General features: G+C 35.5%; 9 protein-coding genes and 2 long non-coding RNA genes across 20 annotated transcripts; 6 read left to right on the plus strand and 5 right to left on the minus strand.

The window, feature by feature from the left end:
- The first annotated feature begins 477 nt into the window (after window positions 1–477).
- LOC138323017 (DNA-directed primase/polymerase protein-like) lies at window positions 478–21,807 on the plus strand. The gene is made up of 14 exons (XM_069267331.1): window positions 478–692; window positions 1,339–1,422; window positions 4,311–4,389; window positions 5,731–5,831; window positions 7,791–7,837; window positions 8,124–8,215; window positions 9,724–9,797; window positions 10,160–10,233; window positions 10,721–10,942; window positions 15,875–16,106; window positions 16,551–16,648; window positions 16,807–17,002; window positions 17,793–17,875; window positions 20,736–21,807. Exons 1-14 carry the CDS (start codon window positions 631–633, stop codon window positions 21,338–21,340), a joined length of 2,049 nt encoding a protein of 682 aa, XP_069123432.1. The 5' UTR covers window positions 478–630; the 3' UTR covers window positions 21,341–21,807.
- A 2,218-nt stretch (window positions 21,808–24,025) lies between these two features.
- On the minus strand, window positions 24,026–102,338 carry LOC138323016 (protein bicaudal C homolog 1-B-like). Its single transcript, XM_069267330.1, has 21 exons — window positions 102,121–102,338; window positions 80,939–80,985; window positions 71,787–71,856; window positions 50,915–50,994; window positions 46,979–47,140; window positions 46,650–46,703; window positions 42,084–42,323; window positions 41,576–41,788; window positions 40,594–40,651; window positions 40,152–40,225; window positions 38,243–38,405; window positions 35,018–35,173; window positions 30,616–30,765; window positions 29,818–29,904; window positions 29,407–29,593; window positions 28,788–28,939; window positions 28,451–28,611; window positions 28,090–28,210; window positions 27,544–27,689; window positions 27,215–27,314; window positions 24,026–26,920 (listed from the first exon to the last, which is right to left on the minus strand). Exons 1-21 carry the CDS (start codon window positions 102,299–102,301, stop codon window positions 26,232–26,234), a joined length of 3,291 nt encoding a protein of 1,096 aa, XP_069123431.1. The 5' UTR covers window positions 102,302–102,338; the 3' UTR covers window positions 24,026–26,231.
- Window positions 102,339–106,198: 3,860 nt separating this feature from the next.
- On the minus strand, window positions 106,199–118,516 carry LOC138323018 (vacuolar fusion protein CCZ1 homolog). 3 transcript variants are annotated; one of them, XM_069267334.1, is made up of 13 exons: window positions 118,474–118,516; window positions 113,928–114,263; window positions 113,629–113,726; window positions 112,210–112,300; window positions 111,570–111,692; window positions 111,128–111,217; window positions 110,543–110,718; window positions 110,064–110,213; window positions 109,636–109,781; window positions 108,263–108,377; window positions 107,680–107,823; window positions 107,126–107,253; window positions 106,199–106,926 (listed from the first exon to the last, which is right to left on the minus strand). In XM_069267334.1, exons 2-13 carry the CDS (start codon window positions 114,000–114,002, stop codon window positions 106,871–106,873), a joined length of 1,392 nt encoding a protein of 463 aa, XP_069123435.1. In that variant the 5' UTR covers window positions 114,003–114,263; window positions 118,474–118,516; the 3' UTR covers window positions 106,199–106,870. The 3 variants fall into 3 exon arrangements, with proteins under 3 accessions (XP_069123435.1, XP_069123433.1, XP_069123434.1); XM_069267332.1 differs by having other exon boundaries at window positions 107,680–107,826; XM_069267333.1 differs by lacking the exon at window positions 118,474–118,516 and adding an exon at window positions 116,329–116,349 and having other exon boundaries at window positions 107,680–107,826.
- Window positions 118,517–124,657: 6,141 nt separating this feature from the next.
- On the plus strand, window positions 124,658–131,344 carry LOC138323022 (D-beta-hydroxybutyrate dehydrogenase, mitochondrial-like). Of its 3 annotated transcripts, none has more exons than XM_069267340.1 (8): window positions 124,658–125,214; window positions 126,016–126,228; window positions 126,727–126,950; window positions 128,208–128,402; window positions 128,712–128,864; window positions 129,011–129,204; window positions 129,524–129,760; window positions 131,064–131,344. In XM_069267340.1, the coding sequence occupies exons 3-8, from the start codon at window positions 126,740–126,742 to the stop codon at window positions 131,157–131,159; spliced, it is 1,086 nt and encodes a 361-aa protein (XP_069123441.1). In that variant the 5' UTR covers window positions 124,658–125,214; window positions 126,016–126,228; window positions 126,727–126,739; the 3' UTR covers window positions 131,160–131,344. The 3 variants fall into 3 exon arrangements, with proteins under 3 accessions (XP_069123441.1, XP_069123442.1, XP_069123443.1); XM_069267341.1 differs by having other exon boundaries at window positions 126,096–126,228; XM_069267342.1 differs by lacking the exon at window positions 124,658–125,214 and having other exon boundaries at window positions 125,335–126,228.
- On the minus strand, window positions 131,333–159,738 carry LOC138323021 (uncharacterized). Of its 4 annotated transcripts, XM_069267339.1 has the most exons (7): window positions 159,657–159,737; window positions 156,980–157,030; window positions 151,169–151,598; window positions 150,685–150,817; window positions 137,669–137,840; window positions 136,262–136,344; window positions 131,333–135,861 (listed from the first exon to the last, which is right to left on the minus strand). In XM_069267339.1, the coding sequence occupies exons 3-6, from the start codon at window positions 151,566–151,568 to the stop codon at window positions 136,267–136,269; spliced, it is 783 nt and encodes a 260-aa protein (XP_069123440.1). In that variant the 5' UTR covers window positions 151,569–151,598; window positions 156,980–157,030; window positions 159,657–159,737; the 3' UTR covers window positions 131,333–135,861; window positions 136,262–136,266. The 4 variants fall into 4 exon arrangements, with proteins under 4 accessions (XP_069123440.1, XP_069123436.1, XP_069123437.1 ...); XM_069267335.1 differs by having other exon boundaries at window positions 150,685–151,598; window positions 159,657–159,738; XM_069267336.1 differs by lacking the exons at window positions 156,980–157,030; window positions 159,657–159,737 and adding an exon at window positions 154,183–154,690 and having other exon boundaries at window positions 150,685–151,598.
- An 8,774-nt stretch (window positions 159,739–168,512) lies between these two features.
- On the minus strand, window positions 168,513–171,383 carry LOC138324516 (uncharacterized). Its single transcript, XR_011208636.1, has 3 exons — window positions 170,947–171,383; window positions 170,061–170,237; window positions 168,513–169,473 (listed from the first exon to the last, which is right to left on the minus strand). It is a non-coding gene; the product is annotated as an uncharacterized lncRNA (long non-coding RNA).
- A 14,310-nt stretch (window positions 171,384–185,693) lies between these two features.
- LOC138323023 (uncharacterized) lies at window positions 185,694–187,652 on the plus strand. 2 transcript variants are annotated; one of them, XR_011208515.1, is made up of 3 exons: window positions 185,694–185,708; window positions 185,938–186,199; window positions 187,247–187,652. It is a non-coding gene; the product is annotated as an uncharacterized lncRNA (long non-coding RNA). The 2 variants fall into 2 exon arrangements; XR_011208516.1 differs by lacking the exon at window positions 185,694–185,708 and adding an exon at window positions 185,776–185,790.
- Window positions 187,653–189,775: 2,123 nt separating this feature from the next.
- On the plus strand, window positions 189,776–197,148 carry LOC138323024 (beta-1,3-galactosyltransferase brn-like). Of its 2 annotated transcripts, none has more exons than XM_069267343.1 (2): window positions 189,776–189,965; window positions 193,939–197,148. In XM_069267343.1, exon 2 carries the CDS (start codon window positions 193,999–194,001, stop codon window positions 195,109–195,111), a length of 1,113 nt encoding a protein of 370 aa, XP_069123444.1. In that variant the 5' UTR covers window positions 189,776–189,965; window positions 193,939–193,998; the 3' UTR covers window positions 195,112–197,148. The 2 variants fall into 2 exon arrangements, with proteins under 2 accessions (XP_069123444.1, XP_069123445.1); XM_069267344.1 differs by lacking the exon at window positions 189,776–189,965 and adding an exon at window positions 193,660–193,778.
- Window positions 197,149–214,952: 17,804 nt separating this feature from the next.
- LOC138323025 (UBA-like domain-containing protein 2-A) lies at window positions 214,953–222,413 on the minus strand. Its single transcript, XM_069267345.1, has 3 exons — window positions 222,212–222,413; window positions 221,977–222,063; window positions 214,953–216,877 (listed from the first exon to the last, which is right to left on the minus strand). The coding sequence occupies exons 1-3, from the start codon at window positions 222,317–222,319 to the stop codon at window positions 216,710–216,712; spliced, it is 363 nt and encodes a 120-aa protein (XP_069123446.1). The 5' UTR covers window positions 222,320–222,413; the 3' UTR covers window positions 214,953–216,709.
- Window positions 222,414–222,642: 229 nt separating this feature from the next.
- On the plus strand, window positions 222,643–242,250 carry LOC138324288 (E3 ubiquitin-protein ligase MGRN1-like). Its single transcript, XM_069269368.1, has 14 exons — window positions 222,643–222,830; window positions 226,768–226,886; window positions 227,271–227,359; window positions 227,829–227,987; window positions 229,682–229,799; window positions 230,164–230,227; window positions 230,520–230,530; window positions 231,526–231,750; window positions 233,336–233,456; window positions 233,901–233,979; window positions 234,697–234,873; window positions 235,158–235,215; window positions 235,866–236,049; window positions 238,875–242,250. Exons 1-14 carry the CDS (start codon window positions 222,743–222,745, stop codon window positions 239,174–239,176), a joined length of 1,794 nt encoding a protein of 597 aa, XP_069125469.1. The 5' UTR covers window positions 222,643–222,742; the 3' UTR covers window positions 239,177–242,250.
- A 4,435-nt stretch (window positions 242,251–246,685) lies between these two features.
- On the plus strand, window positions 246,686–251,678 carry LOC138323027 (neuronal acetylcholine receptor subunit alpha-7-like). The gene has a single exon (XM_069267346.1). The coding sequence runs from the start codon at window positions 249,144–249,146 to the stop codon at window positions 250,344–250,346; it is 1,203 nt and encodes a 400-aa protein (XP_069123447.1). The 5' UTR covers window positions 246,686–249,143; the 3' UTR covers window positions 250,347–251,678.
- Window positions 251,679–261,814: the final 10,136 nt, after the last annotated feature.

The raw sequence follows: 261,814 nt of genomic DNA on the forward strand, positions 1-261,814 counted from the left end.
AATGAGATGACCTTAAGGTAACGTTAGCCATCTTAAATTTTGATATGATAGGAGTCTGTAATTACTGCTTTTTTAAACCTGGTGGTTGGATCTGAAATTTCATACATTTGTACTCTATAATTATGTTTCTCTTTGTCCCTAGCTATTGGAAATGTTATTTAAATCCTTGATTTCGAGAAACATTATCCCTTTATATAATGGCCTTAATATAACGTTTAGTTAATAGGCCTACAGTACCTTTTGTGACCAGTTTCGTTTTACAAATTAAAACCCGTTTTGGAAAGATAGATGTATATAGTGACCCTTTAATCGACCATTATGTATCAATCCTATTTTGAAGGGCATAAATATTCCAAATTGATTAATATTATAAATATTTTTTGCACTGTTTCTTATAACAACATCGATAGAGACAATCGGGAATCATCGGCCTTTTCCGTAAACTAAGTTTTTAAGCGTCTGTCTGAGTCAGATTCATTGAATACAAAGGCGGGAGTTGGAAATTTGTTTGTAAACAAATAAACGTTCAGTGACTGGCCATGGCTTGATAACAACTATAAAAACCAGCTGTAGACTAACGGTATTATGTAAATCTTACAAAAATACCTACCCATACCTTCAACGTTGGAAATGGCAGCTCTACATCCTAATGGATCCGGAATAGCACGTTTTTATGGTGGAAAACAAAAACGGTAACAGAAACAGCTGAGAAAAGTCAGGGGCCATTTTATTATTTGAACTTGTTATGATCTGATGACCGAAGTTCTAACGTTAGTTATAAAAAACACCTACTTGACTAGTAGCCCTACGATATATTAAAAATATTAAATGCTAACAGTAAACAATGAATTACGTTTCGGTAACGAGTCATTTCGGTAACAAGTCGTTTCGGGAGTACCGAAAAGTCTTGCGATCGTTTCGGTACAGTACATAAGCGAGATTTTTCGGTACATGGATATAAAAAAATTTGGTACGAACTTTTTAGTGTTTTTTAGTGGTTTTACTGAACATTTCTTTATTTATTTGTGTTTTCATGGCATATTCGCGACTTTCGTCATTATAATATCGTGAACATTGTTTGACATTCCCACAGCATCTCTGGTAGAAATAACATTATTGCGTCATAAAATAACCCTACCGAAACTACATAAAACCGAAACGACCTAATACCTAAACAATTACATTCGTTTTTTTGTTCACCAAATTAAATATTTCGAAAATGTGTACATATCTCTCATGTTTATCTGTTAAACATATTATTAACTGGAAATGAAGTAGTTTGTAGAATGCATATATAATACATCTACATTGTTTGTAAATTAGTGTCTTGAATTTCAGGCAATGGTGCAAATTGGAGGCTGCAGTCAACGAGCAAGTGAAGAAACATCGTTCTGAGAAGATACCAGAATTATTCAAACCAACGTATGAAGATTTTATGTATAAGTGTTTGCTTTATATATATATATAGGTCTAATTAATGAAATGTTTATTTGATGTGCAGTTGCATTTTTTAGGATGAAAATTATTGACAGTCTGTCTGGAAACTCATAAATTAAATGACTACTATTAGTTGAATAGGAAATATATTCTGACTAGTATTATACATTATTATATAATTATTTATACATGTATTAATTGATAGGTTGCTGTTTGGATGCTGGAATTCTATGTGCGATTAACTAAAGATGTTTGTATGTGTTTCTGTATGTGATTATCAAGTAAAAAGTAAACTTGCCTAATAAATATTCTAAGATATCACTGTCAGACTCTCCTTCAGAAGTATACAGTAATACTTTTCAATTGAACATTTAGATTCACTGGTATCATATAGAAATTTTGCTTTGTTAATTTAAAGGATTTGTGCAGTCAAAAATGATAATTTCAGTTTATGCTGGAAATGGCTTTATTAGACCGTGTAGAAACCTCTCCGTGCCGCGCGCGACTGGAATAACCTGTAAACTGCCGATATCGAGGTCAAATTTTCTGACCACCCGATTATGCATATTTTCTAGCTCTAAACCGTGTGACGTCATAATAGTCCGTGGCTTATAGCTGTACTATAACTGATGTGCTATCACTTACATCAACGGTCACAGGAAAAGCCGATCAAAGATTTTTTATGATTACTTTTGAGTGAAGTTAATCGTACAATAACTTTGGCTCGAATATAAATAACTAAAAGAGTGAAATTTGATGTTTCAAATACTCTAATTTATGATCTAATAGCAGGTATCTTCGTGTAAATATGAAAGAAAATCCACACAGAAATTAAAGTTTCAGATTTTTTGTCGAGGAGTTCAGCAACGAATAAGCTTCAATTAGATAATATTTTCCTGTATTCTGTATCTTTGATACATTGTGAATTGCAAAGTTTGTGACTTTAAAATGAAATTTTACGTAACAATTTAAGAAACCCTTGATTAAAGCATTAAGGATACGATGCTTGACATACGTACACACCGATGATTGATCATTACAAATATTGTGTTGTGTGTTGCTAACCGAATAAATCGAGATACATTTATTACAATACCGTAAAACGTTTCAACATATGGTAGAAATAATTTACTTTTGATATTATAAAAGATCAAATAATTGAGATATTAAGCAAAACAAACTATTTTTTCAGACCGTGCGGTTGCTTTCAATTCTTAATCGATATACGAGTAGATACACCAATATTATAGATATATGATTAGCCATGCCTTTGGTTTGATGGTATGTAATACCTGGACCAGGATGTTATTTACCTGTACACAGCGCCATTCATCTAACTCACCTGTAATTACCTGGCGGCGGGCAATTTGCTATTCGGTGGACTATATCGGGTATTTGCTATTGTCTTACTGTCAATTAGGTTAGGACATCCGTTAATTGGATTGTGATTTGAATTATGGAAACCCCGTTCATCTATGCTCTAGGTTTTTTATTGTCACCTCCATTTTTAAAATGAAAATGTAAAAGCAAATGGAAATAAAATATACCTGATCATACCTAGGAATATATATTACATACACACATATATATATATACGTCGTACACAGGTGAAACATAAATGGAAGGTGACTTATTCAGAAACAAAAATGGTTCTAAGAACTAGTTTCTAAGGTATTAGTAAAAATTCTAAGCATGTATTTTCACCGTTTCGAATCTAAATGTACATGTATAGTCATACAAGAAGGGTTACAACATTATCACACTAAATATACTTATTTAAATATCACTTAGTATATTTTTAAAAAGGTACAAGATATTATATCTATTTATAATGCCTGTATACAAGTAATTTCAATTTTCATTTGAACACTTTATGTGGTTACTTTTTGGATTATACGATAAATGTTCATATATCATACTATTAAATATCGGTATGATATACAAAACGGTCGACAATGAATATACTATTTTAAGGATTTAGTATAATTTTGAAATAATGAATTTAAATCTACACTTAAACTGTAATTTTGGAAAATATATCAGAAATACCATTGATGTATTTCTGCTTTTTAGTAAACGTTATGGATAAAGTTTCAAAGGCAACAATATAGATATACATATTATTTTCGGTATAAGTTCGGTACTGTTACTCCAATATCACATAACTTATAACCGTCCACATTTTATTTTTACTCAAAAACTGTGCCGTGTTTGCATCGTTATAACAGAAGTTTGAAATAAAAACACAGATTCTAGATATATTCATGCTAATTTTTGGGATTTTACTCGTAAAAGATAGTGTTACATTATGCTGTTTTTTTATTACACTGAAATTTACATCATATGCTATCTAAATCTCAGTCCAGACTGATCCGAACATCATTTTGATATCGCTATCAAATTGGACTGATTATCTTATCTAAAGTTAGATATATGCTTGTTTGAATTCTTGAAGTGGTGTAAATGGAATGTTTTGAAACTGAAAATATCTACAGCATTAGGCTAGAATAACCATTTACTCGTACATGTAGATCTAATGTATACATGTATGTGCTGTATACATGCATAGCACTAGGCTTACCTTGTGTAGCCGCGGACTACTCTGACATCACAAGACCATGTGACCACCTAACTCATTATCTCTGAACCGTAGTCGACACTACCCGTAAATCACGACCAAAACCAACCGATAGCGCTAAAAGCTAGACGATTCGTTGGGTGGGACTTAATTTTTCATTCATCCAAAGTAATATCCTGACGTATTATTAAAAAAATATTTTGGCTGCACAAATCCTTTAACAATGATTATGAAAAATTATAAAAAAAAAAGTGATTTCATGTGCATTCATGATCATCTATGTTTTCACTCTTAGTATATTGGGACCAACTGCCAAATGGGAGACATTTTTCAGACAGCAGGATGCTTTTCTATTTGCCAGGAGTCATGCATCGGTATGTATTGTTCTAAAAGTTGATTGCTTCTGTAATTGCTCCTATAATTTTTAATACAGCGCGACTAGCGTTTGTATTAATGCTATCCGGTTTACTATTAATGTGTAGGACTGAGTAGGACTTTCCCTACAATGACATCTAGTGGTGACCTCTTGAACCATTTCATTCATAAACTTCCATTCATAAATTCCCTATTCATTGAATAATATTTTTTTGGACCAATCAGTAGTCATGGGAAGACTGCCTTCTGATTGGTAGAATACACAGAGTGTGTATAGAATACACAGAGTGTTATATAATACACAGCCCATCTAGGTCAACTGTTGCCTGCTGGTGACTCCTCTGTCCAACTTACATAATCTCTGTTATGATAATTCAAATTGGACTTACTATCTAAGGCTTATAGACATAAGAGTTTTAAAGTAAACTAATCATATGCCCTTTTTGTGTACTTTAAAATAATGTTTTTAAATGAATGTTAAACACAGATCTGAGGTAAAGGCAATATAACTTATAAGGCTGCCCTCATATGTGCATGGTTTTACCAAAATAAGTGTATGTGCAACATTAGAAACAAGAGTATATTAAGGATAAAAACTCATTTTAATGAAGACTTTTTTTCTTTGTAATTTTCATGTAGGAACTTTAATTAAGAAAAATGTCAAACAAAACATATGTATTTTCTGTGATCAGTTGAATATGTTCTTGAAATAATTGATATTAAAGTCTTTATAATATGGTTTATATATTTTGATTTTGGAAATTCATTTGATTTCATTCTATTTTTCTGTTTCTGCTGTGTTGTATTTGCAGTACTTTGAGTACTTTGATTGTTTGTCTCATGAAATATTACGTAATAAGTAAAATTATAATTTGATTTTATTTCAATTTAAAATAGACTAAATATGGCACATGCATATTTTTACAGTAAGCTAGCTTATAAGGCTTTCATACTGAAAAAAATAGTTTTAATATGCAAATGATGGTAAATGCTGAAATATCATAAATATAAACCTGCAAGCTAGTAGTAATTTTGAGACATTCTAATCTATCAGAGTTACTTCCCTTTGTTTCACTTCATCAGGGCTGAAGTTAGATGGACTACCGACGGAATAACAAAGGGAAGTAATTATAACTGATATATCAGAATGTCTTCAGAATATATGAATTATATTGATCATTATATTACTGTGCCAAAAACATAAAATTAGCAAAACTATTATTGTGGTCATTTAACTAGCTAGGTATATATGTTCACATTCCTAAGCTATTCAACTGGAAAAATAAAACTTTGAAATGCATATAAAATTATAGCTGATATATGATCTCTTTCCATTTCAGGATTTACATGTGTTTGCATTTGAGAGCGAGAGCCTTGGATCAGACAGTGGTCAGAGGCAGTATCTGGTCACGTCATATCTTGTCTTCTGGCATTACTACAAGTAAGATTTGTTAAGTAAACCCTAGACACACAGCTGTAGTTTATAAGTGTATTCTTCATTTTAAATAATATTGTACATGCCAGTTAAGTTTCCTCCTGTACATATTTTATTAATTAAATGATGAATTCATTTTGGCTGCAACAAGTTTATCAACTAGTTATGATAAATTATATTGATGTTAAAATGGTTCAAAAATACTGGATGAAGTTGTGTTTTTATTTGGTTTTAGTCAGCTAAAGGATAGCTGTGGTCATCATTATGAAGTTATATTTTTATTTGGTTTTAGACAGCTAAAGGATAGCTGTGGTCATCATTATGAAGTTATATTTTTATTTGGTTTTAGTCAGCTAAAGGATAGCTGTGGTCATCATTATGAAGTTATATTTTTATTTGGTTTTAGTCAGCTAAAGGATAGCTGTGGTCATCATTATGAAGTTATATTTTTATTTGGTTTTAGTCAGCTAAAGGATAGCTGTGGTCATCATTATGAAGTTATATTTTTATTTGGTTTTAGTCAGCTAAAGGATAGCTGTTGTCATCATTATGAAGTTATATTTTTATTTGGTTTTAGTCAGCTAAAGGATAGCTGTTGTCATCATTATGAAGTTATATTTTTATTTGGTTTTAGTCAGCTAAAGGATAGCTGTTGTCCATCATTATGAAGTTATATTTTTATTTGGTTTTAGTCAGCTAAAGGATAGCTGTGGTCATCATTATGAAGTTATATTTTTATTTGGTTTTAGTCAGCTAAAGGATAGCTGTTGTCATCATTATGAAGTTATTTTTTATTTGGTTTTAGTAGCTAAAGGATAGCTGTTGTCATCATTATGAAGGTTTTTATTGGTTTTAGTTAGCTAAAGGATAGCTGTGGTCATCATTATGAAGTTATATTTTTATTTGGTTTTAGTCAGCTAAATAATGGCAAGTTATATTTTTGTTTGGTTTTAGTCAGCTATAAGGATAGCTGTGGTCATCATTATGAAGTTATATTTTTATTTGGTTTTAGTCAGCTAAAGGATAGCTGTTGTCATCATTATGAAGTTATATTTTTATTTGGTTTTAGTCAGCTAAAGGATAGCTGTGGTCATCATTATGAAGTTATATTTTTATTTGGTTTTAGTTAGCTAAAGGATAGCTGTTGTCATCATTATGAAGTTATATTTTTATTTGGTTTTAGTCAGCTAAAGGATAGCTGTGGTCATCATTATGAAGTTATATTTTTATTTGGTTTTAGTCAGCTAAAGGATAGCTGTGGTCATCATTATGAAGTTATATTTTTATTTGGTTTTAGTCAGCTAAAGGATAGCTGTTGTCATCATTATGAAGTTATATTTTTATTTGGTTTTAGTCAGCTAAAGGATAGCTGTTGTCATCATTAAGAAGTTATGTTTTATTTGGTTTTAGTCAGCTAAAGGATAGCTGTTGTCATCATTATGAAGTTATATTTTTATTTGGTTTTAGTCAGCTAAAGGATAGCTGTGGTCATCATTATGAAGTTATATTTTTATTTGGTTTTAGTCAGCTAAAGGATAGCTGTGGTCATCATTATGAAGTTATGTTTTTATTTGGTTTTAGTCAGCTAAAGGATAGCTGTTGTCATCATTATGAAGTTATATTTTTATTCGGTTTTAGTCAGCTAAAGGATAGCTGTGGTCATCATTATGAAGTTATATTTTTATTTGGTTTTAGTCAGCTAAAGGATAGCTGTGGTCATCATTATGAAGTTATATTTTTATTTGGTTTTAGTCAGCTAAAGGATAGCTGTGGTCATCATTATGAAGTTATATTTTTATTTGGTTTTAGTCAGCTAAAGGATAGCTGTTGTCATCATTATGAAGTTATATTTTTATTTGGTTTTAGTCAGCTAAATAATGGCAAGTTATATTTTTGTTTGGTTTTAGTCAGCTATAAGGATAGCTATCGTTATCATTGTTCAGTTTTGTTTTTATTTCGTTTTAGCCAGCTAAAGGATAGCTGCCGTCATCATTATGAAGTTATACCGCAGAGTAAGTAGAAGCTTTAATTACAGTATGGACGGTAATTTGCTTCTGTCTGATGGACATGTTAGCCTTACCAGTACTGAAGGACCCTATACTACAGGCATCATAAGATCACCTTTAAAAAGAGCTCCATGATATTTCTTTACCCGAGAGAAAGTGTAAGCACCCATCCACTAAAATCTAATTGTAAAAATAAAGTAGGAGATAATGCTTGACTGATACTTGTTAAAATGGACATCTTGATTTAAAAAAAACCAAAAAAAACCCAACTCTATTGTATTTATTGTGACAGATGCTGTATGTAAACTTTATTTTGACCTGGAGTTTCTAAAGGAACACAACGCTGACAAAGATGGTGACCACATGGTAGAAGTGTTTATCAAGGTGAGACATTTAGTGGTACAGATCAATTTTAGATTTCTTCAGAATGTCTCCAAAATATTAATGCTATAGTTTCTACATGGAATATATTTATCTATTATGGCCTGGTTGGGTACTATTGCCCCATAGTATTGTTGAGGGATGGAATAGTGCCGGAGCTGAAGGCGAGGACACTGTCCCATCACGAGACAATACTATGAGGCAAAAATATATATATAGTGCCCTCTCAACCAGGCCATAATGGGTTTAGTACATCACCCTCACATGAGACATGTTTTCATGTCATCGTAACAGAAACACGTGTCAAGCAACACCTTGGCTATCTTCATTTCCACACCACATTGTTACATTAAATTGTGTTTTCAAAAAACAGGATTCAGCTTCATGAATATTAAAAGTGTATCAATATTAGAACACATCTAAACTGTCTTCTGTAGAAAAGCAACATTTGCTTCCATCCCTGCATACAACAACCTGTCCGCCATCTGGACATCTTGGTCAAAGGGCAACGTTATAATGACTTCATGTAATGGTGACATCACATTACATTCACATTAATTTTCGTGCCAGATCAACACTGCTGCTTGCCTGGGCACTATTGCGAATAGTACCCATGTATGTAGCCAATCAGAATCAAATATGTCATGTGATGTACTAATTCCCAGTGGAGGTGTAAGACTAATAGGACATTAGCTACAATATTGTAGCTCAAAGACTTTCAGACTGATAAAAATGATGTTGTCTTTAGACCTACAATTGGTGCTTATTACTGCTCAGGCCAAAAAAAACATATGTCTGTTTAGGGTTACATTTGCAAAAAAAAAATAGTGTTGGTAGGTCAGTTTTTTTTTAGTGTCTTTCACTCTAAAGTAATGGCCGGAACCGGAGTCTGAGATCGAAATCCGACTTTTAAATTTTTTTTCGTAGAAAAGTGGGGAATAAAATTAGGGTCAGGGGTAAAAAATTAGGGTCGGTCGGGTAACCCTAAACTGACAATTTTTTTTTTGCTTTTAAAAGTAATGATAAAATATTATAAAGTGTTTGTATACATATTATCATACTTGTTTTAAATTGCTAATCTACTATACAACAAAACTGAACCGTGTAAAATAACAAATTCACAGCAAGACATTTTTTCACATATAAATATAAAAAAATCTTTTTGAAGGAAATTTATACATTAATTCTACAAATTGTGAACTTGACGTCTTGTGATCGGTATGGTAGATATTAAGACTGACTGTTATGTTTGTTTTGGACAAAAATCATGTATAAATACATGTATGAGCATAAAATATTTAGAAGCCTACAAAACAGTATAGAAAACTGCTCAAATGTTTTTGTGAGACAGTGCTCCACTAGAACACATTTCGTACCAGGCTGAAAGGTAAAATGATAGTAGACTGGGTGTGTATATTTGTTCAAATAGGGCATACTAGTTTCTCATCTTGTTCTTCGGCCAAATTTCTGAATATTTCTAGTAATTTTATGGTAATTTTTCTTTTTTACAGTATGTGTGTTACTGGTTAAATGAGAAGTTTGGAATCAGCTGTGATAGGAAATCAGTGCTGGATCTGGATGCCAGGTATCATTACTTGGATCCTTGAACTTTCTGAACAGATTTTCACAACTTGATTAAGTTATCCTGTGTATCATTTATTGATTGTGACTGAATGGCTATTTAGGTATCTATACAAGCTCCCCATCTAGATCTCTTGGTTGCAGGTTTAGTTTCCAGCTTTTAACAATAGGTTGGTACCATGGTTTTACTATGGAAACTTAGGTTTCCAGTCATCAGACCAGACTTTTGTTATTGAAATACCATTAAAATAAGTATGCATGGAGGTAAATCCTAATACTAAAGTTATTTCTTCTGAAGGATTAGTGCACAAAACAGTGAACCATGTTTGATGACTTCAGAGTAATTACTGATGTTTGATGTTACAGCACCAAGGTAAAATTCAGTCGGCATTTGATATATCTACTCCCAGGAGTCGCCTTCAGAGACAACATACAGGCAGGTAAAGTTTGTCTAAATGATTGACCTTGACCATTTTCAAGGTCAAAGAATTCAAATGGTTCCATACTTCAACAATTTCAAGCTAATACCTCGTCACTTATAAGTAAGAAGGAATTGTCACTCGGTGTTTTGGACGAATCCATTACGAGAGCTTTTATGTTTGTGCACTGATTGTGATGTGGATGATAACTGATTTCCCTTTAATATCCGCCAGCGCAACCTTTGATGTAGCTTGCGGTTGCCAGGCTTACCATCTTACTTTCTGAAGTGGACAGTCATCTCATGAGTTGTCGTATTTTTTTAATAAAAAATTAAGACATTTCTTCTAAATCTTCTGTCCTTAAACATTGTGAAATTTATTAAGCTTTGCATTGATATTTCTTTCGAATTAAAATTCTTAAATTCAGACAATATGAAGGACACCATTTCATTTTGACCTCCTGTACAATTAACAGACATGAAATATGTGAACTTCTGATTGATTACAGGAAATTTTGTTCACTTTGTGGCCAATGAAGTGAGGAAGCAAGGTGGTGAGCCATTGAAGGAAAGTGACACAAAGCAACAATCAGAGTGTGGTCAAGATACAAATCAACAACTGGAGGATGGTCAAGATACAAGGAAATTACCAGAAGGAATTACTGTCGGAGATTTGGAGTCTCTGATGGTGAAAAACAAGGATGGAAAGGATGTGTTATTTTGTGATCTAGGTAATATTTTGAGTAGAATGATGGTATTACACATGATTTTATTTTCTTAAGGTTGAGTTTATTTAGCCCACCATCATCAGATGGTCTGCTATTCAAATCACCTTTCATCCGTGGTCCGTCCTTTCGTCTGTCAACAATTCTTGTTACTGCTATTTCTCAGAAAGTGCTGAAGGTATCTGTCTCAAATTTCTTACGCAGGTTCCCCTAGGGTCCTAGTTGTTCAAGACAGCTAGATGGCCGACAGGTATCCATCTTGGATTGGATTGAAGTTTGTCACCGCTATACAGTCGAGACTGTCTGAGCGACCCCCTGTATGTAGCGACTCCCTGTCTTATGTGACCTTACTTGAGACCCCCAAACGTATTTTGCTATATAATGGGTCTGTTTTCAGCGACTCCCTGTCTTACGTGACAAGCGACCATGTTTTTACAACCCAAACATCATAAAAAGTCTGTCTTGAGCGACTTTCCATTCGCCTGAGGCCATAATTATGATAGATAAAGAGGTGTGAACATCGAACTAAACATCGACTGTTGACTACGATAAGAGTACATTACTGTGTAACCAGTTTTGACGGATCATGAAAGATCGTTTTTTCCCACAAAAATTTGCCTTAAACTATTAAAAAGGCTAGATATCATTCAGATATCTCTCAATACTAAACAATGGTAAACATTGACAATTAATAACGGAACACATTAAATAAATCGGCATGTTTTATTTCGCCTACCGTATCATCCTATGGCTTGGCGTGGGTGACTCTCTTCTTATTTTGTACATGGCATTTACGACCAAACATAATTTCATTCTTTGATATGAGTAAACAGTCATTATAACTGTCATCCCATAGTCAGAAACTCTATATTTTCTTCAAAAGTTTCTCATAACACCAAAAAGTCTTGTAAAAGCAAATGCACACGACTTGGGCTTCTGTAATGGCCGCCATTTGGTAGCAGTGTACGGTAGATTTGTAAAATTCAGCAAAATAAAGCCCATGTTTTAAAATGGTACCTCTACTGTACAGTAGTAATGTTTTATAATTTACACAACATCTGCAATTGTTTTGCAATGGTTGTTTTCTGACAAGTGTGATTTTTGTATTTTTTTCTTCAAGCCTGAAAAGCCATGACACACAAATATTTTTTTAATTGCAAAAAAACCAAGCATCAATGTATGTCTGCTTGTAATTTATAACTAGATCTAAATGATTTTTAACCAAAAAAAATTAAATAATTTTTCATTTTTTTATTATTATTTTTTATTTATTTTTTTTAAAAATCAGGTAATTGATATATTTATAATGAAGAATTTTACAGACAATTAAAGACAGATTTTTGTACAGTGATGTTGCGGATGATCTTGGACTGCCTTAAGTGACTCCCTGTCTTATGTGACTTTTTTTTGATGGTCCCTTGGAAAGTCACATAAGACAGTCTCGACTGTATATCTCAGAAAGTACTGAAAAGGACCCTTCTCAAATTTCATATGTAGTACTGTATGTAGTAAAAGTTTGAAAAGCAGAGGAAAGATCCATCTTTCCATTGTCAGATCTGGATCATTCTTTTGTGGACGCCAAGATCCCTCTGGGATCTCTTGTTAAAGTAAAAAATGTGAAAGAATGCAGTTTATATATCCTAAGTAGTTTTAGTAATTTACTAATGTAGAGAGTAGAAAATGCAAATGTGCTGATGATCATGACCGACCCAGCCCAATCTGCTACACTAATGAATTTAAGGTGTGATATATTCTTGGTTTAAACTGTTTTACAGTTGTTAAAGACATTTCAATAATTGTGTTGCCTGTAATGCAAGTGCGACACTTAGGTATCACCATGTCGACGTCTGTTTCGGTGTCGGCATCAGCGCCTAGGAAGCTGTTTCTGTTTGATAACTTAAGCATGTATTGTCCAATTTCAACCAAATTTAATGTATTGCTTTTTAGCTCACCTATTCGAAGAATAGGGGGAGCTAATGTTGTCACCCCGGCGTCGGCGTCAGCGTTGGCGTCCCATTTCACGTTAAAGTTTTTAAGCAAGTTTCTATTTTGTCTATTGTTTAAGCTTAAGTTATCATAAATGTTTATGATTTTATTTTCCTAATGTGTATGGATGCTGAACGTGATAATACAACCAATTTGGGGCCCTTTAGGGGTTTTTGAGTCTGTTAATTTGTCATATTTCCATGTTAAAGTTTTTGAGCAAGTTTCTATTTTGTCAATTGTTTAAGCATAAGTCATCATAAATGTTTATGATTTTATTTTCCTAATGTGCATGGATGCTGAACGTGATAATACAACCAATTTGGGGCCGTTTAGGTTTTTTTTGAGTCTGTTAATTTGTCATATTTCAATGTTTAAATAGTAAATACTTGAACATCAACTTCTTCTGAATAGGCGAGCTTTGCTGTTCTCCAACAGCTCTTGTTATCAATGAGATCTCATATAATTTTGATAATGGTCAAAATCCCTCAATATTTGCAAGAGTTACAGGACTTTAAAAACAGATAAATCCATTGTTTCCCTCAATAACTTTAGTACTTCTTGTCCAATTTTAACCAAACTTCGCTTTATATTAAAGGGACAATTCAGTGAGGCTAATTCGTTACATAACCATGAAGCAAAATATGACATAAATGTATTGTTCTTCAATCCTTATGAAACATATGACAAGAAAACGTGACAAATTCCACAACATTGTTAAGTATTTTAATTAATATCATTGAAATTCCAAATCGTTGATCAATACGATTAAGCAGGTACGCTGTACCCTTGCCCGAGTCAAAGTCACGCAAGTTAAACAAAAGCAATACATAACCACTGAGGAGTTGATGAAATTATTTTTAGACAAGAACATATGCATCTAATAATGTTAACACAACTGTAAGAGCGTTTTGAGTAGTTCTAGACAAAAAATTCTTTACAACACACACAAGGGTCAGGGTTCGGCTTACAAGGCTATATGTAATGGCAATTGAACAGTTCACATACATTTGACTACAGTGGGCTTTTCTGACATATCACAGTTAAACCAACAAATCTAATTTCCATTATAACTGGTTTGCATCCAAAATATGTGCAAGTTTCAATGTACTCTTCGATCGAATTGTCTCTTTAATGAATCTCGTGTGGTTTGATACTGGTCATAATCCGTCAATATTTGCTAGAGCTACAGGACTTTAAAATCATCCAAACAGATAAATCCATGATTTTCGCTCAGTAACGTAAATATTTATTGTCCAATTTCAGCCAAATTTTACTTTATATCAACGATATCTCAGATGACTTCGATAACGGTCAAAATCTGTCAATATTTGCAAGAGTTACGGGACTTTAAAATTGTCAAAACAGATAAATCCATCGTTTCTGCTCAATAACTTTAGTACTTATTGTCCGATTTCAACCAAATTTTGTATATTGCTTTATATTAATGAGATCTCAGAGTGGTTTGATACCAGTTAAATCTCTAAATATTTGCAAGAGTAACAGGACTTTTAAAAATCGTCAAAACAGAAAAATCCATGGTTCCGCTCAATAACTGAAATATTTATTGTCCATTTTCAGCCAACTTTTGTTCGATAACGATCAAAATCTGTCAATATTTGCAAGAGTTACAGGACTTTAAAATCATCAAAACAGATAAATCCATTCTTTTCGCTTATTAACTTTAGTATTTATTGTCTGATTTCAACCAAATTTTGTATATTGCTTAATGCCCTGGTCACACATTCATGGATCATCTCGCCAGTGCCACTACGGATTTAATTCTACGGATGGCCCCGGAATAATGCTAGTTTTCAATGTCCGATACGGTTCCGTTACGGCTTTGCAACGGTGTGTCTACAGGTTTTCACGAATATATACTGAAGGTAGTCAAAGGGACCTGGCACAAATTTTTTAACTAACAGTGTACATATATCACGGTTTTGAAAATTAGGCCCGTTTTTCTCTATCACCGAATTCATACCCTTGATGCTATAATATATATACGCATATATGTATACTGTTGGTTAAAAAATTTGTGCCAGGTCCCTGTGAGGGTAGACAGCGACTTGAGCCATTTGACAACATAAGTGAAACATATTGTTAAGGTGCACGGAAAATTGTTTCCTTAAGTAATCACAATACTGAAATATGAACGAGGGAAAGAACATCAAAATGTCAAGTTAGTGAAGCAAGGACTAAAATAATTCCACATGTGCATAGAATTGAAAGGGAATTTCGAAGTAGTATGTTTGTAAGGTTGTTCTTATCACTTATGGGATATCTATGTCTTCTTGGACTAAGCGTTTCAATAAATATCATTCAGATACACCCATTTTATTTTTATTCCTTATTTTGATTCGCTGTACATCCAAAATCATCTTCCTATGCTCTGAACCGTAGCCAAATTCAAAATTTGCAACGGATATAAAAATACTTCCATGTGTAAATACGTAAGACAATTGCTACTATACGGAAAACTGCGGGCCATTACAGAATACATCTACCACGAAAGATGCCGGATCGTATTCGTAGCTAATCCGGCGAGTTGATCCGTGAATGTGTGACCGGGGCTTTATATTAATGAGATCTAGGGAGTGGTTTGATACTGGTCACAGTCCGTCAATATTTGCGAGAGTTACGGGACTTTAAACAGATAAAATCTATGGTTTTCGCGCGATAACTTTAGTATTTATTGTCCATTTTCAACCAAATTTGGTATATTGCTTTAAATTAATGAGATCTCGGAGTGGTTTGAGATTTGTCAAAATTCATTAATATTTGCAAGAGTAATGAACTTGATAACTTCATCTAATTATTAACAATATTTTCATCTGTAAATAACTGTTTTTTGTGATGCTGTGCAGGCGACAAATCCACTTTGGTGGAATTTTTGTTTTTCACTTAAAATCAATCAGTATTTGGTGATATTATGAAAATGTAACTTGATTACAGGTGTGTATACAAAGAACCGGAACTTTCGACTCTACCTTTCGTGTAAACTCGGAAAAGACAACCCACTCTTACTGTCCAGTAGTAACATGTATCACACTACCTTATCCCAGCAGAGGTCAGAAGATACTAACAAGTCCCCTGGGTCAGGGTCACCGGATCTTCACCTTTCATCTAACAAAGGATCTGACCGAGATGAACTTATATTTATGGATTCTCTTGTCGCCAATGTGCAGTAAGTCTAAACATATATATTTTATCAAGCGTGCACAATAATGTATAATATATATAGAATGTTTTCTCATCACGCCTTTTGTTGAAGGGGAATGCTTTTTTTCATTATTTGTCATTGGTTATAGTTCACCAATAAAGGGTTCTATTTTTTGTTTATTCTCAGGTTTTTCAGTGAGAATTTTTATATTTTTTTTTTAGTAGATTCCCCCTTTTAAAAAAGAAAGAATATTGTATTTGGCACTCTGAATTTTGAGTCTGATCAGAAAAACACAAAAATGACAGACATATGTGTTATCATATGTAATCTTGATTTGATTACTTGAGTAAGATAGCATAATTTCTTAAAATGTTGAGAAACACACTGCCACAGATGTACGAAAGTCATCACAAAAATCTATTGTATACATTGAGAACATCTCTCCTTTGTGGTTTCTGATTCCTATAGATACCAAGCCAACACAAGAATTCTAACGTTTGATTCTGGAAGGATTCAGTGTCACTCTTCATTAGGTCATCGTAAAGATGGCAAACAAGACACAACAGGTACTGTTTATATAAAGAGGTATTTGCAATTTAAAAAAAAATCAAATGGAAAATAATGACACCCAAAAGATTATTGAATTTAATGGTGTTTGTTGGAATGTTCCTTTTCAAAGTGTGTAATTTGGTTATAAAAACTTGGTGAATTACTTAACTTTTAGAAACACTGGGAGGGCGGCATCATTCTCCGTATCCAGAAGTAGACAACTACATCACCTCTCGTATCCAGAGGGACGGAGTTCAAGGACATATCCGACACTGGACCTATTTCTCTGAAGGGGAGATAATCGTGTATGAGATCGGCAAGAATAGATGGTGTGAAAACATTGGTCGTCCTCACAAGAGCAACAACATTATGTATGTCACATGACATTGTTTTATTTATAGAAAATAACAAAATTTCTTATTTAAAGTTATATGTGCCGTAACTGGGCGAACATTTTGATATGTTATTTTTTTCGGTAGTCTATTGATGAATTAAGCTGTGAGAATTGTTCAAATCGCTTCAAAAGCCTTATAAATGATAGTTACAACACACAAGTTATGTACTGCAAAATTTTTGTTTTTTTGTGCCTTACTTATGTTTAGATGGATACATACATGCATAAATCACTATAAAAATGTAAGATGAAGTTGTCGACAACAATTTGGCTTCATGTTCTGACCGTATACTCATATCACTTCATCATAAATGTAAATATGATCTTTGGCAGCAATGTTGGTAACTTTTTGGTGATGAATAACATATTGGAAGCTCATCTTGATTGGTGAGCATGAAAAATACGGCATATATAACTATTAACGTTAGTATCCACTTGATAACTCTAGACAAAACTGTACAAGCGATCCCCCACTGTGCTTGAACGTTACAAACTTTTAGGACAATGGAAAAAACAAAGATGTATTATCAATATTGGTTATTACAAACAACCTATTTATCGTTGAATAAAACACTTTCACCACTATCGTAGTTTACCTGTAAAAATAACAAAACCGCACGGTTGATTGGGCATGCGCAGAAATTATTATAAATTGTACATGACAACAACTGTTGATGACCCAGAAGGGTGTTTGGTATTCCTCTAGAATGTTTGATAGAGCGATTCTCCATTTGATTATATTTGATAATGAAGTTCTCTACTTCTAGGATGATTGCAGACCTAAAGATGTCGGTTTACTACCAGAAATGTCACGATCCTGACTGTAAGAGGCAGAACTTTAAGTCACCAGGTATGACATATTAATGTCTAATATTGGCCATCCTACTCCATGAAATCCTACAGTGATTCTGATCCTGTTATATTGACAATACAGGGCAAATGAAAATGTCTTAATTTGCACCTAAAGATACATTTAAACTGTAATCTAGGTGAAATAAATTTCAGGGTTGAACTAGATGTTTGAAATAAAGTCTTTAAACATGTATGTTTTTTGAAGTATTTGGTCAATATCTTCAAAGCCGCAAATGGCTGAGCCAAGCGGCTTTATTAAGACATTTGTGTGTTGGACCCATCTCCGATTGATGCGTGCACATCTGCTGACTCCAGATATTGACAGTTCGCCAGATATAAACAATCGATAATCAGGACACCAACCTGTTCATATTATTGTAATAATTACTTGATAACTTTGCAGTTTTCAAATAGAAATGGCATTTTCATGATGCATTTTCCTGCATTATTAGCATGTTACCTGGTCTGTATGTGGCTTCGGACGATGATCTAGTTTAGGTTGCTTACTGTACAGTAGATATGTAGGCCTAGTATTATTTATGAAAATTAAGCACATGCTTAAGCGGGCCCGATGTGGGGTATTTAACACACATATTTCGTAGGTAACATCAGATCTGTAGGATAGATTGTCCAAGAAATGAATAAGATATGAAATAGAGTCTACCAATCACTTTCATACTGTTTTCTCGCCAGTTATAGAATGTGTATAAACTTGTGCATGTACAATGTATTTGAAAATACAGCGACATTTCTTGTATTCTTTTATTGTTCCCAGTAAATTTTTCTTGCACATATATTATCTAAATAATACAAATACCGGTATTTGTTTGTATATTTTTTAATCTTTAATCAATCCCGCAGAAAACGATTCCGCGATTGTAAACAACCACTCTTCAGTCGATCAATTTTCCGTGAATTAAAGCATTTTACAATTGAACATGCTTCTGGTACATAATTATGTTAATGTTTATTATCAGGTCATCTGACCCGAAGGGTCGTCATGTTTCGTCCGTCGTCGTCCGCCGTGCGTTAACTTTTCACATTTTGAACTTCTTCTCAAGTTCTACCGGTGCAATTTGGCTGAAACTTGCATGAAATGATTCTGACATGGTCCCGACAAAGTGTTGTTATTTTTCGGGTCGATCCAAAATCCAAGATGGCCGCCACAGCCGCCATCTTGAAAACACATTTTGAACTTCTTCTCAAGTTCTACCTGTGCAATTTAGCTGAAACTTGCATGAAATGATCCTGACATGGTCCCGACAAAGTGTTGTTATTTTTCGGGTCGTTCTGAAATCAAAGATGGCCGCCACAGCCGCCATCTTGGAAAAAAAAATTGAACTTCTTCTCAAGTTCTACTGGTGCGATTTGGCTGAAACTTGCATGAAATGATCCTGACATGGTCCCGACAAAGTGTTGTTATTTTTCGGGTCGATCTGAAATCCAAGATGGCCGCCACAGCCGCCATCTTGAAAACACATTTTGAACTTCTTTTCAAGTTCTACCAGTGCGATTTGGCTGAAACTTGCATGAAATGATCCTGACATGGTCCCGACAAAGTGTTGTTATTTTTTGGGTCAATCCGAAATCCAAGATGGCCGCCACAGCCGCCATCTTGAAAACACATTTTGAACTTCTTCTCAAGTTCTACTGGTGCGATTTGGCTGAATGATCCTGACATGGTCCCGACAAAGTGTTGTTATTTTTCGAGTCGATCCGAAATCCAAGATGGCCGTCACAGTCGCCATCTTGAAAACACATTTTGAACTTCTTCTCAAGTTCTACCGGTGCAATTTGGCTGAAACTTGCATGAAATGATCCTGACATGGTCCCGACAAAGTGTTGTTATTTTTCGGGTCGTTCCGAAATCCAAGATGGCCGCCACAGCCGCCATCTTGAAAACACATTTTGAACTTCTTTTCAAGTTCTACCAGTGCAATTTGGCTGAAACTTGCATGAAATGATCCTGACATGGTCCCGACAAAGTGTTGTTATTTTTTGGGTCAATCCGAAATCCAAGATGGCCGCCACAGCCGCCATCTTGAAAACACATTTTGAACTTCTTCTCAAGTTCTACTGGTGCGATTTGGCTGAAACTTGCATGAAATGATCCTGACATGGTCCCAAAAAAAGTATTGTTACATCTCTGGTTATCCTAAAACGAAGATGGCTACCACGACACTATATCTAATTAATTTTCTATATGTTAAGGCCCTTGGGCCTCTTGTTTGAAATAAAATTTGTTGAAAGAAATTGAAAATGATCCTGACAAGGTCCTTACAAAGTGACACCATATATACATGTAATTAATTTTACTATTGCCAAGGTAGTCAGATGACCGTTAAGGCCCTTTGGGCCCCTTGTATTTCCAGTTCATATCATATCTTTAAAACACGCTTCCCTAGATTATTCTAATATACAATATAACTTTGCCAAACTGACAATTTTCACATATGAATCCTGACGTTTTAATGCGTCTCATAGGAATGAATTTCTTCATTTTGCGATTTATTATGGATCTGATACATACTTGTATTCAATTTTATTTTATTTTCATTGCGTGTTATATCTTATCATTTAGATAAAGATTTGTCAAATTTTTGGGCTTATTCATGCAGGTGAAAATCATGGTACATGTAACTGGAGCAAAATGCTTGAAAAATTGCAAAATATCATGAATTTCGTCCTGGCATACGATACATTTTCCTGCTGCCTTGCAGTATTCTATTTCAGCACTTTTAAAATGAAGCAATTCAACTTTGTTGTTGCAGCGGCTTTAAATGTCATACTGATAATTCTAGTTTAAGTCCTGGTAAAACTGCATGGACATGTTGTGTAGCTGAACTTTTCCCTTTCAGACTATCCCTTGCCCAATGATGTGCTCTTGTCCAGTTTTTTTGACGAGACTGAAGAGGATTTTCTGGGCGAGATGGACGATGAAGCCTGTCTACAAGCTGCCATGGAGATGGAAAGCTCGTTTAAGGAGGATACATCTTTGACAAGACAAGCAGCTTTAAAAGTGTCAAACAGTAATGACCAGAGTGATGATAGGACTAATGGGGTACAGTCTGGCAATGTCACACGCACACCAACTGTCAATGTCACATGCACACCAACTGTCAATGTCACATGCACACCAACTGTCAATGTCACACGCACACCAACTGTCAATGTCACACACACACCAACTGTCAATGTCACACGCACACCAACTGTCAATGTCACACGCACAACAACAGTCAATGTCACACGCACACCAACTGTCAATGTCACACACACACCAACTGTCAATGTCACACGCACAACAACAGTCAATGTCACACGCACACCAACAGAACAAGACAAAGAGAGCAGCAAAGACGAGGTATCAGCTATCACAAGCATGTCATGTGGGGAGGTGGACTGCTGGGACAGTGATGATGATCTACTCACAGCCGTTACAGTAGATGATTCTCAAAAATAGACTTTGAATTCTCTGGCTTGAAAACAATTTGAATTTTTAAAGCATGATTTTACTTCTTTTATCATATTATGAATATTTTTGAGTTCCAATTTGAATCTTTCAAATTACAATTGCATGTAAAATGTATACTAATTTTGTGAAGACAGATTGTTTTGTTTTCTAAAGTATCAACGTCTATCATCATAGCATTGTCGTAATAACATGTAGTTTATGTCTTCCTGATAAGATAAATATGTCAGTATTTCTGAATGTTTCCTTTTAATTGGAATAATACATTCAGATATTTTCTATTAAAATTTTTGACAAGAGTTCCTTGACAGTTTGAGCCTGTGGTCCCATGTCTACAATATTTTTACATATATTTTACCAGGACTTCATGCCTTATAGACACTTTTATAAGGATTTTTTTTGTTATATGGAGACAGTTTTAATATATTTCTTTACATGCTTAATGTAATTTATTATCTTAACCTTTCATTGCAAGTTCACTGAAGGTATGTGTTAAAATATCAGTATGAGTAAAAAATAAATCAAACAGAAATTGTGGAGATATTTTATTGATCAGATCAATTAAGTTGGAATTCTCAGATCTGCCCTTACACCGTAAGTTCATCAAAGAAAACTGTTATTTCACATTATAGATATTAAAACCTATCAAGGTTCAGACAACATTGTTGATTAAACTATTTGTTTTTTGGTGCTGTGACCAGGATTGATCTTTTAAAGTGGAAATTTAGTCCAGTAATCTTAATAGATTTATCTTCAGGATAACTATATAAATGTAACCCTTCAATTTCTGAATGTGAAATAATAGTTGCCTAGAATGAAGTTCGGTCAGTACTGCTTGGATTTGAATAACTCCATACATTGGACGTCTGTCTACTTAGCAGTATATAATATAAGGATCACAGTCAAATATTAATAGAATACCATAACAGTTCCCACAAGTTCTCTACAAGCTTTATAAGCTTTTACAGACTTGAAGTATCACAAGCAGAACTTGTATCTCAATACATCAATAAAGTTTAACATGGTACAGTACCTGTAAATCTATAAGGAGGGACGGACCAGGTTGTTGGTAAAACTTGCGTGGCCTGTTGGTAGAGAGCTTGTTAGAACTGATTTAGTCATGGACGGCATCAAAAAGTTTAGCCTGTATTCCAGGTAAATAGCATTGCATAGTCATTTACTGCACACAAAAACAGAAATACTACGGATAATCAAACTATCATCAAAACAGCTTATTTCAATCAACATTATTTTGGTTCAAGATTTTTGATCAATTAATTAAATACAATTAAAATAGTGATGATATACATAATCCTTAATTAATCTTGTTGAAGCATCAACAAAACGATTTAAAAGGGATTGATAAGGGCTAGAAATGAGTGGAATACTGTTAACACAGATCTATGACATCGAGGCTTTACATCTGCACCAAACTTGTCACAATAGTTTTTATCACTTATGACTAACTTTACAATAAGTAAAGTAGCTTTCCTACATTCAGAAAAATGGCTACCACCAGAAATTGACAGGTACCCACCTTGACGGGGGAAAAAATTCAAATGAAAATATTTATCAAATTGTGAAACCTGTTCACTTTGAAAATAAGGCTTTACTTAGATTCCTCAATAACAAACAATTATAATATGTGATTTCACAACCCTAGTTAAAAACTACTGCTTCATATTTTCTGGTCTCAATAAGATAATCACTTTAATACTAATAGGCCATTTTCACTTCAATTATGAAATAAGAATATGTATTTGTATGTCAAAAGATTAAAAATAACGCTGGTTTAAAATGTCATGAATTCACTTACTTATAAATACTACTACGTGATACGTTTCAAATGATGATACAACTATATATATATTACAGGATAAAACCTTGTAAGTTCAGTAGTGTTGTAACAAAACTTTCAATAAAATATACTCGGTATAAGATTACTTTGAGCGAATGACACAAAAATTGTGTACTTTGAAGAAAAATAATGTGAAATGGTATATATATATATATATATATGACATGTTGATTAGAAAGCTAAACAAGTATATAAGCCACAGGTCAACACAAACATGGGTGGGTAATATACTGGACATTTTGATTAACATTATAGTCAACATTTGCATATTATAATAATCTACTATTATGTGACGGGTAACATTTCATTGGCTGCTTCAGGCTTGATTCTAATTGGTTAATTCAACACAAATAACCTTGTATTCTCCGAGCAAAATCCAAAACTTTTTTTCCTTTATAAACTAGAGCTTCATAAATAATTGTAAAAGGTATTAATAATAGTGCCATTTAGCTTCTATTAGCGGTCATTGGAGTTTTAAATCGTCAAAACGAAACCATTCTAAAAAGGAATCAGAGTTACCTCCCATTATATTAATGCTCTTTATCGGTTATTGAAATATTCATCTACTTGCAATTGACAACCAGATCCTAGATTTGTAGGAATTGTTGACCGTTCATCTAAAGATCTGACAGTTAAGTGAGAGATTGACCAATAAGAAGGAAGCCCCTTGACAGCCTGTGTGAGACGCGGTGACTCTGAGCCAATCTGTGTCAGCCACACCTGGGTACACAGGGCCCACTCTACTGTACATACAACATACACATGTTAAAACACACATCGTTCATTCTGTCAAAGAGATGATTTTGAATTCATTGATATTTGTTGTTGTTTTTTTTTTGGAAGATCTATCAATTTACGTAATTTTTTAACCTTCGATTTGCTCTATATAGAAAGCTTTGATTAAAGATGATAATGATGCTTGAAAAGGTAACGTTGTTACAGAATCTTTTCAATTAGCAATATCGATCCAAAATATATCTGAAAACAATTTCAAAGTACACATTATGTACATGGTTTGTAGTTGTAATCCAATGAATGTTTGAAATGAAGATGTCCATTTTATTGTGGGATTTTCTCCAGTATGTGAGAAAATTCGAACGTGTGTGTTGTTGTGTTGTACGGACAGGAGTGAGCTCAGTGAAGCATGGAATACTACCAGTGGACCTTATACATCACAGTTAATCAGTGGTATGAACATCAACAAGCAAAAACAATCAGTAAAAATATCAAACAAGGATTTACTTTTAAAATATGAATGAAATGGGGAGGGGCGAAAATATGCTTTGTTCTTTCATTTGACTTACAGTATTCTTAAACAAGTGAGCTTAAACTACAGCCATCAACATCCACAGGGACGTGGCACAAATTTCCAACCGAAGGTCAATATATATTATAGCATCCATCACTACAATACATGTACATACGTTTGGTTGGATATTTGTGTAAAGTCTCTGTGCCGACATGCATGTGTACTTCTGTTTAATTATGCTCACATTGTCTGCATTAATGAATAGTTTATTAGATTAATTTAATGTTTCTAAATCGCTAACGATATAACAAGATGTCGAAAATCTCACATTTTCAACACCCTAGCTTCTGGCTTGTAATAATTTTCAAATGAAAACAATCATGATATTTGAGCCATTTCAAACAAAGAAGGCAAAAGAAAGTTTTGAATAGCAAACCCTGATCCTGGCAAATAAAGGCAAATATAATATGGACGGATTGATGAGTTATAAAACTGGTACAAAAATAATCAATATTGCAAAATAAAGACATAGAAATTAAAATAAAATCATACATGAAAAATAAAATTGACAATAAAAAGCAATTTTGTTTGGTAAAATGGCTATTGTATAAACATGGGGATGGACATTAGTTTACTATGATGATTGTTGTTATTATCAAAACATTTTGAAAAAAGGTGACTATATAATTTTGCAATGGATACAAATAACAAACGGGGTTAGCGATCAGTTGATCATACAGATACATAGAAACAGACTAGTAAGGTCCACTGTTCTGGTAGCTCCAAGATTTTTGTCAAGATAACAAACATTATATATTCTACAGATATAGTAACAATGTGTCGCCAGCAACGATGTGCTCCCACACACAACCCTAACAACAAGTGCAGTATTGGGACATGATCCCGACTTGTACTGCTTCTAACGGCAATGGTAATCAAAATCACATCTTAATGACTTGCTTTGTGTCATAATTATTAATTCTTCTATTATTCATATATATAAAAGTAATGTTACCAATTTTTGTTCCGCAGGGCTTCTGTACCTACATATTTCAACAAAGCACATTTAAAATAATTTTGTGTGGTACTGAAAAAATTGGTTTTCATAGCTTGGCTACAGGCAATCGTAATCACATTAGGACGGAAAAAGACAGCATTACTTCCACAACTTTACTGCAGGTCAACAGCTCTGGGCGATATAAATACAAAATGTAGATGGTTCTTTGTCCTACAACTTTATAAGTAATTCTGCAAACCAATTACAGTCAAAAATTTTCAACTAGCCAATATTTGGAAATGTCCTGTGGATAGATTCATATGTAGTTTTCGTCAGCGATGTGGATACCGCACCAACATGTAATACAAAAAGTGCACTATAAACACTAACATTTTTGTAGTCATAGACTAACTGATTGTAGACAGCTATAAAATTCTTATAACAATTATACCAAAGTTTTGCTTTTAAGTTTTAAAGTTTAAATATCATTGTTTCACTTCTTTTAAAAATAATTTTAATAGATTCCTGTAAAGGTACTTATTAAGGAGATAATCTTTTACCACATAACTTTAGATGTATATATGTATGGCTTTTAGATTTAAAAGTTTATAATTAATGAAAACTTTACCCTGAGAATATTGAAAATTGTGGGTAAAACATTATCCTATATGAGCAAAACTGAAGATACATGTAGGTATTTGAAATACATCTACGTTTAAAGACAAGGCAGTCTTCTAGGAGAAACAAGTCATTATTTGGTTTATTTTGGGCGTGATGATCACCAGCGTGCACTAAGATTAGCCAGGTCAGAGCGGGAGTTTCGCTGCCGTGTAGATGTTGTGTCGATGAAAGGACTACTTGATGTTGGTAGCTGTTGTTGTGACAGACTACTGCTGTCCTGGAAACTAGCACTCAGCCCACGCGTGATTTGACGGCCAGCAATGCCCTGTCCGAATCCCTCCGAGGAAAACACACCACTGCTGGAGAAACTGCCAGTGATCTGCCGCGGCGTACTACCATCTAGAAAGTGTGCAGTCTTCCTGGTGAGGTGACCAGACCCATGGAGGCTCGAGGTGGAACTGTGGAGAGCTCCACCATGGTGTAGACCCCCTAGTGGACTGGTACGTTGTAGCCCCATGCCTGAACCGTGAAGCCCCGCCCCAGAACTCCGGAGACTAGAGCTGGAATTATGTAAGGATATACCGCTATGAAGATTGGATCCTTCACTGTCTGAGAACTGTTTCCCAGTGATGGCTCGCTGTGGAAACACAGGTACTTCACCATCTGTATAGGGCGTATTGTTACGATTACCAGTGATAGACCGTGAGGCTAGTAAGGGGTGGTTGGTATCGGGGTGTTTACCCGGGATGTTGGTGTTGTGTCGAGGGGCGAACCCTGGTGGGACTTTTTCGGGGGTATGGTTTGGAATCTTATCCGAGTTCATCACCGCACGGCCTTTGTTAAGATCTGAAAATGTTCAAACATATATGATTGAATGTGAAGTTATCACTAAGTTACCACTATCATAAGTATTTGAGTAACATAATTACTGTTTTACTGCTTACATGACTAAGCCTATTTCTAGGTTTCACCTGACTGATTAAAGACAGTGTTCTGGTGCGTAGCAATGTTTTCATAGGACTAAGTTAATAAAGACTTCACATAGATGTGTTTGTGGCTGAAATGTTTTCTTAATACACATATATTGTCTTTTGATTCTTCGAAGAGAGAATATAGCCTATAACAGTTGATGAAACCTACCTGTGATGGCTAACAGCATTTTCCTACGGGCACCGAACGTGGAAATTCCCAGCTCTCTCAGATCTTGGTCCGTCAAGGTCAGGAAAGTGGCAAGGTCAATCTAAGGTCAAAGAAAAATACACAATTAAGTTACAAGGTCAATCAAAGGTCAAAGAAAAACACACAAATAAGTTACAAGGTCAATCCAAGGTCAGATGAAAATACATAAGTTACAAGGTCAGAGTGAGAGGAACAAACAAATCACAAGTTTAATCTAAAGACAGAGGAAAAAGTAGTATGATATAAGTATAAGTATATAGTATTTTATAAGTATAAAGGTTTATAATTACCTCTTGTTGCTGGAATAAGTCGGTGTATTTCCCTAGTCCTAATTTACTGAAAAGTTCAGCGATGTCAGTTTTGACCGCCCAGAGATTTTTGACAGAAGGCAGGCAGGCACTGTCCACATAGTTACTGCTACTCAGGGATACTTCATCTGTACAGGGGAAATACATAACGTAATGATACTGATAATGAGGAAAAACGGTATAAAGCTAGTATATAAATAATCCGAAATAAAAGGCCAAAATAAATTCAAAGTAAAATCAAAATCATTTCTATGGAATATATATTCAGCCACTATAGGGCCTTCTTCAGTCCGAAATAACACTAACACAACGTAATGATACTGGTTACAGGCACAAGAGTTCAGAAAAATTTTCTTCCTTCATGAATACTTATTAACATCTGTTTAAAACATCGGAAGATTTTCTTTTAAAATTCATTTTAACAATTCATCACTATCAAAGACCTAAGGCATCCTATCATGCTACTCTTCCCAGATTATAACCTTTGGTTTTAGAGCTATTTGGATGTCAGATATCTTAGTGACTTACACTTTTTACGAGGGCTGGGGTACTCCCCGGGGGCAGGGTTGATTGGTTTGTTGGCCTGTTGTATGGAGTCCTTCCAGGGGTCACGGTCAATCTCCTCCTCTTCACAGCCCTCATTAGGGGACTGGAAATAATTAAAGGAATTGTATTAAAACTTCTTTACATAAGGTTAATTTTCTGAAATGAATAGCTTATATATTGATGATCTCAGCCAATTTTTATTACTGTAAGTAGAAAACTATTATAAACTTTTGATACCCAAATTTCTGATATCACTTCATACATAAGATGGAAGACAGATGGAGTGGAATGTTATTTCTTTTTTTTTTTTTTTTGAAATTTACATACAATGTACATGTGTTACCTCATATGTTGTAGCCATGGTCGGTTCTGTATACTGGTTATTCTCAAATCGCTTCCCAAACTTTTCTCTAATAGCTGACTCAGGCATAGACTTGGAGAAGCCCATACCTGCCCAGTAGTCGGTGGGTATCCTAGACTCACCCTCGGGTTTCTTCTGCATCGCTGTGTAACAGAATATACAGTAATCAAGTCAAAGCTCTTCATACGGATACTTCTGATGATAAAATGTCACCATTTTCAATAATAGTTCGATTATTTCATTCTTGAATTTAATTTCAGATCGTTTTTTTAATCTCTTAATTTTATTTCAGTTGGTCAATAAGATTTGTTTTTCTTACCTTTATTGGCCATGAGTTTTCTCTGTTCGTAGTCGGTGTTCATATTCCAGGTAGGAAACAGATTTGCGTTAGAGTTTTTACGCTCTATACCTGGCGCTAGTTTGTCCGAACCATCAGACTCAGCTCCAGATTCTGATGATCGCTCTCCATTCCTGGAAACAACAGATTTTTGTGTTAAGAATACAGATCATTATGATATGAAATTAGTAACACAAAGTCAAGAAGAAAGAATGGGGATAATTTCAGCCTAGTTTAAGATTCTTCTTCTCACACGCTTATGGAAGTAAAATGAATGAAAATACTAGGAATTTCTGTGAGATATAAATGTCCGGATCGATCCATAAGACAGAAAACAAAGAGTATAACATGATTATAACGAGCCTCTTGGGATTAAGAAAATCCCTTTTTTATAAGCATAGTTTGTTATACATATATCATACTAAGTTTATAACTATGAATTCCTTGTAAGTATGTTTGTTATAAACATGTTTTACTATGTATCCTGTTTCATGGCAGAGGTATAGTGAAGATACATATATTGTATGTACTGTTAAACCACAGAGAGGAAACCAAATTATCTTAGGGTAGGAAGTCAACCTCAGAGTAGTCAAACAATTACTGTAGGGGTGACAGGTTGTTGTCCAGAGTGGGTCGTCCCATTCCATTGTCCCTGAAGAGAGGGGAGTGACTACCGACAGTTTTACTCAGTCCCAGGAGATCCAGGGTGTGGCAGCTCCCTGTGGGCGAGGTCTCACGAGTGATCAGATTACCAAAGGCGTTGGCTTTCTGTAGACTAGCTAAGTCAACTGTAGAACAATAGATGTCATTAATGATATTTCCCCCCAAAAAACAAAGAAATTTCCTTCTGGTCTACCAAGGTTTGAAAACTAATAAGAAATTATTGATGTGAACATATTAAACATTTTGAAGTTTGTTAACATTTGCACTGTGAAAAAATATTCAACTGTGAAATTTCTGACAAATTTGGAAATCAACTCATAAATATTGTAATTACGTTGATTATACTAACCTGGAGAGGCACTTTGTCCCATGCTGATTGGGCTCTCACACGGACTTCGGCTTGGACTGTTGGTATTACTGGCCGTGGTATTGGTCACTGTCGCAGAGAGAGATACAGAAATTCAGAAAGTCCTATGTACCAATGGTAAAGTATAGACCTAAATATCAGAAGTCCAAAACACCAGTAGTGGTGCTGACCACACACACAGAGAGAGAGAGAGATACAGAAATTCAGAAAATCCTACGTACCAATGGTAAAGTATAGACCTAAATATCAGAAGTCCAAAACACCAGTAGTGGTGCTGACCACACACACAGAGAGAGAGAGAGATACAGAAATTCAGAAAGTCCTACGTACCAATGGTAAAGTATAGACCTAAATATCAGAAGTCCCAAACACTGATAATAACATTCTCATATACCTTAATACATCAGTTGTTTAACACCCCTTAACATCAGTAATCAAATACAAGTGTAATTCACAACATTTTTATAATTCAATACTTTATATAAGCAGAATCTTGTAAAGTTTTAGTCATTACAAAATAGTTATAAATCATCATTAAAATGTAATTATAGTTCATTGTGGCTAATGTTAACATTGGAAACTATGGAAGTATTCCTGGTCACGGCATCAAAAGGCTAACAAGTTTTCTGGTCAATATTTTTAATTCAACTGATGACACAGCATTGATGAAAACACACAGAACAATTGATAATTGTCACATGTTCTTACAGGTAAACTGAAACTCAAAAGAACAATCAGTAATTAATTCATTCATTACAGAAATGGTCACAACCGACTTACCTTGGTCAGTAGATGTAGGCACATTAATGAAGGATCCGTTCTGTGACAGGTCCTTGGTATGAAGATCTCCACACTGGGAGATCAGATCTAGCTGGTTCTGGACGGAACAAGATGTGGACGAATTCAGGACAACCATAGGACCATAAATCCCTGTGTAGTAAAAAACAGGTGGACATTTTATACAGTGTATGAGAAAAGAGGTTATCTTAGAGCAATACTGCATCAGAGCTGGCAATCACTAACGGTAGCATATGTCAAACAGGTTCATATGATTACTAAATCACAAGTTCTGATACATTGAATTATTCACAGATTGATGTTAAATGACTATCGGTTTTCAAAATCTTAAGACACCAGACAATGCTTTTCTACTTTTATTCAGCAATAATCACGAACATTTTGTCAATCAAGTGGACATATTTGACATGCAAAATTCTGGAGAAATTGTCTTTTGTTTTCTGGTTTATCAGAGGTATACCAGTTATTGGGATTGGTCATACCTGGAGGTGGTGTGACTGAGTTATTGGGATTGATCATACCTAGAGGTTGTGTGACTGAGTTATTGGGATTGATTATACCTGGAGGTGGTGTGACTGAGTTATTAGGATTGATCATACCTGGAGGTTGTGTGACTGAGTTATTGGGATTGATCAGACCTGGAGGTGGTGTGACTGAGTTATTGGGATTGATTATACCTGGAGGTGGTGTGACTGAGTTATTGGGATTGATCATACCTGGAGGTGGTGTGACTGAGTTATTGGGATTGATCATACCTGGAGGTGGTGTGACTGAGTTATTGGGATTGATCATAACTGGAGGTGGTGTGACTGAGTTATTGGGACTGATCAGACCTGGAGGTGGTGTGGCTGAGTTATTGGGATTGATTATACCTGGAGGTGGTGTGACTGAGTTATTGGGATTGATCATACCTGGAGGTGGTGTGACTGAGTTATTGGGATTGATCATACCTGGAGGTGGTGTGACCCAATGGTTAGGACTGATCATACCTGGAGGTGGTGTGACCCAATGGTTAGGATTGATCATACCTGGAGGTGGTGTGACTGAGTTATTGGGATTGATCATAACTGGAGGTGGTGTGACTGAGTTATTGGGACTGATCAGACCTGGAGGTGGTGTGGCTGAGTTATTGGGATTGATTATACCTGGAGGTGGTGTGACTGAGTTATTGGGATTGATCATACCTGGAGGTGGTGTGACTGAGTTATTGGGATTGATCATACCTGGAGGTGGTGTGACCCAATGGTTAGGACTGATCATACCTGGAGGTGGTGTGACCCAATGGTTAGGATTGATCATACCTGGAGGTGGTGTGACTGAGTTATTGGGATTGATCAGACCTGGAGGTGGTGTGACTGAGTTATTGGGATTGATCAGACCTGGAGGTGGTGTGGCTGAGTTATTGGGATTGATCAGACCTGGAGGTGGTGTGACCCAATGGTTAGGACTGATCATACCTGGAGGTGGTGTGACTGAGTTATTGGGATGGATCATACCTGGAGGTGGTGTGACTGAGTTATTGGGATTGATCATACCTGGAGGTGGTGTGACTGAGTTATTGGGATTGATCATACCTGGAGGTGGTGTGACTGAGTTATTGGGATTGATCATACCTGGAAGTGGTGTGACTGAGTTATTGGGACTGATCATACCTGGAGGTAGTGTGACTGAGCTATTGGGACTGATCATACCTGGAGGTGGTGTGACTGAGCTATTGGGATTGATCATACCTAGAGGTGGTGTGACTGAGTTATTGGGATTGATAATACCTGGAGGTGGTGTGACCCAATGGTTAGGACTGATCATACCTGGAGGTGGTGTGACCCAATGGTTAGGATTGATCATACCTGGAGGTGGTGTGACTGAGTTATTGGGATTGATCATAACTGGAGGTGGTGTGACTGAGTTATTGGGACTGATCAGACCTGGAGGTGGTGTGGCTGAGTTATTGGGATTGATCAGACCTGGAGGTGGTGTGGCTGAGTTATTGGGATTGATCAGACCTGGAGGTGGTGTGACCCAATGGTTAGGACTGATCATACCTGGAGGTGGTGTGACTGAGTTATTGGGATGGATCATACCTGGAGGTGGTGTGACTGAGTTATTGGGATTGATCATACCTGGAAGTGGTGTGACTGAGTTATTGGGACTGATCATACCTGGAGGTAGTGTGACTGAGCTATTGGGACTGATCATACCTGGAGGTGGTGTGACTGAGCTATTGGGATTGATCATACCTAGAGGTGGTGTGACTGAGTTATTGGGATTGATAATACCTGGAGGTGGTGTGACCCAATGGTTAGGACTGATCATACCTGGAGGTGGTGTGACCCAATGGTTAGGACTGATCATACCTGGAGGTGTAGTGACCCAATGGTTAGGACTGATCATACCTGGAGGTGGTGTGACCCAATGGTTAGGACTGATCACACCTGGAGGAGGTTTGACCCAGTGGTTGGGACTGATCATACCTGGAGGCGGTGTGACTGAGTTATTGGGATTGATCATACCTGGAGGTGGTGTGACTGAGTTATTGGGATTGATCATACCTGGAGGTGGTGTGACCCAGTAACTGGGATTGATCATACCTGGAGGTGGTGTGACCAAATGGTTAGGACTGATCATACTTGGAGGTGGTGTGACCCAATGGTTAGGACTGATCATACCTGGAGGTGGTGTGACCCAATGGTTAGGACTGATCATACCTGGAGGAGGTGTGACCCAGTGGTTGGGACTGATCATACCTGGAGGTGGTGTGACTGAGTTATTGGGATTGATCATACCTGGAGGTGGTCTGACTGAGTAATTGGGATTGATCATACCTGGAGGTGGTGTGACCCAGTGGGTGGGACTGATCATAACTGGAGGTGGTGTGACTGAGTTATTGGGATTGATCATACCTGGAGGTGGTGTGACTGAGCTATTGGGATTGATCATACCTAGAGGTGGTGTGACCCAATGGTTAGGACTGATCATACCTGGAGGTGGTGTGACCCAATGGTTAGGACTGATCATACCTGGAGGTGGTGTGACCCAATGGTTAGGACTGATCATACCTGGAGGTGGTGTGACCCAATGGTTAGGACTGATCATACCTGGAGGTTGTGTGACTGAGTTATTGGGATTGAGTATACCTGGAGGTGGTGTGACCCAATGGTTAGGACTGATCATACCTGGAGGTGGTGTGACTGAGTTATTGGGATTGATCATACCTAGAGGTTGTGTGACTGAGTTTTTGGGATTGATCATACCTGGAGGTGGTGTGACCCAATGGTTAGGACTGATCATACCTGGAGGTGGTGTGACCCAATGGTTAGGACTGATCATACCTGGAGGTGGTGTGACCCAATGGTTAGGACTGATCATACCTGGAGGTGGTGTGACCCAATGGTTAGGACTGATCATACCTGTGGGGTGGTGTGACTGAGTTATTGGGATTGATCATACCTGGAGGTGGTGTGACCCAATGGTTAGAGACTGATCATACCTGGAGGTGGTGTGACCCAATGGTTAGGACTGATCATACCTGGAGGTGGTGTGACCCAATGGTTAGGACTGATCATACCTGGAGGTGGTGTGACCCAATGGTTAGGACTGATCATACCTGGAGGTGGTGTGACCCAATGGTTAGGACTGATCATACCTGGAGGTTGTGTGACTGAGTTATTGGGATTGATTATACCTGGAGGTGGTGTGACCCAATGGTTAGGACTGATCATACCTGGAGGTGGTGTGACTGAGTTATTGGGATTGATCATACCTAGAGGTTGTGTGACTGAGTTATTGGGATTGATTATACCTGGAGGTGGTGTGACCCAGTTACTGGGATTGATCATACCTGGAGGTGGTGTGACTGAGTTATTGGGATTGATTATACCTGGAGGTGGTGTGACCCAGTTACTGGGATTGATAATACCTGGAGGTGGTGTGACCCAATGGTTAGGACTGATCATACCTGGAGGTGGTGTGACCCAATGGTTAGGACTGATCATACCTGGAGGTGGTGTGACCCAATGGTTAGGACTGATCATACCTGGAGGTTGTGTGACTGAGTTATTGGGATTGAGTATACCTGGAGGTGGTGTGACCCAATGGTTAGGACTGATCATACCTGGAGGTAGTGTGACTGAGTTATTGGGATTGATCATACCTAGAGGTTGTGTGACTGAGTTATTGGGATTGATTATACCTGGAGGTGGTGTGACCCAGTTACTGGGATTGATCATACCTGGAGGTGGTGTGACTGAGTTATTGGGATTGATCATACCTAGAGGTTGTGTGACTGGGTTATTGGGATTGATTATACCTGGAGGTTGTGTGACTGAGTTATTGGGATTGATCAGACCTGGAGGTGGTGTGACCCAGTTACTGGGATTGATCATACCTGGAGGTGGTGTGACCCAATGGTTGGGACTGCTACAGGAGACATTAACATTCTGTGGACTTGGGACAGAGTTCGGACTGGAGTTTCCTTGGTTCCCATTGAGCATCAGCAGTGCATTGGTTGTGTTGACGGACAGCAGGTTTTGACTGAGAAAGCCTAAAAATACAAAGGATACAATACAGAAAATGTTTTCTAAACCGAACTTTAAAACTCATATTAAATTGATTTTTACCAATATCCTTGAAATGTAATCAATGACCCTGAATTTCTAATGAAGATAAATTTCATTTTTTCATTCTTGCCAGCAAAATGACTTAAATAACACCAACATGACTTAATACCAAAAAGCTATTTACTAATAAGGTATGACATATAGGGGTTATGGTGGTTGAGAAGTAGCTGTACATCTCTGGGTGGTTATTTTTGGGGACTAGGGTGGTTGACAGGTACTTTTTTTATTATACATGTACACATATATATATCTGTACCTACAAAATAAACTAAGTTTTATTTATATCAAACAACATGACCAGATGGTTTGTTTACCTGTAAAATTTACCCAGAGTATAGAAATATCGTCAAACTAGTAACTAGATTACTTATGTGTATTTATATACATCAAGTTATTATGCTCTTTAATGATTACAACACCTGCAGGTTTAAATTAACACCTGTAATTTTAACTCAACGATCCCAACGATTGGAGGTTTTAAATGACCTAACCTCACTTTACTTAAGCACCATTAATCCCCGAAGAATAAATCATCGAGAATTTTGCTCGTACATTTTCTGAGCGTTGCTGTTAACTTCCTGAGTTTTTTCTCCCGATGAAGTGAAACTTAAAACACATTTATCTATATCTTAGCAGACTCTGAAAGTGATACACAGGCAACAAGACATAGCAACTCTCTGCTAATTGACATAACATGTTTTACAGCCAAGTAAAATTCTAAATCCATCCTGAATTTAACGAGTTTTGAAGACTTCAATGGGGTATGCAGTATTTAAACTGTGACTCAACACAACAACTTTTTAACTATAAAATCAGCCACATCTTAAAACATTATATAATTGATTGGTTTCGTTCCTTTAAACATCTTGTTTCTTTCTGACAATCTCAAGGCCACTATGCACTTAAACCATACGATGCAGGAAGGCATTTTTATGCTGATTTTTGTGTGTTTGTTTTTTTTAAGCTTATTGAGCCATATAACTTGTTGGTTTCTTTCCCTTAGGTCTTGTCTCTGTCTGACAATCCTAAGACCACTATGTGCTTTTCAACAGGATACATTTTTTTCGTATTAAAGGCTATATACATGAAAGTGAATATTGAAGTGCTACTACAACACATTACAGAGGAAATTGTCCACAACATTATACATTTACTATTGTAAAGTTCCTGTCACACTATATTCCTGAACAGACTATCACTCATCACATCATTTCACGGCTCATTACATGTATAACAGGTATATGATTCTTGGGTCCATGGTTCTGTATACAAATCACTGCTTACTATCCTTTTACATTGAACATTTATTGAAGATTTATTAAATCTAATGGAATTGAAATATGGGCACTATCCATAAGTTGTATTTAGAAAAACATTTTTGTTGTGGTCACAAGAACAATTCTGGGGAAAGGCATGGATTTTAGATAAGTGACAATAGGTACATTTCTGCCAAACAAAAACCCTTATATCCCTCTCACTAACCTATATCGGGTGACTCTGACCCCCTTGGGGCATGGCAGGTGGGGCTCAATACACAAAATAATGGTGATTCAGTTAATGATGGGTAATGTGGCCAATAAACACACTGACACCTGTCTATAATGGCCACCTAAGGGACAAAGAAAGATGGTCCTTATAGCCAAGTGGTCTTTATACACAGGACAAAATGTGTTGAAATTGACCATTAGGTCCAGAAGAAAATGGTCTTATCAAGCAGGTAGTCTTTATACTGAGCTACTATAGCATCTCTATTACACAGGGTAGACAAGTTACTTTCATTTCTTTCTTAGAATACGATTAGCTTCTTTGATGTAATCCAATATGGCTGCCAGACAACCAAACAATGAGGAAGCTGCAAAGTATCCCGAAGGGGGATACCGAGGGTATAATGTGAGGAAGATTGAATCCATAGCTACATCGTTAATGATAAAGGCAGATATATAGGTATAGACACATATAGACATGTAGGTACAGTGAATTGATGTAGGTAGAATGTTCTTTATCCTGGTAACTGTCAGAATCCTTCAGTGTCTTATGTAACACACCATCTATACCTAGGGTCAAACCTTATCGTGCCAGCTAACAAACCGACAAACTAACTCCGTTAGATTTTGATGATTTTCTGACAGGTTGAGATAAGGATTTGTAATTTAAGTGCGTTAAACATGGCTGGTATGGAGATTGTATGACAGAGACCTAGTGTTTATCTGAGGACAATGGCAGCTCACAGTAACATCCTTATCTCCTCCAATATAAACACACAGATCGCTGTCTCGGCAGTTATCCATACCAAGTTAAAATTTAATGTTGACTTTTAACATTTAAGTTTTGTTGATTACTTTTCCATCCACAAAAAACTTCCACTGTCTAGGAGGCATCGAGACTTCATCAAGGAGAGCATATCAATATAATGCAGTGTTGGCAATGAAGCAGAAACAAAACCTTTTCTTTCAAAAAGGTCAAAGTTTACCATGTAGTTGCAACAAAATTGTCCTTTACACTATAACATTTGCGACATTTTGCGTTGACCTTACACTTTAGTATGTGACCTTAATTCAAACAGTGTGGACAGACCTAGTAATAATAAACACAGACTGATGACAGTGTGGACAGTCCTTATGACATATACTTGCCCAGTGTGGACAGTCCTTATGACATATACTTGCCCAGTGTGGACAGTCCTTATGACATATACTTGCCCAGTGTGGACAGTCCTTATGACATATACTTGCCCAGTGTGGACAGTCCTTATGACATATACTTGTCCAGTGTGGACAGTCCTTATGACATATACTTGCCCAGTGTGGACAGTCCTTATGACATATACTTGCCCAGTGTGGACGGTCCTTGTGGGGACAAATCAATCTTTACCTTTACCTTGACAGTACGAACTGTACTATGTACTATGGAGACTATCTAATGACCTTGACAGACGAAGTGAGGTCAATGCTGGTGAGTGAACTTTTACAATCTTTACTGTGACCTTGACTTACCAAGAGTTGACAGGCCGAGGCCATTGTTCTGAAGAATTCCTGTATCTGAATCGACAGCCTTGGTGATGGGGTACGCTTTATCGTCACGTTTGAGTCCCAGCATGGTCAGTCGGGCCAGATACATGTTAGGAGCATTTCTCTCAATGCTCTTCACAATCACAGACTACAAGACAAACATAAACTCTCATAAGTGCTTTATACAATATCTATATGTACTGCATCAAATGAAATGTTGGAAACCTTTGTTGTTATCATGGTTCTTGAGGAACCCACATACCCACAAATATCTTATGTTATACAGTATTTTGTTACAAGATATATATATATATATTATCTAAAATGAATTGCACATTTCTTCAACATGCTAAAAAATGATTAATCTCTTGAGTTTTAAATGAAACTGAAAGTTTAAAGTGCATCTTTCCAAAGTCATTTCAAAAAACAAATTAATGTGGTAATTATTCATGTCAAAATGCAACAGAGAAGGAATCGTTTTTGTATGTGGAGGGGATTACAACATGGGCCTTTAGCTGGTGCCTGGTGCAAAAGTTCACCTGCATACACATTGACTTAAAATAGGATTATTCTTGTCAGTTTCTTATTACATTTACTATAATACATTATGTATTTCAAACAACATCTCTCGAGTGAAATTATGACTTTCTTATGTAACGTCTATAAATGAAATCTCCAATGTCTAATAGTTTTCAATCTAACTTATTACTTATAGCATTATCAAATATAGAATGATAAATGACATATCAAAATTTTTCTATACCTTCTTTAAATATCATGATTAAGACTTTTTGGACAACAAAGGTGCAGACAACTTTTGGTGTGTAACACTAGTTTATGATACAGATCAGTTTACCTATCCTGATACCAGAGTGTTAAATAACCTGACATGTCCTTTGTAAGTCCTTTAATCAGATATTTGTTTAAATTACGACATCATCGGGTTATAATTAAAACTGCTACAGCCAGTATATGATAAATGTCTACTCAATCATTCTCTACCTGTATAGGGTCAATGTTTTTGTTGACAGAATTTTAATTAAATCTTTAAAAGACTGCGTCTTGATTCACCGACCTTATTTGGGTTAAGAAAAATATATTTGTTTTAGGTCAAGGTTATGGAAAATTTAATTAAAATAAGTGAAAGTAGGTGAACTTGTAACAGCAAAGGTTGACTAATACATATGTTGGCTGAAAGAGCTTGATTGACATCTTTGTGAGGAGTTCAAATGTTAGATCAATGACATACTTTCTGAGGTTGAAATGGTTTGATTGACCTATTTTCTTACTTTGTGTGGTGTATGAGTTTTGGAGACTTTCTTACCTTACTTGGTTGTACATGGTTGACCTACTTTTTGTGGTTATAAGGGTCAGACAGGCTTACTTTGTGTGGTGTATGAGTTTTGCAGACTTTCTTACCTTGCTTGGTTGTAAGTGGTTGACCTACTTTTTGTGGTTATAAGGGTCAGACAGGCTTACTTTGTGTGGTGTATGAGTTTTGCAGACTTTCTTACCTTGCTTGGTTGTACATGGTTGACCTACTTTTTGTGGTTATAAGGGTCAGACAGGCTTACTTTGTGTGGTGTATGAGTTTTGCAGACTTTCTTACCTTGCTTGGTTGTACGTGGTTGACCTACTTTTTGTGGTTATAAGGCTCAGACAGACTTACCTTGTACAGTGTATGAGTTTTGCAGACTTTCTTACCTTGCTTGGTTGTACGTGGTTGACCTACTTTTTGTGGTTATAAGGGTCAGACAGGCTTACTTTGTGTGGTGTATGAGTTTTGAAGACTTTCTTACCTTGCTTGGTTGTACGTGGTTGACCTACTTTTTGTGGTTATAAGGGTCAGACAAGCTTACTTTGTATAGTATAAGAGTTTTGAAGACTTTCTTACCTTGCTTGGTTGTTTTGGTTTAGGTTTGACACTGATGAACACATCAAGCTGTTCCATTAGTTGTGTTATACGGGCTGGAATAGGGAAGAGAAAATGTTGTTCAGTTTAAGGGTATGTAAGGCCCTTGAAAGGGTCAACATTGCAGTTGATGATTTTTACTCTCAACATTAGAGCTGTAATTTTGTGGCCTTGTCTGGCTTTTGTTAGATAGCGGATATTCTCTGCATCTTTATCTTTCTTTCCTTCACCAGAAAGTCTTGCATTGAACAATTGTTAAAAGGATGTGAATTATGGCAATGCCAGTTCATTTTTTGAATGTATACCGGTACAATATTGAAAAAAGTTTCTGAACAATCTAGAGCATCAAAGTCAATGAATAAATGATGTCTTTTTCAAAACATTCTGACACTATAAGACAGAATTATCTAATTAAATTACATACCTTGATCCATGTCAATCTCATCTTTGACATCAAACATGAGGACTAAGGGCAGACAACCCTACAAAGGAAATCATTCTTATTTATCAACCATAGATTGCAAAAATTAGTAGCCACATATATCAGACTTGGCATTGGTTCTATTGAATGAATAGGCTTGGAATGGCAAATTAAGACTAAACTACAGATTTATGCAGAAAGGAGAAGGTACGTTAAGACTCGAATATGGCTGCAAAATTAATTCTCCTGTAAAGAACAACATATTTTGCCATATAACAGTTGAAGACATTTCCTAACACATTACATCCCGAAAAATATCCCGCATGTGCCAATTATGTTCACTATGACGTCATCAACATGCAGTTTACCGCCATTTTTCACAAAAATCCTTGAAAAATCATACTTTTTGAGTGGTTTTCTCTAAAAATGAATGTGGCCGCCTTCGTGGAGCAGAAAGATATTTTCACATGTTGTGTATCGTGTATTTAGGCATATCCATGCAAAATATAAAGTTGCTCCAAGGTGGCGGCCAAATCCATTTCAAGCCTTTTCTAACCTAAAGATGATGAATTTCTAGCAAAATTTGGCAAGAAGAGGAAACTCATCAATTTAATGTCATAGGTGGAGCACATCGTGTACATGGTTATAAAAAGTTATGTTTTGATGAATGGCAAGTATGAGAGTATTTATTGATGGGAAATTGATGTGGATCAGAGTTAATATTTTTCGGCCTGAAAAATTAAGGCCAAATACTGGTCCTATCATATCTACTCCTTTGGCAAAATTGTTCATTATTTTGATGAAATCATGAAACTTTGTACACATCAAGTATACAAAGAAAGGAAAGTTTTTAGTAACCGGGCCATTTCCAGACAGAGTTTATATGGGGAATGTTCCCAGAGAAGAAGACAAATGAAATACAGTAGTAAATGGCCAGAAAAGCTATAGAAACAAAAAGAAAAGAATAGACTAGTTGTGAACTTACAATAAGGTGTTGGCGAGCGAGGAACACACTCTCTATGTTGCCAGTGATGTAGAAGGTACCCTTTCTCTGAGGTGTGACAGTGGTGGGATCTGGGAAATGGATGCTTGCCCCTGTCCTCGTCATTATCTGTTTAACGTTCATCCCACCACGACCAATGATAAATAAGTGGTGCTGTGGTGCAATCTCTAGCTGCATACTGACCGGCAGTGGTGCCTAGAATGGAACACAAGTGTCGTTATAAGCAACACCTGGTGCAACAACATTAGTAATCAATCTGACATAGCTAAAACATAAAATTCCATCATTTACTTAATGACAGAGGAAGATTTCAACAGCAGTTTTACTACATAAAAGTAGACAATGATAATATCACCAATATGGAACCATGCAGAAACAGTTGAACTTTTAATTCCTGTTTGACTTTTTTATTAATAAACGTTGCAGAAATTTACATAAATACCTTTCCAATGTGATACTGATACAAATGTCTTCTCACTGGCCTACTTACAGAAACATTACTTGTGAGGTGTTCCATCAGACTAGCTGTACCCTCCTTGACAGATTTGGCGTTACATACAGACCCTCTAACAATCACAGTCGTTGCATAAACGCGTGGTCGCTGACGGAAGCTGATAACGACGTTATACTGTTGCTGGAGCTGTTGTATGGTCGGCGACGAGACATCAGGAAGAGGCTGAAGCACTCCCGATACAGGTAACTCAAACATAAACACCAATGGCAACAGTTCCTGGTAACACAGAGTAAAACAGTAGGTCAAAACAGAGTTAAACATCAACAGTTCCTGGTAAGACAGAGTAAAACAGTAGGTCAAAACAGAGTTAAACATCAACAGTTCCTGGTAAGACAGAGTAAAACAGTAGGTCAAAACAGAGTTCCTGGTAACATAGAGTAAAACAGTGAGTCAAAACAGAGTCAAACATTAACAGTTCCTGGTAACACAGAGTAAAACAGTGAGTCAAAACAGAGTCAAACATCAACAGTTCCTGGTAACACAGAGTAAAACAGTGAGTCAAAACAGAGTCAAACATCAACAGTTCCTGGTAACACAGAGTAAAACAGTAGGTCAAAACAGAGTCAAACATCAACAGTTCCTGGTAAGACAGAGTAAAACAGTAGGTCAAAACAGAGTCAAACATCAACAGTTCCTGGTAAGACAGAGTAAAACAGTAGGTCAAAACAGAGTCAAACATCAACAGTTCCTGGTAACACAGAGCAAAACAGTGAGTCAAAACAAAACAGAGTCAAACATCAACAAACAGCAGGTCAAAACAGAGTCAAACATCAACAGTTCCTGGTAAGACAGAGTAAAACAGTGAGTCAAAACAGAGTCAAACATCAACAGTTCCTGGTAAGACAGAGTAAAACAGTAGGTCAAAACAGAGTCAAACATCAACAGTTCCTGGTAACACAGAGTAAAACAGTAGGTCAAAACAGAGTCAAACATCAACAGTTCCTGGTAACACAGAGTAAAACAGTGAGTCAAAACAGAGTCAAACATTAACAGTTCCTGGTAACACAGAGTAAAACAGTGAGTCAAAACAGAATCAAACATTAACAGTTCCTGGTAACACAGAGTAAAACAGTGAGTCAAAACAGAGTCAAACATTAACAGTTCCTGGTAACACAGAGTAAAACAGTGAGTCAAAACAGAGTCAAACATCAACAGTTCCTGGTAACACAGAGTAAAACAGTGAGTCAAAACAGAGTCAAACATTAACAGTTCCTGGTAACACAGAGTAAAACAGTGAGTCAAAACAGAGTCAAACATCAACAGTTCCTGGTAACACAGAGTAAAACAGTGAGTCAAAACAGAGTCAAACACCAACAGTTCCTGGTAAGACAGAGTAAAACAGTGAGTCAAAACAGAGTCAAACATCAACAGTTCCTGGTAACACAGAGTAAAACAGTGAGTCAAAACAGAGTCAAACATCCAACAGTTCCTGGTAAGACAGAGTAAAACAGTAGGTCAAAACAGAGTCAAACATCATGGTAACGCAAACAAAATGGAGAATCAGAGTCAAGCAAGCTGACATAAATGCCCCTACCTCTTGATATCAAAATAAAACGGGACGGACACGAGGGAATGGGACAGGATGAACATGAGTAACACCAGAAAAAGCTATAAAGAAACATACACTTCAAATTATCCATTCAGTTCAGTCAATATGGACATTTTTTATCTGACCAAAAGGAATGGGTGATCAATCAGGTGTCTGAAAAATCTACATCTACATTGATAGGGTATTTGGAAATGTCCAAAATGAAAAGTTTGTTAATATAGGGATGATCATCTAAGAAAACCTCAGAATCATTTTTTTCTTACATCAAAACGTTTTACTAAATTAGATGCTTAAAATATTTTTCAGTCTTGCTTGGTTCTGTTTTAATACTATCAGCTGCTTCTGTTGGTATCACATGATACAAGACTTCTATATTTAAACAGCCTCTGTTCACAGAAATATGTGATTTTTGGAAGAGGAGCCCTCAAATCTGAATTTTAATGCATTTCATGGCAGCCCTGCACATAGCCGAGGAAGAGAAACTGTGGATGTCAGTTATAACATACCAACACCTGGACATAACTGCATGTCTGAGCCGTGGGTCACACATACATGTGCTCTACATCAGGACCATCTTGTAATACTATCCAAAATATTCTGTGTAACTATTAGGGGAATATAAAATTTGTTGTACTTGAATGTTGAAGAAATTGGCAGATTCATAAAGTTTAGACAAAGAGATATGCATGTTTAGCCGTCTGTTCACCGTCAAGTGTCTGTACAGCCTATTGTCTTAGCTGTGTTGCCAAGTGATGGCTGATGTTTATACCATCCCCATGTCTTATGCAATATCACAGGAACATTTTACAACAACCAATCACCAACAGTAAAACAACACTAATAATCTAATGACCAACACTAATTGAGTCAGACAAGTTCAGAATTTAGTCTCGTTTAGCATGTATTACAAATGTGGTTTATCTTTATTTGCATCTGGTATATAAAATTAATTTGTGCTTTACTTCTGACACTTACCCTAATTTGTGCCCTGTTAGTAAGATTTACCTTAATTTGTGCCCTTTTAGAAAGACTTAAGCTAATTTGTGCCCTGTTAGTAAAACTTACCATAATTTGTGTCCTGTTATTCAGACTTACCTTAATTTGTGCCCTGTTAGTAAGATTGACCCTTTTTGTGCCCTGTTAGTAAGACTAACCCTAATTTGTGTCCTGTTATACAGACTTACCCTAATTTGTGCCCTGTTAGTAAGATTTACCCTAATTTGTGCCCTGTTAGTAAGACTTACCCTAATTTGTGTCCTGTTATCCAGACTTACCCTAATTTGTGCCCTGTTAGTAAGATTGACCCTTTTTGTGCCCTGTTAGTAAGACTAACCCTAATTTGTGTCCTGTTAGTAAAACTAACCCTAATTTGTGTGCCCTGTTAGAAAGACTTACACTAATTTGTGCCCTGTTATTCAGACTTACCCTAATTTGTGCCCTGTTATTAAGATTTACCCTAATTTGTGCCCTGTTAGAAAGATTTACCCTAATTTGTGCCCTGTTAGTAAAACTTACCATAATTTGTGCCCTGTTAGTAAGACTTACCCTAATTTGTGCCCTGTTAGTAAGATTTACCCTAATTTGTGCCCTGTTATTCAGACTTACCCTAATTTGTGCCCTGTTAGTAAGATTTACCCTAATTTGTGCCCTGTTAGTAAGATTTACCCTAATTTGTGCCCTGTTAGTAAGATTTACCCTAATTTGTGCCCTGTTAGTAAGATTTACCCTAATTTGTGCCCTGTTAGTAAGACTTACCCTAATTTGTGCCCTGTTATTCAGACTTACCCTAATTTGTGCCCTGTTAGTAAGACTTACCCTAATTTGTGCCCTGTTAGTAAGACTTACCCTAATTTGTGCCCTGTTATTCAGACTTACCCTAATTTGTGCCTTGTTAGTAAGATTTACCCTAATTTGTGCCCTGCTAGTAAGATTCACCCTAATTTGTGCCCTGTTAGTAAGATTGACCCTTTTTGTGCCTTTTAGTACGACTTACCATAATTTGTGCCCTGTTAGTACAACTTACCCTAATTTGTGCCCTGTTAGTAAGATTTACCCTAATTTGTGCCCTGTTATTCAGACTTACCCTAATTTGTGCCTAATTTGTGCACCTGTTAGTAAGACTAACTCTAATTTGTGTCCTGTTAGTAAGATTTACCCTAATTTGTGCCCTGTTATTCAGACTTACCCTAATTTGTGTCCTGTTATTCAGACTTACCCTAATTTGTGCCCTGTTAGTAAGATTTACCCTAATTTGTGCCCTGTTAGTAAGACTTACCCTAATTTGTGCCCTGTTATTCAGACTTACCCTAATTTGTGCCCTGTTAGTAAGACTTACCCTAATTTGTGCCCTGTTAGTAAGATTTACCCTAATTTGTGCCCTGTTAGTAAGATTTACCCTAATTTGTGCCCTGTTAGAAAGATTTACCCTAATTTGTGCCCTGTTAGTAAAACTTACCATAATTTGTGTCCTGTTAGTAAGATTGACCCTTTTTGTGCCCTGTTAGAAAGACTTAAGCTAATTTGTGCCTTGTTAGTAAGATTTACCCTAATTTGTGCCCTGCTAGTAAGACTAACCCTAATTTGTGCCCTGTTAGTAAGATTCACCCTAATTTGTGCCCTGTTAGTAAGATTTACCCTAATTTGTGCCCTGTTAGTAAGATTTACCCTAATTTGTGCCCTGTTATTAAGACTTACCCTAATTTGTGCCCTGTTAGTAAGATTTACCCTAATTTGTGCCCTGTTAGTAAGACTTACCCTAATTTGTGCCCTGTTAGTTCAGACTTACCCTAATTTGTGCCCTGTTAGTAAGATTTACCCTAATTTGTGCCCTGTTAGTAAGATTTACCCTAATTTGTGCCCTGTTAGTAAGATTTACCCTAATTTGTGCCCTGTTAGTAAGATTTACCCTAATTTGTGCCCTGTTAGTAAGATTGACCCTTTTTGTGCCTTTTAGTACGACTTACCATAATTTGTGCCCTATTAGTACAACTTACCCTAATTTGTGCCCGAGCAGATTCTACTCCTGCTGGTTGTCCTGCTATTGATACCTGAAATGACAAAGGCAATCAAGGTGAGTACAAAGGTATGGTCTGAAAGGTCAAGGTCAGATAGTGCATCAAGCTAGGTATGTAAGGTCAAGGTCAGTTAGAACATTAGACTATGGTCTGAAAGGTCAAGATCAGTTAGAACATTAGACTATGGTATTTAAGGTCAAGGTCAGATAGAGCATCAGGCTGTGGTATGCAAAGTCAAGGTCAGTTAGTGCATAAGGCTACGGTATGAAAAGTCAAGGTCGGTTGGTGCATCATGTTTCTGGCGTTACCTGGTTACTTTTTTCCTGTACATTGTTGCCTCTGTTTGAATCTGGGAAGTGGATGTGACAGCCTGTCTCCTGCATCACCCGTTTGATGTTGTTACCTCCCTTGCCTATCACATGAGAATGGTCGGTGTGGGACACATCCATCTTCAACGTCACACGATTACTCTGGAAAATAACAGGCTTACTATTCAAAAGCATGTAATTTTGGATCACACTGGAAACTAATCTATATGTATAAAATTTCATTTCAAACAATTTTTTTTATAAACATAGCATTATTTGCCTTTACTAGCTAATTACACACATATTTAAAAAAAGAAGAAGAAGAAAATCTTGTGAAGCATCAATCTGTAATATAGCAGGTTACATCTAGCCTATTTAAACACAAAAGATGAACAACAGCTACTTATCAAATGACTAAATTAAGATGACATCATGATTTTTATTTTCTACAATACATTCAGCAGTATTTAATCATATGATTTGACGAGGGGGGTGTGGAGAGGTAAGGGATGGGGGTGTCATCATTGTATAGGACAAGTTATCTCCAACAGATACACCAAGCAAATCATCTGAATGCATAATGCTAAAGTTTCCAACACCACAGAGTGCTTTATTAATATATATAATGAAGTTAAACTTGACACATGAATGTATGTACATTACATAAAAGATGCTCCACCGCCGTCAGTGCATAAATGATATTCATCATTTGAACAATAATTGGTGTTTAATTGTGTATATATATGCCTAATTAACACAAAAAATAATATAAAATAATTCATCTTGCCTTTGGTGCATGCGCAATCAGTACTCATTCCATATAGGATATAGTGGCACAGAATTTTTCCGGGATGCAATTAATTATTTTTCATATTTTTAACTTGAAGTAAAATTAGAAGCTCAAACTTTTCAATGGTGGTAATGGTGTAAAGTAAGTAACTTTTGTAACTGAAGAAAAATACTAAATCGTCTGCTTCTGTTTTTAATAGTGAAAAAATACCATTTGTCAGCGGTGGAGCATCTGTATAGGCACTAGATCGTTAAATAAAATACTGAAGGTCATCATTCATTACATAATGATGAAAAGCTGTCTCATTCAGACACTAGTACAATTGATGTCTTTTATAAGTTTCACGACCTCAAAACATTTCAATCACAAACCTCACTCAAACTAAGCCACTTTAATTCAAACTGCATAATATCATTTATTTTTTTCAAAATTGAATTAAATTGTCAACCAAATTTCTCCCAGTGGGATTTGATAAGGTGTGGTTTTCATTACTGACATTAACTGAAAACATGTTATGTAAACTCTGTACCACAGTGACAATGTGTAACATAGAGACCACAAAATGAAACTTAATTATATCTGGAATTAACAACAGTTAAGTCAATTTTCTTAAGTTTTTCCAGGGCTGAAAAAACACTTCAAATGGAAAAGGGTCTTTGATTTATAGCTGTTTTAAAGATATACAGGATTAGCAGAAGTTCCTTCTATCAGAAGATGGTTAATCTGGAACATTGAGCAGAATGTCTCCAAAATAACAGTACAAATAAGTCATGCTTTTAAAGACAAAAACCATTGATGGTAGTAAGACCTTGATCAGCCGTAAAATGTGATCATATTTTTTCTCCAAGAAAATTTTAAAGGGACAATTCAGTCTAAGAGAACATTACATCAGTCAGTTTTACTGTGATATGCCTGAAACGCCTATGGTGGTGACACGTGTGTGAAATATTCAAACTTGCTCGCTGTCCGCCATTACACACTGTGGTCGAACTTCTTGTATGCCGAACCCTGTCCCTTGCTCGTAAAGTAATGCAACTTTTGGCTAGAACTGCTCAAATCGCTCTGACAGTAGTGTGTTTACCTTATTAGGTGAATTGTCTTGCCTAAAAATCATTTTATCACCTTCTCAGTGCTTATGTAGTTCATTTGTTTAACGTGCGTGACTTTGGCTCGGGTATGGGTACAGAGTTAATATTGTACCTGCTTAATCGTATTGATCAACGATTTGATATTTCAACGATATTAATTAAAATACTTAACAATGTTGTGGAATTTGTCAATGTTTTACGTTATATGTTTCATAAGAAATGTAGAACAATACATTTATGCTATAGTTTGCTTATTGGTTATGTAAAAGAATTTGCCTGAGTGAATTGTCTCTTTAAATACAAAATTTGCAGAAAATATATTATGCTGCTTGAAAGCTGTTTTGACCTTCAATGTTGTCATTTTATATATTTGATTTATCAAAGAAAGTCTTGAAAGAAAAATTAATTAGACATATATACACAAGATTGAACACTAATTATTGTTCAAATAATGAATATCATTTATGCTCTGTCGGCAGTGGAGCATCTTTAAGCAGAAAATAAATTATGTTGCTTGAAAGCTGTTTTGACCTTCAATGTTATCATTTTATATATTTGATTTATCAAAGAAAATCTTGAAAGAAAAATTAAGCAGAGAATAAATTATGTTGCTTGAGGGGTAATTTTCAGACTGCAAGATTGAATTTGAAGATTCCAGTTGAATTACTTGAGGTGAAAGCTAAGATAGAGACAACACTTGTACAATACCCCTGACATATCTTTTATAGAGTGGCCTCTGCCAGTGAACATGTTAATACTGATAGTAAGTGGTATTATGACATTAATCAAATGTCGACAGCTTTAACAACAGCTACCCCTACAGGAAGGTAGACAGCATTATATCTTCTGTACAAAGTTGATCAACAAGATTAAAATTTTATTGAATCCGGGGAAGCTTGGTAAATGGTTTCTCTTTAACAAAATTAAATGGACTTTGAGGAGCTCTTCATAATTTTTTGTATAAAAGATGCATATCTCACCTTCAAATATAACTCAATTGTATGTCTTGATATTCTAACCCCTGGGTACACATGGACCCATTCTTCCCCAACCCCCTCCCCCAACCCTTAGCCATAACACCATGATTCACTTCCCATATCCCCTGTCCCTTCCCCCTCCTGCCTCCCACCACCATGTCATATTTTTTGTCAGAACTGCCATCTTATTTCAATTACAATGATGGCTGAACGTCAGATAAAGTCAAGTGCCCGACAACATTACACCCGTCCACTGATAGTTTGCACTCCCACACTTTAAACTACATTTCCATTTCCTTTACAAGTTATTTAAATTCAACTTTTCCTCAAGATTTTGTCCTATCAGATTTGACGGGACTTTGTTTTAATAGACTGATAATGGCTCGGCACATTAACTGTTACGTTCTGATGTTCACGACATCCGACCAGTTAAACTTCACATGATAACTTTTTATGCATAAAGTACATTAATTAGAACATCTGCTTGCAATGATTTTTTATTCCAAACGTTTCCAGCTAGGTTAAGTAATGCCCATTTAAACAATCACACTGAAGGTAGATTTTTGCATATTAAGTTATTTACTATTAATTTGCATAAACAAATTCTCTGACAATTAAGTACCTCACCGCTGTAAATCTAGATTTTATCTGCTGAATCTAACAGGTGAATGGAAATGGGTTTAAATTTTGTGCAGATTTTTTAAAATATTGTGGAGAAGTTTTATAAGTTGTAATCTTTCTATCTATTTGATTATTTCTAGTTAGTCAATGGTAGAATATTCTAGTGTTATAGGACTTGATTTGACCTAGTTTTGTTCTAAAATTAAATACCGAATTTCACAGGGGCTTTGATTGGCCTGGTGGTTAAGATGTTTTGACAAATCATTATTACCACTAGCCTCTATGGGCCATAGTGTGGTCCATGTGGGGTAGTTACCAGGTACTGACTGGTGGTTGGTGGTTTTCCTATAGGAACTCTAGATTTCCTCCACTTCCTAAAGTTTCTTCTAATTACATAGGATGCTGTGACCTAGTTTTGTAACTCATACACAGTTAACTTTGACCTAATTTGTGTACTGACCTTTGTATCTAGAATTGTCATGATGCTGTCCTTGGCAGCTTTAACATCCTCTGGGTTTCCTATCACTTTTATGTGGGGGTCTGAAAGAACAAAACATCAACCATTTCAAAACATGTTTAGATACAGTCATCTCAAATTATAATTTAAAGTTATAAATAAAAGACTTTACATATTAAGTGTCTGTATAACCAGTATGTCATATATAGAATCACTTGAGTGATAGCTACTTATGAAAATAACCTATTTACTGTAAGACTGACCATAACCTTTGACCTTCAGACCTGAAATTTAAACCACTATTGGTTGAGTAAAATTTTGACTTGATTGACTCTAGGAAACCACACATTTTTTTAGTGTGTTTTGGTCAATGACCTTGACCTTTAACCTTAGAATCTGAAATCAATCACAATCAAATACTTTTGGTTATTCAGAAAGACTTGAATGATGTTCAAGTTTAATAGGTTAAAGTGTTATCACATGGAAACTTGTTTGAAAGTCATTTCTGTAAATCTTTAGACCAGTATGTTTTACTATTGCAATAGATATCAGGTCATATATGTGTCTTTCACACATTTCTTCACATGCAAGGAAACTAAAATAGCTATAAGTCACAGAGTTCATTCTCAATTGTAAGAAAAGAAGATAAGCATGATATCTGTTAATGTTCCTGATTTCAATCTGTCCTGGGATATTTTAAGTCATAGGTATTATTTACCAATGGATTCAAAGTACATTGTAAAGTATATATACAAGATGTATGAATCATACACATCTACATTAAAGGAAATAATCTTGACTCATTCACTAAGTTAAACATTTCTTTATTGTGATTCCTCACTTCAATTTGTATCAAACAAAGGCGACAGTCACTCAATTTGACTAATTACATAGGTGCCAAGTTCAACGACAGGACATTCCATGGCGTCCCGGATACGTTTGTACTAGGGAGCATGTGGGGACTATTACAGTAGGGTATCTCACTATGGATATAACCCTCTATCTCAACAACTAGCCAATCCCTCTCTCAAATTGTCCTGGCACTACACACTGCACACGACCTTTCCTCTTACTAAATGGTAATAATCTTGAAAACTCACTTCATAACTTTTTAATCCAATACCTATTATTTAAGTTCTTAAAATGCGTTCTTTGAGAACCGTTAAGTGGTTTTACAAATAGTGTATGGCCGTGTCACATTACCGTAACAGATCAACACAGATATATAATTACAGTTTCAAGGATGTAGCCAAGATCACCAAATCAATTTCTAAATGATTTAATTTCAATACATACAGAACCTTACATTTCCAATTATTGTCAAACTTATGTAAACGGTTACACTTAAAAGGGTTTTTAAACAAACAATGAATGTTCTTCAAATGGAGACATACTACCCCACAGGAGTCTAAAAAGGAAAACACTTATATTTCCATTTGTATATAAATGTTCAGTTCAATACATAACATTGGATATTTCATTAATTATATTACATGAATTTCAAAGTCAGCAGTATTCCGAGATGTTGGTTGAGATAGTTCACTAAGATTAATATAAATTTAAACTAATCACAGAACAGCATCATAAAAAGTTTATGTCATTTTATTGGCTATAGGATAAACTTAAAGAGCTTAAAATTGTTTCATGAAACCTGGAGCCAAGCTACAATTTTTTTTACAAACTTTAGTTTAAAACAAACTTAAATAAATATCTTTTACTTAAGTTACAAAATGAGGTCACTTCAATTTTGAAATAAATCATCAGGTTTTGTTTCCAGAAATTGCGACCTGAGCCATCCATTTCAGATTTGAGGGTTGTGGTATAACAATGGTGAACAAAGAATGGGGAGTAATTGATTGTACAACAATTGGTGTCTGAGTAAGACCACCAGGATTATAATGTCACTCGACTCCATACTTAATCATTGATAACCATTTAATAACTTTTACAACGTACGGCCATATTGCTAGGTATTATACATAAGGAAAGTTTTACAGACTTGGAGACAATACTATATATTCTTTGTACGTGGATCTAATATCTCATGTAACATTATTAGACCATTACATTTAATGAGAATATTTGTAAGACAAATAGAATCTTACATGGACCCGTTAGGTGGACAGGGATATCTCAACCCGAGTGAAAGATTTTGGCTGATCAACCAGAAGCTTGCTGGGGGTTGATGGTCAAAATCCTTCACGAGGGCTGGGATATTCCTGTCCATCTGACAGGCCCATGTAAGATTCTTTTTCTCCCATACTTTAACGAGAAATGGTGAAAATTCAGTTGATATAACGTCCATGTGCGTAAAAATGGTTGCCGCATGACGTCACTGTCTACACATTTTGGAGATAAATTCTGTAATGCTCATCAAATTTTCTCCACAAAATATTTCAGTATCTAACTCAGAATACAATTTCTTTATCAATATTGAATGAGTAACAATAATTTTGTTTTTGTAAATTTTTAAACAGGGTTTAATAGTGGGTAAAATTATACTATTCAGGAAATACTGAAATTTCAAGAAATCGAATTAAAATAATGTTTTACATCTTATAGGAGATACATTAGAGCAAGAAACAGTGACTACAATGTACTTTTATGTCAGAAAATCCAGACAAAACAATACCCAGGGCAAACTTCCACTCCCTACAAGATAAGCCTGGATTGATTGTCAAAGGGTTATAAAACATTGTGTAGGAGATACACTCAAGTACTTTTAAAAGTACATTGAGAAAAGAATTAAATATCATTTCTCATTGCCAGGCAATATTTGCACACCCCAAGATTTCATGGGACTACAAGCTGCAAAACAGCCTATACATCTGTGAGGAACTTAACACATAACTATTACAGCCGGTCCAAACTTTAATATATTGGTAAACAAAATGGCCACTTGTAAATGTACAAGTTCATTCAAGACAACTGCCTGCATATTGACTGCACGTGGAGTAGAACTTTTATAGGCTCATCTTTATATCACATATTTTCTTGTAAATATTTCTTATAAATTACAGCAAAATATGTCTAAAATGTTAAGCACAACTACGTGTCGAGGAGTTCCCACATACATGTAACTATTGTCTGATATTTAGAATGTGATGAGGAGAGCTCATGTTTACAATCATGTTGTGTTACTTAGGCTGAATCTTCTCATTGTTCATTTTTAAATAAAAATTGGGGTTTGGAGGAAAACAAAAAAATAAATACCTGGTATGTACATTTTGTATAGGCTTTCCCCATTCAAATAACAAGCTATTCAAATACCCAGTAACACTTTTCAGAGATTTTTTTATTTTAATTTTATACAATACCAAAATGATTGATAATAATAGACAAAAAAGTAATTTAATGAACTATTCCCTAGCTACTAAATGTGTTGCAAAAAACAGAACAACTGAACTCCTCTCAACATCTTACCAGTAACCACAGCTCATTGCACCAGGATAATACCCACATCATTTTCTATCCTAACCTCAATTTCTCAAAACAACTCATTAAAAAAATTGGACTTCAATTGTAGAAGAAAATGACTTATGTTTTGAGTTATGTTCCTGCTTTTTATTTCAAGAAATTGTTGCTAAAAGGACAATATGATATTGCCAAGACTTTTTCTACATGCAATGAACCATGACTGTTGTGGGTATGCGTTCAGGATAGAGCACCACTCCAGGTGATCCCCATGTAAACCAACACTACCTCAGACCAGACATTTTCACACCTCCAGGTGATCCCCATGTAAACCAACACTACCTCAGACCAGACATTTTCACAAGTCTGTTTCTGTTTCAAATTTAAATGTGTCATTAATTAATACAAGAGGACTGTTTTTGGTAGACTGTCACCTTGGGTGGTTTGTATCTAGTCTATAGGTACAACAGAAGTGTTCTTATACCATCCAATAAAACTACACACCAATACATGGACAAAACAAGAGGCCCAGAGGGCCTGTATCGCTCACCTGGTTTTTTGTCAGTAATTATCACAAGACTCTGACAATTAGAAAAATAAGCAAAATTGACTCCCAAAGTTTGATTTTGAATCACAACCATACAATGATGCTATTGATACCATACAAATATGCTATCCAATACATAGGTTCAGAGACAAAGTAATTTATATGAAAATAGTAGCCTAATTGACCTTTTGACCTCGCATCTATTGCCGTCTAAGGCCCCGGGGGGTCAGCCCTATCATTTGTACAATTTCAAATCCCAACCCTATAAGGATGCTACCATTGCACTATAAGTACTCTTCCATTCTTAGTTGCAGAGAAGAAGTCGTTTATATGGAAATAGCTAAATTGACCCCTTTTGACCCCACCCTTCAGGCCCCCGGGGGGTCAGCCCCATCATTTGCAAAATTTTGAATCCAAACCCTATAAGGATGTAACCATTGCATTATGAGCGTAATCCCATGTTAAGTTGCAGAGAAAAAGTCATATATATATGGAAATTGACCACTTTTGACCCCGCCCCTCAGGCCCCCGGGGGGTCAGCCCTATCATTTGCACAATTTTGAATCCCCACACTATAAGGATACTACCATTGTATTATGGGTGCTATACCGTGCTTAGTTTCAGAGAAGAAGTCGTTTAAATGGAAATAGCCAAATTGGCCACTTTCGACCCCGCCCCTCAGGCCCCCGGGGGGTCAGCCCCATCATTTGTACAATTTTGAATCCCCACCCTATAAGGATGCTACCATTGCATTATGGGTGCTATCCCATGCTTGGTTTCAGAGAAGAAGTCGTTTATATGGAAATAGCCAAATTGACCCCTTTTGACCCCGCCCCTCAGGCCCCCTGGGGGTCAGCCACATCATTTGTACAATTTTGAATCCCCACCCTATAACGATACTACCATTGCATTATGAGTGCTATCTCATGCTTGGTTTCAGAGAAGAAGTCGTTTATATGGAAATAGCCAAATTGACCCCATTTGACCCCGCCCCTCAGGCCCCCGGGGGGTCAGCCCCATCATTTGTACAATTTTGAATCCCCACCCTATAAGGATGCTACCATTGCATTATGGATGCTATCCCATGCTTGGTTTCAGAGAAGAAGTCGTTTATATGGAAATAGCCAAATTGACCCCTTTTGGCCCCGCCCCTCAGGCCCCTGGGGGGTCAGCCCCATCATTTGTACAATTTTGAATCCCCACCCTATAAGGATGCTACCATTGCATTATGGGTGCTATCCCATGCTTGGTTTCAGAGAAGAAGTCGTTTATATGGAAATAGCCAAATTGACCCCTTTTGGCCCCGCCCCTCAGGCCCCTGGGGGGTCAGCCCCATCATTTGTACAATTTTCAGTTAGTAGCCCATAAGGATGCTACCAGTCAAATTTTGTTGAAATCCGACCAGCGGTTATGGAGAAGAAGTCGATTGTTGACGGACGGACGGACGGACGGACGACGGACGACGGACGACGGACGCCGGACGCCACGGTATGGCATAAGCTCACCTTGGTCCTTCGGACCAGGTATTATATAACCATTGACTTACAAATATCTAAAGACTATTAGGGATCTATGACAATATGGCATGGGAAGGTTGGAAAAGTGTATCTTTCATCATCAGTAAATGAACGATTTACCACTTAATGTCAGATAAATTGATAGAAATATCTGTCAAATACATGCAATTCTTATTGTAATGACTCAATTTGAGAAATCGCCTAAATTTAAACAGTGAACCCATCTAAAATATTGATAACAGTCAGGGGAAAACTCATTGAAATGTGAGGGTTTTCAGATTAAAATTCTGTAGAAAATCCCTTTAATCTAGAGAACCAGACATGGGTAATATTTCTATTGTGTGAGAGGAAATTTTTTGATTTCAGGGGACGTTGTCGAAACATTTTGATCTATGAAAACAATCCTGTACAAATGTAGCCTGATCACATGTTTGATTTTCTTGCTTTTAGTCAAAATCACAAAATATTTGGCTCATGAAAAATTATGACCTGCTATATGGTAGTATTATAGGTCCATGAGAGGTTGGTGTAACGTTTACGGTAGTATGATAGGTCCATGAGAGGTTGGTGTAAAGTTTATGGTAGTATTATAGGTCCATGTGAGGTTGGTGTAACGTTTACGGTAGTATTATAGGTCCATCTGAGGTTGGTGTAACGTTTACGGTAGTATTATAGGTCCATGTGAGGTTGGTGTAACGTTTACGGTAGTATTATAGGTCCATGTGAGGTTGGTGTAACGTTTACAACGGTAGTATTATATAGGTCCATGTGAGGTTGGTGTAACGTTTACGGTAGTATTATAGGTCCATCTGAGGTTGGTGTAACGTTTACGGTAGTATTATAGGTCCATGTGAGGTTGGTGTAACGTTTACGTGGTAGTATTATAGGTCCATGTGAGGTTGGTGTAACGTTTACGGTAGTATGATAGGTCCATGTGAGGTTGGTGTAACGTTTACGGTAGTATTATAGGTCCATGTGAGGTTGGTGTAACGTTTACGGTAGTATGATAGGTCCATGTGAGGTTGGTGTAACGTTTACGGTAGTATGATAGGTCCATGTGAGGTTGGTGTAACGTTTACGGTAGTATGATAGGTCCATGTGAGGTTGGTGTAAGTTTACGTTTTATAGGTCCATGTGAGGTTGTGTAGTTTACGGTAGGATAGGTCATGTGAGGTTGGTGTAACGTTTACGGTAGTATGATAGGTCCATGTGAGGTTGGTGTAACGTTTACGGTAGTATTATAGGTCCATGTGAGGTTGGTGTAACGTTTACGGTAGTATGATAGGTCCATGTGAGGTTGGTGTAACGTTTACGGTAGTATGATAGGTCCATGTGAGGTTGGTGTAACGTTTACGGTAGTATGATAGGTCCATGTGAGGTTGGTGTAACGTTTACGGTAGTATTATAGGTCCATGTGAGGTTGGTGTAACGTTTACGGTAGTATTATAGGTCCATGTGAGGTTGGTGTAACGTTTACGGTAGTATTATAGGTCCATGTGAGGTTGGTGTAACGTTTACGGTAGTATTATAGGTCCATGTGAGGTTGGTGTAACGTTTAGGTTAGTAGTATTATAGGTCCATGTGAGGTTGGTGTAACGTTTACGGTAGTATGATAGGTCCATGTGAGGTTGGTGTAACGTTTACGGTAGTATGATAGGTCCATGTGAGGTTGGTGTAACGTTTACGGTAGTATTATAGGTCCATGTGAGGTTGGTGTAACGTTTACGGTAGTATTATAGGTCCATGTGAGGTTGGTGTAACGTTTACGGTAGTATTATAGGTCCATGTGAGGTTGGTGTAACGTTTACGGTAGTATGATAGGTCCATGTGAGGTTGGTGTAACGTTTACGGTAGTATTATAGGTCCATGTGAGGTTGGTGTAACGTTTACGGTAGTATTATAGGTCCATGTGAGGTTGGTGTAACGTTTTACGGTAGTATAATAGGTCCATGTGAGGTTGGTGTAACGTTTACGGTAGTAGGATAGGTCCATGTGAGGTTGGTGTAACGTTTACGTTTGTATTATAGGTCTATGTGAGGTTGGTGTAACGTTTACGGTAGTATGATAGGTCCATGTGAGGTTGGTGTAATGTTTACGGTAGTATGATAGGTCCATGTGAGGTTGGTGTAACGTTTACGGTAGTATGATAGGTCCATCTGAGGTTGGTGTAACGTTTACGGTAGTATTATAGGTCCATGTGAGGTTGGTGTAACGTTTACGGTAGTATTATAGGTCCATGTGAGGTTGGTGTAACGTTTACGGTAGTATGATAGGTCCATGTGAGGTTGGTGTAACGTTTACGGTAGTATTATAGGTCCATGTGAGGTTGGTGTAACGTTTACGGTAGTATTATAGGTCCATGTGAGGTTGGTGTAACGTTTACGGTAGTATGATAGGTCCATGTGAGGTTGGTGTAACGTTTACGGTAGTATGATAGGTCCATGTGAGGTTGGTGTAACGTTTACGGTAGTATGATAGGTCCATGTGAGGTTGGTGTAACGTTTACGGTAGTATGATAGGTCCATGTGAGGTTTGGTGTAACGTTTACGGTAGTATTATAGGTCCATGTGAGGTTGGTGTAACGTTTACGGTAGTATTATAGGTCCATGTGAGGTTGGTGTAACGTTTACGGTAGTATGATAGGTCCATGTGAGGTTGGTGTAACGTTTACGGTAGTATGATAGGTCCATGTGAGGTTGGTGTAACGTTTACGGTAGTATGATAGGTCCATGTGAGGTTGGTGTAACGTTTACGGTAGTATTATAGGTCCATGTGAGGTTGGTGTAACGTTTACGGTAGTATGATAGGTCCATGTGAGGTTGGTGTAACGTTTACGGTAGTATGATAGGTCCATGTGAGGTTGGTGTAACGTTTACGGTAGTATGATAGGTCCATGTGAGGTTGGTGTAACGTTTACGGTAGTATGATAGGTCCATGTGAGGTTGGTGTAACGTTTACGGTAGTATGATAGGTCCATGTGAGGTTGGTGTAACGTTTACGGTAGTATGATAGGTCCATGTGAGGTTGGTGTAACGTTTACGGTAGTATGATAGGTCCATGTGAGATTGGTGTAACGTTTACGGTAGTATGATAGGTCCATCTGAGGTTGGTGGTTTACGGTAGTATTATAGGTCCATGTGAGGTTGGTGTAACGTTTACGGTAGTATGATAGGTCCATTGTGAGGTTGGTGTAACGTTTACGGTAGTATTATAGGTCCATGTGAGGTTGGTGTAACGTTTACGGTAGTATTATAGGTCCATGTGAGATTGGTGTAACGTTTACGGTAGTATGATAGGTCCATGTGAGGTTGGTGTAATGTTTACACTAGTATTATAGGTCCATGTGAGGTTGGTGTAACGTTTACGGTAGTATTATAGGTCCATGTGATAGGTTTACAGTAGTATTATAGGTCCATCTGAGGTTGGTGTAACGTTTACGGTAGTATTATAGGTCCATGTGAGGTTGGTGTAACGTTTACGGTAGTATTATAGGTCCATGTGAGGTTGGTGTAACGTTTACGGTAGTATTATAGGTCCATGTGAGGTTGGTGTAACGTTTACGGTAGTATTATAGGTCCATGTGAGATTGGTGTAACGTTTACGGTAGTATTATAGGTCCATGTGAGATTGGTGTAACGTTTACGGTAGTATTATAGGTCCATGTGAGGTTGGTGTAATGTTTTACACGGTAGTATTATAGGTCCATGTGAGGTTGGTGTAATGTTTACGGTAGTATTATAGGTCCATCTGAGGTTGGTGTAATGTTTACGGTAGTATTATAGGTCCATCTGAGGTTGGTGTAATGTTTACGGTAGTATTATAGGTCCATGTGAGGTTGGTGTAACGTTTACGGTAGTATAATAAGTCCATCTGAGGTTGGTGTAACGTTTACGGTAGTATGATAGGTCCATGTGAGGTTGGTGTAATGTTTACGGTAGTATGATAGGTCCATCTGAGGTTGGTGTAACGTTTACGTTAGTATTATAGGTCTATGTGAGGTTGGTGTAACGTTTACGGTAGTATTATAGGTCCATGTGAGGTTGGTGTAATGTTTACATTTGTATTATAGGTCCATGTGAGGTTGGTGGTAACGTTTACGGTAGTATTATAGGTCCATCTGAGGTTGGTGTAATGTTTACGGTAGTATGATAGGTCCATGTGGGTTGGTGTAACGTTTACGGTAGTATTATAGGTCCATCTGAGGTTGGTGTAATGTTTACGGTAGTATTATAGGTCCATGTGAGGTTGGTGTAATGTTTACGGTAGTATTATAGGTCCATGTGAGGTTGGTGGTTTACGGTAGTATGATAGGTCCATGTGAGGTTTGTGTGTAACGTTTACGGTAGTATGATAGGTCCATGTGAGGTTGGTGTAACGTTTACGGTAGTATGATAGGTCCATGTGAGGTTGGTGGTTTACGGGTAGTATTATAGGTCCATGTGAGGATTGGTGTAACGTTTACGGTAGTATTATAGGTCCATGTGAAGTTGGTGTAACGTTTACGGTAGTATGATAGGTCCATGTGAGGTTGGTGGTTTACGGTAGTATTATAGGTCCATGTGAGGTTGGTGTAACGTTTATGGTAGTATGATAGGTCCATGTGAGGTTGGTGTAACGTTTACGGTAGTATTATAGGTCCATGTGAGGTTGGTGTAACGTTTACGGTAGTATTATAGGTCCATGTGGGTTGGTGTAACGTTTACGGTAGTATGATAGGTCCATCTGAGGTTGGTGTAACGTTTACGGTAGTATGATAGGTCCATGTGAGGTTGGTGTAACGTTTACGGTAGTATGATAGGTCCATGTGAGATTGGTGTAAAGTTTAAGGTAGTATTACAGGTCCATGTAAGATTAGTGTAACGTTTATCTATAAATCAAGAGAGTGAAAAAAACACCATCACCAGGTACATTGATTTCAAACTAGGCATCAAGTGCTGAATAAATATCTGATCATAGACTTTTTTGTTTTCAAACTCGAACCATGTGCTGCAGCCAATGTTTGATTGTTGATAAGGATGTCATTTTTTACATGTGTTACGTGACATTTTTAGGTCTATTACCCGACATATGTATGTGTTTAGGATGTGTTAGCCCCTAATGACAAGTATTTACTCGTACAAGTTCACGTGGTGCACAAGATACTAAGGAAACGCAGGAATCAAAATAATTAACTGCGTTGAGGAAAGACAAAATTTAGTGAGGAAAGTAATCGGAGAAGAAGCAGCTACTGAATGAGATAGACAGATAGCTACAAAACAGGTGGAACAGGATGATAATTAATGTGAAGATAGATTCAGCCAAAGCTTTGGATTTTGTATTTCAACAGATAACTCACTGCCACGGCCAAGTAATTCTGGATACGGAGAATTTGATTTAAATTCCTGATAGTTTTGGCTTTATAAACCACCTCGTATGATGATAAAGAAAAGCAACAAAATTTTAGGTTGTTAGATTTATCTTGAACGAATAAATAAAACGCAGTTAACTACTGCGGCTGTTTAATTGTAATTATTCAATGGTAAAAATAGATACATGTTTATTATCAGAGATTAAAAACTTTGGAACTTAAAGTAAAGAGAAAAGTGTAACTGTGCACTGTACAGGAGCCGTTGGTATGAAGGCTGACATTTAGACTAAGGTTACAGGCATTATAATGGGAAAACCTCGCCTGATGACGGAAGTGCCATCCCTTTAAAACAGGAGCTGGAAACAGTAAAGACATCCCAACATAGATTTTATTGTTTATTGGGCTCGCCTATCACAGTGGAACGATCTAGGGTGTCTGTCAGTAGCCATCAGCAGAGTATAGCCAACACAACCACATTCATTCATGAGGAAACTCAACAGACTCTCTCGCCACTGCCAACTTCCTCACAGCTCAGAGATAACACATTATTGTTATAGTCTCCCCTAAATCATCTCGATATTGTACCAGATATCTCTCTCTTTGTAAATACTGACCCTCAAGTCAGGATTTATAGACAAATTCATATTGAATTACCTTCTTTTAATTTATGTGCTGCTTATACTATATAAATATACAATATCAGTATCATGAAAGTAATTTGAGTAAAGTCCTGTGATTTTCTGCAAATAATCAACATCTAGAAGGGGCCAGGGTATAGAAGTGGTAAAAGTGTTAACATTACAACTAGCACTCCATCAAAGGGTTTTAAGTTGGAATCCCACTTGGATCATTTGCCAGATACTGACCATAGGTCATTTTGTTTTTCTCTGGTTTCTCAAGCTTCCCTCTACTTCATGGCGTGTCCATAAAAGACCCTGGCTGTTTACACGACGTAACACAAAAACAAATCATCATCTAAAAGGTATTGTGGATCATTTCCATGGCAGGATATCATTGATTTCCGACTGTAGTGAAAATGATGTACTTTTGGGGAATGTTGAACCATGAAGTGCATGTGACATATACTTTTAATCTGTTTTTCATATCAATGTCAATCTGATTATCAAATGAAGGGTATGGTTACTAGACAAACACACAGGTAGCCTTCATGGGATAATTTAATTAACCTGTATAAGGATGTCCTTTTTACTTGATTTGAACTTTAAAACATAACACATTGAACAGGATCAAACAGGAAACTGGATAAGTACAACAACAGTGAAACATGTTTCTGAGGAACATGAAATTGAAAATTTCCATGAAATTGTCTTCAAATTGTACTTGGTCCACTTAAATTCATTTTAGAGTAAAACATCCCTTAGCATCCACCTTTCTATTAAGACCATCTGTTTAAAAAGACCACTTTTTTGGGGTCGAAATGACCAATTTCAACACAATTTGACCTGTGTTTAGAGACCTCTTGACAGTAAAGAATGTCTTTGTCCCTAGCATGGTCTTTACTGACAGGTTTGACTGTAACTGTCCTTCATTTTGACATCATTAAAGCCATAGACATACAATCCAACCTGTCTATGAAAGCCTTCAAAGGGACAAGGGAAACTTGGTCTCTATAGCCAGGCGGTCTTTATACACAGGTCAAATTGTGTTATAAACGACCCTTTGGGACCCTAAATAAGTTGTCTTCATAAGAAGTTGGTCTTTATACAGAGGCGGTCATTAAGACAAGTTTCACTATATCTTTAAATGAAACTCTTACATTTTCTATTAATTTCCTACTCTTTTTATAGACTGTCAATCCTGACATTGAATTCACCACCTAATCCTTAGGTCAAACTCCAACAGCAAATGTCGGTGAGCAGTATGTTTTTACGTGGAGTGTCAGCCTTTTACCGACAACAGATCCGCTAGACTATACAATTAACGTCTAATTCAATGTAATTACCCATCAGGCAGATAGCTTTTCTGTTATTTCACTGTTCATTCACCATTAGTGAAAATTAAATGTACAAAAAAATCAATGTATTATTTACTTAGCAGATTCACACCTTGAAATTGCCACGGAAGACAAATAACAGCATCAACAAATAATCTTCTCTCCGAGCGTGTGAAGACAACATACAGTGCTCAATGATCAACAACATTCCCTGGCCCTACATCTGACCGCAATATATTACCGCATTTCAAAATGGACAGAAAAACAGACATGTGTGAAAATATTTGGCAAAAACAAATGACATGTCAGTAAATTTCAGAAATTTAAAAACATGTATCCGGTAATAAGTAAGAAATTGGAAGTCTTTCGCGTACATGTGAATGGCCATGCAGGTGATATATCAGTTCTTAAAATTGGCAGGAAAGATCTATTGAATGTTTTTTTTGTTTTTTTTTTTATTTATGAATATAGGTGTCTGTTATAACAGATATGTGTTGTACCAGAATAAAGTGCAAATTGAACAACAAATGCCTCTGTAACAAAATGATACAAAAAAACAAAGGCCTTGTACGAAGAGACACAAACCACAAGGGTCTTGTACCTAAACCCACAGGTTGTACCTGCTGCCTCTATTGCATGATCGTAAAAGGCGACTAAATCTAGGATCTTATCTTTTCTCTTCTTCCTAACTGACTTTATTTGTCCTAAGGCCTCCCTTGGCACCTCCTCACTGTTGGCCTTGAGTTGAGCGTTCGCCCCTGTGAGGAAGGCTCTGAGCTCTGTCCCCTGGCCGAGACACACCAAAGTCAATAAAAGTGGTAGTTTCTTCTCCTGTTTAGCGCTCAGCTTACAGGGAGTGGGACGACTTGTTCGCCCGTTGTCAGTATAATGTGACTGGGTGGGGTGTGTTGCTTGGTGTCTTCGGCGGCATGCTTCAGTGATATAGCACTATAAAAAGGGCAACAGTTCCACTATACAAGAAGACACAACACGAATATACTGCAGTCTCCCAAAACATGCACCTCGCACAACATACACGCAACATACCACATACATGGGACGCTGTCCTTACATGACCATAGCTGTTAATAGGACGTTAATTAATCAAACAAACAAACAAACCTAAAGCCACAAACAAAAAAATGCCTTGTAAACACAAACACAACATGTGGATGCCTCAGTAACAATTAATGACTAATCTACTGATAATAGAATGCTATTATCAGAACAGTTACCATACCCTACCATTCACAACCCTGTTCAGTAATAAGCCATCTCTCCCTTTTCAAACCTATTGGAACTAGATCCATATTTGAACTGTAATACCTCCATGACCTATTGCAACTTGGCCTTGTTAAGCAATAAATCACCTAGTCATTTTCTTCATTTATAATTTTTATGATGGCATTTGTTTTCCCAATGTTCCTGAACACTTACAGATCAAGACCAGTCAACCTGGGTTATAAAAAAGTGAATTATGGTAGTAGTTTCAAAACACAATGAAATCTTGGTTTTCTTCAAACACACATTCGAACATCAGTTTCCTAACAGACATTGTTATAGAAACTCTAAAGAGAATAGCTGATAGGAGTGGCTCCCTTGTCAAGATACCCAAGGTCATACAGTGGAAAGAAGAGCCTAATGGGTGCCTTGTCAGCCCGGCACCCCAGGTAAAATCTGCCCGAAGTCAGGAGAAGCGATCATTGATGTATGTAAGATACAGTTGTGAGTTACATCATCCCGCTGTCATTCTAACATAAGCAATTCTCATCTCCTAACTTTCAAATTACCATCACTTTTTTTCTGTCTTCGCTCCTCTTTACTTTTCTTCTATTTTTTCTGGTAAGTGTTTCCTGATTGCGGTGTTTTGTCGGCGAAACATGATGAGTGTGTTTCTACGACAACAACAAGTGAGTAGATAGAGCCACTCCTAACTACCTGTGGTTATAACTTTCCATTTCTAACAAGTCTTGAAACATGATGTGAAAATGTATTAGCGTTACGATTACAACACACAATCCAACTTCAGTAACAGTCATTGCTTCCTTTAATTTTTCCATTAGTCATGAACATGTTTGTGCCATTTGTGGGGTACCGTGGTAACAGACACTGTAAGAGAGTACTTGTGTCTTGTGAATGCTTCACCAATTGTTTAACAGTAAAACTGAAGTGGTCACCGCTGGAACTGACACTAGAACCCTAACAGGGATTAATTCTCTCTGACTCCCGACCGCTCACGCATCCATCACACTTGACATAGACTTCACCTCTTTGACCCCACATATTCAGACAGCAGATTTCTGAAATTGTCAGTGATTACTCTTATAAGCCAATCAGATAAGCCAATCAGATGTGATCAAGATGTAATACTGGCTAGTGTTGACCACCTACAAGAACACTCTACTACGTTTAGTTTATTTTACATCCAATTATATTAAGTCAGCTACATTTTATGAAAGCGTTGGCAGGTAAATACTGTCTATGTACAGTTGGTACGTGACAGGTGCCCGTTGTATGTTCCAAACTCATAACCCAGAAGTAGTTGACTAGTGGTAGAATGTTGGGACATCTAAAATACTCAGTGCACACAGCCCTACACAACAATCTAGTATATCTACCACATCACATCATACATCTGTTCTGTAAATTTTCTCAATTAATTTGTTGATGCTTCTCAATAATTGCAACAATATAGCGAGCCCATGTTTTCTATAATGTTTATGTATACGATGATGCATTTCACAGTTTCAAGTAGCCACTCCTACACAACTTTCAATACTGTAAAGAATTCAAGTTCATTTCACAGAATGTAAATGAATGTCAAGCTAGTATGCAAATCTTGATTTCTCTAATCAAAATTCTTCAAAGTCAAAAGAATGGACGAGTCAATCCTTAGTGAACATGTACCTCTGTTGGTGGACAATATTTAGAGTTCAGAGAATTCCTGATTTGAATCACAGTATGGCTACAAGACTTTCCCTCTCATGTCAGGTGCTTGCCAACCTCTATTTCAAGCCGACGAAGTGTAAACTTAGGAGAGAGCTTGTCCCTATGGAGAGGAGAATGTAAAAAGGAAAGTGGATGGGATGAAGCAGGACTGCACTGGATTCTAGTCTTCTGAGACAACGTAGCTAGGAAAGAATTTAAAACAAAACAGAAACTAACTATGTGAGACAACGTAGCTAGGAAAGAATTTAAAACAAAACAGAAACTAACTTTTTCTGTGAAAAACTTTTTTTCCTCAAATTTTCCAAAAAGAAATAGAGTTGTCTCAATGAAAATAATATAAGACAGGAACACAACAATGAAAAAATATCAATGATATGCATGATATATAACACAAAACATACAGCCACCTGTCAGATTAGCCTGCGGGGAGGGGCTGCCAGGCCTCCCTACGACTATTGTCAGTGTAACCAGATCGGTCTCAGTACACCCCAGCATGTGTTAGCACTCAGCGTCTGCGTGGGTTGACACATGCTGCACGTGCCTTGTGTGTCTAATATGGCACCAAATCTACTGGTATATATTGGTTCTCATGATTCAGCCACACTAAACAGCTCATGTTGTCACACACTGCAACTGGTTTGAGGATAAACAGAAGGAAAACAAGGCCATATCAGCACCACTGAAGTTGTCAACAACAAAACATTGTGAAAGCCGTAAAATGATTCAAACTGAAAAATAATCAAATAGAGTCAAACTACTAGAAATCTTCTGTATAGATCTGCACAGACTCATGAATAGTACAAGAATATGACAAGGTTACTCTTGCATTATATTCAACAAATCATCTTTTTGTTTACATTTAAAGATGACATCTGTTGTCCTGTACAGTGGGATTACACTATAATGTGGCCATGTTTGGAGTGCCTACAATATCAGGTGGTCTATTGTTGAGCATATATGAAGTTGTCCTGCTCGGAAAGATGTGATCATGTTTCATAGGGGAAATTTCGGCATGTTTCCAGTAGGATTACATTATACATTGTGGTCATTTTTTGGAAATATTTAAAACCAACTTAATTTCATGAAGACTTCTTTTCACATTTCAATGCCCGACAACTTTTTCATCACAATCTAATTTCATGAATTAGAGTCATTATGAATCTAATGTACCTTAGCTTAGAATGTTTTTGTGTAGAAAATTTTTGAGAAAATTAGTTTACAACACAAGGCCATCTAATAAGGTGGAATTATGTACTATTTGTCCTTTCTTTGGTAAGACTAAATGTCAGTATGTTCATGTTTGGCCGAATTGCACTTAACGATGATTCTGTGGTGGTCATGTCCAGTACTACACTATTTAATGGTAATGATGCTGGAATGATATTGGACCAGCAGGATGAAGGAAGCAGCTCAAATACAGTAATGCCTACATTATAGGTAGTATCACTGGCTTGTTTCAATCTGGGGAGAACACCAGGTTATAATTACCCCACCCAGCCATGAGTATAAAATCACCAGGTTAAGTTCACTCCACCCAGTTACATATGGGTGGTACTGCTTTACTTCATCGCCTGTTTTCACAGAGATTCTCCATTCTGCTCCAATTTCAGAAAACTTGGAAACAAAAAACTTCTGGAATCCCTCTTGCATGTGTTTCTCCACAGAGATAAGTATGATATTGAAACATACAAACAGTACATGACAGAAGGCAGCCACAATTAGTCGGACACAACTATCTACTCAAGAATCTGTCCGATATACCACTTACTCAGAATCCCAATTATTTTCTACTTACATAATATACATTGAACACATGATAACAATTTTTTTACTCCGAAAATAATTTCCTAGTCAGTAAGAATGCACATTAATGGCAGATCTCTGACAAGCTTAACGGTGATGGACAAAAAGCAGAACATTATTGTTTATATTAGACATATATTCAGAAGTTCAATTTGATTATGTTTGATGAGGTTTTAATTTGAGAGCAAGACAATCCTGAGTGTTGTATATAATGTTGATGATGTTACTCGACATTCATGTTCATTATCTAATCAACTTTTAAACATTATTTATGATATCGTTTTTGGTCCAATTATAAAAATAATACCTGCCACTGGATCACTTAACATGTCAGAGTCTGCCCTAGCTTTTGTATGGTAAGAAACTGGAAACCATGGAAAGTCTTTAAATATATTCTTCATTCAGCAGTGATTGTCTAAATGACCATAATGTTCAGGCGTCAAACATATCACCACTAGCCCTCCACATTTCGGATGCAAATTTGAAACCAATGTGGAACAGTTGCCACGCCTGTCCTGTTGTTTCTTTGTTTTTGTTGTTGCTGTTTTTACAATAGGCACTCCATTTTTACTCCATATCCTAAACCCAATATTTCCTTAAATGACTCAGTGGCTGTTGAACCTAACCCTAAAACAACAATTTTCATTTCATTTCAGATTGTTGGATCTTATTCAATTTGCACAGGCTCAAGGTGATGTCCATATAACTATAAGAAAATAAATGAGTCTTATTTGACCCTGCACAAAATATCATGTACAGAAATTTCCTGTAACCGAGTAAAGGGTATTTTGGTATTCTATAAAGAGAACTTTCACTGACATTTACCATAGGTAAAGGATATTTTTATACAGAGAACTTTCCAGACCTCTACCATAGCCCGAGGGGTATGCTATCTACCTGGGTTAGGAGTATTTTATAGAGAGATATTCATTGACATCTACCATAACCTTAGGGGTATGCTATCTCCCTGGGTTAGGGGTCCCGAGGGGTATGCTTTCTCCCTGGGTTAGGGGTGTTTTATAGAGAGAAATTCATTGACATCTACCATAACCTAAGGGGTATGCTATCTACCTGGGTTAGGAGTATTTTATAGAGAGATATTCATTGACATCTACCATAACCTTAGGGGTATGCTATCTCCCTGGGTTAGGGGTCCCGAGGGGTATGCTTTCTCCCTGGGTTAGGGGTATTTTATAGAGAGATATTCATTGACATCTACCATAACCCGAAGGGTATGCTATCTCCCTGGGTTAGGGGTATTTTACAGAGTGAAATTCATTGACATCTATCATAACCCGAGGGGTATGCCATCTCCCCTGGTTAGGGGTATTTTATAGAGAGAAATTCATTGACATCTACCATAACCCGAAGGGTATACTATCTCCCTGGGTTAGGGGTATTTTACAGAGTGAAATTCATTGACATCTACCATAACCCGAGGGGTATGCCATCTCCCCTGGTTAGGGGTATTTTACAGAGTGAAATTCATTGACATCTACCATAACCCAAGGGGTATGCTATCTCCCTGGGTTAGGGGTATTTTATAGAGTGAAATTCATTGACATCTACCATAACCCGAGGGGTATGCTATCTCCCTGGGTTAGGGGTATTTTACAGAGTGAAATTCATTGACATCTACCATAACCCAAGGGGTATACTATCTCCCCAGTTAGGGGTATTTTACAGAGTGAAATTCATTGACATCTACCATAACCCAAGGGGTATACTATCTCCCTGGGTTAGGGGTATTTTATAGAGTGAAATTCATTGACATCTACCATAACCCGAGGGGTATGCTATCTCCCTGGGTTAGGGGTATTTTACAGAGTGAAATTCATTGACATCTACCATAACCCGAGGGGTATGCCATCTCCCCTGGTTAGGGGTATTTTACAGAGTGAAATTCATTGACATCTACCATAACCCAAGGGGTATACTATCTCCCCAGTTAGGGGTATTTTACAGAGTGAAATTCATTGACATCTACCATAACCCGAGGGGTATGCCATCTCCCCTGGTTAGGGGTATTTTACAGAGTGAAATTCATTGACATCTACCATAACCCGAGGGGTATACTATCTCCCTGGGTTAGGGGTATTTTACAGAGTGAAATTCATTGACATCTACCATAACCCGAGGGGTATGCTATCTCCCTGGGTTAGGGGTATTTTACAGAGTGAAATTCATTGACATCTACCATAACCCAAGGGGTATGCTATCTCCCTGGGTTAGGGGTATTTTACAGAGTGAAATTCATTGACATCTACCATAACCCGAGGGGTATGCTATCTCCCTGGGTTAGGGGTATTTTACAGAGTGAAATTCATTGACATCTACCATAACCCAAGGGGTATGCTATCTCCCTGGGTTAGGGGTATTTTACAGAGTGAAATTCATTGACATCTACCATAACCGAAGGGGTATGCTATCTCCCTGGGTTAGGGGTATTTTACAGAGTGAAATTCATTGACATCTACCATAACCGAAGGGGTATGCTATCTCCCTGGGTTAGGGGTATTTTACAGAGTGAAATTCATTGACATCTCCATACCAGGGTATGCTACTCCCTGGTTAGGGTATTTTATAGAGTGAAATTCATTGACATTACCATACCAGGGTATGCTATCTCCCTGGGTTAGGGTATTTTACAGAGTGAAATTCATTGACATCTCCATAACCCAGGGTATGCTATCTCCCTGGGTTAGGGGTATTTATAGAGTGAAATTCATTGACATCTACCATAACCCAAGGGGTATGCTATCTCCCTGGGTTAGGGGTATTTTACAGAGTGAAATTCATTGACATCTACCATAACCGAAGGGGTATGCTATCTCCCTGGGTTAGGGGTATTTTATAGAGTGAAATTCATTGACATCTACCATAACCGAAGGGGTATGCTATCTCCCTGGGTTAGGGGTATTTTACAGAGTGAAATTCATTGACATCTTCCATAACCCGAGGGGTATGCTATCTCCCTGGGTTAGGGGTATTTTATAGAGTGAAATTCATTGACATCTACCATAACCCAAGGGGTATGCTATCTCCCTGGGTTAGGGGTATTTTACAGAGTGAAATTCATTGACATCTACCATAACCCGAGGGGTATGCTATCTCCCTGGGTTAGGGGTATTTTACAGAGTGAAATTCATTGACATCTACCATAACCGAAGGGGTATGCTATCTCCCTGGGTTAGGGGTATTTTGTAGAGTGAAATTCATTGACATCTACCATAACCCGAGGGGTATGCTATCTCCCTGGGTTAGGGGTATTTTACAGAGTGAAATTCATTGACATCTACCATAACCCAAGGGGTATGCTATCTCCCTGGGTTGTGCTGACTTACCTTTCTTTGACTTGGCACCAATCTTGAGTTTGGAGGGCCACGTTATCTGAGTATTAGTTTCATCCATAATCTGAAAAAGTAATATTTTTTCTTTAAGTTCAAAGCAGACTACTGTGGTGTGATGCACTCTGGGAAGGCAGCACACGATGGGGATCCTACATGATCCTGTGATACTGGGCCCTACACAGATAACAATACATGTCAACAGACTTCTGGTCACCAGCACATTGTGTTTACAGTCGAAAAAATATTCAATCTGAATTCCAAATAAAGCAATAGGAATTCATATTCCAACAGATAACAACATTACACTCCTGCTTTGTTTACAAGTAGTCAAAGTTTAACTCTTTAAATTTTTGAGGAAAACAAAAAAATTTCACAACTTAGAAAGATTATATTTTTCAACTTCTTTTTTTGTTGTGAAATGACCATACTATCATGACTTTTTGTTTAAGTGATATCTTATGTATCAATTTTAAATTGAAAAAATATTTCACATCTCAGCTAATTGATAAGTCTCTCCTTATAACAGGATCACATATTATAGCATTATAACAATGATCTTTATCCTTCATATTACAACACTGACTCTAAATTGGCTCTAAGCAATAAAGGAATGTCTGAAATAATGGTAGACAACTACATGCTTAATTTCAGTGTTATTTGTGAATATGAAGTAATTGTTCCAACTGCTATATATATCACTGATAATGATGTAGACAATTCTTCATGAAATGTACACAAAATAAAAGTCATAAGATCATATACACACCATCCATCAATGATTATTTGTGAATGAATCAAGCACCTTTTTATGGCGGAACATTTCTGGCATATTTCAGCAAAAAAACCTGACATCACATAGGACCAGAGAAATTAAGTCTATGGGAGGCCAATTACTAGAACACACCAGAGTGTGGTAACATACCACTTAAATATCATATCAATTCACATCGTTTACAAAATATTTGCGAGAACATAACTTTGAAGCGCCCCACCTCCGCTCATCGATCTTCATCATGTAAAAATAACAGGATATTTCTAACATCAAATATAAGGGGAAATATGTATAATTCTGTGATTCCTTGTGAACTGTATTTACATGTTTTGTCTAAACCATATAATAGCTATATAATGAGAAAACCATCTAGGTGCAAATCTATTAAAGAAGCTTGTTTGGGGTTCTGGTAGATAGGCAGCCTTCTTATTTTAACTGAGGCATTTCATCTTCAAAGGCAAATACAAGCCGTGATACAGGCGAGGTCATTCTGACTGGAGCATGGAGAATTCCTAGGCTTAGATCAGTCTAGGACAGATAAACTTAGGGGGGTCTGTCTAAGGGAGATAAATCAGAGGGTCTGTCTAAGGTCTATCTAGGGGGAGATAATTCCAGGTCTGAGTCTAAGGTCTAATGAAGGAAAATAAGCCAGCAAATCTGTTGAGGAGAGATTAGTCTGAGGGTATGTTTAGGGTCTTTCTAGGGAGAGATAATTCCAGGAGTGAGACTAACATCTAATCAATTAAGGAAAAGAAGCCAAGAACCTGTCTAAGGATGATAAGTCTGAGAGCATGTCTAAGGATGATAAGTCTGTGAGCATGTCTAAGGATGATAAGTCTGAGAGCATGTCTAAGGATGATAAGTCTGAGAGCATGTCTAAGGATGATAAGTCTGACAGCATGTCTAAGGATGATAAGTCTGAGAGCATGTCTAAGGATGATAAGTCGTCTGAGAGCATGTCTAAGGATGATAAGTCTGAGAGCATGTCTAAGGATGATAAGTCTGAGAGCATGTCTAAGGATGATAAGTCTGAGAGCATGTCTAAGGATGATAAGTCTGAGAGCATGTCTAAGGATGATAAGTCTGAGAGCATGTCTAAGGATGATAAGTCTGAGAGCATGTCTAAGGATGATAAGTCTGAGAGCATGTCTAAGGATGATAAGTCTGACAGCATGTCTAAGGATGATAAGTCTGAGAGCATGTCTAAGGATGATAAGTCTGAGAGCATGTCTAAGGGAGGTTAACCATGCAGCAAGTCATGGGTTTTGTTTCTATGGGGGGAAAAATCTGAGAGTCTGTCAATGGGACATAAGTTTGAGGGTCCGGTTAAGGGAGATAAGTTTGAGGGTCTGGCTGAGAGGGGAGATAATTCTAGAGGTTGGTCAATGGTCTGAGTGTCTATCTATCATTACTGTTAAAGGAAGACAATGCTGGATCTATTTAATGTCTAAATAAGGGGACTAAAGTCTCATGTGCAGTAGGAAAGTTTCGGGTTCTCTCTAGGGGATACAAACTGGTCCATCACAGAGGTATTTGGGGCAGAAGGGGAGATAACTGGGTTGAAGGGGAGATAAGTATCAGATCTGTCAGATCTGTTTAGGTTAGGTAAGTCTGGAGTTTGTCACAGGTCTATCAAACAATGATTAACTTAATATGTTTTCTTCTTTTGTTTCTGGTCTTCGAGCTATCTGTAAACTGATCTCGTACTATCTACCAACATAGAGATTGGTATACCTGTAGAGTGATAGGTATCAGATTGGTATACCTGTAGAGTGATAGGTATCAGATTGGTATACCTGTAGAGTGATAGGTATCAGATTGGTATACCTGTAGAGTGATAGGTATCAGATTGGTATACCTATAGAGTGATAGGTATCATATTGGTATACCTATAGAGTGATAGGTATCAGATTGGTATACCTGTAGAGTGATAGGTATCAGATTGGTATACCTATAGAGTGATAGGTATCATATTGGTATACCTATAGAGAGATAGGTATCAGATTGGTATACCTATAGTGATAGGTATCAGATTGGTATACCTATAGAGTGATAGGTATCAGATTGGTATACCTGTAGAGTGATAGGTATCAGATTGGTATACCTATAGAGTGATAGGTATCAGATTGGTATACCTATAGAGTGATAGGTATCAGATTGGTATACCTATAGAGTGATAGGTATCAGATTGGTATACCTGTAGAGTGATAGGTATCAGATTGGTATACCTGTAGAGTGATAGGTATCAGATTGGTATACCTATAGAGTGATAGGTATCAGATTGGTATACCTATAGAGTGATAGGTATCAGATTGGTATACCTGTAGAGTGATAGGTATCAGATTGGTATACCTGTAGAGTGATAGGTATCAGATTGGTATACCTATAGAGTGATAGGTATCAGATTGGTATACCTATAGAGTGATAGGTATAGAGTGATAGGTATCAGATTGGTATACCTGTAGAGTGATAGGTATCAGATTGGTATACCTGTAGAGTGATAGGTATCAGATCAGATCGGATCTCAGATTGGTATACCTATAGAACCTCTCTATATAGAGTGATAGGTATCAGATTGGTATACCTATAGAGTGATAGGTATCAGATTGGTATACCTGTAGAGTGATAGGTATCAGATTGGTATACCTATAGAGAGATAGGTATCAGATTTGTATACCTATAGTGATAGGTATCAGATTGGTATACCTGTAGAGTGATAGGTATCAGATTGGTATACCTGTAGAGTGATAGGTATCAGATTGGTATACCTGTAGAGTGATAGGTATCAGATTGGTATACCTGTAGAGTGATAGGTATCAGATTGGTATACCTGTAGAGTGATAGGTATCAGATTGGTATACCTGTAGAGTGATAGGTATCAGATTGGTATACCTGTAGAGTGATAGGTATCAGTTGTATACCTTAGATGGATATCAATGGTATACCTGTAGAGTGGTCAGATTATACCTGTAGAGTGATAGTAGTGATAGGTATCAGATTGGTATACCTGTAGAGTGATAGGTATCAGATTGGTATACCTATAGATAGGTATCAGATGGTATATAGAGTGATAGGTATCAGATTGGTATACCTGTAGAGTGATAGGTATCAGATTGGTATATATAGACCTATATGAGTGATAGGTATCAGATTGGTATACCTATAGAGTGATAGGTATCAGATTGGTATACCTGTAGAGTGATAGGTATCAGATTGGTATACCTGTAGAGTGATAGGTATCAGATTGGTATACGATTGGTATACCTATAGAGTGATAGGTATCAGATTGGTATACCTATAGAGTGATTAGGTATCAGATATTTGGTATACCTATAGAACCTCTCTATATAGAGTGATAGGTATCAGATTGGTATACCTGTAGAGTGATAGGTATCAGATTGGTATACCTGTAGAGTGATAGGTATCAGATTGGTATACCTATAGAGTGATAGGTATCAGATTGGTATACCTATAGAGTGATAGGTATCAGATTGGTATACCTATAGAACCTCTCTATATAGAGTGATAGGTATCAGATTGGTATACCTATAGAGTGATAGGTATCAGATTGGTATACCTATAGAACCTCTCTATATAGAGTGATAGGTATCAGATTGGTATACCTATAGAGTGATAGGTATCAGATTGGTATACCTGTAGAGTGATAGGTATCAGATTGGTATACCTGTAGAGTGATAGGTATCAGATTGGTATACCTGTAGAGTGATAGGTATCAGATTGGTATACCTGTAGAGTGATAGGTATCAGATTGGTATACCTATAGAACCTCTCTATATAGAGTGATAGGTATCAGATTGGTATACCTGTAGAGTGATAGGTATCAGATTGGTATACCTGTAGAGTGATAGGTATCAGATTGGTATACCTATAGAGTGATAGGTATCAGATTGGTATACCTATAGAGTGATAGGTATCAGATTGGTATACCTATAGAACCTCTCTATATAGAGTGATAGGTATCAGATTGGTATACCTATAGAACCTCTCTATATAGAGTGATAGGTATCAGATTGGTATACCTGTAGAGTGATAGGTATCAGATTGGTATACCTGTAGAGTGATAGGTATCAGATTGGTATACCTGTAGAGTGATAGGTATCAGATTGGTATACCTATACCTCTATATAGAGTGATAGGTATCAGATTGGTATACCTATAGAACCTCTCTATTATGATAGGTATCAGATTGGTATACCTGTGATAGAGTGATAGGTATCAGATTGGTATACCTAGAGTGATAGGTATCAGATTGGTATACTGATAGAGTGATAGGTATCAGATTGGTATACCTATAGAGTGATAGGTATCAGATTGGTATACCTGTAGAGTGATAGGTATCAGATTGGTATACCTATAGAACCTCTCTATATAGAGTGATAGGTATCAGATTGGTATACCTATAGAACCTCTCTATATAGAGTGATAGGTATCAGATTGGTATACCTATAGAGTGATAGGTATCAGATTGGTATACCTGTAGAGTGATAGGTATCAGATTGGTATACCTGTAGAGTGATAGGTATCAGATTGGTATACCTGTAGAGTGATAGGTATCAGATTGGTATACCTATAGAACCTCTCTATATAGAGTGATAGGTATCAGATTGGTATACCTATAGAGTGATAGGTATCAGATTGGTATACCTATAGAACCTCTCTATATAGAGTGATAGGTATCAGATTGGTATACCTGTAGAGTGATAGGTATCAGATTGGTATACCTATAGAGTGATAGGTATCAGATTGGTATACCTGTAGAGTGATAGGTATCAGATTGGTATACCTGTAGAGTGATAGGTATCAGATTGGTATACCTATAGAGTGATAGGTATCAGATTGGTATACCTGTAGAGTGATAGGTATCAGATTGGTATACCTGTAGAGTGATAGGTATCAGATTGGTATACCTGTAGAGTGATAGGTATCAGATTGGTATACCTATAGAGTGATAGGTATCAGATTGGTATACCTGTAGAGTGATAGGTATCAGATTGGTATACCTGTAGAATCTCTCTATATAGAGTGATAGGTATCAGATTGGTATACCTGTAGAGTGATAGGTATCAGATTGGTATACCTTAGAGTGATAGGTATCAGTTGGTATACCTATAGAACCTCTCTATATAGAGTGATAGGTATCAGATTGGTATACCTGTAGAGTGATAGGTATCAGATTGGTATACCTGTAGAGTGATAGGTATCAGATTGGTATACCTGTAGAGTGATAGGTATCAGATTGGTATACCTGTAGAGTGATAGGTATCAGATTGGTATACCTGTAGAGTGATAGGTATCAGATTGGGTATACCTATAGAGTGATAGGTATCAGATTGGTATAGGTATCACGTAGAGTGATAGTATCAGATTGGTATACCTGTAGAGTGATAGGTATCAGATTGGTATACCTGTAGAGTGATAGGTATCAGATTGGTATACCTGTAGAGTGATAGGTATCAGATTGGTATACCTGTAGAGTGATAGGTATCAGATTGGTATACCTATAGAGTGATAGGTATCAGATTGGTATACCTGTAGAGTGATAGGTATCAGATTGGTATACCTGTAGAGTGATAGGTATCAGATTGGTATACCTGTAGAGTGATAGGTATCAGATTGGTATACCTGTAGAGTGATAGGTATCAGATTGGTATACCTGTAGAGTGATAGGTATCAGATTGGTATATACGTAGAGTGATAGGTATCAGATTGGTATACCTGTAGAGTGATAGGTATCAGATTGGTATACCTGTAGAGTGATAGGTATCAGATTGGTATACCTGTAGAGTGATGGTATCAGATTGGTATACCTATAGAACCTCTCTATAGTGATAGGTATGATAGGTACCTGTAGAGTGATAGTATCAGATTGGTATACCTATAGAACCTCTCTATATAGAGTGATAGGTATCAGATAGGTATACCTATAGAGTGATAGGTATCAGATTGGTATACCTATAGAGTGATAGGTATCAGATTGGTATACCTGTAGAGTGATAGGTATCAGATTGGTATACCTATAGAACCTCTCTATATAGAGTGATAGGTATCAGATTGGTATACCTATAGAACCTCTCTATATAGAGTGATAGGTACCAGATTGGTACTTTTATATCAGAGACAAGGTCAGGTCTTAGTGATATAGAGCATCTCAACCTTAAACAGCTTCCACAGACAAATATATTCTCAGCCAACTTGGCCTTGTCAAGGTTTGGACTTGAGACTTCATTCTAAGAGTAAGACATCATGTAAACTGTCAAAACAAGCAGATAAAAGATACCTACCAGCCTAATATAAAACAGACATTCAAAAACTCTAGCCTAACTGGAGTAAGAGATTGGCTGTAAGTATGTAAATATGTATACATTGCCAAATCTTAGCCAGAGTATATACTTGCCATATATACCATTATTGGGACAGACAAGTCAGTGAATTGTGTAAAGTCGACCAAAACAAACTTTTAAACATAATATTTAGTACTGGCCTTTAACCCTGGCTATACACTAAACATACAATCATATCGCTGTCTTATCATACAGAATGTATAGTTCACCCCACAAAATTGGCTGTGTACCCAAAACTTTTACCAAAGTCAGCTTTATCATAATGTACATATATACCTATAAGGTTATGTCCAGTGTAATGTATGCAGACAAACACAAGGGGTGACCTGAATAGGGACAGGTCTGGCCAGGTGGACTGGTCAGTTCGATGACCATTGGTCACCATGAAGTGTTTTTCCTTGGTTCAGGTCACCTAAACCATGCTCACATTAACATCTACATATCAAAAATCTTACATTTGAAATGACAAACATACATAAATTATGACCTTTTAGCACATTTTACCAAATACAGTAAAACCTGCCTTAGAGACAACCTCTGTAAAATGAAAACCTGTGTAATAGGACCTTTTCCTGGGAGTCCTAAATGGCCAATTTCAATAAAATTGGACACATATATTAATGAAGTAGGAGTTGTAAAATGCACGGCCAGACCGGGCGTGGCCAGACCGGAGTTTGAATGTGTGACCCTTCAAACACTATAGCTGCCCTAGCTATTCATTGACCAACCTGGCTGGTGACTATCAACCCAATCCAGAAACATTGCATCAAGACCATTTAGCTATGAAGACCATTTTTTTCTTTGTTCCTTTAGTGGTCTTAAAAACAGTTTTAATAATATTTTCTGTCTTTACATTAAAGATAATCTAACCTTGATTGTGATGTGATGTTTTTGTGAGTATAACATCATGTTTTTGAGAGAAAACAATGTGAATTTTACTAAAAAAATAACGATATCACAATTGATAACTCTCCACAAGGGAAATAACTCTGTATTATGCAAAGAATAAATCTTTAGGTGTTAATACTCGTACACTTTCATTATATATTTTTACTCTGCTAGAATTTGTGGAATGACAACTATTCACTGACATAATTTTAGAATACATTAATTGATATGACTGTAAAACTAACACATATCTTGACCTAGATGGAAGCACCTGAAGTAGCTTGAGAAGACATCAGAGTAAATCAATGTGACATTTAAGATTTTATTTAAAGTCGTGTTAACTAATAACGTAACTTTATCAGTAACTTGTTAATTTGCAATTTTTAAAATTTCACCTAGCTCTAGTAACCTACATTCTGAAGCATTCAACCTTCATTTTAATTAGACACGCCAGAAATAGTGGCTAGTTTCTTCCCATGCCAAAACTGAAAGAGGAGCCTTTTAAAAAACAAGTTATTATGATATAATAGGCTGTTTATAGTAGGATCGGTGTTTCTTGAAGCCAAAACAGATACTTACACATGATAGGACCTGTCCATGGTTGATGATAGATTTAAACCACAAGCAATGGTAAAACTCTTAGTTAACATAAATACTACCAGTATACAGCTCTCAATTAGTGTATTCAGGTTATTGGAAACAGACCCACGAACTAAGTGAACTCAAAACTTGGACAGTTGATTTTCTACATATAAATGCCATTTTAATAGTCAAATGAATGCAATGGTAAATATTACAAGATCACTTCAAAACTCTATAAAATTTATAGCTGAAGTGTTATTTCATAAATTTTTGACAGATTTTGTTTGATATACATGTATATCAGGCAAATCTGTCTATAAAGACCACCCAAGGACAAAGAAGTGCAGTTTATAGCCAGAACCTTTATACACAGGTTGATAAATATGGATCCACAAGTTAGTGGTCTTATTAAGCAGGTGGTCTTTATACAGAAGTCGTTGCGAAGGCAAATTTTACAGTTTCTAGCTGTAGGTGACTTGAACAAGTTCTCATTTTGTATCTTTTGCGTGTAAATTTATTTTCACATCAATCTTTGTCCTTACCCGCTGGAAAAATTCCTCTGCAGATTCTTCATCTTCATCCAGATGACCTATAAAATAAAACAATAGAAGTATTATCAATACAATTTTCATTTCTCCATTGTAATTTGACCATTTATTGTTATGGTTTATTAGAAAGTTCATTTTGTCATTTCATTTTAATGAAATCGGCCAATAACTGGTAGTTTTTATTAATCAATAAAAGACTATAAAAAAAGTAGATTAAATCAGTGTTGTGTTGCATTAATCTAATTCTGTTTGGTTTGCTCAGCAATCCACATTTGTTTACTTTAGCTAGTCTGGCAAATCTATAATGTATCTAGATTCAATATGATGACACATATATAATGACAGGCTATATATGTACAATGTATCATCAGTATATATGTTAATCCATATTTTACATATTTGTGTGTGAAACTTTCCTTCTGATATCTTACATCAACTGTTGTTTGTGATGATTCAATCATTCAAAATCACTCGGACAATCAATTGACCTTTTATTGGTTTGATATATCAATTAATTAATTAATAGATTTAATTATATAGAGGTTGGCTCAATATTTTAATAGATGAATGAATACAAGAATGTGCCAGGCTTAGATGGTGGAGGAAAGCCTGAGTACCCAGAGTCAATAGTCAGTACCTGGCAACTACACCACATGAGATTCGAACTCGCGACCTACAGATCGAGGGCTTGTAGTATGTCAGTACATTTTAACCACTCTGCCATCACAGCCTCTAAGATCAGCTTGTTCTGTGATAGATATAATGTACTGCTTTGTCACTATTTTATGTATTATTCTACACCATTTTATTTTCTCTGTTATTCAAAAAGTTTCAGTGATATCCTGTACATTTCATCATTATTTTCTCTGAATGAAGTTGACAGTGTACATTAACCACGATCCCAAACATTTGCGATGTTAGTCATTCTATTGTAAGACTGTATGTCAGCACCACATTCAGTTTCGATTAGCTGGCCATGCCTCAAATGCCTTATTGATAGAGTCCTTTATAAACAACTGATAAATACACAAAACAAATCTCAGGTAGGTATTATTCAGGTGTATGTTTACTTAATCCTTCAAAATATTAATCAAAATTGGTCTTTTACTTCATTTCAATGGTTCAACATTTCAGGAATTTCTGATCTCGTATTCCAAGAGCCACCTGAAAACGTTGCTCGAGTTAAAAACTACACTTGTAGATACCTGTACAGAATGGTTATTGGCCACCAACAAAATTGGTGGAAAGTGACAGGTATGATATAGGCAGCGTTACCGCCAGCCCAGACCTGTCACTAGCTTAACCTTTGTCCAATGTCTCCTGTACTTGAAACAATCAATTATTGATTGATGTTGATACGTTACATTTTCACATGGATATTGATTAAAGTACCGAGTGCATCCATACCAGAGTGAAGTCTACCTTTCTCACTGTTTTACTCATAGCCTCTACATTCTTTATTATCACAAATATCTACTGTCTTCCGAGTATTTACAGGGACAATATTTACACCCACAAGTACTGGTAGTGACAAGGTTTCACAATCAACAACACTTACACCCACCAGTACTGGTAGTGACAAGGTTTCACAATCAACAACACTTACACCCACCAGTACTGGTAGTGACAAGGTTTCACAATCAACAACACTTACACCCACCAGTACTGGTAGTGACAAGGATTCACAATCAACAATACTTACACCCACCAGTACTGGTAGTGACAAGGTTTCACAATCAACAACACTTACACCCACCAGTACTGGTAGAGACAAGGTTTCACAATCAACAACACTTACATCCACCAGTACTGGTAGAGACAAAGATTCACAATCAACAATATTTACACCAACCAGTACTGGTAATGACAAGGTTTCACAATCAACAACACTTACACCCACCAGTACTGGTAGAGACAAGGATTCACAATCAACAACACTTACACCTACCATTTTAAAACAAACAATATTGATAGAAGTAGTGAAATATTGTTTACAGCAGCCAGTATTTACAGCTACCACAATTTACAGCTACCACAATTCACAGCTACTACAATTACCACAATTTACAGCTATCACAATACAGCTACTACAATTTACAGCTACCACAATTTACAACTACCACAATTTACAGCTATCACAATACAGCTACTACAATTTACAACTACCACAATTTACAGCTATCACAATACAGCTACTGCAATTTACAGTTACCACAATTTACAACTACCACAATTTACAGCTACCACAATACAGCTACCACAATTTACAGCTACCATAATTTACAGCAACCACAATACAGCTACCACAATTTACAGCTACCACAATACAGCCACCACAATACAGCTACTACAATACAGCTACCACAATTTACAGCAATCACAATACAGCTAACACAATTCACAGCTATCACAATACAGCTACCACAATTTACAGCTATCACAATTTACAGCGACCACAATAAAGCTACCATAATTTACAGCTACCACAATTTACAGCTACCACAATGCAGCTACCATAACTTACAGCTACCACAATTTACAGCTACCACAATACAGCTACCACAATTTACAATAATCACAATATAGCTATCACAATTTACAGTTACCACAATTTACAGCTACCACAATACAGCTAACACAATTCACAGCTATCACAATACAGCTACCACAATTTACAGCTACCACAATACAGCTACCATAATTTACAGCTACCACAATACAGCTACCACAATTTACAATAATCACAATATAGCTATCACAATTTACAGTTACCACAATTTACAGCTACCACAATACAGCTAACACAATTCACAGCTATCACAATACAGCTACCACAATTTACAGGTACCACAATACAGCTACCATAATTTACAGCTACCACAATATAGCTACCGCAATTTACAGCTACCACAATACAGCTACCACAATTTACAGCTATCACAATACAGCTACAATTTACAGCTTTCACAAAACAGCTACCACAATTTACAGCTATCACAATTTACAGCTACCACAATTTATAGCTACCACAATACAGCTACCACAATTTACATCTATCACAATACAGCTACCACAATTTACAGCTATCACAATTTACAGCTACCACAATACAGCTACCACAATTTGCAACTACCGTCATTTACAGATACCACAATACAGCTACCTCAATTTACAGCCATATAATCACGGTTAGTAGAATTTACAATCACTAGCATTTACAGTCACCATATTTTCCAGCCATTTACATTAACCAGGCAGAGTTAAGATATTCAACAATATTTACAGGTAACATGATTACCAGTTATGTGGCCACAGTGGCTGAGTGATATCTCAACATGTTTCCACATAACCACAAGATCTGGGTCTCCAGTTCAAATCTCATGTGGCATGGGGCAGTTGTCAGGTACTGATCATAAGGCGATGGTTTTTCTCCAATACTCTGGCTTTCCTCCACCTCCTAAACCTCACATGTCCTTATATGGCTTAGTTGGATGTTAAACCAATGAAATTCCAATTTACAGTCACCAACTATTTATAGTGAAAGGTATTGATAATGGATATTAGTACATAACGTGACTTCTTCTCGCGTTTTCATTGGCTCAGCCCCTGGGCACTATTTAGCCATAGTACCGAAACTATGGTTACCCGCAGGACTATGGTTTCCTGCCGGACTATGGTTTGACGTGCTTTTTGTTACGAACGTCACATTGACGAAAATGACGTCATTATCGCTATTTGCGCTGTCCACTGGCAAACAAGCTGTGTGTGGATGACGTTTTGCCTAACATAAATGTTGAGGTTTGGAAACTTGAAAGCTGACAAATTCAAAAAAAGAACAAATTAGCAAATTGAACTGAGCAGGCAACGAAATATGCAATGAGTAGGTATTTTCAAAGATTTTTGCCTGGAAAAATGTATTTAGACACCTCCGACCATAATATTTCTAAACATTAGACGTGGCCACACTCGTTTCAATAAATTGTTATTGGTGATCGAACATAATTGTTTGTCCTATCATTTTTTTCCGATTCATTATGTACTTAAAACATTATTGCCTTCTTTTGATGGCACTATGGTCTCATAGTGTTGTCGAGGAATGGCATAGTACCCGAGCCGCTGGCTGGCTCAGGTAATATGTCATCACAAGACAACACTATGAGACCATAGTGCCCTCAAAAGAAGGCAATAATATATAAGTATAGAGTAAGCAATAACAGATACAACCATCAGTATTAATAACCATTTTTTTTATTCAATCTAACTGGTAGTATATTGAGTCTATACATTAACAGACAATCAAATAAACATCACTATGAGAATGTAAACAAACAACTCAATCCCAATGTTCCTACGTTACATAACATAGCCATACAAAGTCAGTATACACATCAACAGAAGTACAAATGTAGTTCTATACTAAAAGTCTTTCACCATTCCATGGTACTTAGCTAACCAGTTCTATTGTTTACAGAAAATCAACATCATTATAATAAATGATATGCCAGAGTCAATACACAAACTACATAACACTCAGAATTGTTGTTTCTTTAACTGGGTTTTGTTTGTACACTGAATGAACACATTCACATGAATGACAGCTCCTGGCTAAAGGCATGGCTTATAAACTGTAGACCAAGTCAGTGAAACGAAGGCCCAAGCTTTGATAAATCTAAACATTTTGTCTGATTCAAATGTTCATAAGAAATTAAATGGCTACTTGATTTGAAGTCGTAAGAAGAGACTAAAACGTTATTGTTGAATCATAAAAAGGAACTCAATAGGTAATAAGTAACTTCGTAATTTTTATATGTCACCTATAATTTGAGTAGAGGCAGAATAGTGGGTCACATAGCTAACAAAACAGTAGATAGGTTTGTCATTCTTTCATATTCTTTAACACAAAAAAACTCTATACTTTGAAGTATTCAGGTGAGCTATAGTAAAGTGTTATGATTTTGAATGTATTGAATTTGTGTCTCAGTAAACTTAAAGCTTGGTATTGATCATTTGTGTATACATGTACATAACACTTATCTCCTGTATACACAAATGCTGATTATTTTGATGAATTTCAACACTACTGCTAGTTACTACATGTACCTAGCTAGTATATATCAATGCCAAATCTTTTATCCTCATTCTAGTCTAGTCAATCTAGGGTTTTGCCTCAAACTAATTGCAATAGAATTTGTTTTTTTGGTCTTCTATAAGGATTAAAGTATGTACTGATAGAGGAAAAAAATATGAAAGAATCGAAAGTAGGAAAATTGGTTATTTCAAACCCCAAAATTATCATGTAGATAACTAGATTTTGCCATTAAAATAAAAATATAAGGGCATTATTAATTACCCTTTAGCAAACGTCAAATACTGTCATAGGAATTCTTTCTCTGAGGAGGAAAACTTTTGTATTTCCAACCATTTTCCAAAGTTGTCTCCGTTTCATTTTCCTTACTTTTGCTAATTCAGTTTGGCTGCTGATACTGACACTTAATTCAAAGCCTCCATATATTCTTTATTTAGACAAGAATAACAGTGAAGGTTAATAAGTACTGCTAAGATTCAATAAAAAGCCATATAAAGGTAAATGACATCTGACATATCTTCCCCACTGATAGTGTCACAATACACTAAGCTGACCTGTTCCGGATACAGATCGTTATCTCACATATATTGATAGATTAAAATAAACACTAGTAATGATAGATTAAAATAAACACCAATAATGATAGATTGAAATAAATGCCACAATAATGATGGATTGAAATAAATGCCAGTAAGATAGACTAAAATAAATGCCACTTCATGATAGATAAAAATAAATGCATGATATTTCTTTTCTCCTTCCATTTTAACATAAACAAACAGGAGCGTTCAGCTGAATGTTATCATAATTAGGGGTTTTTATATCCCGATAATGTCTGTATTATTTCTGGTGCCATGGCCCAGAAAACTACCTTCAATACGCTATAGCGATCTATTTTGATCATATCGCCGTCATACAATACAATTCATTTGTATCTCACTGTGAACCAAATCACCTGCTCAGCAATAATATTGATACATAAGTTGGCTGTAATCCTTCTAAAGCAGTCACTTAAACCTACAGGTTGTGTATGAAATGGCTAAGTGGGTATGTACTGTAAAACTGAATTTAATTCTCTCTCATTATATTTTTGCTGTTTAATCAACAATGGGAGGACAAGACTTCAGACATGGTAAAAATCATACCAAAATTTCTCTTGTGTTTGATATATATATGTTACACTTGAGAAAGCAAATTCAAAACAGGGGGTTTTGAAATCTGTTCATTAGACCATGAATTAAAGACAAAGGGATTAAAATGTTCAATAGACCATGAATTAAAGACAATGGGATTAAAATCTTTTGAATATAAAAGAATATGAATTTCAGTCAGAAAGTATTCCAATCTTTTCAAGGAGAGGGTGAATATAAATGACAAGGTAAGCATTTCCTGTTTTAGTGGTTTTTTATCTACATGTATAGGTAGGTTTTATCAACAGGTAGGATAAAAGCAAAAAGCTGTTGAATATCTTGGAGGACAAAAAAGACTTAACCACTATAATAATGAAAATATATGTGGTTGTATGGCTTCTGATTTAAATAGTAAGCCATTTCTGGTTTAGAAAATCGCTCATTGTAATGAACTTTTAGAATAAAGACTTTGGAGTTTTATTCAAATATCTGAGAGGTGTGAATGAACAAATCACATTTACTTATGATTATTTACCTGGTGGTGAAGATTTCACATCAGCCATATCAACCAACCTGGTGATTATACTGGAATCTAAAGTACATGTTTATCAGTAACAATGGTGTGCAAGTCGTCAATCATTCTTCAGAATGGAATAAAAACAGTAAGTATTGAGTTTGAAACTCCTCTCTGTCATCATCCACCTTTTTTATGGGCAACAAAAAACAGATTTCAATTAGTGGTAAAAAATTGTAACGAGATTTCAAGCAGCCAGATCTACATGTTGGTTATCTGTGATGGATGAAGTATCAAGATTTGGTACCAGAACACAGACACTATAGCCTCAACTCAGACAATATAAGCTCAAAACACAGGTACAGAAACAATACTGTCTCAAAACACAGCTACAAAAACAATACTGGCTCAAAACACAGGTACAAAAACAATACTGTCTCAAAATGCTAGGTACAAAAACAATACTGTCTCAAAATGCTAGGTACAAAAACAATACTGGCTCAAAATGATAGGTACAAAAACAATACTGGCTCAAAATGATAGGTACAAAAACAATACTGGCTCAAAATACTAGGTGCAAAAGTAAAACTTGCACAAAATGCTAGGTAAAACAATAAAAACATTAATACAGACTCAAAACTCTAGGTACAAAAGACAATATACACTCAAAACTCTAGGTACACAAACAATATAGACTCAAAACTTAAAGTACACAGACAATATAGACTCAAAATTTTAGGTTAATTGACAATATAGACTCAACACTCTAGGTACACAGACAATATAGACTCAAAACTCAAGGTACACAGACAATATAGACTCAAAACTCAAGGTACACAGACAATATAGACTCAAAACTCAAGGTATACAGACAATATAGACTCAAAACCATAACTCAAAACTCTAGGTACACAGACAATCTAAACCCAAAACTCTAGTGCACAGACAATATAGACTCAAAACTCTAGGTACACAAACAATATAGACTCAAAACTCTAGGTACACAGACAATATAGACTCAAACTCAAGGTACACAGACAATATAGACTCAAAACTCTAGGTACACAGACAATATAGACTCAAAACTCAAGGTACACAGACAATATAGGCTCAAAACTCAAAGATACAAACAATATAGACTCAAAACTCTAGGTACACAGACAATATAGACTCAAAATTTTAGGTTAATTGACAATATAGACTCAAAACTCTAGGTACACAGACAATATAGACTCAAAACTCAAGGTATACAGACAATATAGGCTCAAAACTCAAGGTACACAGACAATATAGACTCAAAACTCTAGGTACACAGACAATCTAAACCCAAAACTCTAGTGCACAGACATTATAGACTCAAAACTCTAAGTACACAGACAATATAGACTCAAACCCAAGGTACACAGACAATATAGACTCAAAACTCTAGGTACACAGACAATATAGACTCAAAACTCAAGGTACACAGACAATATAGGCTCAAAACTCAAGGTACACAGACAATATAGACTCAAAACTCTAGGTACACAGACAATATAGACTCAAAATTTTAGGTTAATTGACAATATAGACTCAAAACTCTAGGTACACAGACAATATAGACTCAAAACTCAAGGTATACAGACAATATAGGCTCAAAACTCAAGGTACTCAGACAATATAGACTCAAAACTCTAGGTACATAGACAATATAGACTCAAAACTCTATAGGTACACAGACAATATAGACTCAAAAATCTAGTGCACAGACATTATAGACTAAAAACTCAAGGTACACAGACAATATAGACTCAAAACTCTAGGTACACAGACAATATAGACTCAAAACTCTAGGTACACAGACAATATACACTCAAAACTCTAGGTACACAGACAATATAGACTCAAAACTCAAGGTACACAGACAATATAGACTCAAAACTCAAGGTACACAGACAATATAGACTCAAAACTCTAGGTACACAGACAATATAGACTCAAAACTCTAGGTACATAGACAATCTAAACCCAAAACTCTAGGTACACAGACAATCTAAACCCAAAACTCTAGGTACACAGACAATCTAAACCCAAAACTCTAGGTACACAGACAATATAGACTCAACACTCTAGGTACACAGACAATATAGACTCAAAACTCTATAGGTACACAGACAATATAGACTCAAAACTCAAGGTACACAGACAATATAGACTCAAAACTCAAGGTACACAGACAATATAGACTCAAAACTCTAGGTACACAGACAATCTAAACCCAAAACTCTAGGTACACAGACAATATAGACTCAAAACTCTAGGTACACAGACAATATAGACTCAAAACTCTATAGGTACACAGACAATATAGACTCAAAACTCTAGGTACACAGACAATATAGACTCAAAACTCAAGGTACACAGACAATATACACTCAAAACTCTAAGAACACAGACAACACTGACTTATAACTCTGATAAAAAGACAAATTAGCTACAAATAAATGGGCAAGAACAAAATAGATTGTGTGAATTATTAATTTGAAATGACAGCCAAATCTGTGTCCTGAGATATGAACTATACAGATAACGAAGAAGACTATTTCTCACTTTTCATCATTCAAAGTAACTGATGTCCTTCAGACTGACAAACATGACATGGGTCTACTTTACATACTTACTTGTATTGAATAACATCACAATCAATTATACTCTCAGACAATTACATATGATATGCTACAGCTAACATACCCGGCTTATTTATAGAAAACAGGTTAACTGCTGATCAATACTCTGAATACCTATATAGATCGTGGACAGCACAGAGCAAGGGTGTCATAGAACAGTTCAAGTAACACAGGACAAGTCTGCCCTAGGCACTTCAATTCTGTCCTAATCCATTGACAACATAGGACAATTCTGTCCTAACCAGGGACAGCACAGGACAAGTTTGTCCTAACCAGGGACAGCACTGGATAAGTCTGTCCTAGCCTTGGACAATATAGGAAAAGTCTGTTCTAGCCAGAGACAACACAGGAAAATTCTGTCCTAGCCAGGGACAATAAAGGACAAGTCTGTCCTTAGGTCAGGGACAACACAGGACAAGTCTGTTCTAGTCAGGGACAAATGGGCAGCAATATTGCAATCCAAATATAAGATTTAGCTACTAAACATGAGGCTTGCTGAGTGCTGACAAGCCAAATTTTTACACATAGACAAATATACCTCTATCCATATGACAGAACAATGTTTAATTAAAAGAAAAATATGCAGTTGCAGATGTTAAGAACTTTTTTTCAGGCACCCTTCTCACTGACATGTTGTTATCTATCAAAATGCATAATGTCTGAAATGTAAACCATAGTTAAACTACATGCATTAATGCTATTGCATAATTGTTTAGTGTATGTGAGCAGTTGAACACCTCAATCCCCACCCCATTCCCTTAGGAACTAAGAACCTAGTTGAGATTTTGTAAGGTATGTTATAATAGCCCTAGCAAGACTCAGGTTGAGAGATTTTGTAAGGTGGGGTTTTCAGTGCCCTAGGAAGACTCGGTTGAGAGATGTAAGGTAGCAGACTTAGTTAGACTCAGGCTAAGAGATTTTGTAAGGTGGGGTATTCAGTGCCCTAGGAAGACTCAGGTTGAGAGATGTTGTAAGGTGGGGTATTCAGTGCCCTAGGAAGACTCAGGTTGAGAGATGTTGTAAGGTGGGGTATTCAATGCCCTGGGATGACTCAGGTTGAGAGATGTTGTAAGATGTGGTATTCAGTGCCCTGTGAAGACTCGGGCTAAGAGATGTTATAAGGTGGCCATGGGGTATTCATTGCCCTAGGAAGACTCAGGTTGAGAGATGTAAGGTGGGGTATTCAGTGCCCTAGGAAGACACAGATTGAGAGATGTAAGGTGGGGTATTCAGTGCCCTAGGAAGACACAGGTTGAGAGATGTAAGGTGGGGTATTCAGCACCCTAGAACGACTCCAGTTGGGAGCATTAGGAAGACTAAGAGATGTTGTAAGGATAATGATAGTATGACAGCCCTGTCAGTCTAAGATAAAGTGATGGGGACTGCCAAGTGGTGCACAACAGCAGACACTCCACATAACACCAACTTCCCTAGTTATCTATTGGGAGCAGTGTATGGATAAGTCTCTGGTAAAGAAAACCAGTCACAGGTTCCTCTCATCATGGTATAGTTACCTACATACAGTGGTCAGTCGTCCACTAGCCTTTGTTTAATCAGATATAGCCAGATACTTTGGGGGGGTCAAAATTTTCACATTTTGATCCAATAATAATAATTTTAAAAAATTCTAACACTTTTTAAATTTTTGCAGTATAGTTATAAGGGTATACAGGATTCAACTGTTTCTTAATATTTCACTGATCAAATTTTCGCAACCACAGCAATATTCCACAAAATCGTGAAAATATAATCCCTGAAAAATAACCTGCTCTATGGTATCCAAAGGAAATATCCTGTATACCTTCAAGGAAAACCCCTAAGATATTGCAAGTTGAAGGCAGATTTAAACAAGCTCATTTGCCGTATCAATATTACAAAGTTGGACTTATACGGATTAGCTCCAGTAGGAAATTATGGTGAGTAGGGCCACCACAGAGTGAGTCGGAGTTCTGTATACAATATCTCCTCACACAATAACACAGAGTGTTTTCATTGGTCTATCACCCACTGATAACCTCTATTTACCCTATACATTGAAGTATGGCAATGTACATGTATGTTATGTCTTATGGTTGTTGAAATATTTCCAAGTGATAACAGTTTAATTCTTTCGAACATGAATCTATATAAGCCAGCTCCCCGTGACCATCCTAAATGGAACAGGTGGCACTAGGTTAGTCAGATACTCCCTGGTTAGCAGGTTTTTTTATTCAAAAAATTTCAAATGCTGAAAGTCTTAAAAGATTTAAGAAGTTGAAGACAGTCTAAAAGATTTAAGATGTTGAAGAAAGTCTTTTGGGATGAGAGTGTACACTGGTCTGAATTAAGATACTGTACCATTGATAAAGCAGGTTTCCCTGTGTATCTAAAGTGTACATGTGTGTCTTAATAGATTGTGAATCAATGTAAAACATGCAGTATAGTACCATGACCTTGATCTGGCATGTCAAGGTCATCGTGGTGCAGATGGGCTGCACCAGAACATACACATGCTGGTCTTGCTAGATAAACATCAGATTTGGATGAGAGTCATGATAGAACCTTTAGTGGTCTGAATATTTTTTATCAAAGTTTATCATGTTCTGTTCAATTCAAATTATTGCATCATGCCACTAAGCTATTGAACCTGCATGCATTGGTGCATGTTTGTCTAAACTTCTTGATTATGATTATGACTATTTAAGACATTGTCTCCAAACTGGATCCTTTATTACCGTGATCTATACGTAATCTTCAGGGAGGTCTGTCCATTGTCTACATTATACCGGAACAAGGAGTTCACATAAGACTTGAGATTGGCACCAAGATGATGTCATAGGACTCCTCCAAGAAAGTAAAACCCATCTAACCATGGACCCCATTTACCTACAGGAACTCTTGAACACAAAATCAAACACATTGATTCTTATCTATTCCCTCATTATAACCTGCTATTATCCCACTGTCAGCTAAAATACTGTAGAATTAATGCATTAGGATATAATCAGAGATCTGGCCTTAGAGTTGGTACAAAGCGGGGATGGTATACAATTTGACAGGCCTATAATGCATTCAATAAGGGCTTTTATAGTCTCATTGCTACAGTTCCAAATGTATTCCAAAAACAGGATATTTTACAAATCAATCGCATCACAACTGACATTTCATTCTGAATTGAGGTGAAATTTGAGTGCCTTACATGGTACCCTCTAATCAAGTTCAAGCAAACCTCGCTGACAAGTACTGGAGCCAGACCATGTCAAATGGAGGTTATATTAGGTCAAATGGAGGTCAGGTCAAATGTGGTCAGAGCAAAGGTCACATGGTGCCAAGACAGGGTCACGTATGGTAAGGTCAAGGTTAGGTGTGAACATGACAATGTTAATCTTAGCCATGACATATGGTCAACAGATACAAAACCATATGTATCAATGCCTTTTTCTTCTGTAGTACTACTGGTACACTGACCTCCCTACTATAGTGTAAATTGAGACATTGTCTCCAAACTGAAGCCTTTATAATGGTGATCTATACATAATCTTCAGGGAGGTCTGTCCATTGTCTCCATCAATATCCTGATCACAATAAAGGAAGAAGATCACTTCTTGGATGTTGAGAAGCCTTTATTTCTTGATATAATATAGTGTAGGTTGTACTGATCTACCCAGGGTCACTGTGTGTTGTATCTGCTGTACTCTATAGGGATGGGCAACATCACACTAATACCATATGTTTGATTACTGATAAGTGAAAAAAACTATCTCTATCTTCATGTTCTGGTACACATGTGTATAACTCATCTTCTTTGACCTCTCCCAGAACAATTCTGGTACCAATTATATTGAACTGAAGAGTAATCAAAACTCCAAACTGAACAAGACCCTCCATCAACACCATCTACTTCTCAAAAGTCTTGATGACATAGAGACCTGTCATTAATATAAATCTTCATATGTAAATCATCAATTTGGGTATTAACATACACAAACATCATGTAGCTATTTTATATGGGATTCCCACAAGCACCTGTTGTCTGTCATACACAAATCTCCACTATATTACTGCTATAAGCACATCACAGATCGACCTGTTTGTAAACATTGATACACTCCCCAGTGTGTGCTAGCCAGCCACACGATTTACCCTAACAACAGTCTATCTGTTTCCAGAGAACGGTTTTATCTAAATATTTATCCTTACAAGATAGTCCTCATTCTGTTCAGCTTACAACCAGGATTCCATCTGATTCTAAATGTCAGCTTTTACCTCATCTTACAAGCAAGTTTGTTTTAATTCAACTAGAGTTGAACCTCATCAGCTCAAAATTAGATAATTTGAAGAATTTTTAATTTGTAATTTTGAAGAACCATGTTGGTGTTAGCCAAACCTTTCAATGTAACATTATTACTCATTTAAACTCTGATTCTTTAAAATTTTACAACCTTTCATATCATGTAGGAGTTTTTGAGGCTTCAATTAATTGAATTAACCAAAGAAATTAAGACTTAAGAGTCGTCCAATTATCAAATATTTCACAAAAACTAAATAATTTATTTTCAACATGTGTCTAATATGTGCATTAAAATCTTTGAAATGGGAATTTTTTGTGTGTGGTCTTCCATACAGTAACTGTGTGTGCCCCTATACAAAAACCTCCCTCCCACCTTCACCTTTCCATACCCCTACCTCAAATCCTGTTAGGTCTCTTTAGTACAGGAAATCATGGACCATCTCCAGAATGGTACCACCAAAATATGTATATCTTTGTAAAAAATCATAATTACCTTTTGAAGTTCACAAACATTTCAAAAGAAATAAATATTGCATTTCTACTATCCATTTACCAAGTATTTGTCCTATACCATAAAATTATTATGTGTACAACCTTGAGAATCAAAACCAAACAGCACGTGCACTGTTACCATTAAAGTACCATGTTAGCTAATAAATCAGATCTACACGCACTTGTTAAAACAGAATTTTAAAGACATACTACATACTCTATAGAAACAAATAATAGTGCTCAGTCTTTAAGTCATTGATAATTTTAAAGTGCTAGCTAATTAATGTATCAAAGACAAATGTTACAAGAATGTGTCTATTGAAATCATGACAGATCCACACACCATTGAACACTCATAAAACTCTAACACAAGATAATCGTCTTATCATGAACCAAGTATATAATTTCGTCCTAAATGAACTTCAAAATTTGATTTGTCAGAGTAGGACAATAATACCATCTAATTATATCTATAAACACGTTTTGCCACATAATCAAAAACAAAACTCCATAAAAAGCTGTGAATGTATGTGTGTATGTAACAGTCTGACAGTGTCGCGGCCATTGTGCGTTGAAGACGGGACGGACTAGTACTCCGTCCACCTCTGTATACATGGATCAGTGACAACCACATGATATCCATTGATATTTACCCAGATATCAATCTAAATTAATTACAGATCAAGTCTTAACGCCTGAGGACGTTTGATTAGGTAAATAAGTAATTCTGTACCACAAACTGTACCAGTACATTTTTTCTGTACTACAAGACTTGTCAAGTACTTCATAGTATATTGTCTGTCCTTAAAAGTCTCAAAACCAGCACACTCACAGGTTCTATGTAACCCCAATATTAGCTAAGCTTGAAAGAAAACATTCAACTTAAATCAGTTCAAACTCTCCAGGATCAAAAGACCTCATAATGCTGATAACACAATTTTTAAAACGAAGAAAAACATTTCCAGAGTTATATTGATAATGTTTCAATAAAGATATAAAAGCATGCTCATACTAGGGTTCAAATGCTAAGCCCTGAACATTCCAAACTTTTAGACAGATACTCCATTATTGAGCTGTGTATCATTAAACATGTTGTTCTATACCTGCCACTTCTCTTGTTCTTCACCATGAAAATCCTATAATTCACAATTTAACTTTGGATATTACTTGAAACAAGTTTTGGTCAAAGGCACAAATGTGACCGGACTGTCAAAGAAAAGATGGCAAGATTGGGGTTTGGTCAATGGACCTGGAACTCCTTGGCTTAACAAGTTAACATAGATGGGTGAAATAGATTTACTAGAGAAGGATGGTCTACCCAATATGCAAGCAATCAATTTAGTCTTAATCAGCAATCTAATTGTTACTAACCATAGGAAACAGGTAATGCATTCTTCTAATACTAACCACTTGGCTAAAAGAATACCAGTGCTACCCGGAAAATATCTGCAACAAAAGTCTATAACTCAATGTGTCTTGAAAGGCAACTGGTACCGATCTTGCTATCTATTAGGAGGGTGGGTTTTGTCACTCCAGAATTATCAGACAGCTTTCTCAATATCAGAGTACTAGACATTTATAGCACATAGGTCTGGGTCTAGGCACAGGAACCAGTGCATGGTACATGTCAGATATTTCAATGAATGGTTGGTACTCAGACCTTGGGGCCAGGAAGTGAGAAAGTCTACCAATATTGACTCAACATCAGTCTTACCTAGACAACAGAAAGCCAGCTATATGAAACAATATAGGCCAATTCTACAACAAACTTAAAACCTTGGGAGGAAAACTGGGCCAAGAATCACTCGGAGATCAATTGTGGATTTGTTCTTTAATTCTTCTGTGCATCAAGAAGTAAACTGTTTATAGATACAATAGGCAATATTTCATCACTCAAGTGTTACATGGCAAACTGTAAAATATAACTGTAAAATACAACAACATACAGCTGATCTTTACAGCTCAGTCAAGTGGTAACACCTTAAGGCCTGGAAGACAAATGGAAAACGGTTAGTCCGGAATAGTCCCATTAAGTCATGAATAGCAATCAATCTCAATTATTGGTCACAAACACGGAGATTGGAAATGAAATTAGTAGCGAAATTGTACTGTTCTTCACGCTTATATCAATAGTAACCATACACTACACAAAAAAGAAAATTGAATGGAACAGAAAAAAAAACAACCACATATGTAAATGTATATCTTGAGTAACATTCACCGCAGCAAAACAAATATACGGCTAAAATAGATTCCACATGACCACACAAAAATAAAAGTGTAAGATTAGTCAGAATTTAAACCTAGAATTATCAGTGGTCCAGAAGAGAAAATGAGAATTCACTGTTTTTCTGATTTGTGTACGTGATAGCAATGGACATGTAGTTGATATATAGTACTGCAATACAATATATCACCCTCACACTTCCATACAGCATGGCTTCCGCTCGCCATAGTTTACCACTGTTCTTTGTAGATATCTTCAATAGACATATATCAGATGATTTCTTAATACATGTAATTGTAAAACTAAAAAGGTATTGCCTGTAAAAGTGGATTATTTTTGAGTGCTTAATTTTGAGATTTGCAAGCACTAAACTTTCGCTGTGGTGTTATTTTCATGATCCGCTCTGTATTATACCTAACCTTAAGACTTTTAGCTACACAGTTCATACATTTAATAAATATTATGCAGGGAATTCTCAGGACAGTAATGACTGCAAACATATCTTGATAAAACCTGGCAAATAAAATGTCATGAATATACATCTACACAACTAGTTCTCCGAATTAATACCTAGTACACTTACAAACTATAAATACTGCTGTATTTTCTTCACAACAAAATTGTTATTCAGGATTCAATGAGAGTAGACTTTATAACTATTTAGGTTGTTTTGTTATTTGAAGTAATGTCTTCATGAGTTACGTCAGTAAAGTGAAATGTATTGAAACATCAGATATATCTTATAGCATTTAATCTGTTAGATATATAATCATGACAAATTTGCATATTTATATATATTTCTACTTCCTATATATATGCAATGATATTAAAGAACGTAGATGTACAGGTACTTGTTATAATTAATATCAACTTCGCTTAATGTGACAATTGGCTACAGAGATAATTATGTTATATTTAACGTTACACATCTCTCTCCTATTTCTAAATCCTTATTTTCCAAAATATATTTTGTATTTCTAACATTGGTTTCTTTACATATTTATGATCTTATCAACAAAATACCATGGGGCAGCGATGACCAAGTGGTAAAGATGTCAGGACATATTATACTACCACTGAAGCGCTCCACATTGGGGTAGCATTTGGGCCAGTTACCAGGTACTAACTATTGATCGGTGATTTTTCCACAAGTACTCCAGCTTTCCTTTCACTCCTAAACCTGACATGTCCTTAAATGATCCTACTTTTAATATGAAGTCCAACCAAACCAAGCAAAATCCTAATCCAAACTATAGCGACCACATCCTGACAATGATAATAGAACCAGATGTTTCAGAAGAGTGAGTGTTCTCCGATTCACTGATGACATTCACAATACCAATTAAGATTGTATTACAATATCTTTATATCAAATTAGCGAAATAGATCCAAAAGATTACATCAACAGAAAACTGATCTGATATTGTAAAATGAGTATATATATGCTACTGTTGAGCTCATAAAGTGTCAAACCAGAAAGACTTTCCCACCAAATAAGGAGAGCTATGTACACATACAAACATAAACCTATAATAGGAAACATTTGTACTTCACCAGATTACTATACTGACAAGTTAGATTTCAGCTATGTACATCTATAATTATTACTAAAAGACTTATTAATTAGGGCAACAACTTTCAAATTGTATCTGGCTAATACCTTATACTGTAAATTGACAAAACTATGCAAAAGTTTCAACTGAGTGTTGGACTAGTAGTACCGTATTCGACCCAATAAGCGCCCATGTCCCTATAAGCGCCCCTCCCCATTTTGAGGCCTCAATTTCAATTGCCCAGGTATAATTAAGGACCAAAACTACATAAAACGGTATAAATTTGCAATAATTTTGACTTATTAGCACCTTTTCATTTTTATCAATTTTTGAAGCGCCCTGGGCGCTTATTGGGCCGAATACGGTAACTACTAAATTTTACAGTGAATGTAGAGTCAATACACAGTTTCAAAAAGATACTAATTTTACCTTTATTGACTCTGCAGAGTCCATGTGACCAAATTAATCAATTACCACAGTTTGGATCTTTAAATTTTAATGATTGATAAAAATAAAATAGTTCAGTCAAACAAAATTCCTGTACAAGTTTTATAGAATGTTTTAAGCAGTGAGCTATTACAGTTAAGATTAAATGTCCTCTTATATCTAGTATTTACTAATATTATGCAATTCAATTTACTAATTGTAGTATGCAGACACCTCATCAGCAGATTTTATTCCTGGGGTTCCAAGCTGTCAAGTTTGACCTCCCCCGATCTAGCTCCATGAGTTTGACATGCAAAAACATTACTATTTAAGTCCACAATTATTTTGTCAATAAAGGTTGAATATTTTTCTTATATCCTCTTGCAGAACACTATGATACATTCTTCACATTTTAATGCAACATTTTGTTTGGCCTATTGGAAACTTTACACTAAATATAAAAATCCCCTCTTTAGTTTTATTACATAGAACTGCTTGGTCTCTCTGTAAGCTTTTTAAGATAGATACTTTTATCACTTCACAAATCTGCACTGTACCTACATCTAAGTTCATACTTGAGTGGTATGACTTTTAGAATATAATCCCTTTTATAAATGAAATGCCACTTTAGGACTAAGTGTAAATGTAAAGTCAAGACAAACTATGGAATAGTAATTTTAATATAACTGATCATGAGGAGTAGATTGGAAGTTTGCAAAGTTTTCTTTGTGAATGGAACATATATAGTACAACAGACAAAAGCTTGCCTCTAACCTAGAATCTGCTGTAAGCCATCAATATAAGTACTGTTGAATGTTCCCTCTGGATACCATCAACAAATAGGGTAACACTGTTCAACTGCCAGATTGGACTGGAACCTTAAATTCAAGTCATTCAAATGTTTGCTAGATATATTTTAAAGCTCTTATCTGCCAAGAATCTGATGCTGAAGTATTGGAAGCTGTCAGTTAAATATAATAAATATCCAATTCTGTGCCAGTGCTCTGAAGTAACTCCCGGTACCAGTGATTGATGCCTTTTGAATCATTATACATGACAACTGTCTTGTTAGATAATAAAACATATGGTTATCTGCCTTCTGTTTCACCTTTTCATAAATGTCTATTTTCCAGCTTTTTAACTGGTGCTCTCTCAATTGTGCTAAAGTCAAATGGGGATTTTTATCCTTGTTTTAAATGAACAATCAGTTTTTATTCCTTCTCTCCAGTTTCATAGATTGAAATGAAAAATCTTTCATTACAAAATTACACAATTGTCACTGATTCAGATAATTTCTTGTGTAGATAACAAAAAGCAGTAGGATTATAGGTGGCTTTACATAACATTGTAGCTTGTTATCTGGTCAATTCCAAACTTTTCTTATGTGGTGATTTAACATCCATCATAATATTATCAAATAGTAATCATCCAAAGTGTTAAAATCATAAAAAAATCTTCGAAGTAACCAAATATTTGGTAATACAAAACAAGATATCCCAGACGGGTCATCTATGACACCACCATTGAATCATTGATAGATCTATATATATGATACAATGACCTTGACCTCTGACCCAATGTCACTGACCTACATTTATCATTTACTGGAATTCTATCGAAGAAATGACTTCTATCATGATTTGCATATATCTCTTATAACCTTTCAGAAATAAATGTATACAATGATAAAAGAACAGAAGACTAAGATTTCTTTTAGAATAGTTCTTATCTAAAGGCTTTTGCATTATTTACATTCAATAGCTGTAAATTAAGAGCTAAGAAGTTTTCATAATCAAGTTCATTACTGACATTTTAGAGGTGTAAAGATACATTGATGTCTCCACACAATATGTATCGTGATATTTGATTGTGATACAATATACTTATCTCTACCAATAAACTATAATCTGTTTAATTGCTTTAAGCATTCAAACACAAATGTAAAAAGCAAAATTTATTTAATTTTAAAACTAAGAAATTTATGCATTAAATGGCCATTATAATACTTTAATTAAGATACTTTCTATGACAAGACTTTGAAAATGATCTATAATTTCTTATTATCATTTGCAGATTAATGATCTTAAACAATTGATCATTGTAATTGTACTATCATTTGAATGTATCGTATTGTATAAAAAACAAGGTGGATGTATCGTAAAATTGTATTGTTAAGAAAATATTGTGACACATCTGTATTGTGGTTAATCGTTCACTCTAGATCTTATGACATTTATAGTGCCAATCTCTTGACAAAAAGTAACATTACACCATAGACATCTGTTGATTTTTTTAAGTGTGTGTATGTTTTAATTTTATGTATGTGACTTTATCAAATAATATTAAAAAGTTAATTAAACTAATTATCTTTTTTGTTGATAATTAAATGACAAACTAGTTATATATATATGTTCCATCAAACTATCACTTAATGACAACCTTGCTAAACCAGTCAGTTACACCATACCATGACACTTACACAGGTACGATGTATGTTATCCTGAAAACCTTTCTTTGGCAACTGACAACAATAAATTCAATGCTGTTTTGATCATGACATGAACTGTCAGTGCCCTGTGTCAGCCATTTATACCAGTATATTTTACAGTATTCGCGACAGAATTGAAAGTATTTTCTTTGTCTAAATGTATTGATTACCAACATACTGCTGAGTACGAAATCTGCATATTTGTTTGTTTATATCTGTTTTATAAACATAGATATTGCTTTGTCCCACAAGATCAACACAGTTCAGGACGTCCCAAACTAGAGTCACCCGGAACGTCTCGGATTTTATCATAAGGAAACTTACCTTGGAGCATTTGCTCCAACTTTTTCCTGTCAACACGGAACCTATCCTCGATATATCCCGGTTCGAGTTCATCCTTATTTCCCTGTAGACAATCGTCACATAATTCCGTGGGAGATTCACTCCGGTTATTAGAATCTCTCATGCTTATCGGGCGCACTGGCACCGACAACCTGTCCGCCATGGCATTCTGTTGGTATTACAAGAGCGAGGCTTCAGAACTGGGTCACGTCAGTACACACACTAAGGCCAGGCCAATCAGAATATGGTGTTAGTCCGCCAGTTAACACACAAAGGCCATAATAATCGAAAGGGAGTTCGTCATTCATATATTAATAACTTATGTGATGTTTTCGTAATAAGTTAAAAACATAGCTTAATTACACTTTACTTTAACCGAAACTACTTTTAGATTTTAAAGGCCCACTAGGCCATACACTAGGCTTACCTTTTCATTTCAAAGTAAGAATGTAAAACGAGATTGATAATTTTTAGAGTCACAAAAGTTATAAGCTTAACATTAATACTACACTTATCATCACCGTCTGAACAATATAATTAAAATAAATTTAATGTCAAATTTCATAACGCGGGTAGTCTTATGTTCCCCGCCATCTTATTAATTACCATGTGTTAAGAGTTATTTTGTAGTTTCTTTTAATATCAAATAATCAAAGGGATAAAACTCTTTTCCTATTTCGATGCAAACATTGAAACCATCAGCTGACTGTCTATTTTTATTATACTTCAGTATTCCATTAACAATCATTAGCAGGTACTTGTTGGTGGAATTTTAGTCCCTACGGTTAATCCAGCGTTCATAATTAATAGACACATGAGATACACAACGAAAGTTGCACTGAAGTTAATTTAATAATAACAAGCAATTAAAGGCCCAACACCTTTCCGAAACAAAAAATAAAAGGTTTTTTTAAACAATGATAACATACGAAAATACATATCGATGGTCTAAAATGAGGTTACGACACTAAACTAATTCAAGATTGCATGGTGCTTAATCTTTTTTAATATTGATGATTCATTTCGTTGTTTTGCCGTCTGCCGCAGTGATAGTCAACTTACGCGCGGTATTTAGGACGACGGCGGGAAACATAAGACGACCCGCGTTATGAAAATTACCATTTAATCATTTGAATCAAATTGTTCAGAAGGTGATAATAAGTGTGGTATTAACGGTAAACTAATGAATTTTGCCACTAAACAAAAACTGTCAATATCATTTTATGTTCCATTTTGAATATTGAAAATCGTTTCGGAAAGGTAGGGGGTCTTTTGAAGATCTGCAGATACGATTTTAAATACTCCGTGAATGATATCATCATGATCATAGGGAACATTTAAACCTCATTGTCTTTATATATGACATTTGTGCAGTGACAATAGGCATATAGCGTGTCTACCACAAAACCTAAAAAATGACGACGACGACGACGACGATGATGATGATGATCAAAGACGATGATTATGATGCCGATGATATGACTTGAAAGGAGAACATTTATATGTAGTGACACGTGCCAATATTTATAGTGACGCTTGCCAATATTTATAGTATCTACATAAAATTCGCTTGCTAAAACATCACACATTATGATAATATTGGAAGTGGTAAAATACTTAAAAGTGACTGACCAAGAGAGACAACTCAAAAAATTGGCAAAGATGTTTTCGCGCGTGAGTCTACGTATCGTGTACTGATACTGTTGGTTTTTAACAAAATGACTACCCCCTATATTGCATTGATAATCTATGAACAAGTTAAACAACACGGTAGGCTAGCTGACCCCTCTTTGCACATTCGCTCTTCGCATGGCGCATTGTCGCTCTTAAATCGCATATGGCGCACTGTCGCTCTTCACATGTGGTACATTGTTGCTCTTCGCATGGCGGTGTCGACGTTGTAATTGCTATTTCATTTGTTTTCAACATGCTTCATTTTGTAACTTCTACTTTTGTACTTGTATTTGCATATTAACGAGCCACGTTTGTATTTAGCAGCAGTATTGAGTTTCTTTTGTAATATAACGCGTTACATGAATATGTTTTGTCAATCGCAATCTCTGGAACCGAAAATACCTCGGGATATGTGTTTAGATGTGTTTGCGTGTTATTCTTTGGCTTCTAGATAAAGCGTTTCTATGTAGTAATAGTATGTTATTTGCGCCCTTTTTGCATCAACTATGGTTTGTAAAAATTGTATCAATTAGTGCATTTTTCGGATCTTATTCTTTATGTAACCCTAAGCTAATACATGTTTGTTTTAATTTGTAGTATTAATTAATTGCAATCATTTTGTCGGTTTGATATAAGATGCTAATTAATATCGAACGACTGAATGCCACGTGCACACATTTTCAGATTGAAGCAGAATTTAGAACATAACACACGTCATTCTGAGACTGCAGTAACTATAAAAGACAGCAGACATGCCCGACCTTCTGTTTTAACTTATGAAATGTTTTACAATGTTCCGTTTCTGTCTGTGTAACGAGAAACCTGAAGAAGAAAAGCAATCACACATTCTATCGGACCGTCTGTGATAAGAAATGAATTTCTGGAATTTATATTTGCAGTTGTTTTTGTTTTAAATTTTATTGTTGGAAATTACGTCTTTCCTTTTGTTTGATTTCGATAAAATTTCGTAAGCGTTTCGGAGAACAGTGATCTTAGTTTAATGTACAACAGTAAAAATCACTACTATTAGCACGGAAAGAATCTCTTTTAACTTACTTAGATTAAGGAAACGTTATTGCTTCATGGTTTTGCTTGTTCCTGCATTTTAAGAATGCCGTTAAAATTCAACAACTTGTTATCGATAGCCACAGGGTTTAATCATCAGTTATTGTATGCAGGATAGACTCTGGATTTTTATTTATTTTTTAGCATTATTTTTTTTTTTTTTTGGGGGGGGGGGGGGGGGGGGGGGGGGGGGGGGTATGTATGTATATAGAAGTGACACTTGTAGGTTTTGGGCATGCTCAAGGGAAGCACTTTTGGTCGTTTCTACACCAGCCTCCGAGATCAATGGCCATAATTTATTGCAAAAGTGCTTTCTATATATAATTACCCTACATCCAGATCACCCTTACTGGGAACCTGTTAGCTACAATTTATTCAGTTGTGACATAAAGTTTGTCATTTTTTTTTCATGTTCAGTTCCGGACGATATTCCACTTCTTTTGGCCAATAACAATCATTCCTGATCACAAATGGTCCTATGGAAGATGAAGCTAGACTTTCATTCACAAGTCTTAATACATACACATGCATATGTCTATGATGTATACAAAATTCTTGCATGCATATTATAAGTATACATGTATCTATAACTTAGTCTAGGGCCTTCTTTTTTGAGAGATTTTGGACTAATGTTCTACCTCTTGCATGTTTTGCCTGTTACCTGTAGTCCTACATAGGCGAATATCTACTGAACTAGTTAGGTTCACATGTCTTTGGTGTTCTTAAAGCTCATCACAACTCACTGTAAATGTGAATATTTCCGTGGGTGAATATTTTCACTTAATCAGCTTTCAAACAGTTCATCTGTTTGTGATAATTGTTGCAGTTTGAATCTGTAGTATTTTTTCTTGTCAAGATGTACACTGATTAATATCCACACGTGGATTTAGTAAACAGATTTTATGGAAGTAAACATTTTCATACCACAAAAAATTTCGCTTTTTGTAAGACCGATTGATGTGACATACACTAGTGTTCTATGCCTCAAATTGTCGTTGACCTATGTCTACTTGGCAACCTCAAACTGTTTATAGTTATCCTATAGGTCCAATGGAATGTTGATTTTGGAGAAGTGTACTGTAGGCAGTATCCCCCCGTCTGTGCCTCAGTTGATTCTGGCTCTATGCATGAAAGAGGAGACCTAACAAAGTCAAATCCACATCACACAATAAATATAAGACTGTTATTACAGAACAATAAAATCTCTTGCACATGTACAATATAAATTCTTTTTTTCCCCAATATTTACATTGCTTTTCATAATGGCATTTGTGGTGAATGATATTAATGCTCAACTGGAAATAAACAAGAGAGAATAAGATTTTGTATAAAATAATTTAATAACAATCAAGAGTAAAAGTCACTGATGCAGTAAACAAGTGTGAACATGATTCCACCAGTGAAATCATATCGGACTAAAATAAGGTCACTGTTGCCAAGGAAACCAGTTAGATTTTACAGGAACCAAAATAAGGTCACCGTCACCTAGGAAATCAGTTGATTTTACAGGTACCAAAATGAGGTCACTATCACCCAGGAAATCAGTTGATTCTCCATTTACCAAAATTAGGTCACTGTGGCCTAGGAAACCAATTTTCTGTCTAGGTACCAAAATGAGGTCAGCATTGCCTCAGGAGCCATTAGTTTGTGTTATTTTGTTATTATACCCCTGAACACTAAGGTACGGTCCTAATGATATGTACTAGTTATAGTACTGATGTATCAGTACAGTCTGTTTGTCATGATCATAATAATAGGTAGTTTAATCTCCGACGAGTCGCCACAGAAAGTTAAGTATCCCTATCCTCTGTCTTCAGGTAGTAAACAATGTATGTTTTCAGGTAAAAGACAAGGTCATATCTCCTGTGTCACCAGACATTGGAAAAGTAAAGTTAAATTTAAACCTCTGTTTTTACCACACAAGTTTTAGAATAGCTAGCTCCCTCACATAATTAGTCCAATAGTATCAAATCTATCCCAAATTGAAACGCCATCAGTCCAAAAAGAATATACTGTTGAAATTACTTGCACAAAGCCTCTTCACTTCATCTGGAAAAGAAAAGAAAAATGACATTACATTATTTTAATAACCTACCTATTATTTACTACATTAAGAAAATGGATAAACAAACAGGATCAATATTCTAGAGCACTTTTATTTACATTGTGAAATTTGAGCAAGACAGTTAAAAGTAATAAGGTGTTGCAGAGTTATGCCCCTTCCCAAACACCACACAATAAAACTTACCATTAATTTCTATAAGATTAGTATTTTTCTGGTTGATCACAACGTAGAATTCTCTTTGGTCGGATTTTTTCCCAACAACCCAGCTGTCCCCCGTTGTTTTGATGATAGTTTCACCATCTTCACTGCACCTAAAACCAGGAATAGAAATGTTAGCTAATTAGCTACACTAGTAAAACATTTTTCTTAGTTCAAACACAAACAAAATCATATTTTACATTCATTGTCGATGTCTATTTGGATTTGTGATAAACATGTTCACTGAATATAGTGAAACAAATTATTTGCGTTTGTTATTTATTGACTTATTTCAACATACACTGTACTATCAACATCAATAGTCCAACAATTTTTTTGTGCTCATATACATGTATCAGTCAATATAAAACAATAAATTTCTTAACCTTGTTGCTTCAAAGGGCTATGGTGATTCCTGAAAAGCATTCAACATCAATGACACAAAAAAGTCAAATATGTTTAATCTACAAAAGGAGACCGACCATCAGACCATTTTTTGATATTACAGAATTTAAAGGAACCATTGAAATAACACTAACCTGGACATATCTGAACTGATATCACTGAGAAGACGAAGTGTCTCGACTGGAATTTGGACCTGCATGGATTTCTTGTCAGAGTGAACTGTGGATTTCTGAGCCAAGTTCATATGGTTAAAGTAGATATATTTGCACATTGGATCACTACTGAAAGTAAAATGGTGAATACAAATTAGATACAAATATTAAGATTTTACATATCAAGGTATGATGAATTCAGGGAGCCTCAAACAAGCTAATAATTACACCAGACAAAGATAGTGAATATTTATTTAAAGAATAGAAAAAGATTTTGGGGAAATTAATCTAACACATCTGTGTTTCATAAAAAAGGAGGATTTGGATGATTAATACCAGAATATTATATGCATATATATATGTTCCTGACCAAGTCAAATTCTTTTCTCAAGAAATAATAGTAAAACAGCATTTAAAGCTAATGATGAAGGTGGGTCATCTTTTTCATAGAAAACAACAAAATTTTCTACACATAATTTGCCCAAAACTAATGACTTAACAATTAATAACTACCCCCAAGATCAGATAACTCTGTATGACTGAATAATCAGCATTACATTGTTACCTGTTGTTTGGCCGTTTGGAGTACTGTTCTCCTATATCTGATGCTATCTGTGTGAGCTGTGGTCCCAAAAATATATCCAACCTTCGACAGAGATCAAAGTTCATCGGGACGGACACTATAAAAACAATTATGATCATCCTTATCAGCTTTTCAAAGGATACAAAAACAAGAGCTGTTAGAGAACAGCAAAGCTCGCCTATTCAGAAGAAGATGATGTTCAAGTATTTACTATTTAAACATGGAAATATGACAAATTAACAGACTCAAAAAAAAGCTAATGGGCCCCAAATTGGTTGTATTATCACGTTCAGCATCCATACACATTAGGAAAATAAAATCATAAACATTTATGATGACTTATGCTTAAACAATGGACAAAATAGAAACTTGCTCAAAAACTTTAACATGGAAATATGACAAATTAACAGACTCAAAAAAAACCCTAAAGGGCCCCAAATTGGTTGTATTATCACGTTCAGCATCCATACACATTAGGAAAATAAAATCATAAACATTTATGATGACTTATGCTTAAACAACTGACAAAATAGAAACTTGCTCAAAAACTTTAACGTTTTTGCAGGAAATTTTCAAAGCGGCAAGTCTTGGCAAAACTGAATTATTGGAATGGATATCAATGCACCACAACTCCATTTGTTTTATTATAAAAGTAAGTAAAATCATGGATATTTACGCCTAATAAGTACCTAATTGAGTTATCTGAATTATATTATAAGCATTATTCTCAATATCTTTTGGGGTTATGAAGTCATAGACAAAAATCGGACAGACCTTCTTTTTTATAGATGCGAAGGAATGTCCTTCATTTTTTTGTCTATGACTTCATAACCACAAAAGATATTAAGAATAATGCTTAAATACACCGCGAGACCACTTACTGTCTATACATCTATACACAGAGAAGAAAAGGGTCAGGGAGGTAAGTCGCTGTTTTAATTTATAAGTAGGGAAGTCTGCAGGGGTAACTTTCTGTCTTTTAAATTCAAGGGAGTAAGTAGCTTTACTGTATAAAGAAGGTTTTTCATAATCTTCTGTTGACATGCATATAAAAAAACCGTCATCATGGACCATATCAATAAAATACAAAGGGAGATAACTAAGTACAATACGACAGGGTTGTAATGTACCATCTTAACACACAGTGGAATTCATTATAACGTCTACTAACATACAAACATGGGTGTTATAAACCCTACAGACAAGATGTCATCCTCATTTTCTTCTATGGTGTTTATATACACCAGGGAAGATAACGTAACAATCTTTATACAGACAGGGGAGATAACTTACTATCTATAAACATACAGGGGAGGTAACTTGCTGTATACAAACATACAGAGGTGATGACTCACCATCTACTAACATACAGACACTGGCGTTATGGGCCCTGTAGACAAGGAGATGGCACTCCTCATTTTCTTCTACAGTGTTTATATAAACCAGCGGAATCTTCCCGAGATTGGACTCGTCACGGATATTTGGTGGGCCTGTGATATATCTACAAAATACATTATACGTATAGTAAAGGTTTCCCATAAGGTCATTGTTTGTTTAAGTCATGAGAACAATTTGTTTCAGCATTTTCCACTCTATATTTATATTTTGATAATGAAAGAATGTTTTTTCCAACAAACCATATGTCTACGAGTTGACATGTTTACATTACAACAGCTGCCTGATGAGATTTCTCTCTATTTTAACAAGAAACCTGGCTTTATCCTTTGGCATCTCAGATTGCATCTCTTGAAAAAAAAATCACATGTTTAAAACACAGACTTACTTGCCATAGTGGACAGCCGAGTGGGCAGGGGAGGCTACTCTGGAGGGTGATACACTACTTCCCTGGAGTTCATGTTCCTGATACGTAGGGAACAAACTTGTCGTCAGGTACTTATACATTATCCTCATGTCATCTTGTTCTAAGCCACTCCTAAACAAGACCAAAGCAAAGACATATGGACCAATACCATTGTACCATTATCTTCTTCAGAATACCATTGGAAGTTGACTTATACATCTGACAGTTATAACTTGACCCATGAAACAAAGTGATATTACTACCAAAATTTCATTATAGGGCAATAAAATAGGTTAATGAAAGCAATATCAATAAAGTGGTTAAGTGTCTGATATTTTTGTGCTGTTATCAAGTTGGGACAGTTGTTATATAATCAGTGAGGACTGTTGACATATGTAGCTTCTACCATCGAAATTTGGTAGGTAGGTATAACCCAACCCAAACTGAAATCACAGACTTACCACACGAGCTGGTCATTGTAGAGGAAGGCTGTATATTTGACTGCGGGGAATGTAGCTTCTAACAGGTTGATAAAACACTGTACTCTTAGGTAGGTGTTTTTATCTAATGGCATGAAGTGAATCCCACAAAAAACATCCAATATGTCAGCAGAACTCAACCTCAAAGTCTGTAAATACTGAAATCAAAAACATAATTCAGAAATACCTAGTACATTAAAAACAAGGAGTTTTACAATTAACATTGGGGCATTTAACTAAAATTATCAACATATTTCAGGGCTGAACCTTCTTGAAAGAATAAAAGACTTCAAACAAATGATCTGAGTAAACATGAAAGTGAAAACATTAAATATTAACAAATATAAAGTAAAAAGATTTGAAGAATTTACTATCTAAATTTGAGAAGTAGCTGGATTCTGTAATATCACAAACATGAATGCGATGGTGCGATGTGTATATCAAAATTGATTGAATGGGAATTTTAATGTGGCTGCTATTTGCAATAATGTGTCTATTTCTCGCAAATTAATATTTCAAACTATTTTGTAATAGAAGATCCATAAATCTATGTTTAACTAGACCTACCCTTGTGTAAAAATGATCCAGTCTAACCTGTAAGGCTTTGATGTCATTGTTAGACTTTGCTAATATGTTTGAAAAGGAACCATTGAATAACTGAAGAGAAACAAACAAACATGTGTGTTACATCAATGTTTCAATATAGCATTTATGCAACCAATGTATAAGTATCGTATCAAAATGATAAATTACACTTTATATACATGACAATAAAAGAAGCAACAAAATTCTTTGAAATATGAATCTGTAAACTACACATAGAAGATAATAATGGTTTGCAATTATATAAGCTATTGAAAATTTGTATTCTGGAAGTATATCTACAATTAAAGAGGATGATAGTCACAAATCTAAAACACCCCTCTGTTACACAAAGGTTAACATTCTGTATTCCTATACACTAACAAAGTCTATCCATATATATATAAGAACCCTTCGTCACACTAACCTGAAACATTCTGTAGGCCTGCCGTAGAATGGCCTCGTACACAGAATCCTGTACATCCTCTTCATGGTATTCTAAATACGGTGAATGGTCTTTGGTCTTCTCTGAGAAGGGAATACTGACAGTCTGATAAAATAAAGACAGAATTTAACTAAGTAATGGTTTCATTCAGAAAGGGACATAGGATCAAGCAGAGTTTGAATGCAATGAAAATCATTGGTAAATGGATTACTGAGTAAGATTTGGATATAACAAATATATCAATACCAATTTATATTAACAGCTATATAATGTAAATGTATCAGATGATCAAAATGTGACATATAACAAGGCAACAATTTGAGATAATTATTCCACTAAGGACTGATACAATACTCTTGTACTTTTGAAATGATTTGCTGATGTTTAGAATTCATAGATTATTAGTAGAAATGTGAATATATTGAAAATAAATTCCCCTCAAAATTAAGTGGTAATATAGTACTTAGAAATTCTGGCAGAATCTGCTCGTATTTTATATTTGTTGTACAATCAATTTATGTGCATCAGTTACATAGGTATGATTAAATTGCAAAAACAGTATACCATTATTAATGATTAATTCCAAATACAGTATATACAAGTACATATGGTTATATCTTACCATGATCATCCAAAACTCTGGTTCAGGTTCAAAGAATGACTGCCTGGTCTTCTGTGTGTGTATACTGTTGCATGGCTTGTCAGAAAATGTTCTAAAATATTGAAAACATATAAACTGAAATAGAGTTAAATGGAGGTGTGTTTTTTTAAAGATACTGTGCAAGAATATTTTGAGGATGTCACCTCATGTGAGCACAAGCACATTGTAATGTATTCCTCTCAATTAAATGCAATTCAATGACTTGTGTATTTTCAATTTCAACAAGATTTTATTGATACTATATTCATCACTTGCCTTGTGTATCATGTGACATGCAATATTTATATCATGTTTGAAAGAATATACAGTCGACCACGACCACTGACGGACAAACAGAAAATTAAAACAGTCACTATAGACAGGTTGCCTTTATAGATAGGTTGGAGCTTTCGGGTCAACCAGTGAGCCAGTAAATAAGTTTTAATCTTGGGACGTGACAGATCGATTTGGAGGCATTTTCTCACAATATATAGCTTCAAAACTATTCAAATCACAATGCCGGTACACATATTAACTTTCAATAGCTTTTCTACCAAGTGATGGGACTGTATGTTATTGATAAACACATTGAGAATACCCAGATACATCCGGCAATAATCTGACTAACTGTAATCGTAAAGAATGAACATTTATAATTTGAAATAGGTTAAGCACAAGTCATTCCTTAATAATGTAACAATGCTAAATTCGACAATGAATGACGGAACACATTAAAAAATTTGAATTGTTTTATTTTGCTTACCGTGACATCAGAGTTGTGGCTTCAAAACCACGCTTTACGAGTGATCTTTTTGTGCACATGGCGCTTGCGACCAAACATAATTTTAGTCTTTCATAGGTATAAACGGTTGTTAAACTTCTATCCTAAAGTCAGCAATAATATCTGTACCTCAAATGTTATGACATGCTAAGTTATAAACCATTTAGTCCTGTATAAACAATTCATAGCTTTGGCTTAAGTAATGGCTGCCATTTGCTTACTAAGGGATTTAATTACCAGAAGAACCATCATGGTCGAAGGGACACTACTGTACACATACTATGCTCTGTACTTGAAAAGTCGATCTCGGTGATTGGTTGTCAAGACAATTTTGACGGGGCTAAAATGACTGTTCGTTAGCCACATTAGACAGGTAGTCGTTATACAGTGTCATTATAAACATGCACGGGAAGTCTAAAAACCAGTGGTTATAGACACAGGCGGTTGTTATAGACAGGCGGTTGTTATATAAAAGTGGTCGTTAGAGCAGGTTTGATTGTATTCACCATTATTCTCTTCAGTGTAAATATATGACTTTGTGGGAAGTACTAGGTGCAGACAAAGACATGTACTTCTCACTGTGTGTTTGATAGAAAGGATAAAAGATACCGCACACTTACTCTGTAAATTTGACGACTGCTTCACACAGACCAACTTGTTTTATCTGGGTGTCAATGTCATTTGACTTTGGATGGTAAAACATGATCTTCTTTTCCTCCTGTAAGCAGTATAAAGCATGGATGAGAATTCAATGTCAAAGATAAAACACTTTTACTCCTCAACAGAAGAATTCCTTGGCAACCTGCTGAACACTACTTTTCATATTTCATAGTTTTCAATTAATTTGATGATTATAAATATAAGAAACCAAACATTAGATTTCTAAATTTTACAATTATAATTATCAAATATAGCTTACCTCGCCTTCTCTTGGTCCATATGTGGCATTGAAGACAAAGAAGTTCAATAACGTTATATTTCCCTTTGTTCCCATTTTTGTTTCAATCTTTCCTCAGCTGGTTATTATCCAGCAAGTTTTATGGTGTTTGGTATCAGTACTCTGCTATGTTTCTGTCAGGCCATACTACATTGTCTACATCTTTATGAACAGAAGAACAACTTTGACCAACAAATGTCTCCTCTGATCCCAACTTGTATACTTTTGTCAGATTCAATATAAAGTTCACCTGCAGGTGTCTAAAACTCATAGTTGTTTCTATTTTTCATCTGCATGCATATTTCCATATCAAGTTACCTGGAAAAAAGGAAACCAGCGCATAAGTTCATTTATCATTTTTGTGAGACATTACAGGTAATACAAGTCGATATTTTTTTTTTTTTTTTTTTTTGTAATTTTTTATTTTTTCAAATTTTGTAACACATTTGACATGACAAACGAAGACACTTTCATTCTTCACATACACACACATACACCTTATACTATCAAATATACACACAGAGAGACGAAAAACAAAAACAACAGAAAAGAAAAACAAAGAGAAAGGAAAGAAAGATAGAGAGATAGAGAAAAAAAAAGATAGATAAAGGGGAGGGATAGACAGAGAGATGGTATTTAGAGTGGCACGTACAGTAAGTGAAGATCGAAGAAATAAAAAGTTATATCGGCAAAAACAAAAAAATGATAATAATGAAAAAAATAAATAATTAAAAACAAGGAACAAAAAAAATCTAAATATATCAAAAAAAAAAAAAAAAAAAAAAAAAAAATTGTATACATCTATGATATCATATTGCAAATATTTCAAGTTGAGGTGTACGAATAAAAGATTAAAGTTTAGCTATTTTTTCCCATTTTTTCCAGTCTTTCTCAAATTTAATTTTTGCTCTTTCTCCTTGGCTGTAAGCTATATATTTCTGAGTATTATAATAATCTTTTAAAATATTGACAAGACCATTAGTACTGAGTGACTTATGGAGACATCTCATTCTATAAATATACTGTTTTATAACTAGCAGAATTTCATTGTCAGCTTTGAAGGAAATGGAGTTGGAGGAATGTAGACCAAAAATAAAAGTTTGTTTATTGAAACCAAAAGGAATGAATAAAACATCAAGTAAAGCTGTGAAACAATCTAAAAGATTTTGTACTTCTTTACACTCCCATAAAATATGAGTTATTGTTTCATTTTCAGAATTACAAAAATTACAGTAAGGAGAAACAGAAAGATGTGCTTTAAAAAGAAAAGTGTTTGTTGTTAAGATGTGGTGATTTATTCTGAACTGTAGCCACTGTAACTTTGTGTTCTTAGTAATATGGAATGGAATTTTGTAAATTTGAGACCAAGTTGCATCATCAAGATCAAAGTCTTTGTTCCACTTAACTTTACCAGAAGGCACAGCTTTGTTATGTATTAAAATGTTATAAAAATCTTTAGTACGTTTTCTTTCCTTTAGAAAATATTCAACGCTAATTGGTACAAATGGATACTGGATATTTTTGTTTATATCAGTATAACATTGGGAAAGTGAGTACATGTATCTGCTATTTGTATCTGATATGTCATCTGAACCCCATTATGGTGAATTTAACAGTGTGATGAATGATAACCTGATGTTATGGGATAGGGTATAATACTATATATATAATGGGACTGATTCACATACCATGTGATACCCAATAAGGTTTTGTATCTATAATAATGTTTTTATTGGTGATGGAATGGTGTTAAAAATGATAGCTAGGCTATTAACGTCATTTCAGCAGGAAGGTTACATTGTACTATATCGGGTATCACACAGTCAGAAATGTTAACCTTTGGTGAATAAAAAGATTTTTAACTCAAAAGCGGTAGCATTGCATGCGTCATTTTTCGTGACGTGTCAGAGATATATAAATATCAATAAAATGCAAAATAATTACAAAAACATAATGCATAGGTGGGTCATTTTGCATTTTTAAAATGTTAATTAAGGTTTACTTTACATTTAGAAGATGAAAAATGCCAATAAATACATTGTATAATTTCAATGCTATTTAACACCTTTTTTAAATATACATTTTGTCTATTTGTTTGAATTTTCTTTCACATTATCTTTCGATTTATGCAAGAAAAAATACAAATATTTGTTTCTAAAATTTACACCAGAAATAATCCTCCTGAATTTTTTTTTTTAGTAATATCCTGAAAAAAATATACCAAAATCCATCTCCTTTATTAGGATCACCACATTCCAAAATGGCGGCCATTACGATTGCAAAGTTTATGACTTTCAGCAGACACTATACGCCTATTTTACTTTAAAAACGTGAGTAAATCATTTCAATTATAAGTAGTGTTTGTTTTTGAAATGATGCTTACTAGTTTTAAGCACAAAATGTATTGAAAGTCCAGACGTATAAGAGACACCACCAAGACAAGGTGGAACTAGCCCCAGGCTGCTAATTAGCACCAGTGGGTGTTGGTCAGGGAATGTTCACACCTCCTTTGTTTACTTAATTATGAAGCCAGTCCCCCTACTCAGTCTGGTATGCATTTTGAAGCCGCCATGGCAGCCCCAACCGACTGTAAAAAATTCAGATATATCGGAAGAAAAAAAATTAAGACGATGTTTTGCAGAAATCGGAATATTTGGATATTAAATCGGTATGCGGAATATCAGCTTCAAAAGCGGTAGACTTCCGCCAGAATCGGTAGGGTTAACATGTCTGACACAGTACATGAATTAATCCTACATGTATTGTCAATTGAGTAGTTGGCTCAGACTGTATTTTAGCAGAAACATATATATATACTGTATATAGATTGGAAACTCCTTCTTTGTCTTTGTTGACAGGCAGAGGGACCTCCGGTTTATAGGCATTTTGCCTTGGCTAACTACTTTTAAGTGTATTCTTTTAAACATAATATTTTTGCATCAATACAAAGTTTAAACATTATATCATGGTTTGATGTGACCAGTTTTTCCAATTGATGTTATTTAATATGATTTTTGAAAGCATGAAAATCGGCAATTTTACCTGGTTTTTCGAAAATCAGACATTCAAAACCGGAAGTACATTTTGTTTTATTAATATATAAGATAACTTTTATTTTTTTCTTTCCAAAATCATACTCAAACCATCTGAAAATAACTGAACTTTTATAACATTTCAAAGTTATTCTGCTATATTTAACTATTTAAAAGTGTATCTAAAAACCCCTAAGCCCATACAGAGGTACATCTGCCGATCGTAAAAATGGCGGAGTTGCCAATCTCTATGTATATATGTTTCTGATTTTAGTTTAGTTGTTTTCAGTCTTCACCTTTTTAAATGCAGATTTATTTCCAATGATTCTGTTTTGTCTTGTGGAAATGTCAGACCCCTCTAAACTTGACCTGGCTGATTATTGGATTGATGTTTTTACAGTTATTGAAATTCTTATCAAAAATAAATATAACTTAAATTACCAAAAACATATATACTTTACTGCTTTAATTAAATTTATGTAAGTAGCAATACCTTAGGTCTCCCAAACTATCTAGTATACATACAAGTTAAAAAACAATTCTTTTTAGATGTTCAACCTCAGGTCATGAAGTGTGTGTGTGGGCTTTTGTTTGTTTGATTTTTTTTAATTTCACAGTATAGGTAGCTATAGCTGCAATATTGTAGCTCAAAAGACTTTTTGACAGAAAATGGTGTCGTCTTTAGAGCTACAATTGGTGCCTATTACTGCTAATGGAGCAAAGTAATGATTATGCAAACCATTATAAAACGTTCGTTTGCATATTTATTGTACTTGTTTGATATCGCTTTCCTTCTCGGCAATAAAACTGAACCACATAAAATATCAAATTCTCATCGAGGCATCATTTTTTAACATAATACAAATGAAGGTCTTTCTGAAGGGAATTTATACGGCAAGTCCACAAATTGTGAATTTGACGTCTTGTGAGCGGTACGATAGATATTAAGAATGGTAGTTATGTTTGTTTTGGACAATAATCATATGTAAATGCATGTACACGCATGAAATAAATGGAAACTTACAAAAAAGTAAAGAAAACGATGCCCGAGTGATTTTCGAAGGCAGTGCTCCACTACGACACATAGGGGCCAATTCGTACCCGGCCGAAGGTAGCTATAGCTAGTAGTACTACTATTTTTTTTTAATTAGGTATATGAATTACTGATATTAAGAAAATATCAACTGTAGGACTGCCAAATTAAATGTAACAGCACCTCTTCTATTGTGGTATCTAGTAAATAAGCGAGTTTTTAAAGCCCCAAGTCCCATCTGTCAAAAAAAAATACTTTGATCCTGATCAACAGCTAATGATCTGTCAAATGTCCTGCTTACTCAAGTAAACTCTGTCCCGGCAGTGAAATGAGAAGGAAATCGGTATCTGGATTTTCTCACAATTACTACATATAAATGCTCATATAACTATTTTCACATATATATCAATAAATAGTGTAAAATGGAGCATTTACATCGGTATTATTTTATGTCTCAACTCACCTCCCACCATCACACAAACCGGAAGCGAACTCTTTTATTTTGTTCAAACTAATAACAAATAAAACGCGGATCGAGAAAATACGGAAGGGTTTCCTAGGCCGTTTTCGATTATACGGTTTGACTGGTTGGACCTACGTGTTCGTTTATTAATTAAAGACGGACCTGAGGCTTTTACATTGTTTTCAGACGAGCCTAAGCAAAGCCCTCACAGGCCTGTATCAAAAACTGCAGGTCCGTCAAAATTTATACTTGAAATATAATGACTTTAACCAATGGTCGAACCGGTTGTTCCGAATAAACGAAAACGACCCTATCTACCGCTTTGAAACAACCGGGAAATAAAAATCCATACTAAAAAGGGTGGATAGCAAAACATACATAACACATGGTAGATTAAAACAACAACTCAAACGTTTATGAAGCCAGCTTTCCTCAGTTCAAAGGACTTTTTTACTAAAGTATTGAAACTGTTAAAGGCCCACTACCTTTCCGAACCGGCTTTTAATTTTTAAAATGGGAATGTAAAACAAGATCGATATTTTTGTAGAGTCTTAAAAGTTATTAACTTACCGTTAATACTACATTTATCATCACCTTCTGAACGATTTGATTAATATAAATAAAATGTTTATTTTCATAACGCGGGTCGTATTATGTTTCCCGCCGTCGTCCTAAATACCGCGCGGTAGTTGACTATCACTGCGCCAGACGGCAAAACGGCGAATCGACTCTCCACTGTTTTCATATATTACGCAGGAAATCTTGCATATGTTTGGTGTTGTAATCTTATTTTAGGTCATCGGTATGCATTTTCTGATGTTATTAATGTTTTTTAAGAAACCTTTATATTTTTCTCCGGAAAGGTCATGGGCCTTTAAATCATTTAAGAAAATTGGTCTCGCTGTAGAGTTAACGGAACACTTAAAAATGAAGTGTATTTCATCCTCAATATCATTACAAACCGCAGAGGACGGGGAATATTTTCATCCTACCCGCCTCGATGGAAAATTAATAAGACAAAAAAGAAAAAAGAAAAAAAAAACTGAAAAAATGTCATAATAATTCGCTAGGCATGAAGGGTTTTCGTACCATCCTCTATCCCTTTGTAAATGGCTGTGATATAAATCTCTGTCAAAATCCTAGTATTTAATTTCTTTTCTTTTTCTTTTATCACTTAGAGGTAATAAGGTTTCAGACATCACCAGTACAGCGTGGAAGGGGATCGTCACTGGCTGCACCATTTCGGTGATCCTCAATTTCGCTAGCCAAGTGTATTAGTCCGATTCTCTTTCTGTAATAGAAAGAGAATCGGACTAATACCCTTGGCTAGCGAAGTTGGGTGATCCTGTACGTGATGGGGATGAACCTGATCATCAAGGCAGCAGACAGAGAAAGTAGAGGCCCGAACACGTCATCGTGGATATGACTACCTCTCAACAGTGGCTTCATGGATGATTTGACAGTGACTATTTATATAACACCACATGTCTAAGCCTGGCGGAAACTAATTGCACTGGTGGAGACTGTGGAATGAGCAAGAATGAAATTAAAACCGAGGAAGTCACGGAGTTTGATCATCAAGAGAGGCAGGGACACGGATAATTTAACGATGCTCATCCAGAGGGCGAAGGTATTCCCTCAATCGTCAGCAATCCGATCAAGTGTCTGGGGAATTGATTTGATGCAAGCCTGAATGACCAACAACATCAGGAGGCTGCAAGGACAGGTACAAGAAGAACTCGGAGCGATCGACAAGACAGGACTTCTAGTGAAATTCAAGGCGTGGCTATACCAGTACGGACTTCTACCTCCTCTGACGTGGCCGTTCACAAATGTATGAGATTACCACAGCGACAGCAAAGGCACTGGAAAGAACCACCAGCAAGTTCCTGCGAAGATGGTTAGGAGTACCCCAGGCTTCTCGAGCGTTGGCCTGTATAGCTCAGCCAAACTACAGCTCCCAATTTCATCACTCACTGAGGAGTTCAAGGAGGCTAAGTCAAGACAGGTAATGACTGTGAGAGACTCGAAAGATGACAAGATCAGACTCGCGGGCATAGAAACGAGAACGGAGAGCAAATAGTCTGCAAACAGCGCAGTAGAAGCAACTGAGAGCCGCCTGAGACATCAAGACATCGTTGGTACAACGTGCGTAGGACGCCAGGCACTGGCTACAAGCCATGTTTAGCACTGGGGACATCAGACAAAGCCGACAAGAGGAAGATGGTACAGGACAACACCAGGGAAATGGAGGAGGAAACTAGGAAGGCCAAAGTGGTGGAGATGGGAACCCAGGGAACATGAACGAGGTGGGGAACTACAGACAGAGGACTGTCTTGGTCGGACATCTGGCATATGGAACCTTGCCGAATCCAGATCCTGCTGAGGTCAGTTTACGACCTGCTTCCCTCGCCTACTAACCTCCATAAATAGGACTTGTCTAAGACTCAAGACTGGCCTTTGTACAACCACAGGTGTTCGTTTCTAATATAGGTATAAGTATAATATTGGGTCAAGGTCCATAACTCGGCCGGCCATATAACACTACCCAATTTCAGAAAAAGTATGATTATTAACCAACCGTATAGGATATGATAATAGGAATACTCTCAATCGACAGCCAGATAATTTATCTTTAATTTGGTATATGATACAATATATATCATGCCGTATAAATGTCACTAGGTATCCAGAAACATCGGAAAACAGATAGATTTCAACTGGTCGGACACTGTGGTGTCCTCCGATAAACACGCCAGGGCTCTAATGGGTAGCTCAAAAACCACTGCATGTCAACACTTCAGCGTTATAAGAATAAAAGTTTGGTAGAAAACAAACTTACCGGTTAGTAAATCCATGGATAAATATCATCCATTTGCCTAACGTAGCCCTTTGAAATTTCCGATTGAAAAATTTATGTCTCTAGCCGCCATGTAAGTATGTGTGCAGTAGATTTGTTTTGTCGGCGTTGATTGGCTCTCGAAAATTAATTGACCAATCAACGCCGAGAAAACAAATGTACTACACACATATCAACATGACGGCTAGAGACACACATTTTTTCAATCGGAAATTTCAAAAGGCTGTATTGAGCATATGGATGGTATATAGTTAAAAACTAACATAGCGGTAAGTTTGTTTTTTACCAAACTTTAATTCCTATGAAGCTGAAATGTTGACATTGCAGTGGTTTTTGAGCTACCCATTAGAGCCCTGGCGTGTTTTATCGGAGGACACCACAGTGTCCGACCAGTTGAAATCTATCTGTTTTCCGATGTTTCTGGATACCTAACGTCATTGTACCCAAATTGATACTGTACCCAAATTGATACCCTAATTGAAAAAATACCTAAAACATTTGTGTTGTTAAAGTTTACCTCATTTCTCAGTGGTGATACCAAAGATGCATCATTTATTGATAATTACGCTTCGTTTTATGTAACTATTTCTGTTATTTTCTCTGAAAGATAACTTTGAAATTGATAACTCTGTCTGAAACGTGTTAATCCCTAGAAATGTGGCCGTGCGACAATTACTATTTGTACTATAATCATGTTTTTTTCAAAGCGTAAGGCCTCCTCAAAGAAAATATTCTTAAATTATGAAATTTAAGATATAAACACACTAAACAGAAATAGAAAAAATATAGTTGCCACACATTATTTTTTTATTTAGTCACGTTCAAATTGCTCTTTATATAGCGTTATTTCTCCATCTTAATTTTTACTAAAACTGTTACTATTACATTGAATTTTTTTACAATCATTAAAAATAATTGATAGTGGTCCTTTGACATATACACCACATTGGAACTATATAAGCTTAGGTGAATGCCACAGAAAACTGATTTTAAATCATTGAAATATCACACAAGTCATTATGTGGTGTTACGGGGAACCAAATTAGCACAGGTACCGTTGTGAAAACACTTGTACAATTTTTAAAGTAAAATGTATAACTGTATTCAGTATAACTTGTTATAATAAACGCAAATACGTCCCCTTTATAAAGTAAAATAACAAAAATCTATATAAATTGATTTTTCTTAATTGTATACATTTTTTCTTGCTGGGTATCAATTTGGGTACACATCATGTGACAAAACTAGAAATTTCGAGACATGATATAAATCATTCTAACAATAAAAATAAGCACTGTAATAAGAAAAACAAAGCATCAAAATAAAGTTAGTATGCTCTTTTTTGAAAACAAAACAGAAAAAAGTGAAGCATACAAAACAACAAATGTCATATAAGAGAAATATACGTGTATTGGTATCAATTTGGGTACAGTGACGTTAGTGACATTTATACGGCATGATATATATTGTATCATATACCAAATTAAAGATAAATTATCTGGCTGTCGATTGAGAGTATTCCTATTATCATATCCTATACGTTTGGTTAATAATAATACTTTATCTGAAATTGGGTAGTCAGGGGCGGATTCAGGTTTTGAGGTTAGAGGGGGCGTGTGACCAAGCAAATCAGGCGAGGGGTCTGGGGGCCGACTAGGCCCCCAGAAGCTCTAGAATAAATGGTGCAAAATCCTGCATTCTGAGGATTTCATGAACACATTTTCCAGAAAATAATTGAAGCCATTTAAGGATGTTTATTTATGGTTTTCGTCTCAAGTGTCATATTTTTTATTTGAAGTTTTGATTTAATTTTTTTCTTACAGAATTGCATTATCAAAATCTTAATATTTATATGGACATAAAGCGAAGAAGGGCCCCCAGAAGCCCTCGAATAAATACTAATAAATCCTGCTTTCTGAGGACTTCATGTACACTTTTTACAAAAAATAATTGAAGCCATGTAAAACTGTTCGTTTATTATTTTTGACGTCTAATGTCATATTTTGAATATAAAGTTACAGAATTGCACTGCCTAAAATCTAAATATTTATAGAGGCACGAAGCAAAGAAAAGGATGGGGGTCTGGGGGCCGCCTAGAACGAATATACGTACCTGGCCTACTATGCATTTACATATTATTTTTGTCCAAAACAAACATAAATACCATGCTTACTATCTACCGTACCGCTCACAAAACGTCAAAATCACATTTTGTGAGCTTGCCGTATAAATTCCCTTCTGAAAGACCTTCATATGTATAATGTAAACAAATAATGCCTCGCCTAGTAGGTAAGCTATATCTACGATAAAATGTAAAACAAACGTTTTATAATGGTTTACATAATCATCACTTTGCTCCATTTGCAGTAATAGGGAACAATTGTAGCTCTAAAGAAGACACCATTTTCAGTCTAAAATACTTTTGAGCTACAATATTGCAGCTAGGGGTCGCCTATTGAAGGTTTTTATAGGACTAATAAAAATGTATGTGAACTTTTGTAACGATATAAGCTTTTACTTTTATACATTATCTGTCAGATTAGATAATTTATTTCCACTCACATACACAATCTTCATAATTCGTGTATTGGACAATGACAGAAAAGAAGGCTAGTGGTCTTGTTTATGGCCAGACGCTGCCTGGAATTATTATTATCATCCTGTTTTCTAATAGGGAGCCTTTTGTCATGTGCATTATTTTTTTTAACATTGTTTGTCCCATCTTATAACATTATCGGTAAGATATGTTTTTGTTGAAACAAAATAGGAAGGCATCTGGCCATGGTGTGCACCCAGACCCCTAGAAGCTCTCATTTTCTGTCGCATTTGGTTCTCCATTTGGCTTGATTTTCCACTTTTTTCTTTACGCACATTTTCTTAGGACAAATAAAAAGCTTCTAGAAGCATTCGACGTCAGTAGTAATCTTGTAACTGGCGTTTTGAAAGTACGCACACATTTGTGAATTGATAGTCGGATTTAATACAGGACTTTAATGCTGAATCAAAAATGTGTAATATGTCATTTAAAACCTGAAGAACGAAGGGCATGGCATATAGTCAACCAGCGAAGACTCGTGGCCAGCTACAATTCCTTCCACCCACCCCCTCCCCCTTTTCTTTTATTTGCTAAGGATATCGAGATATAACCTGTCAATATTGAATATTAATGACGATAAATTATCTAATATATTGGGATTTTATCGGGTTTTTTTTAGGAAAAAGTAAATACTTGAAGGGATTTACATTGTACCTTTTAAGCGATGGTGATAAAACCTATGTTCATGCATGTATGTACCACAAAGTCGAATACATTTAGATTTTAAAATGATAACATCAAACGGTAAAGGTAGGAAATGGAGCTTTCTGTCTAATTCTCACTCTTTATCTAATTCCTTATTTTTTTCCCCTTTTCCTTTCTCTCTCTATTTTTTTCTTCCTCCTTCTTTTCCTTCCCTCCCCTCTTTCTTTTTCCCTTCTTTTTCCCTTTTCTTTTTTTTTCTCTCTCCTATTTTAGGGGGGGCGTACGCCGGGTCCGCCCCCCCTTGGATCCGCGCCTGGTAGTGTTATATGGCCGGCCGAGTTATAGACCTTGACCCAGTATTATACTTATACTTATATTAGAAACGAACACCTGTGGTACAACCGACCAGGAAACCTTGCGTATGCACTATCAGGAGCAGCAGAGAAGTCTTCCAGCTGGCTGTGGTGGAGACGACAAAGACACGAGCAGGAAATTTTCCACAGACGGGCAGTGATTTTGCCAATCTCTGTCGACTCGCCATCTTGAGGAAGTTCCGGGCTAGGAGTCGAAATGTTCAGGGAGAGGTGGATCTGGCTGATGACGTCTTTGGAGCCACAATCCAGGAATAAATTGTATTTAGGTTATACCACATTATTTAACTAACACTTTATCAGCAGTTACATTATAAAATATTGTTCCTTTCACTACTATCCTTTTTTTTAACTTTTCATTTCCACCCATTCAATCTCGTTCGCTTTTTTATCGAAATGTCTTTCTTCGTTCTTTTATTTCATTTTTATATCACATTCTATATCTTGCAATATTTGGCATATGAGACACTGCAGTATCAACTTATTCGATATTTGAGGTTGTGTTTCAATTGCAAGTCAAACTTATCTACGTTTACAGTTTCTTCGACATCTTCATCTAATATTGCAGATTATTTATTTTTAGGTACATTGTACATTGGTAGTGTTTAATTAATTATATTATTTTCGTTCTGACTCTGGCTTATAATTGTGACTTTTCAGTAAAGATGATTTCTCGTTTTCTTTCATGATTTTTACATTATTGTCATCGTGTATTGACATTGTGTTTGTTAAAATAAGTTCAAAATTACCATTGCTTAATTTCAATTTTCCATTAATATCCGTGTGAATATGGATGCAAAAAGCCCATACGTTTTGCTAAGTACATAATTCACATCTTAGTCTAGTCCGCTAAACCTGACTATTTTATTATGCTTTTTAAATGATTTTATGCCTAATATTAAGTAAAAAAAAAAGAAATAAAATAAATAAAAAAAGCCTAAAAATATAGGCTGGGTTAGCGGACTAATCTTAGTCTACCGTTTGCTTATCGGTCCGTCACAAAGTCACTGAAATCTAGTTACTTCTGAAAAGCATGTTTCCTAGATCTAGCGTTTATATGCCACATGTAGGTATTGTGACGACTTCCTCTCATCTATATATCTTGTCCCATGGATCGTATGGCTTCATTTAGTCTCTGGTTATCGTTAAGTCTGTTGAGAGCTGACCTCCAGAGATAATCACCACACCATATTTCACACGGTCGTGGTCACTTATAGGAATTATCGGCTACGTAACACATGTCATCGTTGACTGGACAGGAGATTGGCGAACTTTAGTACAAGGTATGTCTGGGAGATATAATTTTGAAATAAGAGTAAGAATATTCATCACGTTTGATATATATAAAGAGAGACAATTAATGGTATACATACTTACAACACATATAGCCAAACGCATGGACTTAAAAGTAGCAAATACTCCTTATCATTGAGCTAACTACGAAAGACTTACACCTGTATTACACACTTACCTTTACAATTTTGTATTGTATTCTTCTTATGGAATATAGGTTAAAACCTCTCTTAACGACCATCTTTGTAAAACGACTTCATTATTAATAAGACTACACTTTTGTGTCCCGAATGGCAATCTTTAACACAATTTGACCTGTGAGTAAAGGCTTGTATTAAGAGACCCGATTTCCTTTCTTCTTTGGATGTGTTTATAGACAGGATTAACTGCCATTGCCAAGAAACTGAACATCAACATCTATTTATAGCCACATTGTTACAATGAACAAAATACTTATGATGTCTTGAAATTTTATTGATTTTTTTAAGAATATCTTCAAAGATGATCACAGACCTGCTCGGCGTGCATTACCTGGAAGTGACGTATTTCACAGCCTTGTTCTTGGTTGCCTTGGTTTTGTACTGGGACTACTTACTACTGCTAGGGATTCTACTTTTCGTCACCTCAGTGTGTTTCTTTGTCTTAAAGAACCACACAAAGAAGCTCCATGATGTTACTGGTCAGGGTGTCGTAATCACGGGCTGTGATACAGGTAAGTTATCTATATCTTTATATTTAATTAGTAAGATTATAAAAGATGAAGAAAGTATGTCGTTACATACCATTCGATGTGTTGGTAAATGCTTACGAACTCCGATGACAATTGCCAGTAACTTAATGAAGAATTTGAAGGAAAGATAAGTTTTTGAAACCTTGCATAAAAACTACCTTGCAATATGAGCACAGCAAGCCCAGTCCTTTTTTTCTTGCAGGACAAACGTAGTTAAGAACCCATATTTTTGCATATTCGAATCCCTTCCGGAACACGAAATTGTATTTTTCTATTGCACTCTCAAAAGTCGCTTTTTAAATTTTGTTCTGGTTTATCGATTTTGCTTTGTTCCTAAAACTATTTGCCAATACTTCAAATCTATGGACACTGAAAGTAAGAGATAAATTGAAGGATACCCGGTAGCTTACTTACTCCATTATTATCCCCCGCCCAACGAAGTTGGCGGGGGATATACAAATGGGTCCGTCCGTCCGTCCGTCCGTCCGTACGAATGGTTTCCTGAGCATAACTCTAAAACCAGATATTTCCACGAAACTTCATACACACATTGGTCTTATGGTCTAGTAGTGCCTTTTGCTAGTTTTAGGTTTTCACTTTTTGTACTTTTTTCTGTAACCATGGAAAATTGCTGAAAATGGCAGATTTTTGTGTAAGAATCGTTTCCGGAGCACAACTCTAAAACCAGCAGAGATATTTCCACGAAACTTCATAGACACATTGTTCTTATGGTCTAGTAGTGCCTTTTGCTATTTTTAGGTTTTCACTTTTTGTGCTTTTTTCTGTAACCATAGAAACATTGCTGAAAATATCATATTTTTGTGGCAGGTTCATTTCCGGAGCATAACTCTAAAACCAGCAGAGATATTTCCACGAAACTTCATAGACACATTCTTTTTATGGTCTAGTAGTACCTTTTGCTATTTTTAGGTTTTCATTTTTTGCACTTTTTCCGTTACCATGGAAACATTGCTGAAAATATCATGGTAAATGGTAAATGTTACTTTTGCAAAACTCCACCCATCTCTGTGTATATAGTCTAATATAAATGTCAAGGCTGTATACCTGATTCAACAATTGCAGCTCCGCTCTACTTGAATTATACTCCATCTTTCTTTAGCTCAACTTCTTTTTCCTGTTTTTTTTTTTCATACACATAAGTCTCCACAATCAAACTTACTTCAGCTTTGATATCTCCATTGGCGGGGGATCTGAATGACTATGTCCTTGTTGTTTCAGGGATTGGTAACGCTTTGGCAAGGAGACTAGACAGTCTAGGGTTTACAGTGTACGCAGGTTGTCTCCGAGAAACATCTGACTTACGAAAGCAGACTTCAAAACGATTACACGTCATACAGCTTGACGTCACCAATGACGACAGCGTCCGTAAAGCTCTGGAATACGTTACTGCCCACAGTGCCAAGACAAAGTGTGGTAGGGTGTTGTAGCAAACCATCAGTTTTTATAACAGATGCAAACATTTCATATAAGATATATGAAGAAATAGTCGTAGTTCATAGGTATATCAGGTGTAAATGTAGATTTGTACATTAATTTCATTATTTGCTGCTGAATACAAATAATACTTGATAAAATGGACCAATGAGTCTTCAAAATGGAGAAGGGGTAATAATGCCACGTTTCTTTGGTTTGCAAGTAGACATATTGTGATGCAGAAAAACTCCTCGGTTTGTAAAATTTAATTCACACTAACCATGTTTAATTGCAATGGCATGTCAACAGGTGTATGTGGTTTAGTGAACAACGCAGGGGTAAACCACATAGGAGACGTGGAGTTCTGTACCATGGACATGTACAGGAGGATCATGGAGGTTAACGTATTTGGGATGGTCAGGGTGACCAAGGCATTTCTGTCTCTAATACGTCAGTCCAAAGGTTAGTATATCAATAGTCCGGGTTACCAGGACATTTTCTTCGTCAGTGCAAAAGTATTCAACTAATATAAACTGTTTTAAAGTGTTCAGTCCATCAGGAATCTTATGTCACAGTTCATTGTTGTCTTCTCTTTGTTTTTATACCAGGCCGAATTGTGAATGTCACCAGCGTCCAGGGCAGACTGCCGATGCCTTCTCACTCCGTTTATGGAATCACCAAGTTTGGCGGAGAGAACTTTTCTGATGCTCTGCGTCTAGAAATGATCAAATTTGGCGTGAAAGTTTCCCTGATAGAGCCCGGGAATTTCGGGGGAGCGACGGGGATGCTAAACGAAGCTTCTGTAAGTTGATAAACCAGAATCATTCACATCAAGTAGATGGTATTTTGACTTATATCAAATGATGTATGAAAGCCTGGGATTGATAAAGATCATTTACAAATATAAATGGAGGGAAAAGAAGTTCAAGAATATCGGTTGGTTAAAAGCCAGTGTAATGAAGGAAGAACATTGGCATGAACTGATGGACCAAATGGTTCAAAGAACTGGCAGTGATATTTAAAACATTTTCAATGGTAGTATTTTGTTACCATTATTTAATGAACTCGTTGTAGAAGGTTCCTAGAAAATTGAATTCTCCAAGCTTATTTTTCCGTTATAGTTACGGATAATGCGAAAGGATTTCGACACAATGTGGGAGGAAGCGACAGAAGAGGCAAGATCGACATACGGAAAGGACTACCTCGAGACACAGTACAGTAACGCCACCAAAATATCGTCCACAAGTGCGCCCTCACTGGACCCTATCACAGACGCTATGGTGGACGCCCTCCTTAACACTCGTCCTCAAACTCGGTACCTTATTGGGGGCAGTAACGGACTGGTGGACCACTACTGTGTAAGTTATCTCTTTTGTGTTCAGATTGTGTCGGATTCAACCCTTTGTTAAAACAGAAACTGGAAGCTGCTTAGTCAGGCTGAACTTACATGTTTATCCTCTCCGTAGTCTAGGTACATGTAGCTTTCTTCTGTCAGTCTACGCAAGCCTTATAATTGGTTACTTTCGTGTTTATATTTTGGAGCAATACCCCTTCCGTAGAGAATGGCAGTTGCATTCAAGACGCGTTTTACCACAAACGTACATAAAGGAAACGTCATTTTAGCGCTTCTTGGATTAGACTATTCGCGATAATACATTACACTAACTTCCTCCGTTATAAAATCATTGGGATTACGTTCATTGTAGACCATTAAGTTAAATGGTCTAAACTGGTATTGTACAAAACTTGAAAAAAAACCAGTCCTGAACCGAAACTTTGTTTGAATAAGAGCAGTCTTCAGGACAATAAACCTTTAAAGTGTCTTTGAGAAACGTTATCAAGACAAAATGCTTTCAACTTACTAAAATAAATGTATTAATATTTTGGTCTGCCCTGATTCCATCTCTAGTATAGTTACTTTGATGTTTGCTTCCTTACTCACCTTACTTATACCTTTTCCCTTTTCTATTCCCGATCCCCTTCTGCCTTGCCTATTATGCCATTGATTCCGTCACATGCTAAAATAGCAGTTCTTGCACACAGTCCTGAATCTTGCATTATCTTCTTCGGCATTACATAAGTATTATTTGTTCCGTAGGAATCTAATAAACAGTCCGCTTTGCTCCTACTGTCAAGTTGACGAAAATAACGAACATTTTTTATTACATTGTAGTCTTTTTTCGATCTTCGTAATCGTTCCTTTGCTGTCCTAAATCATCCTATTACAACAGAACTATTACTTTTTGGCAACAATGATTTAACCATTGACGAAAATTCTTTGATCTTTACATGTGTCCAACAATTCATTATCAGCTCCAAGAGATTCGATTGATTCCATGATTCATTTCTGTAGTTATCGTTTCACATTTGTATTTATTTAAAGTGAACAATGGCATTGGCAGTCTCTCTTTTTCTCTTCCCCTTTTCATCTCTTCATTTCCTAATACCTAAATTTCATATTCATTCTCCCACATAATTACCGTGCAGAACTGATGAGTCAAAAATGGAGACGTATTAATATAAGTGTAAACACTTGTTTCTGAATCCCATGTTATATCTATTTGATTGTTTTTGTATTGTATGACTAAAATTGAATGAATAAAATAAAGTTTATATTAACTTACTAAGGTGTAATTTAATCATATACATCTCTGTATTCAGATCCTGGCCAGACTTAGGGACCTGTTGCCAACATGCATTATGGATTTCCTTATTGACAAAGTATACTCTTCTGGTATTCCTGTAAAAGGCAGCTAACTAATCCATTATAGAAATCAACACAATCAACTGACTTATGTCAGTATAGCCATGGAGCAAGAGAACTTAATACCCTTCCTGGTGATAATGACAACCAGCTAGCGGCATCTAAATAATCTACTGACATACAGCAGTGGAACGCTACTATAAAATACAGATATAACAATATACACTTTGTACCGAAAAAATTGCCTCTTTATTTCATTTCAACAAAAAAAATCACAACAACTAAAACAAGACAAACTACTTGCCACAAACTGGGACGCATCTACTGTACAAGAGATGGGGATTCTACATTTGTCCTTAGGAGGTATAGTTGTTGTAACGGTTATAACACAGGGACCTGGCACAAATATCGAACCAATGGCCCATTTTTTTCTATACTATGTATTATAGTAAATGGGTCAAAGTAATATATCAATGGTTGTAATCAAGATTACTTGTAGTAGTAAATATGGGACAAAGAAGTCATCCCAACAGTATTACGATAGTATAGTATTTAAAACCAATATGTATAAATATATATGGTGGTTGGAAATTTGTACCAGGTCCCTGTGGGTTATCCACTATTTCTCATTGCACATTTTACCTCCAGTCTTTAACCTTTATACTACCTCTTTCTCAAATCCCTATCTTCTTCAGCTGTCTTGAAATGTTATTTGATATAAATGTATAGTCATTATGCCTTACTGAGAAATACCTTTACTTAAAGCTGGAAATGATGTGTTATCATTACTGGTGTTAGAATAACCAGCCAGATCATTTAAATACATTATGAATTGACAGATGGGAAATTATCATGATCACTTAATATGTTTTTTGTATGTAAAAAAAAAAATCACAAATATCTTCACAAAATCAAAATTTTAACCTATAAATCACACAACGCATCATTGTAAGGCCATCATTATACAAACACATTTCTGGCCATTGGACCCGCAAGACCATAGAACACCAATGAAGACTAAGGTTTGTAAGTATTCTGTTACAGAATTCATATCTCATTAACTTTAATTCCAACAACTCTTGTCTTTGTTGTCACAACCAATAAATCATTATTGCAATACACAAATATCGATTTACAATAAACAAAAATAAATTGCATCTACATGTAGGTAAACTTCGATGATTATCCATTGTAAGAAGATATCTCGACTTTTGTGGTCATTCAGCAACTTTATAAGCCTATCTTGATGTTTTTGTGATCATTCAATAACTTTATAAGCAGACACCATTTGTACGGAAAGCCCTACATTTTTATTTTCTGTTAGACAATGATGGTGGTTGTGGGTTATCGTTTACATTGTACATGTATATCATTACATGGTCAAAATGACAATACATGTGAGGAGAGAAACAAATGCCTTACAAGACAAAACAATGCATGGTAATGAAGTTGCAACAGTTACATAATTGTTCAATGATAAAACAATTAATCGCATATGTCTGCGTAGTCAATGTATAGTGCATCACATAAACAGACAAAGGCACACAAACCTGATGGGATATCTGTGGGACGTCGATAAATTATCCACCTTACAGATAAACAGAGAGGCAAAAAGAACATAATTCTGGATACAAGAATAAAATGACTTCAGAAATAATGTCCTGTTTCAATATGCATCAACTCAAAGCTCCCAAAAGCACTTACTTGTTGGTTGGTCAGCTACATTGAATAAAATATGACACGTACATGAAAAAAACATCATTGGAAAAAGAGAAATGTACCAATTAAGTCTTTAGATCAATTATTTTGCCTCATAACTTTCAAGTATTGTCGAACTCCAGGGAAAGAACACTCCCCCTCCCTCCCCTAAAACAATCATTATTAAACTTCACAAACACACCATGGTGATGGTGCATCAATTGCATACATATAGTCTGTTGATTATGTCTGGGTGAAATAATACTGATGTTGTCTGTAAAGTGATTATATCTCGACATGATGGACATGAATGGCTGGTGTGATCAATCTGAATAGTTGGAATGTCGTTAACACCTGGACAGCTCATAAGTAATGGTAAAATGAAGTTATGATGTCAGAAATTAAAACATTTAACCAGGATAAATAACTTGTTTGAACAGCTTGTGTTTCATCCCATAATAAACTTTAACAAAATGTCACCAAAATTAAGCAAAAGATACAGCGATTATCAATTTCAAAAACGTGCATCTGAATTAAAAGGATAATTCACATAAATGGAAAGAGCAATATAATTGATGTATGGAACTTTAGACAATATTATGACAATGTTTGAACACAATATTTGTAAGCATTTACCTTAATTAACTGTCTGAGTAGATGATGAAATGAATATAAACAGTTTAAATTATATACAGTTTTCCACAAGTCACAGCGCTGTGTAGTCAGGAAAGAATCCAAGCTTAGGTAAAAATGATTGGATATTGCCTCGTGTATAGGAATCTATGACAAGTTCTTTTTGAAAACATTCTACATTTCCCTAAAGCAACAAAAAGAAAATGTATCCATACACACCCATACAACTTTGTGTTTTATTGATATTAGTTTTTATACATGATAAAATAAAAAGAAAAAAATATTTTAAACTAAAAAGCATCGCTAATTTCAAAACTGTAAAAATATTTCTTTTTAATGTTACAGCTGATAAAACAACACTAGTTCAATGAATTTGAATTAACTGGAGAAATGCCTAAGTGATCGTATTATTAATACATTTTGCTCTATTCACTATAATTCCTGTGATCAATTACGTAAACATTAGAGATTATCCCTCCTTATCTTGGATACATAGACAATCTATACTCCATATAGGTATTGTAATCCATTGTTCATCAAATAACACTTAAATCTGTATTAGTATTTCACATCAGCAACCAAAACAACAGTAGGTCCTGCCATATGATCAATTTAATTCATATTCCAATATTACAAATTCTCTAAAACGCTATCTACAATATGATACACATACAAAATCGTATAATAAATTACAAGTCGCTCTCAAAATCATATAAATTAGGCAATACACAAAAAGCACTTTTGTAATAATACCATAAGGAATATTCTAATTTCTTTAGTTAACATTTCATTCCATGTGACTGGTGATAAAAAAATCTGTGTCATAATAATAAATTACGTTATGGCCTCAAAGGTGTACAGAATGTATACATTAGGAATCACTGTCAGTAAGTGTTATTGTGTAAAACTATAACTTTGTTACTTAATACAATGATTAGTATATTATGTTGGCCTTTGACTCCTAAGAAATATTTTGCCGTAGTCTGTTGGCCAGGTATGTATATATTGACTAGATACATGTAACTATAAGTGTTTATATTGTTTGTGTAAATGCATTAGATCTGAAGTATCTGACTAGGGTTAGATAAAGATAGAAAATTAAATAAAGCTATCAGAATTGGTACTGGCTATTGATGTATAACTCCATCAAAGTCTGAACATCTACAAGTTCTAATAAAAAATATACAACCATTGTTCACCAAAAACTGATGCCAATATTTCTGAAACGTTTTCAAATGTATATATTTATCTTTAAGACCAAATGTTATAATCCTAAAATAACTTAACTGAACTTCACCACATTAGACTAACCCAAAGATAAGTTTGTTGTACAGTGATCAATCTAACAAAACCAATTGGTGTTGGTCTGCATTCTGATTTATCAGGGTTACTTACCTTTCACTCTGTGAAAAAAGGGAAGTAACTCTGATGGATCAGAATCGTTGTTCTGCAGCTAGTGCAAATCTTCATTACGTTTTGGTTGAACTAGTCACTAACACAGTGTAAGTTTGTAAACAATATCACTACCGCTACAACATGGGGAATATAATGCCTTGGAAAAGTCCAAATTGTTACCAAATCATATCTATACAAATTAAGTACACATGTCCTTCTAGTTTTATGGTATTGTTTGCTTTAAAGGTGTGAAAGTTGTGAGCAGTACAAATAGTAGTATCCATGTATATATACAGGTATTGTGTTAGAGACAATATGTCCAAATACTCTGACTTACCTCCCTTTAACCAACCCAACCATAACTCTAGTTCTCGTAAGACAGGCTTAGGTACTGTGAAAAACTACAAACAATAATGCAGAGCTGTAAGCACTGAGCTTGATATGAGCAAACTGGAATCACAGATATTGTTTGTAAATAACAAAGCTAGCTGTAATAACATTATCATTTTGTATCAATGACATGATTAATGATGATATAAATAAAAACATTATAATATATTTGCTAATATTTCCAATAAAAAATTACGCAGTAACATTTAGGTTCAATACAGATTATTTTAAACCAGAAACCTGGGACTGACAAGCTCATTCATAAAATTGAAGCGCATGGAGCACAGAGCACAACAAAATACATGTTGTATTGCAGCAAACTGGAGATTCTTATCAGCTGCTAATTGGCCTTACTGATGTAATGAAAAAAAGACCATGTCATAAAGACAAGGGTGAAGTGATGTATACGTTCTGTTTACATAATGAGCTATATAGCTGATTCAGATCTATTTTCAATTAATACATCAAAAGTCCATTTGGTCACTGAAGACAACACTTTGATGAATTGATGAGCTATATTCTTCGATCGGTATGATTCCTGTGTCCCTGGTTACCAGTCTAATGTTGAGAAATGATATGTTTTAAGCTGGACTCCTGTACATAGCACTTGTAACGGTTCCTCCCTCCCGCGATATTGTCCTGTAAAGAAAGAGTAGACACTGTAAGTTTGTAAAACAAAGCCTTAAATAAACATGTATTCAACACCATTAGCATGTGTGTGGGCACATGACATTATGGATAAGGAGCCAAATGCAAAGTACAAGTCAGTTAAAAAGGAAAACAATCATTAGTGATCCATCAATTAACATATACCATTGTCAAGAGATTCTGATAATTTAAACAAAATACATAAAATATTGAGAGAATCAAAATATAGCCTCTTGCTTGTAGACCTGAATCAATTTTTTAACATAACTATGATGGCCAACTAAACCATGTGCATGATTAGCTTCAGAAAAGTGATATTTTTAGTTAAAGGAATCATTCTATTGACAGAGAAAACATCTCCAGTATCGTCTGACTGCTCTTCTATACTTACCCCCATCAGGACGGACTGTTAGGGAACTCTAGTTTGCCACAAACCTCATCTGATATACTTCCCCCTTGTTCTAATTCTTGTAACTGTAGGAAATAATGATAACATTTTAATCATTCTTGTCAGACAAATAAACGTAACACTGTAAGAATTTGAATTGGGGAATCTACTGATTGGAATTGTTATCAATGGTTAATTGTTTGTTTGTCCTATTAGCAGCTAAGGCAATTTAAGGATGTACTCCTCAGTAACGCAATGTGTTATGAGTGTAAATGTCCATATGTTTTGGGAGGCTATGGTATTATTGGTATGTTCGTGTTATGGCTCTCTACAATAGTGGAAACTCTTGCCCATTTTATATCTCACTGAAGCATACTGCCAGGAAAGCCAGAGAGCATACATATTCCACCTGGTCACATTATACTAACGACAAACAAGTCGTCCCACTCCCTTTATGCTGAGCACTAAAGAGGAACAGAAACTACCACTTGATATCAATATCAATGAGAAGAGTTTCATGAGCAAGATAATCTCTTAAATCTTAGCTTGACAAGACATGTTATCAATATTAATTTCAAGGGTAAAAATATTTTATTTCTCTTGATGTAGGATAGCAATGTTAATCACAAGGAATGTATGGTATGCCTATAGATGTAGACTACGAAGCATATATGTTTACGTGTGCATGAACCGACAGAAGACTACATATAGTACCAATACTTTTGTTCCTGCTGTAATTTATAGATCTGCTTAACTCCCCCTTATAGCATTGATTTACTGACATAACACAGTTGATGTATTTTGTATTACCTAACACGAGTCTGTCGGAGTAGTTATACAGGTAAACACCAAAGCCTTGTCGGCCATGTACATGGTTTGATGTGGTGATTATACAGTCTCTCTACGGGAACATTAATCAATACAGTAATCAACTTAAAATACAGTGATTACCTCATACGGTCATCAGCTACATTCAATCAATTTTACACTGCTTAATTTGAATTTACTGGTACACTTGTAATGTGTAATGTAGGGATATTTAGAACCTAATTCATTGGTTATTGAGCATCAATTGCAGATTGTAAATAATATAAATTCACATGTGCTAAATGCTCATATCTTTGTAACAAAGTACATGTAGATTAAATAGCAACCTTTGATCAATAATTCAAATTCTTCAGGTTTGGCATTTATGTTTTTTTAAATAAGTATGTATGATTGTTGATTAAATATCAGATTGGGTCTCAACCTAGATTATCTGAAGAAGATCTTAAAGTGAGTAGAATACAGAATGAGTATTCACTTTATAAGTATACTATCTGGTAGAATGAATATGCAATCAAAACCTGAATGAGTTTTAAGTCGCTGAAATAATGTATATGGCCCAATGCACGGTTGAGTTTTCTTTACCTGCATTAGATCAGTGAGTTGACTCAGAGCCAGTTTGAGAGTAGCAAGTTCTTCCATGATTTGCCCGTAAGTGTTGGCGTCAATGATCACCACCTCTTTGCCGTCCATCTGCATGGTTTTCACATCCTGGAGACTGGGGTACATTGCCAGGGATGGCTCAGAGTCAAAATGTCTGTAATTATAACACAGGGATGGCTCATAGTCAAAATGTCTGTAATTAATAACACAGGAATGGCTCAGAGTCAAAATGTCTGTAATTATAACAAAATGATGGCTCAGAGTCAAAATGTCTGTAATTATGACACAGGGATGGCTCAGAGTCAAAATGTTTGTAATTATAACACAATGATGGCTCAGAGTCAAAATGTCTGTAATTATAACACAGGGATGGCTCATAGTCAAAATGTCTGTAATTATGACACAGGGATGGCTCAGAGTCAAAATGTCTGTAATTATAACACAGGGATGGCTCAGAGTCAAAATGTCTGTAATTATAACACAGGGATGGCTCAGAGTCAAAATGTCTGTAATTATAACAAAATGATGGCTCAGAGTCAAAATGTCTGTAATATTACACAGGGATGGCTCAAGTCAAAATGTCTGTAATTATAACACAGGATGGCTCATAGTCAAAATGTCTGTAATTATAACACAGGATAATGTCATAGTCAAAAAATGTCTGTAATTATAACACAGGATGGCTCAGAGTCAAAATGTCTGTAATTATACACAGGATGGCTCAGAGTCAAAATGTTGTAATTATAACACAGGGATGGCTCAGAGTCAAAATGTCTGTAATTATAACCAGATGGCTCAAAAATGTCACAAATGGCTCAGAGTCAAAATGTCTGTAATTATAACACAGGGATGGCTCAGAGTCAAAATGTCTGTAATTATAACACAGGGATGGCTCAGAGTCAAAATGTCTGTAATTATGACACAGGGATGGCTCAGAGTCAAAATGTCTGTAATTATAACACAGGGATGGCTCAGAGTCAAAATGTCTGTAATTATAACACAGGGATGGCTCAGAGTCAAAATGTCTGTAATTATAACACAGGGATGGCTCAGAGTCAAAATGTCTGTAATTATGACACAGGGATGGCTCAGAGTCAAAATGTCTGTAATTATAACACAGGGATGGCTCAGAGTCAAAATGTCTGTAATTATAACACAGGGATGGCTCAGAGTCAAAATGTCTGTAATTATAACACACAGGGATGGCTCAGAGTCAAAATGTCTGTAATTATAACACAGGGATGGCTCAGAGTCAAAATGTCTGTAATTATAACACAGGGATGGCTCAGAGTCAAAATGTCTGTAATTATGACAAAGGGATGGCTCAGAGTCAAAATGTCTGTAATTATAACACAGGGATGGCTCAGAGTCAAAATGTCTGTAATTATGACACAGGGATGGCTCAGAGTCAAAATGTCTGTAATTAACACAGGGATGGCTCAGAGTCAAAATGTCTGTAATTATAACACAGGATGGCTCAGAGTCAAAATGTCTGTAATTATAACACAGGGATGGCTCAGAGTCAAAATGTCTGTAATTATACAAGGATGGCTAAGTCAAAATGTCTGTAATTAACACAGGATGGCTCAGAGTCAAAATGTCTGTAATTATAACACAGGGATGGCTCAGAGTCAAAATGTCTGTAATTATAACACAGGATGGCTCAGAGTCAAAATGTCTGTAATATAACACAGGGATGGCTCAGAGTCAAAATGTCTGTAATTATGACACAGGGATGGCTCAGAGTCAAAATGTCTGTAATTATAACACAGGGATGGCTCAGAGTCAAAATGTCTGTAATTATGACAAAGGGATGGCTCAGAGTCAAAATGTCTGTAATTATGACACAGGGATGGCTCAGAGAGTCAAAATGTCTGTAATTATAACACAGGGATGGCTCAGAGTCAAAATGTCTGTATTATACAAGGGATTCAGATCAAAATGTCTGTAATTATACACAGGATGGCTCAGAGTCAAAATGTCTGTAATTATACACAGGGATGGCTCAGAGTCAAATGTCTGTCTGTCAAATGTCTGTAATTATACACAGGGATGGCTCAGAGTCAAAATGTCTGTAATTATGACAAAGGGATGGCTCAGAGTCAAAATGTCTGTAATTATAACAAAGGGATGGCTCAGAGTCAAAATGTCTGTAATTATGACACAGGGATGGCTCAGAGTCAAAATGTCTGTAATTATGACACAGGGATGGCTCAGAGTCAAAATGTCTGTAATTATGACACAGGGATGGCTCAGAGTCAAAATGTCTGTAATTATGAACACAGGGATGGCTCAGAGTCAAAATGTCTGTAATTATGACAAAGGGATGGCTCAGAGTCAAAATGTCTGTTATTATAACAAATCAAAAGGTCTGCAATGGCAACCAACTCAAGAGCCAAAATATTTGTAACGATAACTCAAAGAGTCAAAATGTTTAGAGATAACTCAAAAGAGTCAAAATGCCTCTAATGATAAATAATGAGTCAAAATGTCTGGAATGGTAATTCAAAGAGATAAAATATTTAACAATAACTCAAAGAGTCAAAATATTTAGCGATAACTTAAAAGAGTCAAAATGGCTCTAATGATAACTAAAGAGTCATGATATGTGTAATGCTAACCAACTCAATGAGGTAATATATCTGATGTCAATACGAGGGTTTCTAGATCCCAAAACGATGCAAGTAAAGTACATTTTACCGTCGATTAGTCCCACCATCCGATGATTATGACGTCACGAAAGTCACGCCAAATGATGACGTCATAATCACCGGATGGTTGGACTAATCAACGGTAAATTGTACTTTACTCACGTCGTTTTGGGATCTCGAAACCCCCTTATTGAAAGAGCAAAAATGTTTGAAATAGTAGCTCAAAGAGTCAAAACGTCTGTAACAATAATTAAACTCAAAGAATCAAAAGCACAATAATTCATAATGCCAACGTTAGCTAGAGTTCAGTATGAAAATGTTGTAACAATAAGTATTATTGTCAGTTTTTATGAAGTAGGGGCCAAATTAATGATATATAATGGCATGCATGTCATGCCAAGTTTATGATACAAATGTTGATCATAAAACTAACATAAAAACAGGTGTAAATCATAAATAGTAGTTCATTCATGAAATGGCCATGTAATTTAAGCTTAAGCTTCTTTGTCTGTGAAATTCTTCATCAAAGGCTTTTACCTATGACAACCATTTTATCATCTATAGATTTACACTATCAGGTAAATTATCTTATACTAGCAGGTGTTAGTGAGTCAGGAGAGTCCGAGATTACAGACCTATACTAATTAACTTTTGGCTCGTCTCTGACAAAATAAAACCATGGCCGCTTTCCAAGTAATCAATTAGAACAGTTTCTATACAAAAGTACACATTTCCTGCAGCATTAAGGGTTTACTTTGACAAGGCTTTATTAAATCATTGCAGACATGCAAAAGAGTATTACGTAGATATTGTCTCATGCAACAGTTATACACATTCTAGGACCATAATGCACAAATGGAGATATAGTACAAAAAGCAAAGGAACAACGGAGAGAAAACAGCTAGTCTGCAGCAGACTACAATCCAGCCATCTTCAAGTTTACTACTGAGCATATCCAGCCATGATTTTTTCCTAGAGAATCAAACACACAGACAAGCAAATCAAAAGCACAAAACGCGAAAATTCCATTTGATAATTTTTTTCCGACCTATTTCAAAAAAGGCAACAACATGCTCACTTGTACCCGGTAATGTTTTCTGCAGTACATATTGCTACAGAGTCTGCTTTGCATGTAAATAAAACACCATTAAGACCTGTTTTGTTTCACATGAATTTTCAGACAAAATCTGTCAGTTTACATAAATGTTTTCGTATAACCATGTTTCCATGTACTCAGCCATATTTACATGTAAATGTAGCAAACCTCTGGCTAGTCTATGGCCTACCACCGTAGATAGCTTTCTAACATCTCCCACTATACAAACAAACCTCTAGCTTCAGAACAAACATACCCTGTATCTGTCAAGCCTCAGGATTCCTGAGATATGACAATCCACACAAACAAACCATGTGTATTTTATCAGTTCTATATCAGTCTGTCGGTATACATTCAAAAGTAAAGCATGTACTCTAAAACTTCTGTAAACTTACTTATTTTCATATGGGATTTATTTTCGCATATTTTGCAATTAGATTTTGTGAAAACAAATGCGAAAAAGATTCAACTACATATAATTATACAAGTATATGATAGAGCATTTCACCAGTAAATTACGAAAATAAAATCACCGAAAATGTCATTGGGCATGAAAATGCAATTTGAAATTGCCACAAAAAAGTTGGTTGAGGCAGACAAACCTATAAACAATTTTAACATGCAGAACCATTTTAATGAAAAAGTACCTTGGGATATTCTAAAGCTGAGGCAGACAAACCTATAGATAGAGGGTAGCAGACCAGTGCTATCTCACTACACTTACTACCCCCAGGGACACACAAAAGGCACTATAGCAGAGCCAGAGTCTGCAGTATAGCCTGATCATTGATCATGCAGGTACATATTTTATAGACACTTCCACATCCAGGCATGCTTTACACCAGTCATCAAAATTTTATTATACAATTTGCTACATTCATCAATAAATCTAGTTTCAAGGAGGCAGTTTGTTGCAGCAACTGCCGCATGTAGATAATCAGTAATAATACATGTATAATAACATAGGTTTATTTGTTATGTGTCTCTTGAAAATCGATTTTAAGGAATTAATTAGCAGGGACAAAGGAAAGAATATGTTTAAGAATGGTTCAGTATTGTTACCTATGTAGATCTCTCCTATGTACAAGAATGATACAGTATTTTTAGGTAGATCTCTATGCTGCCAGACCTTGGCTAGAGTCAAGGACATCCTCTTGGTGTGATGTCTGAGAGGTCTCAGAGGCTAGCACTTATGTTAAATTTGCTATTGTCTAGTTGGCATTCATCCTTCCATAACTGCCAACTGAAAGTGGTTCAATGCTTATATATAAATTTGATAATAACACCAAAGAGATTAAAGGAATGAAACATGTAATGAATAAACATCCATCTATGAAAGTGAGAAGGAAACATTTGTCTGATTTGATATGTCAAAGTTATATTTTTACAGTCTATAGCAGTGTCCGATATGGATGACTGACTACACTTTCTCCCCTCTGGCTGAGGATGTAGGAAGTGAGTCACAGATGTCAGCTGCTGAAGCAAGCTTCCTAAAACTAGCCACAGGACAGCAGCCTAGATCTGCTGTACTGGAGAAGGTAAGAGCTGTGTAATTAGTTAATCAGGCGTAATTCCTCGGTAATGATGGATAGATTTAAACTAATATTGGCTTTACAAATGTCTAACTGCATCATGTCTTACGAATCAAACTGATTAAGTCTAGACTTTATTCAGCATATTTGACTGTGAGAGTGTGATCAGCAACAGTAAACATCATTTTAGCCCTGCCTCCAACTCCCATCACCTCCTTCCAAAAAAAAAAACCTCCAACTATTAAGCCCTGGTTTATATATATACAGATCACTTACCAAAGTAACTGTTTGCAATTTTTCACTTTTTCAATTGTGTATCTAATCTGATAACAGACTTTAGCATTTTGTTTTTTGTGTTTTAGAGTTGTTCAAAATACAAAGGCTTTAAAGAAGAACTGAACTTGAGGATCACTCGACAGAATAAACAGTATACCTCAACACAGTATACAGTGTGATTAGTATTTGTGTGTGATATGGGATTTATATGTACCGATAAAACAGCTATTTAATGCTATGGTATAACCTAAAACACTCGCCCCTGACTGCTGACAACAGCCATGTGTTTCTGTTGCACTCAGCATGCAGATCATTGCAGTTTAAACTACGGTCAACTCCTATAGTACCCAAGTCATATGTTTCACTACCATATTTAAATATTAACTTTACATTGAGGGTATCGAGGATTTATTCCTGCAAACTTATGAATGGCTACAACCAGTCAAGCTGATGACAAGTAGACATCATATATAGATCTATATACGAGATAAACAATAACACAAACTTGTATGGTTCTAATATCTCAAATATTATATATTGACAGTTTCCTGCTATCCGAAAATTGGCTACTGTATCCCTAAAAGGGCTCTTCCTCTTTTATAGGCTTCAATTTCACTTACTTTGAATCAATCAAAGGCTGAAAATATGAAAACTTTGTTGGTTTTCTGACCGATTTCTTTTGTGAATTGATTTATGGCTTACTTTGTAGAATAATCTTATGAAAGACCAGTTCATGGCATATTTGTTTACATTACGCGCCCCAGTACTTATATTTCTGAAATTGCTGATGGCACCAAATAAATCTCAAGATCAAATGTGTGAGCCAGATGATCTCTAATGATTAAATCAGAATGAGACAGCGCATATGGAACAATACAGATAGAGGTCAAACATTTGACCTTGTGGATGACAAATGAAAGATGGAAGGAACTCATCATCTCTCATGTAAGGGTCAAAGATTTGACCTTATTGATGACTAAGGAAGAAAAGTATGAACTGATCAAAGCTGGAAGTCAAACAGTCAACCCTCTGGTCAACAAGTAAAGGCAGGAATTCAAGGAAACTGATGGTAGCACAGCTAGAGGTCAAACATTTGAGCTCATGCATATATTTATAGTGGAATGGAAGAAAGTCATGTCAGATAGTAACTTCCTCAGTGATATCGAAGTTATTTAAAAGAGGATAGATAATGTTTGTGTAAGACAAAGCAGTCCTACACACAACATGCTATGTATGCATAATATTAATAACATATACAGTCGGTATCAGTGAATAACAAAGAAGCAAACAAAACACAGTTGTTCCACATCCACTCACTCTATTGCATGAAAATAATTGGTTATTTGGAAAATATTGCATCAAATCATTCCTTGTTGAAATGTAAATGTGGACAATTGTATGTGTGGATAGTTTTGCTACATCAGCAATCAAACCATTTATGATGTGATTATTTTCTATAGTTCAATGTCAAAATTTAGTGAACCTGTTCATATGGTCGAGCATGGATATATATATTTTTTTTTTTTGGAGATTTAATAAAAGCAAAATAAGCAAAAATGTCCATCCAACAAATAATTCCACTTCACAGTATTTGAAATACATGTACATTCAGTGTAATTAACCTGTCTTAAACAAGCCACAGCAATACCAATAATCACAATGCATAAACACTTTCAACAGTCAGATGCATATTATGCATGGGTTCACTGAAATTGTGCATTTTAATTTTGGAATACATGTAGTACAATAAAAATTCCATACTGTACAAGTAAAATAAGTTTTTAAAATTAAAATTAAAAGAAATCATTTCACCCTTTTATGACTACCAAAACAAGGAAGTTTAGATCTGCTCAGGTTTTTTTTTAATATCAGAAATGTCAATAACTTGGACTTAATGGTGAATTGTCCTGTCCTTTTTCTTATCAAAAATATTATGTCCTGAACCAAAGCTTGCTATATGGACGTGAGATTGGATTGGTTGGGATTTCTATACCAGCTGAATCTTTGTCTCACTAATATTTTGCTTTTGGAAAATCCTCAAAGCAGATCAAATTTCAGTTTTTTGAAACAAAGATCCAAATGGGCTCAAATGGCTTACCTGGTGATCATGGACAAACCTTGAATGGTGATGATGGTCAAAATCGTTAAAGTGTCAGATCTTTAGGGAATTTCAGTATTTGAGAGGTAATTCAAATATTTTAGCCTATTTGATAGCTGGAATCCCTTCATCTGTGTTTGCAACATGGCCAAATTAAATGTTAAAACTTGACTAAAAATAAAGTTGTTTTAAGATATCATATATTTGACCTATACATGTATTTGATGAAGTCAAGGCCATATATTTCTAGGAACTTGATGGTCCTTCATCCAAGCAAGCTGCAGACCCAGTATCGGGTCACTCACCAGCGTCTCTTGAATTAGTTTTTGAGAAGAATTTTTTTAGATGGAAAAAGTTAATGTGATATGGCCATGGGGGCCTTATCTTGGATTTTGATAGTTTGTTACTGTTATTTCTCAGAAAGTACTGAAGGTATCTTTCTCAAATTAGAACGGCAAGTCAGACAACGAACAATGTGCCACAGCATAAACTCACTTGCCCTTTAGGCGGGTGAACTAAAATTGACAGTGATTAATTGTAATTTTTCTGTTTCACCTAGGAAAAAAGACATAAGCAGTTTCCCATTCAATAGGGTCCAAGCATAAGCGGACCATTCCAGCCGACTAGCTACAGGTACAAATGTTGTAGGATAATTCTGCATTCCAATAGGACAGTTAGCATTTCATTCTCGTCACACTGTAAATACCTTACTGTGTGGGGATGGACAAATTGGTTTCATATATTTGGAGTGTTAATTTTTTGTGATTTGCAAGTGTAAAGATTTCATAATATTGATATTTTTGCTATAAATAAATCATCAAACTTACAGCAAGTTTGTTTTATATCACACAGAATATAACACATTGATGAATTTTAGCAGTAAAATGTCTTCTATGTAAATAGTGTACTCCCCCTCACAGAAATGTCCATGTTTACAGTATTCACAAGGCTATAAAGTTTATCTAAAATCTATTTATCAATTAACAGATTTTACAGAGAAAATCTGGTGTTGCTGTCCTTTTTTGTTAATTTGAACCTTTGTGAATACAGTATACAATTAGAAGACCTGAGGGATTGTTGACAATAAGGTATTTACTGTGTAAAAGAGCATGATCATTGGAATATGGTGGTGTACAGCAGCAGTAACAATGTAATGTACTTACACTCTCAGGGACCTGTGTCAGATACCACATCAATTATATAATTATACATAAAACATAAACTTATAAATCAAAGTATACAGGGACCTGTGTCAGATACCACATCAATTATATAATTATAATTATACATAAAAACATAAACTTATAAATCAAAGTATACAGGGACCTGTGTCAGATACCACATCAATTATATAATTATAATTATACATAAAAACATTAGCTTATAAATCAATATGCACAGGGACCTGTGTCAGATACCACATCAAATACATTATACATAAAACATTAACTTATTCAACAATTATCACAGGGACCTGTGTCAGTTACCACATCAATTATAAAACATTAGCTATATATAGCTTACAAATCAATATTCACAAGGACCTGTGTCAAATTGACACTATATTATTTATACATATTTTACCTAAAATAATGACTCTAATTAATATTATCATCAGGGTACCTATTTCAACATGATAAAGATACAATATTTTTCTATCACACAAAACAAAACATCCTTATCAACAAACTATGTAAACAGATGACCTGTGAGTCAGATAAAACATTAATATATTATTTAATACACATAAAACATTTCTATTTATATCAACATACAGTCATACACACTGATCTGTATCAGATATGCATCATATCATTACATAAATATTACCTTATATATATACCATTATACACAAGAACTGGTGTCAAACAACAACACAGTTATCTACAGAACCTAAATGACATACTTTCCATATTTAGCTTTCCGAAAAGCATGATAAATGTATATCTGTAACCACATTCCATAAAAGACAATTAGGGCACGGCTGACATATATATAGGTAGACTACATTTGCCTTTCTATGACCTTATTTCATATTCCCATTGGATACTGTTTTTTCCCAGAGATAATGAATGACATTGTCATGACAAGTCCTCCACTAGACCCTTTCATAGCTACTAAATCACAAAGAAATATCATTTAACTTCAGATGTGAGTGAGGAAAATATGAATTTGGAAAATGAACTTCTTTAGCAAATCTACTTTGATTGCAAAATTGTAAAATTTGGTAACAGTATTTTTGCAATCTGTACACTTGTCTGTACCCAGAATCCTGCACTCTAAAATGTACTGAAGCTATGCTTGACATGGTTCCACACATAGCTATGTGAGGGACAATCCCTTCCAGGTTCCCTGAGTCTAGGAATCAAGGTTTCTATGCCTATAATGTTATGGACATAATCACGAACTTTTAATGATGCATTATAACCAGGATATGTCTTAGTAATGACACACTACATTTGTATATTTTAACAAATATCCTAATATAAATATGTTTGTAGAAGTGACAGATGTTCTCGGATCCAGTAACTGTACAGTCACCTATAAAACACGTCCACCTGTGGCAAAATTCATTATCTACTCTTGTGTACATACAGGCTGTTGTCAACACAAGATTTTCATATAAACTGTTGATGAAGTATTTGATCATATATTAAAATCTTAATCAATACTCTTAGCACACAACTAAGAAATGTAATTGCCAATTAATTAACCCATTTCACATATGTTCTGCATTATATGTGTATTAAATAATTAATGGAAAGATATGTTGCACTATTTGAAAATGAAATATCAGTAGGTTGGAGCTTATGGTATCGTGTCAAGTATTAACTTGATAATTTGTCTCAACAACGTTAACTAGAAGCATTACAAACTTCCAAGGGTGATAACTTATAAGGGAGATAACTGTCCAAAGAAAATACGTTGATTATTATTTTCATTTCTTTCATTTTTGTAATTTTAAAAATTGCAATATATTATATATAGTCATGGTTTATTAAGTTATTTCAAATCATGAAATAATTAAAAAATGACAAAAAGTCACTGAATAATCAAAAAACATGGGATAACTTTGCTTGCTAATTAATGTTTCTGATTTATTAATCCAGTTACCATATTTACATTATTTCCTTTCACCTGGTGCCATTAGCCTCTTTGGTAAGGTTCTGCCCACCACATCATTACATGTAGGGAGTAAATTGGTAGGGCTAATGGGGTACTACACCATGTTCACCAGTTACTGATAAGGACATCAGGGGGCTATCAGTCTTATAACTAGTTATAGATAAGGATATCAGGATGGATATCTGTGGATACTCTAGCTACTGCCCGGCTCATCATCACTTATACTGGATAAAGAGTTGGTAGAGACCAGCACTAAGTTATGATAAGGCTATCATCACTAATCATTCTACTCTCACTTAACACATTACAGTTAGTTTACCAACATCATTAGGAGAACATATTCCATAGAATGTATATAGCTAGTAAAATGTAGAAAATATGTCATATAAATCAACAGTTGTACATGTGTTACTTAAAATTTTGCAATATTTTACAAAAGTAATTTTTTCAATGTCTACTTCCCATTCTCATTACTCTGTATATGTATGGTTTTACCAATGCCACTTTGAAACTTTTGAACGTTAATCAGGTATAATATCAGTGTTAATTTTTGCATCTTCACCATCTTCCATTATCTTAAAACAAAATTAACTTTCCCATACCTTAAAATGTTGTAACTAAATTAAGAAGTAGAAGGGTTAATTATGGGTGTATCATATATAAAGTATTTGTTGTATACACAATAGAATTGGTTGCTATAGACAGGTGGGATTTTGAATATAATACATGTGGTGGTCGATAAACACAGGTGGGATCACTAATATACATTTGTCCACAAAAGACAGGTGGTCAATTAAGACAGGTGATCATTTAAGAAAGGTGTTGCTAGCTAAAAGAAATAGCAGCAAAGCTAGGTGTCACTCGGGTTGATCTATAAAAGCTGCATTGAAAAAGAATCTGAACTCTTGAATAATCTTTACGTAAAGATCAACATTTAACATACAGTGTACAATAGCTTATCTATTTGCCCAAGCTAAAATCATGATTTTCTTTGTGACAAAAATACCATGGAAGACAAAAACTATCATTTATCAATTCATATAACATTCTCTACTTTTTGCTTTGTTATACATATTGCTATCCTATTATATAGCTGATGATTCAATATTCTGTGTAATATACAGCCGACACTCCAGTCGTATTCAGTTATTCACAACAAATCATTATTCCACAACAACAAAAAAGCTGTGTAAGTCCAGCTGTTACATCACACTGCATACCTAATCATTGATTACCAAACAGTAATTAGCAGCCCTGTTAAGTGCTCAAATTAGTTTGTTAAGTATCGGTGATGGAGTTGAATCCTACATTGCACAAATGTTGCTGAGTAACACTAAGTTATAGTGCAAAATATTGTACGCTACATTTATAAGTTTGTATATCACGATAATTGCTTTTCCTGGCAAATTAAAGTTGACAAATCACATGTATATAACCTTAACCTTTTTTGCATATAAAGTAAAAATCACATCTATTCTGACTCACTGTAAGAATAATATTCATCATAGATTCATAACCTTAAGAGCTGATCTTCATAATTTTGAATGAGAAAAACATATCTGACACATTATAAGAATAATATTCATCATAGGTTCATAACATTATGATCTAATCTTCATAATTTTGAATTACAATAACCTTTACATATGAGACAATACCTTTAAATATTTCCTTAATGGTAAAAAAGACATACGAAAATAGATTCAGAACACAAGATAGGTAATTAGCTAAGCAAATTAGCAAAATGATCAAATTAGCACTTTTAATTAATACCACACGCTGCCTTTTTATTCACCTTATTAATATAAGACACTGAGACAAAACCATGACGTACATCAGAGTTACGACACAGAAACAAGATAATGAGCGAGCACAGGAGTACAACATCCAGCAAATCTGATTCTGTATACACGCCTGCTGTGTTTACTAAAAATGTGGGACGCTGTCTCATTATCAGCCCTAACTGCATTAAACTTAATATTACATCAAAGCTGGCAGGGAAATTTTGGCCTGCTATCAAGAAAGCTTGAAAAAATATGAATCAGAAAAAACTACATTGCTGAATTATCATGCAAAATGGGGAATCTACAATGGAAGAGAAATAAATTAAGGGTGACCTGGAAAGTAAACCTTGCCACCACCACTGGAACGAGATATGTACACCACATTAGTTAGACAAGCAAGCCAAGGAAAATAAAAGTATACCTGTCGCAACTTACCTAAGGTCGCGGGAGGACCGCTTGGAATGTGGTAGATCCACTGTGACCTGTTCCGCACCAATGACTGTAGGTGGTTCCTCACTTTGTGGAGTCACTGGTGCGGAGTCACAAGATTTGTACTTCCTGTTGGATTCTAATCCAGAAAAATCAAATTGAAATTGAAATGTTTCGGAATTATAATCAACAAAACTGCTTGTTCTCTTTTTATTGGATAGTAATTCAGTGCTCCCCAAGAAATCAATGGAATCAAACTCTGCTAACGGGGCACGGATACTCAGATCGTCCCCACCGAATTCCGATGCCTCACTTTGACAGCGGTCGAGGCTTGTAAATAAAGTTCCTGTCCAGTCTAAACTGTCGGTAGACTTCCATGACAACCTATACTTTTTATCAGATTTTTCACCTCTTTTCTTTAAACTTGGTTTGAGAATTATAATATCAGATTTTCTATTGGCCAATTTGGACGGACTAGTTCTACACTCACCATGTCTGATAAAGGACTTGGGAGGATCACAGGCACAATGGCTGAGGTTGACCCTCTCACACAAGTCTGTAGAGTCTTTACCCTCACTACTAGGGGTGTGGCTGCCCAGCCGTTCCTCCCCCTCACTGGGGGACAGGCTCTCTATACCACTGTCTGACGGTGCCACCCCTACCCCAGAATTCACCTGGGTCTTTTTTTCCTCTGATTCCTCCTCTTTGTTCTCACTTGTGACACCACCATTGTGTTTGTGACTGTCCGGGAGGGCGTCCTCAATCTGACCAACAGAAGAGGAATACTCTATTTTCACTGCCACGCCATTCTTGTGGCGCCGGGGGTGTGGGTGTTTCTGGTTCGGAGTTTCTAAAGCATCATGGCCAGACTTGGAGTAGCAGGCCCCCATTTAAAAAGATGTTGGTAGGTTCATCTATATCTGAAAATATAAACAACAGGTAACAGTTCTAAGGCCATATATATACATGATGGCTGCCTGATCAATATACACTGTCATTATAACTGTCGGCTGTGTATGAATCAGTGCTGTGTGCAATACGCATCTTATCTGATTGTCTATAACAGTGTACACAGAGACAATTCTACGATACAAAATGTATTCCAGTTAAGTGTCTCGAATGTGATTCATCATCATATGCAATTCAGTTTTTGCCAACATGTGCTATTTTTGCTGATACCATTATCTTTAAAGACAATTTGAAATATCTTGCAAGGAAAGAAAATGATGTCTGTTTCTCCATAGTAGTCATCTGGTGTAACTTGTAGTAATCTGACAAACATTTACTCAGATTTATTTCACAAACTCTGATAATCTCAGGATTAATTTGTTTATTTACATGAAAAATAACTACAAATATCTGACAGACAAATGCTTTGCCTCCATGTAAACTCACCTCCACATGAACTCATGATCAAAACATTATGGCACTGAATGCCCCCTCTCCCCCACTCCCCTCCCGAAAATCAATGGGAAAATCATTAAAAGCACACTATCAACTTTTATTTAGTATAAAACATTACTACAACTGGAAATATGAACTTCTCAAGCATCATTTTGCACCAAAGACAAAATATACAGCGCAAGTGATCAAAAATTTTTTTTGCATTTTTTGCATACTCATGATCATTAAACTAAAAATAAATTCATGATTACAACATATCTGAATTCTTAATGCAAGTTTTTGATTTTATAAAACAAAAGTTTCGACATCCTTACCCACAAGCATTTATAATATCATATATTTGTTTGGGTAGATAATGCGAATGAATACCAAACTGGAGCAACATCAGTCAATTTCTTTTAATTTGCTTTACCAAAAATCTTTTTACCATTGAATTAGCCAGTTTTCATAAACCAAGTAAAATTTGGTTTAACAGGCATTGCCAGAGATAGTTGCCAATATACACTCTAAGTACATGACAGTACATGTACATGAGATGAGAGAATCACCTTGGCATTGTCAGTAGTGTTTTATACAAGTTGAGTGCTCCTAACAATTACAGTAGTGTGTACTATACTATAATGGATATACATGGCTGTGATTAATCTTAACCTGCAATGCATTTGTATATATCCCGATTCAACATAGCTTACATCTTTGTTTTCCAAATAAGATCTGTAACTTCCGTAAATAGACAAAAATGCTTTATTATAGTGAAAGTGCACTGGTTACTCCAGATCAGAAAACACCTTAGCAAAAGTTGCTAAAACCTTTTTTTTTTCTTAAGCAAAACAGAAATCTTTTACCAAATATAAATGATATCTACAATAGCCATGATATTTTCATAATCCTCCACACATTCATCCCTATTTCTCAAAGCCATAACCAGGCTATTATTTTTTCAGTGTAACACTTAAATGTTTAAGCACTTAAATCTTGAATCACATGGATTTGATAGCTAGAATGAACTAAAAAATGAAATATACATTTTCTTTGTAAAAACTACTTTTATTTCTTTCTACTTAAAGGGCCACTACCTTTCCGAAACGGCTTTTAATTTTTAAAATAGGAATGTAAAACGAGATCAATAATTTTGTAGAGTCGCAGAAGTTATTAACTATACGTTTACTAGCAAACTTATCATCGCCTTCAGAACTATTTAATTAGAATAAATAAAATGTTAATTTTCATAACGCGGGTCGTTTTATGTTTCCCGCCGTCGTCCTAAATGCCGCGCGGTAGTTGACTATCACTGCGCCAGACGACAAAACAGCGAAATGAATCTTCACTGTTATCGTACATTAGACAGGAAATCTTGCATATTTTTGGTGTTGTAACCTCATCTTAAGCCATCGATATATATTCTTTTGTTTTTAAGAAACCTTTAAATTTTGCTCCGGAAAGGTAGTGGGCCTTTAAATGATTATTTTTATTTTAGCAATTAGTGTCTACCATTAGCAAAATGCCCAAAATGCTATCCATAGAGTGAGCACAGCAGTGACCAACTTGGTGTTTGCAAATCACTAACATTTTTGTCTTAATTATACTACAGTAAACTACTTTTATTTCTTTATGATTCCAATTTTTGCATAATTTTGAAAGACAGCTCGTACCCAAATTCAAATGGATGCACTATTGTCAGTAAGAACCCTTGATCACAAATTTGTATATTCACATTTTCACATATTGAAAATGATGACACAAAACAATTGTAAACTTGTTATCACTTACACATATAAACACCTTAACTTACATGTTTGTTGTCTATAGAAAGTGTAAACAGCATTGCCATTTTAGCACCAAACTGTCACAGACTACCAACCATGAGGAAACTAAATAGGAAAACTTGTCATGATGTATGCATTATGCATGGCATGTATTGAAACCATGGCAAAAACAATAGCATCCAACAACGTGTACGTGTCAGTGAAGGTGATACAGGTAAATAGACAGGTAGATGTCGGGTGATCACAGGTGTATACAGAAATGTATACCTAGGTAAATACCTAGGTATACCTAGGTATCAATATATACCTAGGTATCAAAGAAATATAGCTATACCTGATAACAACTCCAAATCCTGGGTTCCATTTCTATGTGCTGTGTAAGAGGCTGACCATACATCCTAAACCACTGGTTATACAGGAAAAGACCAACACGTGTGTATGTCTATACCACAAACCACAAGTCTCAGCTCCAACACATCTGTTCTGTGTCAACTTTAAAAGCTACCTATATATTGGAAATTGATCCACTCTGGTTATAATTAGTCCAGTAAGAAACCAAAAGTTCTCAAGTAAGTCGATCACTATTCACCACAGTCCATTTGAGTATAATCCTGTGTAGCCCTACTACGGTTTGAGAAGTTGTTCAGCAGCAGGCTGTCCTGTATAATAAAGGTTGTGTCCTGTGTGTTTATACATGTATCCTACGCTGGATCAATAGCTCCAGGTCTATCTAGCTCCTCTCAACAGCTGTTTCTCCAATGTAGGTATTCAACTCAACATCTGATGTTTAACCAAAACATACACTATTGATATAGATACAAAAAATGATTCTGCAGATACCAAAGACCGGCCCTTTACACCTAGAGACTAGTCATCCTGCTACTGAAGTCTACAGAAGAAAGCGACAGCTTCCAAACCTTATCAGTGTTGCTGTGAGATAGAGTTCCCACGGGGATTTTCTGGTACAGGAAAACAGACCAGGAAAAGAGCTGACAAGGGCTGACAAGGAACAAAGTGTCTAATCTATGTGTGTGTTGTGGGTCAGGGGAGGTAGTGCCCTTGTATAGTCCCCTAATGCTGGGGTCAAACAGCTTAGGATCAGCTCATCAAACAAAAGCTTGATGCTGAGTAGATCTGTAATATGATACAAATCTTTTGTCTGATCATCCATTCAATTGAACAGTTGGTGTTCTTGGAGCCTGTTTAAATTCATGAGATGCATGCTCACTTAATTTGCAATAAATTCTCTGTACAGGGTAATTGCCACCATTAATTAATCTATGATGGATAGTTAGCATGCATCTCTTTTTCACTTGATCAGTAAATGTTCATCACTAAAGGTCAAAGGATCCATGAGGATGGTATAAAAACAGTTTTAGGATCTACATCTATATATTTCCCAAGTTTTATTCCCCACCCCCAACTTTGTCATCAGCAATCCACCATTAACATTTGTCCTTGTAATTCCAAAATGTCAACAATTGGTAAACACATTTATTCTGACAGAAATTGAAGCTTTTCAGAATTATACACATATTACATCTATCATGATTGAAAATATCCAAAACATTATCTATTGAAAGCAATATACTAGCATTAGTATAGTAGTACACGTGATATGTTTGATGATAATGACAGGGCCCTAACAGCCTCATGTCCCATTCTGTATATTTATTGATGTAATTAGAGTATGCAGCAGAGAAGTGGAGGACACATTGTCTCCCGTTTAATTATTCTACCAATAACTGGTCAGTGATCAATATATAGTGAGATGAGCATTGGACATTATCTACACCCAGTGTCCACACTAGGCACCCTATCCATCAATACAGACAGCTGTATGGGACATAAAGTTTACACTAATGTAACATGTATGGACATTAAGGTTAGAGTCCAAAATGGGTAGTGACATGAAGTCTCAAAAATTCTTAGGATAATTATCATAAGCTAGAGTCAGCTGTCCAGACAAGGTATCATGTTGATACCCTAGCTTTCATAGACCAGTTATGCTAGTGTGCAATGCTCGTCATATGAGCATAAGCCTATAATTCTTGAACCTCAATGTTTTGCACAATAAGACATCTTGATCTTGTATCTTGAACATCCAAAACAAGAGTCTCATATTTTGACTACATATCACACATATACAGTTCCGTGTAAAGGCAACATAACAGAATGCCTGCGGTCTAGACACTCAATTCCCTGCCCCATTATTACCAGACCTATATGTGGTGCACAATGTAATGGGACACAATTGACAACTCTCCATCTCAGCTTCCCAGACAGTGCTTCAGACCTAACCTGATTATCTCATCATACAAGTGTGCAGCCTTCGGTGGTACAGAGCTGATGTAAAGCCCATCAGACAAATTACACCAAGTACCAAGGTCTAATCTCTGAGGGTAATCAGAACAAAATCAATATGTATTGATGTAAAGTTGTGAACAGGTAGAGTATGGGGTACTATAACAATGGTCTACTGCTTCCTTTAGTCGGCTATTAGTGGTAACAATAGCTATACATCCTGTAAGGCAGTAGTAGTCCTGATCAAAGAGGCTATAGATTTGTTAGACCACAATTCATTGATAAGTACTCTAAGCTGAGGGTGTTGGTAAATACCTGGATTACACTTGTACCTGAGACTGGTTACAGGTGTATACTGTATAGACATCCAGAGGGTCTGTTAAACTCACCTGTATAATTAGGGATTGTAATCATTTTCATTAAGGATTAAAATTACGTAAAAAATATACTTCATCTTTCTAGGTTTGGGAACCAATACGGACAGTATGTATGTATAATACACTTACAGTCTTCAAAGAAGTAGATAACCGCTTACACGGACAATAGGAAGTAATTTTGCATTTTTGTATTCTGGGCCTTCTGGTTTTTCAGAAACAACAATTTTTATTTAAAGGTTTTTACATGATTAAATATTGCATTATGATTGAGACTTTGGTAATAGGTCAAGGTCATTTATCTGAGAAAAACTTTAATGTGTATCCTATCTTAAACCTATACTGTCATGACCCAATATCACTAAACTTCTCATCTCAGAGACCTTACAGCTAATATAATTAAGAAAATGGCTGAGAGAAGAATAGCGCTTAAAGAAATATTGAGTTACTTACCTTTATCCAAAGTATTTTCTTTTCGTGTTAAATGGCTGTAACATCTCCACCCTTGAATTAAAATGTAGAATATTGGTATGACATATATATTCACAGTCACTGATACATTGCTCAGAGGTTTCATCCATCAACCTTATGAGGACCTAACGGTGATACAAGCCTAACACAAACATACCCGGTATACATCTTACTCTATCAAATCCTTAAAATGTGCTTTATGTATATATATAAATGATCTTCCTTATATATCCAGTATATAATTACTGTAGATAGTAAGATACCCAACTGATATAGTCATCAGCAGCACCAAATGACTTAACAGTTAATTAATATCATGATCAGGTAATTTCAATCTAATTAAAATTTGATGTTCATGATCTACTCTGTAAACTTTGTATGAGCACGGAGTTTACGGACCAGATAATGAACATCAAATTTTAGTAAGATTGAGGTAATCTTATCATTACCGACAACAGAAAAACATCACATAACCCTTATATAGATATAACAATATTCACGTGTGTATATCTGTTCTAGTGTTTTCTATAAGCCAACACAAAACAACCAACTTGAAGCTCACTTGAGAACAAACATGTTATCATTTGATGACTCCTAATTGATAGCACCTTGCCACCTTGCAAATTTTAAGAGCGAATTTGAAAACAATTGAAACAAATAGTGAAATATCGCCTTACCGGAAACAAGTATTTTTTTTATTTGGTCTAAGGGAATCCCTTCTATTGTTTTTAACAATCCCCTCCAAATTACGATAATCCTGTAAATTCACTAACTTTGGTCGTCTGCTTCTCGGCCTGTTCTCCACTGAACTACATGTACAAAATTTGTTTACAATGTCAATATCTGTAGACTTGGGTAATTTTAACACCATACCTAACTTTCGTCGTGAATATCCACTCCTAAACATTCCAATGATCATATTTTTAACGCCCAATGACATTTCTTTCCCTTTTCAGCCCATCTTGGCAATACACATCCATGGGGAAAACCAGAAAGCAGACGAAAACAAAAATATTGTGTGACTTAAAATGACGTCGTACTCAAACCTAAAAATAACACACGTCATCATCAGTGACATTTACAATGAATGTCAAGGCCATTTTCAGTGATGTTATTGACACGACGTAAAAACGCCATCATTGTGACCGAATACTTTTGGCACAGCACTATATATTCAAACTCAGGACCCTCCAGTCCAAACACTAAGCTTAGCGGTAGGCAGCTAATGCTCTACCTGTTCACTGGCAATCAACCTTATGATGTCCTTATCCAGAACTTGCCCTGAATTAAGAATATCACTACACAACTCAGGTTCAGGTGTCCCCTAACAGGAAACAGGATGTTAAACAATTATGTAAAACCCTATTAACCCCCCCCCCTGTACATTTTTATACTGTGGGGTAAAACTAGAATCTAGTATGGTTTCATTATTATCAACAATTTCACTTTGTAAAAATAACCGATGTAGGTACATTTTAAGTAAAGTAATATTCCTAAGTCCCGAATGGCGGAGAGCCGTCACGTGGTGACCCCCTATCACTTTATAGGGGGTCAGTAAATTTTATCATGGTGCAATATGGCGGCTCTCGCCCTCGCTTCAAAATTTAAACACATTATCTTCAACTAAATATACCACTTCATTACCGTAAAACTATATATTAATGGATAATTTTTGTGTAAAAATAACTTTAATCGTTTTAATACTTCAAATATTACATGAAATACATTTTTTAAATACGAGTTGCTTCCCCTACGCCAGTTTGAAAGTTGATGACGCGGCGAAAGTCAAACGTAACAATTCAAGCGTTTTCTAGACTGTGATTATAAACAAATGAAGGTGTTCGTACCTACAGATCAATCTTCACTCTACAATCAATTTATCGGCATTACTTTTCAGTGATTATCTCAGCGAAAATGCACAGATGATCAAGGAGATTGTGCTTAAAATGTTAGATGGATGTTTGTGTCACTCTTGTTTGTGATGCTTTCAATATACAGACGGTCTGGTGTCGTATTGAGGTAGGCCTACTGTAGGAATGTCGAAATTATTGTTGATTTATGAATGATTCATTATTCTTCTGCAGATTCCTTATACAGTATATTTGAAAATTCTTAAAAGAAATACATTGATAAATATGTAGCCTAGGCCAATTATTTTAAAAGTGGCGATTGTTTGTTATCATTCGTGCCAGGATGATTTAAGTTTGATTTCAGATTCTTGACCAAACAAATAGGAAACAAAGAATTAATAAAACAAATAAATGGTCCTCGATGCGATAAATTCGTTATATAGTCAGTTACTGACCCCCTATAAAGGCATAGAGGGTCAGTAAGAAGTATAGGAGGCTCGGGCTACGCCCTCGCCCCCAAAAAATCTTACTGACCCTCTATGCCTTTATAGGGGGTCAGTAACTGACTATATAACTAATAATGTTATGTATATTATCATTATAACATAACCGAAAGTAGAGGACAACCCTGGTTGGTTGACAGACGTTACTCGCTGATCATGTTAGGAGTTTCACAACACGCCTACACCATATGTACGATTCTGTGATTTTTCAGGCAAAATATAACTCTTTAAATATTGGACCCGAAATACATTATCATAAAAAAAATCTAAACATCGATTAATTAACATTGACACATTCTTACTCACCCGTGGATCGATCATGATTTCTAGTTCATAGCTTGCTTCGAAAACGACACTAGAGACTAAAGGGGCATAACTCTATCAATTTTATCAAGGAAAAAAAATAGGTTTCACACCACCAAATTATACATGAAATGAGGATGGAACATCTCACATGCAAAACGTTTTAAGGAAGTAATCGATCGGTGTTTCCCAGCCAGTCAGATAACTATGTACACAAATTATCACGCTTACAAATAATTATAAGTTAATAGATAACAAATAACTATTCTCTCCTCCCATACTCCTCCATCTTTCCCTTTTCTCCTCATTATTTTGATTCATATATGTATTGTCTTCACTGATGTCCGTTATGTATATAATTATATTATGTATTCGGGAAAGAACGTTACTAAGTTGCCAAAACTTGTGTCCAATCCCTGTTGTCAATAATTTACGACAATAAAAATATATTTAAATAAAAAAAAATCTCATGATTAACCATTCCAGCTTACTAAATTATGTAAAACTGAGTTTATATCTTAAACATATTAATACTGATGACTGAAATATAAAGGACTTCATTAGAAAAGTAAGCCTAACCTGTTTAAGTGAAATTTCGTTGTTTTGTGATCAAATAGAGATATAAAAAAACACTTAAAGGCCCACTACCTTTCCGAAACGGCTTTTAATTTTTAAAATGGGAATGTAAAACAAGATCGATAATTTTGTAGAGTCTTAAGAATTATTAACTTACCGTTAATACTACATTGATCATCACCTTCTGAACGATTTGATTAAAATAAATAACATATTTGTTTTCATAACGCGGGTCGTATTATGTTTCCCACCGTCGTCCTAAATACCGCGCGGTAGTTGATTATCACTGCGCCAGACGGCAAAACAGCGAATTGACTCTCCGCTGTTTTCATATGTTATGCAGGAAATCTTGCAAATGTTTGGTGTCGTAACCTTATTTTAGGTCATCGGTATGCATTTTCTGATGTTATTAATGTTTTTTAAGAAACCTTTATATTTTGCTCCGGAAAGGTAATGGGCCTTTAAGGATAAAATTCTGATTTACATGTAGATTTACCAGCAGAGATTTAGATATATATTTTTTTTTTTTTAATTCTTTTTTTTTATTTTCCAAACAATGTTTTAACAAAGATTAATTGAGCCACATATACATGCACATGACTCCAATTTCCTTCCATTCTGGCATTTTCCTCTCATACACTAGAATTTACATTGTTTTATTATTATTATTCATGAAAAGGAGACAGAGGGGTAAGAAAAAAAAGACAGATGGGAAGGGAGGAAGGAGGTAAAGGGGGATAAGGGTATGAAGAGAGATGGTACATATGGGGAAAGAGAAAAAAGGAAAGAAAAAAAAATACAGAAAATTGATATCAGTTCACAGATCTATACAAATGTATACATAGTGCAAGCATGACACATGGAAAAACACGTATAAACAGCTATTTCATTTCAATTTAAAATGTGGACAAACTGTCAGGGGTTTGCAAGTTCCACTAGTTTTAACCATTTTTGCCAATCTTTATTGAATCTATTATTTTTTTCTCCTTTACAAAAAGCTATATACTTTTGAACATAGTAATATTCTTTAATAGGGTTTAAAAAAGCTGTCACATTAATGGACCATGTAAGCATCTAGTTTTGTAAATATAATGTTTAATATAAAGAACAATTTCATTATCAATCCTATGGTATATACAATTTTGATCTAGTTTCCCCAAAAGCATAGTTTCTTTATTAATAGCAAAATGAAAAAAAAAAGAATCCAAAAGGTTTTCAAAATTGGCTAAAAAGTTCTGAACTTCAGAGCATTCCCAAAATAGATGTGTGATTGTCTCCCTTTCTAATGCACATAACATACAGTGAGGATTATTTGAAAGACCATTTTTACAAAGATATGTATTTGTTGTTAGAATATGACGGGAAATACTGAACTGAAGCCATTGAAGTTTAGTATTATTAGTAGACATAAAGGGTATATTGTATATTTGTTTCCACATTTCTTGAGCATAGTCAAAAGAGGTTCTCCATTTATGCTGGCCAGTTATAGCCGTATCATTTCTAACTAGTACTCTGTAAAAATCTTGGACTCCACGGTTATTTTTCAATATTAATTCAAGGCTAAAAGGAATAATTGGGTAAAATATTTTTTCATTTGGTACATTTACATTTTTAGATACTTTTAAATGCTAGATATAAGTCCATAAATATTGCAGAATTCATCATATGTAAAGAAAGAATAAGGAGAAACACTTTTTAACAAGTCTTGTATGGTTATGATTCCCTTTCTAAACCAAGATATGTAAAAACAGTTTTATTTCCAACAATAATATTTTTGTTGAACCAAATTGGAATTTTGAATACAGAGTATTCTTCTGCTTTTAACAGGTTCCCCGTTGATCTTAATTTGTACCATGCTGTAAAAACATCTTTCCAGAATGCATTTCTACAATTTGTATTTAGATATATTATATAAATGTCTGGTACCAATAAAAAGAGAATTTCACATGATAAGTCAATTAAAGTGGGAAACCTTCTCTGTTTATACTTCATTTACGGATATTTATTGATAATTATTGATATCCATAATTGAATTCTTAATCCTAAAGTACACATGTATAATAAATGTATTATGGATACAACAAAATTACTGCAGGCTACGCCATTTTCCACTTTGACCTGCCATAAATTCCCAAATCAAGTTATTATTAAGTTGGATATTATGGAGATTCTAACTGGCAAAAGAAGATGCTTTTAAATTTCATGTACTCAAACGAGGGGTCTTATTTTTTCCATTTTTTTTCTAATAGACTACCAAGTTACCCAGATTGGTATACCCTTTCTTATTTTAAAGAATCTATTTGTCAAGTTGCAATATAATTCCATTTTTTGCATTAATTTTACAATTAGACCATATCGTCTGTCTGTTGAAGCACCCTTGGATCCATATCGTCTGTCTGTTGAAGCACCCTTGGATACAGGTCAGAAACGTACCTGCTATCACTCAAACGCGAATGTCCAGATTAACACACCCAGGTAAAAACAGTGAACATGAAAAATATCGCGATATTTTGAATCCTGTTGATTTATTTGGAACTACATTACACAAGTTAAAAATAAATGCCACATAACACGTTTCTTCACAAATGTCTCTGGTTATGTCGCCTTACACAGTGGTAGTTTACATCGAGAGGTCAATTTATCTTATGTATCGCCTACCTTCCGATGGCATTCATTATGTCCAAAGGATCTCCAGGAGGATGGATACAAAAACATGTAATTCAATACCCAAGGTTATTGGATAATGATCTTCAAATGAGAATAGGCAAAACTGATGACACTACAAACTCTATTCACTAAAATATTCTTTTGTCGCAAATTTGGTCAAATCCATGATATTATATAAAAGTTTGGATGTTTCCTTCTAACTACGCATGCGAATGTTTTGCGCTGTTCCTCTACAAATGGTTTGTAGTCATCCACATGTTTAGTGATCTCAGCGCTGGGGGTTATTACATGTAACGGAAGCTAAGACAATTGGTCTGTATATGATATGATCTTTTTTTTTTTATCTTTTGTTGCTGTTGTAACCAGCGAGTGGATAATGTCAAATTTTTAGGGTTTATATGTAGGTGTTCTTCTCAGCTTGTGCATCTGTATCATGATAAAGGTACTGTTTAACGGATTGGCAAAGTGTCTTTCAGCCAAGAATGATATCCCAGTAATGCTCTCTTCTAGTTTAAACTTTCCTTACGATAAATACATATATATTTCACTGAACAAGAACTCAATTGGAAATACAAACCTATCACCATCTTTAACATAAACTTTGGTACATGAGCATACCATATCATTTAGTATACACAATAACCCGTTCTCATTTTATGTTGAGCAATGATTAACAGAAAAGGAACAACACGTGTAAGTTTAAACTTAATCAAAATAAGTCGATGGAATGAAATGTGTTGTATGGCTAAAAATATTGTTAGCAATTCCGAAATAACATAACAATCTAACGAGTGAAGATGGTGCCGTGTTATTACATCATATCTACTACATTCTAGGATTTGTTTTAATTTTGTCAGACAGGCCCATCTCATAATTTAGCCAATCTAAAGTATACTAGTGATTCTGATAGAGCATCATCGTATATCAGTACGTAATGGAGAGGAATTGCAGGTCTAATTTTTAATAGACTTTTATTCTGGACGAAAATGTTATTGATTTGTAGCGTAGGTATTCTGTCCAAAGTTGTTTTGCCTTTCTGAAAGCTTCCTTGGCCTTGGTTTATAAAGAATTTAATATTTCAAGACTACTAATGATATATAACGTGAGATGTTTCAAAGATCCACTCCAACGTATAGTCTATAGGTGTTAGCTAAAGACATCCGAAACTCCTATGATTTTATTTCGCTTAGATTGTGACTTATTGTTGCACATTGACCCTTGTGGAAGTTGTGTCGAGGACGGCTATAGCAAGGTCAAAGGTTAGTACTAATAGATGGTCACTCGAGCATGCACTGAGGTTGTACCATCTGTTGTCCAATATTCCTTCCTCATTTTTGATGACCAGATCTAAAATGTTTTCTTGCTGGTCTTCCTTATATTCTATGTGGATCTTTATATTATAAATTACATGCTAATAGGTAACGATCTTTTATGTTGGACAGAAATTTGTTTGCATGGTAATTTTGCTCCAAATGTGCTGTTTTAGTTTGCCAGATGATATATTTGTAGTTCAGTTCTCTGCTTACTAGGATATGTGTGAAAGTAATGAATATGTTTACGTTTTAAAGGTTTTTAGAATTTGATTATCTCGTCTTCAGGTTTGCTATTACAATGGACGTCCATGGGTCAAATAGTAAGAATGATAGAGGAGTATCAAGGATGGAGGTACAAATTAGAGGAGTATCGAGGATGGAGGTACAAATTAGAGGAGTATCGAGGATGGAGGCACAAATGGGATATAGTTTTAGTCTTTTAAGGTGACCAGCTCGTATGCTCAGAACTGATGTTAACTACTTGATATGTAAAATACGTTTCCCCTCTTCATATTTTCCTGTATAACTACTTCAGTTATCAAGTTTAAAATGACGTTCATCATAAGTATAAATTGTTTTTTGGAGGATCTTTGTCAGACATATGATGTAAGGGTCCTTCCTCCCAATGATGTCTTCTAACTCAACATTTTGGTTGGTGTCATTGTATCGCAATTACTGTAGATTATTATTAGTTCCTTGTATCCTCAGACTTTACAGTCGGTAAAATAAGTATTCTATCCTCATAATCTATTTCATCGGCCTTCTTGGTTCTATTATCGATTGGTCTGGATTGTTTATGTTAAGTAAAGACTTCGGGTTTAGACATCCATCGAGTAACTCGGATTATACATGATTAAATGCTATACATGTACATGTGTCTTTCAAGCCTATAACAATAACAAAAGAATTACATAGGGTTTGGTATTAATCAATACAAAGCTCATACTTTACGAATCCCTGGAAAATGAGGAAAAAAATGCAACAAAACTTATATATTTGTTTTAAAATATGTTTTCGAAGAACGAAACCTAGGAGTAAATATGCAGGAGTCCATCTTTTGCAAATCACATTTTAATATACATGTATTACCCCATCAAAACCAATATCTAGCGAATACGCCATCAAAACCAATATCTAGCGAATACGGTATTAGTGATAATGTTTATAAACACATTTCCTTGTCATAGCATCTCAACAAACGCTAATGAAAAGCATTTGAGCAGTATCTGTAAAGTGTCACATTTTTCATCGTGTGTTGTCACTGTTGTCTCAGCAGATGTTTTGTGTTATTTTATCTAGATTTAATGCAACAGGAGTTATCTATCTTCTTATACTAATTTAGACAGTCTATTGGGAAAATGGAAAAAGAATATCCAAAATGATATGATAACGTTGCTACAGGTATCACCCCCGTATTGAATTGAGTACCACCCCTGTAATCAAAGCTATTTATAACTTACATAGGTACAGTATGACTTTGTCCAAGATGATCCAGGCTGATTATAGCTAGTGTGTACAACAACAAAAATGACAATTACACTGAAACTTCCTGGTGGAAAAGTATTTTGATAATGTATACATGTATTTGTTTTTATTTAGTCAATTTCTTATTATGAAATGAAATAATACAAATATTCGGAATAACAAATTTATTATTGATTTACTGGCACATTCAAATCGGACAAAGCATGTCATGAAAATAAAGGCAAATTTGTGACATTCTATTGAGTAACGAAACATCTTTTACTATTTCTTTTTTCTTCAAAAGCATTTCCGTTTCATTTTCTCAGAACACTGGCGACGCGGATCGGTTTACAATGAGAGTAAATCTGATTGTGTGTTAAAGCTCCACAGCATAAAGCTATTCAAGTTGCGATCCAATCCAACTATTTAAGATATGTTTACGCCGTTTTATCACCAATCACATTCGACGTTATAAACGACGACGACATTTTTTTTTTTAACATTTCGACGTAATATAAATGTAGATCTATAAGTTAATATGTAAATCAAAATGCTCGTTACAAGCAAAATTAAAGTATTTAATATCAAAGATAAATAAAGAAAAATAGGAAGTATTGTTGATTAGAAATCACTATCTGTATAAATTTCCAACCATTTCCAGTCCAAGACCGCTCGGACAGGTCTTGACAAAATGCAATGTCACCTGAGACCGATGAACACCTGTTCAGAGGTTGACATTGCAAATCCAGTAACCTGGCTATAAATAGACAAAAGGAATTCCCTGTCTGTTCCACATTTTGATCAATCAAAATAGAGCATTGCCGATCATCGGGCAAAAGCTTAATCCAATATGGCAGACAACAGTGGATAGGATTAGGAAAGCCATTTTAAATGTAGCTATATGTTCGAAAGTTAAATTGTGGAGAAGTACAGCAGAAGTATTAAAAGTACCTACTGAGGATACGCGAGTGAAGATTTTCTTGATTCTTTAATTAATTAGTCATTGCGCTGTCCCTGCTTCAAAATTGGTCCAAGTAGCGAAACTTGTATCATTGTATCGTTTCATATAACAAAACAATTATTGACTTTTTGTTGGTTAATGCGAGGAATTGTTAAGCCTTTGAAAGGTGATATTTCCCTCGGCCTTCGGCCTCGGGGAATATCACCTTTCTCAGGTTTAACTCAACTTCGCTAGCCAAGGGTATTAAGTCCGATTCTCTTTAGAGTATCGGCTTATACCCTTGGCTAGCGAAGTTGGGTTTAACTATTACTCGTATTAATCTACAAAAAGTCAATATTTGTATAGTATTGTATGTATAATGTAATGTCTGAATCTATAAAATTACTATCAATGCTTTCAATATCATTTGTAACATTAGAAAATATATAATTGAATGAATATTAGATACATATGTTGTGATATGTGCTGATAATACACGTGTTTTCAACTATTTTGTTATTAGAACAGAAAATAGACAAAGTCAATTATATAATTAGTATATTGGTTTTCGTTTGATATATTTATTTATTATTTTTCTGGATATTTTGTCACTTCTCATTGGTCAAAAACACGCCACGTGATCACTATTGCGTGGCGCACGTTGCAAAATTCAATAAGTAAATACATTTGTGCAAAAAAAAATGTTTGTAATATATCGTTATATTTGTTCAATATGTGTGTGTGAAAAATATATCTGTGTCTATCTTTTTTTTATATTTGTGTGTGAAAAAATTGGTTTGTGTGTAAAAATATATATTTGTGTGTGATTTTGTTTGATATTTGTGCTTGAAAAAAATCTTTGTGTATGTGAAAAATATATTTGTGTGTATTTTTTATTTGTGTGTGAAGAAAATGGTTTGTATGTAAAAATATATATTTGTGTGTGATTTTGTTTTATATTTGTGTATGAAAATCACACACAAATATATATTTTTACTCACAGATGTATTTGCATACACAAAAAGAAAATATTGAACATTAATTTTATTTTTGCATATAAATATAAAAAAAAAATACACAAACATTTGTTGTTTTTACATACAACGATATATTACAAAATATATTTTTTACACATTTTATTTAACTTATTGAATTTTGCAACGTTCGGCACGCCATAATAGAGTACATGTACATGTATGCAATTTACAAACACGTTTACACCGGGTGCATGTAATAAAAGCATGAAGTGCATAAATTACGTCCTCGAAAATTTTGTTCTTTGGTCGATGTAACCAGGTATTGACCGAAATCAAAATGCTATATTGGTAGAATGTGAACTTATGAGAGATAAGCTATTGTAGTAAAGTGAGATGTCTCTCTAATTGTTTGCGGAGTGTGTTTGTATGTACTAGAATGTTTGTTTCCACAGCATGTATTTACACCACTGATAAATCATAAAAGTAAAATATAGAACTGAATAAAAAAATCACATTATCTACATGTACATACACGATAATTCGATAAATGCTTGTTTACAAGATGTGCAGGATGAATTGTTTAAAGAAAAACTACTTGTTTGTGTACATCGAAACTCGTTGGTTGCTGTATTTTACTATGCATTGTACATGTATTGTATTTTTTCGTTACCCGTATTTCATTATCTATGTGTTAGTACATATTGATTGTGAAATCAATTATGACTTTAAACACTGTATATGAATCTTTGTTATACTGTAATTTTGTCATAAGTGCCCAACAACAAAAATACAAGGCAAAAAAGTATTCAAATATTTGAAAATAAACAATACTGTTATGTTGTGCTATGTCATGATTTTGATTTTCATTTTTATATTGCTATAACAATGAGTAACGACCGTTAGAAAGCGGACGTACTTCAGATAGTCAGATAAGTGTATTTATTGTTATGAATAATGTCATGAGGCCAATAGGTACAGAACTTAACAGTAGTTTTATATAGAAATGATAATGATATTTGCGGTTTAAAAAGCTCCATCGAACACCGGTTTCAATATCACAATTATAGTGTACCTGTATTATAGCCCTTCTTGTCCATGGATATGCTCGGTCAATTGATCTGACCCTCTGTAGCATCTATGATTAAATTCATCAACAACAAAAGGAAAAAAAAAACATCCCAGTAAAGGTAAATGTATTTTAGAAGCGATAAAACAGGAAAATAGCGATCAAAGAAATGTTTAAATCAGAACAAAGTTACCAAACGATGAATATAGTTAATGGACAAAGGTATCATTTTGCTCTTTATACATTTACTACCAGGAGTTCCACAAGTGTAAAACTCAGTTTGCCTTCGTCGATAACACTAGGTATGTATTTCTAGTTTAAATTAAATATCAAATAGGATATTGTTATTGACTACAAAAAAAAAGTCATCAAAGTTTGTCTTAAAAGGGTATGCTTACAAGAACTTAATTCCGATATTCGTTAGAGAAAATAAAATTCTTCAAATTATTTTCTATTCAATATTACTGGTTTTGGATTACCATGTAAATCGTACGAGCGTCATTTAAAACAATGAGAGCGGCTGGGATGATTATCACAAATATTATCGCAGAATATCCAATCACAGTAGAGGATGTTCGAGGGTCCGAGGCGCTTGTCAACTTTCGTATTGAATTACCTGTCGACTTCTTATATATTCTCAAATGTGCATACTGCTCAGCAGCTTGACGTCTGGATATTACCCGCAAGACCGGTTTGGTACACACACAAGAACATTTAAGGCCTGATGATGTCATATTCTGTTGTGTTAATGGCATGTCAAGTTGATAAGGTACACTTGCAGTGGTGCAATTCGTACAGGATGGTTCCGCACAGGAGTCTGTACAATGAAACGATATGTCTAATATAAATATAAAGCTTATGACATTGAGTATGAAAGGCAAGGAGACACAATGTACCACACTCGAGGACTTCAAGGCACATATTCCATACGTAGCCCTTGAAGCCCTCATACATTATCTTTGCACACATTATCTTTTATCTTGTACTAAAAAAATCACAAACTAAACCCTTTAATACCCTTGCACTCCTACAGATTACTGTGACCTAATCGTCATCATTGACGGCATCTAGAAGGCGAAGAAGAGACAAAACAAAACACAATAACTAGTAGTGTCAAGCACCAAATAAAGAAGTGTTCAACAACAAATATATAGAAACAACATTGCAGGATTCCAAATAGATATTTTAGAAATTTTATTGTTTAGTAAAAATGAGAAAATATTGTTACAACAGAATGCCAGAGAGCCTTATATTACAACGTCTTACAAATATTGATTGACAAACATCTAGCTGTGTACAGTTTTATCAACGTGCATGATAAACTATACTAGATATTCAGTAATTATCTATATGACTGATTAATGAATAAATTTCAGGCCAATGTGAGATACATAATTAACTTACTATTCAGTGCATCTATTCCTTGCTCACAGATATAGCGCACTAGCAAATCACAGACACAATTGGCTAAACCCCGTTTTCCGTCTAGCACCCTAAATCGGACACATTCGCCTTTGCTGTCTGGTTTCCCTGGTAACCACAGAGCTGGTTCAATGGTAATATTGCTAAGCCAAGAGAACTCTGAAAACAATAATAACATTATGCATATGTATCGAGAACATGACAATGACAAACTCACGGAACCAGGTTGCATTGTGTAATAACTTTATCAGAGAAAAAGTCGAAATACAAGAGAGAACTAATACGAACCATAAGCATGTTTTCTTGATTGATAATTCATTTTACAGATTTTGGTAGTAATATTACTAAATGAGAGACATATATTTTTACGCCAATCGTTTTTAAACATTATCATTTCTTCCATTAAAATGGACATTCCCCAAGTTCTCAAATATTGAGATTCAATTGACTAAAAGTTCTATCCATCATACATATTTTGTCAATTTTCTTTATCAGAATTTTCCATCGACAAACTGTTCAACATAAAAAACGATGGGAAATATCGGTTGATTTTTTTTATTTTCTATTTTATTTTGTTACTGTTTATTATTTGAAAAAAAACCCAACAACAACCTGAACCATTGATAAACACATAGCAAATGTCTCTCCAATTTTATTTACAGCATGTTCTCTTGAAATAATACAATCTCATGTTTTTTTACTTTCAAGCTGAGCTATTACCACGGTCCTATAATGTTAGCGTGTATTTTTTTATAACTTCTTATTTCTTCCATTATATCTACCTTAAAACTAAGTTCCCTAATCCTGAGCTACTTTTCTCTAAACCAGGATTTGTACATCTTACAGAAGAATTACGATCAATCCTTACCCGTTTTGTTGTCTGTCAATATTCCTCCCACCCAGAAGCTGTGCCTATCATTGCGGAAATGATCCTGCAGTATAGACTGTTCTTGTTCTGTTTCTATGACAACCAGATTGCCTTGCCGTTCTTGGCATTTCCGTCGGGCCGAGTTGAATGTTTCCTTGTCTGAGGAATGGTAATAACATGATGATCCCCCAATAAAAACACCAGAACCACCAACTGTTCCTGAAAAAAAATACAAATACATGTAGTCACGATGACTTTTTCTTTTTTTCATAACATAAACAAACACGCTAACAAAAAACAACGTCAACAGGAAACAACAGCCGCAGCAGCAGCAACAGCAAAAACAACAATAACCGGGAGAAAGAAGAAGAAATAATAATATAAAAAAAACATAATAAAGAAAAACTTCAGCTGTAACTACTAAAACAAAACAAGTAAACTCAAGTGACTTACCTATGAGAAATGCCGCAGCTATGAAACCTTGCCTGGTCATATTACCGCCATGGTCTGATCCAGTGGAATAAGTACAGTAGCCGTAAGAGGGATGAAATCATCTTCTCATCTCAATTACATTCCAGTCCTATTGTACCAAGATCAGATGGATCCGGATCTATTTGTATTGACTTAGGGATTAATTCACAAAACAACAATGCCCGTACATTGGAAGTGCTAATGCTCTATGAATGGTTCTCTGAGATATTGTTCGGACTTTTTCTCCAATTATGATGCAAAAATTACATGCTGTTGGTGAGAAAATCCAAACGGAACTATAGAGCGCATCCTTTTGAGGTTCTCTTTGTACTTTCTCCTTACAATGGACATCATTAGCATTTTATTGACGATGTGATGGGTTTATACCATCATCAGAGACCCACGATTAATCCACAGGGGGCCAACTCAATGAAAATGGATGTTGTCATACATTTTTTTGTTTTTGGTGATGGATACGAGATTTGAAAAATAATTTTTAAAAAAATCGGAATATTTATTATAAAACAAATATTCCGAATTTTAATTTTTTTTCAAATGTCGTTTTTTTTGGAAAAAAAAAATCACATGACTGTCATATATACTCATCAGTCCATCCACCAAAAACAAAAAAACAAAAAACAAAATGTATGACAACATCCATTTTCATTGAGTTGGCCCCCTGTGGATTAATCGCATAGGTGGCAGAGGAGGAGGGGGGGAATCTAGTATTTGTATTGACTTCGTGATTCATACATTGTACTTATTTGGGCTATTTGAGGGTATATCCATGTACCTGTATTAGTGTATATAATGAAGACTTACACGTATTGTTTCCTCTTTGTTGAAGGTAGCTAGGTGGTATAAATATTACACTTCCATGTGTTGTGTACTTTTTTCCTGAATGGTGTTTACAGGTAAAGAGAGATTATGAGAAAAAACAAGCCATACTTGCTGTAGTCTTTAAGAATATATATCATAATAGTAAAATAAGTGTTAAAAAGGTCGACAAAGAAGGGTTATTTATGTGTTCCGAACCTTTTTAAAATGTAGGATTCAAAATTATACATTGTTCATGATTTTTGTTTCATTTTCAGACTGACGATGTGTCCTACTTTTTGAATTGAAAACTAGATGATTTACTTTGTATTCAATTTATCAAACAAAGCCTGAATGGTGAACAGGCATTAAGGTAGACCGTCCCTTCTAGATTCCTCTCATGGATTTCGTTCATTTTTTGATATTTTGATTTTATGTATATCCTGATCACAAAAACCGCATAAAAATCATATGTCACAGGGTTAATTTTTCTTCCAGGGTTGCTATATGTATTAACGACTTAATATTCCGGATTTTAAGGATTTTTGAATAAATAATATTTACTCCCTGTAACATCACGTAACATATAAAGAATATGCTCGCAACATCTTCATACCATCAGTAGGTGATATATAATTCATAACCATATCAAATAAGCTGGGTTTTCCACAATAAAACAAAATATCGTTATTTAAAAAGTAATTCCGGACCCAATTTTAGTGAAAAATTACATCAAAATAGTAATGTTTTCTTTTTTTCTGAAAAAATGATCTCAAGAAAAATCGATTTTTTTAAATTTCTATGAAGATTGACCTATTTGCAATCAGAAAAACCAATAAAAAGTATACCTCACCGAATTATTGTTCATAATATCACCGATTTGCTTTCTAATGTCCCTTAATTTTGGCCTGAAAACGTTAAAAATACGCGAATCCGTAGCATTTTTCAACGTTTTATGTTATTCATTTACCTTTGTTAATTTTCTATATTTATTATATTATTGGAGCATACAAAATAACATAATAATTATATATCTTCATGATTTTATTTATCTATTATTTAAAATATAACAAACCAGTTTCCAATCTACATGTAGGCCTGACCCCAAGCTTTCAAAAAGAGTCTAATTCATCAGGAAATATTTAAGCTTTTCTGAGACAAATATTTTGCTCTGTGTAATACTGTATTAAATTGGATTATTTTCCGTTATAGTATCTTTCAAATCATAAGTAAAGATTTTAACAAAAAATAAAATGAAAATATGTTCCAGCAATTTTAATTCCGTATATTGTTTGTCCGTTTCCGGACGAAAATTAGTATACCGGTATGTTAGGATTCGTAACTATCGAAGCTCAAAACTCGAATGTTTGCATTTAAAACATCGCTAACTTCCTTCAGCATTGATATACTGTGTAAGATCCTGCAAAAACATATGTACATAGCATCATGCTATGTACATATGACGGTCATTCTGATGTACAGTTACTACAGTTAGGCCTACAGTAACTTTGCGAAGTTTTTCGTTTTGGGTCCCCAACAATTCGTGTATTCCATGTGATTGTTTAATATTATAATGAGGAAAAACGGTATAAAGCTAGTATATTAATAATCCGAAATAAAAGGCCAAAATAAATAAATTCAAAGTAAAATCAAAATCATTTTTATGGAATATATATTCAGCCACTATAGGGCCTTCTTCAGTCCGAAATAACACTAACACAACGTGTTCGTCTACATGTTTGTTTACATCTATTGTGTGCAGGTACGAAATGTCTCGGCCCGTTTGATGTATACGGCGAGTTATTTCGACCCAACATGCTATGTGCACTAAATCAACCCCAGTGTTTAAACAATGGTTATAGCCACAAGATACTTTATCAGATAGACTCGTGTAGCCATAAACATAACACTGACGTATCAAAAGGGGTTTTATATGCAATCACATGCACGGTCGAAACGTCAGACATACCAGCTTTTCGAGGTGGCAATCGAAAGAAAAGTTTGACAATCGACTAAGGGCATGTTATTGTTTTGAGACAACTCGTACCTCACACTATTCTGTAGACATAGTGCCTATTACATCAAATCTAATAAAATAAAACACAGATTCATATTATCATTACGTTTGATAAAAAGGATCAGAGAAAATCCCACTAGGGGTCACGTCCACGTGATCCTTGATAAAGACCAGTCAAATTGCTGCCCCCAAAACTTTCACACCTAAGGTCATCTCGCCCCAAGAGCACAACATAGCTTACCGTATATGTATACTGGGACGAAATGTCGTATACACTTGATGCAGCAAGGTGCAGAACCTACACGTGGTCGTGAGTACACGTGGTATAAAGGTCACCTGAACATGACATGACCCCCCCCCCATGGGACGCTGTCAGATCCTCTAATCACCGGAATGGTCATAAGGATCTGTATTTTAATCAGATTTCCTATCACATATTGCTGTTCACAGTCGTGGTTCCCTAGTGACCACCAATCTCTCTACGGCAGGTTGCTCCCATTCTGACTTAGAATTGAGGAGCTTGTCAGCAACTGATCCGTGTATAGCGACCGCCTCTGAAACTTGTCGTTCGAGTGGCTTGGAGAAGGTCTTGATGACTTCACACTTGAAGTTTCTAATGTCACCTTCGTCTCCTGGGTGTTCTTCGAGCAAGTGCTTAGCCAGAGCATTAGAGAGATTACCACTCTCTACTTGGCGCCTGTGTTCCTGGAACCGGGTATAGGCATTTCGGCCGGTTTCACCAATGTACTCAGCCACTGTGTTGTGCTTGGCACAGATTTTGCATGTGGCTTTGTACAGCGCACCGGACCGGAAATGTAATGACCCACCACCAGAACCAGGGTTGCTCTGACACAGCACACACTCTCCTCGTTGACACTCATCACCAATTTTAGTGTCGGTACGAACAAGTTGCTGCTTGATCGTCTGCCCACCAGTTTCAACCACCCTGATATTCACGTCAAGTCTGGGCCCCTGTACCGCTGTCACCCCTCGCACACGTCTGGCAAGTTCTGCACCAGGAGTTGATGGTACGAAAATTACGGTGTCAGCTGGTCGAAACCACGAAGCCTTTTTCACGTTCTTCCTAGACCTGCGCTCATTCTCCTTCCAAGATCTATGCCGATATAGTGGCGTATCACCACGCTCGCTCGCGGATACCTGATTGGCATAGCCTCTGAGGGCAGCAATGATTACATTGGCCCTAAAAGACTCTGGGTATCCTGAGATCAGCATCATCTCTGCAAGATCCTCCATAAGCTCTTGGCGCAGTTCTGGTACCAAAGATGGTCTGGTGTTACGCAATCGGCGTATGCCGTCCTGAATTAGGGATTGGCGTTTCACGGACACAGGGAGTGCACTGCGATTGAGGATGAATTGTGAGCTGGAAACCTCTTTCTTGTAGAACTTCCAGTCCACAGATCCATCCGCGTCGCGAATTTGGACCTGAATGTCCAGCAACGGCATCCATCCAGAATCATGGGCCGATGGATAGTCAACCTCTATTCTTGTATATGGGCATACTGAGTTGGCAACCTCTTTAATTATCTGCGCCGTCCTCTCATCTGCTGGTCTTATTCTATCCCTCTCCACCAATTCATCCACAATCACGATCTTGCTCTCAACAAACCTACTACCTGGTGGTAACGCCTCCACAACAAGGTTCTGGTCATCCACATAAACTTTGTGTACGTATACCTGGTGGTTAAGGAAGGTTGACACGGTGGCTGCTGCCATTTTCTGCCTGAACTGTCGGCACCAGAAAATCATATGGATCTTGGCTAACGCTCCAGATAATTTAAGACCAATGGGACCTCCTTTCTGTTGGTGGTATAAGTCTCCCTGAAACGTGTAAGTATGGTGGTTCATTACTATTTTGATCCCCTCTTCCAAGGCCAACGCGAACATGAGACGTATCTCATCTGACCTAGGTACACTTTCACGTTCTCTAAATAGACTCTTGTCGGAGCCTGGTGGTCTTTCTCCCCTCCTCCTAGCTGAAGTAACTTCATCCGTTGTGATTTTGATGTCTTTGCCACGACTCCTGCGTTTGGGTATCTTATCATCAAGGCCAAGCACGTCTAGGTCCTTGCGTTTATTCTGATAAATGATCGCAAGATAAAGACCAAGTTCAACGGAATCCACAACTACCTCTAGGTCAGATCGAAGGAACTCCTCTCTCACTTCCTTCGCAACGGCGAAGGCATTGAGGCTCGGATACATGGCGGCAACATCCATTGATAGAGCTACTGGTTCTCTGGCACCATGAGCTGTGTTGTTATTGTACGATGTCACCGCTTCAAGTACATCCTCTGTGGATCGACTGATGACTCCGATGTCGTCAGCAACGTCTCCCAACGTTGAGATTATCTCAGAGAGAGTGTCTGAAAGAGGACCATTGATGCTCTCGTTAGCCCCGCATACCGGTCTTAGGGGATGACCACGTTCACTGGCCGTTTTATGGTCTTTCGGTAAACCATACAAGGGCGGTGCAATGCAATTTGTAGTGCGAAGTGCCTGTTTTACCCTGTCCCAATGTCGGTGTTGAATACCATCTGGGTCATCCCACCTTTCCCCCATTGTGAGGAACCTCCCCCATTGCAAAGCGTGAGCTCCAATCTCCTTCTCGAGTTTGTCGTGTTCCTCATGGCTGATAGTAGGATCATCATCGAGATGGGGCTGCATGAGTTCAATGAAATTGCTCATACTGTTCATGGTCATACGCCCACTTTTGTCTGACGGCATAACCACCACCTCCTTACTTTTGACACGATCCTTCAGTGATTTTATCCCAGACTGCTCCTCTTGTGTCAGATTCGAGCTCCTAGGTCTACCATTTTTATCACATCTTTTGTTTATGTAATCCTGCGTGGTATTCCTTAGCTCGATCTTCAAGTTGTTGAGTACAACTGCCTTTTGCTGAGGTAAGGGTCTGGGAGGAACAATCCGACGACATGTGGGCATGTATGTAACACGCCTGTTCGAGAAAGACATGGTGACTGTATCGGAACTGTACACCTCTCTTTTTCTCTGTTGTTCCTGTTCCCATTCTACGGTCCATGCCCCGTCTTTGCCCCCTAAATGATTCGTTCTTCGTTCATCTCGTGACCTGAGCTCCCACTTTATCTTTGTACCCATAAGTTCGGCTGCGGTCTCCATAGCATCTACCTTGATAGGTTTATATGTAGCGAACTTAGGAGGAAGTGCAAGTGCAGCTCTCTCCGACTTAGAAGAAGAAAGATCATCATGGATCAGAGGCCGTTGCTTTACTTCAATCTCTCGTCCTTTGCATGTTGCTCTGTCTTTTAATTGATCATCACCGTAGCGGATCCCCTCATACACTCCGTTCCATGTCTGAATTTGTCTGTTACGTCCCCATTTCCTTTCAAGGTGGTCAGCCTTACGCCTATGTTGTTCACGAATTTCTGACCACGTTCTGTGTACCTCGGATTCCTGGACATTCACCAGTTGGTGCATGACCTCGCGATATTTACCCCAACGTCTCCATACGTACACCTTATGACGTTCAAACATAGACCGTGTGTATCGCTCTACACGCTCAGCTGAGCTGAGTTTAATATTAGATATCATTATGATTCTTGGAATTTACTTCATGCACGAATCTTCAAAATTATACTAGATTGGTACAAATTTGACATATTTTTTGCGATATTTTTAATATGCATTCCTTGTGATTCAATGTTTGTCAGTTTCTGACAAGGACTGCCTCTGGGGTGTATACGTCCACAAAAAAAATTATCGTCGTAACTGCAAGCTAAAAATAGACCGGTTTTATTCCTCACTACGTCACTTCCGGTTTTGATACAGCGAGCGGACCCCTTTTGGTACACGGGACGTTTTGCTTTGAGATTCTCGATTTATATGCTGAAATTTTAATTTATGCACATTGATGGAAAGGTGTGGTATTCATTCATCATTCTGTGTGACTGTCTTTGATATTTACCGACGATTATTTAAAAAGTACCGCCATTCAAAACACTACCTAATCTGGCGAGTCATTTCCCGTATTTTTCAGTGAAATTGAAAGACGGTTTGGTGTTACAATTGAAATATGAGGAATATCCACTACACTTCTTCATATAAACTGATTTAAAATAGAACATACCTCTTTCAGAATATTCTGCAATCTATAATCCCGGTAAATACCAATTTTCAAAACTTTTTAAAATATGTTATCAAAACGAAACAAGCACCTGCTCATTTGCATATAAAATTTGAAATAACATGCCTAAACAGTCCATATTATAACTAGGCCTATACTATAGATCTATCCAGTATCCATTCTCCAAATGAAGCATTAGAAATAACGCAAATAGAACATAATTATATATATATAGATATGTATCTTGTTTTATAAGATTTTATTAATTGTACCATGTAGTGTACATTACATATTGTGAAAAAGAGCTTGTTCAGAACTGTTTGTATGTAAAATGTATATAACCTTATAATGTGCATGTATTTAATTTGATAAGACTTCATTTAGCCCTCAATACACAGCTAATGCATAATAGTACATACTTGCTGAAAATCTTGTTATGCAACTGTATCTTGAGGTTGAGTACTTGTTTATAAATGTTATTTAATTATATGAAAAATTAAACAAAATCATAGATAGATACATGTAGGTATATATAAAAACGTTTTTATGTATTATGTATATATGATATTTAAAGATAATTTTATAAATTACATTACAAAATTAATTTATATACTCTTCTGTTTTAATTTTTTTACAACTCTGTCAATTTTGTTATAATCTTCCATTATTGATTTTAAAAGGTTTGCATTACAAAACATTACATATATAAATTTTCCCATATTAATTTATTAAGAGGATTCAAATACATGTGATTCATGTATAATTATTTTATAGCATATATAGATATTTTTATGGTAAAACAAATACCATTCTATTCAATTACTGGGTATACAAATCACCAATGACTAGATATCCTTCCTTCTGTTAACTTATTATATGTAATTATTTATCTACATGTAAATCATTTTTACTTGGGAGTTTATCTGTAAAATGGTAAAATTATAGAGGGAATGATATATATAAATATATTCTGTCCATTTTTACTGGAAGACCACAAATAAGAGGTTAAGAAAAGTCCTCATAATGGTCATGTCAATGCAATAATATTGTATTTTTACCTGTACATAGTGCATTTTGTTCCCTATAATCAATAGCTCTGTACCTGGTATAATTTTTCATGTCTAATTTTCTATTTTGTTTATGTTGCAGGTATGGAAACCCCCATAATATAAGAAGAATTTCTTGAAGCTACACATACCTTTTCTATATGTAAAAACCAGACAGTATTAAATGCATGGAAACCATAATATTTTTTTTTTAATTTCCTGAGTTCATCATCTGTTACAAAATTTCTTTTGTTCATTGGAAAACTGCAGCATTCAGCATTTACCACAATGATTTTGGAACATATTGCCATATGCAAACCTATATGAAGACGTGAATGTCTCAGAAAATGGTTTTACTGTGAAATTAAGTATGATTTTTAAGAAAAAAGATCTAGTTTATAACTGGAATTGCCCTTATGCTTGTTAATTTTCAGTAAATACATTACAGCACTCATTAATATATCAATTTGTTCTTTCTTTAAAGTTATAATACTGGGAATCACAAGATAGAGTATGCATGGTAATAGTATAGGTACAGGCAATATATACCTGGTACATGTACATTTATACTTGTAGGTACTAGGTAATACATGCAGGTACACTGTATAATTGCATATTAAGTTCATTAGTGGATAAAAAATGGATGCAATAGGGCCTAAGGAGGTAGTACAGGTTCATTTAAACACAACAATACTGAACACACAATTACAATTCTTACAATTTCTTCTTACAAGTTACAGATGAAAATAAATGTATCCACATTTGTTCAATTCAGGATCACTTGCAATTGGAATATGAATTATCTATACATGTATGTGTATACATGGCCTCACATTGATATTAGTTTTGATGCTATGCACTGACCATATTTTGGTTGGTATATCAATATTGATTCCTAAACACAGTTTTCAGAAATGCAGAATTTGTCATACCTGGATTAAGTCATTTTATAATTTTGAGGAACCACTTTAAAAAAAAATCTACTGAGATACTGCTTACATTAAGTTACATGTATCTGTACTGAGTACATTTGTATGCCATTGTCTTGGGGAAATGTCACTGGTCTGTTGTTTGATTATCTCATTTTATTTAAGACAAAAAATCATATGGTGTACATGTAGGTTAACTTACAATCTTAATGATTAATAGACAGAAAGTAATAATTGACACCAACACATAATACATATCCTTGCTATAAATCCGGATCTCATTAAACCCCCAACCGAGCACCTGGCCTGGTAGATCGTTTTAGTCAGCAACGTTGAGGCATGCGCATTGGTAGTAAAAACAAAAATGGCGAAGCGGGATTTTTGAATTGCGGTGTTATACTAAGAAAAGTGGCGTATCTGCGCTAATAAAAGAGGTATCGTTATGGAAATGATATCCGAAGAATTTTAGTGATATAGAGATTCATTTAATGCGTTTACTTTTGATGAAAACGGATAACAATGTAGCATAAAATAGCCGTCGAATGGCTCAACGGCACCCACTGCTAACATTTACGGCCATTTCGCCCATTTCGATGTAGGCGTATACGAATATAATCTAGACGATCGAAGTCAAATTTGAGCTTAAATTGTCATTTTATACTTGTATTTTCATATCACAATAGTATAAATAACAAAACACAGTAACTAGGATTTTAGAGGGGAAAACCCTAATTTTGTACCAAAAGGGGTCGTGTACCAAATGGGGTACGGTGACGTTATTTACTGATTAGCACACAGTTCACACCTTTATATTGGTACACGTCAAGTAAACACTCGGAAAGCTGGCAGACGAAATATTCGCGGATATCCGAAGCGAGTTATAATATGTGGGTACGGAGAAATAAAATATGTTTGCCGGGATCCGGAAAGCGACGTTATTTAAGCATTGAACGTCTTTCAGTTGGCATTCATAGCCAATATGAATGCGAACTGAACAGAGGCAAATTCAATTCATTTGCCTCTGTCCAGATGGCATTCATATTGGCTATGAATGCCAACTGAAAGACGTTCAATGCTTATATTTACATTTGATTACAATTTTATGATGAAATTCCAAGGAATTTTGCATTTATAATGAATGAATCATTCGTTATCGTCATGGATGGAACAGCCATTTGAATAGCCGTCTTTCGTGATCGCTGGCACGACAATTGTGAAGTCACAATGATAATGACGTCATAATAAGCGCTTGAAGTTCATTGTTTATATGACTGCCAACTGCGTTTGGTAAGGTTACATAGTGGGACAGCATTGAAAATGTAAATATATAGGGATTGGATTTCGTTTTTATGTTAACCATGCTTGTATGGAGCAATTCCTCTAAGAATATATTCTATGGGGCGCGTTAGCGCCCCATATTGAATATATTCTTAGAGGAATTGCTCCATACAAGCATGGTTAACATAAAAACGAAATCCAATCCCTATATTTACACTCACACGATTTTTTATTTATATTTTATGCAATAAAATCGTCATTTGAAAGTGACGTAATTATTCAATAAAAGTCGGTCAAAAGTGGGAGGAGCTTACTCAATTGAACAGCGAATGATGACGCTGCACGTAAGGTAGAATTATTCATCCGCGACGACAAAAAAGTTCAATATTTTAGTGTAAAATAAACATGACAAACAAAGTAAATTTCAGAGATAATTTTATTTAATCAGATCAGAACTTTAAGTAGGTATTAAATTTTGCAAAAAGTTCATATATAGCGTAATAACATAAAGTATTTGTTCTCGGCCACAAGTGTGAACTCGGTGACCGTTATTGTGCAGCGAGGCGAGGCTGACGCACGCTTACACAGTGGAGTTTTCCGAAGTTGTCAAAACACCAGTGTTCAAGTAGCTAAATTTGTTTGAGATTGTCGTCTGACTTGACGATATTACATCCTTCGGAGCCATGTGGTTATATAATCTACGCTTATATCCATCGCCATCTAGGCTATAGATGGAACAACTTAACTTGTGTTCGATGGATACAATGTATTTGTGGTGACGCGTAACTGTCAACACGTGGATTACTAGCGGTGCATGTTTTATAATACACATGATTAAATTCTCAAAGAACAAAGACAAGAGGATATGTTTATAACTGACCTCTATCAGAAGTTTACAGAATGTTTACATTTGACACCCATCATTTTTAACAAAAATGAAAGCACGTCGCCCCGGTCGGGATATTTTTCCGTTTCTTTATACAATTGTTAATTTAAAAATTGTTTGTATCATATATAAATATAAAACATGTATTTATTGTTTACATTTTTCCAAAATTCTATGAAAAACAACAATATACACGTAATGTTGCATCAAAATGTAAACAAAGCCATGTGTTTGTTTAAAAAAAGTAGTCCTTTTACGTTGCATAGAACATTTTCTTACGCAAGTTCAAAGTTCAATGTTACCATGCAGTTATGGTAAACAAAATCGGCTAGTATTAGCGTATAGTGACCAAGCATAGCAAGTGTAAATAAAAACGTATGACGTCACAGAAGGGACGGTCTCATTCGACATCAGTATAGACAATTGGTTTTCGTAAAATGCGTGTCGCGCTAAAATATTTCCTCAATGAATATTCAGAATGTGCGAATGTTCTTAGGTTCTTCCAGAAAATATCAAATCATGGAAATATACGGTGGCTGATTTGTGCCATTTCGTCTTTTCGTCTTTTCGCCCCGAAAAGACGAGGATTATGGAACCTTAAATTTCGTCTTTTCGTCTTTTCGCCCCGAAAAGACGAAATTTAACAAATTTAAATTTCGTCTTTTCGCGGCGAAAAGACGAAAACTCAAACACGAAAAGACGAAAGTGATACACGCTAATTAGCGACTTTAATTCTCGTCTTTTCGCCTTCAAAAATCTCGTTCCCGAAAAGACGAAAATTAACAAACCTTAATTTTCGTCTTTTCGTCTTTTCGCCCCGGACGAAAATTAACAAACCTTAAATTTCGTTTTTTCGTCTTTTCGCGGCGAAAAGACGAAAACTCAAACACGAAAAGACGAAAGTGATACACGCTAATTAGCGACTTTAATTCTCGTCAAAAAAAGACGAAAATTAACAAACCTTAATTTTCGTCTTTTCGCCCCGAAATCTAATCGCCCTATTTAGCAATTACGCTTATCAAAACATTGCCGTGTATATGTTAGGACATAATGAACTTAAGATGCTAAACATAGTACTTACAGGAGTTGCCTCCCCTACACAACTTGGAAAAAAAGTTGTCGGCGGGTAATATTTGAAAGCGTTTGAACCACGGATCAACTTGTTAACAAAATATTTTTATGAAAGACAACTCGTGAAGACTATGAGTTTAAAGGAAGGACTTGAACCAAGAAATTGCTCAAATACAGTTAATTATAACAGTCAGTAGGTATAATGTACTGTATATTATTTGAAAAGACATTTTGACTACATACATGACATGGTCTTCATCATAATTGTACATTAGAAATTTCATTATAATCTCCGTCGTATATGAAAGATGACAAAGTATATATGTGATTTGTAATTTTTCGGGGCGAAAAGGCGAAAAGACGAAAAGACGAAATTTAAGGTTTGTTAATTTTCGTCTTTTCGGGGCGAAAAGACGAAAAGACGAAAATTAAGGTTTGTTAATTTTCGTCTTTTAGGGGCGAAAAGACGAAAATAAGAAAATTAAGGTTTGTTAATTTTCGTCTTTTCGTGGCGAAAAGACGAAAAGACGAGATTTTAGGAGGCGAAAAGACGAAAATTAAAGGCGCTAATAAGCGTGCTCCACTTTCGTCTTTTCGTGTTTGACTTCGTCTTTTCGTCTTTTCGCCGCGAAAAGACGAAATTTAAATTTGTTAATTTTCGTCTTTTCGGGGCGAAAAGACGAGAATTAAGATATTTAATTTTCGTCTTTTCGGGGCGAAAAGACGAAAAGACGAAATGGCATAAATCAGCCACCGTAGAAATACCCCCTTCCCATCAGTATGTTTGGTATCTTTGATTTTAGACCTCTCGAATTTTGTTCATAGCGTCTATAACTAGTCCTAGGAGGAAACCGATGCATCGTATGTATTACATCAATATCTAGTCTTAGAAGGACATATGTATGGTTAGTTGATTTGTGAGTTCACAGTAGAGATAAAGACACTTTTTCTTTCTCAATACGGGTTGGTGACCAGCTTCAGCGGAGGTATGCATTTGTGTATTGCAATATAATCTTTACATTGCTTCGTGCCCATTGTGTCTTTTACATCCTCGATATACTCCAGGGATTACTAAGACTTACTATCACTGTCGTTATATTCAATGGATATAACGACAGTGGTAGTACTCCCTGGAATATCGAGGATGGTCTCTTATATATCTTATTGAAATGGGTTCGGCGGTAGGGGTTATCATACATGTGTATCAGACCGGGGGCAACAGCTTGTTAAATAGAAATAATTACTAAAACATAAAAATCCGAGTAGACATTCACATAATGGAACCTTATATCCATGTCTATCATGTCAGATCCTCGGTTACATAGTAGGTGGAACATATGGCAAGCTTTTCAGTTAAAGTACACCCATAAAAACTATCGAACACATTCTACTAGTATTCATAAGAAATAAGTACGCGGAAAACAATACTATTACCGAGGATTTCATCAAATTACACTATTTTTAATATGAGTACATATGTATACGTAAATTCCAGATACCGCATACAGTCTAAAGTTACTTGCTAGATGAAACCTATTTTACTTCTCATGAAACACTACGTAAGCACTCCTAATGTTGTTTTCTGAAATGAGACTATTTTTTGGTAAAGTTATATGAAGGTTATAACTACGCCGTATTTTCGGTTTCATTAATCCCAGATGATAGTACATCACTTATAAGAAATAATAATAAAAAACGAAAAAATAGTATAAACATGTAGTTGATTCACGGAGTACTGTTCTACCTCAGAACACCCGATTTAAATTATCGTTACCTTACACACTGATAATGCCGATTAGAGTCTTTCAGAAAACTGTCCGAAAGTAAAACCTAAGATGAATACCTGGAACATTGTGAGTCAGGACTAGTTAAAAGATATTGCCACCGCATTGGTCTATTAACAAAGTGCATTTATATATATGATTATTTAAGTGCTTAAAGGCACTTTAAACTCCCAATAAGCATTATGTACGAATTGAAATATACATTTAGTGTTGAACCTTTTGCAATATACATATCGATCATGTTCCAACGCATTCACAGTAATTGACGATAAAGATAGATTGTAAATCCTCAGAATTTCAACAATATTTAAATGACAATGGAGTTACTATTTTAAACAATGAAGGTAAACTAATTACGTAGTTATCGTTAATCTAACAGTACCCTTACATTGTTGTAACATTAGTGTACAGCATTATTGAATACAGGTTTGTTAAACGTTTGGCTATTTAATTTTGAAGAAAAAAACCTTCTCATACAAAGTTAAGTACAATGTCGGTACCGTAGTTTTGAAAATCAATAATAACCCAGTTGCATTATAGTAGAGTGTCTAATCAATATTTTTTTCTTTTCAGCAAACACCATGGATTGCATTTCTGAAATTGTGTCGCTGAACAAAACTAATAAAATAAATCTTAAATGAAAATTTCCAGATAAGACGTCGCTTACTGCGCCTGCGCGAAATACCTAATATAAGGTAGGCCGTGCATCATTTGAGTCATAAGTGTCCTAGGCTCGGTTATAACCGGAACAAGGACGTTAAGCCCCATCAATCAACAATCATTTGAGTCATAATCTCGGCGGAATTCCTTCCATATAGTTTCAGCATAAATCAAGGTAAGTATAATTTGAAGATGTAACTTTTTTAAAGAAATAATTGTTTTTTTTTTCTAATCATGATTGTTTCATTTTTGCATATCCATATAATTATACTTCTAATGTTCGTAGTTTTGAATTACCATGATGTAATACCATCTGCGCTTTGGCTATTTTGACTGTATCGTGCAATTTTCGCAATACAATTTTTCAAAGCCATGCAGATAACATGTCTTAAACATAGCATAAAAAGTAACTTTACAAAACCATATTGTTGTGTTAATTTTAGAAAATAAGATAATAACATATAAATACTGGTATTCCAACACTCACTTGTATTTGAATTTTATCCTGTTACAGCTTCATAAAAATCTTAAAACAGATTATCAATTATTTGTTTAAATATTATTGTTTGAAAAATCATTTAAAGAGTATAGCAAAGCATTACAATAAATACACATATATATCATAATTTAAAAAAAATGAATTTATAAACAAGATTAGAGCTCATATCCAGTATCTGGATGATTCACAATATCGCTATAAAGTCACTGAATTTCTTTTTTGGATGAATTTCTCTGGTGGATTTCACAGATTATTTTAATTCCGAATCAGCACAAAAAAAAAAAAAAAAAAAAAAACCGTATTCATTGAAATAAGAACTGTGTTCAGGGATTGATTGAATAGAAATGTATACTGATTCGGCATTTTTATTAGTATTTGTATAAAATAAATACCTCCGTATGCTCATATTCCGTCATTGCATATAAGAGTTGCGGGTAGTTGTCGATTGTTACGTCAATATTTTATGAGCGCAATTCACGTCTTTTTCTCCGGAAAGTATGACGTTAAGCTCGCAAACACATGACGTCACAATCAAAATCTACCCGCAAGTGCAGATAACTCTGTAATATGCAAATACAGAATACTGTAAATCAATTTATTTTCGAGATCGCGTGTAAATGGAAAAAAGTCGGGGGTGGGGGGGGGGGGGTGTAAGTAGATTTACAGTACCGTCTACAAAACGTGTTTGTTTATTTTTTATATAACATCGCACTTACTTTCTAGATATTTGTCCACGACAGACACAAACACGATGTCTAGTAAAGACGGAAATGTCCCCACACAAAAGGACCTCGACAACCACTCCAACCAATGTAACCCCAACAATGAGGAACACAAAGGTTACGACCGCCATTTCAAGGGGGACCAGGCAGCCGCCGATAACCATAGTAACCAGCTGAATCCCAATAATGAAAAATATACAGCTCCGAAGAAGTAGTGTGGAAAAAGGAGACATTCGTGTAATGACATTGGTGGTTTACCATCAAATATATTGCATTGTTGTGCAAGCAAATTATGCCCCATAGTGTACTTCTAAAGCACATTTACAAACAACAACAAAAACAAATTCATGTCATGTCTCCTAATGTATGTAAAATAAATAAACAAACTTAAATATACAAGAACTGTTTATTTTTGTTTATTTTCATTTGTAACTAAAATACTGCTATCTGTTGTTCTAGAACTCGTTGTGTTATCAAGTTCAAAAGGTACTACCGACCAAAACGTTAATTTGTATGAAGATACAGTTATGTTAGAGTCAGATGTTCCGGAGAGTGAGCGTTCTTTGTTCTATCTTGACGTACCATTCCAAACGAGGTCAAACCCTGGTCAAGTCAAAACCTGCAATTATGATCGAAAATGAAACCACAAAGCAAATGAAGACGCTTTGCACAAATATGACCATATATCGTAAAAGAATGTGTGATGTTATAAACAAAAACAAAAATCGTCAATTTTCACGATAAAAATCAAGATCAGGCTTCAACTGTCAGTCCGAATTGGGGGAAAATGTAAATTAAAACGTTTGCTTACATATTAGTAAATATTACGTTATCACTGGTATGGGAAAATGTTGCGATATATTTTACCGCTATAACTTTATGTCAAATGTTAATAATAGATGTTCTAAATATGTTCATAATGAGGGAGACTACTCTAAAGTATAGAAAAAGGTATTTGTCAATCAAAAGAGCAGTTGCATATTTGACATGGTCTTCACCGTGGAGAAGGTTAACGGAATCGGGGTGCGCAGGGGTTGCGTACCCTTGAGTTAGGGGGCGCTGCGGCGGCCTTAGGGGGTATTGCACCAATCCACGTCGGGAATCAGTGACCTAATAAAAGGACTCACTCAGACTGCTCGGGTCAGCAGTGAAACATTGTTTACTACATCGTTCTTATATTAGTATTTATGTAATCAAGCACAAATACACAGCCCAAAAGACATTTTGATTAAAAGAATGCGCTGAAACTTCATACAATGGTAGCCTATCAGGTACTAGTAACACAGCCTGTGGACGAATTTGGGATCAACCATAACGGTCACTGTTATTAAAAATAGATTGCTTTGTCAAATTTTGGTTTCCAGACGATACTTTGAAAGAACAGTGATGTATCGTGTTCAAAATTCATACATTGCTAGATTATTGAGCAACAAAGGCTAGGATTTCAGAGAAGGTCACTGTTGCTGAACTATCTTTGGTCATTTTTTGTTTCCATATGATTATATTAGAACGGATTGATATACTTCCTTGAAACCTCATACAGGGTAGATAATGAGTAAGCACAGACTGGCGTTGCATTTAGTGTCAAAAGGTCAACGACACAGGTCGCTGTTGCTAAAATCAATTATATTTTGCCATATATTGGTTTCAAGACAATAAGAAAAGATGTTTCAATTTTAATAAAATAGCTTCAGGTTTGTTAGATCAATGTCAGGGTCGCTGCTGCTAATTGTAAAACAATGCCAGCACTCTTGTCAGCCTCACTTCTTTATTTATTTTTTTTCACTAAATTGCAATTTTCAAGAATCAAAATATCTATGATACATTTGAGTCTCATGATAGATATGTGAAGGTCAAGGCCCATGATAGATATTCGAAGGTTAAGGTCAACAAGTCAATGTTTAGAAAATCGTGGTCTGGACTAATGTGGCTTCCTTTCTTCATTGATTTTTCATCGAAAGGCTTATAGTTTCAAAGGATCTGGGGCTAGTCAGAGTTTCGTGGTCAATGTTGATGTCATTGTAATCGCTCACGGGGATCACCAAGAGGCATGTATTGCGTCAGCAATATCCAGAATGCAAAAGTTATAATCTACATCACGAACTCAAAGAGTTCCTGATCACGACATTTCCTTTCGATCAACCTTACATAATCGAGGGAATTCATTGAGTAGAAGTTCTAATACTGTTTTACATGTCATTGTATCATCAACGAGTATGTGTAAGTATTTGAAATCTCCAAACCACGACAAAAAGTACCCATGAATATTTCATGTTATTTTATCCAATAATTAAAAAAATGATTTAAGCTCCTTTAATGGTGTGTTTCTCATAATTCATATGTTTATAAATACAGCATGTCTGAAATATTATATTGTCAGCATTATGGTGAGGAATTACATTAACCAACACCACAACACATCAACCTGTGCTGCAGTGATTGTGTCACACATCACTGAACATGGTGCCTCCGTTGCACATGACATCACACAAATCATCAATATCATCAAACACTAGTCTAATTCTCTTAGCGTGTCTCCAGCCAACACTTACAATGTGCGCATGGGCGTCTGTAGCAACAGGGATCGATAAAGGGTCGCTAGTTTTTGAAGAGCTCACGCAAGTGTCGGGTTGGTGTGGAGTTGTACCGAACAGAGGAGGGACGTATCCCCACGAATTGGGAGGGATGCACAGGCCAACAAGCCCTCAGACACCCTGTCGGTAAGTTGTTTGGCTTAAGGAAGTACCGGGAGGGGCTGGGGTCAATACGCCTTACATTTTCTGATATGACGTCATATAATATCGACCATCCGGTCTCTACGCTAACAGTAATCGGTTCCAAAGTAGTACATCTCTGATGCTGTGTAGTAACTTGGCCATACCATATGTTGTATCGACTTTTGATGCACAGAAGTACTTCAGTCACTGATTTGATGAACAAAAATGACTGGACCACGTGATTGATACGTGTATATATAGTCTAGAAAGGTTGAGCGATAGGTGAGATAACAAAAATGAAAAAAAAAAACAACAACAACATTGGACCAATAAAATACTTGTAGATTACAATTCAAGCTGGCCCAAGTCCAATTCCCGTATCTTAAATGCCTCCATGCATAAGGTCTTTACCGAGAATGTAGGAAAAAGATATGGGCCTATATACAAAAACAATGATATAATGATAGTTGATTGTTCACATTTTAATCTACCTTTTGTCGCTGAGATCCTAAATTATCGGTCGGTTGACCAATCATATTTGTGTTTACTTCCGCAATGTTTGGGTGGCAGTCCGGTAGGAATTCTTCCTACGCTTGTTCATGTTTGCTCCCAACTCATTTGGTGATTATAACATTTTATTCCATGAATCCCTAACTTAGTATTTCAGTCTACAGTGGTTCTTTTCATAGTAACCTGTCTGCCTTAGAAGAGAAGTTGTGTTTTTATCACACTTGTCAATGTCTAACTTAAGTCTGTACACTTCTATCATATCCTTTCGTAGTATTTTAGTCCACTGGACATTTCCATACAGAATTGGTTACAAAAGTTTCTGACTAATTCTGATGTTCGTCGTTGGACATTCGCTAGAGTAACCGGAAATTGGAAGCAAATTGAAAGGCGTGGCAGAATAAAGGGCTTAAAAAGGTTGAAAAGGAATTATATCCATATACTGGAAGGTCCTTCTGTTAATTCCTATGTTTCTGTTGCTGTTTTCATTTGTACTCATGAATGCTTCCATAGACTGTTAAGACATATCTCACGATTTTTTCATGTCTTAACAGCAAACAAGTATTAAGGGTATAAAAGGTTCTCAAATGTCATCAATATTGCATAGTCATAAGATGCGACTAATATGGGGTCTTAAATCATCTTCTTTCCTCGTAATGTTTCTCTTGATACCAGGTTAAACATTGGCCGCTGGTTTAGGTGGTGAAGACATATAGAAGTGGTTTCTAATCAAATTAATTATTTTATGAAAAATAAAACAATATTAAAACATTATGACAAATTACAATTACGTAAACTGTTAAAAGATAAAAGTGAATATCAAGTACGGCTCTTATTAAAATATAATCAATAAATTTGGTTAAGTGATTTTGCAGTTCCTTGCCTAAATGATGTATTTTTCTAATAAATTTCAATGGTTATTTTCTGATGTTCTATGTTGATTAAAGTAATATGTGCTATAACTGGTCAGAAATTTTGATATGCTATTTTTTTCAGTAAGTTATTTAAAACCATCAGATTTTATGAATTGAGCTGTGAAAATCATTCAAATCAACGACAAGCATGTATGATGTCTTAAAAACATTAGTTACAACACAGAATTGATACACTGTAAAATACTTGTTTGTCTGTCTTGTGTGTGTTAAGGATACATACCTGTAGAAATCACTTTACAATTACTAGTAATATTGCAAAAATGTGAAATGAAATTGTAGTCTTGACCACAATCTGGTTTCATGGTCTCACCGTATGTACTCATTTCACTGCATTGTAAATATCGGCTCTTTTTTGTACTTGTAAAATGTTGGTAATGTTTGGTGGTGAATAACATAACATTAAAAGCTCTTCTTGTTTCGTGATTATGAAAATTACGGCATGTATAACTTTACATTTAGTGTAGTTCGAATATCTGTAAAGGATTCACACAGTGTACTGGATTGCTAGGGTATTCCCCGACTGCGTTAGAATGGAGTGTTTACATTGGGGTTCAAGTGTAATGGTAGGAAATCTCCGTCATTGTTCTCCATGTAAGAATACGGGTAGATATAAATAACTGTTTATTATGGTTAGGCTGGATAAACACTAGGATTGTAAATCATATGTTTTTGTAGAATTTGTATTTTTTTGTTATTTTTAGAAGTTGTATTTCCAAAACAATGTTTGAAGTATCAAACTTAGATATTAAACAGTCATTTGTGTATCTCTTTTCTTCTAATAATCCCAACCATAGAAGAAAAATAAAATAAAAAGCATATTTTGGCGACCAAATATACCTTTACCTATCATTGTACATGACTTTTGATGTGATTATTGGATACTTTTAACTCTTAAACAATCAAATAAACGTCGACATAATATTACATTATTATCCAACTTCATAATTCATTGAACGAAAGACATAAAAGACATGGACTTTTTAAGGAGATTTCCGTTCATCAACCATATAAATCTGGGTCAAAACTTAATAAATATAGGTAAAATCTTGGTAAACATAGGCCAAAACCAGATAAATCTGGGTGAAAACTTGGTAAATGTAGGTCAAAAATAGATAAATCTGAGTCAAAACTTGGTAAATGTAGGTCAAAACTAGATAAATCCGGGTAAAAACTTGGTAAATGGAGGTCAAAACTAGATAAATCTGGGTCAAAACTAGATAAATCTGGGTGAAAACTTGGTAAATGTAGGTCAAAATTAGATAAATCTAGGTGAAAACTTGGTAAACGTAGGTCAAAACTAGATAAATCTGAGTCAAAACTTGGTAAATGTAGGTCAAAACTAGATAAATTTGGGTCAAAACTTGGTAAATGTAGGTCAAAACTAGATAAATCTGGGTCAAAACTTGGTAAATGTAGGTCAAAACTAGATAAATCTGGGTGAAAACTTGGTAAATGTAGGTCAAAACTAGATAAATCTGAGTCAAACTTGGTAAATCAGTGTGAATATCCAGTGCAATTAATTTATCCGTCAGCATAAATAGCAAGTTAACAGTGATATTATCGATCGTAGACTGGGGGGAAAGGGGACAGGAATGCTGCTATTTAGAAATGGATTTCGGAAGGTGAATCTCCACGTTTGCAATAGTGTAGTTCCATATCTAAGTGCCAATATTCCTACAATCAATAATTATAGTGACACATCCTTGTCGATTACGTATTCAAGGGTCATGTTGTTTTCGTCGATATAGCTTTCCATTTGTACTGACTAGGGAGATGAATACAGGTTGTATTTGCCATTTGTTTACATCAAGGTTGCATTACTGTATTGCTAGTATTCCCTTTTTGCGATAAATTTGAAAGTGTGCTCCAACCCATATAGCTTTCCATTTGTACTGACTAGGTATGTTATGGTGATGTCGATGAAGCAGACACTTTCTGTTAGGAAGCAGACACTTTCTGTTAGTAATTTTCCAGAAATACCGATATTTTCGCAATTTCGCGGCACATTGCTATGATCGCGAAAATTTGATCCGCGAAATAATGAGAACTGGTTGAATGATATATACCCTTAAATCCATATCGCGAAAATGAACCTATTTTTATAACAAACAAGAAACTGTTTATACTGAAGCGTATACGACTGATGGCATTCCTGTAACATGTCTGTTGGTGTTCGGCAGATACTCTTTGGTATACATAGCTGATATTAATTAATCGGACCAGCTCCAGACGTAGCTGTCATATCAATCAGTTATTCTGTACCGAGATGTCGTGTGGTTGGCTCATATAACATGTAGAATAGATATCTTTGTATTTCTACCGATCTATTCGTACAATATATCTTGGCATTTCTGTTTTCGGGTTTCATTATGCGGTGGGTTCATGTGAATATAGCGTGAAATCTAGCATGTCATTTACACGATGTTAACTATTAGCTACTATAGCGTTTCCGTTGCATTAGTATTTACACTATACTGTTAATATTGCTGAATCATGTTTAGCGAGTCATTGTTGATTCTTCCCACTGTTTCCAGGACTTTCACCCATGTCATCAACGAACCTTCACATCAGGCCGAGACGACAACAGAGAGAATATGAGGTACGATGTCTTGCCACAAAAGTTCTTCCGGAACAGATGTCACTTACTACTTCTCCTTGTCGTCTTGGTATTCCTTATGACACATGACAACGTCCACAAACTTTCAAAGGGGGTGTCATTTAAGAACTTCCGGTATCCGATGGAGGTGGACATGTTGTCCCTGGTGAGGACATACCGAGAGGAGGGTAGAGTGAACACAGAGCCAATCAATGCTTACCAGTACCAGTTCACTACCAACGTCTCTCATATATGCAATCAGAAGGAAATCTTTATTCTTTTCCTCGTGAAATCTTCCGTCCGCCATTTTGGTAGAAGGGATTCAATCCGATCCACTTGGGGACAGCAGGGTCTCGCATCGAGTGAATTTCCAACGAAAACGATCTTTCTGGTGGGTATGCCAAGGGAAAACGACAATCACCAGATGTACAAGATTCTGCACGATGAAACACTTCGTTACAACGATGTTCTTCAGATGAATTTCAGGGACGACTACTATAATAACACGCTGAAGACCGTGGGTGGAATTAATTGGGCCGTAAACAACTGCGGCCATGCTAAACATGTTGTATTTATGGATGACGACTTCTATGTCGCCACAACATTTTTGATCGCCTATCTGAACACCTTGTCTGTACAGCAGTACAGGACACTTTTTATGGGCTACCTTCACGAGGACGCTCCAGAGCGAAATGAACACGGGAAGTGGTACATTTCCTACGACGACTATCCTTTCAATCGTTACCCACCGTTTATAAGTGCCGGCGCTATGATCATATCAATGCATTTTCTAAAGGATATACAAATTGCGATCCAGTACACCAAGAACTTCCCGTTCGATGATGTCTTCCTTGCTATCGTGGTGTATAAACTCGGAGTCTACCCACAGCACAACTCGAATATCCACACGGGGGAGGAGAGAGCGGAATACACCAGCATGCAGTTTCATAGCGTCCTAGCGTCTCATGGGTATTACAACGATGTTCTCTTACAGGCAGCATGGCGGACACATTCCGCCTATGTGGACGCCCTTCGAATGGTACTGCATCATCCTTTACAACGACCGACACTTCCAGAAACGACCAGAGTAAAAGACAATTCTACACAATGACACTCATCAGCCGACAGAGCAGTTAGTATACATGCTGTCTTTGTCAAATTCGTCAAGATTCCAGTATCTCTGTCAGCGTTCTTTTCTGAACCCATCAACTGCTGTGTAAACAAAGGTGGCTAAATTTGTTTTCGTGCCGGTATGAAAAAAGTAGAGACAAATCTTAAACTCTGAATCGTGACTCAATTTGTGCTTTTGAAAGGATGTCTTCCCATAAGATTTTTATGGAAAAGTAATGCATTTACAATTTTTATGACGGTCTCTTACATCCGTAAATTTACCAATATGCACCGCTTGAATTGCATTTATAATCGTTATGCATAATTTACAACCTGTAAGTAGGAGTTATTTCCCTTCGTTTGACTCTGACAGTACTGGTGGAGCGAAACGAAGGGAAGTAACTCTTATGTATCAGATAATATCTGTATAGTTGTTAATAAACAGTTACTTTGCATGTCTCCTGGGACCATCCTCTATGCTCCAGGGGTTACTATCACTGACGTTATATCCACACCTGGACTGTATCATAGTAAAACTGACCATTCACAGGCCTTCATAGACTTCCTTTGAAAATTACAGAGAAAGCGATGCCCGACTCAAAGTCATACAGTCAACCACAGTGCACCGTTTTCCGAGTATTTTTGATGTACATCAGAGGACCAAATTCAGCTGAAATCCCACTTGTCTTATAATACCTTCAGTTATTACTATGACATAATCAAGGGGTACATATAACGTCAGTGATATAAACCCCTAGAGTATCGATGATGACAGTGACATATCTTACCACGTTTCTAATGTTGGGGATACATGCACGTCTCTGGTTATGTCTAGAGTGGCCCGTGATGCCACACAATGTGATATTGTACATGACCTGTAGCCTATAGAATGTCTGTGATATGCTACACAGTAACATATAACATAGATACGTAGTATCACATTTTATATAGTGTCACGTGCAGCTGTGATAAGTTTGTTTTGGCACGTGTAGTTGTTTACAGAAATTTTACACTATATATACATTTGATTTGTAGCCCACGTATCATTTAAATGTAGTTGTTATGGTTACTATTGTTCTGTACAGTCCATGTATTAATCAAATGTAGTTGTTATGATTATATATGCAATTTTATACATGATTCCTATGCCAACTTTGTACACATTTACCTCTTCCATAGAAGAAAATGTCTTGTTAAGGTAAAGGATTTGTCCTGAAAAGACAAACTCACCTGAGGCTGGAAGTGAAATTTGCTGACGAGGTCAATTATTTTCGGGATTTCCATACGGATTTCATCTGAAATTGGCCTTGAAAATATTTCATGTGAATTTAAGACTGTTGTTGACCTTAAATTGATATCAAATTCTTAAATGGACATGGGATTTTTTTTTACCCGAAATTCATGTATTTTTGTTTGAACTCAACCTTAAGGGTAAATAAGCCCGTGGAATAAAGAAACTTAAAATGGAACTAAGCAAATCCATGTACATGTATTTAATTCAGGCCAATTTCAGTTAAAATTCTGGAGTCTGAATTGCCATTCTTGCGTTTGCTCTTTACATATTTAATTTGATCTGAAAGTTTTCACATGAAGACATCTTTCCTGCGTGAATCTATTATTATTTGGTGCCTTTATTTGTTTATAAATATATATATTGATTGTTTCTGTACGTTCAACGTGAGTACAAATAATGCACTGAAAAATTCAATACCACCTTTTGTTTGATTGATTTAGATATGTTTTTATCCACATTATACGTTTGGATAAGGCACAATTCCAACGTATACCTAGATATGATCGTGTCTCAAGCTAGATTAATTTGAACAATAGATTTTTGTTTACTAGTCACTATGATAATTAACGTATTCATATGATGATTTACCGTTATCATTATTACTGGCACCTATCATTTTTACAGTTGTATAATTCCGCTATTTGTAGGTACATTTGTATACTTCCTTGTTTTAATACACGGATAATATTGTATTTATATGTAACATTGACATTATGTTGACAATTAAACTATTTGTTGAGGCCATGACCAAGTTCTGTTTATGATTTAATTAATTGGCGTTAGCAAACTCTTGTCGAATGTTTGATGGCTTTTTCTCTTTCACGTTGATTATCCGCATATCTCTATAAAGGACGTTGCATAAACTTAATTAACCTTTTCATGACGTCACGATATTGTTTCTGTGAGTGTGACGTCTTACAATTGATTTTCCTATTTTCAGCACTGCAATGCTTCCCTGGCGCAATGGAAAGCCCCTCTCTTTTACTAATGGACGTTTCGCATGGCATGTGGTCATATGTCGGGACATTTTAACCACTCGGCCACCACATGATGAATATATATTTTTTTTTTTAATTATTGTAAGTTTCGTACAGAGTTATTTTCTTATATTTTACTTTGATTTCCATTATTTGCACATCTCATGCGTGAGATTTGGATTTCAATATGACTGGAAAATACACTACCTCTTTCAGAACGTCTGGTTCAAAGTTGAATGTACTTTTTGAAGGATTTTCTCATATGATACTTTATATTGCCCATTCAATAGTCAGTCTGCTATTTGTTCTGTCAGGTACAGAAACACAAGTGTGATCCGTAGAGGAGTGGAGTAACCGATGCAAAATCCCCTGTATTTAATAAATGACGATGACTGTTCCTGCTTTACTAGATTCAATGTTAATTTAGACAGAATTTTAGGATTGAATTCCGTACAATTGAACATCGCGTGTAAAGGGGAATAACTCAATATATGCTCTAAAGGGAACTCACTCCGACTGTCCTGCTTGAAATTCGCCCACGAGAAAATTTAAAGACGATATTAAAACAACAGAACAATTATTTTAAGTTTTTGCGATTTTTTCTTTTCATTCTATTTTTACAGATATGACACTTGATTAACCTCTAAATCACTATCTATTCGACACCACTATATAACCTTCGTTATTCTTCGTAAGTTTTTATTTTTGCCAGCCTTGACGAGCAAAAATTGAAACTTCGAGACGAGTTTCTTATAATCTCATATAAAATGAACACAAACTTAAGATACTTTTTATCAAACAACTACAAATACCTACATAACAAAGAATTTCAAGTCAAAACGGTCCGAAAATCAAGCAGAGGCCGCCATGTTGTCCCGCCGTTCTAGTAGTCCTGACGTCACGTCATTTTTCCTGACGTCTTTTTATTAGTTCTGTCTGACGTGCCAATGAAAAAAGCTTCAGGTCATATTACATTAGTAACATACGCAAAAATATTACTCGGGCGAAATCACTGGATATCAGGCGAACTATGTGATATATATATATTATATTCCATAAAGATGCTTTTTATCTACAAGAAGATAGTCTTTGTTATCTACAAGAAGATAGTCTTTGTGGTACGGGCCAAGGTGCCCGGGTGTGGTTAAATCGTCATAATAATAAACGGGAGTCATGAACTGTGTTTATCGTTGAGAAATGGTTTCCCAGTATTCTAACACAATACCTATGTCGGGAGTACAAACTCCAATCTGACATACAAAATATGACAGTCGTCAAGTGCTGACCGTAGGTCTATGGTTTTCTTTAGGTACTCCGACTTTGAAATCCTACAGACCCAGTCGTTCTTGAATATCACAGAAGACATATCTAATATAATTCAAACAATATATACTTGTCCCATTGATGTGTACCATATACTCACGTCTGTTCTACATCTTATGTTTATATTCTATACAATCCATATTCATATACATTTTGAATAGACACATGTGTTCTGTGCCTCGTCGATATATCGCACCATGTAAACAACACAGGGCAGCTTGAGTTCATGGGCCCTAGTGTTTAACCAGCTAAGACAGGGTGAAGGCCACAGCACTAAAGCCGTGATCTGAACGTTGATAAACATGTGTATATTTATATACATCCTGTTTTTAGGTCAAGCGAGGTACACGTCACTACTATAAACATAAACATGATTAGGCCGTGTAACCAAGTAGGCCAATACAGGTGAGTGATTTTGTGGACAGCACGATGACCGTTAGGTAACATATACAATGAGAGGACACTGTGGCCGGACGGCGGACCCGCCCATCTACTGCTATGCTGGGTCGAATTCAGATGGCTGGCGAAGATGGAAAACGATATCAGATTGTACAGAACCTTGGACATGAACGGTCGGACATATAATAAAGCACAACAACACATTTTCTCAAAGTGTCTGATATCAGAAACTGCCGGATATTACAAAACCTTTCACATATGGTCAGATAATTACGAAGCCGAACAAAACGTCGAATATTGTAAATTCTTACAGAAATCGTCAGATTTTAGAAACTTCTAATATATTATTGCATGTGTTCAACTATATATTTATTGCAGATATATGAACATATCAAACTTATAACTGTCGAATCAAAAACTATCGGGTATTACGAAATCGTACACAAACTGACAGGTTTTTACAAAGTCTTGCAAATTATCGGGTATTGCTATTACAAATACTTACAAAAACTGTCGGATATTATTACAAAATCTTAACAAATTATTAGATATTACAAAATTGTAAACAAAATATTGGATATTACAAAGTCATACACAAACTGTCGGGTATAACAATATAACAAATCCTCGCTCAAACGGTTGGTAAAAACTCTGTATTAATTACATTAGATACCGGATATTACAAAAGCTTTCGAGAGGCGAAGAAACTGAAGAATTATAGTTGCTGCCAGTCATAGTCATGGGAATGTGACGAATTGAAGTCATGTTTTGAATGTTTGGTGTTCGCTGCCTTAGGAAATGTAACTCAGTGAGGTAACACTGTACAGTTGGAGAGAGATTCGCGATCACAAGGGGACACGACACTGACATACCATAGCCTCCCAAAACACACTATCACGAGGACATACAAAACTAACATATCACGGCCTCAAAAAACATACTATCACAAGGGAAACAACACTAACATACCAGTCTACCAACATACCATCACAAGGAGATACAACACTGACATACCAGTCTACCAACATACCATCACAAGGAGATACAACACTAACATACCAGTCTACAAACATACTATCACAAGGGGACACAACACTAACATATCAGTCTACCAACATACCATCACAAGGAGATACAACACTAACATACCAGTCTACCAACATACTATCACAAGGAAATACAACACTGACATACCAGTCTACCAACATACTATCACAAGGAGATACAACACTAACATACCAGTCTACCAACATACTATCACAAGGAGATACAACACTAACATACCAGTCTAACCAACATACCATCACAAGGAGATACAACACTAACATACCAGTCTACCAACATACTATCACAAGGAAATACAACACTAACATACCAGTCTACCAACATACTATCACAAGGAAATACAACACTAACATACCAGTCTACCAACATACTATCACAAGGAGATACAAAACTAAAACATACCAGTCTACCAACATACTATCACAAGGAAATACAACACTAACATACCAGTCTACCAACATACCATCACAGGGAGATACAACACTAACATACCAGTCTACCAACATACTATCACAAGGAGATACAACACTAACATACCAGTCTACCAACATACTATCACAAGGAAATACAACACTGACATACCAGTCTACCAACATACTATCACAAGTAAACACTAACATACCAGTCTACCAACATACTATCACAAGGAGACACAACACGAACATGCCAGTCTACCAACATACAATCACAAGGAGATACAACACTAACATACCAGTCTACCAACATATTATCACAAGGAGACACAACACTAACATACCAGTCTACCAACATACTATCACAAGGAGATACAACACTAACATACCAGTCTACCAACATACTATCACAAGGGGACACCACACTAACATATCAGTCTACCAACATACTATCACAAGGAGACGCAACACTAACATACCAGTCTACCAAAACATACTATCACAAGGGGACACACCAGGAGACACAACACAAACATGCCAGTCTACCAACATACTATCACATGGAGACAAAACACTAACATACCAGTCTAACAACATACTATCACAAGGTGACACAACACTAACAAACCAGTCTACCAACATACCATCACAAGGAGACACAACACTAACATACCAGTCTACCAACATACCATCACAAGGAGATACAACACTAACATACCAGTCTACCAACATACTATTGCAAGGAGACACAACACTAACATACCAGTCTACCAACATACCATCATAAGGGGACACAACACTGACATACCAGTCTACTACCAACATACCATCACAAGGAGACACAACACTAACATACCAGTCTACCAACATACTATTGCAAGGAGACACAACACTAACATACCAGTCTACCAACATACCATCACAAGGAGATACAACACTAACATACCAGTCTACCAAAACATACTATCACAAGGGGACACAACACTAACATATCAGTCTACCAACATACCATCACAAGGAGATACAACACTAACATACCAGTCTACCAACATATTATCACAAGGAGATACAACACTAACATACCAGTCTACCAACATACCATCACAAGGAGATACAACACTAACATGCCAGTCTACCAACATACTATCACAAGGGGACACAACACTAACATACCAGTCTACCAAACATACTATCACAAGGGGACACAACACTAACATATCAGTCTACCAACATACCATCACAAGGAGATACAACACTAACATACCAGTCTACCAACATACTATCACAAGGAAATTCAACACTAACATACCAGTCTACCAACATACTATCACAAGGAGACGCAACACTAACATACCAGTCTACCAAAACATACTATCACAAGGGGACACACCAGGAGACACAACACGAACATGCCAGTCTACCAACATACTATCACATGGAGACAAAACACTAACATACCAGTCTACCAACATACCATCACAAGGAGATACAACACTAACATACCAGTCTACCAACATACTATCACAAGGGGACACAACACTAACATACCAGTCTACCAACATACTATCACAAGGAGATACAACACTAACATACCAGTCTACCAACATACTATCACAAGGAGATACAACACTAACATACCAGTCTACCAACATACTATCACAAGGGGACACAACACTAACATACCAGTCTACCAACATACCATCACAAGGAGATACAACACTAACATACCAGTCTACCAACATACTATCACAAGGAAATACAACACTGACATACCAGTCTACCAACATACTATCACAAGGAGATACAACACTAACATACCAGTCTACCAACATACTATCACAAGGAAATACAACACTAACATACCAGTCTACCAACATACTATCACAAGTAAACACTAACATACCAGTCTACCAACATACTATCACAAGGAGACACAACACTAACATACCAGTCTACCAACATACTATCACAAGGAGATACAACACTAACATACCAGTCTACCAACATATTATCACAAGGAGATACAACACTAACATACCAGTCTACCAACATACCATCACAAGGAGATACAACACTAACATACCAGTCTACCAAAACATACTATCACAAGGGGACACACCAGGAGACACAACACGAACATGCCAGTCTACCAACATACTATCACATGGAGACAAAACACTAACATACCAGTCTAACAACATACTATCACAAGGAGACAAAACACTAACATACCAGTCTACCAACATACTCATGTACTCGTGATGAATACTACGTTACTGTTTGTAGGATGTTAAACCAACTTTCGATGAAATGCTCTTAGTACACATAAGGAGGAAGACGAAACACTAACAGAATTAAGTTATATTAACCGCTATGACGTTTATGAAAGAAATTCCGATCAATTATATTTGATATCGATTAGTAACATTTACATACCGGTATTATTGAAGCATTCAAGATAAAAAGTTAAAGATTTGCGTAACCTTATCTCTTAAACAGTTTTGTATAATAGATATTTGATAGTTTTATAACATTTATGTTATATTGAGGCAAAAAAGATAAAAAGTTAGAAGATTAATGTAACATTACCACTTGAACAATTTTGTATAAAAGATATTTCATCGTTTTGTAATATTTATATAATATTGAAGCATTATAAATCACTTGACCGCATTTATTTTTTCATTATCATGTCCATTGTTAATAAGGCGATAATTGGTGGGTAGCGACTTGTGGAAATGGAGTCCGACATCAGCTGTATGTGTGTACCTGTTGCAGGACTTGTTATTCCGGTCGTTGTTATGGTTTTCTGTATTTAAGGGTCAGTTCCTGCGTCAGATCCGACATATATTGTTGTTATTGGCGCTATATATAGCGCCGGAGCTTGCTGTTGGTCTCCATCCAAACCCGAGTACACGTTTATGTAACAACAGCTTTTACTACCAAACAACTGGCCTGGAGATAAAATTCTTGTAACCTCAGAATATCTATAAGACGTAAACAACTAATGTCTGTGTAAGTAATTGGTAGAAATGGGAGGAACTGTGTACTCCAGAACGCTCGATACTTGTACACGCTAAGAACAAACATCCATCTTACAAGTAACCCAAAAATAAAGAAAAACAGTTTCCCATCAAGAAGGACAAGGTCGCGAAACACTGAAGCATCTACGTATACATTGATAAAACTACCCCACCCCGACAAGGTCGCGAAACACTGAAGCATATACATCGATAACCCCCCCCCCCCCCCTCCCCATTTCTGTTATCACTGGTGATAATAATCATTTTCCTTTAAAAGTGACAACAAAAACATTGGGTATGTAAATGACTTCATTCGCCAGATTACGCTGATGATGCGATAACAAACAGCTGCTATTCTACTCGAACAGTCCCTCCCTTTCGATCCAATATCATGCAACACATGTCAGTTTACACTTTGAAATATCGATTCCGTGATATATTAACCCCTCCAAGAATGCTCAATGCACTAAGTCACAGTTGTAATCAATGCCCGTTGTCGATTGGTTTAAATCAATGATGGTTTCTGACGTCATAGCTTACCTGTCGGTACAGACCGACTAGACCGATCGATTGTTTAGCCACATTTATGTCAACAATTCCAGTTATGGCAATAACACGTCGTGTAAGTAAGTCTTGACCTTGGGCCTGGTGCTGGGGTCAAACTTACACTGTACATATGTATGTATATTACACACAGTTCATGGCACCAACCTAAAGCAGAATACGAAGTCGAAAGGACAGTGGTCAGACCGTAACGTTTCTCTCTACCTTTCTGGAAGCATTGAGTGGTTATTCACAATATCGCTTGAATTTTCTTTACTCTTTTCATATTTCCACATAATCAATTGGAGATAACCGTTATTAGAGCTGTATATGTTACCATTATAATGGGAGAGATCCTTCAAATAGTTCTTTAGAGCTTCCGAGCTTTATCTATCCAAAACCCGATTACACACAGATACACTTGCATCTAAGTCTACAAAAGAGAAACCAATCTCCTTTTTGACAATAAGGAACACACGGATCTGAGAATTAACTACAGTTTATACAATTATGGACCCATCAGTGCTCATAGACCATATTAATACATTTTAAAAGGTCTAGATCAAAACCAGAATTTTGATCTAGACCCCTAAAACATCTAAAATGGTTTTAGGGCACTATGGTGGATCCATAATTATATAAACTGATAAAGAATGTTTTAACAATTAACTGATTTACCAATTACCGAATCTGTTGTGTGTTTCACACCTTATTGTTATCACTAGCCTAGGTGGTAAAAACCCATGAAGACTTCGAGTCTTCTGGAAGTCGAATGACGCGGGGTTTCGATGGTCATAAATATCTACGCCGTCTCGAAATAAGAGCAAGTTGCACATCTACAACCTCTAGCTTTCGTTTTTCGCTCGATGTAGATAATGTAAACGAACTTGTCGCTGACGTTTGTTACCAATGTGACCGGGGCGACATACTAACCTAAATCGTTTCCTGTCGTCTGAAAATACACGGAGCAATGCCATGGTCGATCCATGGTCAAGTTCTCCACAAATAGATACGTGGGATGTCCTTTCAGTAGAAACCACGACAACCTGCAGTGGACAGTTTATCTAGGATTGACCAGGGATCTGATGGGTCAACTTTTATATTCGAGACAAAAGAATCGTCTACACAACACTCAAAGCTCTCGATCGCTAGTTATAATATGTATACAGAATCGCTTTATCACGTATAACGCAACCATTCGATATACATTGTTGCATATGGTCATAAAACTGGGTAAACTCGGTAATACTGTCTGACAGAAGGAGGAGCTATCTTTTGTGTATGTCCATATGCCTATATTCATATATATTTATATATCTCTCCTTCAACATGTATAAGACTGTTAGTGTTGCTGAATTTGTATACAAATATAGGTCAATGTATATATGTATTGTGATATGATTCCGAAATCCACCGACCTACATTTTTTATGTACCAAATCACATTCGTAACCACACACAAATGAAATGTAAGCTACTATAATGTCGCAGTAACTAAACATCTTATTTAGGTTACATATTATCTACCGCTTTATATATGAGGGTTTTTTCTACATGTATCTCGTCTATACATTGAAGTATCTCACGATCTGCTATTATTATATTCTATATCGGTATATATGTTGACTTTACGGTATATATCTTGACTTTATTTTCTAACTTGAGCACACATCTCTGCTACATATGTTCTATATATCACTGCTATATGATATATACCAATATATATCTCTGCTACGTATTCGATTCTATACCAGTATATATCTCTACTATGTATTCTATACCAGTATATATCACTAATACACATTCTATACCAGTGTATGTCTCTACTACGTATTTTATACCAGTATATATCACTCCTACGTATTCTATACCAGTATATATCGCTACTACGTATTCTATACCAGTATATATCTCTACTACTACACATTCTATACCAGTATATGATGTCTCTTCTACGTATTCTATACCAGTATATACCACTACTACGTATTCTATACCAGTATATATCACTCCTACGTATTCTATACCAGTATATATCGCTACTACATATTCTATACCAGTATATATCACTACTATGTATTCTATACCAGTATATATTTCTACTACACATTCTATACCAGTATATGACTCTTCTACGTATTATATACCAGTATATACCACTACTACGTATTATATACCAATATATATCTCTGCTACGTATTCTATACCAGTATATATCACTACTACTACACATTCTATACCAGTATATGATGTCTCTTCTACGTATTCTATACCAGTATATACCACTACTATTGATTCTATACCAGTATATATCATTCCTACGTATTCTATACCAGTATATATCACTACTACGTATTCTATACCAGTATATGATATGTCTCTTCTACGTAAATATTCTATACCAGTATATATCACTACTACTTTATTCTATACCAGTATATATCACTACTATGTATTCTATACCAGTATATATCTCTACTACGTATTCTATACCAGTATATATCTCTTCTACGTAAGTATTCTTATACCACAATATATCTCTACTACACATTCTATACCAGTATATATCACTACTACTTATTCTATACCAGTATATATCACTCCTACGTATTCTACACCAGTATATATCTCTACTACGTATTCTATACCAGTATATATCACTACTACGTATTCTATACCAGTATATATCATCTACTACTACTTATTCTATACCAGTATATATCACTCCTACGTATTCTATACCAGTATATATCACTCCTACGTATTCTACACCAGTATATATCTCTACTACGTATTCTATACCAGTATATATCTCTGCTACGTATTCCATACCAGTATATATCACTACTACACATTCTATACCAGTATATGTCTCTTCTAGTATTCTATACCAGTATATATCACTACTACGTATTCTATACCAGTATATATCACTGCTATACATTCTATACCAGTATATATCACTACTACGTATTCTATACCAGTATATATCTCTTCTACGTAAATATTCTATACCAGAATATATCTCTACTACACATTCTATACCAGTATATATCTGTGCTTCGTACTCTATACCAGTATATATCACTACTAAGTATTCTATACCAGTATATATCACTACTACTTATTCTATACCAGTATATATCACTACTACGTATTCTATACCAGTATATATCACTGCTATACATTCTATACCAGTATATATCACTACTACGTATTCTATACCAGTATATATCTCTTCTACGTAAATATTCTATACCAGAATATATCTCTACTACACATTCTATACCAGTATATATCTGTGCTTCGTACTCTATACCAGTATATATCACTACTACTTATTCTATACCAGTATATATCACTCCTACGTATTCTATACCAGTATATATCTCTGCTACGTATTCTATACCAGTATATATCACTACTACACATTCTATACCAGTATATGTCTCTTCTACGTATTCTATACCAGTATATATCTCTACTATGTATTCTATACCAGTATATATCTCTACTATGTATTCTATACCAGTATATATCACTACTATGTATTCTATACCAGTATATATCACTACTATGTATTCTATACCAGTATATATCTCTACTATGTATTCTATACCAGTATATATCACTACTATGTATTCTATTCCAGTATATATCACTACTATGTATTCTATACCAGTATATATCACTGCTACGTATTCTATACCAGTATATATCTCTGCTACGTATTCTATACCAGTATATATCTCTACTACATATTCTATACCAGTATATATCACTACGTATTCTATACCAGTATATATCACTCCTACGTATTCTATACCAGTATATATCGCTACTACGTATTCTATACCAGTATATATCTCTACTACTACACATTCTATACCAGTATATATATCACTACTACGTATTCTATACCAGTATATATCACTACTACGTATTCTATACCAGTATATATCTCTACTACGTATTCTATACCAGTATATATCACTACTACGTATTCTATACCAGTATATATCACTACTATGTATTCTATACCAGTATATATCACTACTACGTATTCTATACCAGTATATATCACTCCTACGTATTCTATACCAGTATATATCACTACTACGTATTCTATACCAGTATATATCTCTACTACGTATTCTATACCAGTATATATCACTACTACGTATTCTATACCAGTATATATCACTACTACGTATTCTATACCAGTATATATCTCTACTACGTATTCTATACCAGTATATATCACTACTACGTATTCTATACCAGTATATATCACTACTACGTATTCTATACCAGTATATATCACTACTATGTATTCTATACCAGTATATATCTCTACTATGTATTCTATACCAGTATATATCTCTACTATGTATTCTTTACCAGTATATATTTCTACTACACATTCTATACCAGTATATGTCTCTTCTACTTATTCTTTACCAGTATATATCTCTGCTACATATTCTCTACCAGTATAAATCACTACTATGTATTCTATACCAGTATATATCTCTACTATGTATTCTATACCAGTATATATCTCTACTATGTATTCTATTCCAGTATATATCACTACTACATATTCTATACCAGTATCTATCACTACTATGTATTCTATACCAGTATATATCTCTACTATGTATTCTATACCAGTATATATCTCTACTATGTATTCTATACCAGTATATATCACTACTACGTATTCTATACCAGTACATATCACTGCTATGTATTCTATACCAGTATATATCTCTACTATGTATTCTATACCAGTATATATCACTACTATGTATTCTATTCCAGTATATATCACTACTATGTATTCTATACCAGTATATATCACTGCTACGTATTCTATACCAGTATATATCACTACTACGTATTCTATACCAGTATATATCTCTACTACATATTCAATACCAGTATATATCTCTACTACGTATTCTATACCAGTATATATCTCTACTACGTATTCTATACCAGTATATATCACTACTACGTATTCTATACCAGTATATATCACTACTACGTATTCTATACCAGTATATATCACTGCTATACATTCTATACCAGTATATATCACTACTACGTATTCTATACCAGTATATATCTCTTCTACGTAAATATTCTATACCAGAATATATCTCTACTACACATTCTATACCAGTATATATCTGTGCTCGTACTCTATACCAGTATATATCACTACTAGTATTCTATACCAGTATATATCACTACTACTTATTCTATACCAGTATATATCACTCCTACGTATTCTATACCAGTATATATATCTCTACTACGTATTCTATACCAGTATATATCACTACTACGTATTCTATACCAGTATATATCACTACTACGTATTCTATACCAGTATATATCTCTACTACGTATTCTATACCAGTATATATCTCTACTACGTATTCTATACCAGTATATATCTCTACTACGTATTCTATACCAGTATATATCACTACTACGTATTCTATACCAGTATATATCACTGCTACGTATTCTATACCAGTATATATCACTACTATGTATTCTATACCAGTATATATCACTACTATGTATTCTATACCAGTATATATCACTACTACGTATCATCTATACCTAGTATATATCACTACTACGTACTATTCTATACCAGTATATATCTCTACTACGTATTCTATACCAGTATATATCACTACTACGTATTCTATACCAGTATATATCTCTACTACGTATTCTATACCAGTATATATCTCTACTACGCATTATATAATATTCTATACCAGTATATATCACTACTACGTATTCTATACCAGTATATATCACTACTACGTATTCTATACCAGTATATATCACTACTACGTATTCTATACCAGTATATATCTCTTACTAATATTCTATACCAGTATATATCTCTACTACACATTCTATACCAGTATATATCTTACTACGTATTCTATACCAGTATATATCACTACTAGTATTCTATAGTATATATCTCTACTATTCTATACCAGTATATATCACTACTACACATTCTATACCAGTATATATCACTACTACACATTCTATACCAGTATATGTCTCTTCTACGTATTCTATACCAGTATATATATCTTCAGTATATCTACTACTACATTCTATACCAGTATATAGTCTCCTTCTACGTATTTCTATACCAGTATATATCACTCCTACGTATTCTATACCAGTATATATCGCTACTACGTATTCTATACCAGTATATATCTCTACTACTACACATTCTATACCAGTATATATGTCTCTTCTACGTATTCTATACCAGTATATATCACTACTACGTATTCTATACCAGTATATATCACTACTACGTATTCTATACCAGTATATATCACTACTACGTATTCTATACCAGTATATATCTCTACTACGTATTCTATACCAGTATATATCACTACTACACATTCTATACCAGTATATATCACTACTACACATTCTATACCAGTATATGTCTCTTCTACGTATTCTATACCAGTTATCAGTATATATCTCTACTATGTATTCTATACCAGTATATATCTCTACTACGTATTCTATACCAGTATATATCACTACTACGTATTCTATACCAGTATATATCTCTACTACGTATTCTATACCAGTATATATCACTACTACACATTCTATACCAGTATATGTCTCTTCTACGTATTCTATACCAGTATATATCACTACTATGTATTCTATACCAGTATATATCACTACTACGTATTCTATACCAGTATATATCTCTACTACGTAAATATTCTATACCAGTATATATCTCTACTACACATTCTATACCAGTATATATCTCTACTACGTATTCTATACCAGTATATATCACTACTACGTATTCTATACCAGTATATATCACTACTACGTATTCTATACCAGTATATATCTCTACTATGTATTCTATACCAGTATATATCTCTACTATGTATTCTATACCAGTATATATCACTACTACGTATTCTATACCAGTATATATCACTACTATGTATTCTATACCAGTATATATCACTACTACGTATTCTATACCAGTATATATCACTACTATGTATTCTATACCAGTATATATCACTACTATGTATTCTATACCAGTATATATCTCTACTATGTATTCTATACCAGTATATATCACTACTACGTATTCTATACCAGTATATATCACTACTACGTATTCTATACCAGTATATATCACTACTACGTATTCTATACCAGTATATATCACTACTACGTATTCTATACCAGTATATATCACTACTACATATTCTATACCAGTATATATCTCTACTATATTTCATACCTATATCACTACTACGTATTCTATACCAGTATATATCACTACTATGTATTCTATACCAGTATATATCACTACTACGATTTCTATACCAGTATATATCACTCCTACGTATTCTATACCAGTATATATCACTACTACGTATTCTATACCAGTATATATCACTATTACTACGTTTATACTATACCAGTATATATCTCTGCTACGTATTCTATACCAGTATATATCACTACTACACATTCTATACCAGTATATGTCTCTTCTACGTATTCTATACCAGTATATATCACTACTACGTATTCTATACCAGTATATGATATCTCTCTACGTAAATATTCTATACCAGTATATATTCTACTACGTATTCTATACCAGTATATATCACTACTACAATTCTATACCAGTATATGTCTCTTCTATGTATTCTATACCATATCAGTATATATCTCTACTATGTATTCTATACCAGTATATTCTCTACTACATATTCTATACCAGTATATATCACTACTACATATTCTATACCAGTATATATCACTACTACGTATTCTATACCAGTATATATCACTACTACGTATTCTATACCAGTATATATCTCTTTTACGTTTTCTATACCAGTATATATCACTACTACCTATTCTATACCAGTATATATCACTACTACGTATTCTATACCAGTATATGATATGTCTCTTCTACGTAAATATTCTATACCAGTATATATTTCTACTACGTATTCTATACCAGTATATATCTCTACTACGTATTCTATACCAGTATATATCACTACTACACATTCTATACCAGTATATATCACTACTACGTATTCTATACCAGTATATATCACTGCTATACATTCTATACCAGTATATATCACTACTACGTATTCTATACCAGTATATATCACTGCTATATATTCTATACCAGTATATATCACTACTATGTATTCTATACCAGTATATATCACTACTACATATTCTATACCAGTATATATCACTACTATGTATTCTATACCAGTATATATCACTACTACGTATTCTATACCAGTATATATCACTACTACGTATTCTATACCAGTATATATCACTACTAAGTATTCTATACCAGTATATATCACTGCTATATATTCTATACCCAGTATATATCACTACTATGTATTCTATACCAGTATATATCACTACTACATATTCTATACCAGTATATATCACTACTATGTATTCTATACCAGTATATATCTCTACTACGTATTCTATACCAGTATATATCACTCCTACGTATTCTATACCAGTATATATCACTACTACGTATTCTATACCAGTATATATCACTACTATGTATTCTATACCAGTATATATCACTACTACGTATTCTATACCAGTATATATCTCTACTATGTATTCTATACCAGTATATATCACTAATACACATTCTATACCAGTGTATGTCTCTACTACGTATTCTATACCAGTATATATCACTACTACGTATTCTATACCAGTATATGATATGTCTCTTCTACGTAAATATTCTATACCAGTATATATCACTACTACGTATTCTATACCAGTATATATCACTACTACACATTCTATACCAGTATATATCTCTACTACGTATTCTATACCAGTATATATATCTCTACTATGTATTCTATACCAGTATATATCTCTACTATGTATTCTATACCAGTATATATCACTCTACTACGTATTCTATACCAGTATATGTCTCTACTACGTATTCTATACCAGTATATATCACTACTATGTATTCTATACCAGTATATATCTCTACTATGTATTCTTTACCAGTATATATTTCTACTACACATTCTATACCAGTATATGTCTCTTCTACGTATTCTATACCAGTATATATCACTACTACGTATTCTATACCAGTATATATCACTACTATGTATTCTATACCAGTATATATCTCTACTATGTATTCTATACCAGTATATATCACTACTATGTATTCTATACCAGTATATATCACTACTATGTATTCTATACCAGTATATCTCTACTATGTATTCTATAACAGTATATAGCACTACTACGTATTCTATACCAGTTTATATCACAACTACGAATTCTATACCAGTATATATTGTTACTACACATTTTATACCAGTATATATCGCTACTACACATTCTATATATATATACCAATTTTATATCTCTACTACGTATTCTATTCTCTGTTACAGTCTCTACTAGTGCATTTCTATATATATCTACTACACATTCTATACCAGTAGATATATCTGACTACATATTTTATTCTAGTTGGCATCTTTGCTACAAATTCTATATATATAACAAATTAACTATAGATTTAAATTTTTCAGCTACACATTAAATAACAGGCAGTTTAGATATATCTCTGCTGTGTGTACACATTCTATAACAATAGATATCTTAACTACATATATCTAGATCTCATTCTGATACATATTCTATCCTATGATTAGTATATATTTAAGCATTAAACTATATTCCTATGGCATCAATGGTCTATATTGATGGCAGAGCTTTGCAGACAATCTTCATAATGCGTGCTAGTGCATTATGAGATGATTGTCTGCAAAGCTTTGGCATTTATATAGACCTTAGATGGCATAGGAAGATAGTTCAATGCTTATATTTACATTATCAACTCATTTTATGGTCTCTGTATTAACATTGTTTAAGCTAGATCAGGAAAACCGTTTATCAACGACGATTTAATCCACAAGATGGAACAGCCATTTTGACGGTGTCACCACGTCAACATTAGTGATGTCATAATGGCCACGTTTTGGGTGTCAGTTATATACCGTCATATATACTTCACTTTACCTTGGTTAGTTTATATAGAAGAAGTGACAAGTAAATGTAAATATACCGGTATATCTGCTACATATTCTATATCAGTAGATATTTTTATTATATTCCATAACCAAAAGAGATTTTTGCTACATATTCTAAACAAGAGATATCTGCAACTTATTTTATACCGGTAGTAGATATCTTGGCTTCATTCTATATCTACTACATAAAACATAAACAAGCTTAAATAACACGGTGTTCAAACTTATCTCGGCTAATTATTGGTACATACATATTCTATACAGGTTAAAGATTATATCGTGGAAACTATACATGGAGAAACCTTGCATTTATTCATTTGTATGTCAAAATCATGATAAGTTGTCTTGTACAAGAATCATGAATAGCATCAATGAGGATCATGGATTTGAGATAAAGGGGAGATAATTTTTTGTTGGGTATTGGAAGCTGGATCACTCCTTAGTGGATTACAGATCATCTAAATCAGATAAAACTGTATGTATATGCATGTCTAAATGTTTGGATGGAAAAATCTCCATCAGTCAGTCACATGCTGATCATGATCAAGTGGTTAAGTCTTCACTGATCGATGAAAACTTAAAATGAAAACCTCGAGTGCTTGAATTCTTCTTTAAGATTTTTTTATTTACTCTCGGAAATCATGTGGTACCTATATATAACTGCCTTTCTCTGACAATGTCTTTCACATGTGAACATGACAACAGAAAAAGTACATATGTACAACAATATCATAGAGTTAAATTTGCTCTCATCAAAGTATTAGTATAATACAATCATCAGTAACAAAGGAGCTGCAGACTTATCAATAAAACTTTGTCTAGTATTAATAAGTTTAGAATGTGTATATGTACAAAATCCATACAAATTGAGAGTGATTAAACGTGTGATGAGTTTTCTCTAAACATGAGAATGTGAGAAAACTTTGGGGCAAAATACACATTTGATCTATAACAAGCAAAACCAGGTACAAAGTACAAAACATACAAACATACAGTATAATATATAGGCAAAATATAATACAAAAAGGCAGTCAAGTCAGTATTAGTGCATGTGTTTGTATTGAAGCAGTCATGATCATGACTTCACATACTTGTAAACACTCAATGTCTGTTTGGGTTGATATGAATCTGAGATACAATTGCATGATAATAAATTCTAAAAGTTACTGTCATGATTTATAATCAAATGTTGAATAATTGATGCATGATGGTATATTCTCAAAATGAAGACAAAGACATGATTCAATATCTATATAGACACTCTTAAAATTTTTGCTTTCCTTTTTTTCTTTTTGTAAGAACATCAATTCATGACAATTTGAATTCCATTTCTGTGATTCTGTTAAATGTTCTATAAAAGCATTTTTTTGGGGGGGTGGGGGGGGGGGGGGGGGGGTGAAAATGACCCCTTTGAGTTACTAATGACAGCAAATGTATTTGTGCGACATGTACAAAATAAATGAAGTACAAACTTCTGGAAAAAACATGAAACTGTTAAATTGTGAGGATGAAACAAAATCAAATATTTCATAAAATCTCACGATCACCTGACAGCAAGACATCTAAACATAAATTCGTATATACAATAAAATGTTGACAAAATTCACACAATAAGACCATCATATTTGTAAAATGAAATTGCGGTACTCAATTATCATGACGAGCTGTGTATATATGTAACCAGGACATGTGTTTTAAACAGAGAAAGACATGATAGTATGACTAAAGATATGGGTTATCATCTGATGAATCCATTGCTGAACAGGTTCAGAAACAATGATGCCCTTCCAGAATTAGAGCTTCGGCCAAGCAGACTTCGTTCTAATGAAAAGGCAGGGATTAATCACATATACCTCCTGAACCAAACGAAAACGCTGGTCGGGATGCATGGGGCAAATACTGGTATATATACATCATGATAGCGACACCTCAAACTCTGGTCTGAGTAACATACAAATATCACACATATGATGATAACACAGCACTAGATCATGATGACAAAATCGAAAATAAAACTTACCATCAAGATATATCTATAGAGGGTAGACTAATGACACTTGGATAAACACACATGTTATATCTAGGTGGGAAAGTGCTCGTCTTTCCACACAAAAACTGATGGTAGTAGTATATGGGTAGTATACACTAAAAGTGAGGTATCCAATGAAGGTTTATAGCACTTTGTTTCCATAACACATAAAACAGGGACCTGCTGCAGGAGGCCAACCATGGCCCAGCTCGCCCTATATCCCTCCACCTTGTTTGCTCCCTCAAAGAATGGACGAATAACACAAGTCTTTTTCTTTCTCATCCGTTCTTCCCTCATTCAATTTCTCCATCATATAAAAACACAAAGCAGCATTATCGCTGCGTTTCTATCTCCATACCTTTGGGAGAATGCGCTACCTGTTGAGGAGAAGTAGCATATGGAGATGAGCTGAATTTTTCTGTTGTTGAAAGTTTTGATAATGCAGCTAGTGCATCTGGGAAATTGGGTGGAGTAGCTGGAGTATTGGCAGGTGTACAAAGCTGTAACAGAGTAACATCACAAAGAAAATTAGCCCAAATCCATATACTTGAAATATATCAATACACATTTAACACAAAGTGACAATAACACAGCAATTGTTACTAAGCCTTTTGCAATTATTAAATGTATGCATGTATTTACAGTCTATATATAGCTATACACAATAAAACCTCCCTATTTAGCAATCACTTATGTTTAATTAAATTAGATCACTTGCTTAAATAAGACCATTTCCTTCAAAGTCTGAAATGTAGCCCATTTCAACAAAATTTTACCTATGTATAATGACCATGAAGATATTCTTTATTTGTCACTTTGCTCAGGTGGTCTTTTATAAAAGGTCAAATTATAGGACAAACAAATATAGCAACTGACATTTATATTTTGTAGATGGTATAATTAATTCATAGATATAAACTTACAGCCTTTCCTATATTTGATAATCCTGAATATGTAGATAAATTCTAAATACAATTCTGTAGGCAAAGATTTGTTTACAAGTAGAAATATCATAGCATCGATCATGACTTGCTATGGGGTAAATATGGGAGTGTGATGTGGCCAAGGATGATTGGCAAGAATATTGCCATATATGTTCCAAAACCGAAACTCAAGAGTATCAGTATATTATTATATACCTGGGCAGGTATATGTGCGGGCAGCCCTGCATTAAAATTTTATATTGACTAAAAGAGTAAAACTGATATTGGTAACTGTTACTAATCAATGCAATAGACATAAATAAAACGACAATGCCCTCAGCATTAATGATTATTCTTTAGTCTTTGTCCATGCATTTGTATTGTACTTATACCGGTATACAAATATTTCATGCACAATCCGTATTCTTAACCTGAGTTACTATTTGAATGATGTTATTAAATATGTTAAATAGGAATATCGCCAAAAAATCTTGAACAGCAATCAGAAAAGCTATATGCATTATCACTTTAAATGGACATTCCATATTGTGATAACCTACATTCAGCTGGTATATCTCGATATATATATTTAGGCTAGCTATTAGTGCTTGCAAGCATTTACAAATTCTACTGAATCTTATTGTTTTTTCCCCATATATATATATATGCTGTCTACAATGGCATATAGCATTAGAGTTTATTGATTTATAATTGCAATATAAATGCAAAGTTGAATGTGAATCACTGAGTCTATTGTGGTGTCTAATTAATTGCATGTCATTATTAGTAATTCCTAGAAAATCTTTACCTTTTTTGTAAGTTCCTTGAATATCTAGACAACAAAGGAGATCTAGAGGTATATTCCTACTATAACTCTTACAACTATCATATACCACTATATATATAGGCACCTTTTCCTGTGCAATACAATTATAATTACAATGGAACTGTGCATGTGCATGGCAACAATTTTGAAAGTTGATTTTTGGAATGTCTTTCAACTCTTTGTATATAAATTGATCTTAGAAAAAATAAATAATAATTAAATGAAATAGATTTTGTATTTTTATAATTAGTTCAGTGAATACTTTTAACAGTACAATATGTATTTTTTCTCAGGACCTATATGCAAAAACTCTACATTATATAAATCTACCACTACCAGTATATAACATATGTATTTAATATACTGCACATTAATACTGTTATATAATTCATGTCTCCTCATGCATTTATTCATACACAATAAATATATAATTTATTGACACGTCTGAAAAAATAAGCTCCAAATATTTACCCAAACCAGTAGTTACATTAACTTTATTTATAGATCATATGATCATGAAAGAGTGATTTTTTTTCACTGGATTAAGAAATTATAGCGTTATACTTTTGGTACATATAGTGTATTGTGTGTGTAATTGTAGTTACAGTGCAATGTTTACTGTACATGTAGAGTGGGCTGGGTGTATATATATTAGCCATATTGATCATGACCCAGACTAAGGCAGGCTACACATGTCCACACAACTGCACACAAAACCACACACATGACTAATCTAAGTCTGCCAGAGTCGATGTGGCAACAACTCGGGCATATACATAGTGTTTAATTAATGAAACCCATGTAGTCTGTTTGATCTGCCCACAGGATAACTATATAGAAAATTATGTTACATCAATATTGTCAGTGTGATCTGGTTAATATATAATAGGTAAATAGTAAAAATAAGCAATTTATACTTATTATGTAACATAAACACTTACATAATTAGAGATTTCTCTCACTACATGATACAGTATAATCGGTTAAGGCCAGAAAATAATTTCCCTTTGAAAAATTAAAATACTTATCATAATTACTTATATTAGAACCACTTGCCCTGCCCCATTGCCATATTTAGGCATTGAAATATATACGATATACAATTGTTATTGACTTATATATAAAACAAGTTAACAAATTTTCGTCTAAGGTTACATTTCACGTATGTAAAAAGAATTTCCTTAATTTTAATTGGAACACTATTTTTAGATGCCAATACTTAAGCTTTATTAAGGCATTTCTTATAATATTAATTAACACAGTGGGTTATAAAGGCTCCACAAGGAAGTTATAATCATTCCAATGTAAAGTCGATGTTTAGATTGTCATGTGTAACAGATAACTTGATTGTGTATAATATGACTATATCAATACTTGAGATCCAACATCTATATGACATGAAATGACAATGCATACTGTATACGGTGCACAATAAACCATAATGATAACCCTGTTTAGACATGTAATGCCTGAGTATCTATGTGCGCACATATAAGTGTACTGTTGTGTATTGTCTTACTCGATCTCACAGCCATATATCTATACCTATCTATATCCTTATTTACATTGTAAAGTCTTCACAAAATAATAAAGATATGTTTCAGTGTAGGATGTCAATATTCCTCAACATGTAGTGTATGTAAGTGAAGAATAAATTTTTCTGAAATTTTAACCAAAATCCACAACACCCATTAAGTGTGGTAAAGTCATGATCAGAGAGACTGCCTCAGTTGTTTGACCCTTATTAGCATATACAAGAGGTCAAAAGGGAGGTTAAAGGGAACTAAGATACCGTAGAGATCCCAAAGGTGACTATCGGCTATATAACTAATATGAAAGTCATTGTCCTGACCCCACTTATCATCAATATATTAAACCTGGTATCAGTGTCATGACCTTCTAAATACACCCTGGTCTAGTCTCCATTGTATTACACACGTGTGACAGCATGTGCAGTTTACAGCCACATAATTGCCATCCCATGATTCACATGTATGCTTATGTAATAATACATTATCAAAATTAATGGTAATTATATAACTGTACATGTGTAAGAATGGCTAAAATTAAAATACAGAATGTAATGTGCTAAATTGAATTAGATTTTACCCAATTCATTTTTTTGTAAATATTTTCATCAATAATTTGAAAAATAAAACCCACATATTGTTAATGTTTGATTAATATTGTGAGTGAACCTGCTATCAGTTTGATGGTTGTAAACCTATATAAAGCATTACGTAACTGTGCAGTTTTTTGTCAGTAATATGTAAATTATCTAATTATGGATTATAATTTACAAGCACATGCCAACTTACAAATTTTAAATCATGATCTATCCCTAGCAAATTCTATTAACTTATGAATTGTATAACTACTTGAAGTGATTGAAATGTTACAGGTATTCTGGAAAGTGAATAATGTGTTTCCACTTAGGACTGCACCAATGATTCTCTATATACTTTATTATGAGCATGCATGATATGGCAACCATAATATGGCATAAGTATATCTCCATGGAATGCTGCTACAATTACTAAATTAAAACTGTTGTGCAGGACGCGCCCACCCCCCGCAAACATGCCAATAATAACAGATTTTTTATCTAAACAACAAAATGCTGGTTGATGACAATCATTTTGAAATTATGGGGTAAAACTCAGAAAAAGGTGAAGGTATCCTGTTCCAATTGAAATCCCGATAGATGGTAGTTAAAATGGTAGTTAAGTTAAGTCATGATCATATCTTCACCAATAAATTACAAAAAACACCAAATCATTTGATAAATTTATAAAACTTTATACCAAAATCAATTGGGTCTCAATTTGATTTCTCAGGTTTATGTTTTTGCTTTAGCTTAAATTAGGAAAGTGCTACCATTATTGAAACTGGGGATTAGTTTTAAGGTTTTATGTTGGCTTTAGCTCTTACAGCCAAATACACTGTTATATCAATGTACCAACATGCTTTGGGTGAACTGCTCTGTAACAGTTTTTAATAGATAAATGGAATATACATGTCATTTAAGTTTCTAATGAATAATGATCAAGCTCGAGTTACTAAGAACATTAATGACCCCCAGGGATACATTATTAATTAGTCCGCAGGTTGATCATGACCTATAAACTATTTTGAAACCATTAAGTTCCTGTACTAGTCATTTAATTGCCGTAGGTTACTGTTTAGTGCTTCATGTGTTAATCTTTCCTACCATATTTCTAACATTTCTATGAGTCATTGTGCAGCATACATTTCACAAGCAAGGGAAACTAGAATCTATTAGGCCTAACTCAAGATTTTAAGACAATGGAATAAACAAATTCTGAAATTAAATTCTTCAGACTGATTAATCCTTTGCTACTTTTGCCATGAGAATCATTCTCAATATATTTTACTTTTTCTTTTGTTAACATTAACTTTCATTTTTTTCTTGGAAAAGCTTTTAACATCCTGACGGTATCTTATTCCAAGAAAGATTTTGAGGTCTGCAACAAGATTGATACTAATATACAGTACACGTATTTCACAAATTCACATAGTTTCGATTTTAACATGTTTATTAAGGAAATATATTCTAAAGGATTGTTGGGAAACCCATGTATCCAACTTTGTCAATGATTGAACTTCCTATCAATATGCAGGCCAAATTTAAAATGACCAATTTAATAAAATAATAAAACAGGAAAATGTTATTTATACAGAGAGGGGGTATACTGAGTTCAAAAGCATTACCAGTATTAATGATTGACAGTAAAACAGCAAATTTTAACTTTGTAAACAAAAATGAGTAAATACAACAACAAGAATGATGATGTCATCAACATGGAGGCCAGACATATTCTGATCTTACCGGATAGTGAGCATTGTTTGTGTGGTTTCCATTGCAAGTTCGACACGAAGGGATAGCCGATTCTTGAAAGAACATACTAAGAGCAGTCTGAAATAAAACAAATATAAGTTTGTGTCAGTCTAGTGCAAAACGTTTAATGGGAAATACAAAGAGTAAAGGGCACAATGACCTCGTTTTAAAAAGTAAACACATGCGCCATGATACTTCATAACCCCAGATAGCACCAAAACATTACCTGAAACTGCCACTTTGATGCTGTTAACAACTGTTTAGCTTGCTCTACATGGCAGCCTGTCGCTGAAATAAAATGATTTATCATAACTTGTTCTTTTAAATTTTCCATATTTGTCGTATTGCGTGAAATAAACACAGCTTCCTTAGAAAGACCGATCCAATGTTGTTGTTCGATTGGGGAAGTTGAAAGGGAGCACTGGTGATTGACAGCGAGACGTCAGTGAAATAAGTGATTTGATTGGCTGAATGGTGGAAACAAGGGCGTGGCCTTATGAAAAAATGCAAACTGTACTTCAAAATAATTTCAATTTGAAGATATTTTTCATTTCCATTTTTGATAAAAATATTTATGTAGGCTCCTATTTATATTTTGATTATATTTTAAAAATGTGTAAATTTATTATGTTGACAACAAGTTCCCGTGACGTCATACACACGGAAGTGGTAAGGACCACATTATACGCCATTTTGACAAGTTATTAGGAGAAAAGAAGACAAAAATCGTGGTGTTATTGCACACCATCGGTAGAAGATGGGTGCCTTCACCAGTAGAAACAATGACGGAGTGGAAGAAGTCGATTATGCTACAAACAATGCATATCGATATCCACCCAAAATGGGTAAGATGTCAACTTGGAAGATAAGAATCTTCATCTAGACCTATCATTTTTTTAGTTTTCACTGAATCACTGCGAAATTAATAGGATTTTTTTTTCAGGTGCAATTTTAATGAAACTTTATTTAGATATTACTATAATGCTTAATCATTGTAATGTAGAAGGCCGCTCTATGATTTAAACAACCGATATGATACAAGAAACTTTTATACAAGATACAAGAAACTTTATTTAGTGTCGAATATATAAAACATGGTAACATAAGCTCGTTCGAGCTTGTATTTCGACAAAACAAAGTATATTGTATATATAACAGAAATTAAAACTAAAGCATCACAGTTGTCAGTAATTATAAGTACAGGCACTACATAAGCTATCACAGAATTTTTACAAATTTTTATTAAAAGGGGTGACAAAACAAGCAACAAAGCAAACCAAAATAAAAATAAAATAAAATAAAGACATAAAGACATGTGTTACACCACAGGATGCAGGGAGACATTAAGAACAAAGTTTACACTTACAGTCCGGGCCGTCCCACTTACGGAGCAGCCTCCGAAACTCTGCATAGTTTTCAACCTTACGCAGGTCATTTGGGAGGCTGTTCCATATGCGGGACGCCTCGTACCTGAATGATTTCTTACCATACCTGGTGGTGTTAACTCTGGGTAGGTTAACTCTGAACATGACAAAATGTACCTATGATTGGATAATTATATAAACAATTTTAAATTAAACGTTTTTTGATATTTTTATTGAAGATATAACTTAAGAAACTGTTCATTATATTCAGTCAGCTGGAATATCTATGGAAAATCTTGAGTTACCAGCTAGGTGATTCAGGTCCAGCTGTAATCACGTTCACATGTACACAAACTTTAAAAAAATATTTTGTATTCATTCTGGATGGTGCACATGCTAATTACATAGCCTGGAATATATATATGGTGTTCTGATATATATTTTTTGCTTCATACCTCCATCATAATGTCAAATGTCTATGTTTGGCATTAGTGAATCAATATTGTTTAGATGGTATAAATAAGTAAACAGGGGCGTAGGAAGCGGGGGGGGCAGGGGGTGCAACTGCCCCCCCGTTCCCCAGGACGGGGGGGGGGGGGGGGGGGGGGCAGGACGGGGGGGGCAAACATGTCTTTTTGCCCCCCCCCCCATTTTCGCCGACTGAAATGTTCTAAAAATGCATATTTGAAAGAAAAAAGGGTCCTCCTGCACATTTTTTCGTACTTCATTCTAAAAAAAAAATCGCTGCGCGGCGCATTTCCTAAAACGTTCAAGCACATAATGTTCAAACCACACTAAAAATGTCCATTAAGGCTTAGGGGTTCTACGTACTACATTTGTATTTCAAAAAATGTCTCTTAAAAGATTACTTTTTTTATATGTCTTAGCAAGTCAATTAATTCATTATTATTTTGAGTTACAAAACAATGTGCCGATGGTGTGAAGCCGGTTTGTTCAGATCGAGCAGGGTTGCACAATGATATGACGACACAATTATCACAATTATCATTTCTAAATGCAGGTTACTTTAAATCGAAAAATTACCATGGTAAGAATGCTTTAAAATCATTAAAATACATCGTAAAACTCATCTCAGCCATTCTAAATCGTAATACCCCGGAGACCCCCGGACCCCTTTACACCAAATTCTCGCGCCTTTGGGTGCTCGCAAATTCATCCAAATGCATCGTAAAACTCATCTAAGCCATTCTAAATCGTAATTTTTTGTCCGGACCCCCCAAACACCAATATCATCAAATACATTGTAAAACTCATCTCAGTCATTCTAAAATACAATATTTTCCCTGGGGGTCACCCTCAGACCGCTAAAACACCATAATATCGCGCCTTAGGCGCTCACATGCTAATTTGGCCAACTTGCGTATTCGTAAATTTCCTTTTAGCGAAATGTATGTATACATGTATATGAAAAATGTACATAAAGCATATATGGGTTGGTGTTGAATTAATCTCCTCCTATAGGTGCGGCGGGGGGGGGGGGGTTACAAAATATTGAGAACCTTTGCCCCCCCATTAAGTTTCATCTTCCTACGCCACTGGTAAACCTTGAAATATATTAAAATTCAAAGGGATAATGATATGATGCTATACCAATATATAGCTATTGCTACTGCCACAAGGAAAATACATTTAGCTACACATCTTAGGTCAATTCATCAGACCTAAACATGTAAAATTTTGAACTAAGAGTTATATACACATTAAAGATGTAAAGCAAGCCATATATTTATATAATGATATAAAAAGGTGCAGTATGTGTAAATTAAGGCACATTAATTAATAGATAGAATTCAAATTAATGACAATAAAAATGCATGAATATGGTGACAAACACAAATACCATAATAAGAAGTCTTACTTTGATTACTTATCTCACATTATATATATTATATTTACAAATTCTTTTAATAAATCACATAAACCAATTACAAAATGTACATTAAAAATTAATGCTATCACAGATGGTCAGATGATACATGGAATTGGGTTATCGGTCAATTCCTGGTAGCTAGCTACAGTAAAACCCCGTTATATCGTCACCCGTTTTACCGCAAAACCCGCTTATCGCCATGAATTTATTCAGAACGGATTTCCCAACATGCAAATACACCATTTATACCGCCAAACCCGCCCATGGCCATCTGCCATCACGTTCCAGGAACAAATGATTAAAATAACACTATAATGACCTCATTAATATCGCCAAATTCTGTTAATAGGGACATGTTTTGTAAGGTGCTCGACTGCCGACTGACAGGTAATCAGCTACACACACACTATGGCTGCATGTACGACCGTGTGTAAATACACAGTGAAATCAATTAACAGTATTGGTATACATTTGTTATTATTTTACAGGTAGGTGTGGTGAATAAAACTCACTTCTATATATGTATTTTACGTACTAACGTTAGTTGTTTATTAACAAAAAGGAACCCACAAGTCTGTTTCTTGATATCGTCGTACCTTTATATTGGACCATAAAATGCAACTAGCAATTTCAAGAGCGATATAAATATTACATACGCGTGCAGAAGAATTCGCCGTTTACTAGTAAGATCAAATCGTCGTCTGAGTGCTGTTTATTACCGGAGTACCTGTTTTGATATTTGCAGACATGTGCGCGGAAGTGAGGTCGCGACCACACTGCGCTTGTTCAGAACTTCTTTTCTTTGTTTCCAGGCGGGATTTTCCGGTATAAAAATATCATGTAACTGAGAAAATCCCAACTAGCAGGCATTTGGTAACACAAACGAGTTCATTTTTCGTATTTTACACACATAAAGCTGACATGTTTATTGAAATACTACTATCGAAATTTACTTTTATTTTAGAACTATTCATATTACAAAAATACAAGGTGGCTGTACAGTACACTGACTGACTAGAAAGTCTGTTTCAGTACGGCACAGGAGGACTATCTATATTTAGGCCTAATTAAAATTTCAACGTCAAATCTGATATACCCAACCGTCAAACTTGATATATCGCCAAAATATATGAATACAGAAGGTGGCGATATAACAGGGTTTGACTGTATAAGTAATTGTGCACTACGCCACATGTATACATGTTTATTATATAAGACTAAAGGTATTTGGTTAACAAAAGATTGATTGATTGACATAAAGATTGTCAATATTTTGAATGTAGTCACCAACATAAAAACAGTATTATCGTGCAATGCAGTTATGTATGATTTGCAAATAGCATGCATGTTATGATGTACCTAATTAAACATAGCTTTTATTTTTGCCTTACTAAATTTGTACTATCAGTATTTAATGAATGTAATATATAATATATATTTATTGCTATTTGCTTTAGAAATTTGTTGTTTTTCACTCTGTCTCCAACCAAAACTATGTTCTTTATTTTTTTGTAAATATGATTTCAGGAAACTATTTTGGTACTCATTTCATCATGGGAGGAGAAAGGTTTGATATGAGCCAACCTGAGGCATACTTGTTTGGAGAGAATTCAGATCTGAATTTTCTAGGAAGCAAACCAATACCTGTAAGTGAATTCAAACTGATCATAATGTCAGTTATGCATATTCATAGCAAATAATTAGTGATAGTCATTTTATTATGGGCATTCATTTTTTAAGACATTATTTTAACTGTATGTTTTGTTATCAATAATTAAAATCTCCTATAAATTTATAGGTTTTGGGCGAAAGAGTTAAGAGTAATTACAGTGATATATGAATAAAGCTATTTTTCTGGGAATTTGATTGATGCACTGATACCAGTACCGGTTCAGGTATTCAATCAGGTAGTATTACAGTCAATTTAATTAAGGCATTAAGAGATTTCTTTTACACTAAACTTCTTTTCACTTGATCTTGATAAATGTACTTAACGTATGTTTATTGTTTAATAACTTACTCTATTTTAGTTTCCCTACCCGCCTCCAACTGGAAATGAGCCCACAAAGACTCTCAAAAGTCTTGTCAACATTAGAAAGGACTCCCTCCGCTTTGTCAGGTAAATCCTCCTTCAGGACAAATACAATGTTGGATACTTCATAGAAATTATTGACTGTTTTTATGCATTATTTTGCTCTGTGATTCATTAGCAAATTAGATGCAGTCACCATATAAACTTGCAATTTACAATAGGTGTGATATAGATAAGTCATTATTGAAAGTTTACAAACAAACAACAAACAACTTATTGTAAAATAAAACATTTAGTTTAATACAGAAGTTTTGAGATCACAAAATAATGTGGATAAAATTCAGTTTACAGTTTACTGAAGATAAGTCTCGCCTTCTGGTGATTGACATTATCTTTTGATGTGATTTTTGTGACTTTACTATCACCGGATCATCCACTTATCAACAGTAACTTTACCCACATTGTTTTGGGATCTCAAAACTCTCTATTGTTAATTGAAAGGCTATAGATGTATATATATGGAAAGGTTAAGCCTAACATTAATGCCTGTTTACAGAGTGGAGGAAGCTGATGCTGCACAGCTCCCTGATGATGGACAGACTAGAAAATCTTCAGGGTGTAGGTACAACATTGAGTTTACCTTTGACTGTGATGTCCGCTGTGCTATTACCATCTACTACTTTGCCTCAGAGGAAATCACCAACGGTCAGCTCATGTATGTATTATGTATCTTAGTGGTCAATTCAATCTCGTCACTGTTATAAGAAATAATCTAGATCTGTAATTATATGTTTGCTGTTCATCCATGTTTATTAAATAAATTGAACAATTCATTTGCAATGCTTATGCAATGTCGATAATAAACCTTCATTCAAGAGAGGAGCATCTGCAGCATCATAGAATCTTTGGCAGTCATACAAGTATTTTGCCTTGAAAGTCCTTTTAATTGATCGTGATCAAATCACTTGTAGATTGCTTTTTCTATGTAAAGCCCTACTGTAGAGAAAATCAAAAAAAATATTTAAAAATTCTCAGTTTGTACAACTTACCTTACCAAGGAAGTTGTGAAGTATATATATGCACTTGATAATGCAATATTACACATAAAATGAAACAGAAATAATTGAACTTATCAAAGTTACTTTTTTTAGGTCATCTGACCCGAAGGGTAAGGATGACCTATTGTCATCTTGCATTGTCTGTCGTCCTGCACTGTACGCCATGCGTAAACTTTTCATTCAAACGACTTCTTCTAAATAACCGAAAGGCCTAGGGTAATGATATTTGTGTTTGGCCTGTAGCATGCTGGAATGAAGAGCTACCAAGTTTGTTCAAATGAATGACCTTGACCTTCATTCAAGGTCATAGGGGTCAAAAAGGCTAAAATCTTTAAACGACTTCTTCTCAAGAACCAAAAGGCCCAGGGTACTCATATTGGGCTTGCGGCATGCTGGGTTGAAGGGCTACTAAGTTTGCTCAATAACGAAAAGTCCCAGGGTATGTATTTTGGGCCTGTAGCATGCTTGGATGAATGGCTACCAAATTTGTTCAAATGAATGACCCTGATCTTCTTTTAATGTCACAGGGGTAAAAAATGCTACAATCTTTAAACAACTTGTTGTGTTTTTCAGTTCTCCTATATATTGTTTTAATAGTCAGATGACTATTAAGGCCAGTGGGACCTCTTGTTCGATAAATAGCTTTGGCTATAATGTTATAGCATTGTTACGCTATAACGTCATAATATAATTTGTCTGCCTTGTTTATGTGTCGACCCTGCAGGTAGGGCGTTAGAATTGTACCTGCTGCCCCTATTGCATGATCGTAAAAGGCGACTAAATTTAGGATCTTATCTTTTCTATTCTTCCTAACTGACTTTATCCTTCCTAATGCCTCCCTTGGCACCGCCTCACTTTTGGCCTTGAGTTGAGCGTTCGCCCCTGTGAGGAAGGCTCTGGGTTCTGTTCCCTGGCCGAGACACACCAAAGTCTGTAAAAGTGGTAGTTTCTGCTCCTGCTTAGCGCTCAGCAAAAAGGGAGTGGGACGACTGGTTCGCCCGTTGTCAGTATAATGTGACCGGTTGGGGTGTGTTGCTTGGTGTCTTCGGCGGCATGCTTCAGTGATATAGCACTATAAAAAGGGCAAAAGTTCCACTATACAAGAAGACACAACATGAATATACCGCAGTCTCCCGAAACACGCACCTCGCACAACATACACGCAACACACCGCATACATGGGAGGCCGTCCTTACATGACCATAGCTGTTAATAGGACGTTAATTAATCAAACAAACAAACAAACAAATGTTTAAATGTGATCTTTTGGTGAAATGATATGGTGAGAAGAGTGTTATATCTGAGAATGATGAGAATAATTTTTTTTTTTATATATATATCCATTCTTCAGATATCGCCCAAGGGATCCATCAATGAATTCCGAGACATTCCATTACAAGAGGGGGGCAAACCAAGTTTTCTCTCAACCAACCCACATCATTGACCCCAACAAATACTTGGACGATGAGGTACATTAAAGTTTGTCTTCCAATAGGTTATCAGGCATTGAATCTGAAAGAAAAGATTGTGTTCTAATACTTTATCAGGCAATTGAATTTTAGAAATTTAAGAGCACTTAGACTCACTTATATAAGAAAGTTTAATTATGGTATAGGTCTGTGAGATAATACCATTGTTGTAATAATAGCTCTTTTATGACACAAAATCAGATTTCTTCTTATGAGGAATGTCAAGTCATCAGTAAGAGTAAATTATCAAATGTTATTATCTTGATGATATGATACTGTTACACGCTTGTTTATCCTAGGAACATGTTGCTATGGTAAATGTGTGATGTTATGTGATAATCACTCTATATAATTTCTATATTAGTGGCTGTTTGATCCGGTCAAAGAGACGATCCCTGTGGTAATCCACTGTGTTGTAGAAGATGACGGTAGGTATTCTAAATCATCATTACATATTGAAGCTATAATCCAATTCTCATATCTCAGTATACTAAATACAAAAAATGATTCTAGATTGCATACAAATACTTTTGATAGCCAATAAACTTAAATTGCAAACAAATTGCAAGCCTCGGGTAGATTAGCCAAAATCTTTCACTAGTTTGAGATATCCTTGTCCACTTGACAGACCCATGTAAGACTTTATTAACCTTTCATCCATCAATTTTGAAATGAAAGACAACATGTCTGATTACATTGCTAAATTTCTTATTTCTACAGACCATTCAAACCACCTCCCCACATGACGTTTGCTGTGGTGGAGAGAAGTAATAACCTTTGGATCTATGGGAAGAGTATGTGATCAAACATCTCTGAGTAGAGAAGATATATTTTGAAATTTTACACAATTTTACCCTAATTTTTTTTTCCTTTTTGGCCCTCCCACAGCCATGGGGAACATATAATCACAATTTAGATTGCTTCAGGCAGTTTTGGAGAAGAAGAAGAAAATTTAAATAGTTTTACAGACAAACGACGTACTACGCACCGCACGACGTACAAAAGTCGGAAAATCGAACACTGAGACTAGATTGCATACATATACTTTTGATAGCCAATAAACTTAAATAGCAAACAAATTGCAACAGCCAAAATCTTTCACGTTCTAAGTAAAGTATTTGAAAGTTGTTATACAATCAAACCACTCCCACACTTTTGGCTTTGCATGGATGGAAGTTATGGATCAAAATTTATAAAAATCATCTCCTTTGCAGGCAGAAATCACGGAAACGAGACAAACAGACGACCGTCTAAGTATTTAGTTGTGATACAATATTCCTTCTTTGCAAAAAAAAAAAAAAAAAAAATGAGGGGGGTATTGATTGTAACGGCATTATGTTGTGGACAAAACTCCTGACTTTTTCTCTGAAAAATATGACTTTATACTTGTAGTTATGTGACTATCGATACCTACCTTCAAAGGTAGATAACTCTTTTTATATTTATTTAGTTTTTTCAAGGCAGAAACTTTGGTGAAACAAACAACAATTTGAACAAAATAAAATTTTAAAGTTTAATTGAGACATGAAACTATGCTGTATTACTATAACTTCATTACATAGAACTAAATCCGATGTAAAAGCAATCTCTTTTGCTTGAAATGCTCTTCAACCCAGGAAATGATACAGTCTAGATGGAGTCTTGTATGAAGTCCATCGTAGAGGTTGTTAATTGACATTTTATAGAAGTCTAGACTGATTGTACGTATGTGTGATCTGATATTTAGATTGACCCCGATGATGACCTTGAGGACAGTGGAGCTGAGTGTGTGATCTGTATGTCAGACATGAGGGACACCCTGATCCTGCCGTGTCGCCATCTATGTCTGTGTAGTACGTGTGCCGAGTCCCTCCGATACCAGGCCAGTAGCTGTCCAATCTGTCGCTCACCGTTCAGAGCTCTTCTCCAGATTAGAGCCATGAGGAAGAAGCAGTCTGTACCACTTCATCAGGTAAGTCATCAGGAATTATCTCCCCTTTTTGGACTCGCCTAGATCAGACCTATGATATGATTAGAAATTATCTAGATCAAAACTTAAATAAGGAAATTAGTATGCTCTCAGACCAATGAAACAGCCATGATCTCCTCTTTGTGATTCTCCCCATCATCGAAACTAAACTTAAAAAAAAACCTTGCATGCTATCAGACTATTTATCAGGATTTATCGCCCTTTTTGGAATTTCGCCTTGATCAGAAATAAGGTTACAAACTGTGCTTTCTATTATACACTTAATACTTATAGAAATAAAAAAAAAAATCATCAGAACAAAGTAACAAATTGTTATACATATAACAGAAATACTCTACCCTTTTGATCAGAATGAAGTTAACAAACTGTATCTTCTACCCTTTTGATCAAAACTAAACATATCAAACTATGCCCACTTACTATCAGATAAGTGATGAAAATCATCTTCACTATGTGATTTTGCCATAGATTTGATCTAAAAATAGGCAACATAGCAGTATGCATGATATCGGACAATTTATCAGAAATTATCTCTGCTTTAAGGCTGTCCTGGGATTGGTACTTATACTCACATTTTGTTCAACATAATTCGATCCGAACCACTAATAGAGGAACTATGTATTACCATCAGACAAGAAAATGTTAATAACCTCTCTTCAAAAAATTGCACTGTTTATCAAACTCTCTTGTTCTGACCTTAACTCAATTAGCACTTTTTAACTTTTAGGACATATAAACTTCGATCACTTGATTTGTAACTCTTCTGCAATCTCTTCCATGTTTAAGCTGGAATACCTTCTATTCTTAGAAGAGTGCAAATCAAGTTGGGCTCAATATTTTCACCCCTAGATAGATTTTATTTTTTTGGACCTATTTTATAGACCATGTGACTCAATATTATCCTGGTATATGTAACGTGTGTACAGATCAACAGTACTGATATGTAGATATAAGCTGTCTCCCTGACCTACTTACAAAAGACATTTAAGTTGTCTTGTTGTTGGTGTAGAGAGGGCAAGCACAGCTGTTTGTTTACATTGTGTAAGTAACACTGAATTTAGGTCACATCTATAAATAAACAGGATAATATCCATTGAATTATGACACCAGCCGTGTACAGGTATACCTTATTTACCTGTTAAGCTACACATCACTTAGACACCACAGGTGATAAAACACACACTCTATGTGTGTTAAATCAACTGTAGGTTGTTTACCTGGTAAAATTACCATACTGGGCATGGTGCCAACATCTGTGTATGATAGAATACTTGTGTAATTTTACTATAAAAATATACAAGGCTGACATGCACTGTATATATTTGTATACTACATCCGTGTTTTGTTTGTTACATTGATATTTGTCAAGAGATTAAATTATTACACCAGTTGAATTTAACATGCAATATACAGTTAGCAGACTAGTATAAAATGTCATTGTCTCAAATTCTTATTGTCTCAAATAATTTTACTTGAATTGAATCTCTTTCTGTGGTTATAAATATTAATTACCTAGGTAATTAATTTAGAAACATGTATAAGCAATGTGATTATCAATACATTACAGACAGAAGGAAATGATGAGAACCCTGTGAGCCAGGAGGGAGTACCCCCAGGATACGAGGCTGTGTCCCTCATTGAGGCACTAAACGGTCCATGTAACCAGTTCTTCCCTGCCCCAGGGGATGGTAAGATTCCTCCGCTGCTTTATTAATGAGGATTGATTATCACAAAGGATTTCATTCTTAGGATATTGATATGAAGCACTTATATCTAGGAAGTCTTATCTGAACAGTATTTGAGCTGTAGATAGTACTTGATAAAAATGAGTGATGTTCACTATCTAAAATGTAATTGTACTTGTGAGAATTCATGTTTTCATGGTACTCTGTGTCTTTATCAGCGTAATGCAGTGATTTTCATATTTGATCAGTTCAGGGGCCTGTACTTTTAAAATTGGAAAAAGTTTTTTTTCTTTTGTAAAATATGTACATCTGAAAGACTTGCATGTATTTCTTAATTTGGGAAAAGATTTATATGAAATTGGGCATATACAGGAAAATTTCTCTAAAGGGTCTTTATTCATTTCCAAATGCACCCCAAAAATTCACAAATCCTATGTATGTATTTAGGGTTCCCAGTGTCCATGAGGATGATGCAGCCTGGGGACATGGATTCATACCACAGGGAAAAGAAACGGTCGTCAAAAAGGTGAATACACACAATATCTACATTGTACCTCACGTTGTCTTTACATATACCGATAAACAATGCACTTCCAATTGTTTTCATAATATATGAAATTCATATGAGACAAGGAAAATATTGACTGCACAATATATTTGGACTGTTGACATTTGATAAAATGCCATTTTGAATTGAGTTTTTTGAAAATTTCAAGGTTATGGTGTGGACAAAATATAAAGAAATCTTGTAATAATTTCATTTTAAATTTATGGAAAATACAGATACTGCAAATATTATGAAGAATATAAATACTATGTAGGGACAATACAAATTATTAAGGTGTAATCTAAAATGTTTGAAAGTATATTGAAACAGTGTTGCTTTCAATTTCGTTATACTGGTAGCAAAAGTAATTTCATTCCTTATCAGTTATTAGCTACATTCTTATTTTAGATACAAACCTAACAAACAGTTTCCAGGAGTCTTTCGCTAAGGAAAATGTCTTTGTGATAGTTTCATTTCCTTTGAATGGAAAAAACGTTTCATTTCCTTTGAATGGAAAAATTGTTTTGACTGTTTACTGATGAAACAACTATGTATTGTTTTAACAAATAATAGAATTGGCTAGTATATGGCACCTAAATTCATTGTCCCATTATTATCATCAATGTGTTTTATTGCAGGCTTTTCAATTCATTCTGATCACATATTATACATTTGACTTGTTTTTCTTTGTTTAAGGAATGTGATAGCAGTTGACTCGGCCAAAGACACACAGCAGAATGTTGTGTTCTTAGCAGACGACAAGAAAATGCTTGAGGAAGAGGAACGCGAGACAGCAGATCAACCGCAAGTCGTCATGATGACCCACTCGGAGCAAGCCAAGTCTCCAAAGAAAAAGGACCTCAATAAGCCTATGTATGTTGTGTGCAGGAAGCATTTTCAGTATGGAGGGTTGTCTTTTCCCTAAACAATCAATATACAGTATAACCATGATGATGTAAGATATATATAGTTGCCTAAAATATATTTTCAGAATGGATTCATGAAACCGTCTGTTCTCAATATGTGATATTTTTAGCAATTGTTTATGAAAAAACTTAAATTGTCTAACATTTTGTACAGCTCAAAATATTTTTTGTAGGTGGGAGTTGTTAGTTACAGGAGCTCTCTAATTTATGATGTTTCTTCCATTTATACAGGTATGATGAAAGTTCAGACGACATGAAAACATCTAAAGATGACTCACAAGATAGAAAGGTAAAGTGTATTCAGGACGTTACTATTGTCATAAGGAAGATAACTCTTATTTACCATCATGTTATACCATATGTGTATAAGGTTGGACTTGAAACACTGAGAATTATGATTTGTAAAGTGTGATGATATGAAATAAAAATGTTGAAAATAGTTTAGTATAAATGTCTATCAGTGAATTGATTGATAAATGTTGTTTTATTTTAACAAATGTCAAAGCTGATATGTTGATATTGAAATGGAAATAAATGATGCTGTTGATGACATTTGTCAGTAAATACCTCAGATAAAAGGCATGACACCAAAAGGCTAATCAAAGAATTCTGTTCACTAAGTTCCTTCACATGGGATTTACTTTGGGAAATTTCGCAATCCAAATAAATTCGCGAAAGTTTGACTCAGCGAATGATATTGACAGAAATTTTCATTCAATTTCAAAATCTGCGAATGTTAATCTTTGTAAAATTGTTATGAAATGGAAATCGTGTTATTTTTCTTAGTCTCGAAAGAAAATTGATTTACAGTATAGAAACAGTTGTTGCACAACTGGGAAGTAAAAACATAAAAGATGTCCTTCAAAATATTGTTTGAAGTAAAAACTAATATTGTTTGAAGTAAAAACTGAGGTATTAAATGAAGAATACTTTTGATAGGATCTACAGGTGTATGATCTTGGAGAATCAGAGGCAGACAGTGACTACGAGCTGAAACCGATCCAAGTCAAACAGACTCACCTATCGGCGGAGGACCTTGCTGATGATGAAAGGGAAGATAGTTCTGAGGCCGAACCTGAACCAGACCCGGACTACGATAATGCCATCAACGATGAAACAGAAAGTAAGGCGGTTTACTGCTAGTCTACCTAAAGTCAATCATGGTAGATATGATATAGTCACTATTATTGGATATCTGTACTTATATGTCTAATTGTGTGACTGACTGATCGGTGTCTTCTGAGACCAATTCAGTTAACATAATAACTTCATAACTACCCCTATACATATACATTTTTCATTTTTCATTTCTTATCATGTTGATTATGTTAGATATGTGCAATATATTAGTTTTTGTACCATCTCCTTGTCAGAAAAAATATCTGACCACATTACACATACAGAATCAATATATTACCTTTATTCCACCATAAAACATAGGTTAAGAATTTATGTATTAACTACTCCCCAATATAACCCATATACAAAAACATAGATAAAGAATTTATGTATTAACTACTTTCCAATGTAACACATATACAAAAACATAGATAAAGAATTTATGTATTAACTACTCTCCAATGTAACACATATACAAAAACATAGATTAAGAATTTATGTATTAACTACTCTCCAATGTAACACATATACAATGTATTAACTACTCTCCAATGTAACACATATACAAAAACATAGATAAAGAATTTATGTATTAACTACTCTCCAATGTAACACATATACAAAAACATAGATAAAGAATTTATGTATTAACTACTCCCCAATGTAACACATATACAAAAACATTGATTAAGAATTAATGTATAACTACCCCCCTATGTAACCCATATACAAAAACATAGATTAGGAATTTATGTATAACTACTCCCCAATATAACCCATACACAAAAACATGGATTAAGAATGTAATGTATAACTACCCCCCAATGTAACCCATATACAAAAATATAGATTAATAATTTATGTATAACTATACTCCCAAATGAAACCCCTATACAAAAGCATAGATTAAGAATTTATGTTTACTATTCCCAAATGTAACCCGTATACAAAAGCATAGATTAAGAATTTATGTATAACTATTCCCAAATGTAACCCATATACGCATAGCTATGAATAACCTGTGTTAGTCATTTCCTACCTGTTGGTATGAAAGACTGCATGCTTTGTTTGTGTTTACAACTAACCTCTGTTTGACCATGCTGTCCATTTGTTTTTGCATCAATTCAGGTAACAGGTAAGCATGATTCTGTTGAGGTGTTGTGTTGTTACCACATCTCTTTATTACATATAATTTGTTTATATATCAGCTGGTACCTGAATTATGCATACTTCTCAATGTCCATGATCAATGTCTTGCCTTCTGTTTCTTCCTGTGCATATATCTGTAACTTTTCATTGTGAATGGGTGTTTTTTTGCCGCCCACTTCAAAATATTCTACTTTCGTAAGGAATTCTAACAATTCATACATTGTTTGTCATTAAGAAACTGCTTTATTGGTGTCTTTGAAATTTTTTTTTTTTTTTTGTATTAATGGACGTTTGTCATTGTTAGAAAGGGAAAATGATTTTGTAAATTTTGATGGTAGTATGTAAAACATTTCTTTTATAAACTATAACCTAAAACTGTTCAGAAGACAAGCAGAAAAACATTTTTAGTCGGCTACAGTGTTAAATTTTTCTTGAAGCTAATTACTCATAAAGTTTGGTTTAGTCTTGTACAATAATATAAAATGTTCTCGTACTATTATTGTGTATGATAACCTTGTGAAGGTCGATGCTTATATAACATACATGTGGAGGTTATTAATGTTGTTATGTCCATCTAACATTTATATATATTTCATACTTGTGGAGGGTATCCAATGTTTTTGTGTCCACTCTACTTCTATACTCCTTATATATATACAGTACATATATTGTCCTTGTGTGCCATTATGTGTGAGTGATGTGACCCATCGACTGAAGACCTTATTTAACCTCTGTCTTACATGTAGCATGTAAAATTCAATAATTTGTAAGGTACATTTAGAAATGTTGGTTTTGTCTCTACATTTCCTGTTCATATTTTTACACCTGACATGTTACAACTCACCTGGATTACTGCCTGGTGCTTTTAGAGGGACATCTCTGCAGTGTAGTTACATATTCACTGTTGATTTTGTCGGTTGTGTGTGAGGGTAATCTCCTTACTTCGTGTAGGAAATGATATAAATTAACAATCAGTACTTACCACTAGAAGATCAGTCAGCGGATTAAAATACAGAACTTCACTATACACTACATTACACTTATAAAGTATCTTATAGGGAAGAATTATAAGATCTGTGTAAAGTTTGACAAGGTGTATAGTGAAGATCTGTATTTTAATCAGATTGAAGTTATGTCTGCATTATGGAGTCAATATTTACACGATAAGTCACTAGAACACTGATATAGTAGTCTCATTATTGCACTGTGTTTGTGGCCTGTGAAATGTCAAAACACTGCACGTTTATATCAAACATTTTACTGAAGTCATTATTTCAAGTCCATGTTTTCATCTATAGTTATATGAAACTATTCATATAGCATATGTAAAAATAAGATATTGTATATGTGATTGTTCAAGTTTAGTCTTTTTCTCAGACTCCTTGTTACAATGTACATGTATATTGGTATAGGTCAAGTTAAACTGCTAAACCCAGTTGTTTAAAACCTGTTTTCACAGCAAGTCAACAATTTTCATATCCTAAAAAATAAGGTTTAAACAACATTGATAAATATTTTGAATTTCTTATTAAAGTATATTCACTTTCTCAAAATGGAAATGAGCATTTTACTAATTTTGTGATTATTAAACTACCCACCTTTTGAACAACTGGGTGCTAGGGTATAGATAGTTTATGATAAACAGTCTACAATAACCATCTCACCATTGTTGTCCTGTAGGAAGTCAGGACGAGGAAAGTGGGGACGAATGCGCACCTCCGAGGGCTTCAAGTCAGCTAGAAGTGGGTCGTGTTAGGGACTATGAGGACAGACGGGTGACGTACATTAAAGGACTGAGTAGGAGTGCTAACGAGGTGAATACAGACAGTGACGGCTACACACCTCTCCATGTGAGGAACAGTTTGTCCTTACCTGTAGCCTCCAGCAGTAGTACGGAGGTGTCCAGTTTTGGCAGTGCCAGCAGCTCCCAAGGACTCCTCCCTTCCGACCTCGTGTCTGACGACGACAAACTTGATCTGTGATTCATTCATACATGTTGCTAGTAAAGGACAAAGTTTTGATTATGCTTGTAGGGCCAGTTTCTGTATCTCAACAGGATATCCTGATAATATGTACATTGATATCACTTTCAAAAAGTTCGAATAGCTTTAAATAGCCATATTCTGTCTTTGTATATTGTAGAGTTCTCTACTCTCTAGGGGCAGGTATCTACCTATATAGGATATAATTGTACCTGTTTCCAAAATAATTCAGAGAAGATTTGGCTGAAGCCTCCAATGTTGTGGCTTATACTGATTTGCCTTCCAATTGGGTCCAGTGACTGTGTATATAATGAATCTTAAAAAAAATGTTTCACTTACAATTATGTGACATAACAATTACTACTTGCCTTCAAGAGCAGATAACTCTACAATATGCTAATCAAGAATATTGACAGGTGTTGAAGTGGACCTTTAGGCAAATGTTATTTTGTGGAATATGTATAGCTGTTAGCTTTTATATTCCAATCTACTCGTGTACACCATAGTGCTGAGTGTGTAACCGTATTTTACGCTGGTGATTCACTGGTCACCAGTTTCTAGTCACAATTTTGATACTGTATGAAGTCCATGTTCAGACTAATGCTGTTAATTCAAGATATTTACCAAAAAAAGGAACTACTCCAGATGTGAAAAGCCTACAAATGCTACTCAATGAAACTTTGTAAACTTAAGATGGTTGAAGTATAGCTCAACATAATCTGAGCACCATACAGCCTTACAAAGCAGTAGACCAAATGGGGACATCCAGATGAAGTTTTACAGTGTTACTATGCTCGTCCGGCGGTGTTCCTGAATGTGATATAGATACCTTAGTTGTGAGATATGGTAGGGTGTGTCTGTGATAAAAAGTCTCTGGATGTAGGAATGAAAGTCAACCTACCTGTTCAGATTTCCACTTGTAAATACGTTTTAATTTATGATTTGTATATATATGATTAGAATCTCTTGTGTGTTTATATAAGATATTGAAAGTTTTTGCCACATTATATATATGAATTTTACATTATGTATGTATACCCACCCAGAAATCCATTGTATTATCAGAGTTACTGGAATCGGTCTCTGCTACGTACACTTTAATTGATGTTGATGAGTTACAATTTATCAGTTTTGAGATACCAAAATGATGTTGGTTAGGTATTATAACTGCATGATCAGTCGCACCTTTCGGCAATTGCGATGACATGTACAAAAATGTAGGGATGTCAATTTTTGAAGTCCCAATTGCAAGAGGTTGGGATTTCTCCATTGTACTTGGCCAACATCATTTTGGCCCATTATTTCAAAACCCCTGTATTTGTTGATAATTTATGTACATGTCAATATTGTATCATGTCACACATATATTTGCAGTGTAAGATATCATTATTCATTTGAAATACTTGACATGTATATATATATATATCCGTAAAGAGCTGTTGTGTAGCATATAGTAAAACTAGCCATCAAAACCTGGAAAGTAGTGCTAGGTACAGCATGTGATGTGCAATCAATTTACTGTTTATACGGTGCTTCATGTTATATTATCTTGACCACTGTCCATTTGTCTGCTGGCCAGAAAACGTAAAGGTCAGTGGTTTTAATTATAAGACCATTATCATGCTTTGGGTATAATATATCCATTGTGTAATGATGTAATGAACACAATATAAATTGAGAGGCATTTATCATGTACAAGATAAATTATGATGTGATACTAATTATGTTTGAAGTCATTGAAATGACCAAAGAGTCAAAGAGTAGAATGTGTTATATTCTCAAAGAGAGTCTGGACAAAGTAGTGTCTGACATTGTGTACCGATGATAAAAAGTCACAGATTATACCAATATAAAAGTGAACATGTAAACACCTTGTAGAGATGTGTTGATGAAGTAGTGTTTAAAGGTATAGGTGCATACAAGGATTTATGAGAAGGATTTGTCACTCGGGGTTTTGGATGAATATGTGGCGAGCGCTTTTGTGTTTGTGCACTGACCGTGATGTTGGGCGACGAGATTTCCTTTTGATATCTGCCAGCGCAACCTTTGATGTAGCTTGCGGGTGCCAGGCTTATCGTCTTACTTTCTGCAGTGGGCCGTCATTTCATGAGATGTATTTTTTTAATGAAAATTTAAGACATTTCTTCTAAATCTTCTGTCCTTAAAACAAGGAATGGACATCATGAAATTTATTAAGCTTTATATCGGTGTTTCTTTTGTCTTGATATGACAAGTATTTGTTGAGAAAAAATAGTTTTTATTCCTGGTTTATAGGCGTCTCGCGTGGTGTTTAGTAGAATAAAGAGACGGTGACAAATCCTTCTCACTTATAAATCCTTGGTGAATGTAACATACTGACCTATCACAGTTACTTCCCTTAGTTTTATTCTGGTATAACTTAGCAGATGAAATGGTGTATCAACAGAAAAAAATGTCAAATTTAGGACAGTTAATTATGTTATTACATCTCTTAATCTTGTGAAGATCTGCCCGCAGCAAAGTTGATTTCTTTGGTTCCTGTTGAAGTTCACACTTTAAATTGTTTTTATCGGTCATCAAGTTATTGTGGTTTGACTGTACTTGGAGAATATCCTAGTTGTGAGGCAATCTTTTGATATCCCTTCCACTTTCCTAATGATAGGGAAGACAAAGTTGTGAATTCACTTGTCCACCTAACTGAGGGTGTGACACAAAGGGAAGTAACTCTGATATGTGACTACTTCTACCTTAACACAATATGGATATCATACAAGGTAGACAACCTTAAGATGTTGTAACTGAATGTCATCAATGTTATTCTAATTGCAATAAAAAATTGATAAATAATTAAAAAAAATTGAAGATTAATTCAAAATTAGAAATTAGTGGACATATGATCTGTTTGTGTAGACACAGGCTTGTGTAGACACAGATGTATGTGTCGACACAGGGGCTTGTGTAGACAGAGGTATGTGCATGGCTTCATCTATTCTATTAAACAAATAGGTTGTCAATGATTTACTGTCAGATTATTGCAGAGATTATGACATTGTGATTTTTTTTCCAGAAATAAAATATCTGAGAAAACAATAGAATCTTCTTTATTTAGCTTAGTGTCATTCTGGATTGTTTAAAGTATCTAGAATAATGAAACTTGCATAAACTCTATATTGATGTGTTTATTCCTTTCATACATCTGACTGAAATATCTATGCTGTTATGACATTGATTAAACCTGATATTGATCTGTTGCTAAAAGCATAAAATCTGATATTGATCTGTTGCTAAAAGTATAAACCTGATATTGATCTGTTACTAAAAGTGTAAACCTGATATTGATCTGTTTCTAAAAGCGTAAACCTGATATTGAATTGTTCCTAAAAGTGTAAACCTGATATTGATCTGTTGCTATAAGCGTAAACCTGATATTGATCTGTTGCTAAAAGTATAAACCTGATATTGATCTGTTGCTAAAAGTATAAACCTGATATTGATCTGTTGCTAAAAGTATAAACCTGATATTGATCTGTTGCTAAAAGTATAAACCTGATATTGATCTGTTGCTAAAAGTATAAACCTGATATTGATCTGTTGCTAAAAGCGTAAACCTGATATTGATCTGCTTCTAAAAGCGTAAACCTGATATTGATCTGTAGCTAAAACCATAAACCTGATATTGATCTGTTGCTAAAAGCGTAAACCTGATGTTGATCTGCTTCTAAAAGCGTAAACCTGATATTGATCTGTTGCTAAAAGCGTAAACCTGATATTGATCTGTTGCTAAAAGCGTAAACCTTATATTGATCTGCTTCTTAAAGCGTAAACCTGATATTGATCTGTTGCTAAAAGTGCAAACCTGATATTGATCTGTTGTTTAGCATAAACCTGATATTGAATTGTTGTTAAAAGCGTAAAACCTTATATTGATCTGTTGCTAAATGCGTAAACCTGATATTGATCTGTTGCTTAAAGGGTAAACCTGGTATTGATCTGTTGCTAAAAGTGCAAACCTGATATTGATCTGCTTCTAAAAGCATAAACCTGATATTGATCTGTTGTTTAGCATAAACCTGATATTGATCAGTTGCTAAAAGCGTAAACCTGATATTGATCTGTTGCTAAAAGCGTAAACCTGATATTGATCTGTAGTTTAGCGTAAACCTGATATTGATCTGTAGTTTAGCATAAACCTGATATTGATCTGTTGCTAAAAGCGTAAACCTGATATTGATCTGTTTCTAAAAGCGTAAACCTGATATTGATCTGTTGCTAAAAGCGTAAATCTGATATTGATCTGTTGCTTAAAGCGTAAACCTGGTATTGATCTGTTGCTATAAGTGCAAACCTGATATTGATCTGCTTCTAAAAGCATAAACCTGATATTGATCTGTTGTTTAGCATAAACTTGATATTGATCTGTTGCTAAAAGCGTAAACCTGATATTGATCTGTTGCTAAAAGCGTAAACCTGATACTGATCTGCTTCTAAAAGCGTAAACCTGATATTGATCTGTTGTTTAGCATAAACCTGATATTGATCTGTTGCTAAAAGCGTAAACCTGATATTGATCTGTTTCTAAAAGCGTAAACCTGATATTAATTTGTTGCTAAAAGCGTAAATTGATCTGTTGCCAAAAAAATAATACAATGTATCCGATCTCTTGGCCATTGAAAAGAAATAGTATAAAGAGTATTAAGTATTTTTGAAAGTCATGGTATTGAATGAAGGCCAAGGTCATTTATTTGAACGAAATTGGCTCATATGTAATATCAGGTTTCTTGTTATGTTTGTTAATGAGAAATTGGTTTTGAGGTTATTAAAGAAGTTCCATGTTATATCCAGTCTTTAATCTTCGTTCCAAATATCCATTGTCCAATTCATGAACAGGAGTTTGGACATTGTTTTACAATTTCCGATATTTAATCACATCAACCTTAATTGTCTATATGAAGGGCATACATTTTACGTTGACTTTTGCCTGTCCTATAGTGTCTGTGTATCACTTGCGGACGTTTTAGGGGTCTAGATTAAAATCCGGTAAATATCACCATATTCATTAATATGTAAGTAAACCTGTTGAACTGTAACTAATTCTCAGGTCCCTGTGACTTTTCGAGTATACGGATGGAAGCAGAGATCATTATGAGATTTTTTCCATTGCTAAATGTCAGTGGAAATGCAACCAATCTGGCGGATGTTAAAGAAAACTGAATTTGATCCTTTGTTTAACTCTAAATCTTGACAAGTGAAGTCATTTGGCATGTGTGTCAGGTGTTCGGTTTAAAACGCGTTCTAAATGTAATATGGCGTACCAGTTCACGCCTTCATTGTTTTCGTGATGCTACGCAACATGTCAATCTCGTGCAGCTCATCATCCAGCTACGACTCCAGCTAGAACCACATTATCTACAGGGATAGATAGGATTGTTATAGTCACATTTGAAAATTTTCGATAGACACAAAGATATGTCCAAATATATGGCACGAAATCCCGTGGCACGGTATACGTATCGTTGCGTTCTAGACTATCACAGAATAAATAACCTGCTGAAAGTTTTCAAAGTTGATAAAGTTGCATCGATTACATAATTTTCATGGAAAATTCAGACGCGACTATAACACCGATTGGATGTGGAATATCTGAAGGTTATAGGAAAGAAGAACTCGCAGAAATAAATTTAATAGTATATGTATATTACACTGATGGACGTGGATGTGGCGCAGTGGTAGAAGGTATTAGGCGATTGGGTCCCGTAGATCGTGAGTTCGAGTCCCGGATAGGAAACGAGTCAATAAATTGTCATGCTTTGTCAAATTGTGTTCCTTTGATATTTAATAATATATTACGATAGATCTGGCAACGGCATGAACGGTGTCGATAGAAGAGCAGGAAAAAATCGGACAAATGGTTCGAATGTTTTGTGTGGGTTTGGAATTTTGTATATATGTGCTTTATCTAAGATCGCCAATGTCAAAATATCTTCTTGGAGATTTCAGAATTTTTCTAAGAATATCAGCTGCAAAGTCATTAAGATAATAATGGGTTTTTTTTCAAATGAAACTTTCCATCAAGAACGTCATGAAAAACGAAGTACAGGGCCTTAAATCCATAATTTTGTACCGTGAACATATCGTGATGTAAAGAAAAACAGAATATGATAACTTCACTTATCACACAGTCATCATAGAAGCCTCGACGGTTTTAGATGGGATTCCGTATGTCTACCACCCGTCAGGGACGGGCGTCACTGTATAGGAATGTACAGCAGCCCAGATAGTTTATACGTGTTCACGGAGAAGTAATAGGCTATATTACGTTTTGTAAAATTGCATATACTTGTATATTGTGGAAAGGGTGTTTATATCAGTTGCCTTATCCGTTTGTCAATTGTTTACAATAAAATTTGTTGCTAAAACAAACTTTAGACCAATATAAAGTATATTTACATTTTCACTGCAGCCCTGCTATGTAACCTTACCATGCATAGTTGGCATTTATCAGTCTATGAACTTCCATCTGCTAATTACGACGTCATTATCATTGTGACGTCACAACTGTCGCACCAGCGATCACGGAAGATTGCTGTTCAAATGGCTGCTCCGTCTTAGTCCCACTATGTAACCTTCGCAGTTGGCAGTCATGTAGACTATGAACTTCAATCGCTTATTATGACGTCATTTTAATTGTGACGTCACAATTGTCGTGACAGTGATCACAGAAAACTGCTGTTCTAATGGCTGTTCAATCCTTGACAATAACGAATGATTAATTCATTATAGATGCAAAATCCCTTCGTGTGTCACGGTTATATTGTAACCAAATGTAAAAATATACATTGAACGTCTTTCAGTTGTTCAGCTTCATGGAATATATAGCCAATATAAATACCGACTGAAAGACGTTCAATATTTAAATGTATGCCAACTGGACAGATGCAAATTCAACGCTAGTGCGCTTTATGGAATTTGCCTATGTCCAGTTAGCATTCATATTGGCCCATATTGGATATGAATGCCAACTGAAAGACGTTCAATGCTTAAATGAACTGCCAACCGTTTATTATGATGTTATAACCATTGTTATGTCACAATTGTCATGCCAGCGGTCAAGAAAGATGGCTGTAAATGGCTGTTTCGTCTTTGACGATAATGTTTATTTATTTTTTTTTTTCATTTTATTAAATATCTTAATAAAAGTAGTTTATTATTGAATCATTTTAAACCGCAAATCCATTATCAACAAGATGCGTTGTGTATTTTCAATGTGGGTTGATATGCATTGTGACGTCACTATTTTGTGGGCGCACGTCGCTTTCCCAAAAAATGACGTTACGATCGCAAATACATAATAAATACCTGCCCACAAGGACAGTTAACTCTGTAATATGCAAATACAGAAACTATAAAGCAGAAAAAAGCTTGTTAACACTGTTTCTTTATCAACATTATGTATGTACTGAGTTTTCACAGATCTTATGCTACCATGATCGCAGGAGGAGGTGACTCTGTATATAGCGAAAAGACGACGACGTCATTATTACGTCATACCGCCATCAAGATTAATAGCTCGTCTGCCCAAAATGGAAATAGCTGTTGTGTGCATTCTGTCGTTAGGATTAGTTCATTTCGCCGTATCGACAATAGACATGAATATGAAAGAGATGGAATTTATTGCCAAGGAGCTGTCACCAAAGGAATGCAAAATGTTGTCCGAGGCATTACACAGGAAAACGTTTCAGTTATGGAAACCTGTCACCGGTGTTGGTGAGCCAGACGACACTTGTCTGACCATTCTGCTTCGTTGGGATAGAACGGACGGCAAAGGTAAAACATTCAACAAACTTGCATTAAGACTTTATCAAATAGGAAGAAGTGATGTTGCAGATAAAATCTCAAAGGAAATTTACCACAAAGAAGCCGAAGAATTACACAAATATTTCTTGGATGATCCTTTCCGCTCTATGATCGTCACCAATTCTATTTTATTGGACAATGACAAGCCCGTAGAAACTATTGTGAAGTCGAGTGTGAGACGGAATTCTATAACGGCTACTGGTGTTATAATGGTCACTTTAGGAGCCTTGTCATTTTGTGTACTCCTTGTGGTCATTTTTCGCAAATGTTGTCCTGGTTGTTTTTGTCGGACATGGCGTCGGTGTGCCCCGGATACAGTTGTGGATGTGTGTGACCTATGTTGTGGGGAGATCCGGGTGTGCTGTGTGGTGTTGGGTAGGGATTACAAACAATTTATTGTTGGTTCGAAACCAGTCGAGGAGGATGTTCTCACTCTACTGCCAGACATAGAAGACACGGCCCCGGCGTCACAAGGGAATGCCGTCTGACGTCACGACAACGTCACATGACGTCACAACAGGTCGCCACATTTAGTCATAAGACTCATAAATAACTGAACGGGTTCCTTAAAATAACGTGTAGCAGTCTAACACGTTTATTATTCCATATCAAGACTACAGTATGGAAATGTATTTTGTTATGATATCATAACACTTACAGTGTATTTCCGTGGTACAAGTTTTTATTTGGAATCTATAACAATTTGTACAGAATTGAGAGAGTTAACAAACATCCAATTAAAAATATTTCATACTAAAAGTAAACGAGACATTACTTTTACTAATGTCTCTGATAACCAAGAGGTCATATAGAATAACTTATGATATGATATATTTAATTGATCAGAGTATTTATATCCTTTAATCCTGATCAAATTAACCAATTAACGTTATGCTACAGTATATTCAATATTGCGCAACTGCTTTGAATTCGAAATACAATTTTATTTCAATTTCATATCAAAACCACAGAAGCTATTATATGTATGTATAATGTTCAACTATCAAGCTGACATGTTGTAGCATCGTTTGACATGTTACGATAAAATTCGAACTGGTGATTTTTTGCATTGCAACGAGACATATATATGAATTGTTGATTTATACATGTTTAAGTTATGTGTGAGTCCTTAAAGTCATCCTACTTAAGGTGTTTAGTTTATTATCGCTTATTTGTCAAAATGGACAATATAAAAAACTACTTGTTCTTGGGCAAGCTAAAACATTGGCATTCCAAGGTTGGTCCAAAAAAAAAACCAAAAGTAAGCCAGATATCTGTTAGTGACATTTTGGAAAATACCACTTAAATAGGTTTTAACATATTTGATATTGGGGTAGATCCATTCAGATTGGTTTCAGGTTGACATTGGCATAGTAAATAGTTTGTTTTTCTTGAATTAATGCTTCGGCTCTAGTTATTATGGACTGTGTATTGGCACATCCCGATCTTAATTTAGTACAGACGGAGTCAATTATCACCTTAGAACATTTTCTCTCAATATTAATTTCTTGACAGGGGTATGTTTTCTGTGAGGCATGTACATAATTCTGCTACAGATATTTATAATATGCTATTGGAGACTATAAACGACTTAATGAATAGTACTGGATGTACTGTGGTATCATTATACATCCATTCTGTGAACATCATACGAAACTCTAAGTACTGAAGTGTTTGGTTAGGATGATTTGTGAAAGATTTAATTATCTAAGTGAGCAGGTCCGCAGCTGTGCCTAATAATTGAGTTCCATAAGATAGCTCCTATCTTCTGTTGGCATGACGGTGTTCCAAATATATGTTGTTATATCAGGATGCGCTATGTGATATGTATCTTCATTTGATAAAGCATGTTATGATCAGGTGCCATTTTTCTAAACTACACGAGTACACACGTGTGGGGAGCTCCATTTATTTTCTCTAACCCAAATGACGTATCATTATCTAAGGGGGAGTTTCCCTGCATGTGGCATCCTGCCTGAATACCATCTAACCCCGCACTTTCATTTCCACATTTCACGTATATACACGGACAGCAGCGGTAGTGTTCAAAATGTTAACATGAAATTCGGCTTTGATCTCATTTTAGAATTTTGTTATTGATGAAAAATTAGAAAATTACACGTGGTAATTCGGCATGGCCAGGACATTGCTAATATTATTGATCGTACCGTTGGAATTATTGAGTGTGAGTGTGCCATCGAGTGCATATGCACAAAATACAAAAGATTTACATACGAAGCTGTTTGAGAATTATACGAACATTTTACGACCTGTTAGAAGTGAAAATGAAACTGTGCGCGTTTCAGTCAAATTCCTTTTACGAGGAATAAGCGAGTTTGACGAAGTGCGCGGTCAGCTTTCTTTGGCCACAGCAGTGGACTTACGGTGGCGAGACCCACTACTTACTTGGAACATCTCCGAATACTTCCCGCGTGCCCTAGTCCTACCCGAAGACCATATATGGACACCACGTCTCGCACTTTCCAATCCGACGGACCGAATCCTACTTTTCTTTGAGGACTCGTTTCCGGTTAGGCTAAATTCAGACGGCTCTGTGATTTGGCTGCAAGGAGGTACCATCATTTCTACGTGTGTACCAAATGTACAAAAGTACCCGTTTGATATCCACGTCTGCTACCTGTTTATTCTGGCGATACCATATACTCGTCCCGAAGTCCAACTTTACCCTATTATCGACCTGGCCAACTTTGAAAAATCTGGCGAGTGGGACCTAGGTAAACATAGTGTTAAAGAGGAGTTATTTGGAGGATTTTTCTCGTCAATTGTGATCAGTTTAGAAATAAAAAGGCGACCAGAATTCTCTCTCCTCAGTACCATTCTGCCAATTCTATTCCTTGGTGTTCTAAACGCCTGTGTGTTCTTGTTACCACCGGAGCACGGAGAACGCGTGTCCTATGCCCTGACGGTGTTGCTTTCCTTTGCTGTGTTCCTGTCCATTATCAGCAGTGTCATGCCCAAGAACTCAGAGCCGGTACCTATTCTGTGTTACGTTGTCAGTGCATTAATGGCCGTGAGTGGACTCAGCACTATATGTACCGTAATCGTTCTACGCTGGTACTTTGCCGATCAGACGGAACCTGTACCGTATTTACTTCAATTAATGTGTCGAAAACGTAAACGGAAGCCGAGACCACAAAGCGTTGCTAGTGATGTCTCCCACAACGACAATCATACATCGACCACACTTCCCAAGGAGTTCCAGACAATGGTCACTTGGAGGGACGTGTCCGCCACGTTTGATATTATATTTTTCGTGTTTTATTTGGTGGCGATTTTTGTTCTAGTTTTCATATATCTAATGCTCGTGACTCCGTGATAATCTGGATGCTGTTTCATTATGGTCAGTCACTTTTACAATATATATATATATATATATGCTGTGAATATATACACGACAGTGTATTCTTTGTCTATGATTTATATCATGCTGACTCCTATATGTATTGTTATCTGTTACAACCAGTGGCATCAGGAGTGTTTCACTTCATAGATAAACTTAGAGGTGAACGATACACCTGCCGTTATATCTACCTAAAGGCACATGATACAAACATACACAGCAGCGGGATTCCAATATGCTGCAAACATTAGTGTTATGTTAGCCACTAGGAATACCCATAAACTTGGAGCCAATAAAAACGGTACCCGAACATCATTTATTTTCTATACTATTTGCTATAGCTACTAAAGTATATCCATCTCCGGTTATCAATGTATTTCTTCTAGTAAGATAAGCTGTGAAATTCCCGACGTCAATCGGAATACAAAGCCTGACAACGGCACGTGTGGTGCTGGCACTATTTGGCACGGCGTATTGGGGAATCATGAATTGTAAAGTATGTGTTTATGAACCTATTAACGTTTTAGAAGGAAGTGTTATTGACAGTTCGGTTGATTATATAAATATTGCAAACACATGGTTTTCCTTTTTACCGTACTGAACAATACAAGCAGGAGATTGGTAAAGTTTACAGCATTGAATTTCAAAGACAGTGGATTAGGATATGTTTATGATAACTAGTATCATAGCGATATAGCAAACACAAGTTGAAGATCGTTTACCTTAGAGAGATAAGATCGTGGTAAAATTTACTGTAGCTAGTATAATGTATTAGACAAGAATGTTGTAATGTTCACTGCAACTGACATCATCATCATACCACTTTAGCTTTTGAGTTGAGCTTTCGCCCCTGTGAGGAATTTAGGCTCCATATCCTATTAGTGGTAGTTTCTGTTCCGGTGTAACGTTGAAAATGGACCCCCGTGTCACAACGTTGAAAAATGACCGCGAAAACCGTTGAAAACTGAACTTTAAGCGCACTTTTTACACCGACCCGTTGAAAATAGACCCCGTTGAAAAGTGACCCCATAAGAACTCGTTTTTACACAACACATCACACAACACAACAAAACACAACATTATACAACACAACATAACATCATACAACACAACAACGCATTACACTAAACACAACATCACACGACACACAACCACACAACACAAGACAACATTACACAACAACACGACAAAAACACAACAACAAAACATCACACAACACACAACACAATCACACCACAACACACAACCACGCAACAACAATACAACAACATCCAACACCAACACTCAACAACACTACACAACACAACATCACACACACAACACACAACATCGCACTCACACACACACACAACAACAAAAACAACACACACATAACACAACAGCACATAACACAACATAACACAAGAACACATAACACAAACACGCAACAACAACAAAACAACACACCTAATAACAACACACACACACTACAACAACACATAAACACACACACACAACACAAACACACAACCACGCAACAACAATATAACACCACCCTAAAACAACACAACACAATAATACACAACACACGACAACATCACACAACACGACATAACACAACACAACATCACACACAAAACACACAACACAAAATCACACAACAAAACATCACATAACAACACAACACACACAACACAAAACACAAACAATACCACAACACAACAATACAACACCACCTAACAACAACAACACAACAATACACAACAACACAATACCCGACAACACAACACAACATACACAAAAAACACAACACACAACACAAAATCACACACACATAACAAACACGGAACAACAAAAAACAACACAACACACACAACACAAACACAGCCACACAGCATACAACAAACACAACAACACACCAATAACACACAACACAATAACATTACACAACCACACATAACAACACAACACACACCATAACAACACAACATCACACACAACAACAACACACAACAAACAACACACAACAAAAAAACACACAACACACACAAAACAAACACAACAACACAACAAAAACACAACAACACAACAAAACACAACCATACGCAGAACACAACATAACTGATCCATACGCAGATATATAATACATGTATTCTTGAATTGCAGGGAATAAATATATATTAACAATTACCGAATACCTGACAAACGTAAAATTGTCGAAAATATAATCATAATAAAATCATTAGGAAACAAATTAATAATATTACATAATTATAGTTTTGTAACAGTATCCACTGGTACTCGGAAGTGAACACCACATAGTACAAACTTTTCAAAAGAGCATCCGTTGATAGTTTGCCAAGGTCATTTTTCAACGGTCATTTTTCAACAGACCTGCCGTTGAGAATTGACCCTAGACACTGTCAATTTTAAACGGCATGTTCAATTTTAAACGGCATTCGGTGATTTTTCTCCGGGTACTCCGGTTTTCCGCCAACATCAAATCTGGCACGACCCTGGCTGTTAATTGGACGTTTAACTAATAAAAACCAAAAGTATGGCTAAATCCAATGTTACCACTGAAACACTGCTTAGTTCTTCTCTCTGGCAACACAAATTGACAGAGAGATATTTCTGGCACCACAAATTGACAGAGAGAGATACACATAGCTTATATCGATGCAATATGAATCGCCTTAAACTAAACACATGATCAGCATGGTAACGGTATTTACCAGTGAAACGTTAATTACCTAGTCATCGTTTTAAATTAGGTGTAAATGACCCCTTATGGAGCAAAAAAATTGTAAACGAGACACGGAGCAATGCATGTTAAAATCAAACTCCTTTTTATTGACAGAGTTATACAGAGTACAAAACACAACTGTTGAAGGAATAAGGATTGTATTTGTATTTACTCCATAAACATTATAATTCTATGGATCCATCTATATAATGCTGTTTGTTAGGGTCAATCACGTGAAAATATCTTATAACATTGCATTATGGCCGCACAGCCTGGCATCCGATAAGTTATTGCATTTGAAAATCCATTTTAAGATTTCAGCATTTTTTAATCGTGTGTCCTAAATTGTTTTCTATGTCGATCTTAAGAGCAAAGAAATGTACCTCTACCCTAGCAATCAATATTCGAAATTGATACAATGAACTAGCATGCAGACCAAAGCATTCATTTCAACAAACTTTCTTTCCAAGGTCAGGGTCACACATTTAAACAAATTTAGTAGCACTGTCTTCAACACATGGGGTATCTTATCACGTATAAGATATCTTACTGTATAAACGACGTAACATGACGTTTTGTAAAGTTTATGAAATTAAAAAAGGATTACTTTTTTGTTTGTTTCATTCCATATATGTATGTTAATATGTAATAAGGTATCTCATTAACAGCATGTCAAGTATGCTTTTTATTAGGACAACATTTTCTTGTATAGCCCGAACAACTCCGTTAAATGCAACGTATTTTTAAGACCTCGACTAAACTAAGCTCAATATTTTTAATGCGCCCCTCGCAAAGTTTAGTAATGGTTAAGTCGACTTTGAGATGCGAGATTGTATGTGTTATACAACTAATAGTGATTAGTGTATGGTATCCTTACTGGAATGGAACAGCATCATATAATTGTCCCTTTGCAATAGATGAATAACAAAGTATTTTGCCTTTCTAATGTATTTCACCAATTATCTCGAATATCAAGAATAACATTATACTGCTCTCTGTTAAACTGTATCAAGCAATATTCATATGATATAATGTTTGTGATACCATATTATTGCAGTGTCATACAGTGCACTAGGACAAAGTCTGTTCTGTTACACCCTAACAAATGCTTACAAGTTGTTTGATATGATAATTTCTGTACGTCTCGGATGTCTGTAGTAGTCTGGTTCTGGTGTCAAACAGAAACTCGTCGTTTTGACATGAACCTGTCCTAATACAACAAGATAGAACTGCAGTATACCGCAAACAACAAAGTACGTTTTCGATTCATCAAATAGGAAATTACGAACACATTCAATGCAAGAAAATAATTGATCCATCAACATTTTAAACGTTAAAATCATTTTATTCCATCTGTAATTTATTGAAAGACAGCAGGGGAACGATTAAAAGATAAAATTCCAAAGAGAAATTTCGCATGATGAAAGTAGTCATTCCATACAGTTACATAAACAGTGGCGTAGGAAGAAGAAAAGTAATGGGGGTGGGGGCAAAGGTCCTCAATATTTTGTAACAGAGGCGTCGCTAACAGGAAACTAATGAATAAGCAAATTAGCGTGCGAGTTTGGGGGGTCCGGGGTATCCCCTGGAAAAATATTTGGATTTAGAATGACTGAGATGAGTTTTACGATGTACTTTGATGATTTTGCGAGCGCCGAAGCACATTTACAATTTTCATTGCGAGCGCCGAAGCACATTTACAATTTTCATTCAACAAGTTAACCATTGACACCTGTATTATTTCTTCATAGTTTTTAATCAAAGTACCAAGGCCACTCATAGATGCTGTGAATGAAGAACTCAAACAAAGGAATAAAGAAATTGGTTTTGCATATAAATATTGAATTTAGTATACTAAGTGTACAGTGTTATATTAGGGAGTTAAACAAAATATGTTTACGGTATATCGTATTTATTTTATGATATATAAGTTGATTCAAGAACAATAAGTTGAATAACTCATTTTCCTGAAGTAAATTTTATATTAAAATTTTAAACTATTTCTGAAATAATGATTTCAACACCAATAAAACCGGTCAGAATCTGAGTATCTTTTTTATGATTCTGTATTAATTACTAAAATTATCAATTCCATCAATATCTCTTCAAACATTTAAGAATATTTTCGGAAAAATATAACATTAGAAATACATGTATTACCATTTCCGGATATGTTTTGGTTCCCTTTCTAAAAAATTAACATGGGTTGTAATGACGACTTTTGACTAATAAATCACGGCCAGATACTTTTGCCAAATAAAAGGTACATTATTTCGTTACGTATAACACTCAGATTTATTTTAAATTCACAAGAACGCTAGTCGGTAACATCAAAAAAACTTCATGTAAATGCATCGGACTTAAGCAAGTCTTCGAAAGACGCAGTAAATGGTTGGCGACATATTATCGCGAAGAATATATCGTGATTTTTGCTTTGCCGACTTTTGAATAATAATAAATCATGGCCAGATATTTAAGTCAAATAAAAGGTACATTATTTGGTTACTTATAACACGTCAAGAAAACTAGATGCAATGCATCGGACTTTAGCAAGTCTTCGTAAGGCTACCGTAAAACAATATAAGTTCATTTGTCACTTTTAGTTGCTCGTACATATATAGATCTATATAATCATTATATTTTGTAAGTTTCTGTCGACAAATTTTGTACTTTTTCCCTTTCAATATAACGCAGTTGTCGATAAACAAAAGGCACAAGTCCCAGTGACCTATTAACTTTTACTGCGCAATGATATCACCAGATATAGTTCGTCAATGCAACCAAATTAAAAAACTCTATAACCGTAATAAGAACTTTTTTGCAATTATCTTCCTAATATTTCATTACATTAATCGATCAGTAGCATGAATTACGTAAAATTGAAATAGACATACACAATCCAAAATCGACCGAAAGTCTGCCGCGTAGGAAGACATCGAAGAAGGCGTTGTTCGTGATCTTGACGCGTAGGGATACATAAATCATAGAGTCCCAACTGAACACTTAATTCATACCGTCTTTAGTGCATATGTATGAACAAATTTAATGTTTGTGGTTTTGAATACTAAGGTTCGATATATTCATACTATCAAGTAATATGTAAAATGAACAAAACAACATTTAATTTTCATCGCGGAGTGGTTTTATTGTTTAGATGTGCACAGGTTCGCCAAGTGTACCTAAGAATGCTGTTTCACAGCATCAAAAATGTGCAGGAGGACCCTTTTTTCTTTCAAATGTGCATTTTTAGAACATTTCACTCGGCGAAAGGGGGGGGGGGACAAAAAGACATGTTTCCAATTGCCCCCCTGGTATTGTAATAGTCACGGATCCTATGTTATATCCCGTTGTACCTAAATGACATCAAAATAAATATATGAAATCACACTTTTTGTTTCCAAAACTGTGAAGAAATAATACGGGTACTTGTTGAATGAAAATTGTTGTCATTGTAAAATGTGCTACGGGACTCATTGCTCGTCGTACAAATTCGCCTAAATCTGGATTATGTATCTCTTGCATTTGGAAACCTCGCTACTCCAGAGTAAAATTGTGATCGAAGGAATCCAGAGGAGAGCGACCAAATGAACAATGCCAAAGATCATTAAAATGTTCAAGATTATCAACAATACTGCTTATGCCGACAAAGATCAATTGTTTACAAAGACTTTGATATACCCCCGAAACATACGGTAACCAAACATCTGTTTAAGAGCAAAGTTGTAGATATTTGGAACAGTTCACCAGAAAATGCAGTGTCTTGGTGATTGATTGATTGATGGGTCTTAACGTCCTTGTTTCGGTTATAACCGAGCCTAGGACATTAAAAACGTCTGTGAACTCTTAAGCATCGTGGCCGTTTTCGTTTATTCGGAACAACCGGTTCGACCGTTTGTAAAAGTCATTATTTCAAGTATAAATCCTGGCGGACCTACATGCAGTTTATGATACAGGTCTGTAAAGGCTTTGTAAGGGCTCGTCTGAAAATAATTTAAAATCACCATGTCCATCTTTAATTCATACTACACGAACATCTAGGTCCAACCAGTCAAACCGCATAATCGAAAACCGTTCATGACTGCACCAGCGCTAACACAATGAACCCCCCAAAGGCTTTCCTAGTGCTACCTGACCGATTAGTTGATCACTATACAAGGATACGCCTTCAGAAGTCTGAAAGGACTTACACCTGTTTTAATTACATTACTAAGACAGAAAGGAACCTCTCTGCATCATACAGTCACTTGACTTGTAGACATCTAACACAAAATTGTTCACAGCTCAACCTCGATATTCCAGGGATTAGTACTACTACCGTAATATCCAAATCCACTACTGGAATATGTCACAGCAAAAATAGAGAAAACCGCATCAAATATAACATGGAACTACGCCCAAAGTCAACATCAAAGAACCAAATTACCTTCTCATTTGTTTTTGCAGCCAGAGCCTTCGATTATGCTATGACATAGTCCAGAGAGAGGGATATTACGAAGTAATGAATAAAGTTCAGCGGTAGGAAATGCAAAACTTCAGCTAGTGCATTCAATGATTACTATTCAATGACAGATTACATTGTATTTTTACTAAAAAATCATACCTAAAACGTATTGCTATGTAAATAAATTTCTTTATTTCAATTTTTATTTAGACAATTGTTAGCAAATGAAATAACATTTCAATCATGTAGCAATAATTTCTACAAAAATATACAAACTATGGCACAAACATTAGTACTTGTATATGTATCACAAATGCTAACAAGGTGTATAAAGTAGCACAGTAAAAACGCTACACTGTCATGGTCAGTATACATGGTCAGTATAATACATATAAATAGAATATACTCAATATAAGTTTTGATAGTTCTGCCAATACTCTCGGACTTGTATACAGTATATATAATATATAAGTGAATGATTATTTACATCTAGCCCTAAATGCTCGAACACATAACATATATAGTGTATCGAGATTCGTTTACTCAATGAAACGTTTTTATAGCTGATGCTGATAACTACTTCAGACAGAATTTGAACTCGCAACCCAGAGGTGGAAGGCTTGTGGCAAAATCACGTCAGGATATCTTAATCACTTGGCCACAGCAGCCCCTCAGTTCATCTGTAGTAACAGTATATAGACACAATAGAACAAGAAGAATGTTGTCTGTTTGATACTCCTGTTTTCTCCCCTATCAGCACCCAAACAAGAAAAGGTTGAGTAAGAGGGGGCAATTAACTGAGACTTTCCCACAAAGCCTCGACCTTCCCACAAAGCCTCGACCTCATTCCCAGTGTTTCTAACATGATAATTTAGAACATACATACAGTCTTAATTAATTCAAATTACATTTGTATGTCACAAACAGTATATCTTCACATTTATATAGTATATGTAGTACCAAAAAATGGATCTCTCAAGCATGATTTCAGTCAGAGGTACAGTATTGTAACTTTATAGTGATGAGAGAATAAAGCCTTGATGAAATTTAGGAATACAGTCGACATACTGAACACTTGATACTATTACAATCGTCAAAAGGTATAGACAGTATTACCAGAGGGCTGGAACTGTAGATATACGTCTGTTACATGTCATCCGGTTACAATTGTACACAACCAAGTATTATATATACCTCTGATGTACACTTCAAACCAATAGTATACAGTATCAAAACATCCATGTAGCACTATACCTACTAGATAAATTCAGCTAGATACTTTTTATATAACCGGGATGTGTAGCTCCATTTATTATAATGTTCTTTATGCATGTACAGCTCAGGAACACACTTTTGATATGTAAAGTCATCACATGATTAATGAGTACTGTATTCGACCCAATAAGCTCCCAGGACATTTAAAAAATTGAAATAATGAAAAGGTGCTGTGTAATAAGACGAAATTACTGCAAATCTATTAAGTTTTGTGTAGTTTTGGTCTTTATTTATATTTGGGCAATTGAAATTGAGGCATCAAAAAGGGGGATGGGCGTTTATAGGGACATGGGCTCTTATTGGGTCAAATAAGGTATGTTGTTATTGTTGACTTCTCAGATATGTGTACAGATCTGGTGATGCACCAGCACTCATTTTGATCCATGAGAGGGTATTAAAGTCACATTTTGGAGTGATACTACAAATTTTGGTTGTTTGTTTTTGTTTATACCCTATAAACAGCCAAGGTCATTTAAGGACATGCCAGGTGAGGTACCATTTAGGAGGTGCCAGGCGAGGTACCATTAAGGACATATCAGGTGAGGTACCATTTAGGAGGTGCCAGGCGAGGTACCATTTAGGAGGTGCCAGGTGAGGTACCATTTAGGAGGTGCCAGGTGAGGTACCATTTAGGAGGTGCCAGGTGAGGTACCATTTAGGAGGTGCCAGGTGAGGTACCATTTAGGAGGTGCCAGGTGAGGTACCAAGGTGAGGTGCCATTTAGGAGGTGCCAGGTGAGGTACCATTTAGGAGGTGCCAGGTGAGGTACCATTTAGGAGGTGCCAGGTGAGGTACCAAGGTGAGGTACCATTTAGGAGGTGCCAGGCGAGGTACCATTTAGGAGGTGCCAGGTGAGGTACCAATTAGGAGGTGCCAGGCGAGGTACCATTTCGGAGGTGCGAGGTACCATTTAGGAGGTGCCAGGTGAGGTACCATTTAGGAGGTGCCAGGTGAGGTACCATTTAGGAGGTGCCAGGTGAGGTACCATTTAGGAGGTGCCAGGTGAGGTACCATTTAGGAGGTGCCAGGTGAGGTACCATTTAGGAGGTGCCAGGCGAGGTACCATTTAGGAGGTGCCAGGTGAGGTGTCAGGTGAGGTACCATTTAGGAGGTGCCAGGTGAGGTACCATTTAGGAGGTGCCAGGCGAGGTACCATTTAGGAGGTGCCAGGTGAGGTACCATTTAGGAGGTGTTAGGTGAGGTACCATTTAGGAGGTGTCAGGTGAGGTACCATTTAGGAGGTGCCAGGTGAGGTACCATTTAGGAGGTGTCAGGTGAGGTACCATTTAGGAGGTGTTAGGTGAGGTACCATTTAGGAGGTGCCAGGCGAGGTACCATTTAGGAGGTGCCAGGTGAGGTGTCAGGTGAGGTACCATTTAGGAGGTGCCAGGTGAGGTACCATTTAGGAGGTGCCAGGCGAGGTACATTTAGGAGGTGCCAGGTGAGGTACCATTTAGGAGGTGTCAGGTGAGGTACCATTTAGGAGGTGTCAGGTGAGGTACCATTTAGGAGGTGCCAGGTGAGGTACCATTTAGGAGGTGTCAGGTGAGGTACCATTTAGGAGGTGCCAGGTGAGGTACCATTTAGGAGGTGTCAGGTGAGGTACCATTTAGGAGGTGCCAGGTGAGGTACCATTTAGGAGGTGCCAGGTGAGGTACCATTTAGGAGGTGCCAGGCGAGGTACCATTTAGGAGGTGCCAGGTTAGGTACCATTTAGGAGGTGCCAGGTGAGGTACCATTTAGGAGGTGCCAGGCGAGGTACCATTTAGGAGGTGTCAGGTGAGGTACCATTTAGGAGGTGCCAGGCGAGGTACCATTTAGGAGGTGTTAGGTGAGGTACCATTTAGGAGGTGCCAGGTGAGGTACCATTTAGGAGGTGCCAGGCGAGGTACCATTTAGGAGGTGCCAGGTGAGGTACCATTTAGGAGGTGCCAGGCAAGGTACCATTTAGGAGGTGCCAGGTGAGGTACCATTTAGGAGGTGCCAGGCGAGGTACCATTTAGGAGGTGCCAGGTGAGGTACCATTTAGGAGGTGCCAGGCGAGGTACCATTTAGGAGGTGCCAGGCGAGGTACCATTTAGGAGGTGCCAGGTGAAGTACCATTTAGGAGGTGCCAGGTGAGGTACCATTTAGGAGGTGTCAGGTGAGGTACCATTTAGGAGGTGCCAGGCGAGGTACCATTTAGGAGGTGCCAGGCGAGGTACCATTTAGGAGGTGCCAGGCGAGGTACCATTTAGGAGGTGCCAGGCGAGGTACCATTTAGGAGGTGCCAGGTGAGGTACCAAGGTGAGGTACCATTTAGGAGGTGCCAGGCGAGGTACCATTTAGGAGGTGCCAGGTGAGGTACCAATTAGGAGGTGCCAGGCGAGGTACCATTAAGGAGGTGCCAGGTGAGGTACCATTTAGGAGGTGCCAGGTGAGGTACCATTTAGGAGGTGCCAGGTGAGGTACCATTTAGGGAGGTACCATTTAGGAGGTGCCAGGTGAGGTACCATTTAGGAGGTGCCAGGTGAGGTACCATTTAGGAGGTGCCAGGCGAGGTACCATTTAGGAGGTGCCAGGTGAGGTGTCAGGTGAGGTACCATTTAGGAGGTGCCAGGTGAGGTACCATTTAGGAGGTGCCAGGCGAGGTACCATTTAGGAGGTGCCAGGTGAGGTACCATTTAGGAGGTGTTAGGTGAGGTACCATTTAGGAGGTGTCAGGTGAGGTACCATTTAGGAGGTGCCAGGTGAGGTACCATTTAGGAGGTGTCAGGTGAGGTACCATTTAGGAGGTGTTAGGTGAGGTACCATTTAGGAGGTGTCAGGTGAGGTACCATTTAGGAGGTGCCAGGTGAGGTACCATTTAGGAGGTGCCAGGCGAGGTACCATTTAGGAGGTGCCAGGTTAGGTACCATTTAGGAGGTGCCAGGTGAGGTACCATTTAGGAGGTGCCAGGCGAGGTACCATTTAGGAGGTGCCAGGTGAGGTACCATTTAGGAGGGTGCCAGGCGAGGTACCATT

The sequence above is a fragment of the Argopecten irradians genome, chromosome 5, assembly GCF_041381155.1.
Source record: "Argopecten irradians isolate NY chromosome 5, Ai_NY, whole genome shotgun sequence".
In the NCBI taxonomy this organism is placed as follows: Eukaryota; Metazoa; Mollusca; class Bivalvia; order Pectinida; family Pectinidae; genus Argopecten; species Argopecten irradians.

Excerpts from the sequence above, each read along its gene's own strand:
- LOC138323017 (XM_069267331.1), top strand. The coding sequence starts at position 631 with ATGGCAGCTCTACATCCTAATGGATCCGGAATAGCACGTTTTTATGGT. Across the intron at positions 1,423-4,310 it reads CCAGAATTATTCAAACCAAC|TATATTGGGACCAACTGCCA; the intron begins GTATGAAGATTT and ends TTTCACTCTTAG. Across the intron at positions 16,107-16,550 it reads TCTCTTGTCGCCAATGTGCA|ATACCAAGCCAACACAAGAA; the intron begins GTAAGTCTAAAC and ends TGATTCCTATAG.
- LOC138323016 (XM_069267330.1), bottom strand. The coding sequence starts at position 102,301 with ATGGCGGACAGGTTGTCGGTGCCAGTGCGCCCGATAAGCATGAGAGAT. Across the intron at positions 50,995-71,786 it reads TGGTGCCAAGTCAAAGAAAG|ACCCCCACATAAAAGTGATA; the intron begins GTAAGTCAGCAC and ends TTGTTCTTTCAG. Across the intron at positions 47,141-50,914 it reads TGACAATTCTAGATACAAAG|AGTAATCGTGTGACGTTGAA; the intron begins GTCAGTACACAA and ends GTTATTTTCCAG.
- LOC138323018 (XM_069267332.1), bottom strand. The coding sequence starts at position 114,002 with ATGGGAACAAAGGGAAATATAACGTTATTGAACTTCTTTGTCTTCAAT. Across the intron at positions 109,782-110,063 it reads TCGGCTGTCCACTATGGCAA|ATATATCACAGGCCCACCAA; the intron begins GTAAGTCTGTGT and ends TGTATTTTGTAG. Across the intron at positions 108,378-109,635 it reads TGTCTGTATGTTAGTAGATG|TGTCCGTCCCGATGAACTTT; the intron begins GTGAGTCATCAC and ends TTGTTTTTATAG.
- LOC138323022 (XM_069267340.1), top strand. The coding sequence starts at position 126,740 with ATGATCACAGACCTGCTCGGCGTGCATTACCTGGAAGTGACGTATTTC. Across the intron at positions 126,951-128,207 it reads AATCACGGGCTGTGATACAG|GGATTGGTAACGCTTTGGCA; the intron begins GTAAGTTATCTA and ends TTGTTGTTTCAG. Across the intron at positions 129,761-131,063 it reads GACTGGTGGACCACTACTGT|ATCCTGGCCAGACTTAGGGA; the intron begins GTAAGTTATCTC and ends CTCTGTATTCAG.
- LOC138323021 (XM_069267335.1), bottom strand. The coding sequence starts at position 151,568 with ATGGGGGCCTGCTACTCCAAGTCTGGCCATGATGCTTTAGAAACTCCG. Across the intron at positions 137,841-150,684 it reads CGGTCCTCCCGCGACCTTAG|ACATTTTGACTCTGAGCCAT; the intron begins GTAAGTTGCGAC and ends TTATAATTACAG. Across the intron at positions 136,345-137,668 it reads AACTCACTGATCTAATGCAG|TTACAAGAATTAGAACAAGG; the intron begins GTAAAGAAAACT and ends TATTTCCTACAG.
- LOC138323024 (XM_069267343.1), top strand. The coding sequence starts at position 193,999 with ATGAGGTACGATGTCTTGCCACAAAAGTTCTTCCGGAACAGATGTCAC.
- LOC138323025 (XM_069267345.1), bottom strand. The coding sequence starts at position 222,319 with ATGGAAAATTTAAAAGAACAAGTTATGATAAATCATTTTATTTCAGCG. Across the intron at positions 222,064-222,211 it reads CATCAAAGTGGCAGTTTCAG|ACTGCTCTTAGTATGTTCTT; the intron begins GTAATGTTTTGG and ends GTTTTATTTCAG. Across the intron at positions 216,878-221,976 it reads CAAACAATGCTCACTATCCG|CTTTGTACACCTGCCAATAC; the intron begins GTAAGATCAGAA and ends ACTCTGTTACAG.
- LOC138324288 (XM_069269368.1), top strand. The coding sequence starts at position 222,743 with ATGGGTGCCTTCACCAGTAGAAACAATGACGGAGTGGAAGAAGTCGAT. Across the intron at positions 226,887-227,270 it reads TAGGAAGCAAACCAATACCT|TTTCCCTACCCGCCTCCAAC; the intron begins GTAAGTGAATTC and ends ACTCTATTTTAG. Across the intron at positions 231,751-233,335 it reads AGTCTGTACCACTTCATCAG|ACAGAAGGAAATGATGAGAA; the intron begins GTAAGTCATCAG and ends AATACATTACAG.
- LOC138323027 (XM_069267346.1), top strand. The coding sequence starts at position 249,144 with ATGGCCAGGACATTGCTAATATTATTGATCGTACCGTTGGAATTATTG.